The sequence below is a fragment of the Lynx rufus genome, unplaced genomic scaffold (genome assembly GCF_022079265.1).
Source record: "Lynx rufus isolate CCGP_SWC_20201006 ecotype Redwood Valley unplaced genomic scaffold, mLynRuf1.p SCAF_36, whole genome shotgun sequence".
NCBI classification, from domain to species: Eukaryota; Metazoa; Chordata; class Mammalia; order Carnivora; family Felidae; genus Lynx; species Lynx rufus.
In genome coordinates this window covers 12,384-221,973 of record NW_025814852.1, presented here as the reverse complement: position 1 = coordinate 221,973, position 209,590 = coordinate 12,384, and the positions used below count along the sequence as shown (strand labels likewise).

The window sequence follows — 209,590 nt, the reverse complement described above, 5'->3', positions numbered from 1 at the left end:
ACCACCTTGTCTAATTCCGGGTTCTTTCATGATGTTTGCCTTTCTCTGTGAAGCAACTTTTCATGTCCTTTGCCAATTTTCAGTGAAATTGTTAAATCTTTTTATTGATCTGAAAGAGCTCTTTGGATAGCAAGAAGATTCATCCCTTGTCTTCTACATCAATAGTATTTCCCAAATGTGCTGATTTACTTTGTGATGGGTTATTTAAATATATGTATTAGCTTTTGAGTGCTTTTTTTGCTTCTGCCTTACAAGACTTTCAAAGTCTTCTGTAATGCAGTCAGGCAGTTTTTTCCTGTAAGTTGGTAGTTTTCAGCCCCTGGCTGTGTGGTGTCGTCCACGGGTGAGCCCACTGAGCAGCTGTGCAGAGGCTTCTGGACTTGGTGTCACATTCAACCCCTCTGCAGTTCGAGGTTATGACACCCTTGCTGCTCTCCCAGGGAGGTTACTTCACATTTGCACCATTTCTAGAACTTCTTTTATTTATTAAAAAAAATTTTTTTAACCTTTATTTATTTTTAAGAGACAGAGCATAAGCAGGAGAGGGACAGAGAGAGAGGGAGACACAGAATCGGAAGCAGGCTCTAGGCTCTGAGCTGTCAGCACGGAGCCCGATGTGGGGCTCGAACTCACAAATGGTGAGATCGTGACCTGAGCCAAAGTCAGATGCTCAACCGACTGAGCCACCCAGGGGCCCCTAGAATTTCTTTTAAAGGGTATAGAAACTGCACAGTCTGCTTGGTGTTATTTTATAGTATATTTTTATATTGTTAGGACTGTTCATTTATTGTTTTTTTGTGTTCTCTTTCTCATGATTTTATTTGTTTGCTCTTCTAGATAAGCTTTGTTACTTTTTTTATTAAAAAATGTTTTTAACGTTTACTTATTTTTGAGAGAGAGAGAGACAGAATGTGAGCAGGGAAGGGGCAGAGAGAGAGAGGGAGACACAGACTCTGAAGCAGGCTGCAGGCTCTGAGCCGTCAGCACAGAGCCGGACCCCGGGGCTTGAACCCACCAACCATGAGATCATGACCCTGAGTCGAAGTCCAACGCTGAATCGACTGAGCCACCAGGCGGCCCCGCTTATTACAAATTTGTCAACTTCCATCTGTCTTTTAAAAAAAACCATTTGTCTGGGGAAGATGTCCAGAAACAAATAGATTCCTAGGTATGAAAGTCAGGAGAGAAATCTATACAGATGTGGTAACTACCAGGATAGAGCAGTGGTTCTCAGCTGGGGTGACTTTGCTCTCCAAGGGGACATTTGCAAGATCTGGAGACGGACCTGGTTGTCACAGATGAGAAATACTGTGACATTTTCTGGCATCTAGCAGGGATGCTGTCAAACACCCTACAATGCATGGGAAAGAATCCCGTGCTTCCAAATGTCTGTGGTGTCCAGATGGATCAACCCAGTGATGGAGAAACTAATTGAAAGGGTCAGGGTGGGTGAGAGGAAAGGCAGTGGGAGCGTCCAGCGCAGGCCAGTAGGAGCCCAGGAGTCACCAGTCGAGCAGTGAGGGCTGGAGAGAAGGAGGGCCAGCTGCAGATCTCCTAGGCTTGTCAGGGAGCTTGGATTTTTGAAAGTCACAGGGAGAGTGACGTGGTTGGAACTGTGCCTTGGAAAAACTGCTCTGGCTGCTGAGGAGAAGGGACGGGGAGTAGCCATCCGTGCTGGGTCAGGGCAGAGAGAAGGGAGGGACCAGGGACACTTCTGGAGTTGGAGCGGGCAGGGCAGGGTGGTGCACTGGGCACAGGGGAGTAGGAAGGGTCTTTCGCAAGCAGTTCTGGCTACCTGTCACCCAGCATTGTGTCACAGCTGAGGACAGCAGTGAGGAGCACAGACCTTGTTCTCTTCCTCATGGGCTTCCATTGTAGTGAGGGAAACATGTCAAGAGTCACAAACAAATGCACAACCAAGAAAGTCTGGACGCTGTGCTGGAGAAGCAGATGTTATGATGAGGACGTGGCTTCTGGCTGACAGCTGAAGTGTGTACTGAGTTGTCCGGGCACAGGGACAGCGTATGGCACCTGTGAGCACCTGTGGGCCGGTGGTGCTGGCCCTGAATGAGCAATGAGGCTGGAGAGGCTGGCGAGGGAGCGGCACCACAAGAGGGCTCGGCAGGGTAGTGAGGCCGTTAAGGTCACAGTTTGAACAGGCCACTGTGGCTGCAAAGAGGGGACAGGACAGGGCCACAGCACTCCTAGGTCACAGACAGCACTGGTCCAACAAGTAGGAAGGTGGCCACACTGATGGAAAGAGATGGAAGGGGCCCAAATATCTTTATTGTTTAAGTTATTTACATTTCTTAAAAGTTTTTATTGAGGTAAAATTCACTAACAGAAAGTTCACCATTTTAACCATTTTAAAGTATACAATTCAATGGCTTTTAATAAATTCACAATGTTATGCAATCATCACCAATATGTAATTTCAGAAGATGTTCATCATTCCAAAAAGAAACCCCACACCTATTATCACTCCCTCCCCCTCGGCCCCTCCCCCAGCTGGCAGCCACTAATTGTACTTTCTCTGCAAACTTCCTTATTCTGGAAACATTTCATAACATAGAGCCCTATAATAGGTGGCTCCTTATGTCTGGCTTCTTTCAGTTAGCATGATGTTTTCGAGGTTCATTCAAGATGTAGATGAGATTACGTGCACAGGATTTTATTAGATTGTATTAGGTGACAGCGAGTAGATGTTATTATTACTAGAAATAAATTGGGAGGCAGCGGGGAAAGGCTGGAGGAGCGTCAGACTTGCGCAGCTCTGACTTCCAGTGAAGAAGAGTGATAGAAGGCTGAGTGGGAGCGTCTTCCCTCACTGAGCGTCTGAAGCAGGCTCAGTCAAGCCACCCCAGAGTCCTCAACTCAAAGAAGTGTGGCCATGACACAAACAGTATGATCAATCTGGAGCTTTTTAACGGCTGAGCCCCTTGTGACTTGTGTTTCTTATAGTTTGAGGGCTCCCATTTTCATGGCAGCCACAATAATAATAATAATAATAATAATAATAATAATAATAATATTTGGTGTGTGTTTCTTTTAAGAAAGGCTGAAAGTCAGCTAACCATCCATCTGAAGAACCGAATAGACCCAAAACAAAGGAGAGGAAAGGAAATATAAAGAGTAGATAGTAATGAAATTGAAAACAGATTTTGAGACAATCAGTAAAGCCAAAAATTGATTCTTTGACAAGATTAATTAAAATGGCAAACCTCTGGCAAGATTGAGAGAGGGAGAGAAGAAAATACATAAGTAGGGACTTGAAAGCAAGCGCTGCCATAGATACAATGTAGATGAAAAAGATAATATTAACAACTTTGGGCCAGTATGCGACTAGAAAAATAGAACTGGGTCAAACTGACCCAAGAGGAGATGGAAAATCTGAACAGTCTTACGACCCTTAAGGATAGTGAACTAGTAATTAGACTTACAAAAGAAACATCAGGCCCAGCCAGTGAATTCCACTGAGCTTTCAAAGTACAAATTTTTTATAGTAATGCTCCCCAACTTAGTTAAAGGACAGCATGACCTTGACACCAAAGCCTGGTAGAAGTGGGTTCAAGAGGTGAATACTCCAGGATGATGTCATTTAGAGACCAGCTTCAAAAACTCTAAACAAATTACTAGTTAACCGAAGCTCAGTAGTGCATAAAGACAACACAGTCATGACCAAGTGTGAACTACGCTAGGAACAGGAGGGTGGTTTCACTTCAGGAGATCAATTACTGTAAGCTGCTGCCTTAACATCCAGGAGAAAAATCAGATGATCATGCTAATGCAGAAAAGGCATTTGATGGGACTCATCATGTATTCATGGTAAAAACTCCTAGAAATTAAGACTTGAGGAGGATTTCTTAATCTGACAAAGGGTACCTACTTTTTCTAAAGGACATAGCAAACATCATACTTCATGGTGAAAGGTTGAAAGTATTTTAAGATGAGGAACGAGACAGGGTGCCCACTGTCACGTTTCTGGACATCATTGTGCCAGCTGGCACAGAAGATAAGAAAAAGAAACACAAGATACAAGAATTGGAGAAGGAGAAATGAAACTTAGTATTTCAATATTATCTACATAGAAAATGTAAAGAAATCTAACAATGAATTGTTAGAATTAATCAGAAAATTTAGCAATGTTGCTTATGCAAAAGCAATATACACAGGGGCTGCATTTTTTAAAATGAGCAATAGGAAATTGGACTTTAAAAATAGAATCCTCTATTATAGCATGGAAAAGTTAAAGGATCTCAGAATAGAGCTCATATAATTGTGTTGGACCTAATTTATGGAGAAAGTGATAAAACTTTATTGAAATAAATTAAAGACCACTCAAATAGATGAAGAAACAGGTTTTGCTAATGCATTGATAGCCTCAGGCGTCTGGGTGGCTCAGTTAAGTGTCCGACTCCACCTCAGGTCATGATCTCATGGTTCTTGAGTTCGAGCCCCGAGTTGGGCTCTGTGTTGGCAGCTCGGAGCGTGGAGCCTGCTTCAGATTCCGAGTCTCCCTCTCTCTCTGCCCCTCCCCCACTTGCACGGTGTCTCTCTGTCAAAATAAATAAACATTAAAAAAATTATAAAAAGAAAAGAAAGTCTCAATATCACAAGGATGTATATTTGCCCCAAACTGATCTTTGGGATTTTATGCAATTCCTGTCAAAAGCCCATTGTGTGTGAGTGCAACCTGAAAGTTGATCCTAAAAATTATATAGACAAATGAAAGAATAGCAAAAATTCTCCTAAAGGAGAAAACCAGGTAGGAATATATACCTTATTGTAGACCTTGAGTAACTGATACAGTGTGGTGCTAGCACATAGACAAATTGGTCATCCGAGCAGAACTGGGAGCCCAGAAACAGACCTGGGTGTACACACCGCCGGGGTATACGAACGAGCTGGCTCTGCAGCGGGGAAAGGACGCCTTACGCCACACAGAAACCTTAGCTGCATATGGTTTAAAATGCAAACAGCAAGACATACAAATTTTAGAAGAGAATATAGGAGGATGTACTCTTTTTTTTATTTTTTTTAACGTTTATTTATTTTTGAGACAGAGAGAGACAGCATGAACAGGGAAGGATCAGAGAGAGAAGGAGACACAGAATCCGAAACAGGCTCCAGGCTCTGAGCTGTCAGCACAGAGCCCGACGCGGGACTCGAACTCACGGACCGTGAGATCATGACCTGAGCCGAAGTCGGACACTTGACCGACTGAGCCACCCAGGCCCCCCTAGGAGGATGCACTCTTAACATTCCAAAAGAATATCTTCACAAGAATAAAGTAAGGAAGAATTTCGTATGATTCAAAAATCACAAAACACAAAGAAAAAGTTGGGTAGATTTAGACATCTGTGTATCATGAGTGAGAGAAGGTTCTGCACCGCTTTCACCTGGCAGCCCATACAAAAATGCACAAGAACTTCCACCAGTCAATAAGGAGAAAAAGGACCCTGCTGAGAGTGGGCGAAAACTTGAATGGGTGATTTGATTAAGGGGAGACATGCATGAGTAATAAATCTATGAGAAGCCACTCAACTGTATGAATAATCAAGGGAATGCAGATTAAAAGCCATTGGGAGATGTTTGAAATGCCCACCAGATGAAAAAATGTCCCGATAATAGCAGAGTGTTGGGGGGTTGCGCTCTGGGCACTAATTGTGTGGTACCCCATGAGGCGGAGATCTTGTCCAGTGGCCTACCAATCCCGCTCCTCGATTTAGGTCTCCTGGAACCTCTTGCCCACATACCGAGAGAACTATATTAGATGTTCATTGGAGAATTTTTTTGGAAATAGCAGAAGACATAAACTAGAATGTCTACTTCGAAGTAGTGTGAATATATTGTCATACTACAGACTAATACACATGATGACAAATGAGTCACAGCTGTGTGAAATGACGGGTGCATCGTGGCAACACAGTATGGAACGAGAATAAAGTTGCAGTCCTATTTATTACAGTTCAACAGCATGTAGGACTGTACAAATATTGTACAGGGATACAAAGAAGAAGGAAAGAGAAGGGTGAGCATAAAAATCAGGACAGTGGTGGCTTCTGTGGGAAGTGGGAGTCCGTGTGGGGGTACACGGGGGCTTCAAAGATATCCTGGGTCTATTTCCTAAGCTGGTTGGTGGGTTATTCTTTAAACTGTATGCATGTTTTATAATTTGCATGTATTCTTTGATTTTAAAACGTAAGTAGCAATATGGGGATGATTAGGGAGGGTGCCAAGAGCAGGGGGTGGGCAAAGAGGGCACGTGGGCTGCTAATTCAGAAGGGGAGGGGGCACAGTATTTGAACACTGAGGGGATGCAGGTAAGTCTGAGGTGTGGGAGTCTTGGCTCCATGTAGCATTTACCTTTATTATTTAAAAAAAATAAACATTGGGGCACCTGGTGGCTCAGTCAGCTGAGTGTCCAACTCTTCTTGACTTTGGCTCAGGTCATGATCCCATGGTCGTGGGATCAAGCCTCGCGTCAGGCTGTATGTTGAGTGTGGAGCCTGCTTAAGATTTTCTCTCTCCCTCTGCCCCTCTCCCTTGCTTGCATGCTGTCTCAAAAATAAAATAATAAAATATTTAAGAAATTAAGCATTAATTTATACAAAAACAAAAAAAAATTGCTTAGTTCTCTCTCCCCCAGTCCCCACATGAGAACCCAACATGCAGTGCCAAAGGTGGGATCTAGAAGGGGAGGCACATCTCACTTACATCAGCACCAAAACCAATAAAATACTTAGGAATAAGTTTAACCAAGGAGATCAAAGATCTGTACATCAAAAACTGCAAGACATTGATAAATTGAAGACGACACAAATGAATGCAAAGACACTCCCCCCCCCCCATACTCTGTGTCCATGGGTCGAAAGAGTTAACACTGCAAAATGTCCATACTATCCAAAGCCATCTAAGAGCCCAAATAGATAAAGCAACCTTGAGAAAGAAGAAATTTGGAGGCATCAAACTTCCTGATTTCAAACTATATTACAAGGCTATACGAATCCAAATAGTATGGTACTTGCATAAAAACAGACAATAGAGGGGCACCTGGGTGGCTCAGTTGGTTAAGTGTGCGACCCTTGACCTTGGCTCAGGTCACGATATCATGATCCGTGGGTTCCAGCCCTGTGACGGGCTCTGTGCTGAGACCTCAGAGCATGGAGCTTGCTTGGGATTCTCGGTCTCCCACTCTCTCTGCCCCTCCCCCACTCGTGCGCTCTGTCTCTGTCTCTTTCAAAATAAGTAAATAAACTTTAAAAAAACCCAGACAATAGACCAATGAAACAAGAGCACAGAAATAAACCCACACATATACGGTCAACTAATATTTGACAAGGGAGCCAAGAATACTCGACGGAAAAAGGATAGTCTTTTCAATAAGTTGTGTTGGAAAAACTGGACATTCACATGCACAAAGATGAAACTGGACTCCTATCTTACACCACTCACAGAAGTGAACTCGAAATGGATTAAAAATTTAAATGTAAGACCTGGTATCATAAAACTACTCCAAGAAAACATGGGTAAAGATCTCCTCGACATTGGTCTTGGCAAAAATTTTTTAGATACGACCCCAAAAGCAGAAGCAACAAAAGCACAAATCCACAAGTGGGACATCAAACTGAAAAGCTTCTGTGTGAGCGGCGCCCTGCTGGCTCAGTGGGTGGTGTGCAACTCTTGATCTTGGGGTTGTGGGTTCATGCCCACATGGGGTGTAGAGGTTACTTAAAAAATAAAATCTTTAATGAAATAAAAAGCTTTGCGCAGCAAAAGAAACCATCAATAAAACGAAAAGTCAGCTCACAAAGTGGGGCAAATATTTGGAGGCCACATACCTGATAAGGGGCCAATATCCAAAATATGTAGGAAACATGTACAATAGCAAACAAACAAAAAACCCCAAATAATCTAATTTTAAAATGGGCAAAGGACTTCCCAAAGATGACATACAAATAGCCAACCATTTCATGAGGAGCTGCTTGACATCACTCATCCTCAGAAAGATGCAGACTGAAAGCACAATGAGGTATCACGACTATTAGGATGGCCGTCATCCAAAAGACAAGAGCTGACAGGTGCCGGTGAGGACGTGGAGAAGGGGGAAGCCCTGTGCACCATTGGTGGGAATGTAAAATGGTGCAGCCACTGTGGAGCACAGTGTGGCGGTTCCTCAAAAAATTCAAAATAGAATTACAATATGATCCAGCAATCCCACTTCTGGGTATGAGCCTAAAGGAAATGGAACTGGGATCTTGGAAAGATGTCTGCACCCTATGTTCACCGCAGCTTTATTCACACAGCCAGGACATGGAAACACCCTAAGTCTCTATGTACAGATAAGTAATAAGATGTGAGACATACATACAATGAAATGTCATTGTGAGCAGAGCATAAAAAAAGAAGGAAACCCTGCCATCCCTGACAGCATGGATGATCCTTGAGGGCACGGTGCTGAAGGAAGTAAGCCAGATGCAGAAAGGCAAACTTTGTATGGTCTCACTGGTGGAATCTCAAAGAGCTCAACTCCGAGAAACAGGGAGTGGAATGACGGTCGCCAAGGGCTGGGAAGTGGGCAACAGGAAGATGTTGGTCAAAAGGTATAAACTTCCAGCTGTCGCAGGCCTTCTTATTACAACAAAAGAAAAGGTAACTGTGGGAAGTGACGGATGTGTTAGCCAACCTGACTAGTAATCCTTTTGCAAAATATACGTGTGTCAAATCATCACACTGAACACCTCAAACTTACACCATGTTCGCTGGCAGTGACATCTCAGTGAAGTTGGGGAAAAAGAAGGGGGTACCTGAGGAGGTGCTGGGCTTCCAGGTATGGTGGACGGAGGCGAGCAAGGCTCCTACCCTCCAAGGGTGGGCAGGGGGCCGAGTTTCGAGGACAGCGGAGCATGATGTCAACAGCGCTGCCAAGCATGGGGCAGGACGGACTTGGAGACCCCTGAGGACGTCCTGGGGGACTGCGGGTGATGCAGGTCTAACCAGTGTGTGGCCCTCTGCAGCTGCTAGACTCGTGAGGGTGCCCCTGGAGGTTCAAGGTGGGGCCTTTTGCCAGTGAGTAGGATGGAGGACGAAGGACCAGGGAGCCCCGCCAGGAAAGGAGGGCGTTGGGGGGTAGGAAGCACTGAGACCGGGTGCAGGGAAGGCCCGAGGGGGAAGAATAGTGTCATCAACGGGTAACAGGCTCCAGCCTCCTAGCCTAACGACGCTCCCCTCTGCACCCCACTCAGCCTCAGAGCTGCCTGCCCCACTGCATTTCCCAGTGAATTCTCTCTTTCGTTCCCCTGGAAGAGCTTTTTAACCCGCTCCTCCTTTCAACCTGCAACGCCCCTTCTCACCGTCCGTGGATTATCTTATTTCTTAATTCAGTGAGAAAGGAGAGCAATCAGAAGACAGCCCTCATCCTCCACCCAGTTAACCTACCACCCCTCCTGTGCCTTCAGCCCCGTGGTCTGTCTTCCCTTCTGCTACAACCAAGGAACTCTCCCAGGTCCTGGGCCCTCTGGCCCGGAGGAGGCAACACGCCCTCCCTGCACCACCAATTGTTCTTTCTATTGAGTAATTATGCACATAAAGTCCGATAGCAACCCCTTCTTGAAAGAAACACACTGACTCCTTGAGTGCCACACCTCCTTTAGCTGTAGTGTTTCATGTCGTCTCTGTTCCCCTTCGTAGAACAGCTTGCTGCACAAGGTGTGTGCCCTGCTGTAGGCAGCTCCTCACGAGTCATCCTGTTTAATCCAGTCCACTCAGGTGTTTCTAACTCTTCTATGGAAACTGCTTTTATCAAGGTAACAGGTGCCTCTGTCTTGCTGACGATTGGATGTTGTCCTTCACCTCTCTGGATTGCTCAGCAGAATTTGCCAGATGACTGTAAGCCCTCTCTTGACACATGCTCGTCCCAAGGCCCTGGAAACTCTACTCTCCCGAACCTTCTCGCCCTGAATTCTCTGACTGCTTCTTCTCAGGCTCCTTTTCATCTACTTGATTCTGAGTTCCCTCCCCTCCCCCAGGGCTCTTTTCTCTCTGCGTACGCTTATTCCCTCAGAGATGACTTCTGATTCAGGCAGTGGTCTGGCAGGATGGCCCCCTCTAGAGGACTGGCTACTGTGACTTGTGCAGGGTCTGACAAAACCTCGAGAATAACCGGTGTCGGTATTGTTCCCAGGCCTGCAACAACGAGGGGCAGTGGCCACCGGAAGGGGATGGCAGGAGCTGGGACCTGCAGGTGAGGCTTATGGCCAACCCCGGGTCAGCCAGCAGGAGGGAGCTGGGGGAATACAAGCCTGGACCTCGCCCCCACCAGCCAAGTACCACCATGAGTGGGAGGTTGAGGGAGTGAGCTGGTGTGGTCTACACAGCCAGCACATGGCACAGAGCCGACTGGGGCAGGACAGAGACAACAGGAGGGACAGACATGAAGTATTAACATGGCTTCCAGATTTGTGTCTCCAGCTGTGACCTGCCGTGTGAACATTCCTTGCAATATCCACTCACCATCTCCACTTTTATGTGAAATACAAAATTCTTTCTTAATCTCCACTCCCCCTCTCCCTGTTTTGGTAATGAGTGCCAGTCAACATCACTTAGGTCAGCACTAAGAGCCCCCGTTCTTTTCCTCCAACACATCAGCCATTGAGTCAGCTGCACGACACAGCGGCTGTGCACGAGGCCTCTCATCCAGGCCACACCATCTCTCCTCTGGACTGCGGTCAAAAACCCCTAATGGCCTCCCAGTTTCGTTCAGTGACGGGACTATTGGCAACCTCCCTAGATAATCTTCCCTTCTACCTCACAGCTAAGTGAAGCTTGTTTATGTCTCAGGCCACTATGTGCCCACCTTAGTGGGAAATGTCAGTCCTGGTCCTCTTCGCCACACGTTCACTTCCCCATCCTCTTCATACATGGTTCACATCTGCCCAATAGAGTTTATTTTTTTTAAATGTTTATTTATTCTGAGAGACAGAGAGAATGCATAAGAAGGGGAGGGGCAGAGAGAGAAGAGAGAGAATTCCAAGCAGTCTCCATGCTCAGTGCAGAGCCTGATGTGGGGCTCGAGCCCACGAACCATGAGATCATGACCTGAGCCGAAACCAAGAGTTGGATGCTTAACCGACTGAGCCACCCAGGCACTCCTCTGATTTAAAAAAAAAAAAAAATTAATGTGTATTTATTTTTGAGACAGAGAGAGAGCATGAACAGGGGAGGGGCAGAGAGAGAGGGAGACACAGAATCTAAAGCAGACTCCAGGCTCCGAGCTGTCAGCACAGAGCCTGACACGGGGCTCGAACTCACAGACCGTGAGATCATGACCTGAGCCGAAGTCGGATGCTTAACTGACTGAGCTACCCAGGCACCCCAATTTTTTTAAAAAAGTTTATTTATTTATTTTGAGAGAGAGAGAGACAGAGAGAGAGAGACCCAAGCAGGCTCTGTTCTGTTAGCACGGAGCCACCACGGGGCTTGATCTCATGAACTGTGCTGAAATCAATAGTCAGACGGTTAACTGACTGAGCCACCCAGGCAACCCTGCCCAATAGAACTTAAAGAGAAATTTGTTGGGGAGCTGCTGAGAAACCTTTCCTTTGTTATAAAAGGGTATGTTTTTGTTTTTGAGAGAGAGATAGAAAGAAAGAGTGAGTGGGGGAAAGGGACAGAGGAAGAAGGATAGAGAATCTCAAGCTCCACACTCAGCACAGTACCTGGCATGGGGCTTGATCCCACGACCCTGGGATCATGACCTGAGGCGAAATCAAGAGTTGGACGCTCAACTGACTGAGTCACCCAGTCCCCCCTATATGTTTATTTTTAAAAAACGGATGTCCTTTTTACACCTTTCTCTTTCTTCATTTGAGATGGTGATATAAAGATGGGATGCTTTGTGCTACGGCAGCCACCTTGGGCCATGAGGTTTGAGAAGTATGAAGACAAAAACCATACACTGTGACCATGGGAGGGAGGAAGGATGGAAAGAGTTTGTGTTCCTGAAATGCGATACTTTATGCCTTTTTATTTGGTGAGGCTAAAACTGTACTGTGTAAACCACAGCTGGGACTTGAGTTGCTAACTTCTGAATGCATCCTGGGCAAAACACACCCCAAACCCTGCAGCCTATTCTGTACTCAACAGACAGAGGGATTCTTTCAGAACAGGAGTCACGATGGTGTCTCTCCTCAGAACTCTTCTCTGACGTCCCATCACACTTGGAACACAAGCTGGAGCCCATATCTCCATCAGTACAGCTCCAAGATTGCCACCCTGGGCCTCTGTGCTCTGTCCTCACCTCACTTGGCACATCTCACTTCTCTACGACATTCAGGTCCATGCGAGGATGATTTCCTGACAGGTCAACCCTGAGTCGATGGTAGAAAAGCCTCTTTCACTGTCACCTGCCATCTTGTTTCCTTGTTCAGTTCTCATGGCATCCACGGCCCCCGGGTGCTGCATGTGCATGAACTGGTGAAGGGGACAGTGTCCAACATTTGCCTTATCCCCTCTGTCACTCACCAGGAGTGAGGCTTCTTAGCCGAATGAACCAATTGTGTGTGAATGCAGTAGAGTAGTGTCTGGCACAAAGTAAGCGTTTGCCACTCCTTGGGTAAGAATGTCCGCTCCAGGAAGGCAGAGCTGGGATTCCAGCGCCTGGCGTCTAGCAGGTGTGTTTCGGAGCCGCTGATGGATGGATGCGTGGAGGGCACACAGCAGGCTCTCTTCAGTTTTTATTGAGTGGACGGTGGAACAAAGGATCTCTGAACTGAGATTTCGGAACTGATTCAATTCGTGTTGACAGGAAGGCCTAGGATATGCTTGAGGGCTGGGGGCGGGGGGGGGGGGCAGGACGGGGTTGTGCATCCTGAAAACCCGAGACCAGGGAGTTGAAAGCATATCTATTAGGATGTCAGAGACTCTGAAAGGGGTGGCAGAGGAGGGCCCGGGAGCCCGCATCTTCTTGGAGGAGGCCGGTGGTCTGCCGCGAGGGGCGTGAGGTGCGGAAAGAAACGTGGAGAGCCAGGGGCCTGACCCCTCCGCATTTTGGGCCGGAGCTCCTCAAGGCTGCTGACGCCTCCTGCTCCTGGGGGAGAAGGCGGGGGCGGGGGGGGGGGGCCGCTGGGGCCGCTCAGCTCGGCGGTCCGTCGAGGACGCCCAGCCCCGCCCGGGCCCCGGCCCCAGCTGCTCGCTTCAGCATCTGGCCAGCGCCCGGCCCCGCGCGAGGCGGCACGCGCATTCGGCGCACGATCCCCGCGCCCGCCCCCGCCCTGGGCTCGTCCCGGAGACCCGGGGGCCGAGGCGCAGCCCAGAAGGCTGGCTGCCCCGACCGGCCGCGGGGGACAGGGCGGGGGCGGCCAGCTGGGGGCGGGGCGGGCGGCATCCGGGCGGGCGGGGCGGGCGCGGATTGGCCGGGCGCCGCCACGTGACCGGCCCCTTATAGGGCGTGGTGCGGGCGGCGGAGTCGGGTGCGGCGGCGGCGGCGGCGTCGGCGGCGGCGGCGGCGGCGGCGGCTGGGCCGGGCGAGGTCCGGTGCGGGTCCGGCGGCTCCGCGGCTGCTCCGCTCTGAGCGCCTGGCTGGCGCGCCCCGCGCTCTCCCTGCCGGGGCCGCCGGGCCGGGGGATGCGCGCGGCGCCCGGGAGCCATGGTCCGCTTCGGGGACGAGCTGGGCAGCCGCTATGGGGGCGCCGGTGGGGAGCGGGCTCGGGGCGGCGGGGCCGGCGGGGCGGGCGGCCCGGGCCCCGGGGGGCTGCAGCCGGGCCAGCGGGTCCTCTACAAGCAGTCGATCGCGCAGCGCGCGCGGACTATGGCGCTCTACAACCCCATCCCGGTCAAGCAGAACTGCTTCACCGTCAACCGCTCGCTCTTCGTCTTCAGCGAGGACAACGTCGTCCGCAAATACGCCAAGCGCATCACCGAGTGGCCATATCCTGCCGGGGGGCCGGGCCGCTCAGGGGCCGGGGGACCGTCCGAGGTCGCGGGGACAGGGGCCGGGCACGGCGTCCGGTGTCCGCGCTCCGGCGCGTCGGGGAGGGGGCGGCCCGGGCGGGGGGGCCGGGGCTGGGGCGGGTCGCGTGCGGCGCCCAGTGGCCATCTTTCCCGGGGTCGGGAGGAGGGTGCGACCTGGGGAGAGGCGGATGGGGACGCGTCTCTCGGCGAGGAGGGGGCGGGGCGGGGCTCCGGGGGCCTTCGCGCGCCGCGTGTGCGTGTGTGTTTGAGGATGTACGCGCGCGCGCGCGCGCGTGTGGTCGTGGTGGTGGCGGCCGCGGGAGCGGGACGGACGCTGGGCGGAGCCCCCTGTCCCTGGACTCGTCCCTTCGCTCCCTTGGTCTGGGTGCAGAGCGCGCGGCCAGCCTGGAGGGCACACGAGGGCGAATCCGTGTCTGTGTAGGTGTGAGCACCCGTGTGGACGCGAGCCCGGGCGCGTGCCTGGCTGCAGGTGCTTGCGTGTGTGTGCGGGCATAGCATAGCATGAACCCGGCGTTGCGCGTGCGTGCGTTCGGGACTCGGTACATGTATGTTCGAGTGCCTGTGTAGGCACATGTGGCTACGTGTATCTGTAGGTGAGAGTGTGCGCCTGCGCAGGATCCTTCCTCAGCCTCACGCTAGGGGCGCGCAGTCCCCTCCCCTCGGGTCGAGGACGCCCGGCAGAGCTGGGCTGGGGCGCTGTCCGCGGTGCTGACGGCCGTCTGGACGTGCCGAGGGGCTGGCTGCCGAGACTGCAGAGGCTCCGCCTCCAGGCGGCCCCCCCCGCCCCCCGCCCCCCACCCCCACCCCCAACCCCCCCATCCCGCCGAGGATGAGGGCAGAGAGGGAAGGGTGGGCTTCTGACCGGTTATTCTCAGGCCCTCTGGAGGTGGCCTCGCTGTGGTTGCTGCACTGCTGCGCGCTGTGGGCCTTGGCTTCCCCGCCTCCCCTCCCCCTTGGCACCTCCTGGCCAGTCCTTAACCCACGCACTCCATTTGAATACATGATCTTGGCCACCATCATCGCCAACTGTATTGTGCTGGCACTGGAGCAGCACCTGCCTGACGGGGACAAGACACCCATGTCTGAGCGGCTGGTGAGTGCGGCGGGGCCGAGGGCAGGGCTGCGGGTGGCGGTGGCTCATCCGATTCCAGGACCCTTTAGGATCTGTGGCTGAGCTTAGCTTCCTTGGACAGGGACATCTGGGCAGCTCTCCTCTCCTTTTGGTGGAGGAAAAGGTGAGAACCCAGGCAGCTAACACCTCCCTCAGGGTCTGGGGGACTGGGGTATCTGGCTCAGCCCACGGTGGGAAGGAAGGCCTGAGAGAGGCCACATTAGCTAACAGCTACTTTGCCCTGTGCCACTAGCCACCCCACACCCTAAAAGGGTTGTCCAGTTCTACAACCTTAAGCCTTGATCTAAGAAACTTAGTGTAACCTGCGGTAGGGGAGTGGCATTCATAGTGGCCCAGGGTCAGGAATGTCAGGCTCTATGAGCACCCTCACGATGGGTAGGCTGTGGTAGGCCCTGTGGTATGGTCCTGGGTCTAGGGGCTGTCCTCCTCTCCCTCAGAGTTGTCTTTCCTGGCTCTGCTTGGAATACCTTCTCCTTGGGGCCACCCCTATCCAGGGGAAGCCCTCCTTCCCAGGCTTTCTTCCCAAACATCCTAAATCGTTTTCACCCACTCCTGCCAAGAGCCGCACAGGCCCCTGTGGTGTCCCTTGTTGGAGCACATGAGAGTCAGGATGCCAGGACAGGGTCTCTGGAGGGGCTGGGGCAGAGGAAGGGTGATATTTAGAGCGAGTCCCATTTCAAAGGTGTGGCTTGTCCCCTAGCCCCTAGTCTTTCCTGCTGCCCTGATCCCTTTGCCTGGGCTTGGTGTGGGCTCCCAGGCCTGAGAGACTGAGCCTCAGAACAGAGAGAAGGAAAGAGCAGGTACAGGGGTCTGGAGAGGGAACCTGGGGCCTGGCTGAAGAGCTGCCCCAGCAGTCTCCCCTGGGGTTTCTGGGCATCAAGAGGAGAATCCCTCTTTCTTTGTAGCCTGGCAAGTGATTGATCGTCTCTGTGGCTTCTTTCTGTGACGTCAGTGGAGATAGACAGGAGGTGATACAGGGCCTGTTCAGTGCTTAGTGTGGGCCCTGAACCCCCACTGCCACCATCACAGGGCCAGGGGTGGGGAAGGGGAGACGGAGTAAGGCTGACCTGGGGGTGCTCACAGTGTTGCAAGGCACCAAAAGAAGGCAAGGAAGTGGAGAGCCAGTGGGTGGGAGGTTTTCTGGAGTAGTCATTTCTGCAGGCGCTCAGAAGGCCGGGGGGTTTTGGTTGTGAGAGAGGAGGGGTGTGAAGGACAGCACAGTCATGCCACCAGGCAAGAGTGGGTGTGGTCCCTGTGGGGGAGTCTTGCGCCACCAGGAACCAGACAGGGTCACTTGCCTCCTGTGGCCCCCTTGTGCACGCTGGTGTTGTGTGTGCTTGTGCTGAGTGTGTGTTCTGGGGGCTAGAGCAGAGGGTGAAAGTGAGAGCAGAGAGCCTCTGCCAGGCCACAGGGCGTGGCCATATCTCCAGGGAAGTCTGGCAGGGGTAGGGCCAGAGGGAGGCAGGCCAGGAGATGGTGGGGGGCAGGGGGCAGGGAGACCAGTGCACAGTAGTTGGGCTCACGCTTGTCCCTGCTGGGTGGCAGGCTTGAGTGGGCCAGCCGGGCATCCAGGCAAGTCTGAGCTCCTGCCTCCCAAATGAGGGAAGATTTGCTTTGTGGTGAGGGGGGTTGGGCTATCGGGAGAACAAACAGAATGTGCCTAGAGGCCTTGGGAGCCCTTGCTGACCCTAGTCTTGTGTGTAGACACAGGTCTTCGGGCCGTTAGGACAGACAGAAGGCTGGAACACGGACTGGGGCCTGGAGAGGAGGGGCTGTGGCAGCTTCAGGGTTCAGACCTGGAGGCTTGTGCTGATGCTGGTGGACCTGTAGGGGGCTGGGTGACAAAGGGTCAGCCTCTTCACTGTCTGCCAGCCTGGAGTGGGGTGGGGCCTTCACAGCTCCCTGTCTCTGGGGTTCTGCTTCTCGGCCACCCGTCAACCTCCTGAGCGGCCTTTGGCCAGAACCGCTAGCTTGCAGTCCCACCTCACCCCTTCCGAGCTCGCCCTGAAGAGAAGGATCTGTCGTGGGCCCTGTCCCATCTCCCAGCTCGGGCCTGCTCTTTCGTCTGCCTGGAAGCTCTCTGTGAAGACGTGTTTGTTGGAGCCAGTGTCTTCCCTGGGGCTGATGGTCAACAGCCCCTTCGTTTGGGGGAGAGAGGACCCTCCAACTAAAGTAGACCTAAAGCTTTCAGAGGATGATTTCGGTCATGAGTCAGCATCTGGGTACCAAGATGGGAGAGCTGGGCGGTGATGGGCACAGGGCTGACGGGGCCCCTGGGGGAGGTAGCTCCTGCCAGGCACAGCCGGAGAGGCCCTGGCTGAGGGTATTCCCGGTCATATGGGGAGGATTCTTGAGGACCAGGCTTCCTGTGTGTGGCGGGGGGAGACACGGGCTGCTGGCCCTCAGTGGGAACTGACAGCAGCCACAGGGAGCCAGTCTGGCGCTCTCCTCCTCTGCAGCCCCAAAGTGGCCAGTCCCCAGGCCCTGCAACCCTGGCCGCTTTCTGGCAGGGCAGAGCCACTTTCTGTAGGGCAGTTCCTCCTCTGGCTCCCTAAGGGGCCCCTTCCCACCACTCCTTCATCTGCTTTTTTATAACAGCAGCCCTGGCGTACAGGTGTCCTTGGTCTGCACTCAGGCCGTTTCCCATGCTGACCTTCCCAGCGCACCCCCGTGGTCCAGTTCCCTGGGGCTCACCTGCACCAAGGCTCTCTATGCCACCGTCCCCAAGTGAGCGATGCCCCTGGTCACTTACGACACCATCTGTGCATGTCTCCATGTGACGTCCTCCTCCCCGAGCCCTGTACAGCTTGCTTCCCACCTTGCTCGGCACCAGACAGACCTGGCCCCAGTTGATGCTCGTGGCTGAGTGATAAGATGCGGTGACAACATTCTTTTGCTCACACTGTTCCCTCCACCTGGAATTCCTGTCCTCGCTGCCCCGCTGTCTGCCTTACTCTCCAGAGGCTCCCTGGGGTCTGGGCTGTATTTGCCCCCACGAAGATTTGCATTTGTGTGTTATGATTATTATCCAGAAGATATGTGTTGAATGAATAAGTGGGTCCTGGGCTGCACCCCAGGAATTGGGGCATTATCCAGGCAACTTCTGAAGTGATTGGAGCCCGGGATCACACCGATCACCTCTGGGTTTGAATATGGCTTGGTTTCCAACAAGCTGTGAGTCTCCAACAAGCTGTCATGTCTGGGCCCGTTTCCTTTAGAGTCAGGATGATAATACCTTTAGTGCGTGGGGTGTGGGATGGATTGCAGAAAAGGCCCACAAGTGCTGTCAACATTGCTTCTCCTGCTGCAGGGGCTTCGAGGCGTGAGAGACCCCAGGACACCCCCCCCCCCCCACCGCCCTGTTGTGGCTGGGGTGCCACTGACTATGGGGGCAGGGCCACGTTTCCTGTGAAGTCTGTAGGTGGTGAGGCTGAGTGGAGGGGGGGTGGGGTCAGAGCTGGGACAGTGTCCCTGCCTGCTGCCTCGACCTGCCCAACTTGGGGGTGGTGGCAACCCTTTCTCTGCCTCTTCACAGGATGACACGGAGCCCTACTTCATTGGCATCTTCTGCTTTGAGGCGGGGATCAAGATCATAGCTCTGGGCTTCGTCTTCCACAAGGGCTCCTACTTGCGGAACGGCTGGAACGTCATGGACTTTGTGGTGGTTCTCACAGGGTAGGTGGCCAGGACCTGGGGTGTCCCCTTGCTTGGGGCTAGGGGTGAGCCAGCAGTGTCCACACCAAGCTGTTGTGAGTGCTGGTGGCCGTGTGAAGAAATGCCTGATGGTGTGGGACGGGGCTGTTACCCGTGAGCGGCCGTCTTTGCTGAAGGACCTGCGTACAGCGTTCTATCCTCAGGTGGAGCGCTCTTACAGACCACAGGCGTGGGGCCACTGGCTCTGTGGCTGGGTCCCCATGGGGGAGGGGCTTCCCAGGGCAGAGGGAGGGCTCTGGGCAGTTTCCTGACTGAAGAGCTGCCTGGAAGTGTGTTCTCAGAGCTCTGGCGCTGTGCTTGGACGAGCGCGTGAACGTTGTGTGTTTCCACGGTTTCTGGCTCCAGGAAGGTGCTTAATCAGTGTGTCCTGCCCACCACTGTCCTCCTCAAATGGACCCTGGTAATTGACAATTTGTGATTCGAAGTTGATTTGGGGGTGGGCTGGGGTGGGTTGCAGGCAGAGCACCCTGCTCGTCGTCACTGAGCCCCTCACCTTTGGAGGCTAGGTCTTTCGGTCTTTCCGACTGCCTGACAGTAGGGCCCTTGCCCTGCTTCTCTGGCCAGCGGGCTGAAGGCTGGAGCTAGGCTGCTCTGGGAGTGGGGTGGGTGAGAGCTTAGGGAATTTGCTCCACAGGACCTGTTTGCATAGCCCAGGCCCCAGAGGCCCCGCCCCAGGCCAGGGACTGCAGTCTCTTCTTCCCTGGGGCCTTGTGGTCCCAGAGAGGCTCAGAGCCCCAATCAGAGAGGAGGAGGGAGGCCCCACTGTTGCCCAGAACACTCCTTCCCAAGGAAGGGTGATTGTGGCCAAGGCCTCCACCCTGCCCAGCGACCCCTAACCTGCCTTGGTGCAGGTGACCACCTGTGCAGAGGTGGTTTAGGCTGAAGGCAGAGGAGGGAGGAGGTGACCACGGAAGCCCCAGATCTGGGGCTCAAGCCTCCACGGGCTCCCTGTGTGTGAGAAGACATGAACTTGGCTAAATAGCCTCTGGGCGACCAAGCAAGACTCTCGGTCCCACTGATGATGCTGGTGGGGGTGCTGGTGGTGAGCGTGGCCCTCAGAGGGCGGGGCGCTCCCCGTGGTCCACCGGGCACTGGGCAGGGTGTCTGGGAGCATCACTGGCTGTTTACATTGCTCCCTCCCTCTAGACGTGAGCCCCTGAAGACAAGAACGGTGTCTTATTTTTCGGGGTGTCCCTAGAGCCTAGCTTGGGGCGGGCCCCCAGGAGAGGTCAGAGAGTGTCTGTTGAATTAATGGGTTACTGAAGTGGCAGTGCTCTGTGCTCGGCCTGCCTGCCGGAGCCCGCTGGTGGCAGGACCCTGCCTCCCAGTCTGCTGTCCATGGTGCTGAGTGTCTGGGTTTCTAGGAACAAGGCAGGGAGGCAGAGGAACCCCCATCTACTCCTTGGCAGGACCCGTGGTCTTCTGATAAGTTCGTCCTGGTTCCAGGTCCAGGGAGCCATTCCCTCAGTGAGGGCTGGGAGAGACTTCTCAAGGGGAGGTCACAAGACAGAGGAGGACGGACTCACCTTCCTGAGAGCCCCAGTGAGAGGGTCCCAAGGGTCCTGAGACCTTAATTCTGGCCCCTGGCCTTGGAGACCCCTACTTTGTCCATCTCTTCTTTCTGTTTCTGTTTCTTCGTCTCTCTCTCTCTCTTTCACTCTCTCATCTTTCCCGTGTACTTCTCTCCTCCGTCTCACACCCCACCCTCCAACCCTGGTTTCTCTGTGTCTCTGTCTCTCTTTTCTTCCTTCCCTTACTTTCGTGGTCCTCGTCTCTGCATTTCTGGCCTTCTCTGACTTCTTTGTCTTCTCTGTCACTATTTCTTTCACTCTTTTTTTATTTTTTTTTATTTTTATTTTTAAAAAAAAATTTTTTTTTTCAACGTTTATTTATTTTTGGGACAGAGAGAGACAGAGCATGAACGGGGGAGGGGCAGAGAGAGAGGGAGACACAGAATCGGAAACAGGCTCCAGGCTCTGAGCCATCAGCCCAGAGCCTGACGTGGGGCTCGAACTCACGGACCGCGAGATCGTGACCTGGCTGAAGTCGGCCGCTTAACCGACTGCACCACCCAGGCGCCCCTATTTCTTTCACTCTTGATGCCTTTGTTTCTCTGTGTCTTTTCGCTTTTTCTCTCTCATTCTTCTTTCTTTTCTTTCTGTTTTTGGCCTTGTTCTGGGTCGCAGAGTCTCTGCTCTCTGCGTCTGTAGGAGGAAGGCCAGGAGTTGGCACTAGTAGTTTCCAGGCTCCCTCTCTCTGCACATCATTGCCAGAGGTGTCTCAGGTGAGGACAGTGACCTGTGTCCCCTAGGGGCTCACGTGTGGGCCCAGAGTCATGCAGGGAACCCGCTCAGGTGCTCCTGCTTGTGGCTCATGGGGGCTTGTGAGCCTGGGTGTGTGTGCATGTGGGTATGTGGTAGAAGGAGGTCCCAGGTCATTTTGGTGTGAGTGCTAACCAGTGGGGAAGCCAGGGAGGTGCTCTAACCCAGCCCCTCCTGAGCTGAGGTCCCTGTGGATAGCCATGGGAGGGGCATTACTTCTCATTACTTTGTTGTTTTTAATTAGGGTTTACTTAATTGGGGCTCAGAGGGCTGGAGGCCCCTGGTGGGGAGGGGAAGGGCTCTGGCTGGGGAGGCCGCGTTGCTTGGTGAAGCCCGACTTGTCCCTAGAGGCCTGCTGGGGTCCCTTCTGCTTCTGAGGCTGGTGTGCAGGTCATGGGAGGAGACTTGAGTGGAATGGGGTCCCCACCCATGCCTCAGGGAAGCCCCTTATCCCCAAGCCTAGGTCTACCCCTGGCATTAGGGAGCATAGCACCTAGTCCTAGCTCCACGGGAATGTGCTGAGGGGCTGTCCTGCCCACAGGCCCTCCGTATGCCCCTCGTCCGTGCCTCTGCCACTTGAGCTGACATCTTCTGACACTTTCTCTGCTAATCATCATTGGTTAATTGCTCATTTATTGAAAATTTGCTGAGCCTCTGCCAGGTGCTGAGGACACAGGAGTGAACAAGACTGCTGGTCCCCTGCCCTGTGGCCAACATGCTGGGGGGCACCGTATCCCCAGCCCTCCTCTGTTTCTTCTTGGTGTACATAGATTTCCTAGAACATTCACACTTCATTACGTGTGATGTTTAGTGTGCCCCCCACCACTCCTGCCCCTCGATATATGCTTGGCAAGGGCAGGTCTTGACCTGTGTTCTTCATGGCTACATCACAGTGCCTGGGGGGAGGTATGCCATGAAGGTCACTCCGTAAATGGAAAGGCTGTGCTTCAATTTCCCGCACCGGAAGGGAGTTAGGAGTGCGGAGTGTGGGCTGGGAGTCTGCTGCTCCGTGTAGGATGCGTAGAGAGGCCCTCAGTGAGGCGGTGAGTTTGGAAGGGCACGAGGGGTGAGCCATCTACATATTTGGGGAGGCGGTGGCTGGGGGTGTCAGTGCAGGACACAGGTGTATCGATGGTCTTTAGAGTCCAAGAATAGTTAGGATCCCTGGGGAAGCTGCCCATGACTGAGCCCAGGGACCGGAGTTTGTAGATTGGGACTGGCCAGTGAGGTGGGTGGAGAACCCAAAGAGGAAAGTGGATGGTGTTTCAGGAAGGAAGAGCTCTTCCTAAATAGAAGCAAGAGGAGGGAATGGAGGAGGGGTTCATGGTGAGCACCTGTGGGCAGCTCTTCTTTTCAGAATTTTGCAGCAAAGCAAGGCAGAGAAGTGGGGCAGTGGCAGGAGGGAGGTGAAGGGGCAGGAGAGAGACTACAGCCTGTGTGGTAGTCCAGGAAGCAAGGATGAGCAGATGATGTAGGCAGCGTGTCCTGGAGAGATGTTCTGGATGGATGAGGGAAAGTGGGATCCAGAATGCTGGGAGTCCCTGTCTGTTGATCTCAGCGGGAAATGGGGGAGGGGCTGAGAGTGCACTTGGGCTGGCAGGTGAGGAAGCAGGGCGGTGGAGAAGCCCTCAGACTGTTGTGTTTCCAGTGAACTAGGAAGCGAGCACATGAGCTGAGATGTGGTGTGGGAAGGGTTAGAGGCTGATGCACAAGGGCAGGGGATGAGATGGGGAGGGCAAGGGAGGTGGGGGCAGAGAGATGGGGAGTCAGGAGAGAGAATGAATGGAAGGAAGAAAGAGAGGGAGGAAGGATGGGAGGGAGGGAGGAGGTGAGGGAGGGAGGGAGGGAGGAAGGGAGGGAAGGAGGGAGGAAGGAAGGAAGGAAGGGAAGGAAGAGGAGGGAAAGGGGGAGGGAAGGAAGGAAGGGGGGAAGGAAGGAAGGAAGGAAGGAAGGAGGGAAGGAAGGAAGGGAGAAAGGGAGGGAGGGAGGAAGGAGAGGAAGGGAGGGAGGGAGGGAGGAAGAGAAGGAAGGAAGAAAGGAAGGAAAGGGAAGGAGGGAGGAAGGAGAGGAAGGGAGGGAAGGGAGGGAAGGGAGGAAGGAAGGAGGGAAGGAAGGAAGAAGGGAAGGAAGGAAGGAAGAAGGGAAGGAAGGAAGGAAGGAAGGAAGGAAGGAAGGAAGGAAGAGAGGGAGGAAAGGGAGGGAGGAGGAAGGGAGGGAGGAAGGAAGGAGGGAAGGAAGGGTTCCTCTGCCACATCCAGTCTCTCACCTCTTCCTTCGCCTCGCTCTCTGTTCACCTTCCCTCCTTTACTCAGTGACTGTCTGGCCGTCCATGCCCTCATTCACTTGGAAGGTATTTGTCAAATGCTCTAGTTGCTGAGGCCACGGTGGTGAGCATGGAGGCTGCCTTGTGCTGGGGGCGATAGTGAACAAACAACACGTGCCATGCAGGGTAGTGAAGCGCAGCAAGGAGCAGAAGGCCAGGGTGGGTTGAGGGTGACGTTTGTCCTTTCGTGGGGGTCAGGAAGGGCCCTGGGAAGCACCTCAAGCAGGGGAGCAGGCAGGGGGGGAGGTGGGTCTCGGTGAGCCTGGGAGGGGAGCAGAGGGTGAAGATGTGGCAGGCTGTGGGGGCTGCTGGAGGGCTGTGAGTGCAAGAGCTGGGACCCGGTGCAGGGCTGACCAAGGGGACGGTAACCCAGGTGGATATGATGGGGCCTTGGACTGGGGTGCAGCTGGAAGAAACACTGGTCTGGTAGATTGCCCACAGGAAACCGTCTGGCACCTCCTTAGTGGGGCAGCCACACCCCCAGCTCACCTGTAGCTGACCCCACGTGTCTGACCTCCTGATGCTGTCCCCGTGTCCCTGCCTCCACCCTCACAATCCCTCTTGGAAGTCCCCGCCCCACCCTTTGGTCCCTGAGGGATTGATTCCAGCTGGCAGTCAGGGCAGGGGCCCGAGCAGGGTCCCCTCAGACCCCGGGCATGTCTTCCTGCTGGCAGAGCCCAGCGTCCCCCAACCCTGAGAGTCCCTGCTCCTGTCATGGCCTCAGCCCGGTGCTTTCCTTCCTGGTCCTGCGGGACACGAGCAGAGGCACGTGTCCTAGCTCAGGCAGGTGGCTCCTCCAGGGGACGTTTCCAACCACAGCTTCTCATTTTACTTCAGATTAAACTGGGATTTCTTTCCAGGACATGTAATTAGAGCTCAGGGGCCTCTCTCCCCAGACTGGGCCTCCTGTGGGAAGCAGAGAGGGCAAGCGGGCTGCGTTGCTCTGGGAGGAAGTCTGGTCCCAGCTCAGCCCTTGACCACTAGGAGGCCTGCTGCTTCCTGTCCAGCTGGGGCATAGACAGGCCGGCCTCCTGGCGCTGTGGAGGCCCGGCTGAGAGAGGGGGTGATGGTGCAGGAGAGTGCTCTGGGGAGGCCAAGCCCAGAGGACGTCTGCCCTGGACGAGGCGGGTCCAGTAGGTATGGGCCGAGGTGAGCAGTGACCGTGTGTCCAAGTGTGGAGACCAGGGGGCTGGGCCTCACTGTGGCTGACAAGTGATTTCATACCCGAATGTGAGGTGACCCTGTGTCTAAGTTTGAGATGACAAAAGCCACCGTGTCCGAGTGCCTAGCAACACTGGATTTGGACGTGGGCTGCACCCGGTGTGCGTCTGAGCTGTGGGCACTGGAACAGTCGTGTTCGGCCACCGTATAGGTGCCATAGGCTCCATACAGGGTCTCCCTCCATCCTATCTATGACTGTGATGCCATTGATGGGGTCTCTATTGGTCAGATCAGGGGTCTGCTGCCGGGGGTCTGTTTGCCTGGTCAGATTAAGGGCTTGCCGGGTGGGGGTGGGGGTCTCTATGCCAGGTCAGATTGGGGGTTTGCTGGGCGGGACGGGTGTCTGTATGGCTCGTCAGGTCAGAGGTTTGCTGGGTTGGTGCTGGGTCTGGTCAGGTCAGGGGTTTGCTGGACTTTCTGTCCTGGTCCTGACTTGAGGCTGGACATGGCCTCCTCAGCATTTAGCTGGGACCAAGGGGTGGGGGCTGAGTTCTAACAAGTAGCCCCGGGAGCAGCAGAGGGAGGTTCTCAGGACCATTATTTGGGGTATGAAGTTTCAGTCCTTCCAGGTAGCATCCATGGGCATGATTGATGACTCGGAACAGGTCTGGCCAGGGGTCTGCAGGCCCTCCTGGTGCTGTGGTGTCATTGAGAAGTCCACTCCCAGAGTGGGCTGGGGGCGGATGGGGTGGGGGTGCCCTGTGCCCAGCCCCCAGCTGTCTCCCTCCTGATAGTGGCCTCCTCCTGGGTCTGCTGGGCCCTGGGTACAGGCCTAGAGCCCCGTGGTGGATTATATAACTTGAGGGAGGTGGGTAGGGTGGAATCCCGGCCTCCCTCAGTAGCACACGCCCCCGGGCTGGGTATTTATAGAGGACCAGCTCACTTACTCTGCTTGCTGTCTCTTGGTGTCTCCTCTATCCTATTCCCCCTCCCCCTTCTTCCTCTGTTTCAGGGTTCTTTATACTCTCCTGGGCTGGAGCTCGGAGAGCATAAAGAGACAGGCCCCTCCTCGGCATGGCCCGCAGACCCCCCAACCCTCCCTCCTTGTGTCCGAGGGCTGAGGAAGAGCCCTCTCGTCTCCAGCCCCAGGGGCCTGGTGATCCTGGGTAGGGCAGGGCATCCGGACTTCCCAGCCTCCTGGAGCTGAGCTGTGCTGTGGGCGGCTGACCCTGGGATTCAGGCTCTGGCGCTAGGGTGTCCTGAAGGTTGTCTCAAGCTAGGCATTCTCGTGTGGGGTGGAACCTCAAGTCAATGTGCAGATGCTTGAGGGGCTCTGCACGACTTGGGGGTACCTTTCCCATGCCACCTAGCGCAGCAGCCCCGAGGGAACGCTGGCGCAGTCTCTGCAAACTTGCTGTCATGGAGCCCAGAGCAGAGAAGCAGCCCCAGGCCCAGATATGGCCAAGCACTTTCTGGGCAGCCGGCATCTGAGCAGGAGAGACTGGGGAGGTTGGCCAGTGACTCCTTCAGGTTTCATTCTGAGTGGGCCTTGAAGCCTTGGAAGCCTGACTCAGGGGACCTGCCAGCCAAGGCTCACGAAATTCTTCAGGGAGGGATGGTGGGGAGGTAGGTGGTACAGCCTGGAGACGTGAACTCAGTTTTGGCTAGTGGGAGGGGGATGGGATGCTGGAAGGCTTCTGGGAAGGGAGGGGACACAGCCAGGTGGGGGCTGGGATGTGTCCATTCCTGGGCCCTGTGGTCTGCCTGTGCACTGAGTGGCCAGGGATGGGTGGGGGACTGGGCTGTGAGAATCAAGGCTGCTCCCCGTCTTGGATGTGGGGCTGGTGGGCTGAAGAGGCACGACCAGAGTTCTGAAATGGGCGGGAAGTTAGTTGCCAACACTTAAGGAGCTTTTATGTAAAAACCCACATTTCCGTCCAGCTTCTGCTCTTGGGACCGGCCTACCTAGGCTGGTCTGTGACCGCGTCTCCAGGCTCAGGCCTCAGTCAGTACTCTGCTCCCCCAGACCCACAGGGTCCCAGGCCTGCCGTGTCTCCATGGGGGCAGCTGGGGGCAGCTGAGGGCAACTGCTCCCCTCTCCTGTGGCTGGTGCGCTGTGAGGGCGCGAGACTGTGCGTGTGGATAGTGCACGCACCTGCCCTGCGTGGGTGGAGCTGCCAGCCTGGAATCTGTGTCCCTGCCCAGCCCCAGGCAGCTGCCCTGCCACCCTCTCTCTCACGCTGGTGGGCTCAGAGCTGCACATTCATACTGAGGTGGGAATGGCTGCTAATGTCTTCGTGTGTTACAAAGCTGGTCTCAGGACTGAAGCAGGGGGTGGCCGAGCAGGTACGGGATGGAGGCCCCCCACCACCTTGGCTCCTGGTCCCTTCTTGGGCTGTCCAAGTAGGGGAGCTGCTGGCATGTGCAAGGCGGGGCTCTTTGTGACCCTGTGCCTCCCTCCCCCTGCCTGCAGCTCACACCCTCTGGGCCATCCCCAAACCTGACGTGCAGTCAGACGGACCTAGAACTCTGAGGTTCTCAAGAGGTCAAGTGTGACAAGGCCCCTGGGCGTCCTGCCATTCACCCCTGCCAGTGCCATCCTGCGCCCCTCACCGTACCCTCTTTCCCCAGTTCTGTGTCTCAGTCTCCTTCCTGGGGAGGCTACTCTAGGAGCCCCCACCACACCAGCCAGTGGCACCCTCTCCCCACAAAACAAGAGCCTATGCCTCTGGTCCCCTGTCCTGGCTGGGAGGTGTGGGGCCTTTGTACTTCTTGTTGGATGGGGCCGTTTGTGGCTTCTCTCCAACTCCCACACCGTCCTCCACCTTCTGGCCTCTTTGCCCTTCTCTTGCCCCAAAAGGCTCCCCCTCTGGCGCTCCGTGATGAGTCCATCTGTCCACTCGCACATGTGTTCCCTTGAAGGGCTGTGTGTGAGCTTGGGCTGCCGTAACGGAATGCCATACAAGGGGTGGCTGAAGCAACAGACATTTATTGGTGACTGGAGGTCTGAGATCAGTTGCCGACAGAGTGGGTTTTGGTGAAAGCTCTCTTCCCGGCTTGTGGACAGCTGACCTCTCGCCTGTTCTCACGTGGTCTCTTGTCTGTGCACACAGAGAGGTCTCCGGTGTCCCTTCCTCTTCTAAGACAGTCTTGTCTAGTTAGGGCCCACCTTTATGATCCTGTTTAAACTTATGATCTCCAAATACAGTCACATTAGGGGTTAGGGTTTCAACACAGGAATTTGGAGGAGGACACAGTTCAGTCCATAACAGGCTGTGCTCAGACCCCAGGCTTGTCTGGACAAGCCTCTGTCTGTTCCCATCACCGCTGTGCCCTGTTGCTAACGTGTTCACCAAATACCGTGGGGTTGGAACCCAGCTGGGAGAGCAGGAACCCACTTGACACGGGTTCCATGTCCACTACCATGGACACGGTAGTGTTGTGGCTGATCCCGGGCCCCCGTCCCTGTGGCTGGTGTATGTGGCTCAACTCCTCCCTCCCCCTGCCCTTCTTCTGACAGTGGGCCCTTTCTCATCCTTCGCGGACATCTGTCTGTGCCTCACAAAGCCCCAGCAGCTGCAGGGCCAGAGAGCGCTTGGGATGGCTGGCCCATCCTGGACTGGGCGGGCGGTGGGGGTGGACACCGCTGGGACTGCAGAAGGTGGAGGTGTTCCCTGGGTGCTGCAGCCTCCTGTAAGGGCAGGGGCCCCCGAAGAGCCCTCAGCGTCGCCTCCCTGCTCTGTCCACACCTGCTGGGTCAGGCGCTCGTGCTGAGAATGCAGTGGTGGGGGCGGGGACGGCCTCTGGGATGGGCAGGAAGTCAGACCGTCCTCCTTCCCATCACCTGATAGGTACCGGGCTCTGTGTCTCCACTGAGGCACAGCCAGAGGCAAACCCTGCAACGCCGGGCAGATGCAGAGACCCGAGGCCCAGCCTGCTCCAGCTGCCCTCCGGCCCCGGCCTCACCCTCTGGTCTGCTCCTTGAGGGTAAAGTCCCTCCTGGACGCTGCGTTTCCTCCCTGTGCTCTTCTGGGCCCACATGCCTGGGACACAGGCGGTGTGGGTGTGGGCCTGGGCACAAAGGCCTCCAAATCTGTCCTCGGAGCTGCTGGACAAAGGGAAGGAGGCAGGTCCAGCTCCTGAAATGTGAAGAGGTAAATAAAAACTGAAAGCTGACTGTTTTATGAGGTTTCCTGTGTGCTGGCTGCTGTTCTGATATGATAATCCTGCAGCCGTCTTGAGCCAGATGCCATTATTACCACCTCCACTTAAAAAATTAAATACTTTGGAGCACATGGAAGGCTCAGTTGCTTGAGCATCCGATTTTGGCTCAGGTCCTGATCCCAGGGTCGTGAGATCGAGCCCTGTGTGGGGCTCTGCGCTGGGTGGGGTGTGAGGCCTGCTTGAGATTCTCTCTCTCTCTCTCTCTCTCTCTCTCTCTCTCTCTCTCTCTCTCTCTCTCCCCCTCTCCCCCCTCCCCCTCTCTCTGTCCCTCCCCACTCTCTCTCAGAAATAAAAAGAATTAACTATTTGAGCTAAGTGTAGATTCTCAATATGCAGAGAGAATGGCGAATGGGTCACATCCCATGAAATGGGGCACAAAGTCACAGCCAGACATTTGTGCCCTCACAGCTGTGTCCCCCAGTGGCCTCCAGCCCGTGGCAATCACTAATCCGTCCTCCACTTTCATAAGTTTGAGTTTTTAAGAACATTATAAAAATGGAATCACACCTTTAGGGACTGGCTGTCCTCTCTGAGGCCAACTCGGAAGATCTGGTTTCTTCCTTTTCATTGCTGTGTGGTGCTGTCTTGTGGCTTCCCTGAGTCTGTCTAACCACTCACCTGCTCACAGACACTGGGTTGTTTCCAGATTTTGAAATAATATGAACAAGTTGCTATGCGCATTCTTATACAGGTTTTTGTGTGAACATAAGTTTTCTTTTCTCTGGGATGAACGCCCAAGAGCACAACTACCCAACTGTTACCCAGAGGCTGTGTTATTTTACAAATTTTACGTTCCCACCAGCAATGTGTGAATGATCGAGTTTCTCTGCATCCTCACCAGCATTGGGTGTTATCACTACGTTTTGTTTTACCCGTTCTGATAGATGTGTAGTTTTGATTTGCATTTCCCCCGTGGCCAGTGATGTTGGACAGCTTTCGCTGTGCTCGTTTGCCATCTGCGTATCCATTTTGGTGAAATGTCTCTTCATATATTCTGCGCATGTTCTAATTGAATTATTTGATGCTAGTTCGTCGTCAGATATGTGGCTTGCAAATATTTTCTTCCGGTCTGTAGCGTATTTTTTTGTTCTTATAGAAGGGACTTTTTCAGAGCAAAAAGTTTCAATGTTAATGAAGTCCAGTTTACAAGTTTTTCTGTGTATGGATGGGACCTTTGGTTTTATCTCTGAGAACTCTTCACCAGCCCTCAGTCCTTAAGGTTTTCTCTTACGTTTTTTTTTCCTATAAGTTTTATAGTTTGCATATTACTTGTAAGTCCATGACCCATTTTAAGTTAACCTTTATATCGGCTGTGAGGGTTAGATTGAGGTTCTTTTTTTCCCTTTCACCTGTGGATTTCCAATTGTCTTAATACCATTTGTTGAAAAGTCTATATTTCCTCTATTAATTTTTTTTGGACTTCTGTCAAAAGCCAGTTGGGCATATTTGAGTGGGGTTTTTCTGGGGTTCCCTCTTTTGTCCCACTGGCTTGCGTGTCCAACCCCCGACCAAGCCTGCACTGTCATGATGACTGTGGCCTCAAAAGTCTTGAAATCACATAGACTCATGCCCATTGCTTTCTTCTTTTTTTCCCAATTGTTTTAACTGTTCTAGCTTCTTTTCTGTCATATAGATTTTGGAATAATCTTGTCAATATATACACAGATCTTGATAGGAATTGTGCGTGTCAGTTTGCAGAGAACAGACTCCCGGTTGCTGAGCATGGTGGGTCTCTCCATCTGTGTGGCTCTCCTTCGACGTCTTTACTCCACATTTTGTAGCGGTCAGGGTTCAAGTCCTGCACATGTTTCATTACATTAGCGTCTGAGTTCTCTTGTATTTTTGCTTGAGTATAAATGCAATCGTATTGCATTTTAAATTCCAGTTTCTGCATGTCCATTGCTAGTATCTAGAAAGAGAATAGATTTTTATATGTTTGTCTTTAATCCTGCAACCTTGCTGAACTCACTAATTCTTGGAGATTTTTTTTCAATAATTTTTTTAATGTTTATTCATTTTTGAGAGAGAGAGAGAGACAGAGCATGAGCAGGGGAGGGGCAGAGAGAGAGGGAGGCACAGAATCCGAAGCAGGCCCCAGGCTCTGAGCTGTCAGCACAGAGCCCGATGCGGGGCTTGAACTCACGAACTGTGAGATCATGACCTGAGCTGAAGTCAGATGCTCAACAGACTGAGTCACCCAGGCGCCCCGAGATTTTTTTTTTTTTTGAGATTTTTTGGAATTTCCAATGCAAGTACGTCATTTGCAAATAGGGACAGTTTTATTTCTTTCTTTCCAAGCTGTGTGCTGCCTCTTTCCTTTTCTTGCTTTACTGCGTTGATGGGGCAACTGGGACCATACTGAGTGGGAGTGGTGAGAGTGGAAGGCTTGGTCTTTTTCCCACTGTAGGGGGGAAACACGTCCAGCGGGGTGTGGGTCCTGTAGGTCCTCGTTATTAGGGTGAGGCAGCTCCCCACTGTTCCCATTTTCTTGAGAATTTTTGTCACGAATCGGTGTCACATTTCATTGAGTGCTCTGTCTGCATTGGCATGATCACATGACTCTTTCTTTGTAAGCCTTTTAATATGGTGGATTACAGCGAGTATTGAACCAGCCTTACTTCCCCGGGAAGAAACATGGTCATGGTGTGTTTCTTTTTCATATACTGCTGAATTCTATTTGCTAGTATTTTGTTAAGGATTTTTGCATGTGCATTCATGAGGGTTATTGGTCTGTAGTTTTGTTTTTTGGTACTGTCTTTGTCTGGTTTTAATATCAGGATAATCCAAGCTTCATAAAATGAATTTTGAACTGTTTCTCTTGCCATCCTGTTTTCTGGAAACCATTATGTGAAAAGTGGTGTGAATTCTTCTTTAAATATTTGGTAGAATTCTGCAGTGAATCCGTTTGGGCCTGGAGATTTATTTTTTGGGAGTTTTAAAATTATGGATTCAATTTCCTTGTAGTTACAGAGATATTTGAATCATCTATTTCATATTGGATGAGTTGGAGTTGTTTGTGTTTTTTTAAGGAAGTGGTTCATTTCGTCTGAATTGTCAGATTGCTGTGCGTGGAGCTGCTGCTGGTGCTGTCCATTTCCCTCCGGACGTCTCGGGATCTGTGGTGGCGCTGTGCTTCTTCCCTGACACTGGTGATTCGTGTCTCCTCTCTCTCTCTCCTTAGTTGGTCTCGCTAGAAATTGTCGATTTTATGATCTTTTCAGAGAAACGGCAGTTAGTTTCGTTGTTTTTATTCTTTTTCTCTCTCGTTTTCAATTTCATTTATTTCTGTACTTGTTTCCTGCATTCTGTTGCTTTTGGTTTCTTTTTCTTAGTTCTTGTGGTGAGCACCTAGCATAGTGATGTGAGACCATTTCTTCTTCTTCTTTTTTTTTTACATTTATTTATTTTTGAGAGACAGAGCACAAGTGGGGGAGGGGCAAAGAGAGAGGAAGACACAGAGTCCGAAGCAGGCTCCAGGCTCTGAGCTGTCAGTACAGAGCCTGACGTGTGGCTCAAACTCACAAACCACAAGATCATGACCTGAGCCTAAGTTGGACACCCAGCCGACTGAGCCACCCAGGCACATGCCCCCATTTTTTCTTTCCTAAGTGTGCATGTCGTGTTATGAATTTGCCTCTCAGTGCTGCTTTAGTTGTACCCACACATTTTAATATGCTGTCTTTTCAATTTAATTCCGTTCCATGTGTTTTTAAATTATCCTTTAGACTCCTTTGACCTGTGGATTGTTTAACAATGTGCTGTTCAGTTTCCAAATGTTTGGAGATTTTCCAGTATCTTCCAGTTACTGAATTCTAGTTTGGTTCCACTATGGTCAGAGAACATACTCTACTATCTTGATTATTTTCAGTGTATCAGTGTTTGTCAAAGCCAAACACTAGGTTTGTTCCCTGGGCTCTTGAGAAGAATGGGTGTGTTGCTGTGGGTGTGCAGAGCCACACAGCTGCACTGCAAGTGCGGGTCCGATCCTGTTTGTGGAAGGTGCTACTGAGTTCTCGTGTGTCCTTGCTGCCTTTCTGCCTACTTGTTCTCTCCACCGTTGAGAGTGCGCCGAGGGCTCTGACAATAACTCTGCTGTGTCTGCTTCTCTTTCCGGCCTAACTGGTAGGTAGGGTGTTGCATCATGTATTTTGCAGCTCTGTTGTTGAGTGCACACGCATATAGGGTTGCTATGCCTTCTTGAGAGATTGTTTTCTTCTGTGGCCATCTGTGTCTCTGGTAGTTTATTTGCTCTGAAGTCTATTTTATCCGATTTACTATGGTCATTCTAGCTTTTCTTTGATTAATATCTGCACAATATATCTTTTTCTATCTTTTTACTTTTAACTCGTCTATATCATTATATGTGAAGTGACTTTCTTATAAACACCATATTGTTGGGTTATGTTTATTTATTCGTGGTACCAATTCTTTTATTTGGTTTAGACCAATTCCATGTGGTGTAATGATTGATGTGTTAGGACTTAAGTCTATTTTTATATTTTTTGTTTCTGTTTGATCTCTCTTATTTCCCTGATTTTTTTCCCTTGCCTTCTCATGGGTTACTTGGACGTATTTTAGAACTCGATTTTAACTTACCTGTGTATTCTGAGTGTAGCTCTTGTAAAGGGAATGGTTGCTCCAAGTATTGCATTATATGTACATCACTTACCTGAGTCTGTTGGTGTCATTTTTACCTGTTCAAGTCAAGTATAGAAATCTTATACACCTTACATTCCATTACTCTCCCCCATTTATAATATAATTATTTTAAATGTTTCCTCTGCATGAACTGCATCAGGATGTGCTGTAACTTTTGATTCAATCATCAAACGTGGTTTAGAAAACTCTGAGAAAGAAATTGTACTTATCCATATTTTAATTCTCTCCATTGTTCTTCCTTCACGGTGGTTGGTGATTCCTTTTTTTTCCATCATGTCCTTTCTGTCTAGAGAACTTTTTATAGTCATTCTTTTAGGCTAGATCTGTTGGTGACAAATTCTCTTAGTATTTCTTCATCTGACAGTGTCCTGCTTTCTTCATTCCTGAGAACTATTTTTGTTGGGTATTGGTGTCTAGGTTGACTCTTATTTTTCTTCAGTACCTAAAAATACTGTGTCATTTCCTTCTGTCATGATTCATGATGAGAAATCTTGTCCTTTAAATTGTTTTCCCTGATAGGTAAGGTATTGTGTTTCTCTGGCTACTTTGAAGATTATATATACTTTTATTGTGAAAGTTCTCAGAGAGTAGTCATATAGTACCATGGACAATGTACACAGCCTACCAAGATTCAGCAAACATTAATTTTGCAATCTTTATTCTTCCCGCATTATATATTTCACGAAGTCATTTAAAAGATGTAGGTAGTATGAAGCTTCATCTCTAATATTCCATGAATAAGGACACTGACTGACAAGACTACAACAATATTATCATACCTCACAAAACAATCCCATTATCACCTAATTCATTCCACTTTCAAACTTCCAATTGTCTTAATTTCTTTTTAGCTTTCAGAAGTTTGTGATGTGTCTTGCTGTTGATATCATTGCACTTATCTTGTTTGGAATTCATACAGTTTCTTGAATCTGTAGGTTTAAGCCTCCTACCAAATTTGGGCTGTTTTCAGCCATTATATTTTTTAATGCTTTTTCAGCCCTACCTTTCCCTGTCCTTCCAGGAATATGATATATTAATATTACAGTTGCATAGATCCTTGAGGCTCCCCCCCTCCTCCTTTTCCTCCTCTTTCTTCTTCCTTCCTCCGTTTCCTCTATTTTGGTGTTGAGCCCATCCTCTTTAGCTTTTCATATTGGTTATTTTATTTTTCAGTTATAACATTTTTATGTCTTTTATTTTGTTGATACTTTCTTTTTTGTTCGTTTCAAACATGTTTGTAATTGTTTGTGGAAGCATGTTTATCATAACTGCTTCAATATCTTCGTCAGAGAACTCTGACGTCTCTTTTATCTCAGTGTTGGCATCTGCTGATTGTCTTTTTAAATTCAGTTTGGTATCTTCCTAGTTTTTTGTTGAATGAGTTTTGAATGAAACCTGGACTTTTCTTTTTTTTTTTTTAATGTTTTATTTATTTTTGAGACAGAGAGAGACAGAGCATGAGCAGGGGAGGGGCAGAGAGACAGGGAGACACAGAATCCGAAGCAGGCTATCCGGGCTCCGAGATATCAGCACAGAGCCCGACGCGGGGCTCGAACTCACGGACCGTGAGATCATGACTTGAGCCGAAGTCAGACGCCCAACCGACTGAGCCACCCAGGCGCCCCTAACCTGGACTTTTCCTTATCATTTTCTGAAACTGGATCTTATTTAAACCTGTTTTAGCTGGGTCTCTGTTCCAGATCTGTAAGGGTCACTGCTGGTGGTGACTTGGAGGCATCTCCTCCTGGGGTATCCATGGCTGCTGTGACTGTCCCAGGTCACGAGGACTTCACTGATCAGGGCTTTGCTGCACTTCACTAAAGTCATAGGCCTCTTGTGAGCTGGACAGCTCAAGGACTTGATGTCCACCTGAGGGGCCACCTTCTGCCAGTGCAGGTCGGGGGGGTGGTGAGGGTCAGGGAGGTCAGAATGAGGGGCTGTATAGGACATCCCTGCAAGGGGCACTCACTGTACCCTGGAGGGGCTTGGGGCCTGCAGTCCTTGCTGTCCACTCTGCAGGGTCCCCACTTGTCCTGTAGCCTTATTTATGAGAAGAGGTTGGGGGAGAATGACCACTTGTGGCTTCTGTGCTTTGGGCAGGGACTGTGACACTCCTTGCATGTAAGGCTGACCTCAGCATGTGTCAGTGTGTGTCACTATGTGGGGCATGAGGTCCTAGCCCCACCTCTTCCTGGGTTATGAGCCTGGACACTTGGATGTGCTCTCTGAACCCCAGTTTCTTCCTCTACAAGGAGTGAGTAATGGTGTTGATCTCTGAGTCCCTGGCACAGACAGTCCATGGTGTTTTTGTGTGAGTGACATGGGAGTGCCGTCTGGTGCCAGGAGCGTTCTCCAGGGTGAGGGCTCACACATGCCAGGCCGGCCCTTCTTCAACCCTGCCTGTGGCTGCCTGGGTTTGGGGCAGGCTCAGGGCCTCTAGTGCAGGGGAGATGGGCCTGCTCAGCCCCAGGTTGGGGGTGGGTTGGGAAGCCGAGAGGATGCTGAGGCATCTTTGGCCGAGACCCACAGGCTGTCTCCATGGCAACTGTCAGCAGCCTCCGGGCAAGAACCAACACCTGGAAAGTCGGTGAAAGAGCCGTTCCTGGAGATGGCCCTACCACATGTCTGCCAGCTCAGCTCCTGTGTCTCCCTGGGCTGGGGTTGGGGGCTGTGGGCCTGACCCGCGTGGCCTAGCCAGTGGGTCCTAGCCCGGAGACCCCCAGCCTGCCAGTGTGAGCTGAGACACGGGCATGCAGGTGTGGATGCCTCTCCTGGGTGGAGCTGCTGGCCTCCCACGGAGCCACCTTGCCTCCCCACCCCCTCATGATGACAACAGTGATGGTTCTAAGGGTGCTGGTGCTGGCGCTTCTGCTGCTGGTGGGTCCTGATACTGCCAGGCACATCTAACGAGCGCTGTCTCCTGGCAACCTCACCTCGGCCTACGGGGCCCTCGCAATGTCATCTCTGTGTCGCGGATGAGGGAGTGGATGCTCCCACACGCGGCGCCTTCCCTAAGTCCAGCAGCCAGGAAAATGCAGGCTCAGTCTCGAATCCTGGCCTCTTGGCCCAGGGTCCTGGCCCTGGTGGTCCAGGGCTCAGTTTGCTCCAGCCAAGCCCTCCCGGGCCCCGGGTGCTCATGTCAGGGTGGCGAGGGCATCCCCAGCTCCCTGGCCCCAGCAGGGCCTGACCTCCCTAGAAGGGGCTGAGTGGTGCCTCGGAAATGCTTCCTGCCTCAGGCCCTGGCTGGAATGGGGGCTTTGCTCAGCTCAACCAGCCTGGAGCCAGAACCACCGTTGCTGGGGTCACGGCATCTCTGAGGGGATGGGTGGGCCCCTGGGCTCCAGACCCTTACTGACTTGTTGTCTAAACTGAGGCGTTTTTGAGAGTCAAAGCCTTGCCTGTAGCAATTGTGCTGGGTCCACGGCACAGACTGAGGCTGTCCTGGGCAGCTGAAGATATGTGGTCACCCTGTCTCTGCTATTTTTGCTGGACTTGATGGAATGGGTCTCAGGTCGAGCTGCTCTCTTGGCCTGGGGATGGGCAGAGGATGTCCTTTACCATCATAAAACAGCAAGACAACCATCACCCTCCCCAGGGACAATTGTGGAGATTCGGTGAGCTTTGCACGCTCCCAGTAGGGCAGGGCCCCTCCAGGCTATCATCACTGGCCTCCTTGTGGTTGTGATGGCTGTCCCCAAAGAGTTCCAGAACATGGGCTGATGAGCTTGGGGAGTGTTGGACCACACTAGGTCTGTGGTCTTCCCCAGGCTCAGCATGGACCCTCTGAGGGGCTGGGGCACGGCTTTGTCCCGTAGAGGGGCAGCGGGAAGCAAGGAGGGGGGAGCAGGGACGGGCCAGGGGTGACCACCAAGATGTGGGTTTGGGTTCAGATTGGGATTAGGGTTGGGGGCAATTGGTGGTTTCTCTCTCCAGCCACTTCTCTCAGACATATAGCAATTGTGGCTTCCTGGTCACTTCTGCCGCCTCTTGGCATTTTCAGAAATGGGTGGTCTTGTGGGGTGTGGCTGGCTGGGTGGTAAGGCCTCGGACACTGGCTCTGGCTGTGATGTGAGCCCGGAGACTACTGCAACAGACAGCTGTTGAAAGGCAGGGCGACCTCAGCTGGGACCCCCGTGTCTGGAGGGCAGGGAGTGAATTCCTGGATTAGGGTAAGGGGACACAGGCCAAGGCAGCAGCTGCGAGGTCCCACCCCTCTTGTAGCGCCGTGAAGCTAGGAGGGCCGCCTGCCTCTTGGGTGCCAGTGAAAGTGCGTCTCTACAGGGGACTGGCTGGTGTGTCTGTGCCAGGTGTCTGTGTGTCCGTATGGCCTGCGTCCCGTGTCCCTGTGTCTGTGCTGTGTTGATGTGTCCATATGTCCACACCCCCTGTGCAAGGGTGGCCTGGGCCTGGGAGTTGGGTGACAGTCAGAAGCGGGGGCTCTGTGTGCTCTGGGACCCAAATCCCTGCGTATGTTATGTAGCTGTAATCATAATTTACATAAAAACTTGTATTTTGCCTTTTTCTTTTTGTATAGCAGCATATTGAGGTAAAATTCACATGCCACAACGTTAACTTTTTACAGCGCATAATTCAGTGGCATTTGAATGAGTGTGGTCATGGTATTGTACACCCATTGCCACAACTGGGTTTTAGTACATTTCTGCCGTCCTCCCAAAGAAACCTACCCGTCAGCACTCACTGTCCCCCCCACCCCTCCCAGCCCCTGGCAGCCTCTCATCCTGTTTCTGTCCAAGGGTTTGTCTGGTCTGGACATTCACACAAACGCAGTCGCGCACCGTGAGGCCCTTTGTGTCTGGCGTCTCTCACTAACATGTTTTCAAGTTCTCGCACGTGCGTCAGTCCTCTGTTCCGTTGTATCACAAACACGCTACGTTGTTCTGTGCTGTCGCCAAATGAATGACCACCCAGTGCCCCGTTCACGGCCGTGTGTGTGTTGTATTGTATTTCTCTGTCGCTGAACACTGAGATGTTTTATCTGGGGTTATTAGTCATAATGCTGTGATGCCTGTCTGTAATTGCGGCTTCTTAATTTTGCATTATTTCCATGGGACAGATTCCCAGAGTGGACTGGTTAAAAGTGTTTAAACATTTTAAGGTATTTCATTTTGCCACGTTGTTTTCCATCCAAATGAGAAGCATCGGTTTACATTCCCACCAGTTGTATTGAAATCATTAGTTTCACAGCGGCTCTGCCACCACGGGTGTTATGTTTCTAAAGCTCCTATTAATTTATTGGGTGTAAAATTAATACCCTATTTTTTAAATAAACCTATCGCTTTGCCAGGTTACCTTCCAGTTTCCATTACTGGTGAGTCGGGATGTTTCACACATTAGTAAATTGTGTTTAGTGTAATGAGTTATCTCTGTGGATTCTTTGCCATTTGGTTTTGGGAATTTCGGTGCTTCTTCACTAGCAGCTGTGGGTGTGCACTTCCCGCCAGGCACGGAGCAGGTGTGGAGCTGGAAGGAGGCACTGGCTGGTCCTGGAGGGGAGGGGAGCTGACACCCCGCCCCCACCTCCCTCTCGGGCTTGCTTTGCCACCTTGCTTTCCAGGATTTTCCTGAGACTTCGGAAATAGTGGCACCAGGAGATACTTGCTGAATACAAGGATGTGTGCCTTAACTACCTTTCTGTTACCGGTGTTCATATAACATCTGTAATTAAAGTACCTCAGAGTTAACGTGTTTTGTCTTTTTTAATCTCAGTGAAGGGTGAACATTTTTCTTTTCTGTATAAATAAAAAATACTGATTTTCTCACTTTAAAATGCCGATCTAGGAAAGAATAGAAAGCATGACCCACAATCTCACTGTCCTGAGATAACTTCTGTTAATATTTTGAGCTGTTTCTTTCCAAGTTCTTTCTATGTGCAAGTTTTCAAACTACACAGCTGCTATCATCCCGCGGGGATATTGAGGGCGTCCAGCCTCCAGCATGAGCAGGCCACCCCCACACAGAGTGTGCTCCGAAGGCACGATTCTTCTGTCATGCGATGGGCCTCGGTCACCCCCTCTTGTCAAGCATGTGGCTTATTTCCAATTTTGCTTTCCCTGATGAGACCCCAGAACATACATGCATCTTTAACACACCTCTGATTACTTCCTTGGGACAAATGCCTAGAAGTTGGATGATGGTTTATTTCGTCTCAGTCATATTTAAAAATTCTTCCGTTTCCTATCATTTGGTTATGCTTCTGTTATCACAGATTCAAGTGTTTTTGTGTAACAAAACACTCTGTTTTGTTTTGGGCTCTGTTTCTGTTTCGATCTGAATCCGTTTGGTGCTGTCTCTCCACATTGGTGGGTGGCCTAGTTGCTGAGCTCAGGGTAGGCCTTTAGGAAGTATCTCGTTGAAGAAGTTCTCTAGTCTTGCCTCTTCTTTCCTGAAGCTTTCTTTAACTTTTTGCCCATTTAGGTTTCCAGACGAGTTTTGATATTCCTTTGTCGTAGTTCAAAGAATTCCTTTTGGGATATTGTTTCAATTATTGAGAATCTCTACATTGATTTTTGGAGAATCAAATTCTAAAATGCTACAGATACAAACCTGTCCACCCAGGAGTACAGTGTATCTTGGCATCTATTCAGTGCTGCCCTCTTTTTGTAAATAAGATGCTGTGGTTTTCTCTCGGTGGGTCACTCGTATTGTTAAAGTTGTTCCTAAGTGGCTTGTATTTATTGATGCCAGTGTGATCGAGGTGTTCGGTGTCATTGTATCTCCAAGCAGCGATGTCTGGTATCCCTTAACTTTTGAGTATTTATACTCCGGTGTGGACGCGGGCTCAGGCCGTCTCTGGGTGGGGCTGTGCTTTTGTGTTTGCCGACGGCAGCTTGCAGCCGGGCCTGGCTGTTTTTCAGCCCAGATTTCTCAGTGTCGGTGGGATGACAGCACCTGCAGCTTGCTTTTCTCTCTTTCCTTTTGGTCTCACTGTGCTGTACTTTTCCTTCGAGGTCCTCTCGCTGTTTTCTGTCCCCTGTAGGAGTTGAAGTTAGGGGCCTCGCACACCTGCAGGGCGGTGTTCAAGTCGCTGCCGTTGGCCTGTGGGCCTCAAAACCTGAGCGACACCGGAGCCGCCCACAGGGCTCCTTGCACCCTGTCGCTGGGCCCGCGTCACGTCCCCCACGAGGCTGATGCTGCCGGTCCTGGGACTGCACTGTGAGAAATCTGCTCCTGACCAGGCTCCTGGGACTTTTATCGTTGTCTTCGGAAATCATCATCTTATCTATTCAGTTCCTGATTTCTTACTCACGTTCTCTTATGTTAGTTAGAACTCTTTAAGAAGATTGAGAATTCTGGTGGTAATTCTTATTTTATCATCTGATTTTAAAGGAAAACCTTTGTGATAAATGTGGGTTTGTTGGTACTCTTGAGAGTGGATTTTGAGCATGGAAAAGATTATTCAGAAACTGTTTTAGTTCCTAAACTCAACATCCAATTTCTTAAAGTTACAAATCCAAAAAAGCAGTTCTCTTTAAAAATTTTAGATGACTTTGTGACAACATGGATGGCCCTGGAAGACGTTATGCTAAGTGAAGTGAGACAGAGACAAACACTGTATGGTCTCACTTACGCTTGGAATCAAAAAAGTACAAAACAAAGCGAAACACCATCGGATTTGTGGTTACCAGAAGTGGGAGTTACGGGGAGGGGGAGCTGGAGTAAGGTGGTCAAAAGATACAAACCTGCAGTTATACTATAAAGATAGTAAGTACGAGGGATGCCCCGGGCACCATGGTGTGTGGAGCTCGTGCCACCGCGTGACAAACAAGCAGGCTGTGAGGACTGGGTCCTAAGAGCTCATCACATCTCATTCACATTTCTCTGTGTGCGATGATGGGTGTTGACTAGACCTGTCGTGGTGGCGATTTCACAACAGATGTAAATCAAAACATCGTGCTGTGCACCTGACGCTCATACAGTGATGTATGACAATTACATCTCCGTAAAACCAGGAAAAAAATTTTTACATTCAGCTGATGAAAATTTATACTCATACATGTAACTATTTTTAACAGTGACTTTCAAGATGACTCAAATAGTGTTTTATCCCATTTCATAGACTTAGTTAATGTCAAACATTTAAAATTTCATTTATAGGGGCGCCTGGGTGGCTCAGCTGGCTAAGCATCTGACTTCGGCTCAGGTCATGATCTCGTGGTTTGTGAGTTCGAGCTCCGCGTCGGGCTCCGTGCTGACAGCTCGGAGCCTGGAGCCTGCTTCGGATTCTGTGTCTCCCTCTGTCTCTCTGCTCCTCCCCTGCTCATGCTCTGTCTCTCTCTCTCTTAAAAATAAACAGTAAAAAAAAAAAAGAGAATATGATTTTATTTATAAATTTAACTGGATCTTCCTAAGTGCTTAAGAATTGTGTTTCCAGTAAGTTTAAGTATAAGTATGGTGAATCATACATTTGTGTAAATGTCCCAACACCTTTTACAGATTTATCAAGGTTTGAACTTAACATCACAAGTCTAAGTCAATTTTTTCATTCCATTTATAAAGTCGGACTCACACGGTGAATGTGATGCTGGACGTGACCGCATTCAGCATGTTGGCGTGTGCTGACACATTCTGTGTTTGATCCTCCCAGGGTTCGATGTGATCGTCCACTGAGGAAACCGTCTCAGAGCAAATGAAGCTGAGGCTTCCTTCCCGTTCATTTTGGTTGCCTTGTCGGCCAGATTCTTTCCGGAGACACCGGTGGCCACGACAGGCACTTCTCAACTCAGTACTGGGGTCTTAGCACTTGTGGGTGCAGCTAGGCTATAATTCTGACATCGTGGCTAGATTTTGTGTTTTTTATGTTTCTTTAGATTATAGACACATTCTTACCTGCATCTAAACACCTTTGAATCCTTCGCTAAAAAACAAAGAGTTGTTTTCCTGTCCCATGGGACCATGACCGCTCTGACATATCTGGCTACTACTTCTGAGGTCCTTTACTGACATTTCAGGGTCTGTCTGTGGGTATCAGGATGCCTGGTGGACAGAAGGCTACGGGTGAAGGAAGGCATTACTGTTCCTTCTTCTTGGGAATGATGCTGGAGCTTTCCAAGTGACGTTCACTAGCCGAACACCTGCATCTTTCCTAGGCTAGACTCCACTCACCGAATGCCTGTGTGCTAACACGTGTCCACTCCCTTGCGTTTCCTTGTAAATCGGCAGTTACATCTGGAGATTTCTCTTAGAGAAATGAAACATTGCAGTTGTGATGGAAGTCTTCTGGGTGGTTCAGTCGGTTGAGCGTCATGATCTCACGGTTGGTGGGTTCGAGCCCTGTGTCGGGCTCTGTGCTGACAGCTTGTAGCCTGGATCTCTCTGTCCCTTCCTCCTTGCACACTGTCTTCAAAAATGAATAAATGTTAAAAAAAAAAATGGAAGTCTTCTGCATACACTCCCTCAATCGAATTCTGTTCTCTTTCTTCCCTTCTCTTTCACGTTCTGGATGTAGCCACTGTCCTGATTTGTGGTTGTGATGCCATGCGTGTGTGAGTATTCCAGGTCCTCCCATATATGTCTGTATCCATAAATAACATACAGTGTTGCTTGCATGACTTTAATTGTGTGAGCGTGATATGTATTTACACACACATATAACTATTTCACAACTTGCCTTCTTACCCTTCGACATTGTTTTAGACATTTTCCGTGTTAGTAGTGTGCAGGCTTATCTAATTTTTACGTGCTCACCCATTTTTTACTCAATAATATTTCACCGCGTACACGTACCACAGTTAATTTCTCCTCTCTGCTGCTGCGAGCACGCCTGCACGTTTGTCTGCAAGCGTTTGTGTGACGTGTCCAGTGTGCAGTTAGAAGTGGTTTTCTGAGTCATAGGGATGCTCATTTTAAAGTTTTCTAGAAGTAGCCAAATGTTCTCCAGGACGGTTCTACAGTTTTCTCTTCTGCCCTCAAAACTGTTGCTTGACATCACTCGGCTATGACTTGGCTAAACTGAGGAGGTGAAATGGTGTCTCTTCTTTAGTGTGATGTGAACTTCCCTGTCGCCAGTGGTTTTGAGCTGCTTGTCTCTTTTGCAATTTGCTGATTTTTTCTGATAGGTTATTTGTATTTTTAATATGAATTTATAGGAATTCTTTATGTTTTCTGGGAACAAATTCCACATCAGTTATGTACATTGCAAATATCTTTTTGTTTTCTCTGTAGTATCTTTCATGGTTTAGTTTAATTTATCAACCTATTACTTATGGTTTTGGATTTTTATGTCTTCTTTAGAAACCTTTCCCTACCTTGCAATCACAGAACTATTTTCTTGTTTGTTTCAAAGTTTTAGAGTTTGCTTTCTGACATTAGGCTTCTTTTTATTTTCTAATTTTTAAAATTGTGGCAAAACACATACACCATGAACTTTGCCATCCTAGTCACTGTGAAGTGATGTTTAATGTACTCTCCTTGTTGTGCAGTCATCGGCACCGTCCGTCTCCAGGACTCTGTTCACCTTGCAATTCTGAAACTCTTCCCCAGTAAACCCTAACTCCCCAGCCCTGCCCTCAGGCTCTGGCAGCCTCCATTCTACTTCCTGTCTCTATGATTTTAACGACTCTAAGTACCTCACATGAATGGAATCAAACAGTATGTGTGTGTGGGTGTATATATATATTATATATATATAATATTATATATCATATATATTGTAATATATATGTATATATATACATATATGTACATGTACATATATGTGTGTGTGTGTGTATATATATATATATATATATATATATATATATATAAAATTTTCTTTTGACTGGCTTATTTTCCTCGGCATTGTGTCCTCAAGGTTCAACCATGTTGTATCATGTATCATGTATCATGTATCATGTATTAGGATTTCCTTTTTTTTTCAAGGCTGATTATTACGTCACTCTATGTAAATATCACAATTTGCTTTTCCCTTCATCCACTGATAGACACTTGGATTCCTCCCCCCTTGTACCTATTGTAAGTAACACTGCTATGAACCTAGGTGTACAAATATCTCTTCGAGACCCTGCTTTCAGTTCTTTTGCATACCTAGAATTAGAGTTGCTGGATCAGGTGGTAGTTCTATGTTCAACTTTTTGAAGACCTGCCATACAGTTTTCCTCAGGGGGCACACCATTTTACTTTCCCACCAGCAGCGCATGGGCTCCAGTTCCTCCACATCCTCTCCAACACTTAATCTCCGTTTGTTTGTTTCTTTTTGTTTTTGTTTTCTTGAAAGCAGACATCCTAATGGTTGTGAGGTGGTATCTCAGTGTAGTTTGGATTTGCATTTCCCGATGATTAATGATGTTGGACATCCTTTCATGTGCTTATCGGTCAATTGTGTATCTTTTTGGGAGAAATATCCATTCAAGTTCTTTGCTATTTTTAAATTGGGCTTTTGTTGTTGAGTTGTAGGACTTCTTTATATATTCTGGATATCGATCTCTTAAAAATTTTTTTTAATGTTTATTTATTTTTGAGAGACAGAGACATAGTGTAAGCAGGGGAGGAGCAGAGAGAGAGAGGGAGACACAGAATCTGAAGCAGGCTCCAGGCTCTGAGCTGTCAGCACACAGCCCGACGTGGGGCTCAAACTCATGAACTGTGAGATCATGACCTGAGCCGAAGTTGGACATTTAACCCACTGAGCCCCCCAGGCGCCCCTTGATCTCTCTCATTAGATGAACGATTTGTGACAGTTTTCTCCCATTCTGTAGATTTTTTTCACTCTCTTGATAGTGTCCTTTGATGCACAGAAGTTTTAAATTTTGATGAAGACTAATTGATGTGTTTTTTTCTTCTATCGCCCGTGATTTTGGTGTAATACTCAAGAAATCATTGCCAAATCCAATGTCATGAAGGTTTTCTATGTTTTCTCCTAAGGGTTTTATAGTTTAAGGTCTTACATTTAGATAAGCAAAAGACCCATTTTGAGTTGCTTTTTTGTATCTGATATAAGATGAGGGCCCAACTTATTACTGTTTTTTTCCTTGCGGATATTTAGTCTTCCCAGCACAATTTAGTGAAAAGATGATCTGGTCCCTTTTGAATGGTGTAAGCACTCTTATTGAAAATCAATTGACTGTATATGCGAGGATTTGTTTCTGGGTTATTATTTTATTCTGTTGGTCTGTATACCTATCCTTATCCAATACCACATTGTTTTGATTACTGTTGCTTTGTAGTAAGTTCTGAAATCAGAATATGTGAGTCTTCCAATTTTGTTCTTTTTCAAGATTGTTTTGGCTATTCAAGGTTCCTTGAGATTCTATATGAATTTTGGGGTGAATTTTTCTGTTTCTGCAAAAATTATTGTTGGAGTTTTGACAGAGATTGCATTGAATCTGTAGTTTACTTTGGGTAGTATGTACATCTTAAAAATATTAAGTTTTCCAATTTATGGATATAAGATATGTTTTTTTATATATACAGTTTTTTATTTGCCAACTATTCAAAAAATTAAATTAAAATAAAACAAACCATAGATTTATTTTGAGAAAACTGATCTCTTTACAATCATTTGGGTCCTCTGGCTTGTATACGGGGGGTACATCTTGGATATGGGATAGTTTTAAGTTTGTTTAGTGTTCTTCAGCAATGTTTTGTAGTTTTCAGTGTACAAATCTTTCACCTCCGTGGTTAATTTTATTCCTAAGTATTTTATTCTTTTTTTTTTTGTAAAGTTTATTTATTTTGAGAGAGAGAGAAAGAGCATGCAGAGGAGGGGCAGAGAGAGAGAGGGAGAGAGAGAATCCCAAGCAGGCTCCATGCTGTCAGCACAGAGTCCGATGTGGGGCTTGAACTCATGAACCATGAGAACATGACTTGAGCCGAGATTGAGTCAGATACTTAACCGACTGAGCCACCCAGGTGCCGCCCCCCGCCCCCAGCCAAGTATTTTATTTTTTTTGATGTTATTGTAAATGGATTAAAAAAGCTCCCTTTTTTTGTTTGTTCATTGCATTGCAGTGAAACACAACTTATTTTCTTGTTTTGACTTTATATCCTGAAGCTTTGCTGAATTCATTTGTTCTGGTGATTTTTGGTGGATTTTCTACAAATATAGGATTTTCTCCATTTGAGATCTGTTGGGATTTTTATTGGAATTGCATTGAATTTGTAGATTAATGTGGTGGATTACATTAATGGTAATTCTACTATTGAACTATTGTTATGTTGCTATGACAACTCAATTGGCCATTATATACTCTTAAAATACGTACTTTGGAATTTGGTTTATTTTAATTTTTAATTTAATATTTGTGTTCATAATTGAGATGTGTGTAAAATTTTCTTGTCCTTTTCCAGTTTTGATATGAGTTGGGAAGCTTTTCTTGTATTTTTATTCTCTGAAACAGTTTGTATAAAATTATCTGTTCTTTGGTCATAGAACTCGCTTGCAAAATTGTCTGGGTCTGATGTTCTGCCAGAGGAAACCTGAATCCAAATTCATTTATTATTATTATTTTTTTAAGTTTATTTATTTTTGAGAGAGGGAAAGACAGAGTGTGAGTGGGGAAGGAGCAGAGAGAGAGAGAGAGAGAGAGAGAGAGAGAGACAGAATCTGAAGCAGGCTCCAGGGCTCCCAGCTGTCAGCTCAGAGCCTGATGTGGGGCTTGAACCCACAAACCATGAGATCATGACTAAGCGGAAGTCGGATGCTTAACCAGCTGAGCCACCCAGGCTTCATTTTTGTGAATGGCTTTGGTAGGTAGGACTCTGAGGCGGCCCCCAAGGTTTCCATCCCTGCCTGTGGCCATCTCCCCTTGAGTGTGGGAAGGACCACGGATATGATAAGATATCACTGCCATGGTTAGTTTATAATCAGTTGACTGTGAGCTAACCAAAAAGGACCAACCTAATAAGGTGATCCTTTTAAAGGGACTGGGCCTCTCCCAAAACAGAAAGTTTAGAAGTGTGAGAGGGACTGTTGAAGGCCAGGTTGCAAGGACCTGAGTGCTGTCTCCAGGAGCTCAGAGAAGTCCCCAGCTGAAAGCAAGACAGTGGGACTCCGTTCACTGTGAAGGGTCTGGGAAGCGTGACTTTCCCTAGGTTGGCCTCCAGATGAAGGCACAGCTGGCTGACACCTTGATTTCAGCCTCGTGAGACCCTCAGCGGAGCACACAGCCACAATGACCTACAGAGCTGTGAGCTAATGAGTGCTATTTCAAGTTACAAAAACTGTGGCCAGTTTTTACACAGCAATAGAAAACTAATACAATTGCTCGTGGCTTATTCGGGTTTTCTACTTTTTCAGTTACTTTGGATAATTTGCATTTTGGGGGATATATCCATTTTGTCAAAATTTTAACATTGGCATAAAATTGTTAATAATATTCTTTTGCAATTCTAAAAATCTCTCCTGTCTGCAGTTACATTCCCTGTGTGTAAATACGCTTAGGCATGTGTGCATACATGTGTACGTACACGTGCACTTGCGTGAGCACTCGTGCAGATGCACGCGAGTGCTGTGCGTGTTTGTATATGTGTGTCTGTGTACAGGTGTGTACAGATATGCATACACTCTTTTTCTTGATTATTCTTGCCAGAAGCTTGTTCGTTTTATTAAACTTTCAGATTCGGCTGTTATTTCTCTATTTTCTGTTTTAAGCATGTCTACTCTTTATTAGTTCCATTTTTGTCTTTTCTGTATATTTACTGTTTTTCAAGATTCTTGAGGTATATCTGTGCTTGGTTTATTTATTTTCAATCTTTAAAAAAATCATTGAGGGGCGCCTGGGTGGCGCAGTCGGTTAAGCGTCCGACTTCAGCCAGGTCACGATCTCGCGGTCCGTGAGTTCGAGCCCCGCGTCGGGCTCTGGGCTGATGGCTCAGAGCCTGGAGCCTGTTTCCGATTCTGTGTCTCCCTCTCTCTCTGCCCCTCCCCCGTTCATGCTCTGTCTCTCTCTGTCCCAAAAATAAATAAACGTTGAAAAAAAAAAATCATTGAAGTTTACAAATTTCCCCTAAAACATCACTTTAACTGAACCCCACATACTTTAATATGTGGTGTTTTTTAAATATTTATTTTATTTAAACATTAAAAAATTGGGCGCCTGGGTGGCGCAGTCGGTTAAGCGTCCGACTTCAGCCAGGTCACGATCTCGCGGTCCGTGAGTTCGAGCCCCGCGTCAGGCTCTGGGCGGATGGCTCGGAGCCTGGAGCCTGTTTCCGATTCTGTGTCTCCCTCTCTCTCTGCCCCTCCCCCGTTCATGCTCTGTCTCTCTCTGTCCCAAAAATAAATAAAAAACGAAAAAAAATTAAAAAAAAATAAACATTAAAAAATTTTTTTAATTATTATTATTTTTTTAATTAAAAAATTTTTTTAAATGTTTGCTTATTTTTGAGAGAGAGACAGAACATAAGCGGGGGAGGGGCAAAGAGAGAGAGACACACAGAGTCCAAAGCAAGCTCAAGGCTCTGGGCAGTCAGCACAGAGCCCAATGTGGGGCTGGACCTCACAGACCACAAGATCATGACCTGAACTGAAGTCAGATGCTTAACTGACTGAGCCACCCAGGCGCCCCTAACTTATTTATTTTCATGTTTATTTATTTTTGAGAGAGAGACAGAACACGAACGGAGGAAGGACAGAGCAAGAGGGAGACACAGACTCTGAAGCAGGCTCCAGGCTCTGAGCTGTTGGCACAGAGCCCGACTCGGGGCTCGAACTCATGAACCTTGAGAGCGTGACCTGAGCCAAAGTCAGATGCCTAACTGACTGAACCTCCCAGGCACCCCTAAAAAAAGTTTTTAATGTTTATTTATTTTTGAGAGAGAGGGTGAGAGAGACAGAGCATGAGTGGGAGAGGGGCAGAGAGAGAGGGAGACACAGAATCCAAAGCAGATTCCAGGGTCTGAGCTGTGAGCACAGCTTGACATGGGGCTCGAACTCTCGAACTGTGAGATCATGCCCTGAGCTGAAGTTGGATGCTTACCTGACTGAGCCACCCAGGCACCCCTAAATGTTTATTTTTGAGAGAGAGACAGCATGAACGGGAGGGGCAGAGAGAGGGGGAGACAGAGGACCTGAAGCAGGCTCTGAGCTGTCAGCAATAGAGCCCGTCATGGAGCTCAAACCCACAAACCGTTAGACCATGACCTAAGTCGAAGTCGGACACTCAACCGACTGAGCCACCCAGGTACCCGCGAGTTTCTTCTTATTTTGACCCTAGCTTCATCTTAACTTTTATTACTCGTGCATGGTACTTCGACCGGGGGTGGGGACACAAGGCCTTCCTCACGAGGAGTCCAGGATGCATTCCAGCAGCAGAGCCAACAGGATTGTGGTGCTTTGCCTGAAGAGTGAGAGGGGCGAGGACTTAGGGCTGCAGCCCTGATCTTGCCTGAAATAGACAGTGGGCGAGTGGTGCTCACTGAGCCAGGTGGTGGGGAGGGGACCAAGGCCGGGGGCAAGAACCAAAGTTCCTTGTTCACCATAATGTATCACCTCTGGACTATTTGTTTATTTATTTATTTATTTAAGAGCACAAGTGGGGGAGGGGCAGAGAGAGAGGGGGACAGAGGATCTGAAGCGGTCTCTGTGCCGACAGCAGAAATCCCGATATGGGGCTCGAACTCACCAACTGCGAGATCGTGACCTGAACTGAAGTCGGACGCTTAACCAACTGAGCCATCCAGGCGCCCCAGCTCTGGACTTTTTAAAAGAAGTACATGTTTCAACACTTTTAAACAGTAGCGTTAAAACAAACAAACAAACAAACAAACAAACAAACAGTTCTTTATTGTATGATGCTTGATATGCTATTTTGACATCCAGGTAGCAATGTTAGAAAGGCAGTTGGGTTTATGAGTCTGCACTTAATGATGTGTGTGACTTAATGTGTGTGGTGCTCAGAGTTACGGGGTAGACCTGTCGGGCCTGAGCCCTGGGGCTTCCTCTTCTGGAGTCTGGTGGAGAAGGCCAGGGTGGCGGTCAAGACCCTGAGGGGCTGCCGGGGACTTGGAGGAAAATGAGGGAGTTGACCCAAGGGCAGAGAAGCAACCACTTAGAGAGGGAGACTTGACCATTGGAGTCAGCAAGACAAAGGCTTGAACGGCGTTGCAGGGGAATAGTGTGGGTGACATCCCACGGGGGGACAGGAGGGCGAGGTGGTGGGGACACCAAGGGCTGACCCTCTGCATGAGCTTTGGTGTGAAGGGAGCAGAGAAGTGGCTGTGCTGAGAGGTGGCTGTCTGATCTCCCGTGTTTTGAGATGGGACACCTTGGAATGTAGCTTTCGGCTAATGGGATTGATGATGATGGCTTCCCTGAGTCCCCTGTACCCGCTCTTCCGCCTGCCCCACCCCACCCCGATCGGTGTTCTCCTGAGAGAAGGTGAGGAAGGCTGTGTGTGGCGCCTGTTCGGGAGCCGCAGCCTCCGTTTTACTCGTTTCCGCTCATCACCCCGTCTCGTGAGGCTGCTTGGGGTGCAGTAGGGGTTGGTTTGGGGACCGGGTTTCGGCTTGGATTTAGTTGGAGGGCAAACGCAAGGCCAGGCCAGGTGCCACAGACCACGTGTCCTCTCAGGGTGATTCCGTTTAGCTGGAGGGATGGTCACGCCGGAAGCAGTCATTGCTGACGTTACCGCGAGGACATCAGGACTCAGGGCCTGCCTCGTCCTGCCCCAGCAGCGCCACAACCTGTGGCAGCCTCGTGCTCAGACAGTGGGGGTCGCTGTTGTTGGGAGAAAGGACATGGGTGGTGGGGCCTGTGTTCTCTCACGTGAATGTGGAAACCCTGACTTCCCTCCTTCTCTGTTCCTGCCAGGATCCTGGCCACAGCGGGCACTGACTTTGACCTGCGGACCCTGCGGGCTGTGCGTGTGCTCAGGCCCCTGAAGCTGGTGTCTGGGATTCCGAGTGAGTCTGGCAAAAGCAGTCAGCCCCAAGCCTACCTGGACCACTAACACCCTCCCCCAACCCCACCATGGCCACAGCCACTGTTAAGCCTCAACCAGTGGGCCCTTTGGCTTGGGTGACTTGAAGCTCAGGGCTCCTGACCTGTGAGAACCAGGTGTGAAGAGGCCTGACATTCTCTGTGAAAGCCCAGAGAATGGCTCTGTTGTTTTGCCCTGATTTGGCTTCCCCAGATGGAAACTTTGCTTCTCCTCACACGCTCTGCTACATTTCTAGCTCTTTGCTTCTTTTTCTGGGGTTAAAGCACAGACAAGAGACCGAGCGAGGTGGTAGGCAGGATGCCTGACAAAATAGTCAAAGGACCCCCTGACTTGGCTCAGGCTTGGCAGGGCCTTGGAGAACTGAGGCCCGGTTAAGACATGCTCTTGGATTCAGCTGCTCAAGGAGCCACGCCTGGTTAGGAGCACGGCCAGGGTTACCTTGAGAGGCAGGGGCGGCCCTGACTCCTGTTCCTCAGTCCAGTGGAAGTTTGGTTTCCGGTTTCCTCAGGGCCCAAGTGGGCAGGGACCTAGGGCTATGTCCCCCTGAGGCCGCTGCCGGGGGAGCCCCTGTTCTGCCCCAAGACCCTGCCAGGTAAAGTCTCAGGCTTGTATCTAAGAGCTGGGGCCATGCGGGGAGGGGGTCATGGGGTTGAGCTTCCTCTGTGTGCTGAGTCCCTCTGCCTTTGTGGTCAGTGGTCAAACACTCCTGCAAGCAGGTCCCCTGCTTTGCTTTCTCTAAAGTGTTGGGGCCTGTCAAGATCTGCTCTTCCCTCCCAGCACCCCCTCCCCTCCCCTCCCCTCCCCTCCCCTCCCCTCCCCTCTTAGGACTGTGTTCTTGCTCCACCCAGAGCCCTCCATAGGTCCACACATCTCGCCTGCACCCACCCTCCACCAGACCCCAACTCTGACACGACACGCCCTGCCCCTCCCCTGCGCTGGGACTTCTCTCCGTCTACTTCCCTCTGAGACTTATGCTTGGTCCCCCACCCTGAGCACTCTTGTGTAAGCACGTGCGGTTTCCCCCGACTCCCCACGCTCCCTGCTCCGTCCCCTACTCTGAGGGCTCTCAGATCGGCACCTTGCCCCAGGACCCCCAGTCCTAAGCAGCCCAGGTGCTCGCCAGTCTGCCCCCCCCCCCCCCGCCCCCTGCACCACCCACCCTGCTCTGACGTGCCCTGCTCTGGCTGCTCTGGCCCAGGTCTGCAGGTGGTGCTCAAGTCCATAATGAAGGCCATGGTCCCGCTTCTGCAGATTGGGTTGCTTCTCTTCTTTGCCATCCTCATGTTTGCCATCATTGGCCTCGAGTTCTACATGGGAAAATTCCACAAGGCCTGTTTCCCCAACAGCACAGGTGAGGCCTGGCAGCACCCCTTGGGCTCAGACGGGACCACAGACTCACTCGTCCAGGAGACAGGCACTGTTCTAGGTGCCAGACACATGGGGGCGGGGGGCACACAGCACAACCTGAAAAACACAAAAACGTGAGTAAACACATAAATGCAATGATTACAGGTTGTGGTACTTGCGGTAGAATAACTTGGGAGCCTGCTTCACAGAGATGGGCCAGGGGAGGCCTCTCTCCTGAGGGGACAGGTGCGCAGCGATCGGACTGCCGTTAGGAGGGATTGCAATGTGGCCGCCAGGCCGGAGAACTCCACTTACGAGGCGCGGCCGGAATAGAGGGGAAGTCACGTGGGCTTCATGGCCACGGTAGGGACTCCGAGTCTTCCTCTGAGAGAAATCAGAAGACAGTGGAGGGCTCTGAGTGAGGACTGACGTCATCTGATTGTTCTGGCTGCTCCGGGGGGCAAAGGCAGAAACAGGCTTCCTCAGGAGGGCAACATCTGGACTGGAGAGACATGGCGGCCGCGGCCAGGCTGTTCTGGTGGAGACGGCACAACGGGTTGGGCTCTGGGTGTGTTTTGCAGTGAGGCGGATGAGCCACATGAACGTGTCAGTCGGCGCAGAGAAAGCTCTGACTAAAATTTAAATCGTTCATGATTTTAAAAACGTCTTATCAAAGCACTCTGTAGGGCCAGTGTAGTGAGGCCTGGGCCCTGCAGCCCCCAGCCATCCTGTGGCCACACGTTGTGTGGGCTCTGATCCTGTCTGCCCGGCAAGCAGGGCCTGCGGTGGCTGACTCCAGAGCGACAGGCAACATCTGTGTGTCAGGAGAGCCTCAGTGTTAGTTTGGCTGTGAGAGAAAGGAGCAGTCCGCGTTGTAGTGGCAGGAAGAGTTGGATGTTAGGGGTTTGTCGTTTTTGAGTTTAAGGCGAGCGAGTCCTGAGCGTGTTTAAACAGTGATGGGCAGGTTCCAGTAGGAAGGGAGAGGTTGACCAGTGGTTCCTGGGACGGTTGGTCTGAGCTCAGGGGGAGCCAGACTGTAGGCAGGCGGGGAGAGTTGGTGCAGGGAGGGAGGGTGGGGGGAGCAAGGGAGGATTTCCATTGGTGCTTGATGCCTGCCCACCTGTGATGAGGCCTTCGAAGCCCAGGGGCCGCAGGAGGGGTTGGAGAACCTGGTGTTTCTGGGTTCAGGGTCTGTGCTTCTTTCTTCCCTCCACAGATCCAGAGCCAGTGGGCGACTTTCCCTGTGGCAAGGAGGCCCCAGCCCGGCTGTGTGAGGGTGACACCGAGTGCCGGGAGTACTGGCCGGGACCCAACTTTGGCATCACCAACTTTGACAATATCCTGTTTGCCATCTTGACAGTGTTCCAGTGCATCACCATGGAGGGATGGACTGACATCCTTTATAACGTGAGTTGCATCTTGGCCCTGGGACTGTGGATGGACCCCGGAGCTCCTAGGATCCCATTTGGGGTGACGTTCCTGACCTGAGAGCCTGTGCCCAGCCCCAAGTTCCTTCCTCTACCCTAGGATGAAATACAGGCCCCTTCCTTCAGATGACTCCACCCAGGGCCCACTGTCATCAATGTCAACTCGAACTCTTGACCTAGGTCCTAGAGTCCCCAGGACAGCTTCTCTCATGAAAGTAAAACCGAGGGCCAGGTAGAGAGCCAGCAAAGAAAATGCCAGAGAAGATGCTACTGCTGCTGCTGGTCACATGGTCACAGTGCCAGTCCCTAAGGCTCACTGCAAGCTTGCTCCAAGCTAGGCCCTGCGTGAAGTGTCCTATCCCTGTTAACTCATAGAGTCATCTCAAGAACCCCATGTACAGTGAGGAAACTGAGGCATGGAGGGGCTGTTGAAGTTGCTCAAGGCCCTGCGACCGGTAGGCAGCTTGCTGGGAACTACTAGTTGTGCCATCCCTGCTGGGTTTTCTGGATGCAGGGAGGGAGAGGGAAGCCTGCTGGGCCTCTGGTTGTCCCTAGGCTGCCCGGTAAAGACAGGAGCAGGGCAGCGTTCATGGCTGCACTCAGCAGACTCTCAGGAAGACTTCTCTGATGGCGCTGGGGCTCTGGGCTCAGAGCGTGTGTCTTGCACATTTCTGTCTTCTCCGCCGTGTCTATCTGGTGCTGTTTCCTCTTCATCCTCTTGCCCACGAGGATGCCTGCCTGTCACAGTGATGTACACAGGGCAGTCTGGGTTGGTACCCATGACAGAAGCTGGTCTAATGCCCTTGCCTGGTGGCCCATCTCACTGCCACCTCTCCTCCATGTGACGCTCTTCTGGGAGGACTCGACCACAAAAGCTTGAGCAGAATTCTGCCTCTTTTCTTATGTGATGACCTCCCTCGCTACCTCCTACATGCTGTAGCCCTATGAGCCACCGGGGCATAAGAACAATGAAATTAGTCCCTCAGGGACTTTGGGGGGGGTAGACAAGGAAGGCACACATGAGCTAGAAATCTTGGAAGGTTTGGCTGGGAAGGTATGGCTGGCGGATTGCTGTTTTCTGGATAGCTAGAGCGAGCTCTGCTTGTGGGCTGTGGGTGGAGGACTTGCAGGTACAAGACACCTCGTGCTGAACCTGCCACTTGGGTGCTGAGGTGGGGTTTGGGCTCTAAGCCCCTGGAGGCCTGGGTTCCCCGGCCTCTAGGAGCCTGGGGAAGAAATGACGGCGCGATAGTCTGGTGGCATGAGGGACAGGAGGAAAGGGGCAGACTGGGGCCCTCTACTCTGTGGGTGCATGGAAACCCAGGTGGATCTCAGGGCTAGGAATCCAGCAGATGCTTGGGAAATGCTCACTGAGCGTGCAGAGGGAAGGTGGAAGTTCAGGAAAAGCTGGCCCAAAGTCCCTTGAACCAGATCCCTCCTTGGACTGGGAGTCGTGTCTCCTGACAGGCTCTGTTTCATTGAGGAAAAGAAGAACAGGCACAAAGGCAGTTATGAGGAGCTTGACTGTCCTTTTCCTACAGCCGGTCAAGGAACGATTTCCCAAGGACAGACCCTAAAAATAGCTCTGAGCTGGCCACATCCCTGCCAGCCCCACCTGAGCAAGGGCTGCATGAACAGGTCTCTGCAGCTTTCAGTGCCCCCTGGGACTTGGCCAGGGGCCCTGGTGACTCAGATGGGTGGGTCTGTGCCCTGTGTGGGAGGGGCTGAGCAGGAACTAGGCCCTAGGGCAGGACTGGTCACGAGAGCCACAGAGGGTTCATTTGGCATATACTTCCATTGGACCCGCTGGGCTCTGGGCACCCCCGAGATGCTACATGTACAGTGGTGAGCAGAAGGCGTTCGATAAAGGCCTTATAATGCCAAGTGCTTTAAAGAAAACAAAGGTGGATGAGGGGCAGGGAGTGATGAGTTAGACACCTTGTGAAAGCCGGGCCTGGTGAGGTCTGGAAGCCAGACATGCAGGTGCTATGAGATTGTGCCTTGGCGGTTTGGCAAGGCACCAGGACACAGTGACAGTGGTGACCTGTGAGGTGGCCTAGACCTGGCTGGGTCCACTCTCCACACTGGGGGGTAAGAGGGTGAATTGCTGCAAATCAGACCGGGTGTTTTGAAGGGGATTCTTCAGAGAAAGAGCCTGCCGCTTGCCTCCAACCCAGTGCTCCGACCCAGACGTGCTCCTGGAGTGTGGAGCCCCAAGTGACAGTGCCGGGATTTCAAGGGCAGGAGCCACTGGCCTGCCACGGTGGGGCGGAGGGAGAGAGGTGGAGAATACACTCAATGTTGGGAACAGAGGAGGGTGTGTGAGTGTTTCTCATGGACCAGCTATGGCCAGGGGACAGGAGCCAGCCAAGAGCCCTTTTAAATTCTGACCAGGGCGAGTGACCTCTCAGTAGAGAACCTATGTTCACAACAGACTGCTGAAAAAATGGGGGTGGGGGTGGGGGAGTTCTCCAACTGAGGGAGAAATGGCTTGCCTGCATTTTGAAAAGTAAGTGGAGTCAAATGGGTTCCTGGAAGAACCCACAGAAATGCCTTGTGAGAGAGGAGTCAGCAGTAAATTTCCGTCAGGCCCAGAAAGATGAGATTATCTCAGGGCACGGCCAAGCATGGAAAAACTTGCCTTCCCTCCCACCCCCCACCCTTTTTCCTCCCCTGCTTGGATTGTGTCGGGGTCAATAACCCAGCCAGCAGCAAGCCGAGGAAGAAGGAACAGTGTTAGGCGTGGAGGGGCAAAGAGGGACCACGCCTCCCTTTCCCAGTGAAAGCAGCCAGCTGTGGCAGGCCAGCTAAAAGAGTAGATATTCTCAGCGTAAAGCATGTGAAGTAGTTTTATTGCCAGCTGGGATTGGACACTTAATTACTGAATTGAGACTGTGTTTTCTACTTAAAGTGATTGTAGAACTTTCTACTACCCAGGAGTTATCAGAAAAGTTATAGGACTTATCCAGGTTTTTATCCAGGGGCATGAATATGTTCAAAGGGACAGTAGGAGGTAAGTGAAGTTGGCTTATGATTATATACATGTGGTTTTGCATATGCTCGTTGTACCGGTTACACGAAGCTCTGAGGAAGGGTTGTTCACATGTATAGGTGCAAAGGCCGTGTTTTATAGTGAGCACAGGTAGGGCTTGCTCGTCTGTGGGGTGTGCAGTGTGAGAGAGAAGAACCAAAGATGTGACATCAGCCACTGGGGAAGGTGGTGCCCTTTCTTGAGAAGGGAGACTTGGGAGTGAGATATTTGCTCGGTTTGTTTCAGTGGAGTAGTAGTGGAGCCCAGGGACTCTGATTTGCCTCCATAATGTTTCAAAGAACTGGTTTCGTGCAAGGGAGACGCTGAGTATACAGTTGGGTATATGACAGGGAGCTCGGAGGAGACAGCAGGGCTGAGGGTGTCTGTCTGAGATCATGGATGGAGTTTAACATTATGGGAGAGGATGTGATGGGCTCAGCAAGGAATGTAGAAGGAGAAGCAAAGAAGGCCCAAGACCGAGCCCTCTCTGCGCTTGGCTGTTGGGGGGATTCCAACATTCCGAAGACAAGTAGGAAAGAAGGAGCCAGCGAGAGACCAAGGTGGAGCCTTTGAGGCAGGGTAGAAGCAGCACCGTGAGCATGCTGTGTCTTGGAAGCAGAGCTAAGAAAAAAGTTTCTGGAAAATGATCAACCAGGTCAGAGGTCAAGAAAGATGCTGGTAACTGGACAAGAGCGGTTTCGGTGGTGGGGGTAGAAGCTCGGAAGGTGCAGGTTAAAGGTGAAGGCAGGATGGGAGTGAGGACGGCAGGTGGAGTCGGCTCTTTCCCGGAGCTCCCTGTGAGGTGTAGCAAGACGGTGGGAGGGAGCTGCAGGGAGAGATGGGGGTTGGCTGGTGGTTTTTTTCTAAAGTAAACTCTATTTGACATAATTGAGGGCTTATGTGCAGTTGTAAGAAATAATACAGAGAGATCCCGTGTCTCCTGTAATGGTTACACCCTGCAGAAGTAGTGTGCCTCACAACCCGAATACTGACACTGATGTCGTCGAGATATACAACATTCCATGCCGGAAGGACACCCAGGTTGCCTTGTAGCCACACCAGCTTCTTTCTTACCCTCACCCCCCTCAATCCCTGTTAACCACTAGTCTCTTTGTCACATATGTAATGTCAAGGAGGTTATGTAAATGAAACCATAGTATATGTCACTTTTTGGTATTGGCTATTTTCACTCACATGATTCTTTGGGGATTCATCTAGATTAATGTGTGTCAGTAATTGGTTCCTTTTTATGGCTGGGCAGTCTTCTGTGATATGGGTGGGCTAGGTTTGTTTAACATTTACCTGCTATAGGACATATGGATTGTTTTCAGTTTGGGGCTGTTGTGAACATAATTGCTCTACACATTTGTGTACAGGTTTTTGTATAAACATAAGTTTTCATTTCTCAGGGATAAATGCCTCGGAGTGCAATTTCTGGCTTGTATAGTAGTTGCAAGTTTAGTTTTTTAAGAAACTAAAAATTTCCCAGAAGGCTGTATTCTGTTACATTCCCATCAGGAGTGGATGGATAATGTAGCCTCCTCACCAGTATTTGATGTTGTCATCGTTTTTGACTTTAGCCCTTCTGGTTAAGTGTGTACTGATGTGTCATTATGGTTTTAATCCGCACTTCCTAATGGCTAATGGAGTTAAGTATCATTTCCTACTTTTTTGCCATTCATTTATCTTCTTCAGGGACATACCTCTTCATATCTTTTGTCCACAGTTTGTCTGGATTGTTACTTTACTGTGAAGTTTTCATATATTCTAGGAACTAGTTGGTTGTCAGATATGTGGCTTGCAAATACTTTTTTTCTAGTCATTAACTTGACTTTTCATACTCTTCACCTGGTTTTTCACAGAACACGCATTTTTAATTGTGAAAAAGTCCAGTTTATCAGTTTTTCCGTTTGTAGATTGGGCTTTTAGGGTCAAATTTAAGAACTCTTTGCCTAGCCTTAAATCCTGAAGATTTTATTCTATGGTTTTTTTCTTAAAGTTTTATTGTTTTACATTTTACATGCAAGTCTGTGATCCAGTTTGAGTTAATTTTTGCACAAAGTGTGAGGTCTAGGGGCGCCTGGGTGGCTCAGTTGGTTAAGCATCCAGCTTTGGCTCACGTCATGATCTCCTGGTTTATGAGTTCAAGCCTCGCATCTGGCTCTCTGCTGTCAGTGCAGAGCCCTCTTTGGATCCTCTGTCCCTCTCTCTCTCTCTCTCTCTGCCCCTCCCCCCCTCAAAAATAAATATATAAAAAAATAAAATATGAGGTTTGGGTTGAGATTCTTCTCTCACTCCCCCTGCTTCTCCACGCCTTCCTTCTTCCCTCTCTTCTTTCCTACCTTCCTTACTTTTTGGAGGCTTGTGAATATCCAGCTGCTCTAGCAACCCTTGTTGAAAAGGCTATATTTCCTCCATTGAATTACTTTTGCACCTCTGCTAAAAAATTTGGGTGTAGTTGTGTGGGTCTTTCTTTTCCTTCCTTTTTTAAACAAGGTCATACCCAATGTGGGGCTTGAACTCACAACCCTGAGGTCAAGAGTCACATGCTCCACTGACTGAGACGGCCAGACGTCCTATGTGGGTCTGTTTGTGTTCTCATGATCTGAGTGTCTCTCTCTACGAATACCACATTATCTTCATTATTGCAGCTGTACTGTAAAATAAATCTTTTAAACCAGGTAGACTGATCACTCCCATTTTGTTCCATTTGGGAGAATCGACATCTTTACTATGTTGGGTTTTCTAGTCCATGAACATGGTGTATCTCTCCATTTATGTAGATTATCTTTGATTCCTTTAATCAGCACTTTGGAGTTCAGTATACAAGTCCTGCATATGTTTTGTAAGAAATGCAAATGATTTTTACATGTTGATCTTATATCCTGCAACCTTGCTGAATTTACTTATTTATTCTAGGAGATGTTTTGGAGAGTCTTTGGGATTTCCTGTACAAACGTGTTGTCTGCAAACAGGAACAGTCTATTTCTTCCTTTCTGATTTGTATGCCTTTTATTTTATTTCCTTGCCTTATTGCACTGGCTGAAACTTCCAACTTTATGGTAGATAAGAGAATAGACATATTTCTGCACTCCCAATCTTAGCAAAAAAGCATTGAGTTTTTCACTGCTAAGTATAATGTTAACTGCAATTTTTTTTGTTTTTTGTGGATGTCCTTTATCAAACTGAGGGAGTTCTCCTATACCTACCTTTCTGAGAGGGTTTATCATGCATGGGTGTTGGATGTTTCAAAATACTTTTCTTGCATTGATATGATAATGTGATTTTTCCTTTAGTCTGTTAATACAGTGGATTACACTGATTGGCTTTTGAATTTTGAAACGGCTTGGCATCCCTAGAACAAACTCCACATGGTCATGGTATATAATTATTTTTATACATTGCTTAAATCAATTTGTTAATGTTTCATTAAGGGTTTTGGCACCCATATTCATGAGGGCTTTTGGTCTGTAATTTCCTTCTAGTTTGAATTATGTTTGTCTGGTTTTGGTATGAAGGCAATACAAGCTTTATAAAACGAATTAGAAAGTAGTTCTTCCTTTCTCATTTTCTAGAAGAGATTTGTGTATGTGGTACTAATTCTTTTTTTTGAGAATTGGTAGAATTCTACAATCTGGGTCTAGAGATTTCTTTTTTAAATGTTTTCAATGTTTATTTATTATTTTTGAGAAGGAGAGAGAGCCAGAGCACAAGCTGAGGAGGGACAGAGAGAGAGGGAGACAGAATCTGAAGCAGGCTCCAGGCTCTGAGCTGTCAGCACAGAGCCCAACATGGAGCTTGAACTCACAAACTTGTGAGATCATGATCTGAGCCAAAATCAAGAGTCAGATGCTTAACTGACTGAGCCACCGAGGCGCCTCAAGATTTCATTCTTTTATTTGTGGCTGAATGTATATATGTATGTATGTATGTGTGTGTATATGTGTATACACATAAATACATTTACATATAAATGTATATTTATATATCTTCTTTATCCATTCATCAATCAGTGGGCATTTGGGCTGTTTTCATATCTTAGATGTTGTAAATAATGCTGCTGTAAACATAGGAGTGAATGTATCCCTTTGAATTAGTGTTCTTGTATTCTTTGGGTAAATACCCGGTAGTGTGATTCCTGGATTGTAGGGTAGTTCTAGTTAAAAAAAAAAAAAAAAAAAAATTTTTTTTTCTGTTTTATTTTTTTATTATTTTTTTATATATATATGAAATTTATTGACAAATTGGTTTCCATACAACACCCAGTGCTCATCCCAAAAGGTGCCCTCCTCAATACCCATCACCCACCCTCCCCTCCCTCCCACCCCCCATCAACCCTCAGTTCTCAGTTTTTTTTTTTTTTTTAATTTTTTTTTTTCAACGTTTATTTATTTTTGGGACAGAGAGAGACAGGGCATGAACGGGCGAGGGGCAGAGAGAGAGGGAGACACAGAATCGGAAACAGGCTCCAGGCTCTGAGCCATCAGCCCAGAGCCCGACGCGGGGCTCGAACTCACAGACCGCGAGATCGTGACCTGGCTGAAGTCGGACGCTTAACCGACTGCGCCACCCAGGCGCCCCAGTTCTCAGTTTTTAACAGTCTCTTATGCTTTGGCTCTCTCCCACTCTAACCTCTTTTTTTTTTTTTTTCCTTCCCCTCCCCCATGGGTTCCTGTTTTTTTTTAACATGTATTTATTTTTGAGAGATAGAGAGAGACAGAGCATGAGTGGGGGAGGGGCAGAGAGAGAGGGAGACACAGAATCCGAAGCAGGCTCCAGGCTCTGAGCTGTCAGCGCAGAGGCAGTTGCGGGGCTCGAACTCACGAGCCATGAGTCGTGACCTGAGCCAAAGTTGGACGCTTAACCGACTAAGCCACCCAGGCGCCCCAGGGTAGTTCTATTTTTAACTTTTTGAGAAAACATACTGTTTTCCAGAGTGGCTGCACCAGTTTGCATTCCCACTAACAGTGCATGAGTGTTCCTTTTTCTCCACATCCTCAACAACACCTATTGTTTTTTGTTAAAATTTAATTTTAAATTTAATCAAACAACCATGAAAGGAAGTGGTATTTCATTTTGGCTTTGATTTGCATTTCCCTAATGACTTATGATATTGAGCATCTTTTATGTGCTTATTACACCATTTATATGTCTTCTTTGGAGAAATGTGTATTCAGATCATTTTCCCATTTTAAAATTGGTCAATTTGTCATTTTATTATTGGCCAGTAATTTTTCTGTATCTATTATGGATGCTAGACCCTTATCAGATATATGATTTGTAAATATTTCTTACATTTTGCGCATTGTCTTTTCACTTTCTTGATGGTGTCATTTGAAGTACCAACAATTTTTATTTTGATGAAGTCCAATTTTTCTATTTTTATTTTCATCATTGTGCTTTTGGTGTTACAGCTGAGAATTCATTACCAAATTCAAAGTTGTGAAGATTTAGTCCTATATTTTCTTTTAAGAGTTTTCTAATTTTTGTTCTCATATTTAGGTCTATGATACATTTTACTTTTTGTATGTGATGTGAGGCAGGGACTCAGCATCATTCTTTGCATGTGGATATTCAGTTGTTGAAAAGACTGTTCTTTCCCCCATTGAATTTCTTGGTACCATTGTTAAAAAATCAATTGATGATAAATGTAAGGGTTTATTTCTAGATCATCAATTTTATTCCATTGATCAATATATCTATCCTTTTTAGGGGGAAATTTTTAAAATTACAATTTCACTTTCCTTAATAATTATAGCTCTATTAAATTTAACTATTTTATATTGGATGAGTTGTGGTAGTTTGTGTTTTTTGAGAACTTGGTCCATTTCATCCTTGTTAGTGAATGTATGTAGAGTTGTTTGTGGTATTCCTTCATTAACCTTTTGATGTTTGCTGGGTCTGTAGTGATATCCCCTGTTTCATTCATAAAATTGATAACGTGTCTTCTGTCCTTTTTTCTTGGTCAGTGTTGTTAGAGGTATGTCAATGCAACTGATTTTTTTTCAAAGAACCAAGTTAAAAAATTGACTTTTTTCTATAGTTTTTATTTTCAATTTTGTTGATTTATGCTCTTATCATTATTATTTACTTGCTTACGTTTCCTTTGGGTTTATGTTGCTCTTTTTTTTTTCTAGCAGCTTGAGGTGGAAGTTTAGATTATTGATTTGATTGATTTGGTTATTGATTTGATTACTCTTTCATAATGTATGTATTTTATTTAGTGATACAAATTTCCCTCTTGGCACTGCATTAGCTGTGCCCTTCAAATTTGACACATTGTATTCTTATTTTCATTCAGTTCAGTGTATTTTTATATTTCCCTTGAGACTTCTTCTTTGACCCAAGGACTACTTAGAATTGTTTTCCACCTATAAGTAAGGTGTCATTTCTCTTTCGATTGTCTTTAGTTTTCTTAAATTTGACTATGATATGTCATGTTGTGGATTTCTTTGGGTTTATCTTATTTTATTTTTTATATTTATTTTTTATTTCAGAGACAGAGACAGAGTGAGAGAGAGAGAGAGAGAGAGAGAGAGAGTGTGTGCATGCACACACGCAGCAGGGGAGGGGCAGAGGGAGAGGGAGAGAGAATCTTAAGCAGGCTCCACACTCAGCATGGAGCCTGTCACAGGGCTCGGTCCCATGACCCTGGGACCACGACCTGAGCTGAAACCAACTGAACCATCCAGGTGGCCCGAATTTATCTTATTTGGTGTTTGTTTAGCTTCTTGAATCTGTAGGTTTATGTCTCTTGACAAATTTAAGAAGTTTTCAGGTGTTATTTTTTTGAACACTTTTCAGCCTCAGTGAATGCATGGTGGTCACTACCAGCGTACTGGACACTCCTGTATTTTGCTCCTCTGATGACATGAACATTAGGTCTGTTGTTACAGTCCCACAGGTTCTTTAGGCTCTGTTCTGTTTTTTTTCTTTTATTTTTTTTTAATGTTTATTTATTTTTGAGAGAGAGAGAGAGACAGAGTGGGTGGAGGAGGGGCAGGGAGAGAGGGAGACACAGAATCCAAATCAGGCTCCGGGCTCTGAGATATTAGCACAGAGCCTGATGCGGGGCTTGAACTCAAGAACCGTGAGATTATGACCTGAGCCGAAGTCGGATGCCCAACCGACTGAGCCACCCAGGTGCCCCTTCTTGTTTGTTTTTGAAGTCTGGTTTCTTTCTGTTTATCAGACTGGGTAACTTCTGTTTCTCTTTTTTACTCTTCACTTATTCTTTCCCCTGTCTGCTCTATTCTGTTGTTATGCCTTCCATTTATATTTTAATTTTGATTATTGTTGTTTTCAGTTCTAAGTTTTCCATTTGGTTCTTCTTTATATCTTCTACTTGTTTGCTGACACTATTTTTTTGTTGAGACTTTCTGTTTTTGAGTGTGTTTCGAGTGTGCCCATGATTGTTCTCTGAAGTATTTTTATAATAGCTGCTTTAAAATATTTGTCAGGTACTTTTATTGTCTCTGTCATCTTAGTGTTGGCAATCTGTATCAGTCAGAGTTCTCCAGAAATAGAGAACCAGTAGGATGTGTATGTATGTGTGTATACAGATATATGTGAAGAGAGAAAGATTGATTAATTTTTAATTGGGAATTGGCTCTTGTGATTATGAAGGCTGGCAAGTCCAAATCTGCAGTTTGAGCTGGCAGGTTCAAGACCCAGGAGAGATGGTGGTACAATTCCAGTCTGAAACCCAGCAGGTGGAAACCCAGTAGAGCCAATGGTGCAGATGAAGTCTGAAGGCAGTCTACTAGAGAATTCCCTTTTACTTGGAGGAGGGTTGGTCTTTTTGTTCTCTTCAGACCTTCAACTGATTGGATGAGGTCCCCCACATTATGGAAGGCAATCTGCTTTACTCTATCAATTAAAATGTTAATCTCCTCCCAAACACATTTACAGAAACACCCGGAATAATGTTTGACTGAATATCTAGGGACCTCATGGCCCAGTCAAGGTTGACACATAAAATTAACCATCACAGCATCTATTGAAAATCTATCGATCTTTTTTTCCATACAGTTTGTGCTTTCCCTGGTTCTTGGCATGGCAAATGAGTTTCAGTTGAAAACTGGACACTTTTGGTACTGTGTTATGAGGCGAAGGCTATAAAAGTCAAAAGGTCTAGGAGAGATGTCCTTCTTTGCATTCAGTTTTTAGATTATGCCTGAGTGCTGGCTTGTGGCTTAAACCAGGCACATGGTAAGGACTGTTCCCTGGGGACTTGTGGACTTGCTCTCGATCAGGGGGAAATGTGGCATGCGGCTCACTGCCTCTGAGCTGCTGCGAAAGCTGCTACAGACAGAAGATCAGACTTGAGCCTAGGGCCCGTGGGCTCCATTCAGGAGAAATGTCTTTGGAGCTGACTGGTATGTCCAGCAGCCTGGGAAGAATAAGGGAGTTGTCCAAGCAGAGGCTGGCATGCAGCCTTCAAGGTATCCTGGGACCCTTTGGCTCCCTGGAACTACTCCTTGGCTTTTCGGCATTGCTGGGCAGTGATCAGTAGTGCTAAGTGTCCTTGGTCTTTTGAGAGCTGCAGTTCCCGTGAAAGCTCTGTGGGGCAAAGGCAGGCAAGTCTGATGTGGGTCCTTCCCGGACTCCCCCTGTCTGGACCTCCCACCACCTGAACTCTCCCTGCCTAGGCCATGCCAGGTGTTCGAGGTAGGGTCAGGGGCACTTCTGTAGCCAGGGCTATGTGTCTTGTCCACCTGTTTCTCCTCATCTCCCCCTTGCTTCCAGACAAATGACGCAGCCGGCAACACCTGGAACTGGCTCTACTTCATCCCTCTCATCATCATCGGCTCCTTCTTCATGCTCAACCTGGTGTTGGGTGTGCTCTCAGGGTAAGAGGCCACATGGGCTTGGGTGCCACCTGCCCCTCCGTGTTCTCAGGCTAAGGGGACAGATGGTGGGGTCAGATATGGGCCTGTGTGACATGGGAAAGGCCTCATGGCCACCCTCTGTGGTGGTCACTCCCAGCATACTGAGCTCTGGCCAGCCTTTCCTTTGTGCTGCCATCCTGACCTCTGCCTTGACCGTCGTCTGGCCCTGGCCTCCTTACGTCTGTCCCACCCTTGGCCTTCACCTGGCTCTGATGATGGGGGAGGGGCTGCTGCTGCATCTCAGCTGGGTGTGTGGTGGGGTTTCTGGGAGTGGAGAGTGATGGAGCAGCCCTGTATCCTGGCTAGAGTGGTCACCAGGCTCTCCAGCATAGCCTTGACCCCTGGCTTGCTCCTCCTCTCCAGACACCTTTCTGTGCTGAACTCCTCCACTAGAGAGCAAGGGAGGGTGGGGCTAGGAGTCCTTCCTGAAGAAAAGTGCTTCCTGACTCCACATTGCAGTGAGATGTGGCACACGGTACCCTCCTGTGGTATGGACCAATGGCTACAGAAATGCTTTGTGCTTAGGGGCACAGATGGGGCTGGTGTTTAAGGCTCCTGTCCTTCTACCAGGCTGAGGAACCTGTGTTGGGAAGGCCTGGCCTGCTCTCTGCCCCTACCTTGGTGTCATACCTCCTATAAGACTCGAGAACAACTCCTCCCTGCCCACCCTGAAGGTTCCTGCTCAGGTCCAGGGTTCCTGAGGGAGGCCGGGGGAGAGGCTGGTGGACCCAAGAGGCAGCTATCTTACTGGCCAGGAAAGGAACAGCCATTGAGAGGGCAGTGGTTAGGGGCCAAGGCCTGCGTGCTCTGGCTCTGGAATGTGTCCTTGGCCTCGGTCCTATCCTGACGGATATGTCACTAGCATGTCTTTTCAAGCACTTGCATAGGACAGGCAAGCCCACAGCACGGGGAATGGATGTAGAACTTCTAGTCTAGTGAGGGGATTGCATGGTCGGAGCTCAACGGGGTTGGTGGGGAAGCCAGGGGAGGCCCGGAGCTCAGAGAAGCCACCTAGGGAAGGGGCATTTCCAATGAGACCCAAAGGGGGACCAGGAATGAACTCCATGAAGGAGGGAGGAAGGTCTCCCAGGCAGAAAAGAGCTGGGGTGGAGGCCCAGAGGTACAGAGGGGTGCAGGGATGCTCAAAGCTGGAACCAGAAGGTGTGGAGGGGAGAGGGTGCTGAGCTGGCAGACGGCAGGCTTGTGTGGAGCGTGGGCTCTGTGCTGAGGACAGTGCACAGTGGGGGCTGGTAGGAACATGAGTGGGTTCATGGTGAGTTGGGAGAGCAGCCTGCTCAGCCTGGCTTTTTGTGCAGCTTACCCTGGAGAACGTGCAGGAAGAATTCAGGGATTTGGGCTGTGTGGCCCCTCACTGAGCAGGGCCATGAACGTTGTGACTGTGTGGCCCTTCTCCCCACTGTGAGCATCCTGGCCTCTGGGAATGGGATGATATGAGATGGTTTTCCTTATTAGTCTCAGCTGAGCCCTCTCTCAGTCATCCAGGCTAAGCAGAGGGACCCCAGGGTTCTCTTTCAGGTTCTCCTTGGAGATGGCAGGGCCCCTAAAGCCAGCAGTCAGTGCACAGCATGTGGGGCCCATGGAAGCAGTGGTTAGATGCCACTGGTACAGCCTGGCCTGGGGAAAGCTCGCCCTGCAGGGCCCAGTCCACGTCTGGGCAAGTGCTGCTGGATTAGCCGGCTTGGAGCCAACCAGCCTCGCGTTCTTCTTCCCAGAGGAGCAGGATCAGTGAATCCGCTTGTGGCTTTTCTTAGCAGTTAGAACTGATGCCTGAGGAAGGCAGGCCCTACTGCTGGCTACCATCTGAGAAGTGGCTGCTGCGTGCAGGGCCTAGATTGCTGCAGCAAGTTTTCACTGGTGGCTCTGAGACTGACTCAAGCAGTGTTGTTACTGCCCCACCCCTGCACCCCAGGCCCTCCTACCCTCATCGTGGCCAAGGGAGAGGGGAGGAGGAGGAGAGGGGTCCTATATTCCTGCGAATTCAGGGTTTGGGAGGGATGGGAGGTCCAGGCAGGAGCTGGCTCCTCTCATTTCCAGGATGGCCACAGCTCAGGCCCTGGTGGACACTGGCCATGAGTTTGGGTCAGTGCTGGCCAGAGCTGAGCTCTCTCTCCTGCTGTGGCTATGTGCCAGGAGTCAGGCCTGCCAGGCTCACTGCACCAAGCTGCTTCTCTTGGAGGAGGAACAACTACTCACCTGAGACTAGACATTGCTATTTTGCTGTGGGGCTGTGCCCGCCTGCCCTTTGGGGACCTGGATCCTGCCCCAGGCCTGAGCTGAGAGGCTTGCAAGGCTGTACGCTGGGTGCCTGTGTGCCTGTGTGTGAATGGCTTCCTTCTGGCAGTGTGAGGCTGCAAGCTTGGCTGGGAGCCTGGGGCTGGGCTGCTGAGGGGTGAGGAGAGCAGAAATCTCTCTCCTGGTCATCTCAGACCTCAGAGGTTTGTCCGAGGTGGCTTGCATGGGCTGTAGAATGTTTTCCTTTTGTCTCTGGCTTGCCCTATCCGGTCCCTTCTTGCCCTGTTCCTGTCTGTCCATCCCCTCCTAGTAAGGGCTCTGGGTCTGAACCAACAGAAAAAACAAAGTGTAAGTCCTCTTGGGCAATTCTTGCCCAGAAGCTCTTCGTAGGATGGCAGGTGACAGGGCCTGGCACTCAGAGGGAGGGGTGTGCTTTGGCCTGCTCTGGGCAGGGGTGTGGCATTGTCCCTGCCCTCTGGAGCCCCCTCTGGGGACTGCGGTGCTGTCCCTGTGTGCTGGAGGAGTCTGAGGAAGGAGGGTTCACCTGGACCCTCCGAGGGCTCAGGTTGGAAGAGGCCGTGGTGGTGAGGCTCCCTGGGAGGGCGGCCTGTGACCTGCATGTCATGTCCCAGCCTCTTCCTGGTTCCCTTTGCCTCTGCGTCTGCACACCCATGGGGTGGGTGAATGTGCTCACACTCACCTGATCTGCTTACTTTTGTGGACCCTGCACAATGCAGAGAGTTTGCCAAGGAGCGTGAGAGGGTCGAGAACCGCCGGGCCTTCCTGAAGCTCCGCCGGCAGCAGCAGATTGAGCGGGAGCTCAATGGGTACCTGGAATGGATCTTCAAGGCTGGTGAGAACCAGGGGCTGCTGCCTTGCTCCTGGCCTGTCCTCTGTCAGTGCAGCTGGAGCCCCAGTCCTGGGCCGGACGAGACCAGCCTGGAGAGCTGAGGAGAGCTGAGGCGTTGGAAGTGGATTCTCCAGCTGGCCCGGGGTCCTGACACAGGGCAGCCCTACGGCCCTGGAGACACTGGCCTTTTTAGTGGAGGCTTCTGGCATGGCCTAGCCTAGAGCTAGTTTCTGCCTGTCAGACTCAAGCACCCTTCCCTTGACCTGAGTGTGTTCTGCGCCCTGGCTCTGGGCTTTGTCAAGCCTGGGGTTTCTGACTGCCTCCCTCCCTCCCCGGCCCCCGCCCCAGGCCAGCATTCTTTCCCGCATATGGGGCGCCTGCTGTGCCTCCCGAAGCGCCTCTTCGGCCAGGAGCTCACCTAGTGGGGTGGCTGCCCTCAAGGGAGGGTGATGTGAACAGGCCAGGCCCCCCTCACGGGGCACCGTGTGCGGGACACATAAAGGGTGTCTGTCTCAGTAGGAAAAGCTCGGCCGGGAGCCCCACGGCCTTCTGGAGTCATAAGGGTGAGAAGGCGGGTCCAGCAGCAGAGGCGCATCTTTACTCTGCCGTGTTCCTGGGGACTGAGCCCTGGGCAGGGGGGGGGGGGGGGGGGGCGGGGCAGGGAGGCTCCCAGCTGAGGCTGTGTCTCACTCGCAGAGGAAGTCATGCTGGCTGAGGAGGACAAGAATGCGGAGGAGAAGTCCCCTCTGGATGGTAGGTGACCACTGTTAGCACTCCGTGCCCGCGAGCCGCGTGCGCATGCTTGCATGTGTGGTGCCGTCTGCCGTTGTTCTGCCGGCAGCTGCACGGCCGCCGCCTTCCGCGGGGTCCTGGGCAGACCCGTTCTGGAGGTCGCCGCATGCTCCCGGGCAGTTGCGTGCCGTGGACCCGAGTGGAGGTAGCTGGCGGTGGGCTTAGATAGCACACCTGCCGAGGTATCACCCGGGGGCTCAGAGGAGTCTGTGCTCACGGTACGGACCCGAGAGCTGTGTTGTCCAACATGACGCTTTACGTGCGACTGTGTAAGCTCATGCGTAAGTCCACTGCAGTGAAGTAAGAGTGAAAGTCCTGTTCCTCAGGCTCACCCACCACATCTCAAGCGTTCAATAGACATGTGGGGCTAGAGGCTACTGTACTGGTCAGCACAGATGTAGATCATTTCCATCATTATAGAAAGTTCTGTTGGACTGTGCTGCTTCTAGAAGCTTTTAAAGTTCAGGTTTAAACCAAGTTGTATCTGTGTCTAGAGCTCGGGGTGATGTGGCTCCCAGATCGCCACGGAAAGCCTCTTAGCACAGCCTGGGGCCGCTAGGGCCGGGATGAGGGCCAGAGTGGCCATGGTTACTGGCCTGGCTACTAGCACAGTCCCAGTGGCAGGACGGTCGTCCTGTTTTCACACCCACTGCTGAGGAGAGGGCCAGAGAGCTTGGCTGTGTCCCCTGCGGCCTCAGCTGACCCACATCTGGGGCTCTGCGCATGTCTGTGCTGGCCCCTCTGCAGACCTGACTGATCTCTCTGGCCCCAGAGCGGGCTGCTTGGCAGTGGGCCACAGTCCTGGCCTTGTCCTTACAGACGTCTCCTGGTCTCCCTGGTAGCCAGGCCTTCCCCACTGACATCATCGTGGAGAAAAGGGAAAGTGGCACTCCCCTCACGATTCCTTGTCCCCTGTGCTCTGAAGACTGAGAGGGGCCCACAGGGGCCAGGATAGGAGATCCCCAGGAAGATGGTCGCAGGCTCGGCTGAGATGCACCCCCGCCCTGAGGCAGTCCCCTCCCCCTCCCCTTGTTTAAAGCAGTGTTGAAGAGAGCAGCCACCAAGAAGAGCCGGAATGACCTGATCCATGCCGAGGAGGGGGAGGACCGGTTTGCAGACCTCTGTGCTGTTGGTGAGTCTCTTTGGTTCCTCCTGGCCTGGCCTGTGAGTGGGTACAGGAATTCCCCTAGCTTCCGGCCTGTCCCCTGGGCCCCCCAGCCCTCTGGGGCCACCCTCCTTCCCTTCCTTCCCTACCGCTCGCACTCCTGTGTCCACCCTGAGGGCAGGAGGTACAGTGCCCTCTGCCCTCTGCTGTGTGCTCAGCATTTTTTCCCCTGGTGCAGGCAGTGGAGTGAGCGGTGTGTTTGCCCAGTGCTTCCTGCCCTTTCCCATCGGTGCAGCCCCGGCTGCTCTCGGCTCTACCACCCCCAACGTGGACACAGAGCCTCCGGCCGCACCCCGTAGCTGAAGGGCTACGTGTGTGTTACTGACTGTAGCGACCGAAAGGTTCTGGCTGTCTCTCTTCCCAGCCCCTGTCTGTCTTCCACGCTCCTGGGGCCTCTGGCTTCATCCCCTTCTTCTCAAATGGTAGAAGAGAGATTCTGGTTGCTTTATCACACAGCTGTTTTAGTTCCCTTCCTCAGTCTGGTACCAGAAGTGCCCAGGCCTTTTCCCACCAAATGCCCTGTTACTGTGCATTCTGCAGCAGAAGAGGGCTGAGCCAAGGGCCTCCACCTTGGTGGTTGGAGACAGGCCTGCATGGCAGTGAGCTTCTCACTGAGGCACCAAGTCAAGGGGTTGCAGGCGGACTTGGTCTCCAGCTGTCCGTGAGCAGGCCCGAGTCCGAGGTCTGCTTCTCATTATGTGGTTGCATTTATTTGCATTTATGACACAACTCTTTTTAAAAAAAAAATTTAAATGTGCATTTATCTTAGAGAGACATGCAGACAGAGTGCGAGCAGGGGAGGAACAGAAAAAGGGAGACACAGAATCAGAAGCAGGCTCCAGGCTATGAGACAACTCTTTGATGAAAGTTACTTGTGTATTTATCTGTCAGTCTGTCTCTGTGTGTCTCTATCTATCCATCCATCAATCAATGTGTCTGTCATCTAAGTATCTATCTATCATCTGTCAGTAATCTGTGTATCTATCAATCTATCATCTGTCAATCATCTATCTATAATTCAATCAATCTAGGTATCTGTGTGTCTGTCTATCATCTATCTTTTCTGTCCTTTTTTCCCCACACAGCCCAGTAAACCCATGTCAGTAGCTTGGGATTTATCCCTGTTTCTCCACACATATCAGATATAATACACATTTGTATCACACACACATGCATGTAGACATGCACACGTACACACATGTAGAGTTTTGGGATCTATTCATGTTACAGATAGGCTTTCATACAAATTTTTCTATACCCTCTGGAGACCACTCCCCTCTGCAGTGTAGTTCTAATTCTGTCTTGTCAGTGGCTGCATGGTGTTGCATCGTATGGATTCACTCTAATTGTTCAGGGGCTCTCCGTTGACGGCCATTCATTTATTTTTAGGTTGTTTTATCTTCATCATGAGCAGCGCCACCAAACAGAACCCTATAAGCAACCGTCCTTCCTTTCCAGTGCTTCTGTCCCTGCAGGCAGATTTCTGGGAGCTGGGCACCGTGTCGCCTGCTAGACGTGCCTCCCCCCCCCCCCCCCCGTTACATGCCGTAGCTACTTTCGACTTTACCTTGACGCCAACTTGATGATGTTTCCTTGGAGCTGTTGTTCTCATTTCACTCATTACTAACGATTTTGAGCTCCTTTTTAAAAATGTTTGCTTCTGATTTGAATTTGGGTTTTGGTGAGTCTTCATATACCCGTCCATTTTTCCGTTGGGTGGTTTGTGTTTGCTAGTTAATAAGAGACTGATGTGTGTTGTGGATCTGAGTTTTGTTACAGTTTTTACAAATTTATCACATGAATGTTGTATTTAAATAGTCCCCTTTATTCCTATTTTACTTAGAGTTTTTATTCTGATTTTTTAAAGTCTACAGTTTAAAATAATTTAAGCAACACCTAAAGTACCCATTCTTCAAGGGTAAAGATAAAACTGTGAACCCATCTAGTAAAGAAATAAAAAGAACTAGGACCAGTTTTATAAATTATGCCTTACGAGGAAATCTTACATTTTCTCAGCGTTTCAAACTCGTTTCTATAGAGTTGCCTGTAGTTTCTCTTACAGTTCTTTTAATCTCTTCTGTTTTCAGCCCTTTGTTCATTCACTCAGCAGATATTTATCAAGTGCCCCTGACGTGCAAGTAACTGCTCACGGCTCCGGGGCTATAGCACTGAACAAAATGATGAAGCCCCTTCATCTTCTGCTTTTTCTAGCCCGGCTGTAGCATCAGAGCACAGGCAGTAGAATAGGAAGAGCACACAGCATGTCAGTGCCACCTCTGGAAAAGGAAAAAATCGAGAAGGGCGGGGGCTTGGAGGGTTCGGGGGTTTTGGAGTTTTAAAGAGAAAGGCCACAGAAGGCCTCCCTGGAAAGGTCGCTTTTGAGTAAAAGCTGAAGGAAGTGAGGAAGTCAGGCCCATGGAAGGGAACATCCAGGCAACACGTGAGAGGATCCTGAGGCCAGAAGGAGCGTGGCACTTGTGGGGACTGTCTGGGAGGCCAGTGTGGCTGGAGTGGAGCGGTGTGGGTTTCGGGGGAGCAGTGCCACAGGGTTAGGGTTAGGGTCGCAGAGGGCGGGGCCCAGCAAGGACTGTGGCTGCTGGTGGGTTTGCAGAGCAGAGTCGCTGTCCTGCTCCGGTTGGGGCGCAAGAGATCCTCAAGTGCAGGAGGGCCAGATGCGGGCCCATTTAGAGGCCACTGTAGGGCTCCAGCCGGCAGTGGCTGCCATGGAGGCGTGCAGTGGCCAGATTCTGGATACATTCTGAAGACAAACACACAGGATTTGCTGGCCAGCTGGATGTGGGCGTCAGAGGACTCGGGGCGGCCATGTGGCTCAAGGAGGGGCACTGGGGGCGGACTCCCAGAGTCTGGGGAGCAGCTGGAGGGCCAGTGGGGGTGTCAGGTAGCACCTGTATGTGGGGGTCTGGCGGTCAGGCGGTCAGGCGGGAGACGTTGCACAGTCGCTATGAGGGTGTTTAGGCCCTTGAAGCCGGCTTACATCCTGCTGACTCTGCTTCTGCTTTTTCTGGTTGTTGGAACGTTTATCTTTACCTTCTGTTTTATTAATTTGGATTGTGTGGGGTGAATATGTATTAATGATCATTTAAAATAACCCTGGTTTAGATTTCTCTTCTTCTATTTTCTTTTTGTTTTAAATGTCATTACTTTCTTTTGTATTTTTATTATCTTTGTATAGTATTTTGATTTACATATTATTGCTTTCCTAATTTCTGAAAATGTGTAACTGTTTCTTTTTCCTTTCTTTTTTACCCGCAAAGGCACTGAAGGCTGTGCCCCGCCCCTGCATACGGCTTTGCTGTGATGGCCTCCTTTTATGGGCTTTTCCATCGTGGTTTCTTTTCTTCACTCTCAAAAGGTGTCTGGGAATCTGCTTCGCTCCCCACAAATTTCTCACTTTTCTAACCCACAAACAGCCGTCTCCCCTCCCCTGCTCTCATAATTAGAACCATGCTTCTTTACTATTTTAGCCTGTTTTTTATTTTTACTTATTTATTTATTTTTACCATCCTTACCACTGAGATGCATCATTTCCGTGAGGAAATTGCTGTATTTGCCATATCTCTGCCCCTATTGGCCCCGAAGGTCAAGAAGATGTGACCTTTGCAGTGTTTTCCTCTTCTCCCTGCCAACTCCTGGTTTAGAGAACTTTGGTGTTTGTAGCCCTAGGCTGTCATTAGTCCCGTGGTCACCCCAGCTGCTTAGCACATTCCCAGAGGTGGGTTTGCTTTCAGCCGTCCTCCAGCCACTACCCCATAGACCTGTCTCTGCTTCCTCTCTGTCCTGTGCTTGGCCTGCTTCCCCGAGGCATGTGTGTGGGGGGGACCCTCTTGAGGGAGGCCTGTTTAATGGCTCCTCCTGCTGCTCTGTGGTATCGCCCTGTCCCCTTCTTTCCCAGTGCAGATGTAGCCTCGGGGGGCTGGAACTCTCGTCCTGGGTCAGAAGTTCCTTCTCTGCCCAGCATCAGGCCTGGTGGACTTTTCCGCCTGTGGGCTCAGGCCTTCCTTCACCGAGGCTTCTTCTTTCCATGTGTGCAATGACTTCGTCTCCTCGCCGTGCTCGTTTTGTGTCCCGACTCCCCGTCGTCCGTGCTCTGCCCCTCGAGGTTTCTCCCCTCGGTTAAAACCCACTTGTGCTGCACCCTCCAGGCTACTCATCTGGGCTTTAAGAGTGAACCTCCTTTCCTTTCATCTGCTGAAGGGGATTTTATTTTTTCTCCAAGAAGTTTCTCTCTTTTACTTTTATTGCGATTGGTTTGGTGCCGCACACAAGTCCTTGGGATTCTCCCGATTTCTCCTCCTGGGTGTCTTGCAGGGCCGAAGGATCACGTGCCTCAGGCCTCAGGCCTCAGCAGGTTTGGGCGTGGGGCTTCACAGGGTGGAAGAAGCCATGGGTCTCCTGGTGCCCAGCACCCCCTTTGTCCCTCCCTGTGTGCTGAGGATGGCTGTGTCTTACGTGCTGGGCTTGTCACCCCTCCATCCGCTGTCACTGCTGCTGTTGACTGAGCCCAGGTGCCAGGCCCCGTGTTGTTGCCCTGACTCCTACATGGCCTGCGAGGTCCAGGTTCCCTGTTTCCTATTTTTTTTTTTTTAATTTTTTTTTTTTTAACGTTTATTTATTTTTTTGAGACAGAGAGAGACAGAGCATGAACAGGGGAGGGTCAGAGAGAGGGAGACACAGAATCTGAAACAGGCTCCAGGCTCTGAGCTGTCAGCACAGAGCCCGACGCGGGGCTCGAACTCACGGACCGCGAGATCATGACCTGAGCCGAAGTCGGCCGCTTAACCGACTGAGCCACCCAGGCGCCCCCCCCCCCCCCCCCGCCGTTTCCTATTTTCCAGTGAGGACTCTCCAGGCTGTGTGGCGTGTATAAGGCCCTGTGCCTAGGGCAAGGGTGATGGGGGTTTGTGTTTTCATGGCTTGTTGTTGAACCTCACCTTCATTACCCCGTGCTGGTGAATGCAACAGCAAAGCCGTTTCTCCTGTGTCCCTTCACTGGCCTCTGGTGGGCTCACCAAGGGCGAGAACAGAGCTTAGTCGTTCTGTCTTCTCTCTGCCACTCAGGGCCTGGCGCGAAAACTCTGTACATGTTTGTGGAAGGAATGGCTGTTAGGCAGGGCTGGCGTAGACTTTTTATTAACAGTGAACTCCCTTTGGGGCATGATGGAAAGAAATGCAGACATTGTATGTGGTCACGCATTGTTCACACGAGTGCTTAACTGTGACGTCATTTGCAGGTTAATTTAATTCTCGATTTCCCCTAGCTTGACGAGATCGGATTCTTGTTCCTTGAAATAAGCCTTTTGGTTATAAAGAATATGTGTTGATGAAGCTAAACGTGGAAATGCAGAGTGCTGAAGAGAAGCAGCCTCGTCTCTCATGCTTTTCCCCTCCCAGAGCTATGATTCTGGATTTGGCATGTGTCCGTGCTCACTGCAGACCCCTGCTTTTACCAAAGACCTGGGCTGGAGTCACTGTCCAGAGCTGACCTGAGCACACGGTGGTAGCTTCTTGCTGAGAATACTGTCTTCCGGGGCCTGTGCCCTTGTCTTCAGAGACCCAGGGCCCAGAATTCCCTGAGGCACAGCATGCCCTGTATAGTGGTGGCCTGGGTGTCCCTGTTCCCTGACCAAATGAGAGGCTGGCTGGTCTCTGTCCTGGGTGCTGCCAGGGTTCCCTAGGAACTGAAAGGCAGTCCCTCATGCCCAGAGTGCTAGGGCTTCTGCTCCCTGCCCCTTGGACTGTGTGTTAGAGGAGGGATGGGTGGGGCTTCAAGAGCCAACTGGGGATCTGTGGTTTTGTGCACATGTGGCTGTGGAAACCGCTTTGTGGGTATTCCTTTGATGAGTGAAGATGTATGTGGTTGTCTGCATGTGGGCACAGGTGCAGGATGAGGGGGGCCAGGAGTTATGACAAGGAAGCATTCCTATGAAGCTTTTGCATGGTTAAGGGCTCATTGGTTCTTGCTGGGCATGGTCCAGTGAGCCAGGAGGTAGGGGCCATGGCCCCTCCCCTGGAGAACTTGCTGCTTGTCTCACTGGCCACATGTGTGTGCACAGAGCAGTTCACACAAGTCACGTGTCCCCATTACCCTCCTTCCCAGAGTTGCCCTGTGTGTGTTCATAGGAGTGTCTTCAAGAATGAGATGCTCAGGGTGTTGATGCGTGCTGTGCAGTGTCTGTGTGTGTGTGTGTGTGTGTGTGTGTGACTTTGCTTCTAAACGACTCAAGAAGTGGTGGGGGAATCTGCCTGTGTGGGTCTCTGGACAGTTCTGTGCATGGCTCTGCCTGTGTGTAGGTCTCTCCATGTCTGTACTACTCTTGCCTTCCTCCCTCCGTGCCCTGTTGCTGCTTTTGAGGAAGGAGCGGGTGTGTCTGGTTGTGGCCTTGGCACTTTGCAGCCCTCAGTGAGGCTGGCCAAGAGGTTTTGTTGAATGAGCTATCTCTGACTAATTGGCAATGGCTGGTGTGTAGTGTCTGGAAATGGACCGGGAGGCTGTGTCCTGGCTTATCCAGGAGGCTGTGATAGAGCAGTGGCCTTCAATGGTCTGGGTGGGGTGTGGCATCCGGAGTGCCAAGAATTTGCCACAAGGGCCCTGTGAGGTTTCTTGAAAGGCTGGCTGATGGGTCCTGGCCTGTGGACCCTTCCATCTGAGTCTGGGGCTGCGTGTGACAGCATCTCCCATCCTGATGCCACCGTTCAGTTTGTAGACAAGTCTCCAGAGGCCTCAGGGCCTGTCTTCATTTGAGTGAATCCAAGAAAACACTAGCCTAATAATGCTGTTAGTGTGCTGCTGAGGGTCTGGGTGTGCACACACACATGCGCAAATATATAGAACATCACATGACAAACACACACTCCATACCCTTCCCCGGGGACTCCATGCCCAAGCTGACTGGTTTTGAACAATCGGAGGCTCACACGTGCCCAGGCCCTTATTGCAAAAACTAAGAGAACCTGATGCACTGCAGAGACACAGCCAGACCCTGCACACATGCACACTCACGGCCTCTAAGCGCCCACAAAGACTGCTCACTTGCTCATCAAGGGGTGCATGGGCTTTGAGGTGAAAGCCTGTGGGCCTGTCCTCGCAGCGATTGCAGCCTGGTGTGGGAGCTGGGTGCAGAACAGGTCAACAAGCCAATACTGGGGCAGCTGGTACGCGGTTGTGATTATTGTTGGGGAGCTGATTTCAGATGGGGTGCCCAGAGAAGGGTGTTCTGTGGAGGTGACATCAAAGTCCAGACGTGGAGCCGAGAAGCAGCCAACTGTGGAAAGAGACCAGCAGTGGGAAGCATTTCATGCTTAGGTCACGGCACAGCAGAGGTGGTGTGTGTGTGGAAATGGGGGAAAGCCATGACAGCTTTGTGTGCAAATGTTCCGGAGAGTTTGGTGGGCTTTGTGGGCCATACACACTCACTCTGCCTCTGTACCAGAACAGCAGCCATGGACCAGACGCAAACCAAGGAGCTTGACTGTGTTCCAGGGTACTTAAAAATAGGTAACCGGTGGTTGTTGGTCCCTGAGTTGAAGCAGGAGGGAGGGCCAGATGCTGCATGGCTCCGTGAGGCCCCCGGAGGGGTTGGGATGGCCTGGGGGCATTGGGGCTGTGCTGCTGGAAGGTGGCTGAGGGGTGCTGGGGGCCATCTGGAGCCTGGTAACCATGGAGACCACCAAGGCTCTCGGTTCCCCCATCTGTGAAATGGGGGTGGGGTCCGGACCTGGTGCAGGCGGGTGCGGCGCAGGGGTAATTAGCTCAATGTCGGTAGCACACCGGGCCTGACCCATGGTGTCTGTGATCAGAACCGGGGCCTCTGGCTAGGTCTGGGCTGGGGCAGGTGTCCTTGAAGATGTTTTCCTGTGGGAGATACAAGTTTGAGATGGGAGGGGAAGCGTGTCCTCGAGGCTGCGTCCGTGGGGCACACATCCATGGAAGGAGAGCGTGTCTGGGGTCTGGTGGTCTCTGCGTGTCCTCAGTGAGCTCCTTGTTCCCCCAGGATCCCCCTTCGCCCGCGCCAGCCTCAAGAGTGGGAAGACAGAGAGTTCGTCATACTTCCGTAGGAAGGAGAAGATGTTCCGGTTCTTCATCCGCCGCATGGTGAAGGCACAGAGCTTCTACTGGGTGGTGCTGTGTGTGGTGGCCCTGAATACGCTGTGCGTGGCCATGGTTCACTACAACCAGCCGCAGCGGCTCACCACGGCGCTGTGTACGTAGCTGCAGCCTGGGCCTCCCCCTCACCTCTTCCCGAACCACCTCTGGTCTGCAGCCTGGAAATCCCGGTTCACAGCCTTTTGCCTTGGAATGCCCTGGGTAGGACCCCTGCACAGACCAAAGTGCCCCCAAGGGCATCTGCTGGGGCCTGAGCTCCCCATCCCAGGTTCCAGGAGGCCTAGCTCCTCTGTCAGTGTGGTGGGCAATGGTGAGGGTCCAGGGCACCCTGGGGGGAGGTCGGTGTGATGGGTGGATGGCCCTGTGTCCTCCCTTGGGAGGGCTTCAGACCCATGGAACAGGGCACTTGGCCCCTCATTCCAATCTGGCGTGAGGCTGCAGCTCGCTCCCTGGACTCCTGAGGAGAGAGTCCAGGCTTCTAGGGCCCTTTTGGCTGTTTTCATTTTGCTTTTTGCTTTTTGCATCTGAGTGTGTCTGTGACCAAGGCTGACTTACCTGTGGGCCTACGGACAGACCGTGAGTCTGAGTCATGACTGGCCCTGGCTACTGTTCCAAGGAGTAAAGGAGGAAGGTGGCTGGGGTGGTTGAGGCCCTTTGCCCCTCTCCAGGGACCAGGGCTGACCTTCCAGGACCAACCCTTCATACCCTAGGGCTCTGCAGGCCACGGGGAGCCTAGTCTCGGTTTGTCGTCTCACCTCACAAGGGCCCTAAAGATGAAGACTCTCCAGTGGTTTCTGTCTTCCGGTTAGAGCCCCCACCTTCTCGTTCCCTGGCCCCCACCCTGCCTGGTATCTGGGGCTGATCTGGACACAGGGCCTGTTTGGGGCTTCCACAAGGGCCTTGCTCTTGCCACGGGAGCCCTGTATGCCTGAAGCCACCCTGAGGTGGGGTGGCAAGACCATCTTTTTCCCAGAGAAGAACCTCCTGGATCCCTCCTGGCCCCTGGCGCACCAGCCACATTCCCCTCTTTCAGACCACCGAGGCCGGTCAGTTTTAAGCAGGAGCTTGGGCAGTTCTGGAAGGGTTCTTACAAGCTCTAGACTCTGATGGCTCCACAGGCCACTTGAAAATATGGGTGGGGGTGGCTGTTGGGGTGGGACACTAGGCTATAGTTTCCCAAACTTGTTCTGAACTCTCCTGTTGTGTCATGGGGAAGAGCTCAGAGGCAGCAGAAGCACAAGGGGCCCCATGAGCTTCTAGCAGACAGTCTGGGCCAGGTCCCCGGGAGTGAAGTTCAGATGCAGTTTGTGGAGGCGCCTGGGCGGCCCAGTCGGTTAAGCGTCAGACTCTTGATTTTGGCTCAGGTCATGATCTCACGGTCATGAGACTGAGTCCCAAGTTGGGTTCTGTGCTACGTGTGGAGCCTGCTTAAGATTCTCTCTCTGTTCCTCTGCCCCTTTCCCTTCCTCTCTCTCTCTCGAAAATAAATTAAAAAAAAAAAAAGAAAAAAGAAAAAGAAGCAGTTTGTGTGCATGGAACTGCCCGCTGTGGCCCCTATTCATGCATCCTGGGGCCTGTAGTTTGGTGTCTTGGGACTTTGCTTGGGACTGAGGTCAGTATTTCCCTTGGTATCACCTCAGGATGAAGTTTCCTCACCCTTGGGGGTTGGGTAGGGACCCAGGGAGATGGGGCTTCCTCTTAACTCGGCCAGCAGTGCAGCTGTTCCCTGGGTCTTCTTAGCCAGGCCTTTCTTTCCCATGGAAGAAGCTGGTGGTGCCTAGTCAGTGTTGTGGGATTTGCCACCCGCGTGGGCAGGAGGCAGCCATCACAGCCTGGTCGTGTATCTGCTGTGCAGGAGCACAGGGCTGAGAGTGTCCAGGTGCTGGTCCAGGCCACAGGTATCCCTGGCCGAGAATCTTCCCCCTTGCTGCTTTGCCTTCTCTGTGGCTCCCTGGGAGTTTCTGAGTCCCTTGGCATTACCTAGGGAAAATGGCTGGCGGGAGCAGTGGGGGTATGCTAGGGTCTGCACACCCCTGCTCAGTGCCCTGCACTCTGTTCCTGGTGGCTGGGCTGGCGCTGAGGAGGGCTGACCCAGCCAGGTAGGGCAGGTCTTGCAAGAGGCAAGGCAGAGGTAGAGGGGGTCCCCACCAGGACCAGCTCCATTGAAGCTCCCTAGGGGGCTCTGGCCTGAAACGAGCTACCCTGAAGAGTGTGGGTTCTGTGCACCTTGGCTGTCGGTCCACTCAGGAGCCACCCCCGGTGTACCACCAGGACCCCCGAGACTGAGGCTTGAATGGTGAGGAGGGAAGGAAGTCCTGCCATGCTCAACTCTGTAGCTGGCTGTTGGGCTTTGTCATCCTGTGAGCCCCCTGGTCTCACAAGACCCTCTTGACCTCCCTCTCCAATGTCCCTCTGTTGTCCCAGCACACTGTCCTCTTATTATGACATAGAACACTGTTCAAATTCTCTGCCTCTGCTCCCCTTTGTGGTGTGAACTCCTGGAGAGAGGGGTCAACTCTGTCTCCTCTGCAAGCTCAAAGCAGCACCAGTGCCTGTTAGTTGAATGAATGATTCTGGAGTGAACGGCTGAACACCCTTTCTTGGCCTCAGAGGGGAGGCTGAGCATATGAAGTCGGTGGGTCTGCTCCTCAGGCGAGCGAAAGGGCAAGCAGGACGTTGGGGGTTTCTGTGCCCAGTTGCTCCCTTTCTCTGAAAAAGCCTCGCCATTGTCAGGTTCCGTGCTAGTTCCTTGCAGTGCCCTCACTTGGGTCTGCTGGGAGCAAGATCAGTGCCTGGGCAGCTGTAGCTCCAAGGTCTGTTGTGTGGGCAGCTGGAAGTCCCATCTCTGTGGCCTCTTCTTCCAAGCCCTGACCTCTTTTTGTGGGGTGCCCCAAGAGGCAGGGGCAGGGGCAGGGGCAGGTGCCTTTGTTACCCTTGTGGAGGGGCTTTGGGGCTCGGTGGCCTTGGATCTTTGCAGGTTGCTGTGGTATTCCGAGCTGGACTTGGGGGCAGGGTAGCTCCCTACCACCCCTCACACCTGCAGCTCTGCACGGCCAGGACCAGGCATCAGTCATTCAGGCCTGGCTGAGGTGGGTTCTTCTGCTTAGGTCAGCGGGCATCCACACCTGTGACACTGGCTTCTTGGCTTCTCCAGGGGGTCAGCTTTGCCTTCTCATTACTCATCCCGTGCCTGGCTGGGGTGCCTTGGGGATTTTTTGGCTGGCTTCAGAGGCCACGCTTCTTGTGGTGAGTTGCTTACAGGAGCTGATTACCCATGTACTCAAGCCATGGAAGGTGGTTCCCTACCTGAAACCTCGGGCCATGCGGGCCATTGCGTATCTCTCTGCGGGCAGTGGGGCCGGTATCTCTCCTCCTCCAGAGTCTGGGCTGTTGCCCATCTGGCCCTGACTGAGGCATCTGGGGCTGTATAGTGTAGCACTTGGCAGAGAGCTGTGGAGGAGAGCAGATGCCAGTGCCCGTAGGCAGGAGGTGTGTGGTCCCGTCTTCTGTTGTGTTTTATCAAGAGCTGCTTGAGGTCCAGTCTCCCAACCAGTCTGGATGCCAGAGGCCCCAGGAATGCTGGGCTGGTCACTCTCCAGTGACTGTACTTGGGGAGGAAGATCAAAGACAGTGATCTTGTTCTGCCGTCTGGAATTACTGGTTTGGCCAGTGGCAGAGCCTGGCTGGGCTGCGTCTCTTGTCTGTTGCCTTGTGGAGCTTCCTGACTGCCTGTTGTTTATTGCTCTGACACTGCCTGTTGCTCGGGCTGGGTTAGGAGTTGTGTCTTGTCTGTGTGCCCGGGATTCTCAGCATGGCCCTCATTGCCAGTGTGGCCCTTAAAGGTCAGCAGAGCTGGTGGCGGGACTCCTGGGCGGGGGCGGGCCCTGCTTGCTGCTGCTGCAGTGGGGCCCAGCCTGAAGGAAGGTGCGCCACCCATGGGAGCCTCTGTGGGACTCAGAGACTGAGGGGGTGACATCCTCCAGGCCCCCAGCAAGCGTTGGCGCCTCCTGGGAGCCTCATGCTGGCCAGGCCTGGGGATGCTCAGGTGGTAGGTGAGCACATGAACAAAGTTAAAACCAAATAAGATGACGCAGGGACCCTGAGGGAGGTGTCGGGGAAGTCCTTCCGGAAAGACAGGGTGATTCTGATGAGGAGGCTGAGGGGCTCCACTGTGATTAGAACATGGGGTGGGGAGCAAGCCTGAAGGCATCCAGCTTCTCCATGGGGACCCTCTGGGGAGTACTGTGTGGCCCTAGAACTCACTCCTGAGCCCCATCCCAGGATCTCTCCTCTTGTGGAGGCTGTCTTTGTGTGCTATAGACACTGGGCACGCATCCTATTTCAAAGTGAAAGAAGCATCTCTTTGTGCCCCTTCCAATCCCAACCTATTTGTTATTCCTGTCCTGGGCTGAGATTTCTGAGCTCAGGGGCCACAGACCAGGCCTGCAGGGCTCAATCCTGGAAAGGCCCAGAGGTCTTGTCCTCCAGTCTGGGCTGGAGCCAGGTGGGAAGAGGCTGAGAGCTAATCCCCCTCTTCTCCGGCTTCTCCTAGACTTTGCAGAGTTTGTTTTCCTGGGTCTCTTCCTCACAGAGATGTCCCTGAAGATGTATGGCCTGGGGCCCAGAAGCTACTTCCGGTCCTCATTCAACTGCTTCGACTTTGGGGTGAGTAAGATCCTCACCAGAGATGCCGGCTAGGGGTCCAGGAGGGTCTAGCTGTATCCTTGCTTGAGAGTGCACACGGCCCCCTCCCACTAAGCTGTACCCAGTGTGAGCTGGGGTCTGTGCAGCAGGGCCCAGGTGGTTGAGGGCACTGTGACCCTGTGTGGGTCAAAAAGGCTTCTTATAGACGGTGAGGGGCCTTTGACAGAGGGGAGGCCTGTCCTTTTCGGGCCCTGACTTATGGAGGTTCCAGCCACAGTCTATTCCCCACCTGTACGACATCCTGCTTCCCATCCCCGACCCTGTCTGTAGGATCTTAAGATCACTGAAGGTGCTGTGACCCTCTGTGTGCCTGGTACAGCAGTCTTTTAAATGTGCTGCTGTCCCATGGGGGGCTCAGTGTCCCCAACAGAGCTCAAGGGGACTGTGATCCTGAGTCTTTACTGTCCTACAGATCTGGCTGTGGGCAGCTTGGCACATGATTCAGGGGAGGACTGACAAGCCATGATGGTCCAGCCCTCCTCGTGGGCCCGGCCTGGGTCCCTTCACCAATCTCTGTAGGTCAGGGAAGTTTCGAAGGCAGGTGTTCCCAAGACTCACTGGGACAGAGCCCAGGAAGTGGCACAGGCCTTCCCAGGCCAGCAGAGCATGTGGACACCTCTCTGGTGCTGAGCCCAGAGCCCAGGGAGGCGTTCTGACCCACTAGAGGTTGTCAGTGAGATGTGGCAATGCCCTCCCCAAGCGAGGCAGGCTCACTCACACCTCTGCAGAGTTCTCAGGAGCTGGCGGGGGGGGTGGGGGGTGGGGGGGGCCCTAAACGTAGGCAGAAGTAAAACTTCAACTTGAAAATTCAGTGTGACTTTGACTTTTTCTGTCAGTGGAGTTGATGGAACATTGTGTCCACGGCTTTGTTAAACCTTCGCAAGGACTCCCACTTTGTAGATGAGTAACTGGAGAGGTGGTGTGCTTGGCCCAAGGCTGCCCAGCTACTTTGTGGGGGAGGCAGCGTGGACCCAGGAGTGCTGGCCCTGGAGCAGCGGGTTTACACCACGCAAGGCTGCCTGATCTCTGTGGGGAAGGAGGGGTGGTGGCTGCCCAGGGCGTGCTTTGAGACATGGACACCTGCGTTTCTGAGACACGCCTTCTTGTCCTTTGCCTTCTTAGTTACAGGGAAAGGCTGTAGTGCATAATAGGCCAGAGGAGATCCAAAGAGCTGAAGAGCTTTCAGAGAACCCTTAAACTTGTCCTTAAACTTGTAAATGTGTTTGTGTCTTCTGGTTTGAACTAACTGGATCCCAGGACATGGAATGACCTACACATAAGCTAACAGATTATTCCAAAGTTTAGCAGCATATAGCGTGTCTACTGGGTCACAGTTTTCCAGATCAGGAGTCCAGGTCTGGCTTGACTGAATGCCTGTGGCCCAGGGTCTCTCAAGGAGGTCACAGTCCTGCTGACAGCTGGGATGCGGTCATTTCAAGCCTGGATGAGGACTGGAGAATTTGCATTTAGGCTCATCACATGGCTGTTGATAGGACAGGACTCGGACGACCGGCCTCCAAGCTCGCTCACATGGTTGGTGGCAGGCCTCAGTCTCGGTCTCATGAATGTCTCCCGATGCTGCTTGAGTGTCCTGACGACACAGCAGCTTGTGACCTGACAGAGAGACTGAGAGTACCCAAGACGGAAAACACAGGAACCCAGTCTCAGAGAGATGACCCATCAGTTTTGCCATATTTTATTTGTTAGGAGTGGGTCACTTGGCCCAGCCCACATTTAACAGGGGTGGGGGATATTACCCAGGGACGTGAAACCCAGGAGGCAAGTGTCACTGGGGGCCATCTTAGAGGCTGCCTGCCACAGTCCACCATCTGGCTCCCAGTGATTCTATCTTTCCTAGTGCAGATACAGCCACCTCCTCCTGCTTCCCCAGCCACATCCCATCATGGCGCCAGCTCAGAGTCTAGGGCCTCATCGCCCAAATCAGGCCAGGGTGGCTCCTCAAGGACAGCTGCTCGGTCCCTCTCCACCCATGGATCTGGTGAACTAAAGAGACGAGGTATCACCCACATGGTGGTGGGATGGACTTGGGTACCTGCCGTAGACAGTCATGTTCAGAGGGGACAGCAGGGTGCACAGGGAGTCCCTGGCCCACAGCAGTTCTGGAATCCTGCTGGGAAAGTTTGGAGACACGAGGATAAGTTCTTAAGGGCTAGGAAGCCCCTTGGGCTTTTTGTTTTAGCCTCTGTGTCACCTTTCTTGTTCCAGAAAAGATAACATATGTTTTCAGCTAGACAGTTCTCTCAGCCTGCTTCCTACCAGTAGAATTTTGGGAATCCAAAGGCCTATTTTTTGTCTTGTTCTGTCTCCGTCTCTTTCAACCCAAGCTGGTGATGTTCCTGCATAACTAAGTCTTCTCAGAGCATCGTGTGTATGTCATGAGTCTTCCTGGAATTCACCCCATTTGACAAAAGCTGTCCCTACGCTAGCGATCGGCCCTTCCCCACTGGGTGCCCGTGCTGAGCGGACTGAGACCGGGGCACATTTGGGCCCTGGAAGGCTTGCTGCTCAGTGGGCTGACGTGCGAGGTTCACCTCTATCTCCGTGGGGCTTCACGTGGGACTGAACGGGGCTCTCAGGCTCCCGCAGTGTCACAGTCGTGCCCCTGCCCTGGCTGTTTCTTTGCACTGTGCCATTTCCTAATGTGGCACTATTTGCTGTCTGGAGAAGGGGAGCATTTCCAAAGCGGGCACGTCCTGGAGGACGGCACTTCCCTCTGCGTCTCTCTCTTCCCACCCTGACTGTGCAGCAGGAAGACCCCGGCAGCACCTGCAGACGCCTCGGAGGCCTCCTGGTTCACATGGCTCGCTTTCGTCTTTTCACATAACCGCGGGCGACCGTGTGGCCGAACTTCCTGGCAGTGCACAGCAGGGCTCCCGGTAGTTTCTTGCCAATGTCCTCGCTGTCCCCCAGACACCTATGTGAAGCGTTCACACTCCCTCGCTGTCCAGGACCCGTGGGTAGTGTGTTGAGGGCGCTGTGGGCTCTCACTGACGTGCTGCTCAGGGCCCATTCTCTGGCTCCAAAACCCCGCCCACATCGTAGGGCTTATTGTAGAGTGTGCTCCGCTTCTGTCTCCAAAACGCCTATTGGTTTTTCTCGGTGTGTAACAAGTCGCCCCAAAGCTTAGTGGCTTAAAACAACAAACACTTGTTATCTCTCATCTTGGTGGGTCGGGAGTCCGACTCCCGGTGGGTCGGGAGTCAGGTGCCACTTGACTGGGGCCCCCCAGCTGTCACTCTGCCACGAGGCTGCAGTCACCACAGGCTCTTTGGAGGCTGGGAGCTCATACCTAAGCTCTCGCTCATGGCTGCCAGGTCTCAGTTCCTGGTCACGGGGGCCTCTCCTCATGTCCCACAACACGGCAGCTGGCTGCCCGCAGCAGAGCTGAGAGCATGGAGAAGGAAGCCAGTCTTTGGAACCGAATCTCAGAGGTGACAGCCCGTCACTTCTGTCACATTCTCTTTGCTCAAAGTGCGTCACTAGGTCCAACCCACCCTTGAGGGGACAAGGATAGTCAAGGTTGGGGGAGACACCAAGTAGTGGGGAATCACTGTGGGCCATCTCAGGGGCCACCTGCATCAAGAACGAATGGGAACAAATTCTGAGGGTTAAGGGAAGACAGAAGTGCTGGAAGACTGGCAATAAGAATGTAGCTTTGGGAAACGGTGCTCACCAGCCCCAGACAAACATCTGGAGGCTGCGTGTGTGCTGTGAAAAATTGGTAGAGGTGCTCAGGGTCGCCAGGGACAGGTGGTGGCAAGCTGGTCCCACTGTAGTGCTGCCAGCGCCACAGCAGGCCTGTAGGCGTCGGGCTCCCTGGATGTTCTCTGACCCATGCGTTTGTGTTCGACGTGCGAGAGATGCAGAGGACGGCTGTGCGTTTGGGATGGCCCACAGCTTGTGCACCTGCCAGCACAGACGTACGGGTTAGTGGACCGCGTTAAACTGTACAGGAGTCTCCAGTCATGCCTCGGGGCCCTGGTCCTGGCACAGTCACCAGGTTCTCGGTGCCTGGGAGAACGTGGACGTCAGGCTGATCTGATGCCGAGTCGGTCAGGAAACCAGTCGGCCTGCCCTCCCTCTACACCCTGTGTCCCCCTGGTATGCACGGGGTGGGCACGTTGGGGCGCAGGTGAGCACCAGGACTGGTGGGCGCAGGAGCTCAGTGTGAGGCGTGTACCTTGTGCTGCGGATGCTGGGAGTGATCCCGCCGCACACACGTGGAGACGCTTGCCCGCACAGGCCCGTGCGTGACACTCGTGTGCGTGTGCCTGAGGCCGACCCCGTCTGCACCACAGGTCATTGTGGGGAGCATCTTTGAAGTGGTCTGGGCCGCCATCAAGCCGGGAACCTCCTTCGGGATCAGCGTGCTGCGGGCACTCCGGTTGCTGCGGATCTTCAAAGTCACAAAGTATGTCACCTGTGTGCTCCTGGGTGGGGGTGGGGACGGGGAATGCAGGTCACGTGTGAGACTGGTCGACACAGCATGCTTGTTCCTAGGAATTCATGGTGCTGGCTTTGAACTCAGCCGTCTGGAACCTCTTTTTGTGCTTATAATAATGGTTTAAATACAAAAGATGGGTATAAAACACCTGCCCAGCATGGCTGTGTCTTGGCCCTGGGGGCCTGTCTGTCCTCAGGGTTGTTCCTGACTTGCCGGCAGGATTCCTAGTTAGCCTGCTCCTCACAGTTTCATACCGTCCCCTCTTTTGAAACCAGAGTCCCATCTTTCAACCTTCAAAGGGTTACTTTGCTTCCTAGTTAAAGAGGAAATAGAAGCCATCAGATGGAAGTTTTTTTTTTTTTTTTTTTTTTTTTATCATCCTGGCCCCAAATCTGCCCACCTTCCCTGCAGCCCCCAGAGAGGGAGGGAGGCCTCAGCTGACTTTGACCTTGCAACTTGAACCCCTGGTTCCCACACGGCTCCCGTTCCCAGGCCTGCTTTCTCCACCGTGTGCCTGACTTTGCCCTGTTTAGGCTGTGGCAAGAGGACAGTGACAGGCCTGTGTGTTCAGTTCTATTCCACTTGGTTCTTTACGTAACCCTGGACGCGACTTGCTGCATTTTGTCTCTGAGGGGGTGGGGCCCATGCGGAGGTGTGATGTAGTTATTGAGTGCTGGGCCTCTGTGCCAGGGTTCTAGTGGTGGGAAGACGGGGAACACCTCACCCACAGCTGTCTTTCCAACAGCAAAGGCTGCCGTGCCCTCAGCTGGTCTTAACTGTGGCCACACAGCACAGCAGGGACCTCATCTACCCAGAGTTTCTGGACTCCTGTGCCATCAGTATGTAGCCCACACATGCTCCAGCATGGATTTCCATGCAGTGTCCCCCGCAGCCTGGGCTCTAGGTCACCCCTCCAGTGGCCTCTCAGGACCCCACTGATCTCCCCAGGGTAGATGGGAGTTCTTTTGGTCTTTTCCAGTCTGTTTCAAATCCAAACCTAAGACCATTTGAGGACACGATGGTGTCACTGCAGGAGAGTTTTGGGCAAGAGCTTGGCCTAGCTGGGTCCACAAATGCCACTGGATGCCTCGTGCGGTCTGGTGTCAGTCCTCTGTTGCTTCCATGTGCATCGCCCTGGGAGGTGACCACGAGGTCTGCCTTCACCTTGGCTGAGGGGCCTGGTGTCTTAGGGGCTCCACTTCCTTCTGGAAACCAGATGGCCCCTGTCCTGAGGTGGGCCGGCTTTTCCAGAGTCTTCCAGCCCATCTTCTGTGAACCCTTGAGTGCCCTAAAAGAGAATTCATGAAAGACAGGTGAGCCTCTGTGACATTGGCACCATTGAGGGCCCAGGGACGCCCAGGGGCAGGGTGTGCACAGGTGACTGATGTCTGTCCTGCCATCCCCACCTTTCCAGGGTGGTGGAACGGCATGTGCAGAGGCACAGAGGCATGTGGCATGTCTCCAGTGGCTGGAGGCCACGTGTCCTGGCCTCTCCTGGGGAGGAGCTCTCCAGATGCTGGCGTGGGGTTGGACTCCCAGTCACTCAGTGAGTGAGCTGTCAACAGCCAGGCCACCAGCAGACTTCACTGGGGCCTGTGTGCTTGGGTCCAGTTGAATGAGAGGGACATGGTCTCTGACCTCCAGGAGCATATGAAGAGTGCGACGGAGGGGTGGGCATTGCGGGATGCCAGGAAATGGTCTCGCAGTGCTGCCCCCCTACCGCATGCTGTGTCCCAGACCCTTGGTGAGAGGGCATTGAGAGGGGCATTGGCACCGGGCTTACACCACCCATCACAGCGCTGAGGACCTGCTCGGTGCAGGCCAGGGGGCTGATTATGTTCTGGTGTGGCTCATTCTTGACTTGTGGTCTGAGCCCCTGCTCAGACACCCGGAGGCTGCCTGGGTGTTGAGGGGTGGAGAGAGGTCAGACACCGTTCTGCTGGGCAGAGTGACAAGGGCAGGTTTGAGAGATGAGAGGGAGTCCAGCACTGGACACGGGCTCTTCACCTTCCCCCTGGAGCCCCTGGTGGAGGAATCTGGAACTCTAGAGAAGAGCTCTCGCTGCCCATCCAGGTGTGGGGCCCTTGGGGTTTAGAAGGTCTTGGAAGCCACAGGTGTGACAGTGAGAGTCCAGAGCGTGGCATCAGCGTGAGGGTCGGGCCTCGGCGGACATGGCCAGGTGCAGACAGACCCCATGTGCCCCGACAGGTACTGGAGCTCCCTGCGGAACCTGGTGGTGTCTCTGCTCAACTCCATGAAGTCTATCATCAGCCTCCTTTTCCTGCTGTTCCTGTTCATCGTGGTCTTTGCCCTGCTGGGCATGCAGCTGTTCGGGGGACAGTAAGTGGGTCCTAGGGGGCGTATGAGGCTGGGGGCCCCCGCTGGGGAGGCAGAGCTGAGCGCTGATGTGTTGCCCAGGCCCCTCCACCTGTCTTCCACCTGGAGGTCCCCCAGGAAGACAGTGGCTCCGCGCACACGGCCCATTCACAGCCTGGGACAGCATGGCATGCCAGAGTGCCCCTGGATCCTGATGAGGCTGCCTCCTCCCAAGACTTCTTATTTTCCTCAGGTTCAACTTTCAAGATGAGACCCCGACCACCAACTTTGACACCTTCCCTGCGGCCATCCTTACCGTCTTCCAGGTAAGGCTTCTGGTTCCCTCAGCTCTCCAGGTGCTGGGAAGGCAGCCTTCCCTGTCAGCCCCTTGCTGGTGCCTCAGCACAACCTGAACAGCCAACATTTCAGATAGAACTTTCCAGAAAATAGAAGAGAACAAGCAGGAGATGAGCATAGGGAGGTCTCCAGCGTGTAGGCCTCCAGTCCCTGGGTCCCTGCCACCAGATGTAGGAACTAGTTCTGGAGGGAAGCTGGGTGCTGTGATGCTGTCCCAACAATCATGTGTAGGTCCCTGGGGGACCCAACTGTCTAGTGGCCATTGGACTTGAAGCCACCAACTTATGTCTCAGCACCAGGACCTGGAGTCAAGGCTGTCTTTGACCCTTTGAGAATAAAACAGCAAAGCACTACCTAAGCTTCTCCCTCCTGTATGTCAGGTCCGGTGACCCTTCAGATCTTTTTTTGTGTCTGGACAACTTGGTCACCGTGACTCCTTGAGAAGCGCAGGCTCTTGGGCCATGTCCTCTGTGATGCAAACCTTGCATCAACTCAGGTGATCTCTGCCCTCTCAGAGGGTTCCCTTTTGAAGGGTTTAGCACTTTGTCCCCTTGCAGGGCTTTGGCAGCCCTGATGCCCCTGTGGCTGTCCTCACCTGTAGGAGGATGCCAAATGTCTCTGTCGTATGAACCTCCTTGGACACCATGCCTGTGATTGAGCAGGGTGGGATGGGTTATTGTTTTGCCCATGATGACTCTTAGGGAAGCCCAAAAGGCCATGTGTGCTCAGGCCAGGGGCTCAGCTTGGACCCTTGGTCTCTGGGGCTACCCTTGGTCTCCAGATTATGGCCTCTAGCAGCGGGTGGTCATGACCTTTCCTGCACAGTGTGATCTGCTCAGTGATAGGAAGGAGTGCCTTCCTCCTGTGCGTCACTAGGGCTGCCCAGTGGGATCTTGAAAGGCAGGCAAGGCGAATTGGCAGGAGTGTGTTCCAGACACAGTAGCAGGAAGTGGAGGCTGGGGGCAGCGAAGGCACAAGGTTTGTGGCAGAAGGACTGGGGCTGGCAGAGGCCAGGTTAGGTGGGCCTTCCTTGCCAGGCCCAGAGGCTTTGGCTAGCAGGAGGTGGCACAGGGGCTCCCAAGGCAGGGAGGTGATGTGATTGACAGGGCTCTGCTTTGTTCGGTTTATTGCAGAAAGGAGCCGAATGAGGCTCATGGTGCTGGTGTGGGATAGAGGGCAAGAGGAGGTCAAAGCTAGGGGAAAAGATGGCTCTGGTTTAGACCTTAGACCCCCTCTCGTCTGAACACAGCAATAAGCTAATAGATACATCTAGAAATTAAAAGGACCCAGCCACGCAGAAAACAAACTGTGGGCTGGAAGTGGAACAGTGATGAGAGATGAAGAGACCCGGGCGCCCGGAATGTGGTCTGTGCGAGGCAGGCGGGCTCGGTGTCAGAAGCATCCATGTGGCACTTGGTGTGTGGCCCTTTGAGGGGCAGAGGACCAGAGCTGAGAGAGAGCAAATATGGCCAGAGGAGGCTGAGAAGATCTCAAGGGCAGACAACGGGCCAGGCCAGGCCTGTGTCTTCCATGGATGGTGCTGGACGGGGGCCTGAGACCCTAAGATGGGAGCTCCTGCTTCTGAATGGGGCTGGAGGGCAGAGGGAGAGCACATGGCCTCGTGGTGAACCTGTAGGCTGAACCCTGGTGAAGCTGACCCTACAGAAGAGGGCTGACAACATCTGTAGTCGGAAGGTGAGCTCACTGCTAACAAGACAGGAATAGCAGAAGAAATGCAGGCGACTTTGTGCCCAATGTGCTTGAGCGCTATAGAGTGTTAGAGGAAGAGCTCGTAACACATGACACAAAATTAAAACAAAAAGTACCTAAGAACCAAGAACAGGTTAATACAAAAAAGAACTAAGCTGAAATCCTAGGAATGCAACAGATAGCTATTTAAATTAAAAAAAAAAAAACAAAACCCAAAGGTAAACTATACACTGGATATGACCCAAGAAAGGACGGGTGAGCCGGAAGATGTGGAGGAACTGAGCCAGCTGCACCATGTCGGGTGAGAGAGCCGACAGCAGTGTGGTTCCAGCCGAGTCCTAGAGCGTGTGTGTTCAGAGAGCTGAGCAGGGTGAGCGGAAGTCATGGCAAGCTTAGACATGTTGTGTTAAAGAGGAAATCTTAAAAACAACTCTAGAAAGAGATTCGCTACAGAAGAAGGACAGCCTGATGGCAGAAGGTTGGGGGAGTAACTTTGAAGTACTGAGGAACAGCACCTGTCAGGCTGGAATGCCAACCCAGAGAGCCGAGGTTCAAGTGTGAACTAGCACTGGAACGTTCAGATGCTAATACGGAGAGTCACTAACCCCCCGATCGCCGAAAGCACTGCAGACATGTATATATTTAGTAAAGCCAGTGACTTGGAAAAAAAAAAAGAACATTATACTCACCAAGAAGAATTTAAAAATCTGAACTGTTTCAGAAGTTGAATAATTAAAAGCCTTCCCCCCTAAGCCACCATGTTCTAATTTTATGAGTGAATTCTACTAAATATTTAAGGAAGACATTATTCCAGTTTTATACACATGACTCCAGAGAAGATGAAAAGGAAGGCACCGAGCTCACCTTATGAGACTAGAATAACCTTGATATAAAAAACCATGACCGAATTAATGTGAATTTGCTTTATGATGAGTTACAGGCAGAGACTACAGGCAGGGGGAGTTGTCACACAAAGGAAACTTTTATTTGCGGTAAGTAAGGAGATCATGGGGAATAACTTCCAAAGCCATGACCCCCCATGTGGAGTGAGTGTGTTCCTTTGATATGAATATTCAGGAAGGGGAGCTTTTGTCAACATATATAGAGGTGGGTATATGGTCACTCATGCACGCTCAGGAAACATGCCTGTACACGCATCATCTGCTAGTGAGAGTTGTGCTCCACCTCGGAAGGAGATTTTCACATTAGAAAGAGGTAAAGGGATAAAGGCAACCGCCTGCCGAGGTGGGAGTTCGTGACTGAGCTCAAGCTGGTCCAGGCTGGCTGAGCTCTTCCCGTTATTTGCCTCTGAAAAGTTAAGGCTAACGTTCATGTGAAGAAGAAGGGCGGCCAGTGGGAGTCTTGCTGTTGACACAACTAGATAAGGATAATACTAAAATAAAAATATAGGTTGTGATCACAAACCCAGAGAGAGAAGGGAAACAATGACTAATCAAATCTAGATTTGCTTACAAATTATCATTATGATCAACTTGAGTTAATCCAGAAATACAAGATGACTCAACATTAGAAAGTCTATTAATGGAATTCATCATCTTCACCGATTAAAGGAGTAAAAAACCCTGTGTGATCAGAAAAACACCTGAACCCAACAAGAGCATGGCATAGAGTGAGAGAACAGAGAAGCAAGATTGGGAGATTGGTTCACTGTTGAGACTGTGTGGATTCATCATACTCTATGTGTGTCTGAAATACACTTTTTCTAAAAAAATGGAATCACGTGATAAAACCCAACATTCCTTTCAAGTAAAAACTCTTAGCAGATTATGCTGGTACCAGTGGTCGTAGTGCAGTAGAACAAGAAAATGTGAAACAATTTCTCTGGATTGGCAAGGAAGAAAGAATGTTCACAGCTGGAATATTTATATACACAGAAAACTTGAGTGTTGTAATTGCTGACAGTATGGGACAATTTGGTTATCCATAGAGCAAAACACACAATTGGATTCCTACTTTGCACCAGATTTGAAATCAGTTTGGATAGATTAAGACCTAAATGTGAAAAGCAAATTTGAAACTTTAGCAGTACATAGAGGAGTGTAATGGTACTAAACTCAAGGCAGGGGAAATCCTTCCTAAGATTGAAGAAGCACAGATCATAAAGGAAGAGTTTGACAAATTTGACTATTAAAATAGAAATTTCTGTGCATCAAAAGATACTGTACAAATGTTTTTTTAAAAGTCATAAACTTGGGGCATCTGTGTGGCTCAGTTAGTTAAGCATCCACCTTTGGCTCGGGTCATGATCTCGCGGTTCGTAGGTTTGAGTCCTGCATTGGGCTCTGTGCTGACAGCTCAGACCCTGGAGCCTGCTTCCGATTCTGTGTCTCCCTGTCTCTCTCTCTGCCCCTCCCCTGCTCTCTCTCTCACACACACACACACACACACACACACACACACACTTTCTCTCTCTGTCTTTCAAAAATAAATAAACATTGAAAAAAATGTTCTTAATGTCATAAACTTGGAGAAGACATTTTCACAGTATTAGCAAATAGCCCTCGAAGGGTTAGTGTCCAGAATATATCAAGAACTTCCACAAATCGAAAAGAAAAGACAAATAATGTAGTGGGAAAAGCAGAGTGTAACCAAGCATCTCACAGGAGACGATGTTGGGCTGATGAGTGAGCCTGTAAGGACTATTACCAGCGTTCCTAGTAGTCAGGGAGATGCAAATTCAACCCATCTTGAGATAGCCTGCCTGTCTGTCAGTTTAGCAGAAATTAAACCCAATAATACCAGGTTTAGAGAAGATGTGGAGACATGCGGGTGACTTTATGCTGTTGCTGGGCTGATGGAACCACTTTGGAAAGTGATTTCATAAAATCTAATAACTAGAACTTACATATGAGTAGTTCCTGTTGTGGGTCTGTGCTCTGGAAAGTCTCCCACCCAATTGCACAAGGAGACACTTGTGAGACGTTGTAGCAACATTATTTATAATAGCAAACAACTGGGAGTCACCACAAAGTTCATCAACAGGAGAATCGATGAGAAAAGTGTGTTGTGTTATCTGTACAGCAGGAAAATGAATGACCTAGAATTAAATGTATTAACATGGATGAATCTTGCAAGTATAATATTAAGCAAAAAAGAGTAAGATTCAGAATAATACACAACATATGATACTATTTAAATAAGGATGAAAACATGCAAAACAATATTGCTTATGGCATATATGCATGAAAGTATAAAAGCTTGTGTGGGAATGTTAAATACCAGATTCAGGGTGTGCCGTGTCGCTGGGGGCTGGGCTGGGGGAATGGGAGGGGGGAGGGGGGAGGGGGTTCCACTCAAGGAGTGCCACCTCCCTTTGAATGCTTCAGTTCTCAAGCCGGGGAGTGGGTACACAGAGGGTTCTTAAAATTTATTCATCATACCTTTCTGAACGTTTGAAATAGTACAGAAATAAAAAATAAAAGGACGCAAAAAGATGAACTAAGTAGACATTAACCAAAAGAAAGCTGGTGTAATATTAACATCAGCCAGAATAGAAGTTAAGGGAAAAAAAGCCTTAGTAAAAATAAAGAAGTATATTACATAACGACGAAAAGAAGACAGCAATCCTGAATCTGCATGACCTACCAACACGGCCTAAAAATACACTGAGCAGAAACTGACAGAAGTACGTGGAAGTCCGCATCTTATAAGAGGTTTATAATACATTTCTTTCAAACCATAGGATGAGGCTGACAGAAGATTAGAAACGATGCAGAAGAGCTCGTGAAAAACACGTCGGTTGACGTCTGTAGAACCCTGCACCCAGCTGCTAGATAACAAACCAAACAGTCATTATAGAGCATTTACAGAAATTGACCACGTGTTAGGTCACCCAGGAAATTCCTACAGATACTGAAGAATTGTTATCCGATGGGGCACATTCTAGATATAATTTAAATAAATAGAAATCATTAGTAGAAAGTTATTTGACATCTTCCCCACATTTGAAAGCTGACGGACCAAGTTAAAGAAAACATCAACAATGGATGTTATGAAATACTTAGATGAACAATAATATCTAAGCTTACGGGATGAAGCTGAAGCAATACTTAGAGGAAAATGTATAATGTGAAATGCAACTATCAAAATAAAAGAGGGGCGCCTGGGTGGCTCAGTTGGTTAAGCATCTGACTTCGGCTCAGGCCATGATCTCACGGTTTGTGGGTTCGAGCCCTGCATCGGGCTCTGTGCTGACAGGTCAGAGCCTGGACCCTGCTTCGAAATCTGTGCCTCCCCCTTTGTCTGTTCCTCCCCCGCTCACACTCTATCGCTCTGTCTCTCTCTCTCAAAAATAAGCATTAAAAAAACCTTTTTTATAACAAATAAAAGAAAGAATGAAAATAAACTAAATACTCATCTTAAAAACCCAGAAAAGAGTCTCCAGTGATGGAGTCTAGAGGAGATGCACAGAAATGGCACCTTCCAAGGGGAAAGAAAAGAAGGAAGATCAGGTCATCAGCCTTGGACCTCAGGTAGCTGAAGGAGAAAATGTGTGTGGTGTGTGCCACATCTTTGCTTCCTTCGATGACACTTTTGTCCGCGTCACCGGTCTTTCTGGCAAGGAAGCCATCTGCCGCGTGACTGGCGGGATGAGGGTGAAGGCAGACCAAGATGAGTCCTCTCCCTCCGCTGCCGTGTTGGCTGCCCAGGATGTAGCCCAGAGGTGTAAGGAGCTGGGCGTCACTGCTGTCCACATCAAACTCTGCAGGAGGAAATCCTCCTCTGCAGGAGGAAATCAAACCAAGACCCTTGGACATGGGGCCCAGTCAGCCCTCAGAGCCCTTGCCCCTCAGGAATGAAGATTGGGCGGATTGAGGATGTCACCCCCATCCCCTCCTATAGCAGGTCACTGTGATTGCCGTTTGTGAACAGGATTCCTCAAATTATTGTTTTCTGTTAATAAATTGTCTTTATGCAAGCTAAAAAAAAAAAAAAACCCTAGAAAAGAGAACAGAGTAAAACCAAAAAAAGATTGAAAGCAGGAAAAAATCGTTAATAAGCAGACGTTAGTGACACAAAACTAAAACATCAAGAAAACAAAATCATAAAAAGCTTGTTCTCAAGAAGACTAATAAAGTAGATGACACTGTAGCAAGACTGATCAGGGAAAAAAAACACAAATAAAAAGTATAGCCCATAAAGGAGGTGTAACTACAGGAAAGGGAGACATTTTTTTTAAATTCGAAAGAATATTAGGCAAGACATTTGAAAACTAAGATGAAACATGCAGTTTTATAGGAAAATATCAAAGATTTAGATTGGCTTAAGAAGAAATGAAAAACCTGGATAATTTTATAACCATTAAAGAAAAGGGGTCTGTAGAGCTCTTTTCCTGCCCTGAGCCTGGCAGGTTATAAGGTGAGTCCTGCCAAGTGCATAAAATTCATTTGTGTTGCTTAGCACAAGACCAATATACAAAAATAGAGCTTTCCTATATGATCTGATCATTCAACTAGAAAATTTAATTAAAATGAAAGATTTCATTCACAGAGGCAACAAAAGCTGTAAGGCACCCAGAAATCTGCAAACAGAATGCAAGCAAGACTTTTATGGGTGAAATTATAACTTGTTATTAAAGGACCTACAGATCTGGTATTCAGGAAGTATATTTATAATGAGGAGGCCTTAACATGGTAAAGGTATCCGTTCTCCTAGTTCAAGCTATGAACTCAATGTAGTCCTGATGCAGATTCCAACAGGACTGTTTTTGGAATTCAGCATATTGATGATGTGGAAGAGTCGATGTCCAAGAATGGCCAAGACAATTCAGGAAGGAGGGAGTTGCCTCACCGCATGTCAAGAGTTTTTACGAAGCGACAGTGGGGAGCATCATGAGGTACATAGGCAAAATACCAGAAGACCAGACCAGAGAACCCGGAAGCATGCCCAGGTAGGAAGCCGGTCTTAGGAGGAGGACGGCGTTATACCTCAAAGGGGACAGGATATTTCAAAAAGTGGGTCTGTGAAAAGTGGCCTTCCACTGGGGAAAAATGTGCATCTTCATCCCCATGCATCCACAGAGCAGTTACCACAAACTCCAGTTGGATTAGAACCCAACTGAAAAACCAAACTTTAAAATGACTTGAAGAAAATGTAGGAGACTCTCTTTATGGCCTTCGGATGGAGAGGAATTTCTTAAATGAGGTTCAGAAAGCAGAATGCACGAAGGAAACGGTGACACATTTGGCTGCATTGCCCTCTGTCATAAGACAGAAAGGAACTGAGAACATTTCCAGTAGCTCCTGCAGACAGAGGGCTAGTATGTGCAAGGACACGCACGCAAGTGTCACAGTCCGTGTGGGGAAGACGGGGTGTCCGAAACCTGAGACCGCGGAGGAGGCCCCAGAAGATGACGCCTGATCAGCTCGCCCTCTCACCCCTCAGATGGGAACTGTGTCCACTACAGATGTAATTTAGAGTAAGCGATCCGGAAACCTCGTAAAGTCAGAGGCTGGCATGACCGGCTGCCTGGTGGTCCTAGATTGCAGCGTTTACAGTGAAACTCTGTAGCAAAACACTGGAAACAGCTAAGGTGTGGTCAGGAGGCATGTGGGTGGATGCCTGAAGGGTCACAGTAGGGGACATGAATAAGTGGACATGTGTGTATCACATGGATAAACTTCAAAGATATATTGGATGGGGACAGCAAGTTGAAGAATGATGTGTGTAGTATGATACCTTCCTGTGTGTGTTTAAAACACACATGTTTTATATAAAACACACATATTTTATTTATAGATACATGCATGTCACGTGGGTAGAACTCTACTGACACGGTTCCTCACCAGTTTGTGAGTGGGGTCGTCTGTCAGGAGTGATTGTGGGCAGCGACGCCAGTGGGACAGATTGAGCAGTGTCTATTTTTTTTGTTTGTTTTTTAAATTAATGTTTATTTTTGACAGAGAGAGGGACAGAGTGTGAGCAGGGGAGGGGCAGAGAGAGGGGGAGACACAGAATCCAAAGCAGGCTCCAGGCTCTGAGCTGTCAGCACAGAACCCGACGCGGGGCTCCAACTCACAACCTGTGAGATCATGACCTGAGCTGGAGTCAGACACTCAACCGACTGAGACCCCCAGGTGCCCCCAGCAGTGTCCATTTTTATTGGTGGACACATGAATGTCTGTTACTTGATGCTTTTGTCCTTTTCCAAAAATACAGTAGCTGAGAGACACATGTTTCTTGATGGGGCAACATTGCATTTAGCTACCCTCACCGCTGGACGCACTGTCACATCATCTATAAAATCGTGGCCTCCATGGCTCTGGGAGTGGGGAGTTCTGCCTCTTCGGCCCTGCCTCAGTTCTCCAGCTTATGCTATTGTTCTCTTCCTTGCCTTCGCTCGCCTTTTCCTTCTGCTTGCCACCCCCTTTCTGTTTTTGGAAATGCTAGAGCATATTCATCTTTTGAGGCCTGACCTAGCTCAGCAGCCATGTCTTTCTGGAAGTTTTTCTGGAGGACCGTGGGCCACCTTGACCTACAGAAACCCCATCATCCAGAAACCTGTGCGTGTGCGTGTGTACACAGCCGTGTCTTGACTCTGAGTGTGCGCACACACGTGTGGCCGTGTAGGCATGCCTTGTGGTACTATCCCTCCACAGATCCTAACAGGAGAGGACTGGAATGCAGTGATGTATCATGGGATCGAATCGCAAGGTGGAGTCAGCAAAGGCATGTTCTCCTCTTTTTATTTCATTGTCCTGACGCTGTTTGGAAATTGTATCCTTCTTGCAGTGCATTAATGCTTGGTCTGGGCCCAGGGAACCTGGGGGGGTGCGGGGTGTGTTGGCCATGAAAAGGAGAGGCGCCTTCTCGTTGAGTGTGAATGATGGAGCTTCTCCTTCTGGGGAGCTGGCTTAAGTCTAGACAGTGAATACTCTCGAGGCAGTCCGAGCTTGGGGCATCTGGCGGCTGTGGGCCAAGGTTGACGGAAGCATGAACTGTGCGTATGGTGTCCAGAGGGCGTTGGTATGGTCAGTGGCAGGCTCGGGAGGGTTGCCGTGGGAAGACGTGGGCTTTGAACGCAGGGCAGTAGTTTTTTTTCTTCCCCCCGGTTTAATTCTGTAATTAAGTTTTGGTACTGGGCTTTTAAAAAACTTTCCCCTGCTGAAAATCTAGTACCTGCAGAGAAATGTAAGGCAAGTTTTCCTGTAGCGGGTGCCAGTCAAGCATGTGTTTTAGGACCTCGTGTGTGTGTGTGTGGGGGGGGGTGGGTCTGTGGGGTCAAGGAGAGCCCAGCGCAGGTGACAGCTCTGCCTCAGGCAGGTCACCTGGGAGAAGGAGGCTGCTGGGCTCATGATGCAGGCAGGGGGCAGGGCCAGGAGAGGCCAGGTGCGAATGTGGCCCCACTGCTGGGGCAATAAATTCAGGCTGAGCAGGGGCACTCAGGTTCTCCAAGTCTTCTGTGTATCAGAAACCCCGAGGACAGTTAAAGCTCAGGTTCCAGCCCACAAACGTGCATTTTAACACACTCCCCTGGGGGTGCTGGTGTTGGTACTGCGGCCTGGGGACCCCACTTGGAGATCTGCTGTATTAAATATCCTGCAGAGCCTGGAAAAAGATCTGAGCTGGCGACAAACACCTGTGTGTTGTCTCCTCCCAGACTGACCTGCTGGCTCTGCCTTGTCTCCTCACCCGCACACCTGGGCACTTGACCCCATTTGTCCCTCCTTGCCCCTGGCGTGCTGGCCGTCATGCCAGCCTGTGACCTATGACATTCCAGACCTTATTTCTCTCTGCCTCCATCGGACTGTCTCTCCTGCTGCACACCCAGCAGGATCGTACCACCTGTCAGCCCTGTGTCGTTCACGGCTCAGGTCCTGGACCCCAGGGTGGGGAGCCCCGCCCCGCCCCCCCGGGAGCCTGAGCACAAGGCCTGGGAAGGAGGATCCAGGGTGCTCAGGAGGGCCCATGCTTGTTTCAGTGTTTAGCAGACAGGGGGGCCTGGGGGCTGGCTGAGAGGAGAGCTGTAAATGGCAGCCATGGTTAGCAGAGAGGGAAGGAGCCTGAAGTGTTGGCTTCAAATGGTGGGGGGTGAGGGTGGGGGTGGGGAATAACTTCTGTCCAGAAAGAGGTGCCCACGGCCCCCAAGACTGAGCAGCGGCCTGAAGCCCTTCACAGCTAATTCTGACCCTGTGCGGTCAGGCCTCGTGCTAGCCACTGGGACTCTTTCCTGCCGCCCCTGTGTGCCCCTCTTGCTGGGCCTCAGGTGCCAGGGCATGACCTTAGTCCCGCTCTTCAGGTGTGGGAAGTCCTCTGAGGGCGTCCAGGGCTGTGGTTAGTGTGGGGAAGCGGCCCCTGGCCTCGGTGTCCTGTCCTCTGGTCTCTGCTGGAGCCCTGAGCAGCCTTGCCAACGAGGCAGTGCCCTGGCATATGGGGGGCCTCCCTGCCAGACTGGGGCCTGACCAGCATCAGTCGTCGCTGTCGGCCTCATACAAAGCCGGCTGCTCCTCAGGCCTCGCACTGGCGGGAATAGCCGCAGCCTGGGCCGAGGGGTGAATCCCCAGGCCTGTGGTGAAGGAGCTCAGGTGTAGGGGACACAGGGCTCTGGCTGGGGTGACTTCGCCCCCAGAGGACACTGGCAGTGTCTGAGATGGTTTGGTCGTCATGACTGGGCTGAGGGGCTGCTGCATCTGGTGCGCACAGGCCAGGGATGCTGTTCAACATCCCACCGCAAAGGGTTGCCTGGCTCCAAACGTCAGCAGTGCCGAGGAATGAAATTAACTGGGGACGGCAGCGGGGGAAGGCCCAGGGAGGGCCTGAGGCACAGCACAGAGTGCAGGCAGGGGATGGTTCTGGGGAGGCGCTGCTCTGAGGTGCACAGGGAGGAGCTTGTGGGAAGAGGCAGCTCCAGCCCCAGGAAAATTGAAGTGACTCACGTTAGTGGCCTGATCTGGACAGACTGGAGGAGGGCGGTGCAGAGAGGTAGCTGCCGACCACAGGCCCCCGTCTGGGCCATTTGGACCCCTCCTGACTGTGGGATCCTGGGTGGGGTACTTACCCTCTGTGGCCTTTGCTTGCTCGTTTCTAAAAGGGGATTGTAGTAGTGCCTTGTCATGGTGCTCCTGGAAGGGCTCAGTGAGGTGAGGGGTGGGGGGTGCTAGTGTTGTCTGCCATCAGCATGACTTGGGTGTTGTTTTTGCCACTCTAGCAGGAGGGCACCTTGAAACAGAGGGCCCCAGGACCTCACTTTGAAAAAGAAAGGGAGAAAACAACACTGAGCAGGTGTCCTAAGCCTAGCCTAGGAACTGAAAGCACTGGTCACGGCCGGATATGCATGTTTATGGTCTGTCTTAGGTGGTCTCTGCTCACAGGACCCAAAGGTGATGGGGCCCATGTGAAAGCAGGAGGTGTTGGTTGGGAGGCCTCTCACATTGGCCAGAAATTTGGGGGAGGTGGGGATAGAGGTAGGCAGTCCAAATTAATCCAACACAGCCTCTGAGCTTTGGGGCTGGAGAGTCAGGCCTGAAGAATGGGGTTGGGGAAGGAGTTTGTGTGGCCATTATGGGGAGTTGATACAAGATTGAGGGAAAGAAGGATGGGCAGACCAGGCGGCGTGGCTAGTCTGTGTCTGAGGGCAACAGGGGACAGAGGAACAAGGGGACTTGAGAGGTATATAGTCACAGAGGATCTGGGGAGATGAGGAACCCTGTTCTCCATGGGGCAAGCTGCAGCATGACTGTGGGAGACTTGGGTGGGCGGGTGGGGGGGCAGAAGGGTTCCTTTCCTTAGCTGGAGCCAACCAGACACTCTGCTGAATGTCTTCCTGGCCATCGCCGTGGACAACCTCGCCAACGCTCAGGAGCTGACCAAGGTGCGTGGGTAGGGGCACCACCTGCAGCCCAGGACGGGCAGGGAGGGGCAGGCGGGGCAGTGTGTGTGACTCTGGATGAGTCCAGAGAGCCACGACAAGGGCCGGTCCAGGGTTAAGGACCCATGTAACCACCCTCCACGGGCATCTCCTCAAGGTCCTAGACGGGCAGAGGTTAGGCTGCCATTCAGATGTGTGTGTGTGGGGGGGGGGGGTTGGTGCTGAGGAAGCGTGAGAGATGATGTGCCAGGAAGGCAGATGAGCACAAGGGCAGCTTCTGGAGAATCCGAGACCTGGAAAAAATGGCCAGAAAGGCAGGGGGAGTTATGAAGAATGGAAGATGCAGCCCAGAGAGTTCTAAGAAGTGAGGGGCAGGCTGCACCAGGCCCCTGCGCTCGTCCCTGGGAGGCGAGGGGCCCCTGTGGCCAGTCTGGAGTGTGCATGGTTGAGCTCAGGCAGTTAGCCGGCAGCTCTGTCCTCAGATGCCAGGCCTGGCTGGAGCCTGGAGGAGCAGCTGCTGCCCCCTTGTCAGCTTGTTTGTGCCGCAGCGGGACAGCCTCTTCTCCTGGCTGTGCCTAGCGGGTGGCATCTAATACTCTCCTCTTGTCCCTGAGCCTGGTGGGGGGTGTGATTATACATGGCTTCCCCTGTGGTTGCCTTCCCAACGACACAGCCCCCTGCCTGGTCACCTTCACCCTCACAGCCGTGGACAGTGTAGCCCTGGCTCCCAGGAGGAGGGTCCTGCTGCGTCGCTGGGCCACCTGAGGGGAGTGCTCCCCTGCTGCAGAAACCCCACGTGCTTGCCATCTTGGCTGAGCATGTGGGCTGCTTGTGCACCTGTCCATGTCCATGTGTGTGTGCTGGAGCTCACACCTGTGCACATTCCTCTGTGTGTCTGACACAGTCCTGCCCTCACCATCTAGCACATCCCGACTGTCAACATCATCTCTGTTCCGGGGTGAGCTTGACTTGGGCTTTCCCTGAGGAGGGCAAGTTCAGGACGTTTCTGCAGTCAGTATGGGTGTGTGCAAATATGCCACAGTGCTTCCGACAGGTGTCAGGTGCCCTGCTACCCTCCTCTGTTCTCTGGGAGGAGTGCTCCAGGGGGAGGCAGGCCTATTCAGTGTGTCTGCCTTAGCTTCTGCTCAGACTTCCTCTTCTCTGGGCCCAGGCCTGGGCCGTGGTGGTGCCTGGGGGTACAGACGCCTACCCTGCTCTGGCTGCTGCCTCCTGAGGACCTGGAAGTCCCACTGGCCTGCTCATTCCTGTTGTCCGCCAGGGCCAACACTGGGCTTTGCCATCTAGGAGTGGCTGGAGAATGACTGTTCCTGGCCCCAGGCTGGGCTTCCGGCGGGCGGTGGGGTCAGGGGGATCCCCTGCATCCACAGAACATATCTTGGTGTCAGGATTTCTGGGACCACATGAAATGGGGGTGCCCAGCAGCGTTGGTGGTCTGGGCACCAGCTGTGTTGGTGCAGGGGTGAGCTTGAGCTTGAAGTTCTCGCCGCCTCTTCGGGTCGTGCTGTGGGTGAGAACACACCAAGGAAGCGATGTCCTCGGGGCCCTGTCTCCATGCAGAGACACCCTGTGAGATGTTGGACCAACTGCCCTTATTCAGGAATCATCTTTCCCTGGGAGGTGGAGCAGGTGGAGGCCTGTGTTAGGCTGTGGGGGCATTTCCTGGACTGGCTCTCCTTCCTTTACATTCCCACAAATGTATTACAGTATTACATTCTTTTCAAAGTGGAAATAAACTCTATGAAGTCTGTTTGTAGAACACCTGTCCTCTCTGGCCAGAGGGCTGTAAACCAGAATGGAGCCCGCGGCTTGAAGAAGGACCTCGATAGGGGTGTTCTGTGGTAGATGGAGCTTCGCCTCCTCTCTGGGGCCTGAAGCTTGAAGACCTCTTCGCTGTGGTGGGAAATCTGCAGGCAGCTAACAGGGGTTTTAATTTTTGCCATTTTGGGGCCTCTAGGATAAGATTTAGGGATGTTTTGGGCCACAGTGGGAACACTAGCTTCCATGGAAGCCAGGTGGGCCTGGGGTTGGGTTTGGGGGAAATAACAGTGGTCTCAGCAGTGTAAGTGGAGGACGTGGAGGCCTCGGTTTCCCTCCACGGGCTCATGGGCTCAGCCCGGAGCTTTTCATCTAGATCCTAGAAGCCGAGCATGTTGGTTTTGCCCAGTGACGTGGGGTCGGGGCCAGAGGGTCTGCCCAGAAGTCCACTCCCCTTCCCACGGAGGGGGCAGAGGCAGGGCAGGATATCTACACCTGTGTCAGAGAGCCATGGGGGTCCTTCCCACAAACTTGGTCGGGGAGGGGATAGCATCAGGCATTGTAAGTGGCTGCCATGTGTTGGGGGACACAAGGAGGGACTGCTCACAGCCACGGCTAGGGACAGGTAGACAGATGTGATCCGACGGGTCCTGGTAGGAAAGCTCAAAGGCTGTGAGGTAGCTATGCCTGACCCTCGCCCGGTGACAGTTCCTGTGGGTGATGCTGAGCCAGGACCTAGGCTCAGGGTGCAGAGTCCTGCCCCTTGACCTTGCCCACAGTTGTGGGGCAGAGGCTGGCTTTGTTCAGGTGAGACAGGTGCCCCTGAGGTGTGGGGGCAGCAGGTGGGAGGAAAGGAGGGCTGGGCTTGCGTTTTGGCAGAGCCAAGTCCAAGACACCGTGGGACACGTGTGCAGGCAGCAGCTGGGTCCTTGTGGCTTGAGCTCGTGTATGGCGTCGGGGCGCAGGCGCAGGGCTGGGATCACCAGCTGTGAGCACCCTGGGACTGGCCCATGGCAAGAGGGTGCTGAGGCAGGAATCCTGTGGAACACGGCCCGGAGCAGCAGGTACAGGCCGCCAGAGGGCTTGCGTGGGATTGGTGCTCGCTGCTGGAGCCTGGATGGATTGTGCTCACACAGGGGCTGCTGCCTGGCCCACCGGTTCAGAGGGCAGCAAGGACTCCTAGACCGTGGAAGGAAGAGCTCCAAGGCCAGCTGCACACCTCTGTCTGTTCAAACAGGATGAAGAGGAGATGGAAGAAGCAGCCAATCAGAAGCTTGCTCTGCAAAAGGCCAAAGAAGTGGCTGAAGTGAGCCCCATGTCTGCCGCAAACATCTCTATTGCTGCTGCGTAAGGCTCTTGGGGGTGGACTGCAGGGTGGTGGGGGCTGCTGCAGAGTCTCTTGGCTGGGCCCCCAGCAGGGCACTCCTTCCGGGGGCTTCCTTGGAGCACCTTGTGTTGGCTGGAGCTTTTTGGGACACAGCCTCCCCCAGGAGCTGTGATGAGAGGGAACGGCTCCCCTCCTGCAGGAATCTGTGAGCAGAGGGTTCATCAGGAAGAGCCTCCATGGCTTCTCCCAGTTTGAGTTGGAGCAAGGTGTGACGATGCATGGTCCTCCCATCATGGGTGGGATCGGCTCTGATTAGCCCCTTGAGAGTCTTGGGTGGCTCCAGAGCTCCTAGCTGGGGCAAAGACTGTGAGTCAGGGGTAAGGTATTGATATATCTATTTTATAATTTTCTTAAAGTTTGTTCATTTAGAGAGAGAGAGAGAGAGAGAGAGAGCGAGCAGGGAGGGAGAGAGAATCCCAACCAGGCTCCGTGAACTCATGAACCGTGAGATCATGACCTGAGCTGAAACTGAGTCAGATGTTTAACCAACTGAGCCACCCAGTCGCCCCTCCATACGTCTGTTTTCTGCACAGCTTTTTAGGAATGTATTTTGTGAACCGAAAGATTCTAGGTGGTATTTCAGCAGCCCAAGAGACTTAATGCAGTTTCCTAAATTGTCTTTGAGGTTTCTGTGTTGGGACAGAGGTCAAGGGGAAGCCTTGCTGATGAGAAAAGGTGAAGGCGGGGTTGAAGCTTCCTTGGGGAGGCTGGTCATCCCGAGGTTCAGCTGAGCTTGAAGGAACGTTGCAGAACCACATCTGGAGGTCTTAGGGCCTTCAGAGTTGGGACAGCCTAGGGCCAAAGGCTGCAGTGTGCTGAGGGAGGTCACCGCCGGGGGCAGAGAAGGATGGGAAGGGGGAAGGAAGGTCTGGCCTGCTGTCAGCGTGGCCATGAGAGAGCACAGAGAAGCTCTGTCTTTGTGGGGAGCTCGCTCTCTGAGCCAGGCTGAATCTGTCTGGGGCTGCTGGCTTGTCTTCAGTGCCACCCTACCCCACCCTACCAAACACCTCCCATTTCCCATGTGGACCCCCCCTGGTGGGCACCAGGAACAGCCACAGGTACGTCTGTGGTGACACATGCATCTGTGCTGCTGAGTGTATGTGCCGGCATGTGGATGTGTTTGCTGGGAGTGTGGGTGTGCAGGTGTGCGGGAACGCGTGTGTCTGCTTGTGCGTGAGTGTGTATCATAGCAGCCCCGTTCTTGTTCAGCAGTCCCAAGAGTGACGACCTGTTTTCTAGGAAGGCCTTTGCAGAGGACCTGCCCCTACGCCAAGCAGGAAGCACTGGCCTCTGGGGGAGAAGAAGCCAGAGGAGATCACAGGCCCCTGGGGGGCCCAGGCAGGGGTGCAGGGGGCCTGCGGGGAACCAGGCAAGACACAGCAGTCATTTCTCAGACAGCTGCTGGGGTGCTCAGGGTTTAGTTGCCTCTGTTTTGTTGTTTGGCTGGTTCAGTGACTTGGTCGGCTCGGTCCTGGGCTTGCTTTGAGGAGGTTGTGGTGACCTGGCAGACGGCCCCTTCTCCTGAGCTTTGTAAACTACTGGTGGTCTGCCTTAGCAAGGGCGGCAGATGAGCCTTTGACTTCTTCATGGGCCTTGTGGGTTTCAGTTCAGCGTTTGCCCTCTCTGCTCGCTCTGGAGGTGAGTGTGCTGTCCCGTGGGCCTGATGCCTGTCAGAGCCGCCTCTTCCCTGGGGGCATGTGGCAGGGCACCCGTTCCCATCAGGGCCGAGATCTCAGAGAGGCAAGTGCCGGGGCCCTCAGCACCACCACACAGAGCATGTCAGGCCACCAAGAAAGGTCTGGATGCTCTTCCTCTGCCCCTGTCCTCATCTGGGGATACTGCTATGTAAGAACAAGGCTGCAGACTGGTAACCCCGGGCCGGGGTACAACAGCGGCTGCTGGCCCCATCTCCACTGTGGTGCTTCTTTTCTCCTGGGCGGGGTTCCTGGGGCTGCACAGGTATTCTGCCTCACAGCAGGTCCTGAGCTCCGTGTCACCTTGTCAGCCAGGCACGTGTGTCCCCCTGCTTGGGCTGTAGGTCCCGCGGGTTCTCCTGGGATGTGGCTTTGGGTTGCTGTCCTCTGCAGCATGTCCTGGTCTGCTGTTGCCGGACACGGCGGTCGGTCTGACGTGATCACTGAAGATCCCACACACTGGGCGGGGTCTGAACTCCCGGGTGTGTGAATGTCTGCTCTCCTCTTTGTGTGGAGACCACTGAGCCCTGGAAGCTGTGGCTCAGAGCCCCGGTGTCTGTCTGTCCTCTGTCCGCTGGCCCCCCTCCCAACTGTTTCTGTTCTCCTGGGGAGTTGTGTTGGGTAGACGGGCAATGCCTGCTTCTTCCCCACTGCTGGGGTGGGGTTAGAGTGAAGCGCCTGAGTGACACTCGCCGTGACACTCCCTGCAGCCGTGCCGTGTGGTCTGTGCAGGGGGAGGACTGGTCCAGATGTTCTCTGTGACGCCTCGATGCTGGGTGGCCCTTCATGTCCTTGGTGTTTGAGAGGCTCTCCTGGGCCTTGTGCAGCCTCACACAGAGCCTGAGGGGAGAGGGTTCCACGCCTCCTCAGAGGGGCGTCCCTGTCCCTTGGAGTTGGGCTGCAGCCCCAGGTGACAGCCACTTCAGGCCCCTGGGAGGGAAGGGACGGTAAGGGTGACATGGCCCTCCTGGTTCTCTGTACTTTGTCACCCTTCTCCTCACCTGGACTTCTGAATGCTGGTATACACACTCACTCACACAGTTCACTTACCTCATCGGAGTCACAGCCCCCTGACGCTCACTGTCATGCCTGTTCGTGCTCATACGTGTTCATACTCACCTGGTTGGTCACTCACACGTGTTCACACTCACATACGCACACATGCTCACTGATAACCCCACACTCATTCACACACTCTCGTATACTCACACACCATCCACGAACTCACGTTCAGTCATACACTGATTTGCACACTCACACACACACGTTTGCACCCAGGACCTGCAGGCGAGTGAGTTGCTCTGGGCTCCTCACAAATGTGTGTAGACTCGGCCTTGAGAAGGAGTTGCTGGGAAGCCACCTGGGGAACTGCCTTAAAGGGGAATGATTGTGGAGATCTTTGGTTTCTCTCTGTTGGTTTTGGAAAAGCTTCCAGAAAGTGCCTGGGAAATGGCTGGAGGTATACCCAAAGGAAGTGGGTTGGTCATGTAGCCTGTTAGCCCCTGGGAAGGGTCGTGGTGAGTTGGAGGCATGTGGTTTAGAGCCTGGGGAGCCGATGGGGTCAGGTGGGCTGGGCCAGAGCCAGGTGGTCAGGCAGCAGGGCCCAGGTGAAGCAGCAAAGGGCAGGTGTCCCGTGCTGGCTGGCTTTGCTCCCATCTTGAAGGCAAGGCGAATGCCTAGGTCATCCCACCACAGCCCCGTGGGCGTGGGACACCAAGAGGCAGGGGAGGGCCCTCTGGAACTTCGGACAAGGGGTGCTGGCTCTCTCCAAGCCGGCTGCCCTTCTAGGGGCCTAGTGTGCTGGGCCGTAGCGGATGGGCAGCAGGACCCCGGCTTCTCTTCTTTCAGCCGTGGTGGGTGTGCTGTGTTCTTTTTTAGCGCTGCTTTTCTGCCGGATGCTCTTTCTTTCTCAACTTCTCTTTTCCCCCGAGGTCTCGGCCGGTGCCCATTCTGATGGAAGCGTCCCTGGCCTCCTGCCCAGATTTACACTGCAGCCTGCGCCCTGACCTGACGTGGCTTAAACATGTTCTTGTCCTTTAGAGCCCTTTCTGGTTTTCTCACTTTTGTTTGTTTTGTCTTTTGCATGTGCAGTTTTGTAAAGCACACGCGAGGTGCTGCATCTCACAGCTCATCTGTCTCCAGCATAAACTCACCGTGAGTCGCTCTGCTACGATCCCCGTCTGTGGCTTCGTGACAGCTACATGCGAACACCTCCCTCCACCCCTAACTGCTTTTCCACCTCAAATCACTTGCTTCAGGGGCAGCTCCGGGAAAGCCTTCTGCAGCTGGCGGGGGACAGTGGGCACGCTTCCCGACGTCCCTGAGTCCTGTTCACGGGCATCAGCCTCTCTGAGCTCGGCCCCTCTCCTCTCCCTCCTGGTCGTCTTGTCTGCTGTCTGTCCATGTGCTGTCTCTCTGGTGTCTTCAGCACCTTCGCTTCTCCTGAGGTGACCACCCCTGGGCACCAGTGGGTGCTGTCTCCTTACAGTTCCCGTGACGGAGAGCGTTCATTAGGACTCACAGAGGACATTCACGGGGTCCTCCTTCCCCACTCCTTTCTCACTTGGGAGGGGGTGTATCTATGACCCTTAGGAAGTTGTGCCAGCAAGATCAGAGTTGCTGTCTCATGTTAGATCAACCAGAGCCTGAGATAGAGCCATAGAAACCTCAGTGTGGCCCTCCTGGAGGTGACGCCAGTGTGGCGGGGGAAGTTGTCCTGGGAGGCTTGCCCCCAGGGGCTTCCTCCCAAGGGTCAGACCAACCCCTGCAGGTGAGAAGTCCCTGGAGTGCCTGGGTGTAGTCAGTAGGTAGCCGGGTGCCTGCTTTGTGTTCTGGTGCTGTGGGAGCCCTTGCCGTCACTGAGACACCTGCCCCCTACTCAGCCAGCACAGAGCCGGGTTCAGCTTGCCCGCAAGCACTTGGAGCTGCTGGCTGTTGGGGCCTGATGTCTCACAGGGTAAGAAAGCTGGATCCTGGATGAGTGCTTCACAGGGTGGAGTAAAATGTGCACATAGGTATTGATGGTGTCACAGTCGGGGCTGCTTCACGTTATCAGCGGCTGTGGGTAACTGGCTCTCTCAGCCCAGAGACTTCAAAGCAGGGCCATACCAGTGAGGCTTCTTTTTGGGTCCTACAGGCATCTGCAGTGCCTGGGTCAGGTGTGGCCGAATAGGGCTATACCAGCAAGCTGGGGTCGAGACATCACGGGAGCAGCTCCCCCATGTGACTCCTCAAAGAGCCTTTTTAGACAAGAGCTTTGCCTGGATCATTGTCACCTGTGTGTCAGACAGTTGGCCTGGCTCTCGCTCTCGTGTTCTTGCCACTTGTGAAGTCGGTGGAGAGGTGCAGAGAGACCAGTGGTGGCCAGACTGAGCAAGGACAGGGCAGCAGCCAGGTGGGTGCAGGCTGACCCAGACACCAACAGGGAGGAGAGGCCTGGCACGCGGACTCAGAGACACATCCAGAGAGGAAGTCAGCAGCATCACCGGTAGGTGGTTGCAGACAGTTTCAGGCGGCACTAGGGCCCAGAGAGGCAGAGAGACCCAGCAGGAGCAGGGCCCCAGAGGGGCCACGTGACACAAGTGTTCAGTGTCTTGCTCCCCTGGGAAGTTATGAGAGGAGAGGAGTCTGCCAGCCCCGTGGCACCCTCCAGTCTCGCGGGTTAGCTGGTTGCTGGCAGAGGAGGAGCTGCAGCCCAGGGTGGGCCTGAGGGCACAGCCATGTCATCACAAGCTCATCCTCACCGGAGCTCCCGGCCACTCCGAGTCGGAACGTTGTTCCCACTGTCTCTACTGCCTGTCTGTTCTGACAGAACTCACCTCCCCGCCCCTCACCGTCTTGGGCTGTGTCTAAGTGTGTCTAACACTAGCCCTGCTGCTGCTGTGCTGTCAGCCCTCGTGGGCTCCTATGTCTGAGGAGTGACCCTCAAGGCTGTCATCCCTTTCACGTGGTTCAGCATTGTTCAGAGTTGGGTCCTTTGTTTCGGTGCCAGCCTGGGATGGGGTAGGTCCCCTGTGGCTTTAGTCTGAAGCCAGAGAAACAGAGGGTGGTCGTGTTGCAAGGCATCCCCAGGAGCAGGGCTGCATGGCTTTGGTGTGTCAGAGGAGGCAGCTCGGGGCCCGGGGTGGCAGTTGAAGCTGTGGGGTAGCAGATGGCCAGAGAGGCTAACAGTTGCCCACCCTGTGTTGCCCTGGCCCGTCTGCCACATGGGCTCCCGGGTGAGGCACAGACAGTGTACTCTTTTGCCTTCACACTTTTGAGGCACTGCCCTGGAAACGGCTCCCCACACTGGAGCCCGGACCTCACTTCAAAGGGACAGGGTTAAGCATCGTATGCTTTGTGCAGGCCAGCTGCAGGGACTGGGCTTCCCCCACCCGGTCACCTCTGTCTTTGCAGGTCAGCATGGTGCTCAGTGGCCCAGGGCCCTGGAGCTGGTGGCAGGGTTGGCCTGGGGCCCCTCAGGCTGTCACTCTAGGCTGTGGTGTCAGTACAGTTGGGGTCTGGCCAAGGCCTCATATCTTTAGATACCTTTTCTTCTGGGTTGCCTTTGCATGCATCTGATCCTGGCTCCGTCAACGGCTCACCGTGGGGCCCTCTGTGAGTCGCAGCCTCTAGGCTCAGTGTCTTCATCTGTGAAACGGGGACAAGAGCAGCACCTAATTCCTAAAGGTGGTTTTGGGGGTCGGATGAGGTGGGCATTGCAGCCGGTAGCACAGTGTGGCCCTCGAACAATACAGGTGCCACAGCCGGCATTGTTCTTACGCTGCCACCACCACCACCGTGGTGGGTCCAGAAACCTCCAGAGGCTGAAGGAGGAGAGTCTGGCCTCAACAGAGGTTTCTGCTTGGCTGAGGTGGGACTGGAGTCGCCTGCATTGGAACCCTTATTCAGCGAAGACCCCAGGATGCAAAGGGCTTCCCATGTATCCTGGGCTGTGGAGCCCCACATGTAACCATGTGGGTGAGGCTGGAGGGTGGTCGAGGCCTTTGGTAGGCTGTGCAGTGGGGGCTGAGTCTGGAGCACAGGCCATTCCTGGTGCTGGAGGGCTCCTCTCTGTGCCGGTGGATGAAGGGGGCTCCCTGTGGAGCCAGGAGAAAGGAGGGCATTGAGGACCATGGGAGGAAGCATCTCCAGCCCTCGACCTGAGTGCTGGGCTCCTGGGAGCAAATGGCCGCTGAGCCCAGTGGCAGCTGCCCAGATGGGGCTGACCACCTTAGGGAGCAGTCACAGCTTTACTCTTCGCTCCTGTTAGGGCCAGCTGCCCCTGGGCAGCTCTGCTGTATGCTTCAGCGAGGCCCGTGCCCCAGGGCTGCTGCAGGTGGCTCCCTGCCTCCTGCCTCTTCCTCAGTCCTGCCCCATTTGGACGCTGCCCCCCACCTCTCCCCATTTTGGTCTTCCTGGCCAGCAGCCCACCTGCCCTGGAAGCCTGTCTGCCACCTCATGCTGGTTCTTATCATTCCCACTGCCCTGCATCCTGTGGCCAAGGGCCCCTGTGCACCTGCTCAAGGGTGGCTTTGAGCCCCCACCTGGGACACCCCCCCCCCCCGCCGTCAGTCTTTGGGCTCACGATGGGGCGAGGCCAGCGCTGAATTCTTGTTACCCTGGGTATCCCCCACCTGCTCTGCACCGACTGCCAGGGGTCTTGAGGGCTCCTGCCACTCCTCCTCCCTGCGTCCACTCTGCCATCCCTCCATCGCTGCGACCATCTGTGGCTTCCCCTGCGAGGCAGAGAGGTGGGGGGGCGGGGCGGACGCTCACTGCCGGTCTCCCCACAGCAGGCCGCAGAACTCGGCCAAAGCACGCTCGGTCTGGGAGCAGAGGGCCAGCCAGCTGCGGCTGCAGAACCTGCGGGCCAGCTGCGAGGCGCTGTACAGCGAGATGGACCCCGAGGAGCGGCTGCGCTACGCCACCACGCGCCACCTGCGGCCGGACATGAAGACGCATCTGGACCGGCCGCTCGTGGTGGAGCTGGGCCGCGACGGGCCGCGGGGCCCCCCGGGGGGCAAGGCCCGGCCCGAGGGCGCAGAGGCCGGCGAGGGCACGGACCCACCCCGCAGGCACCACCGGCACCGCGACAAGGCCCCGGCAGCGGCCCCGGCGGCGGCGGCGGCGGCGGCGGCGGAGCAGGACAGGGCAGACGCCCCGAAGGCCGAGGGCGGGGAGTCCGGGGCCCGGGAGGAGCGGGCGCGGCCGCACCGCAGCCGCAGCAAGGAGGCCCGGAACGAGCGCGGCCGCGGCCCGGGCCCCGAGGGCGGCCGGCGCCACCACCGGCGCGGCTCCCCGGAGGAGGCGGCCGAGCGGGAGCCCCGGCGCCACCGCGCCCACCGGCACGCACCCGACCAGGGCAAGGAGGGCGCCGCGCCCGGGACCAAGGGAGAGCGGCGAGCGCGCCACCGCGGCGGCCCCCGGGCCGGGCCCCGGGAGGCCGGCAGCGGCGAGGAGCCGGCGCGGCGGCACCGGGCCCGGCACAAGGCGCTGCCCACGCACGAGGACGCGGAGAAGGAGGGCGAGGTCGAGGACAGGGACAAGGAGAAGGAGCTCCGGAACCATCAGCCCAAGTGAGGGAGTGCGCGTGGCCGAGGCGGGGCCCTGTCGAGGGGCGAGGGGCTGGAGGTGCCGGTGGCGCAGGGTTCAGGGGTGCCGGGCTGTCCCTGTTCAGGTTGGCCGTCCCGCCTTCCGTCTCAGCCTCTCTCTCTGCGGTGGGGACAACCCTGCCCTGTTGGGGCGACGTGTAAAATCCTTAAAACCGCGTGGGGATCAGGTTTGCTTGGTGCGTGTCAGTCGTTATTCTAAGGCTCGCAGGAGAGAGAGGGTGTAGGACGAAATCGTTGGGACTGGTTTGGGACACGTTGGCTTGGGAAGATTGGAGAGAGCCTGAGGGAGGCCCGAGGAGGCCACTGGGGGCTAAATGGTAGGAAGGAATAGGGCCAGGCTGGGTGGCCATGACAGAAAGGGGCCTCCCAGCTCTCCACACCAGCTGGCTCGCCTGCTCCCTGGCAGGGACAGGCCATGACTCTGAGTCTGTGAGAAAGCTGGGGTGACAGGAGGCCCCAGGCTGAGGCCAGCACTCTTGGGCGCCTGCCCGGCAGCTGGAAGCCCCTGCTCAGGTCTAGGGTCTGTCTTTGTGTGCAGAGTTCTGTGTGGGGCCTTTGGTCTGGAGGGGCCGCAGGTGGAGTAGCTTAGAGAAACACCCTCTTCTGGGCTTCTTCATTCTGCACATAGTTCCCTTTTGTATACATAGTGTGCTGCCAGCCATGCCTGGTCGTGTGCCAGGGACAGACAGGTTGAGTCGGCCCCATTTTTACTTTTCAGACCTGAAAACACAGAAATGTACAAAGTGATGAAAACCGTATGAAATGTCAGAGTGGCAGAGGAAGTGGTCAGGGATTTATCTGATTTGCATCGGGGCATAAGGAGCTGGGTTTTGCAGACTGACTAGGAGTTTAGGGCTGCATCAGAGTCTGATATGCATTCTTGGTTGCAGGGAGCCACGCTGTGACCTGGAGGCCAGTGAGATGATGGGTGTGGGCCCTGTACATGCACTGCCCAGCACCTGCCTACAGAAGGTGGAGGAACAGCCAGAAGACGCAGACAATCAGCGGAATGTCACACGGATGGGCAGTCAACCCTCGGACCTGAGTGCCACTGTGCATATCCCGGTGACGCTGACCGGCCCTCCTGGGGAGACCACGGTTGTTCCCAGTGAGTATCTCCCCGTATCAGCGGGGCAGGGCCCACCTTATGCAGGCGCAGTTTGCTCTCCCCTGTCCCCCTCTCTCCATGGCAGCCGCTTGGGGACAGAGCATGCCTGTGTGAGCCTGTCTACACCAGCTCGAGACAAAGTCCTTTGTGGTCAGCATCTGTGCCTTGATGTCTCTTTGTTTCCAGTGCCCCCGAGGAGCACTGTTGCTATCACATGCCACTTAAACTCTATTCTCCTCCCTTCCAAAAATATTTGCAAGTCACCAGCTCAGCGCCAGGCATGGTGTTAGAGTGCTAGGGATAGCGGGGAGGAGTGGAACTGTGGGGCTTACGGTCTCATCAGGAGAGCAGACCTCAGGATGGTCACAGCTCTTCATAGTTGTGTGAAAGCTGCTAAGGACCATGTCCCCAGACTTGATGGGGGCTGAGAACTAGTGGGTGAGAAGGAGGAAGTTGTCGGGGTGCTGGTATTCCTACCGACTTACTTTGCCCTATGATCCCTGCACTAAGATCCCCATAGGCCTTTGCCTCAGCCCCTTTTTTCTTCCCCCCACTCACTCACTCACTTACTCACACGTGAGTGTGAGCCTGATTGGGCAGCCACTCCATGCCTGACTGCCTGACCGTGAGAGCAGGAACTGAGGGTACAGGGTGGACAAGATACTGCTCCTGTTTTCAGGCCACTCCACCTTGTAGGGACAAGACGGACAAATACCGTCCCCTCATACTGTGTGGAAGGTGCATAGACCTCTCGTGAGCGCCGAGGACAGAGAAGGCGTTCCACGGGGAGGGGAAGATACCACAGAAGCAGAGCTGACGTGCAAGGCCAAATGAAGATTTAGGTCTCGAGTAGACCAGTTGCCACCACCTGGTGTGGCCTTGTGTTTGCAGATGTGTCCACAAACACAGACACGTGTCTGTGCCTGTTACCTCTTGTCAGGTGCTCTCACCTGGGGCCTGTGAACCAGTGCACAGTGCTAGGTGTGGCAATGGGAGATGGCCAGCTCCAGCTGCTTAAGCTCTCCTCCTTTTTGCTTCCTTGGGAGAATGCTTTCCCTGGCCTATCCCTGGTTTCCCTTCCCATGGGTAATAGTGGGTCTGTCTTACCAGACTCCTGGAAAGCAACCCCCCTGGTCTGAGTCTCTCTGGATAAACTTGAGGATCGGCCCAGGCTTCCCACCTGACTTTTGTCAAGCCCCTCTTCCCCACCTCCTGGCAACCCCTGATCTTTTTTACTGTCTCTGTAGTTTTTTTTGCCTTTTCCAGAATGTCATCGCGTTGGAATCATACAGTGTATAGCCTTTTCAGATTGGCTTCTTTCACTTACCAATATGCATTTCAGGTTCCTGCCATGTCTTTTCATGGCTCAATAGCGCATTTCTTTTTAGCACTGAATAGTATTCCATTGTCTGGGTATACTGCAGTTTATTTATCCACGCACCTATTGAAGGACATCTTGGTTGCTTCCAAATTTTGGCCATTATGAATAAAGCTGCTATAAACGTGTGCAAGATTTTGTGTGAACTGGTTTTCAACTTCTTTGGGTAAATACCAAGGGGAGTAATGGCTGTATCATATGGTAAGACTATGCTTCATTTTGTAAGAAACCGCTGAACTGCTTATACCATTTTGCATTTCCACTAGTAACGTACGAGGGTCCTATCGTTCCACATCCTTGTCAGCAGTTGGTATTGTCAGTGTTCCAGATTTTGGCCAGTCTAGTAAGTATGTCGTAGCATCAAATTGTTTAAGTTTGCGTTTTCCTAATGATGTGTGATGTGGAACATTGTTTTCATATACTTATTTGCTATCTGCCTTTTCCTCTTCAGTGAGGTGTCTCTTAAGATCTTTGGCCCATTTTTTAATCTGGTTGTTTTCTTATTTTCAAATTTTAGGTGTTCTTTGCATATCCCGGATAACACTCTTTTATCAGATTTGTTTTTTTACAAATATTTTTTCCCATCCGTGGCTCATCTTGTTCTCTTGACGTTATCTTTCACAGAGCAGAATTTATTAATTCTAGCTGATACGTTATTTTTCTCATGGATCATATATTTGGCGTTGCATCTAAAAAGGATCATCAGAAACAGAGTCGTCTAGGTTTTCTCCTGTGTTATCCCCTACGAGTTTTATGCATTTCACATTTAGGCCCGTGAGCCGTTTTGACTTAACTTGTGCGAAAGGTATTATGTCTATCTATATTCATTTTTGCATGTGGACATCCAGCACCATTTGTTCGAAGAGGTGATCTTTGCCCCACTGATTACCTTTGCTTCTTTGTCAAAGATGAGTTGATTCTATTTCTGGGGTCTATTTCTGAGCTCTGTATTCTGTTCTTTTGCCCTGTTTGTCTATTTTTTACCAATACAGCACTGTCTTGATCACTGTAATATTATGGTGAGTCTTGAAGTTGGGTAGTGTCAGACCTCTAACTTTGTTCTTCTCCTTCTGTATTGAAGTGTTGGCTATTGTGGGTCTCTTGCTTCTCCATGTAAACTTTGGGATCAGTTTGTTGATATCCATAAGATAACTTGATGAGATTTTGCTTGGGATTGCATTGAATCTATAGGTCAGGTTGTTAAGAACTGACACCTTGACAATATTGAATCTTCCTATCCATGAACATGGAACATTTCTATCCTTATGTAGTTCTTTGGTTTTATTCATCAGAGTTTCAGTTTTCTACATATAGATATTGTAGATACCTTGTTAGATTTATACTTAAGAATTTCATTTTGGGGGGAGCTAATATGAATTAATTATTCTCAAGTTAGTTAACAGGCAGTGTAGTCTTGGCTTCTGGAGTAGAACCGGTGATTCATCACTTATAAATGACACCCAGTGATCATCCTGATGAGTGTCCTCCTTAAATGTCCACCAGCCATTGACTCCACCTGCCAACCTCCCAACCCCCATCAGCCCTCAGTTTGTTCTCTGCATTTAAGAGTGTCTTACGATTTGTCTCCTTCTCTGTGTCTTATTTTTGCTTCCCTTTCCCTATGTGCATCTAAGTTTCTCAAATTCCACATATGAGTGAAATATGATATCTGTCTTTCTCTGACTGACTTATTTTGCTTAGCATAAGACTCTCCAGTTCCATCCATGTTGTTGCAAATGGCAAGATTTCATTCTTTTTCATCACTGAGTAGTATTCCATTGTATATGTATACCACATCTTTTTAATCCATCAGTTGATGGACATTTGGGCACTTTTCATAATTTGGCTATTGTTGATAATGCTGCTAGAAATATTGGGGTGTACGTGCCCCTTCAAATCAGCATTTTGTATCCTTTGGAAATACCCCTACTAGTGCAATTGCTGGGTCGTAGGGTAGTTCTATTAATGATATTGTGCTTTAAATTTCAAATCCTGCTCATTCATTGTTGGTAAATAGGAAAGCAATTGACCTTTGTGTATTAACCTTGTATCCTGCAACTTTAAATCACTTTAAGTTCCAGAAGTTTGTTGTTGTTGTTGTTGTTGTTGTTGTTGTTGTTGATTCTTTTGGTTTTCCATATATATTATCATGTCATCTGTGAACAAAGACAGTTTCATGTCTTCCTTCCCAATCTATATACGTTTTGTTTCCTTGCCTTGCCTTAGTGCATTAGTAGGACTTCCAGCACAATGTTGAAAAGGAGTGGTGAGAGGTGACATCATTGCCTTGTACCTCATCTCAGTGGGAAAACTTCAAGTCTCTCATCATTAAGTATGAGGTGAGCTGTAGGTTTTTTGTGGAGAGTATTTATCAAGTTGAGGAAATTCCCCTCTATTCCTAGTTCACTGGGAGATTTTATAATGAGTAGGTGTTGGATTTTGTCAGATGCTTTTTCTGCATCTATTGATATGATCAAGTGACTTTTCCTTTTTAATCTGTTGATGGGACGAATTACATTCAATGATTTTCAAGTGTTGGACCAGCCTTGAATACCTGACAAAGCTCTCCCATTTGGTTATGGTATATGATTATTTTTATACTTTTGGGGGGATTTGACTTGCTAATATTTTGTTGAGGATTTTTGCATCTATGTTCATGAGAGATATTGGTCTAACCAGTTTTCTTGTAATGCCTTGTCTGGTTTTGTTACTAGGGGAATGCTGACCTCATAAAATGAGTTAGGAAGTACTCCCTTTGCTTCTAACCTTTGAGAGAGATTGTTGATGATTGGTATAATTTCTTCCTTAATTGTTTGGTAGAATTCATCAGTGAACCCATCTGGGCCTGGTGCTTTCTGTGTTTTGGAAGGTAGTTAATTTATGAATCAATCTCTTTAATAGAAGCCTATTTATTTTAATTTTCATTTATTTATTTAAAAAAAAATTTTTTTTTTGAGAGAGAGAGACAGAGAGACAGAGTGCAAGACGGGGAGGGCCAGAGAGAGAGGGAGACAAAGAAGCTGAAGCAGGCTCCAGGCTCTGAGCTGTCAGCACAGAGCCCAATGTGGGGCTCGAACTCAGGAGCCATGAACTGAGCCGAAGTCAGACACTTACCCGACTGAGCCACCCAGGAGCCCCAGAAGCCTGTTTAGATTGTGTATTTCTTCTTGTGTGAGTTTCAGGGAGATTTGTCCTTCCAAGGAATTGGTCCATTACATGCAGGTTATCAAATTTGTGGGCATAAGAGTTGTTCATAGTAGTCTTTTATCATCCTTTTCATGTCCGTGAGCAGTCGTGATGTCCCTTCTTTCATTTCTTATATTAGTAATTTGTGTTTTCCCTCTTTTTTCCTAGTCTAAATAGAGGCTTATCAATTTTTTTTTCAACGTTTATTTATTTTTTTTGGGACAGAGAGAGACAGAGCATGAACGGGGGAGGGGCAGAGAGAGAGGGAGACACAGAATCAGAAACAGGCTCCAGGCTCCGAGCCATCAGCCCAGAGCCTGACGCGGGGCTCGAACTCACGGACCGTGAGATCGTGACCTGGCTGAAGTCGGACGCCTAACCGGCTGCGCCACCCAGGCGCCCCAGAGGCTTATCAATTTTAATGATCTTTTCAAAGAAACAGTTGCATTGGTTTTGTTGATATTCTTTATTAATTTTCTCTTTTTAGTTTCATTGATTTCTGCTCTAATTCTTATTATTTCTTTTCTTCTGCTTACTTTTAGCATGCTTTTTCTTTTTGTTTCCTAAGGTGGAAGCTTAGATTATTGATTTTAAATCTTCCTTTTCTAATATATGCATTCAGTGTTATAAATTTCCTTGTAAGCATTGCTGCTGCATTCAACAAACTGGTAAGTTGTGTTTTCATTTTCATTTAGTTAAAATATATATATATATATATATATATATATATATATATATATATATGTTTATATTTGATGTTTATTTATTTTTGAGGGGAAGGGGCAGAAGAGAGGGAAACAGAGGATCCAAAGCAGGCTCCGTGCTGACAGCAGACAGCCCCATGTGGGGCTCGAACTCACGAACTGCGAGATCATGACCTGAGCTGAAGTCCAATGCTTAACTGACTGAGCCAACCATGTGCCCCTAGTTAAAAATATTTGTAAATGTCTTTTGAGATTTCTTCTTTGACCCATGTATTAGTTAGAAGTGTCTTGTTTAATTTCTATGTCTTTGGGGGACTTCCAGTTATCCTTCTGTTATGGCTTCTAGTTTAATTCCATTGTGATGTGAGAACAGACATTGTTGCCCACTTTTTAATTGGGTTGCAAATATTTTCCCCCAGTTTGTGGCTTGTCTTTTTCTTAATGTCTAGTATTTATGATTGTTAATGGTGCAAGGGTTAGTTTGGGTTCTGTCTTGGCCTCTGCTGGGTGTGGAAATCTGGGCTATTGCTTTTTAAATGTCAGTTTTGTATCCTCCTACTTTTCTGAACCCTCAAATTGCATATTACTTTTAGCACTGACTCTGGTTTCTTTCTAAGTATATTGTCAAAACTTCTACAAATACAGCTTTAACTATTCCTTTCCAATCTTAGACCTCTCATTGTTTGTTTTGCATTGGCTAAATACACTATCAGGTAACAGTGGACTTAGTGGGTACCCTTACCTTGTTTCTGCCTGTATTTGGGTTTGAGGTGTGTGTGTGTGTGTGTGTGTGTGTGTGTGTGTGTAAAATCAAGGTACAGTACTCATAAATTCCTATTTCAGTAAGTATTTGTCTGGAATAGATGTTGAATTTTGTTGAATGCCTTTTTAGCATGCTAGACATCATACATTTTCCCTCTTAAATATGGAGATTTATAGTAATGAACTTTTTACCATTGAACTGTCTTTGTGATCTTACAATAAACCCCGCTTAGTTAACATTTTTTAAAAAGATTTTTATTTTTTAAGTAATCTCTACACCCAATGTGGGGCTTGAACTCACAACCCCAAGATCAAGAGTTACATGCTTTACTGACTGAGCCAACCAGGTACCCCAGTTAACATATTTTTAAATGTGATGTTACATTCTGTTAATATTTTATGTAGGATTTTTGGATTGATACTTTTTACTGACACCAGTTCTTTTAGGGTTCCCAGACCCAAGTCCAGCATGAAGAGGGTCCCCAGGTACCAAGCAATTCTCAGACATCAGGAGGGTGTCCAAGAGTTTGTCTCAATTCTGATACTACCTACCAGTAGATACCATCAGATTCCACAGGTTAAGGGCTCAGCCTGCAAGACTGAGATCTACAAGCCCTCATTTCAGACACCAGTCAGAAGCCTCAGGCCGTCGCCTGTGCTTCTGACCTGCCAACTGCGATTGGAGGTTTCAATGACCTTTTCCTTAAGTTCTTTAAATTTGCTCACAGAACTCAGAGAAACACTTAGGTTTACCAGCTTGTTAAAGGATATGAAACAGGATAAGAATCAACAGCTAGATGAAGAAATATGTATGGTGAGGTCTGGAGAAAAAGGTGTAGAGCTTCCATGCCCTTTATTGGCACGCCACTCTTCCCAATCCCTACCTGTTCACCAATCCAGAGGCTCTCTAAACCCAGTCTTTGGGTTTTATGCAGGCTTTGTTGCAGTCCTAAGTCATTGACCATTGGCTGGTCCAACCTCCATCCCCTACTTCCTCCCTGGAAGTCAGGGTTGGGGCTGAAAGTTCCAACCCTTTAATCATGTGGTTAGTCCTCCTGGCAACAAGTCCCAGCCCTTGGATGGAATCCCAAAGTCACCCTCATTAGTAACAGGACACCCATGTCACCTTTATGGCTCTGAAATGTTTCTCAGAAACTGGAGGAAGGCCAAATGTATCTGTGAAATAGATTTTAGACCAAATATATATTTCTTACAAATCATTATATTGCATATTTTAGAGTGAGATGTGTTCTATAGTTTTCCTATCTTATCTTTAAGTATTGTAAGGTTTAGATATGAATACTATATAGTTACAATATGCTTAATGTATCCATCACTGAAAGTCAAATGTTATAATGTTTCAAATTTCCTATTACTTTATTTTATTTATTAAAAAAACATTTTTTTAATGTTTATTTATTTTTGAGAGAGACAGAGACAGAATGTGAGTGGGTTAGGGGTAGAGAGAGAGGGAGACACAGAAAGCAAAGCAGGCTCCAGGCTCCAAGCTGTCAGCACAGGGCCCGACGCGGGGCTTGAACTCACAAGCTGTGAGATCATGACCTGAGCCGAAGTTGGACACTCAACCAACTGAGCCATCCAGGCGCCCCTATATTTCCTATTATTTTAAATGGGAAAATTATAATGTACTATAAAAATTTTAATGTATTACAGTTGGTTGTACTCAAAATCCTCAGTCAATTTTTAAAAATATAACAAAAGCATAGTTAAACACTGAAAAGTATCAACTATCATATCAGGACATAAAATGCTTTCCTTCCCTGATCACCACAGTTAAAAGAGCTGTTAACAAGCAATTGCTTTGGACACGTCCTTTATTGAAGCTTATTGCATTTTTCAAAAACATCCACACATGATTCTAATAGTCAACCAACTGAATTTGGAATCTTGCCTGAGAGTTTTTCCCTACATTTGTTGTTGTTGTTGTTGTTGTTGTTGTTGTTGTTGTTGTTAAAAATGTTGTATTGAGAGGCACCTGGGTGTTTCAGTCAAGTGTCCCACTCTTGATATTGGCTCCAATCGTGATCTCGTGGTCATGAAATTAAGCCCTGTGTGGGGTCCTGTGCTGAGAGTGGAGCCTGCTTGAGATTTTCTCTCTCTCCCTCTCTTTCTGTCCCTCCCCCCACTCATGCTGTCTCTCTCGCAAAATAAATAAATAAACTTTTTAAAAATGTTCTGTTGAGTTTGGGGGAAGTATACATTTTTCCTACATAAACATCAGCCAAAAAAAACCCCAACAACATTGTAATGAGAGATACATATGTTTTCCTGAAGTGAGGGTATTATAAAACTAAGGGGAACTCTATGGGGAAAATTTACCCAAGGCAGTCTGTAGGACATAACCCTTACTGATTCATAAAAAGAAAGTTTTCTTCTTTTCCTTTTCTGGTATAGTTTAAGTAGCATAGGATTGCTTGGTCTGTAAAGATTTCGTAGAATTCACTTGTGAAATCATCTGGCTCAGGTTTCTTTTGGAAGGGTAATTCTTTAATAATTTCTCTATTTCTGTATGGATATTGTCTGTTTAAACTTCTTATCTCCTGAGATCTCTTTGGTAAATTACAATTTCCTTAGAACTGATCATTTGATCTAGAGTTTCCAATTTATATATACACAGTTATGCAAAGAAGTGGCTTAAGTGTTTTAAAAGCACTTCCTCTGTTTCCCCCCTTGTCATTTTTTATCCTGTGTATTTTATTTATTTATTTAATGGTTTATTTTTTAGAATAGTCTTAGATTTGTAGACAAATTAGCAGAAAATACAGAGTTCTTATATAATCTCCCCAAACACAGTTTTCCCCTATTATTAACATTTTATTACAATTGATTAACCAATATTGAAATATTATTATTAACTAAACTCCATAGTTTACATTAGGGTACCCTCTTTGTGTTGTACATTCTATGGGTTTTGACAAATTCAAAGTCATGTGTCTGCCGTTATTAGTATCATTATCCTGTGTACTTTGTTTCCCTCTTTTTTTCTTGATTGTATTAGTGATTTATATGTTTTGTAGGTTTTCATAAAAAGAACCAGCATTTTATTAGTTCTGTGATTTTGTTTTTTAAGTGTTTTTTAAATGTTACTTTTCAATTTTATCTTCATTATTTCCTTCTTGCCTTTTTGTTTTACTATGTTGTTATTTTTCTAGCTTCCTGAGTTAGAGACTTAGTTTACTTATTTTATTCTTTAATTTTTGTTATATGATTATTTAAGGCTATGAGTTTTCCTCTGATTACTAATTTAATTGTATCTTATAGATTCTGACATTTGGTGTCTTCATTTTCATCAGATTTTAAAGAAATTGTGTAATTTTGGTTTGTATTTAGTTTGTGGATACCTTGGGATTGTCTGCGTAATCAAGTCATCTGATAATGAACAGTTTTATGACACGTGTGCCTTTTATTTCTTTTTCTTCCCTCATTTTACTGTCAACTTCCACAAGTGTGTTGAACAGCAGTGGTGGAACTGACGTCCTTCTCTTATTCCTATCTTGTGGGAGGAGGGAACAGTCAGTCTTTCAACATGGAGTGTGACATTAGCTGTAGGATTTTTTTGGGAGGGTGTGTTGATATATGTTCTTTATAAAGTTGAGAAAATTCCCCTCTATTCCTTTTCTTTTCTGAGAGTTTTTTTATATTCAGTTAGTGCTACATTTTGTCAAATGATTTTCTGCATCAATTGACGGGGTCATGTGATTTTTCTTCTGTAATATGGTAGTTTACATTGGTTGGTTTTCAAATATTAAGTCAGCCTTGCATCCCTAGGATAAACTCTACTGGTGATGGTGTATAATTATTTTTATATATTGCTGAATTCTGTTTCTTAATGTTTTGTTAAGGAGTTTTGACTCTGTATTCATGAGGGATATTGGTGCTTTGTTGTTCTTGTGTGTGTGTGTGTGTGTGTGTGTGGTATGCATGCATGTGTGCATACTGTCTTTGTCTGATTTTGGTATCACAATAGTACTGAATTCATAATATGAATTGGAAAGCGTTCCTTCTTCTGGTTTTTTTTGGAGGTGATTGTATAGAATTGGTGTTAATTGTTCTTTAACGTTTGGTAGAACTTGCAAATAAAGCATGTCTTTTTTGGAATTAAAAAAAATATTCTCAATAGTGATAAGGGTATGTTATCTATGTCATATTGGGTGAGTTGTAGTATGTGCTTTTGAAGGAATTGGTTATTTCATTTAATTTGTCAAATTTATGTATGTATAGTTGTTTGTAGTATTTCTTTATTATCCTCTTGATGTCTTTGTGATCTGTGGTGACAACCCCTGTCTTATTCCTGATATTGGTGATTTGTGTCTTCTCTTTTTTTTTTCCTGTGAGTCTTACTAAAGTTTGTTAATCTCCCTGATCTTTTCAAGGAATTAGATTCTTATTTCCTAGATTTTCTCTGTTTTTCTGTTTACAATTGCATTTTATTTCTGCTTTATTATTTTCTTCTTTCTGTTTCTTTGGGTTTATTTTGTCCTTTTTTAGTTCTTGAGATGGGAGCTTAAGTTATTGATTTGAGGCCTTTCCTCTTTTTTAATGTAAACATTTAGTGAGCTATAAATTTTTTTTTATTTTTAAAAAATGTTTATTTACTTTGAGAGGGAGAGAGAGAGCATGAGTAAGGGGAAGGACAGGGAGAGAGGGAGAGAAAGAATCCCAAACAGGCTCCACGCTGTCAGTGCAGAACTTGATGTGGGGCTTGATCTCATGCACCTTGAGATCATGACCTGAGCAGATATCAAGAGTTGGACACTTAACTGACTGAGCCACCCAGGCACCCCTAAATTTTCTTTTTAGTACTTGCTTTATCTGTATCCCACAGGTTTTGATATATTTTCATTTTCATTCAATTCTATTAAAAAATTTCCCTTGGGACTTCATCTTTGATTCATGGTTTGTTTAGAAATGTGTGGTTTACTTTCCAAGGGTTTCGAGATTTTCCTATTGTCTCTCTCTTATTGACTTCTAGCTTGATGATTTTGTGGTCAGTGAACATACTGTGTATGATTTTAATTATTTTGAATTTATTAAGGCTTGTTTTATGGCTGAGGATATGGCATATCTTGATATATGTTTTGTGGGTGCTTGAAAAGAGTATATGGTGTGGAGTTCTGTGTGCATGCTGATTTTCTGTCTAGATCTGTCAGTTGCTGGGAAAGGGGCGTTCAAGTCTCCAACTATAAACGTGGATTTGTCTGTGTCTTCTGTCATTTCTATCAGTTTTTGCTTCACATATTTTGCAGCACTGTTATTGAGTGCATACACATTTAGAATGGATGTCTTCTTGAAAGATTGACTCTTTTATCATTGTGTAATGTGTCTTTCTGTACCTGATAATTTTCTTTGCTCTGATGTCTACTTTATCTGATGTGAATATACTGTCTCCTACTTTATTTTGATTAATATTTGCATGATGTATCTTTTTCACCTTTTTACTTTCAAACTAGCTATATGGTTATATTTTAAGTTAGTTTCTTATAGATAGTATATTGATGGGTCATGTTTTTAATTTGGCATATTTGTCAGTTCTGTTTTTTACTTGACATATTCAGACCATTTACGTTTAATGTAATTGTATATGTTATAATAAGTCTGCTGTTTTATTTATTGTTTGTTCTTTTTGTTTTATATTTCTCTGGTTTCTTTCTTTGTTTTTTTTCCTTCCTGTGGGTTACTTGTATGTATTTTAGAATTCCATTTTGATTTCTCTGTAGTATTGTTGAGTGTAAGTCTTTGCATTGTTTTCTTTTAATGGTTGCTGTAGGTGTTACATTATATAAATACATTATTCTAGTCTACTGGGGTTGTCATTTTACCAGTTTAAGTGAAATATACTTCTCTTTTTCCTTCCTGTGTATAAATGTCCTAATTATTTCCTCTGCATATATTTAGAACCACATCAGTGTATGTTGTAATTTTTGCTTCAACTGTCAAACATAATGTAGAAAACACAGGAGGAGAAGGAGGAAAGTGTGTTGTGTTTAACCATATTTTTACTTCTTCTACGTTCTTTCTTCTTTCCTTATAATTCCAATATTTCTTCTTTCATAATTTACTTTCTGTTTAGAGGGGCTTTCCTTAGTGTTTCTTTTAGGGTAGTTCTGCAGGTGACAAGTTCTCTAAGTTTTCCTTCATCTGAGAGTATCTGGATATTCCCTTCATTCCTGAAGGATGTTTTCACTGGGTGTAAATTTTGGGTTGACAGTTCTTTTTTTTTCAGCACTTGAAAAAACGTGTGCCTCTTCCTTCTGACCTCCATGGTTTCTGATGAGAAATCCACTGTCATTCGAATTGTTTTCTTCCTATAGGTAAGCTGTTGTTTCTCTCTCGCTGCTTTCAAGATTTTTTTCTTTGTCTTTATATTTCAGAAGTTTGATTTTGATGTATTTTGGCGTGGGTTTATTTAGGTTTATTGTGTTTGGGATTTGCTCAGCCTCTTGAATTTGTAGGTTTGTGTCTTTTTGCCAAATTTGGAAATTTTTTCATCCATTCTGTCTTTGAATACTTCAGCCCTGCCCTCTTTCTCTTTTCTTTCCAGGACTCTGTTGACATGAATGGTAGATCTTTTGTCCTAGTCCCAGAGGTCCCTGAAGCTCTGTTCACTTTTTTCAGTCTATTTTCTCTCTGTTGTTCAGAATGGGTAATTTCTATTGTTCTGTCTTCCCATTCACTGATTCTTTCCTCTGTGCCTTCCATTCTGCTGTTGAGCCCATCTATTGAGTTTTTAATTTCAGTTCTTGTATTTTTCAGTTCTAAATTTATATTTAATTCTTTATATATCTTCTATTTCTTTGCTACAACTTTCTATTTCTTTGCTGAGATTTTCTATTTTTTCATTTGTTTTAAGTGTGTTTTTAGTTGTCTGCTGAAGCATTTTTATGATGGGTGCTTTAAAATCATTTTCAGATAATTCTATCATCTGTATCATCTTGGTGTCTATTTGTCTTTTTTCGTTCAAATTGACATTTTCCTGATTCTTAGTGTGACAAGTGATTTTTTAAATTGAAACCTAGACATTTTAATATTATGTTATAAACCTCAAGTTTTATTTAAATCTTTTGTTTTAGCTGGTCTACTGTGTTTTAGCTGGTCTACACCCCTCCAGCAGGGGTAGGGTGAGTGAGCTGCCTCATTACTTACAGATGGAGGTGAAAGCACAGGTTTCTCATTCGACCTCAGTTGACCCCCAGTGGGAGCCAACTTCTTGTTCCTTCTGGGCCTCCACTGATGCCACCCTATCTGAGAGAGGTGGGAGTGCCTTGTTACTGCTTCTCATGTGACCTCCATTGACACAGCAGGGGTGGATTTCATTACCTCTGGGTGGTGGTAAAGTCCTGGCTTTCTACTAGGACTTATTCTGGCAAGCAAAAGGAAGGGGTGCACTGTTACTTCTGGGTAGGAATTGTAGTCTGGGCTACCCATGTAATCTTTGCTGATATAACATGGGTTGGGGTATTGTTCCCACAGGGTGAGGATGACAGCCCCTACTCCCTACTCAGCTCTCTCTGATACCACCCTGGCAGGGGCTTTGGGGTACCTCATTATAGGCCAGTGAGGGTAGAAGTCTGTGCTCCCCTTGGTCTCTGCTCATATGAACCGAGATAGGACTGTAGTTTTTTTCTGGGGTGTTTGGCTGTAGTAGAGTGGTTATCGTCTAGAAGTTTCCTGTCTGGCTAGTCTGCACCTTTCCTGGTCCTGTCATTAGGGAGAGCTGACTTTTTGGGGGCTTTTAAAATCTGTGCCTGTTGGCATTTCTGGGTTGCTGCCTCTCCTGCACCAAGGTTATATGAGGCATAGAAGAACACCTAGAAAAGAAAAACGTATTGCTGTGTTGCTCTTAAGGCCCAAGGTCCCTAACCAATCTGGCTTCTCTCTGCCCTTTCAGAATCCTGCTATATTTGCCTTATATGTGACATCCAGGGTTTTCAGTTGTGTTAGTGGGATGGATGGGGGAAAGCACTTCTGTGCCATCTTTCCAAGAGTTGAAGTCTTGGGTTCATGTTTATATATGGCATGAGTTGAGGGTAGAAGTTCTTTTTATCCCCCCAAACCCGCAAGGATATGCATTTGTTCTGTTGCCATTTGTTGAAAAGGTTGTCCTTTTTCCATGGAATTATTTGGCACTTTTGTCAAAAATCAATCGATGGGTGTTATTTCATTTCCGGAAAACATTCTGGGATCACTGGTTAAATGTTAGTTCTTTTCCATTGTTTTACTTTTTTTTTTTTTTCAGACATTCTAGTTATACAAATGTTGATCTACTTCGTCTTCTGTATCACTTTATCCCTGATCCTTTTGAAAACTCATTCCCTGTTTCACACTCTTTCTCTTGGCTTATTTGACCTCTATCTTTTTTTGTTTTGTTTTGTTTTACTATAATTTCAGTCATGTCTCTTTTCGACTTTTTGTGATTTCTGAGACTGTCTTGTCTTTCCCTTTCACTTCATTTCTCAGATGATTTCTTTTTCAGTTTCTCTCCTGAGTTTGGTCAGCTCTCATCTCTCATGTCAGGTTTTCCGTACATTTTTATTTTGAGCTTTTAATCTTATTTGTGATGATTTTTCTTGTTAGCAGTGGCTGGTTTAATTGTGTGTAATTCATGTTGTAAAGTTGTGTTGCAGTTTTCCCTGCTTTGCAGTTGATTTTTGTGGAGTATTTTATATTATCTGAAATGTTTCATCCTTACTTTCTGTTTTCCTGTGGTGGAAGCTTTGTATGGATGTTGGGTTCCATTTTCTGATAATGAGGAAGTGTGTGTGTGTTGACTTTTCCTGGACCAGTAATTACCAGTGATTTTGTGGAGAGGAGGGAGGGGCTTGAGTGGCTTACTTGCTTTCTGATTGAAAAGCACCCTCTTCTGTTAGGACGGTGAAATCCAGTCTCTGTACTCGGTGATACCTTGTGGGGAATGCTGTGTAGTTCTGATTTGGTGGTAATACCCCACCTCTGGAGGACCCTGGGCCATAGCCACTTGTTTTTCTTTTCCTCCATCAGAAAGCCACTAAAGTGTGGCTCCCTTCTAAGTGATGTGGTTTGAAGTGTTGGGGTTTGGAGCCAACGTCCAAGAAAGAATTCTTGAGATGTCTTTGGTGCAAAAAGGTGATTTTATTAAAGCACAGGTACAGGACCCATGGGCAGAAAGAGCTGCTGTGGGGTTGTGAAGAGTGACTGATGTATATACTCTGGAGTTGGGGAGGTGAAGATAAGGGGACTTTCCAAAAGGATTTTCATCCCTCCCTGGGATCCCGGAGGCCTGGCTATTAGCAAGCTAGGTTGTTTTCCCCTCTAGCAAATCATTAACATTAAGACAGTAAGGTGTTCCTGGAGGAAAGCTGTACTCTGTCTGCCTCAAGTATTTGTCACTGGGCTGCAGGTTATAAGGAAAATTAATTTTGTCTACATTTCCTTCTGCCTTTGTTTCCCACATCACAAGTGGGCCTTTTTCCACCAGAAGTAGTGTCTTCCTGAGTTCACTGCTGCCAGTCCTGTGTAGGTCCTGGGAGTCCCCAGGAGTAGGTCTCTGACCTCAGTATTCCTTTGGTTAGGGTGGGGCCCTGTCTTCCTTGGATGAACACTTGATGTGTCCATGTGTCCCACCATCACCTTGATCCTGCTGTTCTTTGCCTCTTCCACGCAATCCATGCTTGTAGGTTTCAGGGGTCATTTCCCCACTTACATGTAATTTTAAGCTTGTACTTTTCTTATTTCCCATATGCTTTAAGTATGGACTGTGGATTATTTTATTACCTTTCCTTGTTGGCCCTGTAGTTAGTTTATAGAAGCTGTGGGGAAAACTTGAGTGTGGGTGACTGCCATTATCTATGGGAGCCAGCCTCTTATCTTCTTAGTTTCTGCTGGATTTGTAGTGTGGCCACTGTTACATTTCTAATTTCCTTCCTTCCTTCCTTCCTTCCTTCCTTCCTTCCTCCCTTCCTTCCTTTTCTCCTTCCTTGAAAAACTTTTTTTTTTCCCCTGAAAGTTTGTCAAGTTAAATAGACTATCAAAGTCTCAATTTCTGGCTTTCTTGATCTTTTCCATTGTGTCTTTGTTTTGTGGATTTCTGTTCTTATTTTTTTTCTTCTGCTTTTTTCATCTTTACCACAATATTCTTCTTTTCAGTTATTAGTTGGATACTCAGTTCCTGACATTTAAGCTCTTCTGTTTTGCTAATGTGTTTATTAAGGCTTTAACCTTTGCTCTAAGCAGTGTTTTAGTTGTATCTCACAAGTTTTGAAACACCATAGTTTTCTTCTAAATCTTTTCCCAAGTTTCATTATAATTTCTTATTTGACCTATGAGTTACTTATAAGTGTAGCTTTGAATTTACAAATGGCAGAAGTTTCTTTATGTGTTTTCTGTTTTTTTTTTTACGTTTTTTGCTGTTGATTTCATTATACCTTCTCCTATTTCATCAATTTTTGTATTTTGGATCGTTCATTTGCCTTTTCCCCCCTTGTGCTTGAAGAACATCTATTCTCATTTCTTTTAGTGAGGTTGGATGGTGGTAAACTCTCTCAGTGTGCTTGCAAAATCTTTATTTTAACATTTTGGAAAGTAGTTTTGCTTTGTTTGGAATGTCAGTTCTCTCTGCATCGTGCCCCCTCCGTCTCCTGCAGAGACGCCCGCAGTTCCTCCAAATTGCTCTTTTGTGTGGCTCTGTCTTCTCTCCAGGCTGCTTACAGAAATTGTTTTTTGTAAGAAAATTGAAACTTTGAAAGTAGAGACAGGAGTATAATGAACCCTCGTATTCTGTCACCCACCCGTAAGCAATTATCCACATTTTGATATTTTTGTTTCACTTTGTACTTCTCCTTTTTTTTCCCTGTGCTTTTTGTTTATTATTTTAGGTATAACAGCATAAGCACCTCTAACAATTAAGGATTTAACCAACCCCAAAGCGTTAGTATGCCTAGCAATATTGGTAATAATTTCATAATATTGATAATAAGTTCATAATATTATTTAATACCTATCCCAAGTTTAAATTTCCAGTTGTCTCAAAAATAACTTTTTACAATTGATTTTTTAGGATCAGGATCCAACTAAGGTTTACTCATCTGATTTTGCTTGCTCTGTGTGTGTCTCTTTTATCCGATAACTATTTCTCCCCTCTTATTTTATACATACCATTTATTTGTTGAGGAAACTATGTCATTTGCCCTGTAGAATTTCCCACACTCTGGATTTGATTGATTGCATCATGGTGTCATTTAGTACATTCCTCTGTCCTCAGTATCTCCTGTTAACCGGAAATCAGATCTAAAACAATCTTCTGAACTGTGTTTTGGTGTTGGCGGCAGTCCTGTGTTTTTAGGATGTTCAGCAGCATCCCTGGTCTTTATCCTCCAGATGCCAGTAGCACTGTGTGATTTTGACAACCAAAACATGTCTCCAGACACGTTGCCAAATATCCCTAGGAGGTTAAGTTGCCCTTGTTTGTAAACTATAGATCTAGAGACTTGACTAAACTCTTTGGGGAAGCTTCATAGGTGGCCGTGAACACTTCCTATTGCATTACATCAGGAGAATACATAGTGTCTAGTGTCATCGTGTTGTCCTTCTGCTGATATTAAGATTCATCAGTGGGTTTGGCCTGATCCATCCACCGTAAGCTCTCCACCAGCCTTTTGCCCAAAGAGTTTAGTAGACACTGATGCCTGTCACCCAGGTCTGTGATTTCGTCAGGTGTCACAAAATGATGAATTTATAATTCTGTCATTCTTTATGAATTTATTATTTTGACCTTTTCCATGAGGAAAAACATCAATTATTTGGAATACAGTTTGTATTTGTGTTAAGTAACATACATGCTTAATTCTGTCCCTTTATGTGCAGGTCTTTATTTATTTTATTTTACTTTTTTTTTTAAGTTTACTTATTTTTGAGACAGAGTGAGCATGAGTGGGGGAGGAGCAGAGGTGGGTGGTAGAGGGAGAGTCCCAAGTAGGCTCCGCGTGGTCAGGGCACAGAGCCCAACATGGGGCCCATCCTCACAAAACTGTGATATCACGACCTGAGTTGAAATCAAGAGTGATCGCTTAACTGATTGAGCTACCTGGGTGCCCCATGGGTCTTTATTTATTTTTTTCATTTATTTTTTTAGAGAGAGCATGCGAGTGTGAGCAGGGGAGGGGGCAGAGAGAGAGAGAGAGAGAGAGAGAGAGAGAGAATCTTAAGCTGAGCGTGGAGCCTGATACAGGACTTGACTTCACAACCTTGAGATCCTGACCTGAGCCAACATCAAGAGTCGCATGCTTAACCAACTGAGGTACCCAGGTGCCCATGTATGGGTCTTTGAAATAGTGAGTTGGTGCCCAGAAACTCTGAATATGAGCAACAAGGAATTTATGAGAATCATCATCATGAGTTTTTTTTATTTTAATGTGTTTGATATGCTTTCGTCCTTGAACTCACTGTTACTTTTGATGCTCAGATTATATCAACTTTGGCTGTGGGGAGCCCCTTAAGGTTGAGTTTTTTGGACCTCACATGCCTGTAGTTGTCTTTGATGGCTTTCTGGTTTCCATCTATGACAACATGTTCCAGGATTATTATGTACCTTTTCTGCCACAGACATGGATTCAGCCATCTGTACAAGACCACCTGTGCGGTGGACACTGGCTGTTCCTACACATTTCCTTCCTCTTTACCTTCAGCTCCTCTTGGAGGACTACCTGTGACCACTGGGGGGAGAGGACAGGAAGTGGACAAACAGAAGAGTTTACATCTCCCACGTGGCCAGAGCCATGAAGGAAGAGTGTAGAGAGTGTGAAAGCCCAGTCCTGTAGCTGCAGGTAGGGACAGCTCAGAGGTCTAACTTAGACTCCAGAGTCTCTGTGGGAGCCTCCTGACCCTGCTGTTCCAGGGTTTTACCTGAAACTGCACTCTTGCTTGGCTGTCTTCTCGTTCTTGTTCTGTTTTTCTCACTTTCTTCCAGTTTGTTCTGGGAGTAATCTGTCACTTCACATGGACCCTCATCTCATGGTCGGCTTCTTTAGAACCTCTGATGAGAAATGGTATTTATTTAGCAATGTGGTTGTTGCTACTAGGTTTTCATTGCTTCCAGCTTTTACGGGATTTTTTTTCCCTTCTAAAAATTTTAATTAATTAGTTATTTAAATTCCAGTATAAGTAACGTACAGTGTTATATTAGCTTCAGGTGTACAGTATAGTGATCCAACAATTCTGTACATTGCAGTCTTAATCACCTTTACCTGTTTCACCTACCACCCCTCTGGTGAAAAATCCCCTCTGGGGAAAAATCCCCAGTTTTCTCTCTATAGTGGAGTGTCTGTTTTTTGGTTTGTTTCTTTTCTTTGCTCATTTGTTTTATTTCTTCAGTTCCACATATGAGTGAAATCATGTGGTATTTGTTTTCCTCTGACTTACTTCACTTAGCATTATATCTGCTAGATCCATTTCTGTTGTCACAAATGGCAAGATTTCATTGTTTTTATGGCTGAGTAATGTTCCATTGTATATTTTATTATTTATTTATTTTATTAATAATTTTATTTTTTATTATTTTAAATTGACATCCAAATTAGTTAGCATATGGTGCAACAATGATTTCATGAGTAGATTCCTTAGTGCCCCTTACCCATCTATCCCATCCCCCCTCCCACAACCCCTCCTGTAACCCTCAGTTTGTTCTCCATATTTATGAGTCTCTTCTATTTTGTCCCCCTCCCTGTTTTTATATGATTTTTGTTTCCCTTCCCTTACGTTCGTCTGTTTTGTCTCTTAAAGTCCTAATATGAGTGAAGTCATATGATTTTTGTCTTTCTCTGACTGACTAATTTCACTTAGCATAATACCCTCCAGTTCCATCCACGTAGTTGCAAATGGCAAGATTTCATTCTTTTTGATTGCTGAGTAATACTCCATTGTATATATATGCCACATCTTCTTTATCTATTCATCCATCGATGGACATTTGGGTTCTTTCCATACTTTGGCTATTGTCGATAGTGCTGCCATAAACATGGGGGTGCATGTGTCCCTTTGAAACAGCATACCTGTGTCCCTTGGATAAATACCTAGTAGGGCAATTGCTGGGCCATAGGGTAGTTCTGTTTTTAGTTTTTTGAGGAACCTCTATACTGTTTTCCAGAGTGGCTGCACCAGCCTGCATTCCCACCAACAATGCAAAAGAGATCCTCTTTCTCCGCATTCTCGCCAACATCTGTTGTTGCCTGAGTTGTTAGTGTGAGCCATTCTGACAGGTGTAAGGTGGTATCTCCTTGTGGTTTTGATTTGTATTTCCCTGATGAGGAGTGATGTTGAGCATTTTGTCATGTGTCGGTCGGCCATCTGGATGTCTTCTTTGGAGAAGTGTCTATTCATGTCTTTTGCCCATTTCTTCACCGAATTGTTTGTTTTTTTGGGTGTTGAGTTTGATAAGTTCTCTATAGATTTTGAATACTAACCCTTTATCTGATATGTCATTTGCACATATCTTCTCCCATTCTGTCAGTTGCCTTTTAGTTTTGCTGATTGCTTCCTTTGCTGTGCAGAAGCTTTTTATTTTAATGAGGTCCCAGTAGTTCATTTTTGCTTTTGTTTTCCTTGTCTCTGGAGACGTGTTGAGTAAGAACATCTTTTTTTTTTAATGTTTATTTATTTTTGAGAGAGATTGAGAGAGAGCACATGCAAGTGGGAGAGGATCAGAGAGAGATGGAAACAGAGGATCTGAAGCAGGCTCTGCGCTGATAACAGTGAGCCCAGTGCAGGGCTTGAACTCATGAACCATGAGATCATGACTTGAGCCAAAGTCGGACACTTAACTGACTGAGCCCCCCAGGTGCCCCAATAACACATCTTCTGTATCTGTTCATCTCTTGATGGACACTTGGGCTGCTTCCATATTTTGGCCCTTGTAAATAATGCTGCAATAAGCATAGGGGTGCATATATCTTTTTGAGTTAGTGTTTTCACATTCTTTGGGTAAATACCCAGTAGTGGAATTACTGGGTCATGTGGTAATTCTATTTTTAACTTTTTGAGTAAACTCCATACTGTTTCCACAGTGATTGCACCAGTTTGCATTTCCACCAACAGTGCATAAGGGTTCCTTTCTCTCTACATCCTCTCCAACACTTATTTCTTGTGTTTTTGATTTTTAGCCATTCTGGCAAGTGTGAGATGATACCTCATCATGGTTTTGAATTCCATTTCCCTGATGATTAGTGATGTTGAGCATCTTTTCATGTGTCTGTTAGCCATCTATGTGTCTTTGTTTTGGGAAAATCTTCATGTCTTTTCCCTGTTTGTTTTTTTTTTTTTTTAATTGGGTCATTTGGTGTTGAGCTATATAATAAGTTCTTTATATATTTTGGATACTAACCTGTATCGGATATGTGATTTGCAAATATCTCCTCCCATTCAGTAGGTTATCCTTTTGTTTTGCTTATTGTTTCCTTCACTGTTTAGAAGCTTTTTATTGTGATGTAGTCCCAATAGTTTAATTTTGCTATTGTTTCCCTTGCCTGAGGAGACATATCTAGGAAAATGTTGCTATAGTTTGTCACAGATATTATTGTCTGTGCTCTCTTCTAGGATTTTTATGGTTTCAGGCCTCACATTTAGGTCTTTAATCCATTTTGAGTTTATTTTTGTGTGTGGTGTAGAAAAGTGGTCCAGTGTCATTCTTTTGCTTGTTAGCTGTCCAGTTTTCCCAGCTCCAGTTATTGAAGAGACTTTTTCCCTTTGCATTTCCTTGTTTGCATGTCACAGATCAATTGATCATATAAACATGGGTTTATTTGGGATATTCTGTTTTGTTCTATTGATCTGTGTGTCCGTTTTTGTGACAGGACCATACTATTTTGATTACTATAGCTTTGTAGTGTATCTTGAAATCTGGGATTGTGATACCTCCAGTGTTGTTCTTTTATAAAGATTGCTTTGGCTATTCAGGGTCTTATTTTGTTCCATACAAATTTTAGGATTACTTGTTCTAGTTCTGTGAAAAATGCCATTGGTATTTTCATAGAAATTGCATTGAATCTGTAGATTGCTTTGGGTAATATAGACCTTTTACCTGTATTTGTATTTCCAATCCATGAGCATGGAATATCTCTCCATTTGTTTGTGTCATCTTCAATTTCTGTCATCAGTGTTTTATAATTTTCAGAGTATAGGTCTTTCACATTCTCGGTTAAAGTTTATTCCCAGGTATCTTATTGTTATTGTTGCTATTGTTACTTTTTTATGGTTTTACTTATTTGTTTATTTAACAAAATTTTTAAAATGTTTTTATTTATTTTTGAGACAGAGAGAGAGCATGAGCAGGGGAGGGGCAGAGAGAGAGGGAGACACAGAATCTGAAGCAGGCTCCAGGCTCTGAGCTGTCAGCATAGAGCCTGACGTGGGGCTCGAACTCACAAACTGTGAGATCATGACCTGAGTCAAAGTCAGACAGTAACCGACTGAGCCACCCAGATGCCCCCCATTCATGGCCTTTATTATAGTGAGGTATGTTCCCTCTAAGCCTACTTTGTTGAGGGTTTTTATCATGAATGGGTGTTGTACTTGTTTTTCTTTTTTAAAGAGAAGAATATATCATGTATTGTTTTGGCATTTATAACTCAAATTTTTTTCTTCTTTCCTTTCTTTTGGAAATATTAAATAACTGGTTCTTTTTTACTTACATATCACATTTTTCCCTCTACTAGTTTAAAGCTATGAACTCTATTTCCATTTTGTTCAGTTGTGTTTTATTTTGTTTTTTAGTGACTAATCTAGTAATGCTATTGTGCACACATGACAAAGTCTACAGGTGTTTTTACTCCAGGTTCCCGTTTGAGCAATGCTAAGACCCATTCCTTACCTACCTCCCCTTTGGCAACCACCAGTTTTTTCTCTGTATGTAAGAGTCTTTTTATAGTTGTTTGTCTCTTTTTATCTTGTTTGTTCGGATGTCTTCTTATTCTTAATGTTTATTTTTGATCTCACCCATGAACTGTGAGATCGTGACCTGAGCCGAAGTCGGACGCTTAAGCTACTGAGCCACCCAGGCGCCTCTCGAATCTTTTGTTTCTTAAATTCCACATATGAGTGAAATCATTTGGTATTTGTCTTTCTCTGGCTGAATTATTTTGTTTAGCATGATACTGTGTAGATCCATTCATGCGGTTTCATTCTTTTTATTTTTTTTAAAGTTTATTTATTTATTTTGAGAGGAAAAGAGCACGAGTGTGGGAGGGGCAGAGGGAGAGAATCCCAAGCAGGCTCTGTTCTGTCAGCACAGAGCCTGAAGCAGGCCTCTATTTCACAAACCTGTGAGATCATGACTTGAACTGAAACCAAGAGTCGGACACTGAACCTACTGAGCCACCCAGGCACCCTGAATGCTGAGTAATGTTCCATTGTATATATTTGCCACATCTTGTATATCCATTCATCTATCGATGGACACTTGGGTTACTTCCATTTTTTGTCTATTATAAATAATGCTGCAATAACCATAGTGGTGCATATGTCTTTTTGATTGATATTTTCGTATTCTTTGGGTAAATGCCCAGTAGTAGAATCACAAGATTATGTGGTAATTCTGTTTTTATTTTTTGAGAAACCTCCATACTGTTTTCCACAGTGGCGATACCAGTTTGCATTCTCACCAACAGTGCACAAGGGTTTCTTTCTCTGTACATCCTTCCCAACATTTATTATTTCTTGTGTTTTTAATTAACATCATTTTCTGTCTTCCTTAACTCTAGACATTCTTGCTACAACATGATATATTCATTTCTGACAATGCCATGTACTGAAAATAATAGGCCTTAGAGAAAAGAGAAGGTAAAGGGCAATGATTCAAGATCTGTGCAACTCTGAAACTAGAACACTAACAGAAACAAGAACAATCCCAATAAAAAGTAACAGCAAAGTAAAATCTCTGTTGTCATTGACCCCCAATATCAAAGCTTCAATCCTCCTCTCTCCTTTGAGCTTCCTTGAAAGCATTTGCTTCTAGTGGAGACCAGCCTCATTTTGCACATGTGCAACAGGGAAGGAAGGGTAATTAATTGGGGCTGGTGGAGTGACTCCCTTCTGCCCTGCACTTCACCCTGGGATTTTGCCCTTCATTCCCACTTTGTTAATCTGTAACTTCAGTCTTTTTCTCTTTCTCCATTGTAAATGTTGCTTTATGCTTGGGTTTTATTTCCTTGCACTGCAAATAGGAACATGGCCTAAGGGGAAAAGCTTGGGGGAAAATGGGGTCACCTCTGTGCTTTCCTTCTCCCAAGGAGTGTAGCTTCTTGGCTTCTGTCCACATTGATTGGTTCCCATTGCCTTTAAACAGTTACATTATGTATTTTGTTCTGCTTTTATAGTTGGTTTCAGTGGAAGGATGAGTCCGTTTACATTTCTCTGTCACAGATCATGAAAATGCTGGATCAGTTTTATAGACTTTAATGGTTTGTTCATTTAAGATTCATTTTATATTTCTTTACATATTTATATTTAGCTATTTTATATTTCTCATCTAAAATTTGTTTTCTCATTCTTGTATCTGGGACCACCTGGGTGGCTCAGTCAGTTAAGCATCTGGCTTTGGCTGAGGTCATGATCTTGTGTTCATGAGTTTGAGCCCTGCATGGGGTGAGCACAAGCCCGGTGTCGGGTGAGCTCGAGCCCTGCTTCGCGTGAGCCCCGCTTCTCTCTCTCCCTCTCTCTGTCCCTCATGGGATTCTCTCTCTCTCTCTCTCTCTCTCTCTCTCCCTCTGTGTCCCTCGCTCACTTGTGCCCTCTCTTTCTCTCTCAAAAGTAAATAAATAAAAGTAAATAAATAAAATCTCTAAAAGTACTCTTGTATCTGTAGTTTATGGACGGTTTGAATCTGTTGTTTCTGCTGTCTTTCATTTCATGGTGATCGTGCTTCCTTGTATGTTTGGTGGTTTTTTTTTTTTTTTTAGGTTTATTTATTTATTTTGAGAGAGAGTGAGAGAGCACAAGTGGGGGAAGAACAGAAACAGAGAGAGGGAGAGAGTGAGCATGAACGGGGGAGAGGCAGGAGAGGGAGACAGATAGTCCCAAACAGGCTCCACGCTGTCTGTCAACAAAGAGCCTGACAGGGGGCTTGAACTCACAAGCCGTGAGATCATAACCTGAGCTGAAATCAAGAGTTGGAAGCTTAACTAACTGAGCCACCCAGGCACCCCTCATTTGGTGGTATTTTTTATTTTGAGTTCATATGTGACTGACCTTCATCCACCATTTCTTGGCTGGGGTTTTGTGAGACAATGAAGCCCTCTAGAAAATGAATTGATTGACTACTTTTTCAGTTCTCCGAAGGGTGGTATGTAGCTGGTGCCATTCTGAATGTATAGGAGAGAAATTCTTTCCATAGCATGGGTGTCTGTAGGGTTTAAATTCTCTTCAAGTTGAGAAGGGTTGCCCAATCCACTGGGCCAGATGTGGGGTGCTTTTGTCATTACATTTGATTTCCCAGAAGCTCAGGGCACCACCAGTCTGGGCTCACTTTAGCCCTCTTCGAGGGGAGCGGTTCAGTATGAACCCTCATGTCCTTACCTTGTAGGGACCCAGGGCTCAGAGTTCTTACCCCAGCCTTGATAGGCCATGTCCCCACTAGGTAATGTCTCAGTTCATAATCTAGAAAATGGAGATGATAGGGGCGCCTGGATGGCTCAGTCAGTGAGGTGTGCAGCTCTTGGTTTTGGCTCAGGTCATGATCTCATTGTTGTGGGTTTGGGCCCTGCGTCGGGCTCTGTGCTGGCAGTGTGGAGTTTCCTTGGGATTTTCTTTCTCTTTCTGCCCCTCCCCTACTCTCTCTCTCTCAAGGTAAAGAAATAAACATAAAAAAAAAAAAAACAAAGAAAGAAAATGGAGATGATGGTATATGCAGTGAGTGCAGTTAGGAGGCATAGAGCACTTGGACGATGTCTGGCACATGGTTGTTTTTTGCAGATTTCTCTCCCTTTCTTTATCCTTTGCTCTGTGTCTGGCCATTTTGTTTGATGAAGTGTCCTGTTTCATGATTAAATTTTTGTTACTGTCAAGTTTGTTGTTGTTGTTGTTGTTTTTCATAACCTGCTTCTAACAATGAATTTACTTAGTCTTCAGCAGTTTCGTTTTGATCCTCTCCTTTTTTTCCTGGTCTGCTTTGACTTAAGTGATGCCTTTTGTTGTTGCTGTAAATCTGTTTCAGCAGGAATATTTCCATCCAGGGCCTGGCATCTTTGTTCTTCTTTTGAGCAGCAGAATTCTTCATTGAGTCCATATTGGTCCCACCTTACTGTTAACCATGGAAGAGTCTGAAATGCTGTGGTTTTAAAATTGTATATGTTTTCTTAATTTAAAAGTAATCTATGCACATCATGGAAAAAATTTTTAATTGTTAAAAGTATAGTGAAGAGAATTAAAATTCCTATTACCATTCAGAGATCACCATTATTATTATTATTATTATTATTATTATTATTATTATTTTGGTGTTATTTCTCTTTCCACATACATGATTTTTTTGGAGTTGAGTACATCTGGGATATACAAATATGTAGCCTTTTTTTTAAAATACGGAATTTATGGTCAAATTGGTTTCCATACAGCACCCAGTGCTCATCCCAACAGGTGCCCTCCTCGATACCCCTCACCCACCCTCCCCTCCCTCCCACCCCCCATCAACCCTCAGTTTGTTCTCAGTTTTTATTTTTATTTTATTTATTTATTTATTTTTTTAATTTTTTTTTTTCAACGTTTATTTATTTTTGGGACAGAGAGAGACAGAGCATGAACGGGGGAGGGACAGAGAGAGAGGGAGACACAGAATCGGAAACAGGCTCCAGGCTCTGAGCCATCAGCCCAGAGCCCGACGCGGGGCTCGAACTCACGGACCTCGAGATCGTGACCTGGCTGAAGTCGGACGCTTAACCGACTGCGCCACCCAGGCGCCCCTGTTCTCAGTTTTTAAGAATCTCTTATGTTTTGGCTCTCTCCTTAACTTTTTTTTTTTTCTTTCTTTTCCCTCCCCCCATGGTCTTCTGTTAAGTTTCTCAGGATCCACATAGGAGTGAAAACATATGGTATCTGTCTTTCTCTGCCTGACTTACCTCACTTAGCATAACACTCTCCAGTTCCATCCATGTTGAGTAGTCTTTTTTTTTTTTTAGCTTATGATATCCTAAGCTTCTTTTGTCATGGAAACTATTTGTAGACATTTTTAATATCTCTAGTGTAATGATTCAGATACTTAGTCTTTCTCGTATGGCTGTACGTTTTATAATTTCTTTTGTTGTTGTAGAAGAACTTAACAACAGACACCTTTGTGAATACAGAACATGCTTGATTTCCTTGGAAGATAATGTCTTACAGATTAAATCAGTAAACAGAATTTGTTAGGACTGTATTGCCAAATTGCTTTCTGAGAAGATCGTATAATTATGCTGTCAGCAGGGAGTTTGGTGGATGGACTGCTGCTGCCTGGGCTCTTCCACATCTGGCCCAGCTGTCTTCTGCAGGACTAGTCAGGCTCTGGGGATAACCACCCTTATTTTTGCTACCCTTCAACAACCTCTGCTTTTATGTGTCTTGTAAGAAGTAAAACTGAGGTACGCCAGTAGGCACTGGCTCCAGGTCACTGCACTGCCCTCCCCCTGGGGTCTCGGGAACTCTGTTACCCACGAGAACAGAAACATACTTCAGGATAGCTAAAAGTTACTGTGAGAAATGTCACTGTGAGGAAAACACTGTGCACAGACAACAAAATCGACTTAACGAGAACAAGGTTGTGGCCATTTTAACCCCGGGTAGTTTGATTAGTGGGGCTGAGAGACAAGGGTGTGAGAAGTGAGGAGCAGAGCCCATGCGAGATGTGGGCTGTGCTGAAGTCCTCCCTGGGTCACTGTCCTGGCTCTGTGGACGTTTGCTGGGGTTCTGAAGGGGTGAATCCCTGGCAGGGTCTGGCTGGACCACCATGTTCAGGAGGGCATCCATGTCCAGGGCTCCTCCCCGTCCTGCTGGCCCAAGACCCCTGCAGAAGCAGTGGGGCATTCTCACCTTTCCTCAAGGAGGCACTGAGCTCAGGACCAGGGAGGGGAGCCTACTGGCCCTGGTCTCTGGGGCCGAGATGGACTTTGGTGTTCGTAGAACATCTAGACCAATGGCCCCCAGTGGAGGCAGAGGTGTCCACAGCCAAGGGCACAGTGCTTGGTGCTGCTCCCAGTACCCATACAACTCCCTGCTACAGCTGAGAAGTGAGGTCTCCAGTGCTGTCTCAGTCCTCAGTCATGATCTGTGATTGGAGGGAGTCTCAGGTGAAGCTGTGTTCTTAGCCACATGCCCTTCCCTGGCTGGGTTCCTGAAGACCTGTATGGTTGGTGATGGGACAGCATCTGTTGCCTGGGTGAGACCTCTGTGATGTGGGCTTCACACTCACCACACGTCTAACTTGGTGGCTCTGTGTCCTTGTAGGTGGTAATGTGGACCTGGAAAGCCAAGCTGAAGGGAAGAAGGAGGTAGAAGCCGATGACGTGATGAGGAGTGGCCCCCGACCTATCGTCCCGTACAGCTCCATGTTCTGCTTAAGCCCCACCAACCTGTGAGTCTCCTTCACCTGCCCATGCTGTGTGCCTGTCCCATGCCTGTGGCCATGATCCAAGTGCACAGTAGCAGGGTGTGCTGACATGACCTGGCAGGCACTGATTCTGTGCACTTTACATGTTCTAATGTTCTGAGCATCACGGCAATCCACAAGGACATACTTCTGTTACCTCACCCTACAGGGGAGAACAGGTAGCCACAGAAAAGGTCCATGGCTTGTCCACAGACACATGGCCAGTCAGCCCAAATGGTAGAGCTGGGGTTTGAACCCAGTCAGTCAGTCCCAGAGCCTTGCCGTTAAACCCCTGCTGCAGCGAGCGTTTGTTGCTGCGCACGTGCACCCAATTCATGTCCATCGTGTACGCGCGCTTCCATTTGTCCACCTTTCCATCACGCCCACCGTCCACACATGCATGTGTGTGCACACCACATTCACTCACAGGTCTGCCCGTTTCTCGCCTCTCTGTTTATCACGAAGTCAGCAGCATTTCTCATCCACTCATCAGCCCAACTTGCTGCATTAGGTCAACCAGTACTTATGTACTAACAGCATTCTAGGTGCTGGGAATGGTAATGAGCAGAACAAACAAGGATCCCTGTCCTGAATAAGCTAAGTGAAGGTGGGAATGTCATGTTGGGTCTCGCTGGGAGGTGAGAATGATGAGGAGGGGGAGGGAGACCATCCCTGGCAGAGGTGACAGACAGAGTGAAAGTGGAAGCACTTAAAGGCCAGTGTGTTGGAGCAGGGAGGCCAGAAGGCAGCCAGATCTGGTTGAATCGGGCTTTATCCTCTGTCCCCATCCCTCCAGCCTGCAGTCTCTCCATCCGGCCTCCATTGTCCATCCTTCCTTCCTCTCTCCATGCCTTCACTCAACACACATTTTCTGGGAGCTTCCTCTGCTCTGTTAGGGAGTGTGGACCTGCCTGTGAGCACTGCCGTGCGGTGCGGGAGGGAGCAGGCAACATCTGGGAGCAGCTGGGGAAGGTTGGGGAGCCTTCCTGGAGGAGGCAAGGGATCTCAGTTGAATCCTGAGGGTGGATGAGAGCTAAGGTGAAGAGAGATGAACAAACATTCCTTGTGGAGAGAAGAGAGATCACAGTGGTCCAGAAGTGAGGGTGTCAGGTGCAGAACAGCTAAAGACAGAACTGAGTGGAGCACAGAGACCAGAGTCCTATGGAGAGGCCGTGATCTGCACTCAGAGCACCAAGGAGCACGGAAAGGTTGTAGGCAGCTGGCGGTCAACAGCAACACAGGCTGCATGTCAGCAGAGTCCTTGGATGGCCCTTAGTAGGGTGGCCAGGGTTTTCAGGAAGAGACGGAGGAGATCTGATGTCATAAGGGGAGGTTTGGGAGTGAAATGCTTGGGGAGAAACTTTGGAGACAGAATCTATGGAACTTGATGATAAACTAGATGTGGAAAGGGAAGGAGATGGGAGGAGATGGGAGGGATGACACCCAGAGTTTCTGCCTCATGGCTGGGGCCCCACCAAGCTGGGCAGGCGAGTGCAGACCCTGCAGAGCCGGGGCGGCCGGCGGACGTCTCAGGGCCAGGTGGGCTCAGGAGCAGACGCTAGGGATGGAGGTCAAGGTGGATACTCAGTCCTGAGATGCAGAAGGAAAGAGGCAGAGACGGAGTATCCTGGAGCTGGGAGGACAGTTGTGTCCGTACAGAAGGAGGCATGGACATGGGTAGGGCGGCTCTGGTGGGGGTGGGGGTGGAGCGTGGCAGTGGTCGTGGTGAGGAGGAGAAGAGCATAGTAGGGCCCTTCAAGGCAGAGAGAAGTGGGTGGATGTGGCTGGGAGGTGGGAGGTCCTCTCAGACCTCAGGCCCTGGGAATAGGGAAGTAGTGGCAGGAGGGAGGGGTAGGACCCAGAGGTGGGACACACGTCTGCCCTGTACAGTGGTTCTGTGGCTTCTCCTGCTTGTCACCTTCACTGCCCTCTTAGAGGTCTTCCCAGACCTCCCGGGTCACCATCTGCTGCTGTGTTCTAGCACCTGTCAGCATCTGAGAGTCTCCCTTTAGGTTATGTCTATACTGTTCTGTGGTGCCCTTGTTCACCACCGCACTCTGCTGTCTGGCATGTACCTCCACACAGCAGAATAGTGGTCAGTGATGCTGACTAGTGCTGAAGGTGGACAGGGGACTGAAGTACAGGTGTGCACACGCAGCTCTGGGGGCTCAGACAAGCACGGACCAATATGGACCTAGAGAAGCTTCCTGGGCTCTCCAGAGAGGCCTACTCTCCACAGGAGTGCTGGTCCTCAGCCACCTCTCTGAGCAGCCCCTCCACGCCACGTACACTAGGCCTGTAAATCTGTACAGGGCACGGCTGTCCGCACATAGAGGTAAACGCGTAGGCGTGGCTGTGCTCTCATAGAACTTTATGGACACAAACGGGGCTTGTGAGCTGTAGTTGGCTGGCCCCTGCCTTCCTACCGCTCTTCCTGGGACACCCTCTCAAGAGTCTGAGTCACCATCAGTCACCTGGCTGCTGTCTCCCAACACAGAGACACTTAGTAGAGCTCGGTTCTGGTGTAACACCTTCTTTCAGGGAGAGACCAAGCACGTGCTCTGGTGCGGGGGGTGGGGGGGTGGTGGCCAGCCGGGCCTGTCTGTGGGCCTCTGGCGACTTGTGCTTTGCCCCACAGGCTCCGCCGCTTCTGCCATTACATCGTGACCATGCGGTACTTTGAGATGGTCATTCTTGTGGTCATCGCCCTGAGCAGCATTGCCCTGGCAGCCGAGGATCCTGTGCGGACAGACTCGCCCAGGAACAACGTGAGCACCTCATTCAGGCTGTGGAGGGGCTGGGAGGTGTCAGGCTCCTGTCTGCTCCCTCTAGGGGTGTGGGGTGAGGGTCTGGGGGCACCTCCTGGCCCAGCCCCAAGTTATAGACAGGAATAGTGAGGATATGCCCAGGGCCAGTGCCGCTGCCAAAGGGGGCTCCACCCACGACAGTGGCCCGCAGGACCCCTGGCCAAGGAGTTGTCTGCTCAGAGGCCTGGAGGGAAAACGTGTTCCCACTGAAATAGTCTTGGCTCAAGCTTTCAGCCTAGCCTTTGACAATAACCTTCCTGTTGGTTCCAGGCTCTGAAATACATGGACTACATTTTCACAGGCGTCTTTACCTTTGAGATGGTGATAAAGGTGAGATATGTAGTTGCCCTGGTGGCCCCAGGGCTTTGCTCATCCTCCCTCATGACTGAGATGCCACAGGGCCCCTGTAGCCGCTGTTGAGGGCTTGTGGTGGGTGTGCCCTGGGTGCGTGCTCAGTGAGAGAGTGCATGCACAGGTGTGTGGTGATGGGTGTTGTGAAAGGCAGAGGCCAGTTCATGAAAGATTCACCACAGCATTATCCCAGTTTGGGGAGAGCTCACTAGCATCATTCCTGTGTCTACCTCACTGCTAAGCAAGGGCTACAGGCTTCCGTGAATGTGCAGGTATGGGCTCAGCCCCACCCTCGGGGTTGTCTCATGATAGAGGAGGAGGGCCCATGACATCAGCCTGGGGAGAAGGGGAGCTTGGGGAGAGGGTGGAGGCCTCAACACCCAAACATCATGGTGAGTGGGTGCTGAAGACTTGTGTAAAAGAATTCCAGGGGCGTCTGGGTGGCTCAGTCCGTTAAGCGTCCAACACACGATTCAGTTCAGGTCATGATCTCCTGGTCATGAGATGGAGCCCCACGTCTCCATCCATAAGATTCTCTCTCCCTCTTCCTGTGCTCCTGCCCTGCTTGCCTGAGCAATGCGCATGTTGTCTCTCAAAAAATAAACAAATGAATGAATGAAATAAAAGAGCTCAAGTGTTTGATGTTCGGTTAAGGACTGACCATTTCATTGTGATTGCTTCTGTCTCTCAGTATTGGCAGGCACTGCTCCCTTTTCGGTGTCTGACAGGTGGTGGTGCATGTGTTTGCACACACTGTGTTCAGCTGTGTTGCATGCACACACACACGCATGCAGTCTTTGACTACAGTGCAGCTTCGGGTGTGCCTGTGACTTGGGTACTTCGTGTGTGTGCATCTGCATATCACGCCTGCTTCTTCATTTCCTCTTATAAACTCCTGGTGGGGGGGGGAAGCATTTTTTTTTGTCATCCCATTTTATAGACACGGAAGCTGAGGTTTAGAGATATTAAGGTGCTTGCTGGAAATCACAGCTTTAGGAGTGGCAGCACCAGGTCCGTGTGAACCCCCAAAGCCCTTTCTCCTGCTGCAGAGAGCTGACCCTCTGAGGGTCTGGGTTGGGGCATGAGCTCCCTGGGGCTGTGCATTCCTACAGCCCAGTGATGGGGGAAGGCGTCTCATTTTTAGGCTCCAAGGGGATTGGGGGCCCAGGCAAGATCTCAGCCAGTCATTACCAATGAGGGATATTTGGGTCAATGGCACTGAGGTTGAAAGGCCCCCTGAGGGCCTCAGAGGCTGTGACCTGAGTAGCATCTTGTCCCCAAATCCATGACTCTGCGGCCTGGCCCTGGTTTTCTTTCTGAAAGATTGTATGCCTAATACGTGTTTCTCCTCTGAAGATGATTGATTTGGGACTGCTGCTGCACCCTGGGGCCTACTTCCGGGACCTGTGGAATATTCTGGACTTCATCGTGGTCAGTGGGGCCTTGGTGGCATTTGCCTTCTCGTAAGTACTGTGTCTCCTCTGGGTCTGTCTGGGCTGCAGTCCCCAGAGCTGTAATGAGTATGGGAATAAGGGAAGGAAGGGCCCCATTGGCCTGCGCGGGCTGTCTGTAGCTCCTGTCTACTTGGGGCTGGGCTTGTGTGGGGTTAAGAAGATCTCAAGGCCCACTTGGACCTACCACAGCTTGTGGTTCTGAGATTGTGTAGGCAGTCCTCTGGGTTATTCGGTGTCTGCCTGTCGGGTCCTTCAGAGCAACTACCTGCCCTGACCTTAGCTGCACCACTTGTTCAGCCAGAGCTGGGCGGTGGTGCTGGTGGGTGTCTTCCCCTGTTGGAGCGTTAGACCATTTTCTCTGACTCCATAGCGGGCAACACTCAGCCCTATTGTGGCTGGGCCTGGATTGGCTCAGATCCTGCATGGTGATGGGCATGGGATAGGTATGGGGGGCTTGGGTGGAGCTGTGGAGGAGATCCAGAGATTAGGAAGACCCCCAGTGATGCAGACACCGAGGGATGGTGTCTTCATCTTCTCTGAGCCCTTGGGGAGGGCGAGGCCTCCTCACTGACTCTCTTCTCTTTGTCTCTTCTTGCTGGACTCTCGGTAGGAGCTTCATGGGGTAATGCCTTCCCTCTGCCCCGTACTGCCCCACATCATAGCACAGCATGGCCCCTTGTGGGCCGGTTCACCACCATGCCTCACCTCTGCTCATCCTCCTCCACCGTCCAGGATGCATGCTGCCAGGAGCCATGTCCCCATGCCACATGTTCCTGCCTCACCTCCAGGGGCTGGGCTGGAAGCTGGGGCTGGGGCTGGGACTGGGGCTTGGCATGGCCAGTCCTTGGTGGGGAGGTGCCCCAAGTGAGTGCTGGAGGCTGGGGACATGGGCCCTGAGGGCAGTGAGGGCTCAGAGGGGAGCCGCTGCAAACATGGCTGCCAGGATGTCGGGCATCCTGAAATCCCTTCCCACGTCTCTTCTCCAGAAACGGGGCTTTCTTTCCTCTCTGTTCTCCACAACTGCCTCTGTGGGGGTCTTAACCGGCTTTCTTTGTATATAAAGTGTCAGTGAGGGGCTTGGGAGTGACACAGGGGAAGGGGTACAATCCAGCTTGGTGGCCTCAGCAAGACAAAGGCTCTGAGCGGGCAGGAGAGAAACAGAACACAGAACACCCGAGGGCTGCCCCTGCAGAGAGCCCTCCCCCCAGAAAACCAAAGCAGGTGTCCCTCCCTTCTGCCTCCCTCAGGTGTCCACCCACCCACCCTGCCTCTTGTTCTCTCTGTGCTGGTCTTAGCAGGGCTGCTGGAGGAACCTCGTTTGGGATTGGGTGTCAGGAATGCTGGGGTATAGAAACACCCGACGTGGTGGTCTGGAGGCTGGGTTTTTCCCATCTGGAAGCTTGGTGTTTCAGAGAGAGTTTGATCTGGTTCTGGACTGTAGGCCCTAGCTGGGTCTTGAGAGATATAGGGGGCTGGGGCTCTCCAGCTCTCCTCAACCCACAGATCCTGCCTGGGCCTCGTAGCTCACTTTCCCTAGAGCTTGGCTGGAGTCCAGAGAAGACCACTGGTGGCCCTGCTCCCTCTCTTCATGTGCAGGCTCCTTGGGAGCTTGGAGAGAAGTGGCCTCTGAACAGGATGGAATAGGGCCCCCAGCCCTGAGTCCTCAACCACTGCTGAGCATGGAGTGTGGCCTTGCTTCTAAGAATTGCTTCCTTAGGAAGTCTGTGAAGGCCACTTGGGACGCTCCCCCCACCCTGCCCACCAGCCCTGGCTTTTGATTGGTAGGAGGGCCAGCCCCCAGAGTCTGACATTTCCTGGGGCCCTGGCAGCCTGAGAGAGCCACCTGGGTCTGCTCTGGCTTCCTGTGAGGGCTGCCTGATCAGGACTCACAGGTCCTGGATTTCCAGGCTTGCATCTGGTGCCTGGAATTTTTTCCTGACTTCTTGTCTTACCCACCCCCCACCCCCACTGCCCCACTCCCTCAATCTTGGTTTTCTGGTCTGCTGCTCTCTTTGTCTCTGTGGCTTTTTCTCCCTCCCTCCCTCTCTGTTTCTTTCTCTTCCCTTTAGTATTTCTTTCTTTCTTTGTCCACCCCTTGCATTGCATTGTCCCTTGCGTCACCTTTGTATTCATCTAACGTTTTCTTTTTCTTACTTTGCTCCCCTCCTCCCCTCCCAGCACGCCTGTCCTCCCTCTCCTCTCCCCTTTCTGTCAGTTTTACCTCATCCGGAGGAGTGTGGGGGCAGCTGAGCGAGTACAGTCAGGGAGATCCAGACATGTTCCTCCCTACCTCCCTATACCAGGGCTGGAGAGCAAGAGAAACCAGCCCTTCCAGAAGGCTCTCGCACTAATGGCTTGTAGGTTTCCATGGGCTGGCCCAGGCTAGGTCTGCAGTCCTGGGGCCAGCCCCCTTCTGTCCTCTTTATTTCCATTGCCGGTCTTAGCATGGTGGCCAGAGGAAGCTGGTTTAGGGGAGTGCTGGGGTAGAAGTGGCCGACGTGGTGTGGGAGAATGGCTTCTTTCCTGCTGGAAACCCAGCATTCCCTTACACCAGTTACTGCTGACCCAGCCCTGGCCCTCATCTGCTCAGATGAGGGCTTTGCCATGCAACCCGTAGGAGGAGATGCAGAGGCCTCGCTGTTCCTGAGTGTTTGCCCTGGGGCCTAAGGCAAAATGCTCAGGAGAGCCTAACCCAGACCCCAGTAGGCTTTGTGGAATCTGAGCATGAGTGTGCATCCTGCCTGTCTGCATGTGTGGCTTCTCCCTTCTAGAGGATCCAAAGGGAAAGACATCAACACCATCAAGTCCCTGAGAGTCCTGCGCGTCCTGCGGCCCCTCAAGACCATAAAACGGCTGCCTAAGCTTAAGGTGAGAGTGTGGATTTGGGGCTTGAGGAGTGTGCAGGGCTGTGTATACACGTGTGTGTGGATGTGCACGTACATGTGAGTGTAGGTCTAGACGTACGTGTATGGGTATTGTGCACATAGGTACGTGTAGTTATGCTTGTGAGTGTGTGCACATGGGTGCCTGGATGTGAGTGCATGTGTGTGTTGTGTGTACAAGGTTGCACTGCATGCGGGTATGCACACGCATGTGTGTGGTATGCACATGAATGTGTGAGTGCACGTGTGCACGTAGAAGTAACCCTGTCTGGCTGCAGCTTCCACGTGGGGTGGGATGAGACCGCCGAGGGAGGGCCCCTACTTGTGTTCTCAGATGGTGCGTTGTGTGAGCGGGTCAGGCTCTCTCAGTTCCGCGACTCCCCCGCGAGGAACGCTTAGTGTCAGTAGTGTTCTGTAAGGCTCTTCTTCCTCAAGCCGGCAGCAGACACGGTACAGGGAAGAAGGGGCTGCCGAGAGAAGCGGAGGGTCCCGGGGGACATGCAGGGAGGTAGGGGCTCTTGAGAAATGGTTACTGGGCTTGGCCCTGAGGATGGGTGTGGCTGAGGTTCCGGATAAAGGAAAGAGTATGGACCCGAACACCTGGGGAGTTGTGTTAAAGTATGATAGTCACTGAGCTTCTTCCTCACTGTGAAGAATGCTTTGGATGCTTAAACTCATTTAATCCCACAAAACTGTGTAGTACAGTGTTGTGAGCAGCGTGCGGATGTAACCCTTGCAGGCCTGAAGCAGTGTGGGGGTTGCAGAAGGCAGTTTGCTTGTGAAGGGGTGGACTGGGGCGGGGGGTGGCTTGAAGGCGGCCAAAGGCCCTCTGTGTCAAGCAGGGACCTGGACCCGGCCTGGGGGGTCAGGGGTGTCATGGACACCATGGAAGTGGGCAGTGGCTGCATTTGCTGAGGCAGCTGCTGGTGTCTGGACTGTGCCAGGCAGTGTCTTGAGGGATGGTTGTGGGTCTGCCTTTTCGCACAGCTGGAGCAGGATGGGGGGAGTCTCCTCAGCTCTGAGAAATAGGGAGCAGGGCCAGGGTCAGCAGTACTGGGCATTCAGGGAAAGCCGAGCTTCTGGGTGGGGAAGAATCTGAGAAAAAGCTCTGGCGGTGGCAGGAACAGATGCCAGAGTCACCTCTGGGCCATACCAAAACACGCCAGAAGTCTCTGTCTTGGAGCTGGCCACAGCGTTGTTGCCTCTCTGCCCCATTTTGGCTCCCACCTGTGGGCAAAGTATGACCCACTGGCAGGCCGGGGTGCAGGAGCAGGGTCTGGCCGTATCCCCGTCCACACTCCTTTCCCTCCCTGTCAGCCACCCCTGGCACACGCTGGCCTGGGCTCCAGGTTGTCCTCATTTATGTAGCCTGACCCAGGCTTCCAACCACCAGCTTCCCGTCAGGGTCCAGCCCGTCTGCCCAGGCCACCTCCTCTAGCACCTCCTGCCCGCTCATCCCGTCCTGGGAGAGGCGGTGGCAGGCAGCTTCCTGTGTTAAGTCAGTGGGCAGCAGTTCCCTCCATGATTATGGCCTCGACGGTCCTCGGATACGGGGAGGCCCGGAGGTTCTGAGTTGAGCTCTCTTCCCCTCCAGGCCGTGTTTGACTGTGTGGTGAACTCCCTGAAGAACGTCCTTAACATCCTGGTTGTCTATATGCTCTTCATGTTCATATTTGCTGTCATTGCGGTGCAGCTCTTCAAAGGGAAGTTTTTCTACTGCACGGATGAGTCCAAGGGGCTGGAGAGGGACTGCCGGTAAGTCAGGCAGGGCTGGGAGTGGGGAGCCCAGTGAGGGCTCTGGGAGGAGCCTGCTTGGGGTCCACCAGAGAGCTGGGGGTGTGCCTCTGTCCAGAGGGTCACACTGGGACTTCTGGCTCATTTTCCTCAGCAGAGCTGGGGACCAGGCACTTCTGAGGGGCATGTTCTTCCTGCCCATAGACATCAGGGAGCACATGGTGGTGGGGGGGTCACTGGGGTGTTGCTTGAGGGCTCTGCAAATCTTGGAGCTCTAGGCTAGACTCTAGGGTCAGAAGGGCTGCCCTATGCCTGGAGCTGCTTTCACCATCACTGCGAGGCCTCAGGCCTCTCTGGACCCAGCCCCACTCCAGAGCAAACAGGAGAGATGCCCTCAGGGAGGAACTAGGGGAAATGGAGGCGGGTGCTGGTGCGGGTGCTGAGCAAGGTGGTGTGGGCGGCTGCTTCTCCAGCCACAGGCAATGGCCCCAGCTGCCTCTGTTCATGTAATATTCTCTCGTGTAAATACACCACCACGAATTTACCCACTCTGTGACTGATGGGCATGGGGGGTATTTCCAGTCTAAGGCTCTTGTGAGCAGTGCTGTTGTGATTGTCCCAGTATGTGTCTGCTGGGAGGCACACACATGCAGTTCTAGGAGGTGTTGCACACCTGGGAGTGAGACTGCAGGGTCGTGCACTGTGCTTGTGTTCAGCTTCTGCCGGTGCTGCCAGATAGGTGTGTAAAATCGCACTCCTGCCACATGGCTGAGAACTCCAGTACTGTGCACCAGGGGGTTCTTGGTGTGTTGCATCTTTGGATCTGTAGCCTTTCTCATGTTGGGCTGGTGGCATTTCTCTGTGGTTTAATTTGGGCTGGGTGCCTCACCAGGTGATTGACCACTCCAGTATCCCTGGAAAGGGTCTATGCAAGCCCTTGCCTGTTTTCCCGTATGGATGTCTTTCACTTTCTGATTGATTTGTAGGAATTTTGTGAAGTCCTGGATAGGCATCCATTGCCAGATCTATGGATTATGTCTTCAAGGTCTTAGGGACGCCTGGGTGGCTCAGTTAGTTAAGTGTCCGATTTGATTTCGGCTCAGGTCACGATCTCACGGTTCGTGGGGTCGCGCCCTGCTGTATGCTGTACAGCCCTCAGGCTGTATGCTGACCGTGCAGAGCCTGCCTGGGATTCTCTCTCCCTCTCTCTCTGCCCCTGCCCCACTCACACATGTGTGTGCATGCACGCGTGCTCTCTCTCTCAAAAGAAATAAACATTTGAAAATTAAAAAGTAAAATAAAAATAAAAAAGTAAAATAAAAATCTTGATTGTAATATAGTCCAATTTATCTCTCTTATGTTTAGTACTCTTTGTATCCTTTTCAGAAAATCTATACAAAGGTCAGGGAAATGCCCTGTTATGTTTTCCTCTAAAAGTTTTAGTTTCGCGTTTGACATTGAGATCTGTGATCTATCTGGAGTTGACTTTGTGTGTTAGGTGAGGTATGGATAAAAATAAATTTTTCTGTAGATGGATATCCAGTTGACCCAGCACCATTTACCTGAAAAGACCATCCTTTCCCCATTCAGTGATATCCTTTGTTTTTACTGAGATAACAATTCTTACGAAGCATCCATTGAAAGTGAACAACTCAGTGACTTTTAGTATATTCACAGATGTTTGCAACCACCACCATAGTCAATTTTAGAACACTTTCGTAAGTTAAAAAAAAAAAAACCCACAAAAAACCCCGTACCCTTTACTACCCACTAGCGCCCCATCTCCAACCCTAAGCAACCATGGGTCTATTTTTTTCCTCTTTAGTTTTCCGTGTTCTGGATGTTTCATGTAAATGGAATCATAAATATGTGGTCTTTGGTGTCTCATCTCTTTCCTTTACCATCATGTTTTTGAGGTTACCCGTGCTGTAGTGTGTGTCAGAACTTCACTCCCTCTTGTGGTTGGATCTGATTCCGCTCTGCAGATAGATATGCCGCATTTTATTTATTCATTCATCTGTTGATGGACATTTGGGTGTTTCCATCTTTTGGCTATTGTCATTAATGCTTCTGTGAACATGTGTACAAAGTTTTTGTGTGGACAGATGTTTTATTTATTTGTCTTTTAACGTTTATTTATTTTTGAGAGAGAGAGACACACAGCGTGAGCAGGGGAGGAGCAGAGAGAGAGGGAGACACAGAATCCAAAGCAGGCTCCAGGCTCTGAGCTGTCAGCATAGAGCCTGATGCGGGGCTCGAACCCACAAAACATGAGATCATGACCTGAGACGACGTCTGCCACTCAACTGACTGAGCCACCCAGGCGCCTCTCATTTCTTTTGAGTGTATACTTAGCAGTGGAATTGATAGGTCATGTGGTAAATCTGTTTACCAGTTTCAGGGACTGACAGACTTCCAGTATGACTGACCCATTTTATATTCCTACCAGCAGTGTGGGAGAGTTCTGATTTCTCCATATCCTTGCCAACACTTGTTATTTTCCTTTTTAAAAATTTAATTATAGCCATCCAGTGGGTATAAAGTGATATCTCAATTCAGTTTTCATTTGCATTTCCCTGATGACTCATCATGTTGAACATCTTTTCATGTGCTTATTGGCCATTTGTATATCTCCTTCGGAGAAATGTCTGTTCAGATCTTTACCCATTTTTTAATTGGGTTATTTGTCTTTTTTGTAATTGATTATAATAGTTCTTTATATATTCTAGATTCAGGTCCTGTCAGAGAGAGGATGTTCAAATATTTGGTCCCATTCTGTGTGTTGATGATGTCTTTCAAGCACAAAAGCTTTACATTTTGATGAGGTCCAATTTATCTACTTTTTTCTTTTATTGCTCCTGATTTTGGTATCATATCTAGCAATCCCTTCCCAAATCTTACGCCCCCTTGTGTTTTCTTCTAACAGTTTTCTAGCGTTAGCTCTTACCTTTAGGTCTTTGATCCTTTTTGAGTAGGATTTTGGACATGGAGTGAGGTAGGGGTCCAACTTCCTTCTTTTGCAAGTGGATACCCAGTTGTCCCAGCACCATCTGTTGATGGTGTTTCCCTCCATTGGGTGGGCAGCCCTTTCAAAAATCAGTTGGCCATAGACAAATGGGTTTATTTGGATCCTTGGTCTTTATCCTCTAACCTCCTCTACATTCTCATCTCCAGGGGTCAGTATTTGGATTATGAGAAGGAGGAAGTGGAAGCTCAACCACGGCAGTGGAAGAAATACGATTTTCACTATGACAATGTGCTCTGGGCTCTGCTGACACTGTTCACAGTGTCCACGGGAGAAGGGTGGCCCATGTGAGTGTTCATATGGTTCATTGTGTTTGATCAGGCTAGAGAAGAGGGGCAACTCGGACAGGGAGTCCCATACTCTGCATCTGTTTGTGTTTTAGTCACTCAGCAAATACCCCATAGGCTCTTGTATCTACCAGGTAAGACATAGCTCTGCCTTCCAGGAGTGGGGTGGCCTGGGAAGAGGAGGAGATTACACCAAAGCACACCGCATAGTGATTTCCTGAAAGTCCTTTTTGAGTAGCTGAAGGTCAGAAGTGAATGGGGCTATTCAGCATCTCCCTGTGCTACTCCTCTGGCCTCAGTTAAGGGTAGACAGAAGGATGTATGTGTTCAGTTGCCACACTGGATAACAGGGAGGACCACCACTCAGAAGGTGGGATCAATGCTCTGACAGGTGGCCCAGGGCTTTCCAAAGGCAGGTGAGGCTGGGTATGAGCTGGGGAGCTGGGCATGAGCAGGTGTGAGCCGGGAGTGAGCAGGGCAGGGCACAACTCGTGGGCCTCCACCTCTCCTGGGGTTAGGACATTAGGCACTGGAGACCTCCCCTTGGTGGCTCTCCAACAGTCCTGAGTACAAACCCCATCAGTAAGGTAGCCCACCTCCAGGAGGTTGCAGTCCTGGGGGGTGGGGTGGGACAGGCTTTGGCCTGCCATGTTGAGCCTCCTTTTCTCTTGCCATCTCTGGGCTCAGGTATGGAAGCCTCACCTGTGATACAGGTCTTGATTTCCCCATGGGTCTGTACTCAGGGGTCCCCCTGACTCTTGGTGTTTGCTCTTGACACAGGGTCCTGAAACACTCTGTGGATGCCACCTATGAGGAGCAGGGCCCAAGCCCCGGGTACCGCATGGAGCTATCCATCTTCTATGTGGTCTACTTTGTGGTCTTCCCCTTCTTCTTCGTCAATATCTTTGTGGCCTTGATTATCATCACCTTCCAGGAGCAGGGGGACAAGGTGATGTCTGAGTGCAGCCTGGAGAAGAACGAGGTGGGTGGCTCCCTCTTCTGTCCCCTGTGCATATGTACAGTGGACACTCTGCTGGGCTCGCTTGATGGGCAGCATGGGCAGGACCATTGGAAGCCAGTACAGCACAGAGAGAGACTGAGTGTGGGTGGTCAGGGCTGCCTGCGAGGATGAAGGAGACAGGCGTGGGTGCAGTGGGTGCTACAGTGTGGGGTTCTCCCCAGACAAGTTCTCAGTGCTCCTTTCTTTCCACACAGAGGGCTTGCATTGACTTTGCCATCAGCGCCAAGCCCCTGACACGGTACATGCCCCAGGACAAGCAGTCGTTCCAGTACAAGACGTGGACGTTTGTTGTGTCTCCGCCCTTTGAGTACTTCATCATGGCCATGATTGCCCTCAACACGGTGGTGCTGATGATGAAGGTGTGCGGGCCCAGTACGGGGGCAGTGGGTGGCCGCTGGGTGTGAGAGAACTGTAGTTACATTTGACCATGTCCTGGTCAGCATGGGATGCCTATGGAAGCCAGTGCCATAGGTTGCGCATGGGCTGAGTTGGTGAGAATGTCCTAGGAGGAGATGGGGAGAGCAGGACGGGGTGTCCGTGTGCTGGGCAGGCATGCAGTTCTCTCTGCATGCAGTGCTCTGGCAGAAGGTCAGGGTGATCCCTGGTGGGGTGTCTTGGGGCAGTTGAACCTATGGCCAATGGCACTCATTCCCCATGCAGTTCTACAATGCACCCTATGAATACGAGCTGATGTTGAAATGTCTGAACATTGTGTTCACATCCATGTTCTCCATGGAATGCGTGCTGAAGATCATCGCCTTTGGGGTGCTGGTAGGTGCCTTGACTCCCTCTTGGCCTCTTGGTGGTCTGCATTGTGGCTCCCCATCTGTAGAGAGACCTGCAGAGACTTACAGCATGGAGCTGGGAATCCCCCAAGCCCCCAGAGGAAATGTGACCTTGTAGGGGCGCTAAGGAAGGGGCTGCTCTAATGCACTCAGCTGCCTGAGCTCTGCCCCCAGCTCAGTTCCTGGAGACAGATGGAGCCAGATTCCTCCTCTCTGGACTCACAGCTCTCAGTCTGCACCTGCCCAGGCCCACAGGTGTTTACTTACCCAGCTGTGGTGTCCCACCTGGGGTGGCCCATCTGTCCCTTTGCCCCTTTCTTGATTAGGAGCCACGTCTTGCAACTCCTTGCCTGGCAGAAACCCTCACCAGCCACTAGCAGTAACTGCTCTTTTTTCTCTCTAGAACTATTTCAGAGATGCCTGGAATGTCTTTGACTTTGTCACTGTGTTGGGAAGTATTACTGATATTTTAGTAACAGAGATTGCGGTAAGTAGCATTTCCTGTCCCTCCTCGAGGGCCCCAGCGTGATTTCCTTCTAGGTGGTGCTCCCTCAGTGTGCCTCCAGGTCCTAAGTGTTAGCTCCTCTTCTCTTGCTAGAGTTCCCCAGGAGCCCCTGGAAAGAAGGAGTCTCCTTTCCAGAGGTGGAGTTGGGGACTGAGGACTGATTGAAAAAAATGCTTTTTCTTGGATAAGAAAGTGGTTCCCAAAAGGTCTTCCAGTTTGGTGGCCTGAGAGCCACCTGGGAGCTCCATGGTAACAACTGACCAGGAAGACAAGAGTCTTTTAAATCTGTGTGTGTCTAACAAATCTAACAATTTGGCACCAAAATTACATAAACTAAAATCAACAAGAATATAGGATATTTTAAAATACCAGGTTTGTTTTACATGTTTGTACGTGTGTGTATAAATAAAACTAGACAATCTCATTCATGTTAAACATGCATGGATTATATGTAAAAACTGACCAAGTGCTAGAATATAAACTTGTCTCAACAAATTTCAAAGAATCTGAATCATAAAGCAATATTCTTTGAGTACAGTGCTTTCTCTTAGAATTAAATGGCAAAAAATCTCATCTCTGTCTTATGTTGAATTCTCTAGGAGCATCACCTGAGATGGGGTGCTTATACAAATCATTTCTTAGGAAGTAGTCCCAGGCAAAACCATTAGAGAGTGGATTGGGGAACTGATGGGTAAGAGAAGGAGGACCAGAAATGTATCTGGAGCCAAGTCGGGGGTGAATTTGGCTCATCCCTCACTGGGGGTGGTCGCACTTCAGAGCTGCAAACGTCTTCCTCTGTACCTGTTAGTGCTCAGCTAAGGGCTACAGCTGGAGGTGTTAATGGTCAGACACCTCCGGCTCTTCTGAGTATACCCCGTGTGCAGGCAAAGCAGGCTCTGGCACCTGCTGGGGGTGCAGGAATGTCAGATTCCATGGTAACAGGGCCACATGGTGCCCGTTCAGTGGTAACAAGTGTCTGCTGTGCCACCCTGGCTCTGCTCAACTCTTGTACACACCTCACACTGGGTTTACTTCACTCATTCTTCAGGATGGTGCTGGTCACCATCTCTGGAAGAAGAGGGTTGGTAACCAGCTGGAGTTGATCTGAGTTAAGTTGATGTTCATTAACTCATTCTTCCTCTGACCCTTTTGAGGTCCCCTGAATGGTGGCCATCTGCTGCTCTGGTTGCTGGCCTGGTAGGTGGCCCACACTGTCATCCACTGTAACCTAAGTCCCTGATTGCCATACTTGTGCTCCAGCTGCCGTGGTAGTCCAGTCATAGTTAAGACTGGTCATAGAAACACCTAGAAAGGCCCCAGTGAACCTCCTGATGTCCAGATAGACTTCTTCCTGCCCCTATGTACTGGTAGCTCTGCCCTTCTCAATAACCAGCATATGGGGCACCTGGGCAGCTCAGTCAGGTAAGTGTCTAACTCTTGATTTCTGCTCAGGTGATGATCTCACAGTTGTGAGATCAGTCCCTGAGTTGGGCTCAGTGCGGTGTGTGGAGCCTGCTTGGGATTCTCTCTCTCTCTCTCTCTCTCTCTCTCTCTCTCCCTCCCTCCCTCCCTCCCTCTCTCTCTCTCTCTCTCTCTGCCCCTTCCCTGTTCTCTCTGTCTCAAAAAGTAAACAAACAAACAAGCAAACATAAAACAAAGAATAACCAGCATCAAATACCCTGGCCAGTATGGAAACTATGCTCTGCCTGTTTTTCTTAAGGCATGTTCCACAGTGGAAGCTTTCCCTACTCCTTGAGCCAGGACCTCTAGATTTGCCATACCTAAACTTGGGGAGAGGGAGCACAAAGTCTGCCCTCAGTAGCTGGAGTGATACTGAGAGGGGCTACCCCGAATTCTACCCCTTGCTTCCTGGGTCTGGACGTTTTACCAGTTGGGCACCCAGTACCGCCTCTTGGCCATCAGTTCATCTTAAAGGACAACATCCCAACCCCATGAGGTATATAGCACCAAGCCAGCATTTAATCTGTGCCTTTAAGAGTCTGTTTCAACATTTTATCAGGTTAGCATCTCCTGAATGATGTTGAATATGATATGGATCCTGAGTCATGTGTCCTTTGTAGCTCCTGTGCTTATGCTGAGCTGATGTTATGTGGAATCCCATGTTGATGAATCTCTGATACTAGCGTAGGCCAAGGTATTCCGTCAGCAAAGACGAACCCACACCCAGGATATGAGTGATCCCACTTGAGATAAATCACTGCTGTTTCCAGGTGAAAGGATTCCCATGTAAGCAACTTAGTACCAAGGGGCTGATTGACAGCCTGAAGTGTGGTACACTGTAAAGGCCTAGCTGACTTCTGCTCATAGCGGGCTGGATGTTCAGCAGCGGCCATGGCTGGATCAGCTTTGTTGAGAGGGAGCCCAGCTGGGTGGCTCAGGCACAGCCTTCATCTCAGCCACCACAGTCACTTCATTCATGGATCTACTGTATAAACACTGGGGCTGTTGAGGATGGAGGCTGGCTGTTACCTGTTGGGCAAACAATCTCAGGAGCTGGTTCTTAGTGCCCCTACAGCCGTGGATGCTCTGGTGGACCTGGTTGTGTATTACAAGGACCTGCACGTCACGTACATTCCCCAGGCCCATCCAGCCTTTCCCCAAACTGTTCTTTCTGGAGTCCTGACAAGGCTTTAGCTCTTGCCAGAGGTCCTGTAGTCCATACCACAGGCAACTTCTTTCTCCATAGACACCATGGCTGATGAGGTACCCAGAGCACCACCCAGAGCTCTGCTTCACCACTGCCTTTAAGGTTGTCTCTGTGTGGGACTCTACTGAGGCTGTACCAATTTATTGAGCCAACTGCTCCATAAATCAGGTTGGCTATAGTGATCATCCCATGATTCACTGGGGTCAGGGTGAGCTCAGGAAGACAGAGTTGCAGCAAAGGTGAGACATCTGAGGCACTGGGCCACCTGTCATATGACTGTGTCTTCTAGACATGCTTGGGTTCGGCCCTGGATGCAGCACTTCTGTCATATGCAGGATTGATGACGGGCCTGCTACATATACTCATAAGGAGAAGCTTTGGTACCATAGGCACTGTTGTTTCATGGTCAGATGCAGTCTCCACCCAGGGCCCAGTATCCAGGAGTAGCCCTCTCATTGGTGATGTCTGTAGCAGATGACATGGCCTTGTTCCAGAATCCTAGGTCTTTGCATTGGCTTTTCTATGTAGGCTTTCCAGCGACTCCACACAGTGTCTTTATCTACCACAGATACCCCAGCACTGTGGAATCTGTTGCATTTTATGGCCCAAGGTATAGTGCTCCTGGTACTGCAGCATGGATCTGCTAGAGACCCCTCTCTTGCTCTGAAATCTCTCAAAGCTGGCAGCTTTGTGTCACCTGATAAATAGGTCACAGCAGTATTTCCTTTGTGGTAAATGCCATCTCTGAAACCCAAGGAAGCCTATGAGAAGTAGGAAGTGTGAGGTGTGATAACTGATTTGTCTTTTACCTTGGGATCCATGTCCTGACGTGGCTCATACCACTGATTATAGTAGTCTTATGTGTTAGGTTTCCACCTAAAATATAAGGAAAGATTATTCCAATCCTAAACAAATTCTTCCAGTGAATAGAAAAAGAGTGAACATTTCCTATTTGTATGAGACTAGTATAATCTTGATACTAAAACTTTTTAATTGAGTATAATATGGGAAGATCATAATCCACACTCATTAATGTAGATACAGACACATCAGAAAGTCTAATTTACATTAACAGATCAAAGGACACTGTTAATGTGATTCTGTCTTGGCTCCAGAGAAGATGTACGGTAAAACTCAAATTGTATTCATAATAGAAATTATTGGTAATCTAGGAATTACTGACTTGATGAAGAGAATTTACCAAAAAATCCTATGCAAACATCATATAATGGTTAAATTTGGAAACAATTCCCTTTAAAATCAGAGAAGGGCAATGATATTTGTAAGCACTACTTCTTTTCAACATTGAACTTCAGGTCCTGGTCAGTTAAATAAATTGAATGTTAGCCCCACGAAGACAGAGGTTTTTGCCTATTTGGTTCACTGCCATATTCTAGGACTTAGAATAGTGTCTGACACTTTAGGTATTCAGTAGACACTTGTTGAATGAATAAGACAAGAAAAATAAATAAAATGTCTAAGTATTAGAACAGGAATAGGCAAAACTGTCATTATTCCTAGATAACATTATTAGCTATTGATGAAATCTGGAAAAATGTAACACTGATAAAGAGTGTTTAGGATGGTTGCTGAGTAGATTACCTGAGTGAGTAGTTGACTGCATGCCATTACAGCATTAGCAGTCCTGACAGTAAACCTAACAGTATACATACGCAAGGTCTATGTATGGAAAAGACCTCAGTGAAAGATAGTAAAGAAGACTTAAGTAGATGGTGTTCTATTGCACAGTAAATAATTAGTGTCAATCTCAGAGATAATTTTGTCCAGATTGATATGTAGGTTCAATGTAATTTCAATACAAATACCACTGATTTTTTTTGTTTGTGTGTTTTGGAAATTGACAACTTGCTTATAAAACTCATCAGAGAGAGCAAAGGCACCCAAATACTCAAGATATGTAAGAAGCAGAAGGTGCTGCTGCAGCTGTGGGGTGGGGGGACAGTTCCCATCAATGATAAGACTTATTATAAAGCGAGAACATTAAGAATATGGAGCTGACACAGGGATAGTAAATAAGCCAATGGACAGAATCAAGAGTTTAGAGTCAAAATCACTCGTGTATGAAAACTTGATGTATGACCCTGTTACTTAATGGGGAGACAGTTCAATAATTGATGTGGGTATAATGACTACCCATATCAGGAAAACCAGAAATTGAATCTTCACACCATTTACAAAAAAGAAAAATCTATTTCAAATGGATGAAAATACTTAAATATAACAGGGAAAACTTTAAAACTCTTAGAAGAAAATACAGGAGATTATCTTTAAGACCTTGGGATAGGGACTGTTTGCATAAGCAAAATATACGAAGCACCAGCCATAACTGGAAAAATTTTTCTATAAAATAAAAAGTTTCTGTTTATCCAAAGAAGAAAGGACAGTCCATTAACAGGGAGGGGTTGTTTGCATCACATTCCTTCATTTATCCGTTATAAATATTTATGCACTGCCTGTCATGTGCTAAGAAGTATTCTAAGTGCAGGGACAAAAGATGAAAATCTCTGCTCTTCTGGAGTTTCGTTCCATTGAGAAAGACATGGGTTTTCGACCACGATAGGCCCTGGGAGAAGGCACAGCAGAGAAGGGGTATGAGACATGGCAGGGGTGGGGGTGGTTCCAGGCTTTGATGGCTATGTGTCCAGACAAGATGTCACTGAGATGATGACTTCCAAGCAAAGATGTCTGGGTTTGTGAGGAAGCTGAGCAGGGGACGTCGGGGAGCAACACCAAGCCCTGCACCCACCCTATGCCTGCACTCACAAGGGAGGACATGGGCACACTGCCACAGCAGCAGTGTGGACAGAGGAGATGGGGGGCAGGGAAGACCTTGCAGCTGGAGTAAATTTTGGTTTATGTTATGAGTGAGTAGGAGGATTTGGAGGGTTTTGTGAAGAGGAGTGACATGATTTGGCTTTTTAGGCCAGACCTCTGGCTGCTCTGTTGAGGACACAGTGCAGGGCACAAGCAGAAGCAGCTAGACAACTTAGGGCTGTCTTCGTTTGGGCTATCCCAGGTGGACCCCAAGACAGGTGATCCCCAGGAATTCCAGGGGAGTGATGGAGTGGGCCAGGGAAGGGAGGCATCCAATACAAGGTGCTATGAAGTCAGTTAGCATTGTGGGTCCTAATGGGGAGCTCTAAGCCTTAGTTACCCCAGCAAGTGCAAGTGACTGGGGTATTTTTCACCAAGTGCTGTCTGCCACTGGTTGAAGGCTGGTGGCAGGAGGGGGAGAATTCTCAGGAAAAATAGATGTAGATGCTGACAACTGAGTATCGGCCCTGTGGGGATGAGTGCCATGAGCATCACTGCAGAGAGCCCAGCAGAGGGACTGGGTGTTTGGGCTAAGGCGAGAGACTGTCATTCTGGACGTATTTTCCGGGAGAGCTGTAGATGGACCAAATGTGGGTGTGACAGTTGAGGCAAGAATGACATCAAAGTCTAAGCACTTGGAAAATGGGTTGTCATTAATGAGAATGGAAAAGAATGTGGGTGGAACAGGTTTGTTGTGGACAGTCAGGATGCAATTTGTGCATGTTAGATTTGAGTTGCCTGGTGGCCTTCTCAAAGGAATTGTCCAAAAGGTAGTTGGACAGATGGGCCTGGAGTTTGGAGGAGAGATTCATGCCAGTGGCGTAAGATTGGGAATCATGAGCGTATAAGATGGTATCAGATCCATGAGACTGAATGAGGTCAGTAAAGGAGAGAAAAGAATGAGCTATTGAGGTCTGCGATGTGCCAACACGTAGTGACAAAGGCATAGCTGGAGGACAGAGAAGTTTTCCAAACCACTAGCAAAGGTTAGTGTCCAGACTCTGCAAGGCTTTTCTGTGATCAGTAAGAAAAACAAAAGTGACCACATTTAAAAATGAGCTGAAGGTATTTTAATAAGAAACAGAAATGGCCAGGGGTACCTGGGTGGCTCAGTCAGTTAAGCGTCCAACTTTAGCTCATGTCACGATCTCGTGGTCTGAGAGTTCAAGCCCTGCGTTGGGCTCTGTGCCGGCAGCTCAGAGCCTGGAGCCTGCTTTAGGTTCTGTGTCTCCCTCTCTCTCTCTGCCCCTCTCCTGCTTAAGCTCTGTCTCTCCTCTCTCTCTCTCTCTCAAAAATAAATAAACATAAAAAATCTTTAAGAAAAAAAAAACAGAAATGGCCAATAAACACAGGAAAAGGTGCTCAAGCTTACTTGTGATCAAAGAAATGTAAAGTGAAATGATATTGAGGTATCATTTCATACCCTCTGGTTTGTCAAACAGGAATTCTGACCATGCCAACGGTTAGCAAGGAAGTGGGACATCCAGAACCTGCACAGTACTGCGGGGGTGTCTGTTGGGCAACCTCTTTGGAAAGGTGTGGCAGTCCCTAGAAAGTTGAACATATGCATGCAGCTCAGCACCTTCTCTCTTGGGGACATATGCCAGAGCGCATCTGGGCTGGTGACCTGGGGCCACTGTCACACACGTTTGTGGCAGTGTTGTTTTCAGTAGCAGCAGAATGCGCCAATTGTCACGATACAATAACATAGGGAAGCCCACGCACACTGTGAGTATGAGGGTGACCTCCATGTCCAGAGAGGTGCTTCTCACAAACCGGGTTGGCTCACCATGGCTTAAAAGTTTGTCCAAGTCCAAAAAGGCTGCGCACAGTATCGTCCCGTTTTACAAAGGTTAAGAACAGTCAAGTAAAATGCATTTTAAGAGTTTGTGGTAAGACAGTAAAGAGAAGCACTTAGTAACAAGAATTAAGGGCAGCTACTGTGTCCAGGCAGGAGAAAGGGAGACAGGATGGACCTCAAAGGTAATGGTGACATTCTTGTTTTTTTAAGCTGGGTGAAGGATATATGGTTTTTTTATTTTTTATCATTTTTCTTTAAAATGCGTCTACACACATTTCTACATATTCTTTTGTTTATGTGGCATGCTTCACGGCTTTCAAAAATTAATAATCCAAATAATCTGGGCAAAAGTCCAAGGGTTCTCATTCAACACAAAAACGGAGGTTCTTATGTGCCACCAACTGTCGGTGCCGAGACATTGCCCAAGTGTTTCTCATCCAGAAATAGTTTGTACTATTGTGGTGTCTGGGAGGAGCAAGCTGGCTGCTGATCCCTGCAGGCCTCCTCCTTGGACACGCGTATCTTTGTTTCCCGGATAAAGGGGTGCAAACATTGAGCTCCCAGGACACAGCTCTGGGGGTTTCTTCATGTGTATGCGTCCTTGCCAGAGAGGGCAGACTGATGAGAGGGCATCAAGGGTGGGGCGTGCCAGTCGTGCAGAGAGCACGATGCCTTCTAGGGGAGCCTCCCCCTCAGAAGAGGCCCACACACGAGGCAGAGGCCTTCTGCAGTGCAGGTGGCCGGAGTAGCCCAGTCTCTTACTTCAAGTAAGCCCACCATGGCCGCTCCCAGCAGCCTCTGATGCCCAGCAGGGCTGGGGGTAGGGCCGAGAAGCCACTTGGCTTGGGAGCTCCACTGTGCCCTGACCACTAGCACTCTCAGAGCTCAGTCCATCACCCTGTCCTGCCTAGAGGAGAAAAGATGAAAGGAAGCCGTCGTGTGGATTAGTGGTGTCTTTATTTATTTTTTCATCTGTAGTCACTTCATATGTTACTTTGTGAATGTACTTTTTTTTCCTTAGGCAAAAATATGAGTGTCAGTTCCCACCACCAAGTTAACAATCAAAACAGAGCAATAGTCTTAACCAGGGTTATGTAGAGAGCGTTCCCAAGCAAGCATAAAACTGACATTGATTTCTTTGCCTGGAAATAAAAAAAATAAGTGTCTGTGAGTCATCTTTGGATTTGCATTACAAACAGGAATGCAAATGAATGCCACCCTGTCTGCATAACTTACAGATTTCAAAAATATGTTTTGATTTGATGCATTTTAAGCAGAATATGCAAAGTTTACTAAAATCCTAAAATTTTCCAGTTAAGTATTCAAAGTTTAAGTTTTTGCTTGTGTTGATGACTCATTTTCTCTTTTGTTTTCTGTTTTTGTTCTTGATTTACCTTAACCTACCTGCTGACTCACGCCATCCAACCAACATACAATGCGAAAACCATGTCTCCGTCTGTATGTTGCGCACCTGCTGCTCAAACATCCCAATTTGTAAATAATACGCAAATATCCATCCATGAAAACATCACATATAGGAAACGGTTGGTTTCGTGACTTTAAACGGTTCTTAAAATCCTTGCTTTGCTTGCTGTGCTCCTGCTCTTTCTTCCATTTCCTGTGACCCCTAGCCACTGCCTTCCTGAGGTGTGTGGTCAGAGTCTGGCGGTACCCATTCCCTCTGGCCTCTTCTCCTCAGTTCTGGGGGTCCAACAGGGCCTTCTGAAGACCCTCCCGGGAGCCATTTGATTTCAGGAACTGGCTTTGGGTCTAGAGAGGAGGTAGGGTCTTCTTGAGTGAGGCGGGTAAGTGGCCAGTCAGTTTTTCCTGTTGGGATTCGCTCAAAATTGGAGGGGTTTAGTAGGACATGAGTTTGGACCTGATCCTGTAGAGTCCATGGTTTCTCTTGCAACATCTCCCTTCTATCTGTCCCCATCATGCAAACAGACAAGGTCGGTTCTCCCCAGTGGCCTCTGATGATGTCTCCTAGAGCGTTCTTCCCAGACCTGCCCTTTTATAGGGAATCCTCCCCGGGGCTCAGGGCTGGCGGGGATTTGAGATTCTGTCTACATGATTCAGCAGGGGTTGTATAAGGCCTGACCGAGTAGGAAGAGGGGGGTCTGCCCCAGGAGACAGTGGGACACAGGGCTTGTGCTGCAGGCATCACTGATCCTTGTCAGTGTGTGCCCTTGGTCAGAGAGCTTGTGTGGAGTGCAGGCGGCGTGAACTGGGGCTTTCTCCCAGGCCTTTAGGGATGTTTGAGAGGAGAGCGGTTACCAGGAACAGAGGCTGTGACTGGAAATTCACATAAAATAGCAAATATTTGAAATTCCTATTACAGAAAGTCAGTGTTGGTGATAAAGTATTTCACAATTGGAGCGGAAAAGCTTGAGTTTTGAGAAAACGTCATTAGCTGCCACAGAAATCCCAAGCAGTGTGTTCTGCATGGGCTTCGACCCACTCAGGCCCGTTCACAGCCCTGCCCTGTCTGTGCGGGAAGAGCACCCCCTTTGTACTCCCCCTCTTCGTTCGGAGTGCACGCCTCACCTGACATGCTGGATACGCAGGGCTTTCCTTTCTTTTCTCCATCATCGTCACGTGAGAAGCAAGGAGGGGAGCAGTTTGTTCCACACTAGCTGGGCCTCAGCGCCAGCGTGGAGTGTGGCCCCCAGCTCACCTGCACCCTGACTCGAGGCTTGACGGTGGGTGCAGGGGATGCCAGTCTGGGCCTGGGGCCAGTTAATAACCCTTTGTGGGGGGCATGTTTCACAATGCCTGGCGCACTTTTAAGTCCCTTTCCTCAGTGATTCCTCACTGTCTGGGCACGATGTCCTAATGTCTCTGTCTTGTGAGTGAGGAAGCAGGGACTCCAAGGAGCTAGGAACAGTATACCCTCAAGATGATCAGCTACCACGTGAAGGGATGTGGTGATGCATCTTTGGGGTGCTCTAGACCCTTTGTGATGTAGAGGCAGAGTAAGGAAACAGTAGGTAAAGTAGTAGGTTGTCCCTGGTGTGACAGAAACCATGGACTCTGGTAGGATAAGGCAGGCTGTGTCCACCTCCAAAGGGTTGGCTGGGGCCAGAGGTGACTATGCACAGCCACGGGGAGGCTGCCGTGTGCTTGCTGCCCCGCCCTCCTGCATGCAGTCCGCATGGTGGTTCCTGGCAGCTCCCACCCCGGGTGCAGCCACAGTGTGCTCAGCCTGCCACGCTGCGCTTGGAGTGTCTGTGGCTGCTGTCACCATCCGTCCTCATGGCTCTCAGGGCTGTCTGTCTGTTGCCATCCCCACCCCTCTCCTGGGTGCCCACTGAAGCCCTGAGAAAAGGAGTCTGGGAGGGGGTGGGGTGGGAACTTGAGTCTCAACAAAATATAGTCAGTGACTTGTTGAATGTTGCATTTGTGCATTAAGTAATTTGGGTGAATAATGCCTTTCCCTGCCTTGTTTGTCTTCCAACCCTTCTTTCTCACCCAGAAGCCTATATTTTTCCCAGTATCTTCAGGAAATCTTCTGGTCTATGCCCGTGGCCTGAGTAGAGTGCTTTGGGCCGGGAAGATGCTGACTGTGTTATAAGTCTTGGCCTCTCCAGACCCAACTGAGCAGACGGTTTCAAAGTAGAGACCTTAGGAGAGGCCAGGCACTTGGCACAGGCACTTGGAAGCCCCCTCCCCTTCCTCTGATTTATTGTCTTGTACAAAGGATTTCCTGGCACTGTAGACAGAGTCCCCCTCCCATCCTTGTGCCCGTCCTCCTGAGGTGCTGCCTCATTTGAGAGTCCTGGGGCCCATGGAGTGAGTGTGGGTGCTTCTCAGCCATCCTGTACCACTGAAATTCTCTCTCCCCAGCACAGCAGGTGAGGGAGCTGTAGGCAAAAAACTTGTGTACACTCCAGGGTCACACCCTGCCGTCCCCTTCTGCCTTCTTGCTGATCTGGACCACAGTTGGCACCTCCTGCGACTGCCAGACCTCCCACCCCATGACTCCCATATCCAGCCCTCCAGCAGAGGCAGTCCAGAGTCTCCAGCCGCCCTGGTGGAAACCAAAGGAGCAGACAAGGGCTGGGTTGGGGCCGCCGTTCACAGAAGTAAGAGAGAGACTGGTCCCTCCACTGAATGCCTCATCCCAGCCAAGACCAGATGGGCAGTCCTGGAGGGAGGGCACCGCAGTCCTGGAGGGAGGGCACCCAGCTCTCCCCAGGCTCCCAGTGCCTCCTGCACGTGCTCCTCTGCTGCTGCTCTCATTCAACATGCTGTGTTCTCTTTTCTCTTCATTTGACCACTGAATCTGGTGATACGATGTGTCTAAGCCTGAGCTGCTTGCATATGTTAGAACACTCAAGTGGCAGGAAGCTGCTCTCAGGCTGTGGGTGGGCACCTGTTTTCTAAGCAGACAGAGGGTGGGAAGCGGCCTGGGTCTACAAGCACCCCCATCTCGTGGATACCACCCAGAGCCGTGCTCCCTGAAAGGGAGGTGCCAGTAATTCGAGGTGCCCCTGGGCCAGGGCGGAAGCCTCACTCCCAGGTAATCTGTGGAGTCCAGAGATAAAACTGTTTCTTTTTGCGCTTGATTTTGAACCCCTTGGATGAGGGAGCAGTGCTAGTTACCCTGGGATCTCTGGAGCTGAGACCATTTGTGGATTTTGTAAGTGGCTTCCGTGGTGTGAGCAGAGTCACCGACACGCCTCCTGTGGTGACTTGTCTGTAGGTGCCCAGAGCAGCCCCAGGGGGAGTGCTTGCCCCTCTGCCAGGTCCCGGGGCTTCACTGACTGTGTGGAGAAGGGAAGGGCCCTGCCACCAAGCCTGGGGTGGGGCCCTTCAGAGGCTCTCAGCGGAGAAGCAGTTCCACCCAACGCTCAGACGGCTCGGCTGTGTCCTGCAAGAGGTGGTCGGTGTTAGAGGCCCAGCCACAGTTGGTCTCCTGGTTCCATCTGGCAGCAAGGAGCTACTTCTGAGAACTTTTCTCTCTGTCCCTCCTTGTCGGGTCCAGGGGAGCCTAGAGTGGTGGGGTTTCTTTGATTTGCTGCATGAGAAGTGATGTGCAACGACAAGCTTTACTTCTGGAAGGTTTTCCGGTGGCCAATTGCTGCTTATACTGTAGAGCAGTGACTTTTTGTTCAGCCTCTCTCTGTATCCACTTTTCTTCAGACCACAGCAAGTCAGGGAGAGGTGGGTGGGGACCAACGTGCCTGCGCTTGCAGGAAGCTGGTTTCCGCAGGTTAGAGAACAGCCTCTCTTCCCTGCAGAACAACTTCATCAACCTCAGCTTCCTACGCCTCTTCCGTGCTGCCCGGCTCATCAAGCTGCTCCGCCAAGGCTACACCATCCGCATCCTGCTGTGGACCTTCGTCCAGTCCTTCAAGGTGAAGCCCAGGCACGGCCAAGTGCCCTGACCCTTCCCTTTGTCATGCACAGTGGTGTGGCCACCCCCTCTCTTGCCACCAGAGCAGCCCCCCTCTTGGAGGCTCCTTGTCGGCACCTATTTTCCTATGGTAGTTTATAAATACATTTTAAGTTATCCAGAGAGTATCTTGATAATGCTCACTGACTCTGAGATAAGCTTTATGACCGATTATAGATGAAGAAACTGAGGTGGTCGCCTGGTAGAGGGGCTTCATGGTCAGTGGGGGTGGATCTGTGGTAGCTGAGGTCTGAGTGGCTCCAGAGACCCGGCCACCATCCACTCCGCAGACGAGGCCCAAGCAAGGTGGCCGTTGGGCCCTCCCTGGAGCTGCTCCGTTTCCTGCGTGTCTCCACAGGCCCTGCCTTACGTGTGTCTGCTCATCGCCATGCTTTTCTTCATCTATGCCATCATTGGCATGCAGGTGGGTGTGCCTGCCAGGATGGGGTGCACGAGGGGTTCCTGTGCCCTGGAGCAGAAGGGCACTCATCACAGTCATCAAATGATAACAATGACAAATTGACACTTAGTGATGATTTCTGCGAGCCAGGTATTAGTCTAAGCACTTCATGAACTTAATTCTCAGAAGGACTGTTCTATCAATAAAGGACACAGAGGTTGGGCACCAAGAGGTTGGGTCTGTTGCCCAGAGTGGGGGTAGTAGCTGTGGGAAGATGCACTGCTGTGCTCCTGAGCGGAACCCCACTGAGCCATTGATGGGCAGGTTTGATTGGGTGCTGGACCCCCGTGGTAGTGGAGCATTGGCACATCTTCCTGGTGCTGAGTGGCCTGCAGAGCAGCAGCTGGCCATTTGGATAGTCCAGAGAGTTGCCCTGATCCTTTAGAGGAAATTGCATATTACAGAAGAAAAAAGTCAGCAGGATCACATCAGATCGCTATACTGTCCAATTCAGCGTGGATCATTTAGATTGCTTTTATTTTGCCAAAGAACCCTTTGTCAGCTATTTGGAAAAACATTTAAAAGACGCAAAGCAGTGTTCCAGTTTTAAGCCTTTTGACATCTGGCCTCTTTCCAACAGTAGGGTGGGAGACGGGCCCAAATGTTCATGTGTAGTGGGAGAAGCCACGGTCTTAAAGGCTAGCTGAAAACTGATTTTTAAACTCTGTTTCAAGGATTAAAAAGTTCTCCCATTTTAAAATGTGCTGAGATCTGATGCTATTTAAAACAAATCTATATCTTTTCCTGCTTTGGTCTGTGGATGTACAAACCATAAATGTCATTGAGCTTTGTTTTTGGTGAATATGTGATAGTTCATAAATTTTTCAGCCAGATTCCAGATTTTAAGCCAAGTACAATTACTGACCTGTTTGCACCAATTAAAATGCATAAAAAGCCCATTGTGATATTTGCATAGAAATTTAAAAAGAAACTTTCAAGTAATCTCATAGCTATTACCAATATAATTAGTGCTTCAGAATCATTGACGAGAGAGTCAACTTTCAAATGCTTACAGCCCATGTCAACTCAGCTCCAGGTCCCACTTTTACTAGGCATGCACACTTGCATCTGTGGACTTGCTGAGCTGTGGGACATTGACATATTTGGCCTTGGAGAGGTTTCCTCTGCCCTGGAAATGCACAGACACCATCAGAGCTGGAAGCCCTGTTTCCTGCAGCCCCTGCAGTAGTGGTGGTAGCTAAGGGCAGTGTCCTGTGCCGTATGGGTCTTCTTCTGCCTGGCCACAGCTCCTGATGACCCAACAGTATCAGCCTGTGGCCTTCTTTTTTGTTTCAGGTATTTGGAAATATTGCCCTGGATGATGACACCAGCATCAACCGGCACAACAACTTTCGAACATTTTTACAAGCCTTGATGCTGTTGTTCAGGTGTGTTGTTTGGGAAGTCAGCCCACGCTCAGAGGCCTCTCCACCCAGGATGCACAGGGTGTGTGCTGACCCACGGGGCTACCCAGCTTGTGCTGGCCTCCCCTCAATGGACCTTTCCAGCTTCTCCCCTCTTTTCGTTGTCCTTTCCTAAGGGTTCCTGGGCTTCAGTCAGCCTGAGCCCCGTGTTAGTCTGACCTCCACCACCTCGTCTCTGATCCCTGACAGCGACCAAAACGCCTCTAGCAAGGCTGCAGCTGAGAGTCTGGGAGGACAGAAGGTGCCCAGCAAGGCCTTTTTTTGGTGTGCTGGCCATAAGCTTTCCGTCTGTTGGCCTTGTTGATTATGGTGATCTGTGGGATCAGGGGGAAGCAGAGTAGTGGGAACCCCTCTTGATACAGTATGTGCTACTCAGTGACCCAAGGAACTCAGCTGGCCAGAACTGCTGGTCTGAGTGCACCTCCACCTGCCCCCATGGCTCACAGGACTGCAATTCTCTAGGCCCCAAGTCAAGTGCCAGGGTGGACTCTTGAGGGCACAGAGCTTGTTTTTGGCCAGAGCTCCCCCCCCCCCCACCCCGCAAAGGTGTGCTTGGGAGCGCTTGGTGCCAGCTGCTGTTCTTAGGCACAGCACACCCTCTGTGAATTGGAGGCTGTTGACCATGCTGGTTTGAGGGCTGAGGGGAGAGGACTGCATGTGTCTCCTTGCCTCCAGAGTCTCTTCCATTTAACCAAGCCCACCACCGTGACCCTGGGAGCGAAGGAAGGAGCTCTTTGTAGTGGCTAGAGGAGGAGGGGTGCTGACACCATTCCCTGCCTGGTGCCCCTTCATAAGGTGTCCACACTGGTGTTTATGTATGTAAATGCATCAGGCTGCTGTGAGGCCTGTGCTGGGGATGCCCAACACCACTAACCCCGTGCAGTGCACTCTGGGGCATGGGGAAGTTCTTGTCTGGAGGGAGATCAGAGCCAGGTCTGCTTTGCTGAGCTGCCTGGAGGAAGTGGTCTGACTCTTGTTTTTTATATCAGACGGACAAGTGTCCTTAGGCCTACGCTTTCCCCAAATAGAATCATTTCTCTGGATTTTAGCTATTATGTTAATTTTATCTCTTCATTTATTAATGTCCTGCCTTTGCTGCAAGAGTTGAGACAGGCCTGTGAAACCAGCCTTAGTTTTAAGTTTTTGTTCTCTGAGATCTCTTTTCCTCCCTGATCTCTATGTCACACGTGTACACCAGTGTCAGCCAGGCCTGGCACAGGGCAACTGCTCTGCAGGAAAAGGCCCCTGCCCCTAGCCATTGTCAATGAGGAGTGGGCTCTACTTGTGCCCACAACTGGCCATAGAAGCACACCAAATTAGGGAGACTCAGGCCTCTGGTCTGCCTGTAAGTCTCGTGCACATCCTGCCCTTGTGCTGGCTGCATATTCAGGGACAAAAGTCCAGGAAGAAGGGTTCTCCAGGGTGGCCACTGAGGTTGGGGGTTGTTCTTGGTGTGTTCAGGAAACAGCAGAGGCTGATGTGGCTGGAGTGGACTGAACAGGGACCACTGGGAAAGAACAGGCAGCAGGTGACACCGAGCTGTGGGAAGTTGAGTGTGAATTTTGGCTTTTGCAGCGAGACAGAGGTTGGTTGAGAGAAGTGACCTGATCTCACCTGTGTTTAGTGGGCCCACTGGGCTGTTGTGTGGGGAGGATCAGTTAGGAAACTGTTGCAGCAGATCAGGGGAGGTGATTGTTGCTTAGCCCAGGGTGGTGAGAAGTGGTAAGATTCTGGCTGTTTTTTCATAGTAGATGAGGTGATGAATAGAGTGTGGTGAGCAAGAGAGGAGGCAAGGATGGCTGCGGCATTTTTGTCTTAAGAAACTGGAGGGATGGAGTCACCATTTTTTGAATCAAGGAAGGCTGGGTGGAGGGGTGGGGGAGAGACCAGGAAGGCTGGTGGGCTCTGTTGGCTTTGAGGTGGCAGAGGTCCATGAAGGGGCGCTCACCATGGTGCTGAATTTTGGTGCAGTGCCTTATTTTCAGTAAATAGTTCTTTCTGAGTTCATGATCAGTCCTAATGCCAGAGGATTCTTTTTAAGAAGCATGCATCTCTTGGGGCGCCTGGGTGGCTCAGTCATTTAAGAGTCTCACTTTGGCTCAGGTCATGATCTCGCGGCTCGTGGGTTCAAGCTCTGTGTTGACAGCTCAGAGCCTGGAGCCTGTTTGGATTCTATGTCTCCCTCTCTCTCTGCCCCTCCCCTGCTCATGCTCTGTCTCTGCCTCAAAAATAAATAAACATTAAAAAAAAAGCAGGTGTTTTTTACCCATACCTTACACGTGAGCAGGTTCTCTGCGGAAAGGAACCCAGAGAGGGTGTGCACTTGAACCAGCTCTTCTGAGATCCCTTCCCAGGCTGGTCCAGGCCTTCCTTTATGGGCCTCATAGCTCTGCCATTCTTCTCAGGAGTGCCACTGGGGAGGCCTGGCACGAGATCATGCTGTCTTGTCTCAGCAACCAGGCCTGTGATGAGCACGCCAATGCCAACGAGTGTGGGAGCGACTTTGCCTACTTTTACTTCGTCTCCTTCATCTTCCTTTGCTCCTTTCTGGTAAGTCCTGGTCACTGTGCCCATGTGTCCACCTGTCTCAGTCCATCCTGGGTCCCCCTACATCTGTGACTGATCCCCGATACTGATTCATGTCGCATTACAGGCTGATTCCATGTTGATGGTCCTGTATCCCCCGAACTGATGACCTCATTAACCCTAAAAGGACCCACCCTGTGATGAGCTCCTGTGGGCCTTGCCTTTCCTTCTTAAAAAGGGTTTAAATTTTCCATGGGACAGTTGTCCCTTAGTCTTTAGCCTCTGCCATGGTGCTGGGATACAAAGAAGCATCACTCCAGCCATTGTGCCTGGGGCTGATGAGCCTCAGGAAACTGGTGGTTGGAGAGGTCAGTGGACTAGGTCCTAGGAGTGTGGATTTTATTCCAAGTCATCAGACACCGCTGGGAAACTTTGAGCTGGGGCATGACACGATCTGCGTGATGTTTTAAAATCTTGCTCTGGCTCTGGCTTCTGGTCAGGAGAGGCTGAAGAGTGGTCAGGGAGATTATTGGAGGTAATAGTGCCTAGAGAAGTGTGGGGATGACGGGAGTTGAGGTGCATTTTAAAGGTAGAGCCCACATGACTGATGATTAAACACAGGCGTGAGAGAAGAAAAGAGAGAAAGTGTTGCCTGTGGTTTGCTGGGGTGGTGGAGAAACAAGCCCTGAGTGCTGCCAGCGGGGATGTGAGGTGGTGCAGCTGCTGTGGAGAACAGTAGGGTGGTTCTTCAGTAAAGTGAAAATAGAAACACAGTATGATCCAGCAGTTCTGCTTCCTGGTGTATGCCAGAATTGAAGGCAGGAACTTGAATAAATATTTGTACGCATACGTTCATAGCAGCATTATTCACAACAGCAAGAAGGTAAAAGCAATCAAAGTGTCCAGCAGCAAACGATTGGTAAACAACATGTGACGTGAACGTACAGGGAATATCATTTAACCTTCTAAAGAGAGGCAGTTCTGACATAAACTACAATATGAATGAACTGTGAAGTCATTATGCTAAGTGAAATAAACCAGTGAGAAAAGAAAAACACTGTATGGTTTCACCTTTGAGGTCCCCCGAACAGTGAAGTTTTAGAGACGAGGACAGGATGGTGGGTGCCAGGGGCTAGAGGAGGGGATGGGAGTTAGGGTTTAATCAGGATAGAGTTTCGGTTGGGGAAGATATAAGAGTTCTGGGGCTGGACGGTGGGAATGGTTGCACAACAGTGTGAATGTGCTTGATGCCATTGAACTGCACACTTGTGGGTGTTTAAATTGATAAGCTTTTTGTTATGCATATTTTATCACAATTTTTTAAAGTGATATTAAGAAAGACTTAACCTAAATCCTATTCAAACTCTTGGAAAAAATAGAAGAGGAAACACTTCCTAACACATCCTGTGATGTTGGCATTACCCTGATACCAACACTGGGAAAGATGCCCCAACAAAAGAAAACTGCAGACCAATATCCCTGATAAATAGACAGTAAGAACCTTGAATAAACTAATTCCAACAACACGTTAAAAGGATTCTATACCATGATCAAATGGATTTATTCCAGGAATGCAAGGATGCATTTTCAACAAATGAAAATCAACTTATGTGATGAGGAAAAAACCCACCTGATTATCTCAATAGATGCAAAAAAAAAAGCATGCGACAAAATTCAATATCCTTTCATGATAGAAACGCTTATAACATGATGAAGAACATTTATGAAAAATGTATAGCTAAGATGTATTCAGTGGTGAAAGACTGAAAGCTTTTCCCCAAATACCAGGAACAAGACAAGGATGCCCAATTTTATCGCTTCTATTCAATTCAACATTGTGCTGGAAGGCCTAGCTAGAGCAGTTGGGCCAGAAAAAGAAAAAAAAGGCATTCAGATTGGAAAGGAAAAGGTAGAGCTATCTCTAGTTAAAGATGATGTTATTGTATATATAGGACATCCCAAAGAATACACACACGTGCACGTGCGTGTGCGCGCGCACCACACACACACACACACACACACACACACAGTACTAAAACTAATAATTGAGTTAAAGTGTCAGGGTACAAAATCAACACACAAAAATCAGTTATGTTTCTATGCAACAGCAATAAACAACCTGAAAATGGGGCACCCAGTTGGTGAGCATCCGACTTCGGCTCAGGTCATGATCTCACAGTTTGTGGGTTTGAGCCCTGTGCTGGGCTCCCTGCTGTCAGCACGGAGCCCACTTCAGATCTTCTCTCTCTCTCTCTGCCTCTCCCGTGTTTGTGTGCGCATGCTCTCTCTCTGTCAAAAATAAGTAAACATTAAAAAAAAACCCACAACAACCTGAAAAGGAAACTAAAGAAATAATTCCATTTCCAGTAGCATCCAAAGGGACAAAATATCTGGGAATCAATAAATACCCGTGGAAATGAAACACTTGTACATTGTGAACTGCAAAATATTACTAAAATAAGTTAAAGATGACCTAATTCAATGAAAGGACATGCATGCCCATGGATCAGAAGACTTAATATTAGTAAGGTGGCAGTATCCCCACAAAGTGAGCTCCACATTCAGTGTGATCCTTGTCAGAGCTCTAATGGCCTTTCTGCAGAAATGGAAAAGCTTATCCTCAAACTCCTTTGGAATGGCAGGCAACTCCAATTAACAAAAAAGATCTTGAAAATTAAAGACCAAGTGAGAGGACTCGTATTTCCCTATTTCATAACTTACTACTATAAAGCTATCATAAATCAAAACAATGTGGCTGAATACACACTTTGCCAAAGAAGACATACACATGGCCTACAGGTACGTGAAAAGGTGCTCGACATCACTCATCATCAGGAAAATGCAAATCAAAACCACAGTGACCTATCACGTCACACCTTTAGAATGGCCTATCATGAAAAAGACAAGAGATAGCAAGCGTTGGGAAAGATGTGGAGAAAAAAGAACCCCTGTCTAGTATTGGTAGGAATGTAAACTGGTGTAGCCACTATGGAAAACAGTATAGAGGTTCCTCAAAAAACTGAAAATAGAATTAAAATATGGCCCAGCAATCCCATTTCTGGGTATATATCCAAAGGAAATGAAGACGGGATATTGAAGAGAAATATGCACGTCCGTGTTCATTGAAGCATTACTAACAGTAGGCAAGATACGGAAATAACCTAAGTGTTCATCAACAGATGAATGGATAAAGAAGATATGATACACCACACACACACACGCACACACACACACATACACTGGAGTATTATTCAGCCATTGAAAAGAAGGAAATCTTATCATTTGTGACAACATGGATGGATCTTGAGGGCATTATGCTAGTTGAAATAAGCCAGACAGAAAAAGACAAATACTGCATGGTGTCACTTTTATGTGGAATTTTTTTTTTGTTAAGTCAAATCCATAGAGACAGTAGAAAAGCTGTTGCCAGGGACTAGGGGGTTGGGGAACTAGGGAGAGGTTGGTAAAAGAGTACAAACTTTCATCTATAATATGAATAAAACCTGATGACATAATATCAAACATAGTGACTAGAGTGGATAACACTGTGTTGTATAATTGAAATCTTCTAAGAGGGTAGAACTTAAATGTTCTACCAAAAAAAAAATGTGATCTATATGTTAATTAACTAGACGGTAAGAATGCTATATATATCAGATTGACACAAAGTACACTTTAAATATCTTATAATTATGTCAGTTATATATATCTCAGTAAAGTTGGTGGTGGGAGGGGGACACTGTGGTATTGGTATAGCCCAGTGAGGTGGGATTGAGATTTCTGAAGTAAGTCCAAATATGTATGGACAATTGATTTTTGACAAGGATGCCAAGACTGTTCAGTATGGAAAGAATAGTTTTTTTAAGAAATGGTGAAGGAGGTGTCTGAATGGCTAAGTCAGTTAAGCCTCCGCTCTTAATTTCATCTCAGGTTATGTTCTCAGGGTTGTGAGATCAAGCCCTGTGTTGGGCTCCACACTGGGTGTGGAGTCTGCTTAAGATCTCTTTGTCTACTTCTACTTCTTTCACTCTCTCTGTCTTAAAAAAAATGATGAGGAGACAACTGGGTATCCACATGCAAAAAAGTAAAGATGAACCTCTATCTCACCACATACATATGACTGAACTCAGGATTGAGGAAAGACTTAAATATAAGAACTAAAACTATAAAACTCTTAAAAGAAAGCATAGAGGGCAGATCCTCATGATCTCTGATTTGGCAAAGGATTCCTAGATTTGACCCCAAAATCACAAGTAACAAAAGGAAAAATAAATTGGACTGTGCAAAATTAAAAACTTTTGTGCATCAAGAGGGATTATAAAAAATGTGAAAATACACTCTAAGGAATGGGAGAAAATATTTACAAATCACATATTTTATAAGGGGATAATATTGAAAACACATAAAGAACTCTTAGTACTCAACTAAAAAAGGCAACCATACAAAAAATGGACAAAGAATCAGAATAGACATTTTTGCAAAGAAGATATATAAAATGGCCAAGAAGCACATGAAGGTATTCAACATCTTTGGTCATTATGGAAACTCATATCAAAACCACACACTCCCTTCACACTCATCAGAATGGCTATAATAATAATTTTTTAATGGAAAATAACAAACATTGGCAAGGACTTGGAGAAATAGTAACGTTGTACATTGTGATAGGAATGTAAAATGCAGCATCTTCTGTGGAAAAGTTTGGCCAAAAGGTGGAAAGAATCCAGATGTCCGTCAGTAGATGAATGGGTAAACAAATTGTGGTATATACCTACTATGGAATATTATTCAGCCTTAAAAAGCAGTGAAGTTCTGACACATGTTGAAATATGAATGAACTTCACAAAGTCATGCTAAGTGAAAGAAGCCAGGCACAAAAGATCCTATGTTGTATGATTCCTTTTATATGAAATATCCCAAATAGACAAGCCTCTAGATAGAGAACAGAGATTGGTGATTGCTGGGGAAGGGGAGGAGGAAGGAATAAGGGAGTGATTACTTAAGGTACAAGGTATTTTTCTGGGGTGATAGAGAAATTTTAAAACTAGAGAGGTGGTTGTTACATAATATTGTAAATACATTAAATGACACTGAATTGTATACTTCAAAATGATTAATTGTATGTTATGTGAATTTCAACTCAATTTAAAAAAAAAAAAAAAGCTGAGCTTTCAGCCTCTAGAGTCCAAAGTACTGACTCCGAAGTCACTGCTGTCCTTGAAGGCTAGCTAAGAGGAGAAGAAGATGGGGATGGGAGTTTGTGGATGTGAATTAGGGTTGGGAAGCAGAAGCAGAGAGCAGGAGAGGTTAGGGGGAGCCTGTGGGATCTAGGACCTTGGGGGAGCGGGCCACCGCCTGTGGGTGGTGGTGGCAGTGGTGGTGTGGCAGAGGCCTAGGGGCTGGCTGGGTTAGAGTGGCTTCTGCTGCTGTGATGACTTCACATACAGAATTTGGCCAGAGGGTAAGGGCTAGGATAGAGGGCAGGCTGAAGTCTCTTTATGTCACCCCTTTTCTCCTTCCTGTCCTACAGATGTTGAACCTCTTTGTGGCCGTGATCATGGACAATTTTGAGTACCTTACACGGGACTCTTCCATCTTAGGGCCTCACCATCTGGACGAGTTCATCCGGGTCTGGGCTGAGTACGACCCGGCCGCGTGGTGAGTGGCCCCCATGCTCTGTGGTCCTCAGGGCGGTCCATGCCACGGATCTTGGGACAGGGCTGGGTGGCTTCAGATCTGTGTCATGTGAGCGTCCCCCTCAGGTTTTGGTTGGGCCCACATGGTGGGGGGGGGGGTGCCGGGTCTCCTGTAGGTGGCACTCTCCTTCTCACTGCAACAGTGCTTTTACACCACTCCCTGGGCTGAGAAATGCTGTCTGAGACCCTCAGCCTAGCCCTTAGGAGGTTCCAGGGGGTCTGTGAGTCTCAGGGCTCTTGCTGAATGGGAGTGTACTGTTTCCACACAGGTCTGTTACATGAGGGTCATAGAGGGCTCAAGGGAGAGGGTGTGGACACAGCAGGAGGGCTGTCTGTTGGGGCCTCACCATCCTCATGAAGCTTGGGGGACTTCATGGCAGAAATAACATTCTCCCCGATTGGCTCAGGCTTCTCCCTCTCTGCCATCTCCTTTGGGAGCAGGAGCCAACATGCATCTCTGTGTCCCCAGCCCAGGCTAAAAATAGTGGGTGCTTGGTGAACTTTTACTGAAATTAAAGGAGCTCTACCAGGAGGGGTCTAGTATGTGTAAGACCCTTTGGTCATGTTGGGAAAGGTTTACTGTATTGCATAAGTGAGGGGTGATTCGTTTCTAGACAGAGCAAGTGTGTCATGAGGGGACTGGCTTGGGTTAGAAGATTGTTCCATGATTCATGGGAGGGTCCTGCACACCCAGGACATACTTTTCATCCTTGGGGCTAGCAAAGCAGCATGGACTCACCATCTGCCCATTTGTCTGTTCCTTCATCACTTGCTCATTCACTTGCTTATTCATTCTTTTCACTCTCCCAAGTGGATACTTGAGTAGTTATTCAGGGCATGCTCTCTGCAAGGCCAAACACAGGACATGGAGGGGCCAAGAGACCTGGCTGCTGGGTAAGGCGCAGGCCTGCTCAGTGCCTTCCTTGCTCGTGGTGAGCACTCAGCAGACATGAATGTGAATGAATAATGCATCAGTAACTGGGCGGGTGTCCGTCCCTTCCCTGCTCTAAGGGAGCAAGAAGACTTTGAAGGTGGGGTGTAGCCTCTTCCTGCCTCCTCTCTCTAAGGCCCCCCAGCCTGCCCATGTCCCTCTCACACAGCTGTGTTTGGTCACCCCTTGTGTGGAAGAGGCCTGGAGAAGATGGTCAGTGTCCTCATGGCGAGGACTTCCTGCTCGCAGAGTGCCTGAGGTTCTACCTGTTTTCCTCTCAACTGAAGCTCAGCATGAGGAGTGCTCCAGAGCTCTCTGACCCCTTAAGCTCCTGAAGGCCTGGGAGCTTGGCTGGGGTCCCCAACCCCCCTCTCATCCAACCTTCCTGGAGCCCCTACCCTTTCATGTGAGGATCCAGAAAGGTGCTGCGTGAGACCCTTCCCAAGCTGGGCAAACCCTGGAGCCACTGGCTACACCAGCAACCTTAGGGCACTTCCAGGCCTATAGTGTCTCTGGGTGTTTTTTCACCATGGTGAAAAACTTACAATTTTCACACAGTGCAGAACAAGTGTGGCTCTTATTTATGTTTCATGGTGTAGGTGACCATTTTTGTGGTTGGAGAGTCCTGTCATTTTGCTGATGCACAAGCACAATGGCCCTGCAGTACTCAGTATCATTCTGGCATCCATAGGCTCAGAGGGTAGGCATGGGTTCTCTAGTCAGGAGAGCCCAGTCAAGTCAGAGGGCTGAAGAGACTCCAAGTAAGGCAGGCTTGAGGCTCATTCTAGGAAGTTCATCTGGACTGTGGTCTAAAGGCATGCTACTGTTTCTGGGCACGCTGTTTGTAGAGATGGTGTGGCAGAGAAACAGAGATGCTGTATGGGATGTGACTTGGACGAAGGGACAAAGGCAGGTCAGTGCGGGCCTGTGAGACGGGAGGACTTCCCCCAAATATTTATGAACTATAGACCTAGGACTTCCCCTCTCCAGCCACAGGTGGAGCAGAATTAGGACATACAGGAAATGGACTTGGGCCAGACCGTGGCTTTGCAGTGGTGCACTGGGGGGCTCGGACTGTTTTCCAAATCCAGAGTTCTTGAAAGTAGGGCCTCTGGAAGGGAGATTGGGAACATAGTAAAGAAAGTGCTTATGGAAGAGTAGACAGCAGATACAAGCTCATCCCAGGGGTGGCATCTGGGAAGTAGCACACAAGACCGCGGTCCACAAGTAGCACAGATGTGAAGCTCAGACTTGTTGCTCCCACCTGTGGCCTGGGCTGAAAACAACTTGCCTCCAGATGGCAGGGGACAGGGGAAGGCCCAGCAGAGGCAGCTGAGTGGATGGAGTCTGAACCCACATCCTTGGTAGGACAGAGGGTGGTTTGAACCTTTCACTAGCTTCCCTGGCAGATGCAAGGATGTGGTCATCTTTGTATCCCAGGTGGCCACTCTGGAGAGACTTAGAAATAACACAACTTTGTGAAATTTCCCAAGCTTTTATATGGTGTGTATGTGTGTGTTTGCACCTGTGTGGCTATGTGAGTGTGTGCACAAGTGTATACATGTGTGCATGGGTGTGTTTGTGTGTATGTGTACAGGTCTGTGCACACATGTAGCACGTGTGTATGCATGTATGCAGCAGACATGTGTGCTCGCGTGCACATGGTTTGTGTGTATGTGTGCAAGCATGCACATGTGTGATTGTGTGCAAGTGTGTGAACGCAGCGCATGTTTGTGCGTACGTGTGTGTGGACACACGTGTGCATGGGTGCACATGGGCATATATGTTTGTGTGTGTGCATGTGTATGAATGCACATGTGCGTGGCATATACGTGCACATGTGCATGCGCACACACGCTGTGGAGAGATAAAGAAGGCATGGGGTTGTTGCTTTCTGATGCCGCCTTCTCGAACCATTCTCTATGTTGCTTCTGCCTTGCTTGGTGGTGAAGTGTAGAGACTCAAAAGGGGAATCACAGTCACACGTTCTGTGAGCAGTCTGTCACTTCATCTCGATGTTCGTCCATCTGCCCAGTCAACATTCCTGAGCATCCGCCGTGTGCTGGGGACTGGGGGCCTGTAGGTGAAGCAAGTGTGTGCTCTCAGGACATTGAGCCCAGTGGGACTGTGGGAAAACAGAGGAGTCATAGTGTGAGGCCGGGGGGGTATTTGAGGAGGGAGAGACTCCGTGTGGCTGGTGACTCAGAGGAGGTAGCATCTGAGCCAAACTTAAGAGGGCAGAAAGGATTGAGCTCTAGAGATGGGGGTAGGGGCAGGGGTGAAGGGAAGGGGGTCTGTGTCTGATGGAGAAGAGAGCGCATTGCAAAGGGGCTGGAAGTGGGGCTTGGACAAGTTGAGAAGGCCTTGAAATTTGGGATACACAAGTGGCTTTGACTTTGTTTTGTAGGCAGCGAGGACAGTTTTTGAGTTGGAGTGACAGTATTATGCCCCTGCTTTACATCTGGTGTCATCTGAGGGGTTCGATGGCGGAAGAGAGAAGATGAGCCGAAGAACAGGCTGTGAATTGGGTTGGGTGATTATTGGGGCTGGGGGCTTTGCTGTGCTTCCAGCCCCTTTGTGGCTGGTCCTTTGGGTCCAGTGGAATTAGAAGCACCTTGGGTGAGGCCAGAGTGGGGCTTCTTCCTTCTTTCCGCTTTTCCAGAAGCCATTTGGAGCTGATTGGACTGAGGAGGTTCACAGTACAGGAAAGAGAAACATTGGTGTTGGCCGGAGTGCCCACCCTGGGACAAGGGAGTCTTTAGCTGGACCACCAGATTCCAGGAGATTCAGGAGGCAGGGACAGTCAGGAGAGCCAGGCATGGGATTGCAGGCACTCAGGGAGCAAGAGGAGGGGCTGCCAGAGCGGGTGGGTGAACAAGGCCCCGCGAGAGATGGACCAGCGGTTTTGGTGTGTGCACGGTGGGGGCTTGGGACAGGGGCCGGCACTTGTTCTGTATGGTGTGTCTCCTGCCTGCATCAGGCTCTGGAAATTGTGTTGGGATTGCCAAGCCTCCCAGGCTCTCCAAGCCCCAGGATTCCCTTCAGGGAGCTGCCTGTCCAGCCGCCTGGCTCCTCCTCCACGACTGTGCAAGGACACATCTTCCTGTCGCAGGCTGGGCGGGCGGGCGGGACGGGCTCATCGTGCCTCGGTTGCCATAACCTGTGACATTTCCTTTCCAGTTGCCGGATTCATTATAAGGATATGTACAGTTTGTTGCGTTGTATTGCGCCACCCGTTGGCTTAGGGAAGAACTGCCCTCGTAGGTTGGCCTACAAGGTTTGCAACTTCAGAGCCTCCATCCGACATACTCTTCCCTGCCCGAAATGCAAACACAGCACACACTCCCTGCCTGGTTTGGGAATGACGACACCTCACCTCTCTTTCCTCCTGTCCTGCCCTGCCCCGCACTCCAACCTCCTGGACGCTTTGGTCCCTCATCTAATCTCCCGACCCCTCCAGCTGGCTGGGGAGAGGCAGCCTTCTGAGGCAGCGCACACAAAGCTTTCTGGCTGGGCCTTGAGGGCAGGGGTCGGCTACTGGGTGGGAGCCGGGGGCCAGGCCCTGCCTGTGCCAAGGAAGCAGCTGTCTTACCCGGCTTTGCCTCCAGGCTCTCAAGTGGGTGCTAATGGTCAGACAGGCCCGAGGCCAAGGGCCCCAGAGGAGGGGAGCAGGGGTACCAGCAGACCAGGAGCAGCTGCCCCTCCCAGTCTGAAGAGCCCAACAGCCCAGGGATTTCTGGTCCCTGGGGGAGGAGAGGACAGAGGCAGTGGAGGCCCAAAGGCAGGCCCTCCTGCTTCACCTCTGGATTGATTCACTCAGCCAAGGCTGGGAACCCTGGGAGGAGGGCCAGGCCCTGGGGCAGACACACCTGCCAGGAAGAGTGGCCCCTTTTCTCTCTCGGGTGACCTGAACCCGACTGCGTCTCTGGGACCCCAAGCAGGTCCCACAGGCGGGTATCCCCAGGGTTGATGGGGACAGGCCTGGTGGCCTGTCTACCTTGGGAAGGCATAGTCAGCCCCCAGACACCTCCCTGGATCTGGAGACTTATCCCATTAGTTGGCCCCAGCCCTGTTCCTGGCGTGCTGTCAGGAGGGTGCAAGAGTGGCCCCAAGCCACATCCCACCCCAGCTGCCCACCACGCCCCTGCCCCCTACCCCCACCCTCACCCCCCCGCAATCTCCCATTTCCTGCCCAGCCCTGACTCCCAGCAGCAGCCCTGCCCTGGGCGGCCTCGGGCGTCTCTGGGCTTGGAGCAGGACTCACCCTTCAAGTTTGTCTCTAGAGCCTCGGGACTCCTTGCAGAACAGCGTGGCTCTCGCTCTAGTTTTCTGGCTTGTTTTAGATTTTTCTCCACGTTTTTAGCCTCTAGGCTAACTTTGAAGCAAATTGAGCATTAAGGAAAGCTGATATTTCTGCCGTGGTTCTTAGGCCGGCCTCATCGGTCATGTAATTCTGTCTACCAGCTCTCCCGGCATGGTGAAACAGCTCTTTTCTGATTTGGCATTATCTGTGGTTTCTAAAAGTGTAAAATCAGAAGTTGACAACCCAAAGCCGCCCCGATGCAGCCCTTCCTCATCCCTCCATGTTCATTAGCTCAGACGTCACCCCTGCCCGCTGCCCTGCGTGGGGCTGGAGTGTGGAGGTGAGGCTGGGGGGGGCAAGGAGGGGATCGAGTCAAGCAGAAAAGTCCCTCATTTTACGTATTTTGACTTTGGCATTTAATCTGACGCTGGTTAACTGGATCTGTTTTCTTGTCTGCTTCCTCCCCCCGCCCCCTCTTGCCGCACCCCTCCTGTGGACCCCACTCTGCCTCTGCCTCTCTGGGCCGGGTCTCCAGTGGGCGCATCAGTTACAATGACATGTTTGAGATGCTGAAACACATGTCCCCGCCCCTGGGGCTGGGGAAGAAATGCCCTGCTCGAGTTGCATACAAGGTAGACCCTGACCCTGCACCCTGGAGGCTGGCTGTGCTGGGGCTGGTCTCCCGTCTCCTCTCGGGCTTGTCCGTCTGTCTGCTGCTCTGCTGTCTCACTGTTTCTTCCTTTTCTCTGCTCCAACCATCTCCTCTACCTTCCTGGACAGAGGGACACAGATACCATGATGGTACACCCGGCCCTTGTCCCTACAGGTCTGCCCCCTCTGAGAGCCCCCCAAAAGGCTCAGGAACCAGAGCCCTCCACCTGCCTTTTTCCCTTTCCTTCTCTTTCCTGGGAATTAGGAGACAGACCAGCTTTTTGACAGAAGCTGTTTTTGCTCTGGGCTCAGGACCGCACTCAGCTCCAGTGGAATTAACCAGCCCTCAGGGTCTGACCCTGGTGGAATAGGGGCGTGAAGGGCCTCTGGGACACCTGAGGAACCCACTCCCAGCTCAGCACATGCAGAATTTCCCCAGGCCTGGGCTGTTGTCAGCCTGGCGAGGAAGCATCTCCAGGGGTTTGTAGGTTTCACAGTGGGAAGGAGGCACTGTGGTATTAGGAAGGAAAGGGTGCCAGGGAGAGATGTCCTTCTGTCATTCCTGGGGCTTCAGAGGGCTGCAGCAGAGTAAGGACAGTTTCAGGGGCCCAGGTAGTCCCATGCCTCTCTCCCAGGAGGCTGAGTTGCAAAGAAGGGGTAAACTGAGGGACACCTCCAGGCTTCCCTCCTAGGGGGCAAGCAAGTCACATGGCCCAGCCCCAAGCCTGCTCCCACTTGCCCATGTGCCCTCAGTCACCCCCCACCCTTGGTGTAAGCACCTTCCATCCCTCCAGCACCCCCACCCCCACCCCTCCTGCTGTCCCCAGTGCTCCCAGAAAACAGAGCCGGCCCCAGGTTCTACTGCTCCACCAGCATGTGTCCAGAGCCTCCCTGTCACCACCCTCTCTCTGAGCAAGCTTCCCACCAGAACTTTCATCTCTCTGGTTCTGTCCATGTTGTCTGTCTCTGTGCTCTGAATCTGGGCATGCATCTGTCACCTGGCTCAGCACAGCCTTTGGAAGCTAAGTGGCTCCTTCACGCCACAGACAGTTGCCTCTGATGTCTTCCTTGCCCTCCCCTGCCTGGCATGCATGTTGTACCTGCCTGCAAGGCTCTAGCTTTGTCCTCAAGAAGGAGAGTTCTGTCCACACTGATACCTGGGGCCAGGTTGGGCATGCAGGGCCCTGATGGGCTGGCCTTTAGGGCCCTTCCCCAGCTGTGCTGGCCAGCTCTGAGGTTCTGGTCATGAATAGACCAGGGGAGTCCTGGGGTGGGTAGGAATGGATGGGCTTGGGGAGCTGGCGAGAGTCTAGGAGATGCACAGAGTGCTGTGACCACGAGGGTCTAGGCCCAGTGTGGAGATGCCTGTCTGTTTGCCTTGGCCTTGCCCTTCTAGGGCCTAGGCAGGCAGAGGAGAGCCTCTGGTGAAGGTGCCCTGGACAGAGCTCTCTTCTCTTGGAAATCACCTACTTGCTTCTCCTTCATGCTGGAACCTAACTCCTTGACTCCCCTGGAGAGGAGTCCCTCTGCCTCTTCTAATGCCATCAGTGCTGGTCTGCAGGGACACTGTGCTCTGGAAAGTCGATTTTCCTGGTGTGCATCACACGGGTGATGTGTGAGGTCCTGGGACCACGATTGGATGTGCCAGGTGGGGCTTTGCCAGCATTCGGGGTGTGTGTGTTGGGGGGGGGGAAGAGTCTGGGCTATTGTCTCTAGCCACCCACTCTCTCTGTTAGACTGAAGATTGGATTTGGGCCAAGACACTGGGGGCAGGGCGGGGGGCCCAACCCAGAGGGAAAGAGAGGCTGTGTGTCACAGGATACAGGCTTGGCAGAGGGCAGGCAGACCCCAGAGACGGGCCCTGTGCCTCTGTCTCTAGTTCTGTCATGTGGTAGAGGACAAGAGGCTGCTGGGAGAAGACAGGAGGGTCACAGTGTCCCTAGGGCTCCGCCTGGCCAGCTAGGTGACCTCCCATGCTGAGGACATTCCAGACACACGAGGGATACTTTTGCTCCTGGAGATCACATAAGTTCTCAGAGCCTCAGGTTCTGGGCAGCTGCTGGCTATATCCAGAGGTCTGTGGTATAGACACATGTCTGTCTCCAGCTGTTCTGTCCTTGAAAAATGAGGAGAGGGAAGAGGAGACAGGTAACAAAGAAGCAGTCTGGTCCAGAGTACCAGTGCGATGGCCCTGAGCTGCTTCCTGCCAGCCTTCACACTGGCCTTGTGCAGTCCCATCTGTTCTGGGTCCTTCTGACTGCAAGGTGCTAGCTGCTTTGGGCGAGTGGCAGCAGACGTCTCTTCCAGGCCCCCTGGCTGGGTGGTGAGGGACAGAAGTCTTCCTGGGGTGGAGGGATGCCTCACTGGGAGGTGGAGCTCAGAGCCGTGCTTTTGGCCATCCCACCCCTTGTCCAGTGCTCTAGGCTGTGGGTGGAGGAGATGACATTGGGCAGAGCCGTAAGGGCAGGGATCCTCCCTCCTGTTTGCGGGCTCTCCCAGGGCCCAGCCTCAGTTCTGCAGCCCAGACTCCTCCCTCTTCATCCCAGGCCATATGCCTTGGGCAGGGGTCCTTCTGGCTAAGCATGTACCTGTTCTTTCAGAGGGATCCAGGCTTCTGGCTTGGCCCCATGCTACAATCCTTATCCATACTTCTACTTTTCTGCAGCTAGGAGAATCTTCAGCTCAGATGAGGGTGGGGATCCAAGGGTGAGTGTGAATGCTGGCAAAACTCCCAGCCACCCAACCTTGCTTGGCCCTAGGCACCTGCAGAAGCTACTTCCAGGAGGCCAAGCCCAGCCTCTAGGGGCTTTGAGCACCTTGTAGTCCTGTGGCGGAGGGACCCCCGTAGGCCTGGCCCTGACCTGCTCCCCTTGTCCCTAGCGCCTGGTTCGCATGAACATGCCCATCTCCAATGAGGACATGACTGTCCACTTCACGTCCACGCTGATGGCCCTCATTCGGACCGCACTGGAGATCAAGCTGGCTCCAGGTGAGCAAGGCAGCATCTGGGGAGGGCACCAAGCCAGGGCTGGGCAATGCACTTCAGAGCCACCCGCAGGTGGGCATGCAGGGAGGGGGGTGAGGGGGCTTGTCTGGAGGGGACTGAAGACAGCTGCCCATGGCATCTCGGTCGGACACTGACTTTATCCCCTGATAACCATTCTGCATGTGAGCATTTTAATGATCCCATTTTCCTTTGAGGGATCTGAGGTGCCGTGAGATTAAATGACTTGTCCGGGTTACCCAGAGCTAGAGTGTGTTAGAACCAGAACATAACCTGGCCCAGGTTTACATGAGCCGGTACCCTTCCAGGGTGAAGAGTCTGTGTGCCTTCTGCCCAGTCACCGTAGTGAGCCCAGTCCCTGTCAGGTCCTCTCCTGAGCTAACCGACAGGACCACATAGTCTGTGCCAAATCTAGGGGAGAACAAACTCTAGTGTGTCCTCTCCACCTTGACCTTCGTATGATGACTGCTTTATCTTCACAGAGAAAATTAGAGCCACCAGAGGGGATCTGCACCATCCCTACCCCACACTGCCCTCCTGGCTGCACCTGTGCCCTTGAGCTCAGCCTCTTTGTTTGTAATGGATGAGTCAGGGCCTGTCCCTACCTTCTCCTCATCTCCCCAAAGATGTCAAGCCAGAAATGCTGTACCCTGCTTCTTGTCTCGTCCATTTTTTCTCTATATTAGATTATTTGTATCGACATGTCTCCCATCTTTAAAAGGTTTTCTTCCCCCTCCATTAGCTTCCCTATTTGTATTTTTTCCTTTATCAAAACCAGCTCCTTGAGAGACTGGTCTGTATTGCCTCTCTGATGTCTCTTTTTCAGGCTGCAGTCGGGCTTTCACTGCAATAGTGAACTGCTCATGTTAAGCTCTCCAGTGACTTCCATGTGCTCAGCCCTTATCTTACTTACTTATCAGCAGCCTTTCCTCTGCTGTCACTTACTTCTTTTTGAACCCCTTTGATGTTTCTTGTTCTGTTTTCTCTTGTCTCCCACTGTCTGAATGTCACTGTGCACATCAGACTGTTCTCTTTGCCACCGTTGTCATTCTGTCTACTCTCACGGCTCTAAATATTGTGAATTCCAACATTTGGGTTTTTAGTCCCAACTCCAGACATGTGTTGTCATGCGAGGAGTTACGTGAGGGAAGTTATTTACTGTCTCCACTTGGAGGCCCAGTAAACACTACAAAGTCCCTGTGGCCAATCTTGAGTGCCACATATTCCCCCTGGTCTTTCCCACCTCCGTCGGTGGCAACTCTGTTCTTCCTGTTAGTCACTCAAGCCAAAACCTTTATAGTGATTCTTACCTCCTCTTCCCTGCCCCCCCCCTTACTCCAGTTCTGATCCATATCTGATCTCTTGTCATATCTTCTGACTCTACCTTCAAAATACACCAGAACATGATCACTTTTTTGCCCTCTCCCACTGCCAGCTCCTGGTCCAAGCCATGTTCTCTTGGGTCTTGACTAGATTGTGGCAGTAGCTGCCCACTGGTCTGCTTCTGCCCTTGTCTGCCTTCAACATAACACTCGATAACTTCAGCAACTTAAATGAAATGGAAAAATTTGTTGACACAAACTATCAAGCTCATTCAAGAATAGATAACCTGAGTGGGTTAAAAAAAGGAAGAGAGAATCTGAGTAGCACTATATTTATTAAAGAAATTAAATTCTAGTTAAAAGCCTTCCAACCAAAAAAATCCCAGGCCCAGTTAGGTCCATAGGTGAAGCCTACCAAACATTTAAGGAAGAAATAATACCAATTCTCTATAAACTCTTCCAGAAAATAGAAAAAGAGAAGATATTTCTCAACTTACTGTATGCTACTGACATGATTCTGATACCAAGACTAGACAAAGATATTATAAGAAAAGAAAATTTCAGATCAACATCCCTCATGACTATAGGCACAAAAATATTCAACACGATTTTAGCAAATTGAATGTAGCTATGTTTGTGTGTGTGTGTGTGTGTGTGTGTGTGTGTGTATTTGTGTGATGACAAAGTAGAGTTTATCCCAGGAATGCAAGTTGAGTTCAAGTTTAAAAATTAATCCATGTAATTTAACATGTCAAAGAAGTAAAACTATATAACCATCTCAATAGATACAGAAAAAGCATTTCATAAAATTAAATATCTATTCATGATTGTGAAAATTCTGCATAGACTAGAAATGAAAGGAAACACCCTCAATCTGATCAAGGATATTTATGAAAAACTTTCAGTGATTGACACACTTAACAAAGACTGACTCTGTTCCCCCTAAGATCAAGAACAAAGGAAGGATGTCTACTGTTACCATTCTTGTTCAACATCATACTTTAGGTTCTTGCCATTGTAATTAGTTAAGAAAAAGACATAGGAGGCATACCAATTGGAAGGGAAGAAATAAAACTGCCTCTATTCACAATTGATGCGATCATCAATGGAGAAAATGTGAAAGACTCTAATGAAAAGTTAATAAAACAGAAGCATCTGCAAGCCAAGGAATGTCAAGGATGGCTGGGAACCACCAACATCTAGAAACAGGCAAGGAAGGATTCTTCATCAGAACATTTGGGGGGGGGGCACAGTGATGTGGATACCTTGCTTTTGAGCTTCTGGCCTCCAGAACTGAAATAATAAATCCCTATTGTTTCAAGCCAGTAAACAAAAGTTTCTAAAACTAATAACACAAGTATAGCAAAGTCACAGGATACAAGATCAATACATAAAAAGTAAATGTGTTTCTATATATTAGCAATTAGGAATTGAAATGGAAAAAATTTCCGTTAAATTTGCACCAAAAACATGAGATACTTCTGTGTTGCTGTATAACTCTAAAAAGTATATATGTGAGATTTGTATGTGGCAGATTTCAGAACATTGACTGAAAGAATCAAAGAAGACCTAAATAAATCAAACACTGCCTCATCTTCATGCATTGGAAGACTCCATATTTTCATGATGTCAGTTCTTCCCATATTGAACAATAGAATAAATGTTAACCCAGTCAAAATCCTTGCAGCCTTTTTAGGTTGAAATGTACGAATTGACTCTGAAATGTGTGTAGAAAAGCAAAAGACCTTGAGTAGCAAACAATTTTGAAAGAAGAACAAAGTTGGAAAATTCACTGTACCTGAATCAAATACTTTGTATGAAGCATGTTAATCAAAGTGTGTAGTGTTAGTGACAGGACAGAGACGTAAGTCATTGCAACACATAGAGACTCACCCTCACATTTCAATGGGTTTCTGGTAAGTTGTAGAGGCGATTAATGGAGAAAAGATAATTATTTCAACAAATGGTACTGGAAAAATATAGACAACTATATGCTAAAAAAAGGAGAGACATCTTGACATTTAGTATCTTAGTCTGCTTGCATTGCCCTAACAAAATACTATAACTCAGTGGCTTAAACACAGAAATTTATGTCTCACCGTCTGGAGGCTGAACGTCCAAATCAAGGTGCTGGAAGATAGGTTTCATTGTGGGGCCTGGTCACTGTCTCACCGTGTGCTCATGTGGTCTTTCCTTGAGTGCGTGCAGAGAGTGAGCGAATTTTCTGGTGTCTCTTCTTATAAGGACACTAAATATGGGTCAGGGCCCCACCCTTATGACTTCATTTCACCTTAATTATCTCTTCTAGGCCTTATCTCCAAATACAGTCACAATGAGGGCATACATACAAAAAAACCCTGCACCTACATAAAAACATATAAGCAAATGTTTACAGCTTTATTTCATAATCACCTCAAAATGTAAGCAACTCAAATGTCCACAATTGGTGAATGGATAAACAAACTGTGGACTATCTGTACAATGAGGTAGTACTCAGCATTCAAAAGAAACAGACTTCTGATACATTCAGCAACATGGATGGATCTATATGCATCATGCTGAGTAGAAAAAGTCCTACTCAAAAGCCAGTACACCACCGATGATGTCGTTTGTGTGACATTCTGGAGAAGGCAAAACAACCAAGACCGAAAACACATCAACGATGGGATGGATGGGAAGAGGATAAGGGGTCAGCTACAAAGGGATCAAACAGAGGAACTTTGGCAGTGGTGCGTGTACCATGTCTCTATTGTGGATACATGGTTTTAGGCATCTACCAAAATTCACAGAATGGGATGACTAAAAAGGGTGAATTTCATTGTATGTATGTTATACCATAATAAACCTGATTGTTTAAAAAAAAAAAAAAAAGATAAACCCGAGTATTCTATCCCTCTGTTCAGCCCCCTCTGCTGCATCCCATCTCAACATCTGCTCCCTTGCATTCCCTGCCCCCCCCCCACCCCCACCCCACCATGAGCCTTGCTGTCCTGGCTCATTGTGTAACACACTAAGGCCTTTGCACTGTCTCATGCCGTCCTGCCTACAGGGTCTTACATACATGCCACCTTCTCATGAGACCTTTCCTGACTACCATGTCCAAAATCCCTCCCTCCTTGGCTTTTTCTGCACCCAACATAACTGGATTTTAACTTACTGCCACTTTATTGTTAATAAAAGCCACATCATGCCACAAGGGAAGCTCCTTTGTTTTTGTTCCATCACCTAGAACAGTACCTGCATGTGGTGGGTGTTCCCTCAGTAGTTCTGAATGGGTGGACGCATGGGTGGATGAATGGCTGGACTGCCACCGAATTCCGAATTCCGTCTCGGCTCCCAGGGCCTACACACACACGTGCCTCTGTCTGTAGGCAGGTTTCCGGCAGGAGGAGCTCTGACAGCCGCCATGATGGTGTTTCTTCCCGCTTGGCCTTTCTCCTAGCATTGTGTTTGCCCCACATCCCTCCCCACACCACACCTCTCCCCGCCTGCCCCAGCTTGGCCTGCTTCCCCAAGGGGGCTATGGGATAGCTCCTTATATATTTCTTCTCCTCCACACCCTTGTTCCATCCTAGCTGGCACAAAGCAGCATCAGTGTGATGCAGAGTTGAGGAAGGAGATTTCCTCCGTGTGGGCCAATCTGCCCCAGAAGACCCTGGATTTACTGGTGCCACCTCATAAACGTAAGTGAAGGCAGGAAATTCCCCATCCTCGTGCCCCTTTCGTGTCCCACCCAGAGGCAGAGCTGGGAGGCCTGGGCCAGGGCAGCCTTGTAGATAGTCTAGACTTTGTTTCCACCTGCAGGGAAAACAGTCTTACAAGTGAGTGCACAGGGGCTGTGGGAGGGGGTGACCTGGGATTTATTCTGTGGCCACAGCCACCCACACTCCTGGTGGGGTGTATATGTCAAAAAGCCCAGGGAAAAGCAGGGAGACTCCTACAGTCAGAGATGCCAAAAAGGACGATGTGCTTAAAGATTAAACTCCACATCCACTCTTTTGGGAGGAGATTGAGGGCCCTGTGGAGATAGTCAGTGCAGCTCCAGGGGTTATGTGCTGTGTCAGGAAGCTCCATGTGGGGACTGTGCAGCTTTGGCCAAGCCCTGTGCTTCTGTCTGAGTGTGTCCAGGAGTCCTCGTGGCGGGAGCTGTTTCCTCAGCGCATTCCACCCTGCCTTCCTCCTTTAGATTCCATCCTCTATTTTCTCTCCTTCCAGCTGACGAGATGACAGTGGGGAAAGTCTATGCAGCTCTGATGATATTTGACTTCTACAAACAGAACAAGACCACCAGAGACCAGATTCACCAGGCCACTGGAGGCCTATCCCAGGTATCAGGTTCCAAGATTTCCAAGAAGTAAATCTGAGGCTCTGGCACCCTTCAGTTGTTTGACAGCGAGGGAACCCACACCCTTCTTGGAGATTGCACAGCGGGAAAAGGAAGATGAGAGGTTTCTGCAGCCGCCTCCACTCTCTGGCCCCAAAGTCAGAAGCTCCATACAGCCTGTATTCTTCCCAATGGCTGGTCTCTTGCTGGTACTGGGGATCCCCTGACTTGAGAGCTAGTGTTCAGGAACAGAAAAGGGGCTGAGAACAGAATCCCCTGGAGATACCACTTTTTTAAGTGGTATAGGAAAGAAGTTTGAAGAATGCTTGAGGAGGAGGTTTGAGGAAGTCCCTACACACAGGCAGGGACCAGAGAGATTTAAACTGATGGGTCCTGGGTCAAGATTTCTTCCACTCATGACTCTGACTGAGCTGGTTTGGGGGCCCATCTTCCCAATGTCATCCATCAAAGATAACAACTTTCCCATACAGCCAAAATATCAGTGACCACATGCAGACTCTCTGTCTAGAAAGTGTCCATCTGGTGTCCAGAGCTTATAGGGACATTCACCCACCTTGGGAATGGGAATCTGGGTCTCATGCAGCCTCTGTCAATCCACTTTGATGATGAGATGAGGTCTTTTTACCATTTGTAATTGGATGTAGTCTCCAGATTTTGTAGGTAGGGAAGCAGAGGCTCCAAGAAGTGAAATTACTTTTCTGAAGTCACTCACAGTCCGGGTTTGGAGTAAGCCTGCCTCATATGGCAGCCCTCATAGGGCTGGGGGTAGGGCAGAAGGAGCCACAAGCCATGTTGTGGGCTCAGGGCAGCTTTCTGAGGCACCTGCCTCTGCCCTAGAGCTCTTCTTCTTCTTTGTGTCCCTTGTGCAGATGGGCCCTGTGTCCCTCTTCCACCCTCTGAAGGCCACCCTGGAGCAGACACAGCCGGCCGTGCTCCGAGGAGCCCGGGTGTTCCTTCGGCAGAAGAGCTCTGCGTCCCTCAGCAACGGTGGGGCAGTGTGAGTACCAGGCCCCAGGGTGTGCGGTGCAGGGAGGAAGGTCCTCCACCTCTCAGAGGGGCTCCTTCTAGGCAGTGCTTCAGGACAGGGAGCCCTTGTCCCATCGCCCCTTTGGGGGGATCAGCTCTACCATCCACCCTGCACCCACCTCCCACCAGATGGTGCTGCCTGAGAGCTTGTCCTGCTCTGCTGCTGGAGCGGTCTCTGTGGTGGACTCCAAAGCTCATTCCTGAAGTGTTAAGCGGGTACCTCTGACAGCACTGAGGTCCAAGGATTCAGACAGCTGATGATTCCCAGTCACCTCCCGCTGTTCGTGCCCATTTGTCTTTCCAGTGAGGAGCCTTTGCTTCTTCCCTGGCCTTTGGTGCCTGCCGACCACTGCGAAATTTTTTGTTTCCTCCTCAGTCCTCACCCCTGTCTGTTGATGGCCTATTTGTGTTCTCAACTTCCGAACTCCTCTGAGACATTTTCCCTCTCATATCTCCATTCTGGTAGTGATTTCTGAAACAACTATATTTTGTAGGCAAATTGTTAATATCCTTTTCACCTATCCCCTAACTCTTGCTGTAGTAATTCTTGGTATTGAACCAACCAAAACCAAGTGTTATAACAGTCACCTTTCTTGCACCGTGGATCGCTGAAAGGTGGTACCTGGCAGGCAGGTTGGGCCTGGCCATCTCATTGGCCAAAGCAAATCAGTGGCCGAGCGCACAGTGGGACATGAGCTCTGCGTCACTGAGCAAGGGCTGAGGCGCGGGGCCTATACCAGCCCGGGCACAGCATGCATGGTGAGAGCTCCCAATATCTTCCTCTCCTGGACATGTTTTGGACCTTCTTTTCTGAAGCCTGGTTGTGGGTCATGGAGTGTTAATCAGGTAGGTTTTGCTGAGGAATAAGCTGCTATAACTTAGTGGTGTGTTACTTCTCACATTCAGGGGCCAGCTTGGCAGCTCTTGGGTCCTGGGCCCGGGCTAGCTCGCCTGGGCCTGGTGGACCCATGAGATGTCTTTCTGGATCGTTCTAAGCCAGATTTCAGTTCAGGAAAAATGAATGTTACTTATTTTCATGGTTCTAATTTTTATAGAATCAGCTACCACTCCCTTTTATTGCAAGTGAGCCAGTACCCAGTCAGCCTGAACCAGGCAGTTGGGGCATTTACTGTGCCGTCTGATGCTGGTACGCGTGCAGCTGGCTTCCGCACGGAGTGACCTCAGGGGTCACAAGGCCTGGAGGTCCAGCTTCCATTCTCGTGACTGGGCCTCCTGACAGGGGCAGCCATCCCCAAGGCAGCAGCAGCTCCAAATAGCACACCACAGGGTAGATGCCCGTTATCAGTGTGGCCAGCTGAGGCCAGCAGACTCCATCTCAGAGCTCAGAGTGTGATTGATGCCATGCGACCTGTGTGAGTGAGAGTGTTTCCATTGCTTCACTGGACATGGGAACAAGCAGTAATCCAGGCCAATGCTGGTCAATTTCGATGCCACCTGGGAGATGTACACCGATAGAGTGAGGTGGAGTACATGGACTGGGGAAGGCCTCCTCCAAAATGTGACACTAGATCTGAAGGGCAGAAAGGCCTCCATGGCTGGAGGTTGGGGAAGCAGGGAGGTGGCAGTGAATTTGGAGGTGAGGAACGGGAGGAACCCTCAGGAGGGAGCCGAGGGCCAGCAGAGGCAGGATGTCCTTACTATGATACATCACATACACATGTGGCCTTGTCCTGGCCAAATGCCATTCATGCTCCCACTACACATGTGAGGCCCCGTCTAGGGCTGAGGAACCTGCTGCTTGTCCACAGGCCAGGAAGTTGTGGGCCCAGACTTCCCTCTGTTCCTGCCTGCTCTAAGCCCTGGACCTGGGTCCACATCCCTTGTTTTGCAGCCACTGGAGAGTGCCTGCACTTGAGGGGCTTTATGGCTCTGGGATTCCTCTAGCCCAGAGCAGAAAGGGCCAGTGTAGGCTCCTGGCGGGTCAGAGCCAGGTCCTTGGTGGGCATGTGGTGCCCCATAGACTTCTTAGCCAACAGGACAGTCCTCTCTTCACAGACAAACCCAAGAGAGTGGCATCAAGGAGTCTGTCTCCTGGGGCACTCAGAGGACCCAGGAGGTACCCTATGAGGCAAGGACACCCCTGGAGCGTGGCCACTCTACAGAGATCCCGGCGGTGCATCCAGGAAAACCGGTGAGGGCTCTCAGGGCTAGGTATTGAGGCTGGGGATGGGGGGTGAGACAGGGATGGTGGTAGATGGCAGGAATGGTGTGGGGGAGAAGGTGAGAGTGGAGGGGAGGTGGGTGTGACTGTGGGCTGCTGTATGCCCAGGCTGTTGATGTCCAGATGCAGAGCATGGCCCTGAGAGGTCCTGACGGGGAGCCCCAACCTGGGCTGGAGAGTCAGGGACGAGCGGCCTCCATGCCCCGCCTGGCTGCAGAGACCCAGGTGGGTAGTCTTGGAGGGTCAGGGTCGTGGGAGGGTTGGGGACTGGGGCATGAGGAGACCTGGCATAGGGAGGGCTTGTGTCCCATGCGAAGCCTCCCCACCTGTGCTACAGCGTGGGCACTGTCAGCCCTGTTGGGTCCTCCCAGAACGCCGTGATGGTCTCAAGACGTTCAGCCAGATTCCATTGAGGCCAAGAGTCCCCACCGCTCACTTGTGTTCAGCCTCCCGTCAGGGCACTGGGGCCTCCACCCTCCAGCCTTGTGTCCCTGACCCAGCCTTTACCTCTCTCTAGGACATACCTCTCCCACCCCAGCCCGCACCTTCCCCCCAAAATGCACACAGTACCTCACACCTTGGTCCTCCCTATTTCCCCCTGAGGCTCCACGGGTGACCTGCCCTGCTTTGTCTCTAGACACTGGAGGTGGCACCGCCTCCCTCCCCTGCTCCTTCTGGGATGCTTTGACTATGGAGCGGGAAGCTCCAGGGCAGGGAGGCTGTGGGCCCTTTCACAAGGTCTCAGAGAGGGGTCTGCAGGCTGTGTCAAGGGGCTCTTCTTTCACTTGCTGGGAGGGTGAGGGCCTCTGAAGGGACATGACCTTTGGTGTTTCCCCGGGGCTGGCTCTATTCCTGCCTCCTTTTGTGGTTCCCGGTTCTACACATCTAAATTGACTTTCGTTCTCGAAACTTGTCTTTGCCTCCCACTGGTGGTGGCTCCTGTCCTTTTCCCCTTCCTGATCCTGGCCAGCTGGGCGTCCATCCAACTTGAGGACACCCAGCAGGGGCTGTGGATCAGCTCTACTTGGAGGGCGCATTTCCGCAGGTCCTGATTTCAGCCCGGGGCAAGCAGCCTCATGGCCCTGGGCCAGCTGAGCCCTCACACTCAGCCGGTCCTCAGGGTTCTTCCAGCCAGGCCCACAGCCTCCCTCTTCCTGGCATCCTCCCTGTCCGCCAGGGATGCTGAGGCCAACAGGCTGCCTGGGCCCTGCCCGGCCTGGCAGACACAGAGAGCACCTTGTGCAGTGTGCTCTGAGAGAAAGGGTGGGATTCGGTGGGGAAGAACTTTCCCGAGAGAGGGAGTGCCATGGCTGCTGCCAGCCACCCTGGAGCCTGCCCCAGGTCCCCCTCGCAGGCTGTGTGCCAACCCATGTCCTGCCTGCCCGCAGCCGGCCCCTGACGCCAGCCCCATGAAGCGCTCCATCTCCACGCTGGCGCCCCAGCGCCCCCATGTGGCTCATCTCTGCAACGCTGCCCTGGACCGCGCCCCAGCCAGCCAGCCCGTGCCCCATCACCACCACCGCTGCCACCGCCGCAGGGACAGGAAGCAGAAGTCCCTGGAGAAGGGGCCCAGCCTGTCCGCAGACGCAGATGGCGGTGCGTGAGAGGGGTCCCCTGAGTGGCCATGGCCTGAGGCAGGGGTCTGAGACCGTGTTCCTTTTTTTGCCTCACATACAAGCAACCCGGAGTAGGGGGCGGCGAGTCCCAGGTCTGGGGACCAGGCAGGACCACCCACCCACCTCAGCTCTTCCCTGGGTCCCCCTGCTGGCCCTGGGGACCAGGTCTGGGGTGGGGGGGGAGTCTGTCTCCCAACCTGGCTCTCTGTGCTGATTTCTCCTCTTCCTGGCCAGCACCCAGCAGTGCTGCAGGGCCGGGGCCACCCCCGGGAGAGGGGCCCACAGGCTGCCGGCGGGAGCGTAGGCAGGAGCGTGGCCGGTCCCAAGAGCGGAGGCAGCCCTCTTCCTCCTCCTCGGAGAAGCAGCGCTTCTACTCCTGTGACCGCTTTGGGGGCCGTGAGCCCCTGCAGCCCAAGCCCTCCCTCAGCAGCCACCCCACATCACCGACAGCCGGGCAGGAGCCAGGACCCCCGAGACAGGTAAGACATGACCCCCCCCTCCCCCCTCCACTCACTGCCCCTCCTCACAACCCTCCTGGGCCTATGCTCTGAATCCCCCTTCGTGTCCTGGTGCCCAGGCCCAAGTCTGCACCCCCCCCCATTTTCTCACCCCATTCCTCCCCCACCAGCCCAATCCTCCCCTCCCAACTGCCTTGGACTGGCCTCTGGTCTCTCTCTCCTCTCCCTGGACTTGCCTGTCCCCCTTTGTCACCTACCATTCCCTGACTGCCACCCCAGGCCTAGCCAGCACTATGTGTCTTCCCCCCACCGCATGCCCTACCCGTCCTCCTCCCAGGGCGCCTGCCCCTCTCCAGGCCTCTCACCACCACCTTCGTGGTTCCTACTTGCACTGGCCTCTGTCCATTTGGTCTGGTCCTTTGATTTTTATTTGCTCTATTCTGTTTTCTTGTAGGGTGGTGGTTCAGTGAATGGGAGTCCCTTGTTGTCAACATCCGGTGCTAGCACCCCTGGCCGCGGTGGGCGGAGGCAGCTCCCCCAGACTCCGCTGACCCCCCGTCCCAGTGTCACCTACAAGACGGCCAACTCTTCCCCTGTCCACTTCGCTGGGGCGCAGACCAGCCTCCCCACCTTCTCCCCTGGCCGGCTTAGCCGTGGCCTTTCTGAACACAACGCCCTGCTCCAGAGAGACCCCCTCAGCCAGCCTCTGGCTGCTGGCTCTCGGATCGGCTCCGACCCTTACCTGGGGCAGCGTCTGGACAGTGAGGACACTGTCCGCGCCCAGCCTGAGGACACGCTCACCTTCGAGGAGGCTGTGGCCACCAACTCGGGGCGCTCCTCCCGGACTTCCTATGTGTCCTCTCTGACCTCCCAGTCCCACCCCCTCCGTCGCGTGCCCAATGGCTACCACTGCACTCTGGGACTCAGCTCGGGCGGCCGGGTTCGGCACAGCTACCACCACCCCGACCAAGACCACTGGTGCTAGCTCGCTGCACCGCCTCCACCACACACCTGCTCAGCGGGCGCGTTCCAGTCGATGAGTTTTATCATCCACGCTGGGCTCCCAGGGACGCTCAGGGGCACCAATGCGGGGGCAGCAGCCCCTGGGAGGAGGGGCCTCGCCTTTGGGGCCAGCTGGGGGGAGGCCCCGCTTCTCCCCCCCTCCTCTTTGATGCTGGACCAATTCCTAAAGCCCTTTTGGAGAGGGACGTGGCTCTCTCTATCCCCTTGTATGCTGCCTGCCTGGGTCTCATACCACAGACCCTACACGGGAAGTGGCTGCATGTGCTGAGTAGGACCCTGCCAGTCTGAATCCTGTGTGATGGATCCCAGCATCTGGGGTGTGTGCCTAGAGCCATTTTTAGGAGGTCTGAATCTTGTGGAGACCATCCTTTATTCAAGTGTGTGGTACAGAGGAGCCCAGCGTGTTTAAGAGCCTGGCAAGACAACACAGTTGACAGTCAACAGCAGCAGCCTTGGGAGCCTGCTTTTGGCTCCATGCAAGTCTTGTCCGCGCCCACAAACACACACATGTGTGGCATTGCCCTTTGTACCTGGGACAGCAAATGGACACTAGAAGTACACTCACACACTCTCTGTCCTCTCCCAGATGCTGTCATCCCTGACAGGGACCAAATCTGGAAACCATTCTTGCTGTGGGTTTTGGTTTTTAATCACGACACCCTTCCCTCTTTTGTCAGTTCCATATACTTGACCTAGAAAAAAAAGAAAACCAGAAAAATGGGGAAGGAAATAGTAATATAACTTAAAGAAAAAAATCCAACCTGTAGGAAGCTCTCAGCTCTTCAGTGTGTGTGTGTGTGTGTGTGTGTGTGTGTGTGTGTCTTGTGCGAGGCAATGCTCTTGTGTCCAGCCCGGGTGGTCCCCCAGTGACCCCTGGCTCCTGCTGCTCTTGACCAAGTGCCTGACTTCCGAGCCCTCTCGTGCCAGGCTCCTGGGGGCGGTGACGTGAGGCCTGTGTGGTGGGTTTTGTGGAAACAGTTCCAAATATCAACCAAGTAGAAAGCTGCTGTCAATGGAGAACACTCATATAACATCCAGGAGGAGGTTATAGGTGGAAATGAAGTGACCATTCCCCCGTTTTCCTCCCACCAGCATGAGAGTTTCCTGGGAAGCCACAGAGCAGGGTAGAGCGTGTCCTTGTATGGGGGGTTTTCAGTCTGTTCTACATCTGAATCTCAGGGATGGGATGCCTGCCAAAGGGGGCATGATGTCTGTTGTCGTGAAAGTTTCTTTTCAGATAAGGCCAGAGGGAGGGAGAGGTGGTGGGAAGAGGGAGAGGTGGGAGCAGTGGAGTTGGAGCTGTCGGGGCAGGAGTGAGGGCCTGTGTTTGAGCAGATGCGGGCACTTGGGATGTCCTGACTGAAATGAGGCCCAAACTCGGAGGAAGCGATTGGTGAAGGAGAACCTTGGCTACTGCGGCTCAGATGGGAGTTTCTGAAGCCCAGCACTGTGTGTGGCACGAGACATGGGAAAGCGGGAAACAAAAGAGAAATCCAACCTCATGGCCATTCTCAAAAGGGAAAGACCATAGTTAGGAGGCTGTGCATAAAACACTGGGACACCTTTTGTTTTGTGAACAAAGGGAACGTTTAGATGGTGTGATTCTAGTGCATCCTCCCTGTTTGGAAATGTCAGATGATCTCTTTGCTGGATCATTTGAGTGTTCCCATTGGCTTTTACCCCATGACTCACCTTGAAGAAACTTGGCCTGTGATGTGTGTGTGCGTGTCTGTGTGTGGAGGTGTGTCCTAGTGAGTGGATGTCGTTAACCCATAGGGCTATGCAACAAAAGACACACATTTAATAGAAATAAATCACGTAAGACCGCCACCTGTTCTAGGGTTTCAGCATGATTGTGACCAAACCATTTTATAGAATTTCCTTACTGGAAGGCACAACACTCTGAAACTTTAAGATTACAGAGTATTTTACTGCAATAGGAAATAATAAACTGGAATGGAATCTCAGACTGTGCATGAGATCGCTGTGCTCCTGTTGCAAAGCAGAAGGACCTGTATTTTGATACTGTTTCATCTCTGGCCCATGTTATTTTGAATGTATCCATTCTGTGCAGAACCACAGCTACTTTCCTGGCCATGTTGGGTGGAGAATCACTGTTCTAGCCCCACACAGCCTCACCACTTTGTCTGGATTCCTCTAGACACTGGAATTGGTGAAAACTACAGGGAGTGGGGGAGGAGATACTGTGTCCTGTTTTCCTGAATTTGGGTTTTGTTTCTGTATCGTCTCTTTTCAGCTATCCTATGTTTCCACTGAGATCTCATAGTGAGTTGCCAAATTTGAAATGCATTAACCAGTTGTCTGCATCTGGACCAGTCAAGCAGTGGCTGTAGTTTGAATAAGTTATGTGTGCATGTAAAATATATACATATATACATATATACAAGTATGTGCATGAAAATGTATATCTTCGTACTTTTTGATACAATGTATTCATTTGTTAATTTTTAATTATATTTGATATAAATCGAAGGTTTGTTGCAAAACTTTATATTTAAGAACAGTGTTAAAAAAATACCCAAAAAGAAGTCCCAACCATGCAACACAACTGGGGCCTGCTTTAAAACAATCCTGTGATTGATGAGTTTGCTGCCTGAGTAATATTGATCACCCAGACTTTGGATTCTGCTATTGTTTCTACAATGACATTTTGTATGAATCAAAGTCCTTGGATTAAAATAAAACTTAGCAAAAAATCAAAAATAAACCCCATTCTGCTGGGTGATGTATGTGAGGGCTGTGGGAATCAACAATCAGTGAGTCCACGAGAGGCAAGGCCACCTCCATGGGCATGTGGGCAGGATTCCACAGTTGAGGAGGTCTCAGGAGAAAATGAGAATCCCCTAAAACTCGTTTGGTTCTGTTCACAATGCAAGTGTGGATCAGCCTGAGAATCTGGGTGGGGTTAGGGTTAGGGTCATGGGTTGGGGTCAAGGCCAGGCTTGAGATGGGGGTCAGGGTCTGGATCAGGGCCAGGGTTTAGGTTAGGGTTAAGCATAACTGGCTTTCTTTCCCCTCCTCCATCTCTGTGGGCCTCTGCAGGATAGACAGGCCTCATCCAGGGTCACACATGCATCAGAGGTTGAGCTGGAGCATTGGTTTTCTGCCCCTCAGTCCTAGGCTCTAACAGAAGAAAAGCAAAATGTCCACCTGGTTGCTGACTGTTTCAGATCCAACTCCACCCCAGCCAAGGGTTATGGAGGGCCTCAGAGGTCATACAGGGTTCTTCCACCCTCCCACCTGGGAAGGGTGCTGCTGGCCCCACTCTGCCTGGGGTGCCCCAGGTTCTAGCACAGCTGCGGCCCACAGGGCACTCAGTAGACATGTGTGGCTTGATACAGAACTGGCTGCAGTGGCCTACCACCCGCCACGTGCGCCTTCTTGAAGGCCTGTGAGGCCCTACCCACGCCGGCTGGACCCTTCATCCTATCCGAGTGATCAGCAGTGAATAGCAGGCAGGACAAACCTTGGCCTCTGACCATCCAGGCAGGCATCTGTGGTCCTCCAGCTCAGGCCAGGCAGGGTCTTGACACCCCCCATGGCCAATTAGCTGTGCTGCTATGCAGTATAATAGGTCCGTGGGCAGTATAGGCAGCCCTGAGGGATGTTTCTGTTCCCAATGTCTGTGTGGTTGAGACAAGTGCCTCCTCTCTCTCAGTCTCTTAGCTTGCCAAGGGAAGCAATGACCCTCCAAATGTGAATGTGGCCCTGGCCACAGCAGGCATACAGCAGACTGGCCCTGCAGTCCTTTGGCCTCCCGATTTGACATGCGTACTTGTTAAGAATCAAGGGCATGGGAGCAACTGTGTCTCCAGTGGGCAGTTTCTCACTGAGGCTGTGTGGTCTCAGAGAACCATGTGCATGACCCACGGACCGTAGCCTCCAGAAAGCCTGCCAAGTGTGGATTTATGGTGTAGAATAATCCTTGAACCTCCCACTGCTTCACTGAGAAATAATTTCCTTACCATCCTCACATTTGATCCCTGCTCTTTGTTTTCTTTTGTTTTTATTATTAAAATTAAAAAAAAGTTTTTTTGGAGAGTGAGAGAACACGTATGACAGGGGGCAGAGGGAGAGAGAGAGATAAAGAGAGAGAATCTTAAGCAGGCTCCACGCTCAGCACAGAGCCCAACGTGGGGCTTGATCCCATGGCCCTGGGATCATGATCTGAGCCAAAATCAAGAGTTGGACGCTCAACCACCTGAGCCACCCAGGCGCTCCTGATCTCTGCTCTTTATAAAGGAAAGAGATAAGACTGGAAAACAGGCCAGTTTGTTCTTTGGGAGTGGGTGATTAATGTGGTCGGGGTGGGGGCAGGTTTGAATCCTGGGCTTCCTCCTCCCAGGGACATGAGTGAAGTCTGTGTGCCTTCCAGTTTCTGAGATTTGAGCACCTGATGCCCAAGGCAGGAACCTTGAGTTTAGTACCAACAGTGCTAAACACTTTTGCAGAAAGTGGAAGAGTGTTTTGCCTTCGTGGGAGTCCAACAAGAGCACTAGATGGGCGACTGCAGTCCCTGACCCCAAGAGAACCCCTTCCTTCCCTGGACTTCGGATTCCACAGCTGCGCTGTCAGCCATTGGTGATGCGGAATCTGGTACCTTCCCAACCCGGCATCCGTTGTCACGCCCAAGTCCAGCACTTATCTTTCCTTTCGGAACTATGTCTCACCTGCCTCCCATCCAAACAGTTCCAGAGGGCAGCCCCCACATTCCACCCACCTTGAAGATGGGCATATGGTCCAAGTCTAGCCAACCCCATGCTCCATCCTCTGGGTGCTCTGATGGATTCAAGGATGAGAATGTGACCCAAGACAGGCCAAAGACACTTAAAGCCATGACTTTTTGTGGAACCCAAGAGAAAGAGAAACCCTTCCTAAGAGAATGGACAGTGAGTGGGTGTCAGCTTGGAGTTGCTGGAGGCCCCAGATGCAGTGAGGCAGACCATGCATAAGGCACGTAGCAGGATGGAAGGTTGGAGAGGGTCCAGGTAACATTGTGAGAGTGTGAGCCCCTGGGCCTGCCAGATTCAAACTCTCTTAATTTGCCACTTGCAAGTATTGATTTATTTCTATGATTAAAAAATATTAATTCATTTTACTTCAGTAAGTGTGTCCAGTTCCTTGCCATCCAAAAATGTGCTAGCTGACACATCACAACCAACGATCCCTGAGATTCCCTGTGCACACTTCTTCACTGGGTGGGCCATGGCTGGGGGAGATGAAGAGAGTGGGCGGAGTCAGGTCTCAGGAGAGCTCCAGAACAGCTCTGTCCCTGTTCCTTCTCCGTCCTGGGAGAGGAAAACCCTAGAACAGTGAGAGGAGAACTAACAGGAGAAAGAGGCCCCTGGATGACTAATTGCTCTGTTTGTATTTTCCATATTTTAGGGTCCGTCTTGTTAATGTGTATTTTTAGCAGGAAACCACTCATCTCCTCTAGGTTTCTGCTCTGATGCAATAGGTTTCTCTTATTTGACCTTTAATTTCTACTCTTCTATTTTTCTACAGAATGGCAGGAATATACTATGCAGAGCCCATACTGTAGGAGAAGGGAGTTAGCTCCACCTCCTTGATGGATGGCTGTCTAAATCTATTATGTGGAATTTGCTAGGAAAGGTCTATTCAACACATTTGTAAAAAAAAAAAAAAAAAACACCTATGCAATCTGTTAATAAAAATGCAGCCAAGTAATTTAAAGGATCCCATTGGCTTCACTGAACAATTAATGAAGCAAGCAGCATCCCATCTAGCAAATAGAAAGGAGCTCCTTTGAGTTACAGGGAAGGAAATGTTTTTAAAGGCAGAGAAAGAATTGAAAAAAAGAAAATCATCAGCAAAGGATGCATTGTTTTAGGCAAGGTCACCATTCCAAGGGGGACTGAAGGGGCCATTCAGTACATTTTCCAGGTTGACTGGTTGAAGGTTACCTGGGGCGTGTGTGTATGAAACTGCAGTTAGATTAGGTAGTAAGTCTTGGTTTGCTGAGTCTCTGAACATAGTGACTACACTTTTGGGCCCGTGGTTTTCTAACTTTTTCTTTCTTTTCTTTTCTTTCTTTCTTTCTCTCTCTCTCTCTCTCTCTCTCTTTTCTTTCTTTCTTTCTTTCTTTCTTTCTTTCTTTCTTTCTTTCTTTCTTTCTTCTTTCTTCTTTCTTCTTCTTTCTTTCTTTCTTTCCAGTGTGGACACCCGGTAGTCATATTCCAG

General features: G+C 49.8%; 1 protein-coding gene and 1 pseudogene across 1 annotated transcript; both read left to right on the top strand.

Moving 5' to 3' along the window:
- Positions 1-13,645: 13,645 nt before the first annotated feature.
- Positions 13,646-203,518, top strand: CACNA1B (calcium voltage-gated channel subunit alpha1 B). Its single transcript, XM_047093796.1, has 47 exons — positions 13,646-13,926; positions 14,959-15,064; positions 18,639-18,778; positions 51,273-51,364; positions 52,601-52,753; positions 53,966-54,156; positions 65,956-66,059; positions 69,089-69,204; positions 69,898-69,954; positions 71,036-71,125; positions 79,171-79,380; positions 83,836-83,948; positions 88,307-88,419; positions 90,661-90,792; positions 91,022-91,094; positions 100,455-100,572; positions 103,599-103,666; positions 106,677-106,786; positions 114,298-115,077; positions 116,004-116,221; positions 144,707-144,833; positions 147,487-147,616; positions 147,926-147,985; positions 149,363-149,469; positions 152,232-152,328; positions 153,937-154,097; positions 157,251-157,388; positions 158,169-158,370; positions 158,604-158,768; positions 159,070-159,180; positions 159,598-159,681; positions 168,542-168,547; positions 172,247-172,363; positions 172,760-172,825; positions 174,158-174,249; positions 176,691-176,835; positions 182,342-182,469; positions 188,277-188,373; positions 191,273-191,381; positions 196,294-196,401; positions 196,934-197,046; positions 197,933-198,060; positions 200,106-200,241; positions 200,380-200,496; positions 201,660-201,867; positions 202,122-202,366; positions 202,800-203,518. Exons 1-47 carry the CDS (start codon positions 13,646-13,648, stop codon positions 203,328-203,330), a joined length of 6,993 nt encoding a protein of 2,330 aa, XP_046949752.1. The 3' UTR covers positions 203,331-203,518.
- On the top strand, positions 97,269-97,711 carry LOC124522417 (40S ribosomal protein S14-like; annotated as a pseudogene).
- Positions 203,519-209,590: the final 6,072 nt, after the last annotated feature.

Bases quoted from the DNA above. Each gene is read 5' to 3' on its own strand.
- CACNA1B (XM_047093796.1), top strand. From the start codon at position 13,646: ATGGTCCGCTTCGGGGACGAGCTGGGCAGCCGCTATGGGGGCGCCGGT. The intron at 13,927-14,958 runs ATATCCTGCCGG...TAACCCACGCAC, and splicing joins AAGCGCATCACCGAGTGGCC to TCCATTTGAATACATGATCT. The intron at 71,126-79,170 runs GTGAGTCTCTTT...TTGTTCCCCCAG, and splicing joins TGCAGACCTCTGTGCTGTTG to GATCCCCCTTCGCCCGCGCC.